This window comes from Somniosus microcephalus, chromosome 17, assembly GCF_052327205.1.
Source record: "Somniosus microcephalus isolate GS21.2 chromosome 17, FLI_Smic_1.0, whole genome shotgun sequence".
Classification (NCBI taxonomy): domain Eukaryota; kingdom Metazoa; phylum Chordata; class Chondrichthyes; order Squaliformes; family Somniosidae; genus Somniosus; species Somniosus microcephalus.
In genome coordinates, this window is record NC_141003.1 from 74,828,686 (window position 1) to 75,089,547 (window position 260,862).

At 48.0% G+C, this 260,862-nt stretch overlaps 1 protein-coding gene across 1 annotated transcript; it reads left to right on the forward strand.

The window, feature by feature from the left end:
- Nucleotides 1-36,176: 36,176 nt before the first annotated feature.
- podxl (podocalyxin-like) lies at nt 36,177-230,007 on the forward strand. The gene is made up of 8 exons (XM_086010682.1): nt 36,177-36,484; nt 172,217-172,630; nt 181,768-182,168; nt 184,222-184,287; nt 216,496-216,652; nt 218,225-218,280; nt 219,328-219,498; nt 226,072-230,007. The coding sequence occupies exons 1-8, from the start codon at nt 36,454-36,456 to the stop codon at nt 226,267-226,269; spliced, it is 1,494 nt and encodes a 497-aa protein (XP_085866808.1). The 5' UTR covers nt 36,177-36,453; the 3' UTR covers nt 226,270-230,007.
- Nucleotides 230,008-260,862: the final 30,855 nt, after the last annotated feature.

Consider the following 260,862-nt stretch of genomic DNA (forward strand, 5'->3'; position numbering starts at 1 on the left):
TGAGGGATCCGGCCCTTCTCGCCTTCCTTCAGCTGCCGGGTTTCCCGAGGCCTGGGAAACCCGGCCTGCAGGAGTTAAAAATTAAACTTTACACACAGCCGCCTTAAAATATTTTAGCGACCAACCCGCCTCCTGAGAGTAGGTTGGTCACTCGCCCCAACATCACGCCTCCGTTAAAACTGGAAGTGGGTGGGTTGGAGGCGGGTTGCCCAGTTTTTTTATTTTTTACCCCCCACCCTGGGGGATTCCTGCCAGAGAAAATCAGAGAACTATTCAACAACAACAAAGTGCCTTTATACAGAACCTTTGACATAGTAAAACATCCCAAGGTGCTTCACAGGAACGTAATCAGACAATATTTGACATTAAGTCACATAAGGAGATATTAGGACAGGCTTGGTCAAAGAGGTAGGTTTTAAAGGAGTAGAGAGAGGGAGGAAGGCGGAGAGGTTAGAAAGGGAATTCCAGAACTTAAGGCCTAGGCAGCTGAAGGCACGGCCGCCAATGGCGGAGCGAAGGAAATCGGGGATGCGCAAGAGGCCAGAATTGGAGGAGCGTAGAGATCTCAGGAGGGTTGTAGGGCTGGAGGAGGTTGCAGAGATAGGGAGCTGCAAGGCTATGGAGGGATTTGAACACTAGGGTGAGAATTTGAGGCATTGCTGGATTGGGAAAGCTGGCATCGGACTTGCCTACCCCCCCTACAGCTGGTTACAGTCACGGGCAGTAGGCCAGGTAAGAGGCCACCTTTGGCATCACCACCTCAGCCATCCAATGGCACCAGTGGCAGGGAATAAAAAGCTACGTCATGAAACAGTAGGAAAAACAAGAGAAGCTGCAAATTCCAGACATCTTACCGATTAGCCCTTGTAGCACATAGCTTGCATCATCAACGTGATGTGATTTTGTCTTTAAATCAATGGAAAGTGCATTGTAATCAATGGACCAAGTCATCTAATGGAGCAGTGTGAAGCCACCTCCATCCCTATGGATTGATCTGGGTAATGGTTCTTGTTCAATTTTTTTTTTATTTGATCTTTGGATTGACTAAAGCTCAGTATCATTAACTCGTCTTGTTCTTTTAATAACGACACTTAAATTTATATAGCGGTGTATCATGTCTTAAAGAGCTTCAAAAATCAATTGCTTTTTGGAGTGTCGTGTCATGAAGGCAAGTGTCATTCTGTTCAAGCAATGCCCCACAAAGAACAATGAGATGAATGATCAGTTAGTTTGGTGGTGTTGGTTCAAGGATGAATATTGGGCAGAAAATTGGTTGAACACCTTGTCCATGTTTGAATAGAGCCATGAGACCTTTAATAGTCACCTGAACCATAAGAACAATTGGACATGACCTTGGTTCAATCCCAACAGTGGCACCTCTGATAGCACAGCACTCCCCCAATACCTCATGGGAATGAACATCTAGATCTTGTGTTCAAGGACTGATGTTGGATTTGAACTCTCACCACCTGGTCCAGAAGCAAGAGCCACCTTTTCATCCCAATTGCAAGACATATGCAATACAGTCTTACACTATGACGTAATACTTTCAGGAACGATATCAATAGAGGGCAGACTGTCAGAGAATGCACTCTCCACTGGTTAGAGTCATGCCTGGCACAAAGGAAGATGGTTGTGGTGGTTGGAGGTCAATCATCACAGCCCCAGGACATCACTGCAGGAGTTCCTCAGGGCAGTGTCCTCAGCCCAACCATCTTCAGCTGCTTCATCAATGACCTTCCCTCCATCATAAGGTCAGAAATGGGGATGTTCGCTGATGATTGCACAGTGTTCAGTGCCATTCGCAACTCCTCAGATAATGAAGAAGTCCATGCCCGCATGCAGCAAGACCTGGACGATTTTCAGTTGCAGGTAACATTCGCGCCACACAAATGCCAGGCAATGACTATCTCCAACAAGTGAGCATCTAACCACTGCCCCTTGACAGTCAACAGCATTACCATCACCCAAACCCCCACCATCAATATCCTAAGGATCACCATTGACCAGGAACTTAACTGGACCAGCCACATTAATACTGTGGCAACAAGAACAGGTCAGAGGCTGGGTATTCTGCGGCGAGTGTCTCACCTCCTGTCTCCCCAAAGCTTTTCCACCATCTTCAAGGCACAAGTAAGGAGCGTGCCTTGTACTCTCCACTTGCCTGGATGAGTGCAGCTCCAACAACACTCAAGAAGCTTGACACCATCCAGGACAAAGCAGCCCGCTTGATTGGCACCCCATCCACCACCTTAAACATTCAATCCCTCCACCACCGGCGTACTGTGGCTGCAGTGTGTACCATCTACAAGATGCACTGCAGCAACTTGCCAAGGCTTCTTCAGCAGCACCTCCCAAACCCATGACCTCCACCACCTAGAAGGACCAGGGCAGCAGGCACGTGGGAACACCACCACCTCCAAGTTTCCCTCCAAGTCACACACCATCCTGACTTGGAAGTATATCGCCGGTCCTTCATCGTCGCTGGGTCAAAATCCTGGAACTCCCTCCCTAACAGCACTGTGGGAGTACCTTCACCACACGGACTGCAGCGGTTCAAGGCGGTGGCTCACCATCTCAAGGGCAATTAGGGATGGGCAATAAATGCTGGCCTTGCCAGCGACGGCCACATCCCATGAACGAATTTTTTAAAAATGAGGTCGAACTTTAATGCCATATAACAGATCAACTCCTCACCCTCCCCTTCCCCAATAATGTCTTTGCTCATTGGTTATGAGGTCAAGGTCCGATCCTCACTAAGGTGCAGCACCCTTTATGTGTGATGACTACTTTAACACTGTGCCAAACCCGGGTAGGTTCAGTCCTGGGCATTAATCCAGTAATCCCATTATAGTTACAGACCCTGCTCATTCTGACTGGACCAGAAAGATATTCTTCTTTAACTAGCAGCAAATCTTCACTTTCTTTTTTAAAGATACAGGTGAACTTTATTCAGATAAACCTGGACTTGTGAAACAGAAGAGAAGAATCTTTTCAAAAGATACACGTTAATATTCTTTCAGACCTGATGATGAATCAAATCAGTCTCAACCCTGAATCAGTCATGAGGTTTGACATCTGGTGTGATTAAAAGCTCATGAAACATACAGAGATTCCATGTGGGATCAAAGGGCTCATCACTTAGATTTCTAGTCAGGAGCTAATGAGCCGCATTATGCTAACATAACGCATGAAAGCAGAATTCTGGACAGAGTCTTCTCTCCTTGCTCTGATAAGAATTTCATAGCGTTTCCTAAAGCAAAGCTGCCGTGTAGCACACAGAGACACTGTTCGATTGCTGAACAAATGTAGCCAGCACTGTCGTGACTTGGCAGAAGCTGCATCTGTGCTGTGCGAGGAGTCTCACTGTAACTCAAGTGGATGCTATGGATTAGGGCAATGTGTGCAGGAAAGCCTCGTCCGTGCAGGCACCTAGGAAAGGGGAACAGTTTCAAATGTCTGGTTTGTTTAAACACTGGCATTGCATCTATGCATTCCTGAGATGTGTACACAAGCTGGTGAAGGGGCAATTTAGGAAGAATATCAGAAGGGACGCTGACCATGGAATGGTATTTGGGTAGGTTAGCAGGATGAGAACATTCTGATTTATTCAAGATATAATTAGATGATTTACTGGTGGAGGGGGTGAATATTTTTATCCTGGATGGATAACCTAAGATGGGCCGAATAGCCTCCCGCATCTCTATTTATCTTGTGATGAAACATTCTGGGTCTAATGAACTAGGATAAGGTATCAGATCCATTTGCACAACATTTACCGTAATCAAGCCATCAGCCGTGGCTCAGTGGGCAGCACCCTCGCCTCTGCGTCAGAAGGTTGTGGGTTCAAGTCCCACCCCAGAGACTTTGAGCATAAAATCTAGGCTGACACTCCAGTGCAGTACTGAGGGAGTGCTGCACTGTCAGCAGTGCTGTCTGTCGGTATGAGATGTTAAATGGCTGTCCTCTCAGGTGGATGTAAAAGATCTCATGGTATGATTTTGAGGAAGAGCAGGGGAGTATCTCCCCTGTGCCTGGCTAAAAATTTATCACTCAACTAACATGACGAAAACAGATGATCTGGTTGTTATCACTTTGCTGTTTGGAGGACCTTGTTTGCCGTATGCAAATTGGCTCCTATGTTTCTCACATTACAACAAGGAATCTCTCGTACACTTCGGTGAAGGTGTTGACGATGGTTTGGCGTTCGACCTTCAACTGTGTGCAAGCGCAAGCATCGTCTGCATACTGTAATTCGACGACAGAGGATGGGACGACCTTGGATCTGGACTAGAGGCGACGGAGGTTGAACAGTTTCCCAGTTGTTCTGCAAAAATGAGCTCCACTCCAGATGGACGGGTCACATCGTCCGCATGCCTGATTCGAGAATCCCAAAATCGGAGCTCCGACACGGCAAGAGAGCCCCAGGTGGGCAGAGGAAACGCTTCAAGGACACCCTCAAAGCCTCCTTGAAAAAGTGCAACATCCCCACCGACACCTGGGAATCCCTGGCCCAAGACCGCACAAAGTGGAGGAGAAGCATCCGGGAAGGCGCTGAACATCTCGAGTCTCTTCGCCGGGAGTAAGCGGAAGCCAAGCACAAGGAGCAGAAGGAGCACACTTCAACCCAAGCACCCCACCCATCCGCCCCTTCAACCACCGTCTGCCCCGCCTGTGACAGAGACTGTAGGTCCCGCACTGGACTCATCAGTCACCTGAGAACTCATTTTTAATGTGGAAGCGAGTCATCCTCGGTTCCGAGGGACTGCCTAAGAAAAAGAAGAAGAGAGGGAGAACAACAAGGAATCCGCTTCATTGGTTGTAAAGCATTTTGGGGTCCCTTGGGTTGTGAAATGCACTCTATAAAGGTCAAGTCATTGTGCTTTCTGTTGCTGGACCGAAGCTAAGCATTGCAGAGAGGCCTTTTCCTGCCAGCTAACACCACTCAGGGAAAATACAGCATGTCAAGTGAAGCCGCTCCTGCATGACTAAATTATTTTCCACAGCATGTACATAAGCTGTACTTGGCTGTTAGCAATAATTTAACCCATGAACTGACAAGGGTAGATAGCGTATGTGACCCTTGTTAATGTCAATCCGGGGGTGGAAGCCTGACGCAATGAAAACCTGAGGCGGATAAAGCACAATATTACATTCCAGAAATGCCAGCACACTCATTCTAGTGTGAGGAGGTAACTGTGGACAACACTGAGTTCAACAACATTAGATCATAACCATCGTTCTCGTTTTCTCAGACAGCAGGTGCTGGTAATGGTTCTGCTGTAACCTACTTCTTTGACCAAGCTTTTGGTCATTCATCCTAATATCTCCTTATGTGGCTCGGAGGCAAATTTTGTTGATAACACTCCTGTGAAGTGACTTGGGACGCTTTATTATGTTAAAGGAGCCGTATAAATGTAAGTTGTGGTTAGTGCGTCAAGACTGAACCGATAAAATGCGAGCCAGTTTAGGGCGGGGGGCAAGTTGTTGTTGTTGTTGTTGTTGTTAACATTTACAACTCCTCTAGACTCATCTTTTGTTTCTTTAGTTGTCCCATTACCACCCCTCCCCCCCTTTTGCCTTGCACCATCATCCCTTTTGTCATTTAATCACTCCTGCCTTCCGCCCCATCACAGATCTCTCCCCTTGGTTCTTTCCTCCCCTCCCCTCCAACCCCCCACCGCCCCCACCTCCTTTTCCCTGGCTCTGTCCTTGCTTATAAACTGTTAACTCTCGAGTTTCAGCCAATCTGCCGTGGCTCAGTGGGTAGCACTCTCGGCTCTAAGTCAGAAGGCCATGGGACCCACTCAAGAGACTTGAACCCAAAATCTAGGCTGACACTTCAGTGCAGTACTGAGGGCGTGCTGCAATGTAGGAGGATAAACCGAGGCCCCATCTACCCTCTCGGGGATTTAAAAGATCGCATGGCACGATTTCGAAGAAGAGCAGGAGTGTTATCCCTGGTGGGCTGGGTGATAGGCTGGATATCAGCTGTGGCTCGGTGGGTAGTACTCTCTCGCCTCTGAGTCAGAAGGTTGTGGGTTCATAGTCCCACTCCAAAGACGCTGAACACATAATCTAGGCCGATGCTCCAGTGCAGTACTGAGGGAGTGCTGCACTGTCGGAGGTACCGTCTTTCGGATGAGTCATTAAACCGAGGCCCCGTCTGCCCTCTCAGGTGGACCTGGAAGATCCCACAGCACTATTTTGAAGAAGAGCAGGGGAGTTCTCCCCGGTGTCCTGGGGCCAATATTTATCCCTCAAACCAACATCACTAAAACAGATGATCTGGTCATTATCCCATTGCTGTTTGTGGGAGCTTGCTGTGCGCAAATTGGCTGCCGCGTTTCCGACATTACAACAGTGACCACACTTCAAAAGTACTTCATTGGCTGTAAAGCGCTTTGGGACGTCCGGTGGTCGTGAAAGGCGCTATATAAATGCAAGTCTTTCTTTTTTTTCAGTTTCCAGTTCTGACGAAAGGTCATCGACCTGAAACGTTAACTCTGTTTCTCTCACCACAGATGCTGCCTGACCTGCTGCGTGTCTTCCAACATTTTCTGCTTTTATTTCTTCATTCTCATTGCTGTCTGCACCTATAGCTGAACAGAGGAAAATAGGTCCCTTCAAAAGAATGTGGACCTTAGTTACCCAGCGATCTAAGGCCTTTAAATAACACTCTGCCAATATTAACGCACCTCCATCTGCTATTTAAATGAACTATTTAGGCTGCCCAATAGAAATCTCCACTGAAACATTCGACAAAGGAACTGTATACGACTGTGACAAGCATTTGTACACTAATATTTACACTGCATAATTTCATGGTCTAAAAGTCGGTCTGTCGCCACTTCACTGGTATGAGCCAAACCCTGAAGCTAAACTGTTCCTTTTAAAAGCATTGAAATTAATGTTGTGATCTGGAATGCGCTGCCTGAAAGGTGATGGAAACAGATTCAGCAGTAACATTCAAAAGAGAATGGATAAATACTTGAAGGGAAAAAATTTACAGGGCTCTGGGTAAAGAGCAGGAGGAGTGGGATTAATTGGATAGCTCTACCAAAGAGCCGGCACAGGCACAATGGGCCGAATGGCCTCCTTCTGTGCTGTATGATTCTATGGGCTAGAAATTCAGTAGGCTTTGCGCCCAGTTTTCGCCCAAAGAGGGCTTTTGCGCCACTTGCTGAGCTTTCGCCGATATTCAGCGCTGCGGTAATGGCGGCGTTAGCCAGTAGCGCTGTGCCGCCACCGATGACGTCATCGGTGTGCGCAGTGCCCCGCTACTGCCCCGCTACCGGCCCGACCGCCATATTTAGTTGCGGCCGCCTCTTCCGCAGCGGCCGCAAACAGCGATCAGAAAACGGGGCCGTACTGTAGCCTTAGTGGGGCGCTTTAAGGTGGAGGTGCGGCCGGCCGCTTTTTCGGCGGCCGCCTGCCCGCACCTCCTTCCCCGGCCTCCTCCACCGCCCCCCCCCCGTGGCATTGCCGGCTGCTTTCCGCGAATCCGGCACTTCTCCGTGGTGCCGGGCTCATTTGCCGGCACTATCCAGCGGCGATCTCCCCGTTGCAGGCACCTCCCCCTTAAGAGAAGGAGGAGGCCTGCAGTACCGCAGCCTGCCGCTCCGCAGCGGGTGGCGCAGCGGCGCCTAGAGCGCTGAAATTCAGTTTCAGCGCCCCAAGCGGGGGCGGGCACACCCTGGAATAGCGCCCGGTTCCGACTTGGGGCGCAAAAACTGAATATCTGACGGGCGCAACTGGCTCCGCGCTCAGCGCTAACTTTTGGGCGCAAGCAAGCTGGCCGCCCCAAAGTGAATTTCTAGGCCTATGATTCTAATAAAGTTTTCACGTTGATTGGGGGGCATTTTGCCAGTACACCTGGCGGCCAGGAACCTCACTCGCCAGCAGCACACGCTTGCACCATTTACCAAGGCTTTAAATGTTGACTACACGTTACCAGCTAACTTCAGGTGCACATGTTGAGGATCTAATACAGCTCCGTACATTGTCTGGCCAACCATTCATCAGCCCCTGTGTTTCCAGGCAACACTAACAACTTGCATTTATATTGCGGCTTTAACGCAGTAAAAACATCTCAAGGCGCTTCACAGAAGCGTCATCGGACAAAATCTGACACCACAGAAGGAGAAGTTGGGACAGGTGACCAAAAGCTTGGTCAAAGAGGAAGGTTTTAAGGAGCATCTTAAAGGAGGAGGGAGCGATGGAGAGGCGGAGAGGTTTGGGGAGGGAATTCCAGAGCTTAGAGCCCAGGCACCTGAAGGCACGGCTGCCAACGGTGGAGCGATGAAAATTGGGGATGCGCAAGAGGCCAGAATCGGAAGAGTGCAGAGATCTCGGAGGGTTGCAGGGTTGGAGGAGATTACAGAGATAGGGAGGGGAGAGGCCATGGAGGAATTTGAAAACAAGGATGAAAATTTTAAAATTGAGATGAACATTGACACCGAGCTACATAAGGAGACATTAGGACAGATAACCAAAAGCTTGGTCAAAGTGGTAGGTTTTCAGGAGCATCTTAAAGGAGGAGAGAGGTGGTGAGGTGGAGAGGTTTAGGGAGAGAATTCCAGAGCTGAGGGCTAAGAGCAGGACAGCTGAAGCCATGGCTGCCAATGGTATGCTCTTTACCTCTACCAAAGGATGGAAATAAGCCAGAAAACACAACCGTACAGTTTTATTGTTACAGAGGACGATAAATGGCTGGAATAATCGGCCAGGCATCTAAGACGCAGGCTTTAGAATTATTTAAAATGCGTTGGCTGCTGAGCTGGGATAGTTAGGGATGAGCTTTGATGGGCCAAATGGGTGTCCCATCTTTGACGTTTCGTAGGTTCTATTATATTGAGGGTTGGTCAAAGCAGCAAAGGGGAAGCTCTCGGGCTGAAAAATAAGGAGGAAAATTAGGCCTCAACATGACCCTGCTGATAGGAATAACTCCGGAGAGCAGCTGGAAGCAATTCAGTTTTACCGAACACAAGCCAAAGAAGGCTGTGGAGGCCAAGTCACTGAATATATTTAAGAAGGAGATAAGATAGATTTCTAGACACAAAAGGCATCAAGGGGTCTGGGGGGAGAGCGGGAATATGGTATTGAGATAGAGGATCAGCCATGATCATATTGAATGGCGGAGCAGACTCGAAGGGCCGAATGGCCTACTCCTGCTCCTACTTTTCTATGTTTCTATGAATGGAGCCAATAATAGCAATAAAGTATGAGGTTTTAACGCAGGTGCAGACAGGACCAAACACTCAACGAAACTAACAAGCCCTGGCATAACCAACCCTCCCAATTGTCCTGGAATCTCCAGGAATTAAAGATTAACTTCCTGCATACCGATGGGAGCAAACCCAAGAGAAAAATAATGGGGTTAAATAATGGGGTAAAAAGCTGTTTGACTGACAGTCAAGAGTCATCCAGCCAGGTAACAAAGAGTCTGCTCGCTCTCCAATTGGCCGTGACAAGATGGTGCACCATGAGGATGGGTTTGGGCCACAGACAGCGGAAGAGTAAGGCCATCACGGTTGTAGACGGGAGGTCATGTGGTGAAGCCTCCTGGAATACGTCCAATCAGAGTCAAGCATGGTTATATTGGGCCAGACAGGGTTTGAGTTTGCTTTACTTCCCTGGGTGGGTGGAGGGACCTTGGTGTTGGTGAGTGGATTGGAATAAAGATACAGAAAAGATGATCAGGTTGCCTGTCAGTGTGAGGGGATGGGCTATAAAGAGAAGAGGAATCAATCTCTACAGCCAGACATAGACGGAGAGGCAAAATGAGCAGCCATATAGTAAAGGAGGCAGAGACTGAAAGCAGATAATGTAAAGCAAGTCCTTCCGCATCAATAAAGACAAAAGCTGCGTCAAGATTTTGGGTGCAGCCCCTTCCTCAGAACAGTTTGAAGAAGGTTGTACACTTGCAACATTAACCCTCCTGTCCTCTTTCAAACACCAAAAGGCCTGCCGTGTATTCCAGACTTCTCAGTTCACTTTCCACCATTTGCAGTTATTTTTTATCTGTACTGAACCTAAGCTACTTGGTGAAGAGGTCAGCAAGGTTATCTTGTGCTGCCTGTTGTTTTTAAACTATCAGTAAAAAGATTGCAGAGTTATAAAGGATTGCGATCAACCCAGATAGCTTCTTTTCCTTCTACTTTTGTCAATTTCTTCATTTTCTTCTCTAATTTTTGTTCACTCTGGGTTGAGGGAGCTATAAAGGAGCTCTACATTACAACAGTGACTGCACTTCAAGAGTACTTCATTGGCTAGCAAGTGCTTTGGAATGTTCTGAGGTCAGGAAAGGCGCCATATAAATGCAAGTCTTTCTTTTATATTTGCCACTTGTTTAATTTGGACTAATGTGTCTATGCAGTGACTCCTGGGAATACTCTTCTAAAACGGACTCCTCATACCCTTACAGGACAACTTTTCGCGGGCTTACGACTCTGGGGTAAGGGGGCTGGATTTGGCCGTGTAATCCCTGGAGAACCGGGGGATTGATGCTCAATCAGAAACTCGACACCATCCCGGACAAAGCAGCCCGCTTGATTGGCACCCCATCCACCACCATAAACATTCACTCCCTCCACCACCGGCGTACCGTGGCTACAGTGTGTACCATCTACAAGATGCACTGCAGCAACTCGCCGAGGCCCGAGGCGATCCAATAGCCCTGGGCACAGAAATCTGCTCCTAGATTTAGCTTTGATTTGCCGCCAATAGTTTGGGAGCCAGTCTGTGTTAATAATACAACAACAACAGCAACGTCTATTTATACAGCGCCTTTAATGTAGTGAAACGTCCCAAGGTGCTTCACGGGGCCGTTATCAAACAAAATTTGACACCGAACCAAACAGGGCAGGTGACCAAAAGCTTAGTCAAAGAGGTAGGTTTTAAGGAGCGTCTTAAAGGAGAAAAGAGAGGTAGCGAGGCGGAGAGGTTTTAGGGAGGGACTTTGGGAGCTTAGGGCCTTGGCAATGCCAGCATTAATAAGATGCTGGCGGAAAACGCGTTCTTTCCAGGTGCTGTTGCTGCATGCGATGTGAAAACAGGGAGAGCCAGCACCCTAAACTGAACCTGACGGCACATTCCCCAGTTGCACTGTGGCCCACAACCAACGTCTGAGTCCCGCGGACCTCTTGTCAGATCCCAGCGCTGTGATGTGAAAGGCAATCTCTGGTGGGTTTCAACGCCAGAATCTCAGCGCGGCTCATAAAGGCTTTCTGCCTCCACCGTGTTTCTTTCTAGTCGTTGGCGAGCCCCTGGGCTCCAGGCAACGTCGCAGCAAGTGGTGCTTTTTGTCCAGCACCAGCTTGGGCCAGGGCTGCTAGCTGAAGAATGTGAAAAAGCAAACAGCTCGGGCTATCACCACGTCCAGTGACGGGCGGCACCAGGGCCCGAGTCAGGAGCTATTCTCAGAGTATTAGCAGGTCATATAGCACAGATAACACTGAGCTGTAGTTAGGCAGATAGGGTGCTAATTGCCTCACAGCATTAAAGCTCCAATGTGAGAACATTACCAGATCTGGTGAGTGGGGGGATCACGTGGTTTTTTTTGGATTTTATTTCAAGTTGTCTGCCATCGCCTCCTCCCCTCAAGATTCTGGCTCCTTTCCAGGTTTCATGGACACCAGCTCCTCTCAAGAACTCCACTTCAATCGAAAGCAAGAACTTGCATTTAAGCAGGGCCTCTCACAACCTCAGGATGTCCCAAAGCACTTCACAGACAATGAAGTACTTTTGAAGTGTAGTCACTGTTGTAATGTAAGGAACGCGGCAACCAATCTACGCACAGCAAGCTCCCACAAACAGCAATGTGATAATGACCGGTTAATCTGCTTTAGTGATGTTGGTTGAGGGATAAATATCAGCCAGGACACCAGGGGAGAATTCCCCTGCTCTTCTTCAAAATAGTGGCCGTGGGATCTTTTAGATCCACCTGAGAGGGCAGACGGGGCCTCGGTTTAATGTCTCACCCGAAAGACGGCACCGCCGACAGTGCAGCACTCCCTCGGTACTGCACTGGAGCGTCAGCCTGGATTTTGTGCTCATGTCTCTGGAGTGGGATTTGAACCCACGACCTTCTGACTCAAAGGCAAGTGTGCTACCCACTGAGCCACGGCTGTTATCCAGCCTATCACCCAGCCCAAGACTAAATATTCATTTCACCTGGTGTTTGATACTCCACCTACTTCCTGCCAACTCAGCTGTGCTGAAACTTCGGAACATTGATATTAAAATGGATCATTGTTTTAGATCTGGGGAATAATACCACCATGGTGTATAATACCAGAACATACAACAGGGCATAAATGAAGTGGGTCTACCTAACTCGTTCATCCTCGTGATTCCTGAATTTTGGAGGGAAGATTAGAATCTACGATCTGGGCCCAGCTTTTGTGAAGAGGTCACAACATACAGGCGTCAACAGAGGAGCCCGAGTATGAGAGCAGGTTCAATGTTTGGGGCCTGTTAGGGTGTTTAATTTAAACACAAGGGAGAGGACTCAGTCCCGTATCAATCATTATTAATCATCTGCACGGAAAATTCTCAATTGTTTGATATCTCTTTTCTGTTTTTAGCTGAGGGTGGGGGCTGTATGTTAACATAAAGACAGGAGAAGATCAACTGGTCCATCCAGCCTGTATCAACAACAGCTTGCATTTATATAAAGCCTTTAATGGGCCAGGAATTAGGATCGGGAGCTTCCCGCGCGTGCAAGCCCCCGATGTGCACTTACCCGACGCGCTGACATTTCAATCCTGGCCCGCATTGCATTTCCTGTCACTGGCCCGCTTCAGGTCCTGCCGCGCTGTGCGTGCGAGACCCAGCGGCGTACTTAGTGCGATGAGCCGGCTGGGATCACGTGAGCACTGGGCAACCAATGGGAGGTTGCAAAAGTTCATTCATGAGTTTGATAGTAAGAACTGTCAAACTCATGAAAACTCCTGGCCCCAAAACACTACTTAAACTTGAAAGAAAATTTAAAAAAACATCGCACTACTTAAATAAACTATAAATAACTGTAAAAAAACTATTTTAAACAATAATTTTAAATTTTGAAAAAAATTATTATATAAAAAATCGGGGCTAAAAATACACTTACCTTACTGTAAAGTCTTCAAAAAAAAAGAACCTGTGGAAAAATTTTCTAATTTAACTTAATAGACCACTTACCTGTTAAAAGTAAGTACTTACAGCTGCTTTTTCCACGCGTAAAAACCGGAGTCTTTTCCCCACGGGCAACTCTAATAAAAAAAGGGAAGTTCAGCGCGCACACGCTACCTGATACGTCGTACGTGTTCCGCCTCTTAACCCCTTGGATCAGAGGAGAGGAAATGCCGGTTTTCCCCGCATGTGCTGTGAATGCTGAAAACCGGCAATTCCTCCGGGCCCACGCTTGAGTACCCCGTCCATACTCACGCGTTAGGACAGGAATTACTGGCCCAATGTAGTAAAACGCCCCCAAGATACTTCACAAGAGCGTAATCAAACAAAACTTGACCCCGAGCCACATACAGAGATATTAGGGCAGGTGACCATAAGCTTGGTCAAAGAGGTAGGTTTTAAGGAGCGTCTTCAAGGAGGAGAGAGAGTTAGAGAGGCAGAGAGGTTTAGGGAGGGAATTCCGGAGCCAACACGCGCCCTCCTCCCAGTCACAGTCTACGGGGAGAGGAGTCCAATTTAGGAAAAAAAAATCTGGCCAATTCCCTTTAGGCAACCGTGCAAGTTCCATGGGACTGCAGCAACTGATATCGCCAGTCACAGCTAGCCCACCGACCTTGAGGCTAGGGCTGCCAACCCTCCAGGACTGGCCTGGAGTCTCCAGGAATTGAAGACTGATCTCCTGGACACTGCTGCAAACAACCCAGGAAGAAAAATCATAAAAATATTGGGGGGAAATTGGATCGCGCCCCAGTTGGGGCACTAACTTCACCGGGGCGCTACTTTTAGCACTCTGAAAACGTTAGTGCCCCCGCACCGGTAATTGAATGGTAGCGCCCCAAACAGGAGGCGGGGCTACTGGAAGCGCTCCCCCTCCCTCTTGGGGCGCTCAATATCGCGGCGCTACATGCAGCAGCGCCACGCGCGCCTGCACATAGCGCCGGGGTACTGCAGGCTTCCCTCCCCTGATTAAAGGGGAGGGGCCTAGCGCAGCACACACCAGGATCCTGCTGGACCATTGGGGAGCGGGGGGTCTGCAAAAGAGCCCGGCACTCAAGAGGAGCTCCGGGCTGACCGATCGCAGCTGACACCCCGCAGGAGGAGGAGAGAGGGAGCAGGTGCTGGCAGGGGGCCTAAAAAAAATGGCCACCCGGCACCTGCCCTTTAATTTGCGCCATCGCGGCCGCAAACACGGCACCCTGACCCTGTCGGACATAGCATCCAGCGGTAGGTCAGGGGGCGCAAGCCAAGTTTGCGGCCGGAGCATGAGCGGGGCACTGCGCACGGCGATGACATCATCGTCGGAGGTGCAAGGTCGCGGGGCACTACCAGCTACTGCCGCCGCTAACCTCCCACTGAATTTCGTGGGAGGCGTTAGTGGCACCGCACCCGGGCGCTAATGGGAGGCACAACGCAACCCAGACTTTTCCCCCATTGTGTTTTTTTCATTTTCTTTGAACACTTCTGATTATTAGTTATAAAATTATTGGAGATGGGAGAAAAGGCAGTTGGACTGAAAGTCAAGCACCATCCAATTGGGTAATGAGGAGGCTGCTTCCTTTTCAATTGGCCTTGGGAAGAAGGTACACGCGAGGCTGGACGTGTCGGGTGGCCAATGGCAGGAACATGGGGCTGGGTCATGTGATGAAGCCTCCAGGAATACATTCAACCAGAGTTGGCGACCCTACTTGAGATGTCTGCCACTTCCAGGATGTGTGTGTGTGTTTGTGTGTTTGTGTGTGTGTGTGTGTGTGTGTTTGTGTGTGTTTGTGTGTGTGTGTGTTTGTGTGTGTGTGTGTTTGTGTGTGTGTGTGGTATAACTCTGGGGCTATTAGTGTGGGCCTGCAGAACAGCTGATTTTGGAGCTGGCTGAATTAGCTCATTGTCCTCATCAGTTTGTGCCGGGCGGGAGAGAAGCTCCAAAGTGGTGTGGGGAGCATGAACATTCAGAGTATCGGGCGAGCAGTGTGAAGGAGGGGCCCAAACACTGACGACTCCCTCGGGAAAGCACGCGGTTGACAATTATTCAGTAATAACATCAGCACACACCGTGCTAACTGAGGATTAGTGTATTACCCGAGTCGATGCTCTCTGGGCCTCGACATGCGAGTGTGTCACTCGCCCAGGACCGCCCCTCCCTCCTCCCCCGACCTCTGCCTCCACCATTCACCGATCACGCCCCGACTTAAAATTGGTGGCCTGTTCCTGATCCAATGTAGGAGCAGGTTACCTGTCCTCTCACTCTGGAAGTTTGGGTGAGAATAGGGCCCAAATATCAAATGAAAAAACAAAAAAGATGTTTACTTTAAAAATAAAACCTGAGGATTTCAGCAGAATGACATCACTATTCCACTCGAAACCAAACTGATTATCACCTCGGCCAGAGTATCCAGTCGAAACAATGCTGGGAACCTTCTCTGGGAATCTGCCCACCAGAAAGCCAGTGGTCTGAACACTGCCGTCTTACACTGATAACAAGACAAGAATCCAGGTCAGAGGTTGGGGAAAAGTCAGCCCTGCGTGCGATCGATGGCGGAGTTCACCCTTTTTAGTGATGGCGGGGCCTCTCTCTCTCAATCATTTACTTTAGAAAATTGCCATCCTTTGTTGTCAGCTACTTGAAGTAAAGTCCATTTCATTGGCGGAGGGGGAAATGGAGTCGACAGGAAATTGAGCCCCGTGTTGGCATTGAAATAAACTTCAAAGCTAGAGTTTTATTTTCCTTTTGTATTTTGACTCCTGCATTGAACCACAAGCTGAATGAAATGGCAACGTGCGTGTACAAGGCAGGTTGGGGGCGCGTTCCCTGTTTTTTAGGGTTTAACCCCCACCCTCGCCCCTGACCTTCTCCCACACATCGTTGGTGGGTGGGGTTAATATGGAGGCCATAGAGTGATACAGCACAGAAGACGACCTTTCGGCCCATCGTGCCTGTACCGGCTCTTTGAAAGAGCTAACCAATTAGCCCCACTCCCCCGCTCTTTCCTCATAGTGGTGAAGGAAAGGGGGATAAAGGGGGATAAAGGGATATGGGAACAACGCAGGCACATGGGGTTAGGACTACTGTCTGTGTGGAGGATAATCACCAAAAGGCCTGTTTTTGCATTGTAAGTGCTACGTACTTCTATGTAGTCCTGGGAGTAAAAGAGTGTCAGGCACAATATCGCATAGACCCAGCAGTAATGCGCTTTACCCTCTTTAGTTGCCTATTAAGTACCAAATAAAGGGAAACATGAGCAATCCCAACAGACATACTGGGGGAGGAATTTGTCCTGGGCGATAGCGAATCGGCGGACTGCCTCACTTACTGACCTTAATGGAAGAGGAAATCGGGCGGAGTGTAAAACGGGCTCCTGATGCGCTATTGCCGGTGTTGCCCGAGAGATGAATTTCAACGCCACCGCAAAAACTAAAACATACCAATCGAGATTGAACTTGCTCGAACGGGATTGTGGTGAGCACATTTAGAAATGAATTTGCTGGCGTCTAAAGTCAATTGCAATGGTCACTAAAATGCTCACACACTTACAAAATTGGAAAAATCAGCCACTGGCCGATGGTTGAACATCCTTATCATTTCCATGGAGGTTCGTGCGCTGGGGAGTGTTCGTGTCAGGGATAGTTGCGGGAAAAAAATTAAATGGAAGCATATTTCTCATTTATAGTTTACATTACTGAAACAGTTATTTATATATCAGTGGCTTAAGTGTCAGGAAGGGAATGGGGAGGGTCGTGTGTGAAGTATGCTGTGGAAAGTGCCAGAACCTTTGATAAGTAAGTTGCAGATGTGCCTGTACTCTCTCACTGTGGAATGTTAGGTAAAGATATAAAGGCCAGAATCGTGATGACTCCTTCCCTGTCCTTCACATTCCACAGACATTCCTACAAAGAGACCAGGTCACGAGAGACTGGAGTCTCAGAACTAAACTCAGAATCTCCCTTGCTCTCTGGGCGGGTAAATCCCTTAACTGAAGGTGTGACGTGCGGGCAGGATTTTCATTGGGCCATGGAGGCGGGATTGGAGGCGTGTGGGGGGTTAAAATCTCAAAATCGGGGGGCACGAACCCATCCCGCCTCCATGCCAGTTTCAAAGGAGGCGGTTACCCGACCTGTGCTGGGACCCGCCTCCCCGAGGCGGGAAGGGGATTAGTGCCAATTAACTGCTTGTTAACAGGTAGTTAACAGGCAGTTTTTAGCCTAATCCCTATTTTTATTGCTGAAGTGTGGGATTCCCGACGGCTCCAAACCACGCCAAGTTAGCGAGGCGGGCCGTCGGGCTGAAGGGCTTGGAGGGTTCGAGATGTCCGGTGTTCAGGTGAGTGATGGGTGCATGAGTGCAGTGGTAAGTGTGTTTGGTGTGTGTAAAGTGTTTAAAGAAGTTTAATTACCTTTACTTACCTTTACAGCCTTCCTTCCTTCAGGTCTCGGGAGTCCCTCATCTCACCGGCACAGAAAGCAGAATGGCCGCGAGCTGTCAAAAGCTGCAGCATTCAGCTTTCTGTTCCGGAGAGATCTCTGAATCAGCCTGAGAGGAAGGAATTAACTTGGAGTGTAGATTGTCAGTGTTTGACAGCTTCAGAGAGCTGTCAAACGCTGATATTTCATCTGTCAAAACCTCTTGACAGATGAAATGTCAATCTGTGATGTCACCTGTTGCTGGGTGGCCCTTAATTGGCCTGCTGAGCCCACTGGGCGGGCTCAACAAGGTCAATCAAGTGAAAATCGCGTGGGTTGGCCACAACTCGATGGAGGCGGGACTACAACCCCGGAAGATGTAGTCCCGCCTCCTACATGCCTCCAGTATCAAAATCCAGCCCGAGAGGTCCAAATCTTCCCACCTGTCTGCCTAAGAGGAGTTATTTGTTTTAACGGTGAGTTTAGCTAAGAGCTTTGGACAAGTCCACTTCAGTAGGGAAACACGGTAACCAATGGGTGCTCAGCAAGCTCCCCCAAACAGCAATGTGATAATGACCAGATTGTCTGCTTTAGTGATGATTTTCTTAAGGTGGCCTGTAGTGTTTGAAGAATAACAACCTCCGTTTTAACTGGGCCCAAGCAGGATCAAATGGCTTAATGTGAAAGTTAACTGGACTCCACCTTCGAATGAAGCGGGGAGGAAGAAAAGAAATCCAAAGGATATTAACGCCTAAAATAATAAGAGGGACCCCAGTCACTAATAGGTTTATAATGTCAGCTGCTCACTCAGCAGGAACTGAAGGAAAAAGGCGGCTACATTCTTGGAATGTTGTCTGTTTTGTTGTTGGGTAATGAGGCAAATGGGCAGAGTTGCTTCAAGCTTAGAGCGGGAATCAAACCATCAGCCACCCTATTTAGAATGTAAACAGTTTGGAAGAATTATCATTAATGTCCTTCCAGGAATTTCCCACCCACCCCAGTCATTTCTCTTCATCTTGCAAAATAATTTGTTTAAATAAGCTTTGCTGATGGCATCATTGAGAGAGTTTCTTCCGGACTGAAGGAGCTGATTGGGTCTCGCTAGGGGACAATGGGGTCGCTGAAAACCACACCCTGGCATAAGTGGTGGGATGGGCCTGCCGGGAACCTTCGCTGCTGACCCTAGTGAACCTTCTGATATCAAGAGGCGGCTTCCTTCTCTCCATTCCATTCCAGATGCTTTCCTGGTGCTGACAGAGGCCGCAAAGTGCTTAATGAGTGAGTCAAGGCAGGGGCTGTTGGAGCCCCCCTCCACTCTCTTCCCTGAAAGTAACTGGCAGTGCCCACACCCCTCCCCTTTGTAAGGGGCTTGATAACAAAAAGATTTCAGCATCCGTCTTCGTGAAGACCATGCCATGGACCAAGACTTCTAGACCCTAAGCTCTGGACTTCCCTCCCTAAACCTCACCGCCTCTCTCCTCCTTTAAGGCGCTCCTTAAAACTCTTTGACCAAGCTTTTGGTCACCTGTCCTAATGCCTCATTCTTTGGCTCAGTGTCAAATTTTATATGATAACACTCCTGTGAAACATCTTGGGACGTTTTACTATGTTAAAGGCACTATATAACAACAGCTACAACAACTTGTATTTATATAGCACCTTTAAATTAGTAAAACATCCCAAGGCGCTTCACAGGAGTGTTATAAGACAAAAATTTGACACTGAGCCACATAAGAAGAAATTAGGGCAAATGACCAAAAGCTTGGTCAAAGAGGTAGGTTTTAAAGAGCGTCTTAAAGAAGGAAAGAGAGGTAGAGAGGCGGAGAGGTTTAGGGAGGGAATTCCAGAGCCTAGGGCCTAGGCAGCTGAAGGCACGGCCACCAATGGTTGAGCGATTATAATCAGGGATGCTCAAGAGGGCAGAATTTGAGGAGCGCAGATATCTTGGGGGGGTTGTGGGGCTGGAGGAGATTACAGAGATAGGGAGGGACAAGGCCATGGAAGGATTTGTAAACAAGGATGAAAATTTTGAAATCGAGGCATTGCTTAACCGGGAGCCAATGTAGGTCAGTGAGCACAGGGGTGCTAGGTGAATGAGACTTGGTGCGAGTTAGGACATGGGCAGCCGAGTTTTGGATGACCTCACGTTTATGTAGGGTGGAATGTGGGAGGCCAGCCAGGAGCGCATTGGAATAGTCAAGTCTAGAGGTAACAAAGGCCTGGATGAGGGTTTCAGCAGCGGACGAGCTGAGGCGGGGGGGGGAGACAGGCGATGTTACGGAGGTGGAAATAGGCGGTCTTAGTTATGCCGCGGATATGTGGTCGGAAGCTCATTTCAGGGTCAAATATGACACCAAGGTCGCGAACAGTTTAGTTCAGCCTCAGACAGATGCTCGGGAGAGGGATGGAGTCGGTGGCTAGAGAACGGAGTTTGTGGCGGGGACCGAAGACAATGACTTCGGTCTTCCAAATATTTAACTGGAGAAAATTTCTTTTTGAACATGAAGGAAAGAGAGGAAATGGTAGATGGACCATGAGAGTGCAAGAGGGACAGAGGTCTTGAGCGGGAGGGAGAGAGAGATATAGGGAGGGAGAGAGAGAGAATGAAGGAGTGCAATACTGATTTCAAGTAAACATATGTCGGCAAACAATATAAAAAGTCACATTGATGGGTTTAGGTTTACACTTTCGTACATACTCTACTTGAATTTACAGTGAGAATATCGGAGTGTACTGGTGTATATTTCAAACGTGCTGCTCTTTTTATTAGCATATTGGCATATGGTGTCAGCGGCAGCTCAGTGGGTAGCACCCTTGCCTCTGAGTTAGAAGGTCATGGGTTCAAGTCCCACTCCATGAGACTCAAGCACAAAAATCCAGTGCAGTACTGAGGGAGTGCAGCACTGTCGGATGAGTTGTTAAACCAAGGTCCTGTCTGATCTAAAAGATCTCTGGGAACTCTTTCGAAGAAGAGCAGGGGAGTTATCCCCGGCATCCTGGCCAATATTTATCCCTCAATCAACATCACTAAAATATAGATTATCTGACCATTATCACATTGCTGTTTGTGTGAGCTTGCTGTGCACAAATTGGCTGCCGCGTTTCCTACATTACAACAGTGACTACACTTCAAAAAGTACTTCATTGGCTGTAAAGCGCTTTGGGACGTCCGGTGGTCGTGAAAGGCGCTATAGAAAATGCAAGTCTTTTCTTTTTATATAATTTGTTTGAATACCCCTCATAAAAAGGCCACTTATAAGAGTTGAAGTGCTGCCTGTGCCCACAGAACTGGAACTGTATCCCTGCACAAGTCACCACTTCAAGAGAGGAGGGCAGAGCATTTGGAAAGGGGAGTTTTTTTCTCATTTTATTCAGTACCTTTCAGAATTTCTAACTTCTGGAAGATACCAAAAAGTTTAGCGCACAGAAAGAGATTATTCAGCCATTGAGTCTGTATATTCCCTGATTACATATAAGAAAAGTCAAACGAAAAATACATTATGTATAGTGTCACTTGGAAATAGTTTAATTCTACAGTCAACTTGCACAGATAAAATACATCATTTTGTGTTCAACCTTTGTATCTATCTACCTCGCTATCTATTTATATATCTCTAGCTCTCACTTTATAATTCTGTTTTTACTTGTTTCTGTGTACCTATCTGTACTTAGTTATCTATTCATTACTACCCAGTTATCCACCTATCACTCTATAGAGCTCTATTTAGCTAAGTATCTTTCTATCTGTATTGATATGTTCATCTATCGAGTGCTGCCTCTACCTGGCATTTTGCAGCCATCTTATCTATGTGTCTCTAGCAACTTCTCTTGTCTAAGTCGGCCTTTCTTTCGCCATTTGTCTCCTGTCTCTTTTTCTATCTTGAACTGTTGATCACTCTGTCTATAGCACAAGCTATGTTTCACTATCTATATCTTTCTTTCCACAGAAGCAACATTTTTTTTTATTCATTCATGGGATGTGTATGTCGCTGGCAAGGCCAGCATTTATTGCCCATCCCTAATTGCCCTTGAGAGGGTGGTGGCAAGCTGCCATTCCAAGGGCAGTTAAGAGTCAACCACATTGCTGTGGGTCTGGAGTCACATATAGGCCAGACCGCGTAAGGGCGGCAGATTTCTTTCCCTAAAGGGCATTAGTGAACCAGATGGGTTTTTATGACAATCCAGTAGTTTCATTACTGATACTGGCTTTTTTATTCCAGATTTATTTAATTAACTGAATTTAAATTCCCCCGCTGCCGTGGTGGGATTTGAACTCATGTCTCTGGATCATTAGTCCAGGCCTCGGGATTACTAGCCCAGTAACCACTATGCTACCCTACCCCAATAAATATCTCTATGACTTTACTCTGTTTTGGAAAGTTTCCCTTTTGTAATATGAAGAACTGTGCACAGTTCTCTAAGTGTGGTCTAACCAAGGTTCCATACAAGGTTAACATAACATCTTTGCTTTTCAATTCTATTCCTCTAGAAATGGAACCCCGAGCTTTGTTTGCATTTTTATGGCCTGTTTTTGAACAAAGTACTGTATTAATAAAAAAATATATAGATTTAAAACAAATTATGAGAAAATTGGACCCTGTGATATGGAGCAAACATTTTCATAGTTGCCAACCATCCACCCTTGGCGCGGACAATCAGCATTGTGTGCCGTCTGCAGGCAGTGTTTGTGGATGAAAGCCCCGACTATTTGTTACCTCCAGCTTCCCAAATGACGACTTGTCACAGGATGAAGGTTGTTTGTGGGGACATACGGAGTTTCAACCTGTTACCTGCAAAGTTATTCAGATTTTGAAGATTTTCCATACCCTTCCTCCGCACGATGCCTGAGACGAATGACGGTCCACTCGTCCTTTGAACTAAAGGCACCCAAATGTTTCCCATTAAATCATTTCACTGCGAAGGTGACTAGATGAACAGAGGTTCAAGCCGCACTTTTAAACTGTATCCACTCATCCCTGGTAACATCCTATTGATTCTATGCTGGATCTTTTCCATTGGGTTTGTGTCTTTCCCTTATCGGTCCCGGATTTTTTGGGTTTTTTATTGTGCCTGTCCCAGAAGATTACATGGCTGCAGAGGGGGGGCGGGGGGGGGGGGGTAGAAAGTGTCTAGTCATAATACTCCATGAGTGTGGGGCAGGCTTGGCTCAGTGAGTCGCACTCTCGCCTCGAAGCCAGAAGGTCATGGGTCCCATTCAAGAGACTTGAGCACAAGATCTAGGCTGACACTTCAGTGCACTTCTGAGGAAGTGTTGCAATGTAGGAGGTCTGCCCTCTCAGGTGGATTTAAAAGATCCCATGGCACTATTTCGAAGAAGAGCAGGGACGTTCTCCCCAGTGTCCTGCCCAATATGTATCCCCCAAGCAACATCATTAAAAACAGATTATCTGATCATTATCCCATTGCTGTTTGTGGGAGCATGTTTCCTACATTACACCAGTGACTACACTTCTAAATGTACTTCGTTGGCTGTAAAGCGCTTTGGGACATCCTGAGGTCGTGAAAGGCACTATATAAATGAAAGTGCTTTCTTTCTTCAGGCAACTGGCCTTTTCCTGCCAGTCATTTTCATATGTTCGGTATGTATGTAAGACCGAAGGTGCCAGTGCTTCTGTGGGGAGAGGAGCAATATTGCAACAGCCTGACTGCACAGGCCTGCATGTGTTTTGACGCTTTCATATTTGCAGAAGCCTAGCAGAAGTAATGGCGAATCGACTTTAATATTCTTTCAAAGGTTTTGGCTACCTTGGGGTCTGTTTGTTTGAAGAGTATTCCAGGTGATACAGGCAATACAAGAGAAAGGAGTGCGGGCCCAGATGTAAAGAATGGCATGTGGTACAAGGCCATAAGACTGAGCGAAAAAACCTAACCACAGTGGAATATAAAATAAACCATCAATACTATAAAATTCCATTAAAGTCCAAACAGGAATGCAATAAAACTACTATTAAAACCCAACTGCAATGCCGTAAGAATACTGTACAAAACACATCAATGCCATAAATGTTGACCATGAAACCCAATATCAATGCTATAAAACTACTATAAGATCCAACAGCTGTGCCTCAAACTGTACTGTAAAACCCAGCAACAGTGCTATAAGAACAGGCTGTCAGGAATAAAAGATCATAACACAATTCGAAGAAGAGCAGCCAGTGTTATTTTTATTTTTTTTATTCGTTTATGGGATGTGGGCGACGCTGGCAAGGCCAGCATTTATTGCCCAGCTTGAGAAGGTGGTGGTGAGCCACCTTCTTGAACCGCTGCAGTCCGTGTGGTGAAGGTGCTCCCACAGCACTGTTAGGGAGGGAGTTCCAGGATTTTGACCCAGCGACGATGATGGATCGACTGATATACTTCTAAGTCAGGATGGTGTGTGACTTGGAGGGGAACTTGGAGGTGCTGGTGTTCTCATGCGCCTGCTGCCCTTGTCCTTCTAGGTGGAAGAGGTCACGAATAAAAAAAACCAACCAACTGAATATATGCCACCGTGAGCATTTCACCTCGACGGTCAAGAGTTTCTGCACATCAACGTTTGTTGATGAAAACCCTCGGTTTTGCTGCCTCGAGCACTTTGAGCCGAGTCACCCCAGAACGCCATCAAAGTGTTTCTGTGCATGAGCGTGGAGTTTGATGGGTTCCAATCACTTGTGAGCGAAGATTGCAGTGGAGCCGCTCAAGGACACCCAAAAGTGTTTAGTGTGTGTGTGTGCGGAGTGCCAGGCGCTTGTGCACGAAGCTTGTGGGCTCCACCCAGGCTCGGCCATGCTTTAGGCGATAGGTAGGTTTTCTTAATAACAACAGAAAATGCTGCAAAAACTCAGCAGGCCAGGCAACATCCTTAGAGAGAGAAATAGAGTCAACGTTTCAGGTCGAAACCCTTTGTCAAGACTGAAAAAGGACAGGAAATGAAACAGATTAAAAGGCCAGTTTGGGGGCTGGGAAATGGGGATGAAAGAACAAAAGAGAAGTGAAGAGACATTAAGAGGTATTCAAAACCAGACGAGATGGTGATAGGACTAGTGGAGACAAAAGACGGCTCTAGATTAGGTGTGAAATGCGCTGGCAGAATGAGAGACAGCTGCCATGTGGGAGAGAAAAAAAGGAAAGGTGGGGGGGAGGGAAAAACCAAAACAAAGGTGTGGATAAAACATATATATAAAAATGTAATGGGGGCCGAGGTTATGATCTGAAATTGTTGAACTCGATGTTGAGTCCGGAAGACTGTAAAGTGCCTAATCGAAAGATGAGGTGCTGTTCCTCGAGCTTACGCTGAGCTTCCGTGGAACAATGCAATAGCCCGAGTACGGTGAGGTCTGAGTGGGAATGGAGCGGTGAATTAAAATAACAGGTGACTGGAAGCTCAGGGTCATCCTTACGGACTGAGCGGAGGTGTTCCGCAAAGCGTTTGGTCTCCCCAATGTAGAGGAGACCACTATGTAGAGGTAGGTTTTCTTTGCTGATTTGCCCGTGTGTGGAAATTTTGAGGTACCAAGCGAAATGGAGCATTCGGAGAAGCCAGCAGTTGTCCAAACTAAACAAACCAGGCCCCCCCCCCCCTCAAGTCTCTGCATTTTATTTGTTACTTTTTTTTGAAGGAGTCAGCCACACTCTTGTGCAGACAATGTAACTTGTATCGTGTCCATTTATCTCTCCTACACTTCTACAGTCAGCATAGGCGTCACAAGCTGCACTCTCAGTTCGGATCAGAGAGCTTTGTCCTTAGGAACATAGGAACAGGAGTAGGCCATTCAGCCCCTCGAGCCTGTTCTGGCATTCAATTAGATCATGGCTGATCTGTATCTCAACTCCATCTACCCGGTTTGGTTCCGTAACCCTTAATACCCTTGCCTAACAAAAATTGGTTTGGACGCTGCATTCGAGAAAGGACTTGCTTTACTGGGAACTTCTTTCACGCTGAAGCTGGTTCTTCCTAAGCTCACAGTAACAGTCTTCAGTATAATTCAGAAATCTGTCTTAATTCTGCTTTTCTATTCTATGGTTCAGCTGTGGATCAGTGGGTAGCACTCCGGCCTCTGAGTCAGAAGGTTGTGGATTCCACGCTATGAGACTTGAGCACATAATCCAGGCTGACACTCCAGTGTAATGCTGAGGGAGTGCTGCACTGTCAGAGGTGTCAACTTTTGGATGTGACCTTAAACCGAGGCGCCGTCTGCCCTCTCAGGTGGACGTAAAAGATTCCATGGCGCTAATTTGGAGAAGAGGAGGGGCGTTCTCCCCAGTGTCCTGGCCAACATTTATGCGTCAACCTTCATTGGATGTAAAGCGCAAAGTGGCTGCTGCGTTTCCCACATTACAATAGTGACTACACTTCAAAAAGTACTTCATTAGCTGTAAAGCACTTTGGGACATCCTAAAGTTGTGATAGGTGCTATATAAATACAAGCCAGACGTGCCGAGTGGATGATCCATATCGGCCTACTCCTGAGGTCCCCACCATCACAGAAGCCAGTCTTCAGTCAATTCGATTCACTCCACGTGATATCAAGAAACGGCTGAGCGCACTGGATACAGCAAAGACAGTGGGCCCCGACAACATCCCGGCTGTCGTGCTGAAGACTTGTGCTCCAGAACTAGCCGCGCATCTAGCCAAGCTGTTCCAGTACAGCTACAACACTGACATCTATCCAACAATGTGGAAAACTGCACGGATATGTCCTGTCCACAAAAAGCAGGACAAATCCAACCCGACCAATTACCACCCCATCAGTCTACTCTCAATCATCAGCAAAGTGATGGAAGGTGTCATCGACAGTGCTATCAAGTGGCACTTACTCACCAATAACCTGCTCACTGATGCCCAGTTTGGGTTCCGCCAAGACCACTCAGCTCCTGACCTCATTACAGCCTTGGTCCAAACATGGACAAAGTAGCTGAATTCCACAGGTGAGGTGCGAGTGACTGCCCTTGACATCAAGGCAGCATTTGAACGACTGTGGCATCAAGGAGCCCCAGTAAAACTGAAATCAATGGGAATCGGGGGGGGGGGGGGGGGGGAGGTGGGGAAATGCTCCACTGGCTGGAGTCATGCCTAGCACAAAGGAAGATGGTTGTGGTGGTTGAAGGTCAATCATCACAGCCCCAGGACATCGCTGCAGGAGTTCCTCAGGGCAGTGTCCTAGGCCCAACCATCTTCAGCTGCTTCATCAATGACTTTCCCTCCATCATAAGGTCAGAAGTGGGGATGTTTGCTGATGACTGCAGTGTTCAGCACCATTCACAACTCCTCAGATAATGAAGCAGTCCATGCCCGCATACAACAAGACCTGGATGATGTCCAGGCTTGGGCTGATAAGTGGCAGGTAACATTCGCGCAACAGAAGTGCCAGGCAATGACTATCTCCAACAAGCGAGAGTCTAAATACCTCCCCTTGACTTTCAACGGCATTACCATCGCCGAATCCCCCACCATCAACATCCTGGGGGTCACCATTGACCAGAAACTTAACTGGACCAGCCACATAAATACTGTGGCAACAAGAGCAGGTCAGAGGCTAGGTATTCTGCGGCGAGTGTCTCACCTCCTGACTCCCCAAAGCCTTTCCACTATCTACAAGGCACAAGTAAGGAGTGTGATGGAATACTCTCCATTTGCCTGGATGAGTGCAGCTCCAACAACACTCAAGAAGCTCGACACCATCCAGGACAAAGCAGCCCGCTTGATTGGCACCCCATCCACCAGCTTAAACATTCACTCCCTCCACCACCGGTGTACCGTGGCTGCAGTATTTACCATCTACAAGATGCACTGCAGCAAATCGTAGAGTTTTCTTTGGCAGCACCTCCCAAACCCGCGACCTCTTCCACCTAGAAGGACAAGGGCAGCAGGTGCATGGGAACACCACCACCTCCAAGTTTCCCTCCAAGTCACACACCACCCTAACTTAGAAGTATATCGCTGTTCCTTCATCGTCGCTGGGTCAAAATCCTGGAACTCCCTCCCTAACAGCACTGTGGGAGCACCTTCACCACACGGACTGCAATGGTTCAAGAAGGCGGCTCACCACCACCTTCTTAAGGGCAATTAGGGATGGGCAAAAATGCTGGCCTTGCCAGCGATGCCCACATCCCATAAACACATTTTTAAAAAGTTCTTTCTTTTATTCTATGATGAAAATCCATCAGATTTCCCCCTTGTGTCTAACCTCCTACCACCCTTGTTAGTTTGAATCAGACAATAGCATTTTTTTTTGCTTGCCAATTTTCTCCCATTCCTGATAATGCTAACTGCTTGCATGATTCCACAGGCTGTGGTCATTCTCTACGACCTCAATCAATATTATTCATATTTTCCAAAATGTGGTGTTTAACACTGATATTCAGTGATGTCTGATATCCTGAGTCCTGTCCACATGGTCAGGTTACCAATGGAGATTGTACTTCCTCTCATTTTTGCTCATAATCTCTTGTCCGGAACCTTATTAAATGCCTTCTGGAAGTCCATACAGACAACATCCATTGACAGCCTCCTATCCATTGTGTTAGTGACCTCCTCAAAAAATTCAACTAGATTGGCCAGAAATGACCTACTGTTTACAAATCCATGCTGACTCTCTTTGATCAGATCATACTTGTCCAAATGCTCAGTCACTCTGTCCCTGATGATAGATTCCAGTAACTTCCCCACAATTGATGTTAAACTGACAGGTCTGTAGTTACCTGGTTTCTCTTCCCTCCCTCACTTCTTAAATAATGGAGTGACATTTGCAATTTTCCAATCCAAAGGCACAATTCCTGAATCTAGAGGGCTTTGGAATGTTATGACTAATATACCTGCAATTTCTTCATCTATTTCTTTTAACACCCTGGGGTGAAAACCATCAGGTCCTGGGGATTTGTCTATCTTAAGTCTCATTATTTTCTCCATTATCATTTTTTTACTTATATTATATCCAATAAGTTCCTCCCTTTGACTTATTTTTAGGTTCCCTTGCACCTCTGGTATTTTGCCCTCTTCCTCTGAAAAAAAAGCTGTCAGCGCTCACTGTTATTAAACAGTAAATCGGACAGCAGCTTCCAGCATCCGCACAAGTGCAGTTAAACATAGAAATCTGGACGTTACTGTCTGAGGTGCCCTTCTCCTCCAGATGCTTTGATACACTGGTGCCCCGCCGAAAGACTCGGCATTCAAACACATGGAAGGGCATGAATTTGCGATACTTACCCACTAGATACGCACTAAATACACCCAAAAAAGTTAGGGCTTGTCCATGCAAGTGTAAGTGAAATTTTAACTCTGTGTTAAGTCTTAATTACTGCCAAACAACCTCTCTGGTCCTGAAAATTAACTTTTACAAGTGTGGAGTCTCATTCCTTCAGATTTTAATTATTGTTGGCGATTTAAAAAAATTAAAAAATGACGGGGGAGAAATTCAGTATCACCCCGTTTGTGGCGCAATTATTGGCCGTGCGCAAAGTTTAGCGCCTGGTGCTAATTATGACCTCTGACTGCAAACTTGGCTTCTATCGCCCCTGGAGGTGATTGGAGCGCTAAATCAGGCACCACACACCTCTCTTACGGTGCTAACGCCGAGGAGCGAGGCGCTACCTCAGAGCACTGGCAAAGCTCATGTGATGTCAGTCAGCAATGGAACACAGACACAATGGCGCCGGCCAGTTCTTAAAGGGGAGGGTCGATCTTGCTCTCCATCCACACCCTGCTCATTGCAGCCTTGAATCTCAGCCTGGAGAGACCTGTACATCAAATCTGCTGGAAAGAACAATGGAGAGGCCCAGGGAAAGATCTCAGAGTGCAGCCCCCATAGTCTCTTCTAAATCGATGCAAGGAATTTCAAATCAAAAATGAACCTGCAAATTGCTGCTCCTTCACACAGCATTGAATCTCTCCAGAAGTCTCTCTCCCTCTCTCGGAATGCGTGGTGCAAAAATGTCGCCGACAAAAAAAGGCAGGAAGCGGCCGCCTTTAAATAGTGCTCCCCAGTCCTTTCCCGACTGCAAAACGCTCCCCTCAACCTGTCATTGCTAGCGGCAGGGGGCGCCACTCAATATCCGGTCCGGGGCTCTACCGGGGTGTTTCACGCTCGACTGACGTCACGATCTGTGGGCGCAGGAGATCGTGGTGGTAGTGTTTAGCACCGCCGCAAAATGTCTGGTCAATTTTGCGAGCGGTGCAAACATCGCCGTGCCTGGGCGCTAGTTGCTTTGCGCCCCATTAGCGCCCTCTTAGGGCGCAAACGGGAGGCGCAAAGCAACCAAATTTTCCCCCCTACTTATTTTACTTTTTCTTTCTGACTCTTTTCTCTCTCTCTCTCTTATTACCATCTTTCTTTCCCTCTCTCTTTATTTCACTTTCTGTACATGATTTGACATTGAATTAAATAGTCTAACTGACTCTTCCTGCTTTCGACTCTGCCTTTCTCAGCAAGGATTCTTCACACTGATTGGATAAGGATTGGTTAGTTGCTTGCCCTGTTCACACAGGTCCCAGATCCCCTGTAGAGGGCGTCGTGCCGTTTTGGCTTTCTCATAACCGCAAGTTCCAGTGCAAAAGCCCATAGAAAGTCTGTGGACAAGTGTAGGTGTAATGAATGGCCAGCGACATTTGATTGTCACTGACCACAAAATCCAAGCCTTTATTGCTGATCCACACTCCCCCGTGTACTACACAATTTAAATCTCTTAGTCGCGTAAAATTCATCCGTTCAAAATCCATGTCATAAAAGCTATATAATTTCTTGTCTGTAAAAAGACAAAAATATTTATTGTTATTTAGAAAATGGCAAATCCCCATATTTCTATCAGATGTCTAGTGATCCTCACTTTCTCAATCTAAGTTAAGCAGTTAATACACAGAGGTGGCAAAGAATATTTGCATAAAATTAAACTGGAAAAAAGACTTGCACTTATTTTCACCCCCTCAGGACATCCCAACGCGCTTTACAGCCAGTGAAGTACTTTTGAAGTGTAGTCGCTGTTGTAATGTAGGAAATGTGGCAGCAAGCTCCCGCAAACGTAATGACCAGATAATCTGTTTTAGTGATGTTGATTGAGGGATAAATATTGGCCAGGACACCGGGGATAACTCCCCTGCTCTTCTTCAAAATAGGGCCATGGAATTTTTTACAGCCACCTGAGAGAGCAGACAGGGCCTCAATTTAATGTTTCATCCAAAAGGCAGCACCTCCAACAGTGCAGCACTCCCTCAATACCGGCCTAGAGTGTCAATTTTGTTTTTTTTCAGGAGTGGGCCTTGAACCCACAACCTTCTGACTCAGAGGCAAAAGTGCTACCTATTGAGCCGCGGCTGACACCACGGGGAGATACAAACTCTGGACTGTAGCTTGAACCGAAAAGAACAAAAAATGGATCCTGTGGACTGACCGAGTGAGGACAGGTGTTTGATGCCAGATGTGTTGGCTGAGAGTTTGGCACTCCAGCCACTAGCTGTCAGACAGTACCACCCACTGGCAAAAATACTACCAGCTGATTAGCAGAGTGTTTTAAAACGTGTGAGGTTATTGCAACGGTGACAGGTTAACACGGTGTAAGAACATAAGAACATAAGAAATAGGAGCAGGAGTAGGCCAATCGGCCCCTCGAGCCTGCTCCGCCATTCAATAAGATCATGGCTGATCTGATCCTAACCGCCAATCTACGATCACAGAACCATCTCCTGAATCTAACAGAATTAGACACACGAAATAGGAGCAGGATCAGGCTACACGGCCCCTGGGCCCGCTCCGCTACCCACAGGGCCATGACCGATCCGAACCTAGACTCATGTCCACATTCCTGCCCGCTCCCCGAAACCCTCAATTCCCTTTACTTCTAGGAAACTGTCTATTTCTGTTTTAAATTTATGTAATGATGTAGCTTCTACAGCTTTTTGGGGCAGCATATTCCATGGACCTACCACCCTCTGAGTGAAGTAGTTCCTCCTCATCTCAGTTTTGAAAGAGCAGCCCCTTATTCTAAGACTATGCCCCCTAGTTCTAGTTTCACCCATCATCGGGAACATCCTCACCGCATCCACCCGATCCAACCCCTTCACAATCTTATATGTTTCAATAAGATCGCCTCTCATTCTTCTGAACTCCAATGAGTAGAGTCCCAATCTACTCAACCTCTCCTCATATGTCCATCCCCTCATCCCCGGGATTAACCGAGTGAACCTTCTTTGTACTGACTCGAGAGCAAGTATGTCCTTTCTTAAGTATGGACACCAAAACTGTACGCAGTATTCTAGGTGCGGTCTCACCAATACCTTGTACAACTGAAGCAATACCTCCCTTATTTTTATATTCTATCCCCCTAGCAATGAAAGCCAACATTCCATTGGCCTTCTTAATCACTTGCTGCACCTGCATACTAACCTTTTGAGTTTCGTGCACCAGGACCCCCAGATCCCTTTGTACTTCAGTACTTTCCAGTTTCTTGCCATTAAGATAATAACTTGCTCTACGATTTGTGTCCGTGCCGAGTAACATTAAACACTCACCAGAGCCACGCAAGTATCCTCACCTATCGTGCGACTGAATGTAAAGAGTATCAGGATTGATGTAAAGCTGTTACCTAAATTAAACTATCACCTCCCTGAACATAGAAGACAGAAAAAGGGCAATTTCACTTTGAGCTCCCACTTATTAATAATTAACTTATATATTGATGCGCCATCAATTACTCAAAAGACTGAAGTTGAGCGAGTAACAATCAGGCTTTTATTAACTAAAGAATGAAGGTCTTGTCTCGAGTGGTCGACCCGTCCAGAATACTAAGGGACTGGGAGGTAGTCACTTATATACCTGGAATAGTGGGAGGAGTCAGCCGAGGCATGTCCAGACCTGTACCTAGTGGAATACACATACAGACACAGACAGGTATGACAGTGGTTTACCACATATATGTATTATCATCATCAGCATTCCAGCCTCGAACAATCCCTGTCCCGAGTCCCAACGGGCAACAAGCTGATCCTCGTTGGCGACTTCAACGCCAGAGTTGGAAAGGACACAGACCTCTGGGGTGGTGTGATCGGCAGAGAGGGGGTAGGGAAAGCCAACTCCAACGGTACCCTCCTCCTGACGAAATGCTTAGAACATAGAAACATAGAAGATAGGAGCAGGAGTAGGCCATTCGGCCCCTCGAGCCTGTTCCGCCATTTAATGAGATCATGGCTGATCATCCAAATTCAGTACCCTGTCCCTGCTTCTCCCCATATCCCTTGATCCCTTTAGCCTTAAAAAATATATCTAACTCCTTCTTGAATATATTTAATGAATTGGCCTCAACTGCCCTGTGTGGTAGAGAATTCCACAGCTTCATCACTCTCTGGGTGAAGAAATTCCTCCTCATCTCAGTCCTAAATGGCTTACCCCTTATCTTTAGACTGTGACCCCTGGTTCTGGACTCCCTTGCCATCGGGAACATCCTTCCTGTCATATGGCCTTGTCATAACCAACACCTTGTTCTGTCAGAGAGACAAGTACAAGGCTTCATGGCAACACCCTCGCTCCAAGCACTGGCATCTGCTGGACTATGTCATCGTCCAAGCGAGGGACCACAAGGACGTCTGCATCAGCTGCGCCATGACAGGAGCTGACAACTGCTGGACAGACCACCGCCTAATCCGCTCTGTCATCTCCATCAACGTAGCCCCAAAACAGCAGCGGCAACAGAAGCAATGCCACAGGAAAATCAACGCTGGAGCACCCAAAGACCCCGCTAAGAAAGCCCTATTCAGCCTGCACCTCACAACCAACCTGACGACTTCCAGTGATTCAAAGATACAGGGTGTCCACAGCGCCTGGTCTGCACTCAAGGCCTCCATAATCAGCACCTGTGAAGAGATGCTCGGTCACTCGACCAGGAAATACCAAGACTGGTTCAATGAGAACAACCAGGAGATCCAGGAGCTAATAAGCCGCAAGCGCAAGGCATTCCTGATCTGGAAACAGCAATAGAACTCAAGAGCAAGAAAGCAGCTCTACAGATGCCTGAAGGCCGAGGTCCAACAAAAAACTCGTGACCTAAAGAACAGATGGTGGGTGGAGAAAGCGCAGGAGATTCAGCAGCTAGCCAACAACCACGACGTGCGTGGATTCTTTAGCGCAGTCAAAACCATCTATGGCCCAAGCACCCAAGGTCCTACCCCACTGCGGGCCAAGAATGGAGAGGTACTCATCAAGGACAGAGAGGCAGTCAGTGCCCGCTGGAAGGAGCACTTCGAAGATCTCCTTAACCAAGACTCTGTCTTCGACACAAGTGTCCTCAACTCCATCCCGCAGCATGCTACCCGCCACCATCTCAGCACAACCACAGCCCGGCATGAGGTTGAAAAGGCCATCTGACAACTGAAGAAGAACAAGGCCTTAGGAGCAGATGGAATTCCCGCTGAGGCGCGAAAAGATGGCGGGGAAATACTATTGGCGCGAATACATGAACTCATTTCTCTTATCTGGAAGGAGGAGAGATGCCAGGGGATCTCAGAGATGCCATAATCATGACTATCTTCAAGAAAGGTGACAAGTCCGATTGCAGTAATTACAGAGGAGTCTCCCTGCTGTCTGCCACAGGGAAAGTCATTGCAAGAATCCTCCTCAATCGCCTTCTCCCAGTGGCTGAAGAGCTCCTCCCAGAGTCACAATGCGGATTCCACCCACTAAGGGGCACAATGGACATGATCTTCACCACACGCCAACTACAAGAGAAATGCAGGGAACAGCACCAACCGCTGTACATGGCCTTCTTTGACCTCAAAAAGGCCTTCGACACCATCAACCATGAGGGATTATGGAGTGTCCTCCTCAAATTCGGCTGCCCTCAAAAGTTTGTCACCATCCTCCATCTGCTTCATGACGACATGCAAGCCGTGATCCTGACCAACGGATCCACCACAGACCCAATTCACATACGGACCGGGGTCAAGCAAGGCTGTGTCATCGCACCAACGCTCTTCTCCATCTTCCTTGCTGCAATGCTCCATCTCACCCTCAGTAAGCTCCCCACTGGAGTGGAGCTAATCTATAGAACAAAAGGGAAACTGTTCAACCTCCGTCACCTCCAGTCCAGTTCCAAGGTCGTCCCATCCTCTGTCATTGAATTACAGTATGCAGACAACGCTTGCTTCTGCGCATACTCGGAGGTCGAACTCCAAACCATCGTCAACACCTTCACTGAAGCGTACGAGAGCATGGGCCTTACACGAAACACCCGTAAGACAAAGGTCCTCTACCAACCTGCCCCTGCCACACAGTACTGCTCCCCAATTATCAAAATCCATGACAAGGCCTTGGACAATGTGGACTACTTTCCATACCTTGGGAGCCTTCTGTCAACAAGGGCAGACGTCGATGACGAAGTCCAACACCGCCTTCAGTGTGCCAGTGCAGCCTTCGGTCGCCTGAGGAAGAGAGTGTTTGAAGGCCAGGACCTCAAACCTAGCACCAAGCTCATGGTCTACAGGGCAGCAGTGATACCTGCCCTGCTGTATGCTTCAGAGACATGGACCATGTACAGCAGGCACCTCAAAGCACTGGAGAGGTACCATCAACGCTGCCTCCGCAAGATCCTGCAAATCCATTGGAAGGATAGGCGCACCAATGTCAGTGTTCTCGCTCAGGCCAACATCCCCAGCATCGAAGCTTTGACCACGCTCGATCAGCTCCACTGGACGGGCCACATCGTCCGCATGCCCGATACGAGACTCCCAAAACAAGCGCTGTACGCAGAGCTCTGACACGGCAAGAGAGCCCTAGGTGGGCAGAGGAAATGCTTCAAGGACACCCTCAAAGCCTCCTTGAAAAAGTGCAACATCCCCACCGACACCTGGGAATCCCTGGCCCAAGACCGCACAAAGCGGGGACGAAGCATCCGGGAAGGTGCCGAACACTCTTCCCGGGAGCAAGCGGAAGCCAAGCGCAAACAGCAGAAGGAGCGCACGTCAACCCAAGTGCCCTACCCACCGCCCATTCAACCACCATCTGCCCCACCTGTGACAGAGACTGTAGGCCCCACATTGGACTCATCAGTCACCTGAGAACTCATTTTTAGTGTGGAAGCAAGTCATCCTCGGTTCTGAGGGAGTGCTTAAGAAGAAGACTGCAGCAACTTACCAAGGCTTCTTCAGCAGCACCTCCCAAACCCACGACCTCTTCCACCTAGAAGGACAAGGGCAGCAGGCGCATGGGAACACCACCACCTCCAAGTTCCCCTCCAAGTCACAAACCATCCTGACTTAGAAGTATATTGCCGATCCTTCATCGTCGCCGGGTCAAAATCCAGGGACTCCCTCCCTAACGGCACTGTGGGAGCACCTTCACCACACGGACTGCAGCGGTTCAAGGAGGCGGCTCACCACCACCTTCTTAAGGGCAATTCGGGATGGGCAATAAATCCTGGCCTTGCCAGCGACGCCTGCATCCCATAAACAAATGAAACAAATACAATCACTGAATAATAAAGAGAATAACATATTTGATAATGACGTAATTATTTCAAAATATCTAGGCAGAAATGTGACTGGCAGTGACTGGTGGTGCCTGTCCCTTTAAGGGCATATGACGCCTGGGATTTCCTTTGGTTGGTTTGCTGGTCTGTTTCAGCGGGACCGACGCTTTTGTCATTTCAGTTGCTGGGGGCTTGTGAGCATCAGCAGAGCAGACATTAAACGGTGGGACTTTTACACACACAACCCGCAGGGAGGAGAGGGAGAGACAGAAAACAAAAAGCCGGATTAGTTAGAAGACAAACCTGTAAACTATCAAAAAGATAACCCCAAGTGAAGATTTAACTTGAATGGACAGTTCCCAGATTATATAGATTTCAATTTGAGAGACACACAAAAAAAAATCAAACCAACTCCCATCAGTGAGGTCTGAGAAGAGGAAGATGAGGCTGTTGCTTTTTGTGTGTTTCCTTGGTAAGTCTGTCACTTTATTTCATTTAAATATATATATATATGTTGGGGCCAGGAAGGGAGTATTTAGCAATGTTTTTTTTTCAGGTTTGAGAGATGAAACGTGCAAACGGTGCTCTCTGTGTTTGCCCGGACTCTGCACTCTGGCGAGGTTACCAAGTTGCTCACTTGTCTTGCGAAGTGTTGGGGAATTGTAAACGTGCAATTGAACGTCCTTTCGATTTCGCCTAAAATTTAAAAAAAAAAATCCTGGTCCGAGTTTCTTCAGAGCATTTGCGATGCTACATAGAGCGAGCAGAGGGAATTCTTAGCGCCGAGAGGCAAAAAAGGTGTTAAAAGTGGTGTGCCGGATACTGCTGTTGTACATAATTTTCATATATTAATATTCATGAGGAGTTCAAGCCACCGCAAGTGGCTCCTTGTAAAATAGTAGTTTGCTTCTTCTGACTATGATGCTTGAGTTTTGCAGGGTGTGACTGTGAATATTTTACTTGCTGTGACCATATGAATTTCTGTTTTTTAAATTGTTGAGTTCTCTCTGCACTGGGCTCCCACTGCCCACTCTTACGCCAACCCCTCACCATGATCAGAGAAATTTACAGCACAGAAGGAGGCCGTTCAGCCCATCGTGTCCGTGCTGGCCGACAAAGAGCTATCCACCCCAATCCCCCCTTCCAGCACTTGGTCCGTGGCCCTGTAGGTTACGGCACTTCCAAGTGCATATCCAAGTACTTTTTAAATGTGATGAAGGTTTCTGCCTCTACCACCCTTTCAGGCAGTGAGTTCCAGACCCTCACCACCCTCTGGGTGAAGAAATTTCTCCTCAAATCCCCTCTAAAACTCCGACCAATTACTTTAAATCTATGCCCCCTGGTTATTGACCCTTCTGCTAAAAACATAGAAACATAGGAGCCAGAGTAGGCCATTCGGCCCCTCGAGCCTGCTCCGCCATTCAATATGATCATGGCTGATCCTCTATCTCAATACCATATTCTCGCTCTCTCCCCATACCACTTGATGCCTTTTGTGTCTAGAAATCTATCTATCTCCTTCTTAAATATATTCAGTGACTTGGCCTCCGCAGCCTCCTGTGGTAGAGAATTCCACAGGTTCATGATGCAGCGGTCCCAGCTCACCAGGGTGGGCTGATGCTCTGTGGACCATTTGCCAGGAGCCGTGCCCACTGCCCAGGCAGCCGAGGTGCCCGGGGGAGGTGTTCAACATCCAGTCAATACCAGCCAACGCCGCCCGCACACAATCAATCCCTCCCCTTGCTGACACACTGCTTCGGAGGGCGGGTGCCTGTTCACAGTGCTTCTCGTGCGCTGTCTCTAGCGCGTTTGGTTGCACTCTTCGCTTGTGTGAAGATGCAGCTTCCACACTGACCATCGGGGTCGCCACCGCTGGTTTGGGCGTATTCCCGGAGGTTTCATCAGACGACCTCCCACCTCCAACCGCCCCACCAAACAACCCTATTTTCCTCCCATCTCCAATATTTTTTTGTAACTAATAAACCGAACAGGTAGGGACTCTTTTCTCTAGAAAAGAGAAGGCTGAGGGATGACCTAATAGAGGTTTTTAAAATTCTGAAAGGGTTTGACGGGTAGACGTAGAGCAGTTGTTTCCACTTGTTGGGGGGAGACCAAAATTAGGGGCCATAAATATAAGATAGTCACTAATAAATCCAGTAAGGAATTCAGGAGAAACTTCTTTACCCAGAAAGTGGAACTCGCTACCACATGGAAGGTTGAGGTGAATAGCATGGGTGCCTTTAAGGGGAAGCTAGATAAGCATATGAGGGAGAAAGGAAGAGAAGATTGTGCTGATGGGTGAGATGAAGTAGGGTGGGAAGGGGCTTGTGTGGAGCATAAACACCGGCACAGACCAGTTGGATCGAATGGTGTGTTTCTGTGCTGTACATTCTATGTAATAAATTAAAATGTTCAAAGACAATGAAAGAAAAAAATACACTTTTTTTAAATACCCCTATGATTTTTCACCTGGGTTTCTCACAGATTACTCGTTTAATCCCTGGGGACTCCAGAGCATTAATGTAACAAGTAGGTGAGACATCAATTTAAACTATAGTTGACCATGGAAATAACACAATCAAATAAGGAAGGCTGCTCTGTAAATAGAAGCTTCTACTTCGATATGTGATACCAAATGCCAACTTTCGCGGCAGAAAACTCAAATATCAGGAGGTCGCGGTTTGTTCCCTCACATCACCGTGTCCCGCTCTCCGCTCCAACAACAACAACAACTTTCATTTATATAGCACCTTTAATGTAGTAAACCATTCCAAGACGCTTCACAGGAGCGTTATCGAACAGAATTTGACACCGAGCTACATAAGGAGACACTAGGACAGATCACAAAAAGCTTGGTCAAAGAGGCAGGTTTTAAGGAGCATCTTAAAGAAGGAGAGAGAGATAGAGAGGTGGCGAGATTTAGGGAGGGAATTCCAGAGTTTAGGGCCTTGGCAGCTGAACGCATGACCACCAATGGTGGGGCGATTAAAATCGGGGATGCGCAAGAGGCCAGAATTGGAGGAGCGCAGATATCTCGGGGGTTTGTGGGGCTAGAGGAGATTACAGAGATAAGGAGGGGCGAGGCCATGGAGGGATTTGAAAACAAGGATGATGATTTTAAAATCGAGTATATGGCCATCTCGGAGCCAGACGCCAAGAGGGAGCAAAGAACGGAGGTAGGCGATGGCAGAGCACACGTCATGCACATTACTCAAAATGCTAAAACCTGGAATAACTTCCCAACAGACCCCTTTGGAAGAATTCCTTCCAACAGCTGGGATCCTTTAGATATGAGAAAAACAGTTTCACAGCGAACTGGGGCTTTCATTCTCGTTCAGATTATTGCATTGCGATGGTTACCATTATAATTTGGAGGAGTTTGTATCCCTTTGAAAAAGTGTCTTACAAAGCAAAAAATGTCATTTTTTAAATAAATAAAACACCTGCTAGCAAATAGGGGATTTAAGCCCTGTCTTATTGATTGTGGGATCACTCTAGTCATGGCTAGAGCCAGCAAACTTAGAACGGTGCCCACTCCTTCCAAATAGATTCCCTTTCCCCACCCCATCCTCCTCGGGTGTGTGCCAAATTGTGATGCCTTTTAGCGGTGGGGCTGGTGTTGCCCCTCCCAGAAAAGTATATATTTTTTAAATTAAAAGTGGTTCCTTCAGGATTATTTTAAACACGTTTATTCTCGACCAACATAACAAAATCAGATTATCTGGTCATTTTCACATTGCTGTTTGTGGGAGCTTGCTGTGCGCAAATTGTCTGCCGCGTTTCCCACATTACAACAGTGACTACACTTCAAAAAGCATTTCATTGGCTATAAAGCGCTTTCAGATGTCTGGTGGTCATGAAAGGCGCTATATAAATGCAAGTCTATCTTTCTATTTCTAATTATAGAATCATAGAGCACAGAAGGAGACCATTTGGCCCATCGTGCCTGTGCCAGCTCTTTAAAGAGCTCTCCAATTAGTCCCACTGCTCTGCTCTTGCCCCATAGCCCTGCCAATATTTCCTCTTCATATATATATATATATATATATATATATATATATATATATATAATGATTTCCTTTTGAAAGTTACTACTGAATCTGCTTCCACCACCGTTTCAGACAGTGCATTCCATGTCATAACAACTCGATAGGCTTTTAATCAATTAAAAAAATCTGACATTTGGATTTTAAAACAGAGCAACTAGATCATTACTTCCCCAAAACAGTTACGTCAAAAGTCACTCTCCCATGTTCAAACAGCCTCCCTGTTCACGGTGGCACTGTGCCCGCCCACCTACAATTCCCCAGCCTGTTCACCCCTCGCCCAACCCTCCCCCAGTTCATGCTTTCACCCTTCGCTCCCTTTCAAGTCAGGCTAACACTTTCCTCCCACTCTAACCCATTAGAAACTGGTACTCTGCCACCTTCCATTCAGGACAGCACTCTTTCCACCCTCTAACCCCTCTCAGTTTAAATGGGCACTCTTCCTCCCTCTTCCCTCTGAGTTACTATTAGCAATTTTCTTTTTCCCCATTGCCGAAGCACAAAGCCCAGCTTTTCTCCTCCCAAAACGCTGTCCCACTTCATCCCCTCCCAAACTACCACACCTACCCTCCTCCCAAAATACCACTCCCACCTATCCCCCTCCCAAACTACCTCTTCCCACCTATCCCCCTCCCAAAATACCACTCCCACCTATCCCCCTCCCAAACTACCTCCCACCTACCCCCCTCCCAAAATACCTCTCCCACCTACCTCCCTCTCAAAATACCTCTCCCACCTACCCCCCTCCCAAAATACCTCTCCCACCTATCCCCCTCCCAAACTACCTCCCACCTATCCCCCTCCCAAAATACCTCTCCCACCTACCCCTTCCCAAACTACCACTCCCACCTACCCTCTTCCCAAAATACTACTCCCAGCCTATCCTCACCAAAGACCCACACTTGCCTCCTCTCCATTTTGTCCAAAATGCCACTCCCAGAATCTTCCTTTTCCCTGTCTCCCTTCCCCCTCTACTTCACGTACCCATTCCCTTCACTTGCCCCTTCCATTTCCCTTTACTCATTTCCCTCCCCTTTTTGTCTCCTTTTCACTTTCTTGCTTCACTCTCCCATTCAATTTCCACTTTCCCCCTCCTTTATTTTCCCTCTTCTCTCCCTCCTTCCACTTCTCATTCTGTTTCCCCTTCACTTTCCTCTTCTCTCTTCACTTCACCTTTCCTTCCTCTATACCTCTTCCCTTCACTTTTCCACCTTTCTCTCCCTCTTTCCCATTTGCCTCCCCTTCAATTTTGACCTTCTATCTCCCTTTCCCATTCCCCTCACTCCTCTTTCCTCATTCCCCCTTTCCCTCTCCCCTTCAACCTCTTCCCCTATCTCCCCTTCACTTTCCCACTTCTCTCGTTCCTTAATTTTCTCCTTCCATGTTGGATAATCTTGGTCTGACCCTATGAAGGGATGTCCGTCAAAATCACACAGCCCCTTTTAGCCAACACCACATTTCCAATGCTAGGTAACAACAGCAACAACTTGCATTTATATAGCGCCTTTAATGTAGTAAAAACATCCCAAGGCGCTTCACAGGAGCGTCATCAAACAAATTTTGATACCAAACAACATAAGGAGCTACTAGGGCAGATGACCAAAAGCTTGGTCGAAGAGGTAGGGTTTAAGGAGCATCTTAAAGGAGGAAAGAGAAGTAGCGAGGTGGAGAGGTTTAGGCAGGGAATTCCAGAGCTCAGGGCCTAGGCAACAGAAGGCACAGCCACCAGTGGTGGAGCGATTTAAAATCGGGGATGCGCAAGAGGCCAGAATTGGAGGAGGGCAGAGATCTTGGAGAGATGTAGGTCTGGGGGAGGTTACAGAGATAGAGAGGGGCAAGGTCAAGGAGGGATTTGAAAACCAGGATGAGAATTTTAAAATTGAGGCTTTGCTTAACTGGGAGCCAATGTAGGTCAGCGGTGGTGATGGGTGAACTGGCAGTAGAGTTTTGGATGATATATTTGCAGTGTGGCAGTGAAGCCTACATTTTATCAACTAAACGTAGAAATATACGGCATTCCTTTTGCATGCCTTTGAGTAAATTAAGTTCAAATGGAAAAAAAACAAGTCCTCGGCCCTCTTCACTACACAATGTAAATCGTTAGACCGGTCCATTAGTTATGCAGCAGCATGTTATGCATTAGGCTTGTTTTTAGGGATTCCCTTGAATAACTAATGCACTCTCTCATTTCTCATCTTTTTAAAAAAAAAAAAGAAAAACATAGTCTGCGGTCAAAGTAACTACTTTCATTTCAGGTGCTTAGAATTTCACAGGTGGAAGGTATCCAGGAAATACCAGCGCATTGCTCAGGGGCTGGGGTTTCCAACTCCACAGTAAATTCTAAACTCTGCTGCCTTGCATCGCTTGAGCTGTTTGAAACAAAGTTAAGCATATGAGGGCGGGGGTGGAAGAGAGGATTCTTAGTATTTGCAATATTTGTAACAAATGCGTTCCTTTTTGAAACCTCTTTCCCGGATACTTTAATGAAGGCTTTAAACAATTTAAATTAACAGGGCGACACCTTCCATCAAAAACATTTTTTAATTTGTTTTTATGGGATGTGGACGTCGCTGGCAAGGCCAGCATTTATTGTCCATCCCTAGTTGCTCTTGAGAAGGTGGTGGTGAGCTGCCTTCTTGAACCGCTAGTCTGTGTGATGAAGGTACACCCACAGTGCTGTTAGGGAGGGAGTTCCAGGATTTTGACCCAGCGACGATGAAGGAACGGTGATATACTTCCAAGTCAGGATGGTGTGTGACTTGGAGGGGAACTTGGAGGTGGCGGTGTTCCCATGCGCCTGCTGCCCTTGTCCTTCTAGGTGGAAGAGGTTGCGGGTTTGGGAGGTGCTGCCGAAGAAGCCTTGGCGAGTTGCTGCAGTGCATCTTGTAGATGCTACACACTGCAGCCACGGTGCGCTGGTGGTGGAGGGAGTGAATGTTTAAGGTGGTGGATGGGGTGCCAATCAAGCGGGCTGCTTTGTTCCTGGATGGTGCCGAGCTTCTTGAGTGTTGTTGGAGCTGCACTCACCCAGGCAAGTGGAGAATATTCCATCACACTCCTTACTTGTGCCTTGTAGATGGTGGAAATGCTTTGGGGAGTCAGGAGGTGAGACACTGCAGAATACCTAGCTTTTGACCTGTTCTTGTTGCCACAGTATTTATGTGGCTGGTGCAGTTAAGTTTCTGGTCAATGGTGACTCCCAGAGTGTTGAAAAATAGTGGAAAATGTTTGATATGAATGTGTAAACGGGGTTTTTACTAACATCACAAGCCCCTGTAGTGTTATTAATGCACTGGTAACAATATCAAACTACTACCTGCTGACTGAAGTTGGGCAGCCAGAACCAAGTTATACCAATGGGTCTAGATCCCATCGGCTGTCCCCTAATAATAAGATTTTAATGTTTAAGATTGGGTATAGCTGTCCTTCTCCACAATCTTGCACCACTTCCCTAATTCAGGCAAATTTTGCACTCATATGTGTGTACATCTAGTGAGAAGCTGAAACTGCTTCACCTCATCACAAACGGGCCCAGCAGTCTTTTCCAGATGCTGAATTTATTTCACTCTCAACAGTTGCAGCATGGGGGTGAATAGGGGATGAATAGCCATTCCGCCACGCTGGATTTTTGGGGCTCTGCCGGCTTTTAAATGGTTGTAAACACCTCCTTGAGAATTTACTGCCTGTGGTTGGGAGTGTCTTCAGTGATCTATAGCTGGAATGTGTCAAAAAGATACCGCACTCGGGTCTGCCTACTATCAGCTCTGCCACAGCCTTTGAACTAAACTTAGGTCATCCCAAAGCATGATGAATAATGTTGAATGAGCAAGCAGCTCCAATTCGACTCAAGGTCTTAAGGGAAAGCACCTCTTGTGGGGTTTTTTCCTCCTCCAATTTTTATATTTTGTGAAATGAATGCTGCATTCTGTTCAAAATTAGATTGAAACTGTAACAATGAGAGGCCATTTAAAAGGACCGGCCCATCACCTATAAGTCCGATCGGAAGTAACCCACAATAGTTTAACTCTTTCATTGCCACAGGCTATGATTTTGGATCTCATCAAACTTTCAATGATTTTGCAGTCAAGTGGAATCAGCGTATTACGATAGGCAAATCCTCTACAATCACACACATTCCTAGTCGGTGAGTGGAGAATCTAGCCCACAGTCTGCAGTATTTTATGGAGAGTGTAGTACCACATCAAGTAATTGAGATTCTTTTGGCCAGCTACACACACACACAAACCCATCCCCGTGTTTAAGAGTCTGTGAACCAAACCACTGAGATGCCCATATAAGTAAAGAAAGAACTTGTATTTATATAGACCCTCTCACAACCTCCGGACAACCCAAGATGCTTTACAGCCAATTAATTACATTTTTAAAAACATATAGGCATATTTGTAACGTAGCTGCCAATTTGAGCACAGCAAGGTCCCACAAACAGCAATGAGGTGAATGACCAGATCATCTCTTTTTGGTGTTGATTGAGGGTGAAATGTTGGCTGGGACAACTACCCCGCTTTCCTTCGAATAGTGTTGCGGGATCTTTCACATTCACCAGAGAGGGCAGACGGGGCTTTGGTTTAACGCCTTATCCAAAGGACACTCCCTCAGTACTGCACTGGGAGTGTCGCCTAAATGATATGCTCAATTCTCTGGAGTGGTGCTTGAACCTACAACCTTCTGGCTCAGAATCCAGAGTGCTACCTCTGAGCCAAGTAGAGTTTGTTTGCTTGATTTGGAGTACATACGGATGGGATGAGGTCAATTTAAAATATAAAAAATAAGTTAAATTAGCAACAGGATTAACTGAAATAAGCATAAGAAAAAAAAACATAAGAACATAAGAAATAGGAGCAGGAGTAGGCCAATCGGCCCCTCGAGCCTGCTCCGCCATTCAATTAGATCATGGCTGATTTGATCCTAACCTCAAATCTGCTTCCACTCTCCATCCCACCCGAACCCATGTGATCTCCCAGGAGAGGCGAAAAACCAGATAAAAAACCCAATGGCCAATTTGGGAGAAAAAATCTGGGAAATTCCTCTCCGACCCATCTAGGCGATCGAAACTCGTCCAGGAGATCACTCTGTCCCTATATTTCCTGCAGTACTTACCTTCTGTAAAAGGTGATCTCCACCCCAGCCAGGAACAGGCCCAATTTACCTTGCATTTAATAGCCAAGATAAAGATTATTAAGCTACTGGGACCATGAAAAACGTCAAGGAACTCGAGCAGTCAGGGATGTATTATGTAGCTGAGGTTAGATAGGGGATTGAGACATGATAACTGGGTCGAGTCTAGAATAAAGCAGATTGCACCTGTGTAATGATAGCCCAGCGTGAGTCAGCGCCTTCAGGAGATAAGGGAAGGAAACTGGGACAAAAGCCTTGGCATCAAAATCTTGTATTGAAGAAGCATCAATAGTTCGACACATCCTATCCCAGGACATCCAGTAGTTGACACATCTTATCTGGGACTTCCAGTAGTCAGACGCATTCTATCCCAGGACATCCAGCAGGAAACACTTTGACCTTCGATATCCTCTCTTCAGAATTTGTAGCAAGGCCATAAGACATGTTTATAATTTTGCTACAAATAGCAAGCCGAGGAAATCTTCTTTCCCCCAAGTCCCTTCCCCTCCCCCCACACCACACCCCCACCCATCAAAGATGCACAGTGATCATAGGTGGTAGCTGCTCATCACACTCCGTTTTACCATGTACAGGTATCACCAGCTAGCATCCTCTGAAGATGGACATGGACTAGGGTTTCACCAGCTGCCAAGTCTTCATCGGTGAAGAGTTTGCTTCAGCTACAGAGACTGGTTCAGCCTTCTCCATGGTAGTCGTGCTTGCTTTTCAGTGTTTTTGTTTAATATGATGAAGGAAGGACATACTTGCTTTGGAGGCAGTTCAGCGAAGGTTCACTAGGTTGAAGGGGTTGTCTTTTGAGGAAAGGTTAAGCAGGTTGGGCCGATACTCATTGGAGTTTAGAAGAATGAGAGGTGATCTTATGAAACATATAAGATTCTGAGGGGGCTTGACAGGGTAGATGCAGAGAGAATGTTTCCCCTCGTGGGGGAATCTAGAACTAGAGGGCATAGTTTCAGAATAAAGGGTCGCCCATTGAAAAAGGAGATGAGGAGGAATTTCTTCTCTGAGGGTCATGACTCTTTGGAATTCTCTTCCCCAGAGAACTGTAGAGGCTGGGTCATTGAAGGTGGAGATAGACAGATTTTTGAAAAACAGTGGAGTCAAGGGTTATGGGGAGCGGGCAGGAAAGTGGAGTTGAGGCCAAGATCAGATCAGCCAAGATCTCATTAAACAGCGGAGCAGGCTCAAGGGGCCGAATGGCCTACTCCTGCTCCTGTTTCTTATGTTCTTATATTCATGTTCGACATGTCCCTGAAATCACAGTTACAATGTCACCTTGGTGCTTTGTATAAAGCAGTTAAGTGCATCACAGAATTTCACCAATGCAGCTAAGGTCTTACTATTATGGCCTTGACTTTGGCTTGGCTTGGCTTGAACCTTGGCTCAGTGGCAGCAGTCTTGCCTCTAAACCAGTAGTCTGCGGATTCGAGCCCCACTCCAAAGTCTTGGAGCACGTAATCTAGCCTGATTCTTCAGTGCAGTACTGAGGGAGTGTTCGAGTCAACCCAGGACACCGGGGATAACTCCCCCGCTATTCTTCAAAATAGCGCCATGGGATCTTTTACATCCACCTCCGAGAGCAGACGGGGCCTCAGCTTAACATCTCCTCCAAAAGACGGCACCTCTGACAGTGCAGCACTCCCTCAATATTGCACTGAGATGTCAACCTAGATTTTGTGCTCAAGTCTCTGGGGTGGAACTTGAACCTACAAACTTCTGACTCAGAGTTGGTACACGTTGGGTAATTGATCGAACATTTTTGGTGGTTCAGCTTTCCCTACCACATGTCCTGCTTTCTTTATCCACTCACATTTTCTTAATTAAATGCCACACTCATAGTTAATAGAGGACACACAAGAGGACTCAGTCATTTATAGAAAAATAAACCACCGACCCACAACGGGGACAGAACCCGTGAGCCTGAAGTGCGCGTTAGTTCTTACAGAATTGAATAATCCTCCTGCAACTTAAAAGCTTTCAAAACCCAAACTTGGCAACCCCCTAGTCCTACACTTAGCTCATCTTCTCTCCCATCTTTTTCAGCCTTGGTGAGGTCTTGCGTCTTGGCCATTCGCCAAGTTTTCTCAATTTAAAAATAAGGTAGCTGGAACGGTACAGAGTACTCAAGGTGGGGGGTCTGGCAACACCTCTTGATGCTTGGGCCTCTTTAGCCAATGGCTGAAGCTGCATCTATTTTTCTGGGCTGTTTGATGTGGTCTGACCTTGTAACAGATGCCAACTGTGTTAGTACATCCCAGCTCTGGGCTATATTTCCCCGCAAAAGTTGGTAGGTTTAAGACTTTATTTTTTGTAGATTTTAATGACCCCGTTGTGGTAAACCACTGTTATAGTTATCACTGTATATTGTTCTCACTGTTCTCGCTGTCACATCACTACACGAGGTCGCCTCTTGTCGCACTGTTATACCTGGGCTGACCACCTCCGACTCCGCCCATTACCTGCCCAGGTATAAAGGTAGCTGACTGGCTAGTATTCCTCCCTGTTGGATCGGATCACCCACGAGGGTGGGCTCTGTTATTTAGCCAATAAAAACCTTCAGTTACGTTCTTAACTCGTCGCCTTTTATTGGACTAATTGATAGGCATATCAATTTTATTGGCTAAATTTTAAAGATGTCTGATAATGAACAGCAACAGCAAGGAGCTCACCCAGCAGCACAGCAACAGCAGCCTCCAGACAACGGGCCACACCAGCCGGCTTGGCTGCAAGCCTTGAAACCACCATACCTGGATCTAAACCCACAGGCACCAAACGCAGCCCTCAACTTCAAACACTGGCTGGACTGCTTCGAATCCTACCTGGAAGAATCCGGCGCCCCGCAGAGATCCAAACTAAGACTTCTGAACGCCCAAGCGAGCCCGAGAGTATACGCACTCATACAGGACACGACTACGTACGAGGCCGCTATCAACCTACTGAAACAGCAGTACCGCAGCCCGGTAAATTACATGTACACCAGGCACCTCCTAAGATCCCGCCCGCAACAGCCAGGAGAGTCTGTAGCTGAATTTTTACGGGCGCTAAGAGCACTCGGCAGGAACTGTGACTTTAAAGCGGTGACGGCTGTTGAAAATACGGAAGATAATATCCGCGATGCCTTTGTGAAAGGCCTACGGTCCGACTACTCACGGCAAAGACTGCTTGAAGCTAAAGACCTCGACCTGGACAAAGCTGAAGCCCTCGCTCTCTCCCTGGAGGTGGCCCATCAGGACCAGGAGGCGTTTTCCAGGTACTGCTCGCGACCCTGGGACTCGGGCCCGACCCCTACCGCAATACCCTTCGCAGCGCCGCCCCCGGGACCTACCTCAGCGTCGGCGTCCCGGACCCGACCGGGCCCGCCACCCCCGGTACCGGCTCCGACATCGGGCACCCGCGATCGGGCCGCCGGCTGCTTCTTTTGCGGCCAGGAGAAGCACCCGAGGTCGCGCTGCCCAGCCAGGAACTCTACCTGCACAACCTGCAGGAAGAAAGGCCATTTCTCTAAGGCCTGCAGGAGCGGATCTTCAGAGGCCAGCAGTGCCTCATGCGAACTGTGGGGGCGGCCATCTTCTTTCACGGCAACTGAGGCCAGTATCCCCACACGTGAGTCATGGGGGTGGCCATCTTTGATCAAGGCAACCGACCCCAATAGTGCCTCATGTGAGTTATGGGGGCAGCCATCTTCTCCGCCATTTTGTCCTACCTCGTGGGAGACGCCATTTTACACACCACGCCCGACTGCCACCGGGCCCCCGGACCCGACGACCGCCTCGCCCGCAGACGACAACGACTCGCTTACCTACACGCTAGCCTCCGTCACTCTGGATCAAGCCCGCCCACACCACCTGTCCAAGTCGATGATGGACATCAAAGTAAACGGCCACGCCACGACCTGCCTGTTCGACAGCGGAAGCACGGAGAGCTTCATCCACCCAGACACGGTGAGCCACTACTCCCTCCCTGTCCTGCCAACGCGCAACCGAATCTCGATGGCATCGAGGTCCCACGCCACGGACATTAGCGGCTACTGTGCTGTGACCTTGTCGGTTAAGGGTACAGAGTATAAAAACTTTAAACTCCTCGTCCTCCCCCAGCTCTGCGCTGCCGTCCTACTAGGGCTGGACTTCCAATCCCACCTCCAAAGTGTAACCCTAGCATACGGTGGACCCCTCCCCCCACTCACAGTCGACAACCAGCGAAGGTTAAACCGCCCACCGCGTAACACCTGCAGCCTATCCACCCTCAAGGTGCCGCCACCTTCCCTGTTCGCTAACCTCACCCCCGACTGCAAACCCGTCGCTACCAAGAGCAGGCGGTACAGCGCTGGGGACAGAGCTTTCATTAGCTCTGAGGTGCAGCGTCTCCTGAAGGAGGGCATCATCGAGGGGAGCAACAGCCCCTGGCGTGCCCAGGTCGTGGTCGTTAAGACCGGCGATAAAAATCGCCTGGTCATCGACTACAGCCAGACCATAAACAGATACACCCAGCTGGACGCATACCCCCTTCCCCGCATATCTGACATGGTCAATCAGATTGCACAATACCGCGTATTCTCGACCATCGACCTTAAGTCGGCCTACCACCAACTCCCTATCCACCCCGAGGACCGCCAGTACACCGCCTTCGAGGCGAATGGGCGCCTATACCACTTCCTTAGGGTCCCCTTCGGTGTCACCAACGGGGTCTCGGTCTTCCAAAGGGAGATGGACCGGATGGTTGACCAGAACGGACTGCAGGCCACATTCCCCTACCTAGATAACGTCACCATCTGCGGCCGCGACCGGCAGGACCACGACGTGAATCTGGAGAAATTCCTCCGTACGGCCCAACGGCTGAACCTCACCTACAATAAGGAGAAATGCGTGTTTAACACAGCGCGCCTTGCCATCCTTGGCTGTGTAGTAGAGAACGGAGTCATCGGCCCCGACCCCGAAAGAATGCGCCCCCTCATGGAGCTACCCCTCCCCCACTGTCCAAAAGCACTTAGGAGAACCCTGGGGCTTTTCGCCTACTATGCCCAATGGGTACCCAATTATGCGGACAAAGCCAGACCCCTCCTGAAAACCACATCCTTCCCCCTCACGGAAGAGGCGTGCGCGGCCTTCTCCCTCATTAAGGGAGACATAGCCAAGGCCACAATGCACGCAGTGGATGAGTCAATCCCCTTCCAAGTGGAGAGCGATGCATCCGACTTCGCCCTAGCCGCTACCCTTAACCAGGAGGGTAGGCCGGTAGCCTTCTTCTCAAGGACCCTACAGGGCCCCGAGACCCGACACTCGTCGGTCGAGAAGGAAGCCCAGGCAATTGTGGAGGCAGTACGGCGCTGGAGGCACTACTTGGCAGGCAAACGATTTACCCTCCTCACCGACCAACGCTCGGTTGCCTTCATGTTTAATAACAAGCTGAGGGGCAAGATCAAGAACGACAAAATCTTGAGGTGGAGAATCGAGCTTTCCACCTATGATTATGAGATCTTGTACCGGCCCGGTAAACTGAACGACCCCCCTGATGCTCTTTCACGCATTACATGCGCCAGCGCGCAAAGTGATAGACTTCAGACCCTCCACAATGACCTCTGCCACCCCGGAGTCACCAGACTCTACCATTTCATTAAGGCCCGCAACCTGCCATACTCCATCGAGGAGGTCAGGACCATGACCAGGAACTGCCAGATCTGTGCTGAGTGCAAACCGCACTTCTATAAGCCGGACAGAGCAAGCCTGATCAAGGCCACCCGCCCCTTCGAGCGTCTGAGCATCGACTTCAAGGGGCCCCTACCGTCATCCGACCGTAATGTGTACTTCCTCAACATCGTTGATGAGTACTCCCGTTTCCCCTTTGCCTTCCCCTGCCCAGACATGACCAGTAACACGGTCATTAAATGCCTGAACAAACTCTTCGCCTTGTTCGGGTTCCCGAACTATATACATAGTGACCGGGGCGCCTCCTTCATGAGCGAGGAACTCCGTCAGTTCCTATTGGAGAGGGGTATTGCAGCAAGCAGGACCACCAGCTACAACCCCCGAGGGAACGGCCAGGTGGAAAGAGAGAACGCGACGGTATGGAAGGCCACCCTCTTAGCCTTAAAGTCTAAGGGCCTCCCAACCTCCCGCTGGCAAGAGGTCCTCCCGATTGCGCTGCACTCCATCCGGTCACTACTTTGCACTGCCATTAACACCACCCCCCATGCCCGAATGTTTGTCTTCCCCAGGAAGTCGACTACGGGAACCACCCTACCAACCTGGCTGACCTCTCCGGGACCCGTCTTGCTGCGAAAGCACGTGAGGGCCCATAAAACGGACCCCCTGGTCGAGAAGGTGAACCTCCTGCACGCCAACCCCCAGTACGCCTATGTGGCTTACCCAGACGGACGGGAGGACACTGTCTCCTTACGAGACCTCGCACCCTCACCCCCCCCTCCCAACCCCCCGAGTCCAGCCGAGGTAGACGGCATGCCGGAACCCCACGAGCCTTTGCCGACTACGCAGACACCAGCTTTAACACCGGATAATGTAACACCGCCGCTGCGACGATCGGAGAGGCTAACGAAGCCTCCGGACAGACTGACATACCAGAGCTGGTAATACACTTCACCCCGCCGGACTCTAATCTAAACAAGGGGTGAATGTGGTAAACCACTGTTATAGTTATCACTGTATATTGTTCTCACTGTTCTCACTGTCACATCACTACACGAGGTCGCCTCTTGTCGCACTGTTATACCTGGGCTGACCACCTCCGACTCCGCCCATTACCTGCCCAGGTATAAAGGTAGCTGACTGGCTAGTATTCCTCCCTGTTGGATCGGATCACCCACGAGGGTGGGCTCTGTTATTTAGCCAATAAAAACCTTCAGTTACGTTCTTAACTCGTCGCCTTTTATTGGACTAATTGATAGGCATATCACCCGTCTTCACATAAAAATGGTGGATGAGTACGGTCCTGCTGAAAATTTCATTGGCTGAACCAACCTAAGGTTATCCAATCATGACTCCGGTTAAAAAAAAAAAGGGACAAAAAGATCAGCAGTGTAACTGTGGCATGTGCAAAACATGTCTGTGTGGCCAAAGATGGAGAAAATCCCGATTTACCCCCACAAGGCAAGTAGTACGAATTCCTGTGGGAACACGGAAGCGATTAAGGCTGCCAACCCTCCAGGATTGCCCTGGAGTCTCCAGGAATGAAGCATTAATCTCCAGGACACTACCGTGAGCAAACCCGGGAGAAAATACATGGGGAATTCTTTTTATAAAAAAAAAAAAAAATTGGGAGGTTCTTTTTTTCACTTTCTTTGAACGCTTTCATTTGTTAGTTCGAAACATATTGGAGGTGGTAAAATTACGCTGTTTGACTGACAAACCTTCCAATTAGGTAATGGAGGGCCTGTTCGCTTTCTAGTTGCCGTGGGACGGTGGGGCACCGTGAGGTTGGGCGTGTCAGGTGACCAATGGCGGGAGTGTGGGGGCAGGGTGGGTAGGAGGCAGGCGGTCATGTGATGAAGCCTCCAGGAACATGCCCAAGCAGAGTTGGCAACCCTAGAAGCGATTATTGTGCGGATCGTAATGGGTGAATAGCAAAGGGGATCCACTGGCAGAAACCACATTCAGAATTTCAACAGTGACACTTCGAATCTGGTGTCCGAAACGCATGAAAGTAACAAAAAGTGGGTTCGACAGCACTTTGTATTTATCTGCTTTCTTAATGTATGGTAATGTCATGCTTTATGACTGAACAAGTGTAAATACTTCTGTGAAAATAATGGACACAAATAATGCCAAAAACATATCAAGAACTTACTCAAATTTCTCTCTAAGTACATTTAAGGCTCTGTAGGCTGTCAGTTTTACAACAATAACTTGTATTTATATAGTGCCTTTAACATATTAAAACGTACCAAGGTGCTCCACAGGAGCGTTCTCAAACAAAATTTGACACCGAGCCACAAAACGGGACCAAAAGTTTGGTCAAAGAGGCAGGCTTCAAGGAGTGACTTAAAGGAGGAGAGAGAGTTAGAGAGGGATTTCCAGAGCTTGGGGCCCAGGCAGCTGAAGGCACGGCCGCCAATGGTGGAGCGATGAAAATCGGGGATGCGCAAGAGGCCAGAATTGGAGGGAGCGCAGAGATCTCGGCGGGTTGTAGGGCTGGAGGAGGTCGCAGAGGTGGGGAGGGGGGCGAGGCCGTGGAAGGGTTTGATCACTAGTCTGAGTTCATTGCTGTAACACGCACACGCAGCGGATCGCTGCACAGCTGCAGGAGACGTGAAGCTCGGGTGGCTTCTGTCTGTGGAACAAGGAGCACCCAGGTATTACCGGAGTGCCAGGGCTGGGCAGCACATCGCATTTCAAATTAAAGCAAGCGGTAACAGTCAACATTGGCTGTCAGCCCTTGAATAATTGCTTCTAATCCAATTAAGTCTCCTTAAATAGTTTTGGTATTGTCAGTTGGCGTGTTATTATTTTAATAATTCCAGTAATTTGGTTTTTTTTTTGCTCTCACACTGAAAAGTAAACATGGATCTGACAGCTTGCAAAACAGGATGACAGCAATCTAATTAAAAAGCGAGCCAGAATAGAAGGTTCCAGAATTTATATTTTAATTTTTTTCAGGGAGGTGGCTGGAACTAGGCTGTCACAAGTGGAAACAATAGATTTCCGCTTCAAGGAAACAAACAGGTTTCCTTTCTTGGTTTATCTGGGCGATAATTCAAATGTATTCCAAATTTAACACACATTTTAAAAGCGCATCTTAAAATTATTCAATGTGGTTGTTGGAAACCTTTTATTTTTGGTCTAAGTGAACTTCCAGCCTGGTGATTAATGAGACAGAGCTTCTTCTGAAACAATATAATTCCACGTTCAAAATTTCCGCTCCCTTCTCTCCCCCTTTCTCCGATGCAAGGTCCCTACTATCATTGCTCAATATGTGTGTGAAATTCCTTTCTTTGTTAGATTTGTTTTCACGATGTGGGTGAGGCTGGTATTGCCCGCGTTTATCACCCATCCCTAGTCGCCCTTGAGGGCGCTATTAAGTGTCAACTGCGTTGGTGTGGGCCTGGAGTCACACGTAGACCAGACCGGGGAGAGGTGGCCAGTTCCACTCCCTGAAGGACATTGGCGAACCAGTTGGGTTTTTACGACAATAGCAAAATACTGCGGATGCTTTGGGTTTTTACGACAATGGTCACTTCGAATCGAGCACCGTAAATAACGCAGCAAAAAGTAGGATTAAAAAAAAACCAGGAAATGCTGGAAATACTCAGCAGGTCAGGCAAGCATCAGAGAAGTTCTCCCAGTTCTGACGAGGGGTCACGACCTGAAACATGTGTTCTCTCTCTCTACAAATGCTGCCTGACCTACTGAGTGTTTCCAGCATTTTCTTTTTTTTTATCCTACTTTGTTGCTTAATTCAAATTATTGGATGATCCAAATTTGATTCAGTGACTTTTAATTGTCAGTTTTTGCAAATGTTAGTTTTGAGTTTGTGGCCTGGCTGTAAAGGAGAGGAGAAAGTTTGTTACAATGCGACTGGGTTTTGCTCCAATTTAAGTGTTGCAGAACCGAGGGAGAGTTTGGTGCAATGTAGCAAGAGCTGGGTGTTTGTTACAATGCACGGGATTCAGTGTTTCCTCTCCTTTCTTTCAGGTCCAGCTTCTCCTGGATGGGAAACTGGGCGAGATCGAGGGGAATATGTGCCCCAGCTTCAGGAGCTGGTCAATTCTCGTACTTTGTGTATATTAAAGTGCGTGTTTAGAAGGGGAGAGCCCTTCCATCCATGTTTTTCTAGGGTGTGCGTATATTGGCCCAGAAATTCGGGTCCCCACCCGCTGGGTACGCGCCCGTAGGCCCAACGAAAGTGCTGGTTTCGTGCATGCGCTGCACATTTGCGGGAAACCGGAACTTCCGTTCCCTTTAAAGGGAGGGGTTCACAGGTCGAACGCGTGCGCCGGAGAGACAGCGCGTACGCCTGGAACTTACGCTTTTTTTGCAGGTTTCTCCGGGAGGGTAAGTCTCCAGGAGTTACACTTTTTAAAAAGCAGGCGCAATGCCTGCTTTTAACAAGGTAAGTGGTGAATTAAGTAAAATTAAAACATTTTTTCCACAGGTTTATTATTTTTAAATACTTTAAAGAAAGGTAAGTTTATTTTTAGCCCTGTCAGAAACGAATTCATTTTTTCAAAAATTTAAATTATTGTTTAAAAGTTATTTTATGTAATTTATAGTTATTTTAAAAATGTGATTTAAAAGAAATATATATATATTTGAAGTTTTAGTTATGTTTCGGGGCTGATTTATATTTATAGGTTTGACAGTTCTTCCTGTCAAATTTATGAATGGGCATTCCCTGCTACCATTGGCTCTCCATGGCCCACGTGATCCCAGGGGATGCTTCGAACTAACTGTGCCCCTGGGATACGCAAGCACTGCGCGCCAGCAGTTGGGAGGAGGCCCAGGATCGGAATACCACGCGGGCCCACAGCACAACAGCCGGCGCGCTAGGTAAGTGCAGGTCGGGGGCTTGCACCCGTGGGAAGCCTCCGACCTGAATTTCTGGACCCATATTTCAGACTTCATAGTTCAAAGAGTCAAAAGTATATATAAAAAAGAGAGAAAGCCAGTCATTCCTTCCTGGTTTTTCTGATCTTGGTAACGCTGGCTTCTTCCCCAAGGGTAGGAGCCAGGGATTTACAAGCAGCTGCCAATCCATACAAACGCCCCTCAGCAATTCACCTCTAACTGACCTGAGGATGTGCCCATTTAAATCAGTTCCTCTCCTTTCTTCCAGGTCCAGCTTCTCCTGGATGGGAAACATGCCGTGTTGAGTCATAGAGTCAATAGGCACAGACGGAGGCCATTCGGCCCATCGAGTCCGTGCAGTTGAACACTACTCCATTTAATCTAAACAGGCTGCAGACACCTGTGATTACCTGTGAGCCGTTCAGTGGAAGATTAGCTAATGTGTGTGTGTGTGTGTGTGTGTGTGTGTGTGTACATATACACATACGCTCCTTCAGGATATGTGCTCCGAAAGCTCCGCCTGCCAAGTGAGAGGTGTCTGGCGGGGGCTGGTACACCAGTGGGCACAGCTGACGGTGGGTCTGCGGCAGCTGGTCCAGGGGTTATCAGCACACCAAGTTGTATTTTGTCGGCGATTGTGCCAATGCCCAGCCCATCACCTGCCAAGTGCCTCAATCGGGCAGCTGATGAGAGCAGCAAGCAGCCACTTAATGGCGTAGGGTATGACCTGCCCATGCTTGCCAGGCTTGCTCCACCAACGTTGCACCCAATGTTGAGACCAAGTGATTTGACGCAAGGAAATTACTTCTTGCAGTACATGCCTTCTCCCGTTGTGGCATGTATAATTGCACTTGCTTAACCCTACTACGGTCACATCTAATACCTTGCATTCCACATTCTTGCTGACATTTCTCTGTGGGTTTTTTTTTTTTGCATGTACTGTCCAAATATGTCCTGCAGAGACGGGAAGAGCTTGTATTTATATAGTGACTTTCATATCCTCAGGATGTCCCAAAGTGGCTCATGGCCAGTGATTTACTGTTGAAGTGTAGTCACTGTTGTTTGGTAGGCAGCCAATTTGGGCACAGCAAGCTCCCACAAACAACAATGAAATAGCCGACCCTTTTGGTTGAGGGATAAATGTTAGCCAGGACCTTGGGAGAACTTCCCTGCTCTTCGAATAATGCCATGGGTTCTTTTACGTCCACCTGAACAGGCAGACGGTCCTCGGTTAAATGTCTCATCTGTAATAAACCACCGAAACAAGAACACAAGCATGGTTGAGAAAAGGCTAATGGGTGCCCTTCCTTTCCAAACTGTGTCTAACCTGTTGTGGAATCACCCGGATTCATTTAATTGCTCGAGGGAGGTGGAGCGACAGCAATAGCCTCCCAAAACGCTGTAAAATGCCTCACTTTTCACAAGGAATATCAAGGGAAAGCTCCAGGATATCAATCCAGGATTGAGCAATGTCAAGGATACTTGTGTGTGCTCGAGCCAAAAAAAATCCCTTAACAGGAACCTACATTTAAAAAAAAAAAACAATGGGGTAGATTTACGCCTCGACCACCTTGGCACTAATATGGTAGGGTGGGTCATCCGCCCTTTATAGAACCCATCTGTTTATCACTCCATTCATTTCAATGGAATGAAAATCAGGCAGGTTCGATAAAGAACAGGCGATTCGCCCTGGCAGATCACTGCCCAGATGATGAACACAAACATCTACCCCAATTAGTTTACAGGTCTTACACTGTTACTCAAGATTTCTTGCATTAAAAAAACCCCAAAAAGATTCACCTCAGGACGTCCCAAAGCCAATGAAGTACTTTTGAAGTGTAATCACTGTTGTACTGTAGTGCATTTTCAGTAGATGAATATCATCACGAGATTATAGGATAGGTACAGACGAAGATCATTCAACCCTCCCAGAATATCTCTCTGGGAAGAACCTATAGCATCACATCACAGCATCCAATTATTTCTTGAATGACCTCAGGGGTTATCAGGTAAGGTCATTGAAAAGTGACTGGTGTAAAAAGAGTTCGAGACAATTTGATGTGGGCCTGGAGAGAGAGAGAGAGAGAGGGAATTGAAGAAGATGCTGAAAAGGTGGATTGATGAAGCTGAGATTAAACAAACAGGAATTGTCCCTTGTTGGACCTAATGGACTAAATACCAGCTCTAATTACTCTAATAATGTAAAATCTAGTAAGAAAGTTTGCTTAGCTGCATAACCACTGGAGTGACTAATACCCTTTTTCAGATAATCTCCAGATTTCCTATCCTAAGCTCTATCATCCTTAGAAGTGACTTTATTGGAAATTCCTAACGCTGGAATTGGAGAACCATGGATCATTTCAAAATCACTGAATTCTGTGAACATCTGAACAAATTAGTTATTTTATTCTTGCTAACCTCCAAATGCACTGTTGACATAAGAGGCACAGCAATCATACGTCACTGCATTTGTTCCGAGTATCACACGGGGGGATTCCGACCCATATAATACCTGACTGCGGAGAGGTGGTCATTCAAATCCATGAGGGCTGGGTGAAGACGTGTGACATCTCTGTCCCAGACGACAGTGGTGGTGGAAGTGGACGCGGTGGGGGGTGGGGGGAGACAAAACAGGCGGTGTCGGATTGGCCACCTGTTCGACGCCCCAGCTGATACTCAGTTCTACCAAAGTCAAAGGAACTAAATATCGGGCACGTCGTATAACGGGCAGCAAATGCGATTCCACCTGAGTTGCTTCCCCGCCATGTCACCCCCAGTGCCTTTATTTTGTATGTTGCTGGCCAAGCAGTTGGGCTTTTCGTTGTGTTTTTTTAAAAATTGCCCTCAAGTCTGCCCTCCACCCTCCGCAGTTACATTTTTCTACCCATGTGGGTGGTAAGCCCATTACCACTACGCGGGACCCTCTAACGGACGGTAGCTTTACCTCAGTGAAAGTGGGGTGGCAGCAACAGCCACTGGCAAATGCCAGGTGTGGTGTGTTCGCTAAATTGTCGATTGAGAATCCCAAACACTCTATCCTTTTAAGTTGTGTTTACGCAGTTTGAAGGGAGTTTAAGTACTGCAATTACCAGCAGCAAGCAGTACAGTGCACTGAAGCCCTGACGTTTCTGCAGCACTTCATTCTGAGGGGGAAGAATGGCGCCCATGATACTCTGAATGGTGACTGACTCCCCGATCTCCGAAATGCTGAGAAGGCGGGGGGGTGGAAATCCAAGTGGCTCTCACTACAAGTTACTTTTCTGTTTCAGAGTGGCACTGCCAGCAAACTGCCAAGTGTCATCAAAATCCACCGCTAGAGTAGGTGCGAGAAGATCTGAGGAAAGGGATGGGGGAGAAAATCCCTTTAAGTCAGGAGAACCCCTCCTTCCCCAGAAAGTGCGAGTATGTGGATGTTTGATGAGGGCAGTGCTTGACTGTGGTGGCCCCCCCTACCCACTCAGCTGAGTAGCCCAGTGACACTCACTTTCTGGACCCACGGGTGAAGATTGGTCACTTGGGCAAAATACTGGAGGGCCAGACCCAACTGGAAAATTCTCATCCTCATGTTCAAATCCCTCCATGGCCTCACCCATTCCCTATCTCTCTAACCTCCTGCAGCTCTACAACCTTCCGAGATCTCTGCGCTCCTCCAATTCTGGCTTCTTGCGCATCCCTGATTTTCATCGCTCCACCATCGGCAGCCGTGCCTTCAGCTGCCTAGGGCCCAAGCTCTGGAATTCCCTCCCTAAACCTCTCCGCCCCTCCCCTCCCCTCCGTTAAGTCACTCGTTAAAACCTACCTCTTTGACCAAGCTTTTGGCCGCCCGTCCTAAGGAAACTCTCTTTTAACTGGCACCTAAATATCCGGAAATCTCTCTTAACTGGCAAAATTCAGGAGTAGGTTCAGGTAAGTTTTACTATATATTAGTGGCCGTGTAACCGGGGTTCCTGGATCTGTGGCCGTGTAACCGGGGTTCCTGCACCTGTGGCCATGCAACAGGGATTCCTGGATCTGTGGCCGTGTAACCGGGGCTCCTGCACCTGTGGCCGTGTACGGGGCTCTCGTACCTTGCTAAATATACCTCTCTGTAATCCGGACTTTTTGATCAACCGGCACCACGCCGGTCCCGTCGGTGCCGGATAAAAGAGAGTTTCCTGTATCTCTTTATGTGGCTCAGTGTCAAATTCTTGTCTGATAACGCTCCTGTGAAGCACCTTGTGACATTTTTACTACGTTAAAGGCGCTAGATAAATGCAAGTTGTTGTTGTTGTTGAAAGGGCATTTGGCACATTGATAACAGCCTTACATTGAGTGGAAATGGGCAGTCCAGCAAAGCCCTTTCTTTACTATTAATGGCACTATAGCTCAAAGCAGGGAAACAAAAAGACAATCACTATACATATTGGGCTGTACAAAGAGGTCACCATAAATTACATAAAAGGAAGAGTTTCTTTTGGCTGGTCTGAAGAATGTTTGAGAACCTTTTGCGTTCGCGATGCAGTGTTCCTGCCGCCCATGTCGAGAGGTTATTTTTACTGCATATGCAGGAAATTAATTCCTTCAATTCACTCCCTTTGGTGTAGTGGGGTTTAATTGTAAACGGACCCAGCCACGCAACAAAAATAGGATCTAGTTAACGCCTGCTGAGAGTAAACACAGCTTTACTGCCGGAGCACTGGCTAGCCTAACCGTGTGTGAACCACAGTATCAAAGATGCAGACACAAAAGAAAGACCTTTTAACTGGCGATGATATCTGGCTTGCACCAGTTGCTTTTTTTTATGTTAACTTTAACAACAGTGATCGTTTTCACACGAGCCAGAGCAAGTTTCCTTGGTTCAATCGGTAATAAGTTTTCCTCAGCAAAAAAAAAAGAAAGTCTTGCATTTCTATAGCGCCTTTCACAACCACCGGACTTTTGAAAGTGGAGTCACTGTTGTAATGTGGGAAACACGGCAGCCAATTTGCGCACAGCAAGCTCCAACATACAGCAATGTGATAATGACCAGATCATCTGTTTTAGTGATGTTGGTTGAGAAAGAATCACAGAAACCCCACAGTGCAGATAGAGGCCATTTCGGCCCATCGAGCCTGCACCGACACATATCCCACCCGATCCCCGTAACCCCTACACCAACACATATCCCACCCTATCCCTGTAACCCCACGTATTTAATCCCCCTAACACTAAGGGTTAATTTATCATAGCCAATCAACCTAACCCGCACATCTTTGGACTGTGGGAGGAAACCGGAGCACCCGGAGGAAACCCACGCAAACACGGGGAGAATGTGCAAACTCCACACAGACAGTCACCCGAGGCCGGATTCGAACCCGGGTCCCTAGCGCTGTGAGGCAACAGTGCTAACCACTATGCCACCGTGCTGGGAGTATTGGGAGTATTGGGAGAACTCCCCTGTTCTTCGAAATAGTGCCATGGGATCTTTCACATCAACCTGAGGGCAGACAGGGCCTCGGTTTAATGATTCATCCGAAAGGTGGCACCTCCGACAGTGCAGCTCTCCCTCAGCATTGCACTGGAGTGTCAGCCTAGATTTATGTGTTCAAGTCCCTGGAGTGGGAGTGGAACCCACAACCTTCTGACTCGGAGGCAAGTGTGCTACCCACTGAGCCACAGCTGACACACAAATTGACTCTAAAGTGGGAAAAGTCCTTGGCTGCACCTCATGCCCCCATCTGCAGTTCATCGTTTCTCTGATCATCAAAGTTGAGCTATATGTGTATCAGCCATGATCTAATTGAATGGCGGAACTGGCTCGAGGGGCTGAATGGCCCAAGGTGCAGTCAGAGGCAGCTGTGCGGTACAATTGATCCCGCGGCCAGTACTGTCGGAGGCGCTGAGCCCCAGTGCAGGACAAGCGCAGTCGGGCTGCGTTGCTGTCCATAACGACAGTGTTAATCGAGCGCGTAAAGGGACCAAGGGAATTTCTAATGTGGCGGCGTAATATAAAAGGAGGAGACAGCGTGTTTCAAAACATGATTGTTCAGCTTAAAGGGGACTTTTTGATTAACCATCGCTTTTGCACTCTTTCCCTAGCAGACTAAGTCAGAGCGTTGCGCAAGGAAGTTGCTACTGAATAGGAGGTGGGGAGAAATTAAGGGAGGGGATAATGAAGGGAAGGAAAGACAATAATATTTACAGCAACAACTTGCATTTATATAGTGCCTTTAATGCAATAAAATGTCCCAAAGCGCTTCACAGGAACATAATCAGATAAAAATTGACACCGAGCCACATATTAGAACAGAAGACCAAATCCTTGGTCAAAGTGGTAGGTTTTAGGGAGCGTCTTAAAGGAGGAGAGAATTGTAGAGGCAGGAAGGTTTAGGAAGGGAATTCCAGAGCTTAGGGCCGTGACAGCTGAAGGCACGGCCGCCAATGGTGGAGCGATGAAAATCGGGGGTGCGCAAAAGGCCAGAATTGGAGGAGTGCAGAGATCTCGGAGGGTTGTAGGGTTGGAGGAGGTTACAAAGAGAGGGAAGGGGAGAGGCCATGGAGGAATTTGAACACGAGGGTGAGAATTTGAAAATTGAGGCGTTGCCGGACAAGGAGCCAATGTACGTCAGCGAGCACGGGTAATGGGTGAACAGGTCTTGGTGCCAGTTAAGATACGGGCAGCAGAGATTTGGTTAACCAAAATAGTAGAATGTAAGTCCGAGGAGACGAAGATCAAACTTTATCTTGCTCTAGTCAAGATCGCATCTTGATAACTGCATCAGGTTTTGGGCTCCAAGAAACAGGAGAGACATACAACTGATGAAGACAGTGCAGGGAAGAATCATAGAATGATGCAGCACAGAAGGAGGCCGTTCAGCCCATCGTGCCTGTGCCGCCTCTTTGGTAGAGCTATCCAATTATTCCCACTCCCCTGCTCTTTCCCCAGAGCCCTGTAAATAGGATTACATGGGATATGCAGCACAGAAACAGGCCTTTCAGCCCAACCAGTCCAAGCCGGCGTTTATGCTCCACTCGAGCCTCCTCCCGTCTTTCCTCATCTAACTCTATCAGCATAACCCTCTATTCCCTTCTCCCTTATATGTTTGTCTAGCCTCCCCTTAAATGTATCTATACTATTCGCTTCAACCACTCCCTGTGGTAGCGAGTTCCACATTCTCACCACTCTCTGGGTAAAGAAGTTTCTTCTGAATTCCCTATTGGATTTCTTGGTGATGATCTTATATTGATGGCCTCTAGTTTTGCTCTTCCCCACAAGTGGAAACATTCTCTCTGTATCTACTCTTATCAAAACCTTTCATAATTTTAAAGACCTCTATTAGGTCACCCTTTTCAAGAGAAAAGAGACCCAGCCTGTTCATCCTTTCCTGATATGTATACCCTCGCATTTCTAGTATCATCCTTGTAAATCTTCTCTGCACCCTCTCCAGTGCCTCTTTATCCTTTTTATAATATGGCGACCACAATTGTACGCAGTACTCCAAGTGTGGGCTAACCAAGGTTCAATACAAGTTTAGCATAACTTCATTACTTTTGAATTCTATACCTCTAGAAATAAACCCTAGTGCCTGGTTTGATTTTTTTATGGCCTTGCTAACTTGTGTCGCTACTTTTAGTGATTTGTGTATTTGCATCCAGAGATCCCTTTGCTCCTCTACCCCACCCAGACTCGCCCCCTGCAAGTAATAATCTTTTCCCTTCAAGTATTTAACCAATTCTCTTTGGAGCCTAAACACTGGCATGGACCAGCTGGGTTGAATGGCCTGTTTCCGTGCTGTAAATTCTGTGTAATATCTGTCAGCAGGATGGTGGTAGGCCTGTGATGATATCGGCAAGAGGCGTTCCAAAAGCATGCTGCCACGGTGGGTCAAGTTAGATCAGCGGCAGATGCTAGGACCCAGTGGAAAAACAGGTTGTGGGTTACCAGGGCTGCGGGACCCTATGGCAAAAGATCTATCTTAAAAACGGCGGAACACATCTTGGCCAGGGTTACACAGACAAGGGGGGGGGGGGGGGGGTTTGAGGGGTGCAGTGGTGTGGCTTAATCTACACAGATTGCACCAAATGCCTTTGAGCCACCCAGGATGCTGTGGGCTACACTTTAAGGAAGAAGGGGTGGGGGGGTTGGTGTTCGATGCAGTCGAACCATGCCGGGAGGGAAGGCTTAGGCTGGGAGGTGGAGGCCTGGCCTGAAATTGGGCCACCATAAATAACAGTTGGAGTGACCTGCCTGAGTAGAATTAACTGAAGGATTAAAAGCTGAATGTTTTTTTGAGGCATTTTATACGGCGGGGAAAAAATATATATATTCGTAAGAGCAAAAATATCGCCTCTGAGCTCGACGGTGAAATGTATTGAGAGATTACACAAATAACATAGAAACATAGAAGATAGCAGCAGGAGTAGGCCATTCGGCCCCTCAAGCCTGTTCCACCATTCAATGAGATCATGGCTGATCATCCAAATTCAGTACCCTGTCCCTGCTTTCTCCCCATATCCCTTGATCCCTTTAGCCTTAAGAAATATATCTAACTCCTTCTTGAATATATTTAATAAGTTGGCCTCAACTGCCTTCTGTGGTAGAGAATTCCACAGGTTCACCACTCTCTGGGTGAAGAAATTCCTCTTCATCTCAGTCCTAAATGGCTTACCCCTTATCCTTAGACTGTGACCCCTGGTTCTGGACTCCCCCCGCCATCGGGAACACCCTTCCTGCATCTAGTTTGTCTAGTCCTGTTAGAATTTTATAAGTTTCAATGAAATCCCCTCTCATTCTTCTAAACTCTAGCGAATAACATCGTCTTTTATCTTCTATTTGAGGAGGGAAGCTGCAAGACCTTTGGGTGATCTTTACTCTGCGGTGTCTTGCTGGCAGTAATCCCGCTTGACACATCCTTTCAAATGCACCAGAAAATCAACTGAAAAGGAACCTCATTGTCTTCAGCGGAATGCTTGCCTCTGTTGGCCTGAGCAGTCTGTTCTGGGATTGTGTGTGGGCGGGGTTCCCCCTCTCTCTAACAGATTGTTTTAAATATTCTTTGAACCTATTCTCGGACAAAAGGCACAGTTTCCTTCATCGTCGCTGGGTCAAAATCCTGGAACTCCCTCCCTAACAGCACTGTGGGAGTAGCTTCAGGATCTTAAGATCGCCCCCCAAGGAAGATAGATTAGATTATTTTCTAAATGACGAGGCTAGGAACTGTGAAGGAGCAGGGAGATTTAGGGGGGGCGGGGGGGTCCATGTACAGAAATCACTAAAAGCTAGTGGACAGGTACAACAAATAATTTAAAAGGTTAATGGAATGTTGGCTTTTATCTGAAGGGGGCTGGAACACAATTATATAAAGCTCTAATAACAACAGAAAATGCTGGAAAAACTCCAGGTCAGGCAACATCCGTGGACAGAAATTTGAGTTGACGTTTCGGGTCGAACCCTTCTAGTTAGCTCTAGTTAAACCCCATTTAGAGTATTCTGTTCAGTTCTGGCCATCGCACCTTAGGAAGGATTTATTGGCCTTGGAGGGGGTGCAGCGCAGATTCAACAGAATGATACCGGGGCTAAAAGAGTTAAAATACGAGAATAGGTTGCATAAACTAGGCTTGTGTTCTCTTGAGTATAGAAGATTGAGGGGCGATCTAATTGAGGTGTTTAAAAGATTTGATAGGGTATAAAATGTCTCAAAAAAACATTTGGCTTTTAATCCTTCAGTTAATTCTACTCAGGCAGGTCACTCCGGCCGTTATTTACGGTGGCCCAATTTCAGGCCAGGCCTCCACCTCCAAGTTCCCCTCCAAGTCACACACCAGCCTGACTTAGAAATATATCGTCCGATCCTTCATCGTCGCTGGGTCAAAATCCTGGAACTCCCTCCCTAACAGCACTGTGGGAGTAGCTTCACCACACAGACTGCAGCAGTTCAAGAAGGCAGCTCACCACCACCTTCTCAAGGGCAATTAGGGACGGGCAATAAATGCTGACCTTGCCCGCGACGCCTACATCCCAAGAACGAATAAAAGATGGAGAGAAGCTATTTCCTCTGGTGGAGGAGTCCAGAATAAGGGGGCATAACCTTAAAATTAGAGCCAGGCTGTTCAGGGGTGATGTCAGGAAGCACTTCTTCACACGAAGGATAGTGGAAATCTGGAACTCTCTCCCCCAAAAAGCTGTTGAGGCTGGGGGGGCAATTGAAAATGTCAAAACTGAGATTGATTGATTTTTGTTGGGTAAGGTTATTAAGGGTCACGGAACCAAGGTGGGTAGATGGATTTAAGATACAGATCTGCTGTGATCTAATTGAATGGCGGAACAGGTTCGAGTGGTTGAATGGCCTACTCCGGTACCTATGATGAGTCTTGTTTTCTATAAAGAAGTCAACTGGAATTAATTGAAAACTTTAGAAAATGAATTATTAACACTTATTCTACCCCTGACTATTGATTATGAGACTCCCTGTAGTGTTACATCCAAGGAGGTCCCAGGTTTATTGATGCTGGGGAGCCAGTTGGGGCCTCATAAAAGAATTTATATAGCGCCTTTCATGACCTCAGGACTTCCCAAAGCGCTTTACAGCCAATGAAGTGTAGTCACTGCTGTAATGTAGGGAAACGCGGCCACGGGTGTCAATGGACAACCTTGCCTCACGCCTCTTTTGAAAGAAGTAGATTGAGTCTCCCTTCTACCCTTCCATTTATCTCGGAGCAGGAGGACGCATGAGACAGATAAGGCAAACCCAGGATATTACTTCAAATTAAGCCAGGAAAATACGAACCAGAGGTCGCCAATCTTTAAGTGGATGGAAAGTCAATTTAAAACCCCATATTGGAAGGAAGTTCTATTGCTCAAAAATCTAGAAATTACTGATGGCAATATTAGCAGAGAAATGCTTCATGTGTCTTTGATTCAAATCAAAATCTAATCAAATCAAATCAACTTTTATTGTCATTGTTTGTGCACAAGTGCAGTACAACGAAATGTAGGCTTGCGGCTCCCGAGAGTGTACATTTAGATTAAGACATTTAAACATTCAACATACATTTGGCTTGTAATACATTAACATAAACATAACCATAATAAAGTGCATTGGCAGATGTGCAGGCTTTAGAGTTTATTTGTGGAGTTCAGTAGGATGACAGCCCTGGGAAAGAAGCTGTTCCTAAATCTGGTCGTTCGGGTGCGAATGCATCTGTAGCGTCTCCCAGATGGCAGGAGGGCGAACAGACTGTGGCTGGGGTGGGTAGGGTCTTTGATGATGGACCGTGACCTCCGTAAACAGCGTTTCTGGTATATGTGCTCTATGGTCGGTAGCCGGGTGCCGGTAATGCGTTGGGCAGTTTTGACTACCCGCTGCAGGGCTTTCCGGTCATTGTAGCTACAGCTGCCATACCATACTGTGATACAGTTCGTCAGGATGCTCTCTATTGTGCAGCGGTAAAAGTTAGAGAGGATCAGGGGTGACAGGTTACATCCCTTCAGCCTCCTTAGGAAATATAGGCGCTGCTGGGCCAAGATATCAATTCACTTAAAACAAACGGGACGCCTATCACCTGTATCATCACTGGTGCAATGTAAAATTGACAAAGGAGCAAATTATTTTTAATTTGTAAATTATTTTAATGTCTTTGTAACTCCGTTCTCTGATCGATATGCCAAAAGAAGGGAAAGGCGAGGGAGCAATGGCCATCGGGCACTGCCCTACCAATACTGACCTCCTGGGCACTACATTACTGCAGCTGCCGCCTGCTTGAAGGAATCTTGTTTCAAATCGCAAATAAATCAAACAGAAAGGGCCAATGGCTCCTTGGTGAACATGATTGCGCACAAGCTTTTGCAGCATTGCCTCAGTTGCGTTGGAAGAGATTCAAAGCATTGCCTGCTTGGCGATGTTTTGTCTGGCGAAAGGGAGGAGGAGGAAGGAAGGAAGGAAAGAAAGACTTGCATTTCTATAGCGCCTTCCACGACGTCCCAATGCGCTTTACAGCCAATTAAGTATTTTTGAAGTGCAGTCACTGTTGTAATGTAGGAAATACAGCTGCCAATTTGTGCACAGCAAGATCCTACAATCAGCAATGTGATAATGACCAGATCATCTGTTTTTAATGATGTTGATTGAGGGATAAATATTGGCCAGGACACCGGGTAGAACTCCCCTGCACTCCTTCGAAATGGTGCCGCAGGATCTTTCACGTCCACCTGAGAGCGCCAAGGGGGCCTCGGTTTAACGCCTCATCCCTCTGAGCTGCATAACCCTGCTGCAGAGCCGATTGGTTGAATGAATTTCGTTGAAAACAGCACTTGCAATAAATAATTAAAAGAAGGACGGTTTGCTCCTAGGAGATGTGCAAACACATAAAACTAGAGTCATGAACCCACAGGCATCCATATCTTAAGGGCGGTTTTGTTTTTGACCAAAAGGCCGAGGGAATCTCTGGTTGTGCCGGACAACTGTTCTATCTCACAGATGTGCCAGTGTTGTTTTTAATGGGGAGGTTTGAGAAGTCTGACTGTATGGGAGTCTTGAGTGTAGGAGGACAGGATTCTCACAAGTAGTCAGTGAGCAGATGGAATCCGACAAAGGATCCTGCCGGAGTCAAAAACTGCTGACATTTCCCTGCATCGAGTGACTCAGGCTCCCCGCTAACAATGAATGACAATGCCTCGCCGTTAGTGCAAACACCAACAGGCGAGCTGAGATGGAGGAATTTCATGACGTTGGTGTCTGAGTGCTGGACTCAGCAGGGGAGTAGAGGCATGAGGGCACTCGTTTTAGACTGCCCTTGATTGGGGAGGGGGTTGAGAGGAGAGAAACTGCACCATTGCACTCCATGAGAGAGAGACTTAGAAACATAGAAACATAGAAGATAGCAGCAGGAGTAGGCCATTCGGCCCCTTGAGCCTGCTCCGCCATTCAATGCGATCATGGCTGATCATCAAAATTCAGTACCCTGTCCCTGCTTTCTCCCCATACCCCTTGATCACTTTAGCCTTAAGAAATATATCCAACTCCTTCTTGAATATATTTAATGAATTGGCCTCTACTGCCTTCTGTGGTAGAGAATTCCACAGGTTCACCACTCTCTGGGTGAAGAAATTCCTCCTCATTTCTGTCCTAAATGGCTTACCCCTTATCCTTAGACTGTGACCCCTGGCTCTGGACTCCCCGACCATCGGGAACATCCTTCCTGCATCTAGTCTGTCCAGTCCTGTCAGAATTTTATAAGTTTCAATGAGATCCCCTTTCATTCTTCTAAACTCCAGCGAGTACAAGCCCAATCGACCCAATCTCTCCTCGTACGTCATTCCTGCCATCCCAGGTATCAGCCTGGTGAATCTTCGCTGAACTCCTTCCATGGCAAGAACATCCTTCCTCAGATAAGGCGACTTGCATTTATATAGCGTCTTTCACAACCTCAGGACGTCCAAAAAGCGCTTTACAACCAATGAAGTACTTTTGAAGTGTAGTCACTGTTGTAATGTAGGAAACGCGGCAGCCAGTTTGCGCACAGCAAGGTCCCACTGACCGCGATAAGATAATGACCAGATCATCTGTTTTTAGTGATGTTGGTTGAGGGATTAATATTGGCCAGGACACCAGGGAGAACTCCCTGCTCCTTTTTGAAATTGTGCCATGGGATCTTTTACTAAAAGACTTTTACTGCGTACCGCACACATTCCGCCCCGTACCAGCTCGCGGTCCAGCCGAAGAGGCCATCGGTAAGTCTGTCTTTATTTATGTAGAGCCGGTAGGAGCAGGAGTGTACTGCTCTGTCCCCAATCCCCCGCTCCATCCCTGTGTCCACCTCCATCCCTTGTTCTATCTTCGTCCCCATCTCCTGCTGTGAACTCATCTCCCACTCTATTCCTGTGCCTATCCCCACCGGCTGCTCCATCTCTGTCCCCAATCCCCTGCTCCATCCCTGCTCCGTTCCCATCCCTTTCAGTTCAGACTAATATCCAAGCTCTGTTTATTTAAGTTCCCAGTTCAAGTATCCAGTTGCTAAGTACCCTCTCAAGAATTCCCGGTAGACCTTATTTATTAAGAGTGCAGTTGACCACAGAGGAAATTCATTAGTGTGGGCTAAAGGCTGCCCACATCCCCTGTTGAGAACTCTTAATTCACTGCACAATTGTCTCAATTGCAGCCAGGCAACTTTATTGACAAAGCTCAGCTGGACAAACAGGGAGGCTGACCTGAACTAAAATAAGTCTAAAGTCAAAGATGATCGCATTTTTGGAGTCACAATAAGTCAAGAACTAGCCATCAAAGTAATCTAATATTGGGCTTAAGCTGAGATGCCGTTGCATAATCTGGAGTTCCGAGACTTTCCAAGTGTTTAGAGTTGGTTTTAGTAGAGCTGCTTCATTTATTGGGCTGGTTAGACTGCACATTCCACAAACGGTGTGTACTTGACAAATATTTACATCTGGGGAGAACGGCAGCACAGTGAGGGGTGGGGGCGCGCCAGACAGAAGGGCAGCCAACCTTGAGATGCCCAAATGGCCGCAGGGAGTGACATGTACTGCTGAGGTGGGCCTCAGTTTGCACCTCCCCCAGCCCCCACCCACCCCATACTGATTCAGTGCCCAGCAGTTCAGTCTGTTTATCGTAGAGATTGACAGCAAGATTACAGGATGAATCCAACCACCTTTTGCCAGTGTGAGTATGGCGTACGTTTCAAATGGGGAGGAAAATGTAGATGGTGGGTCCACGAGCCAAGTACAACCACCATTTTACAGAACTCTCAGGAAAGAACGGCTCAAAGTGAAATTCATGTAGAGTGGCGGAACAGGGGAGGGAGGAGTGTACATTACACTTTTCGCTATTAAAATATGTTTCTCACTCCTCCAGTGGTCCAATTGGCCCAGTGTGGAACTGCGCTATACACCTCAGGGAGGACTCGTGTTCAATCCTCAGTCAGTGCTGATTCAGCTGACCCTAGCTGGTGCAGTGGTAAGCACACGGCAATTGGCTTCAGTGCTCCCAGGCTGTGGAGGGGGAGGAATCGTTCAGGGTCCCCACTCATGAACGTCATCTTGGGAAGCCCACCTGTGTGAACATTGGGTGGGGCCAGCATTGGGCTCAGCTGTGATGCCTATATTCATCTGGCACTCACTGTCTGGGCTCACATGAAGGATCACTACTTGGGCACAGTACTTTGGAGGGGTACCTCTGTGGATGAGGTACTGGAGGGGAGCCAGCTGTACCACAACACATAGGAACAGGAGTAGGCCATTCAGCCCCTTGGCCATGTTCCCCATTTAATTAGATCATGGCTGATCAGTACCCCAACGCCATTTATCCCCATCTCTCTTGATCCCATTACCCAACAAAAAATCTATCGATCTCAGTCTTGAAAGTTTCAATTGCCCCCCAGCATTTTGACGGAGCGAGTTCGGGATTCGACTCCCCTTTGTGTCGGGTGTTGGAATCTGGAACTCACTGCCTGAAAGGGTGGTAGAGGCAGGAACCCTCACAACATTCAAGAAGCATTTAGATGAGCACTTGAAATGCCATAGCATACAAGGCTATGGACCAAGTGCTGGAAAATGGGAATTAGAATAGACAGAGCTTGATGGCCGGTGCGGACACGATGGCCCGAAGGGTCTCTTTCTGTGCTGTATAAATCTATGTGTGAAAAAGAGCTTCCTGACTTCGCTCCGGAACGACCTAGCTCCAATTTTAGGATCATTCCCTCTTGTTCTGGATTCCCCCACCAGAGGAACGAGTTTCACTTTTTGTACCTTATCAAATCGTTTTGTTGTTTTAAACACCTCGATTTAGATCAGCCCTCAATCTTCCAAACTCAAGGCAATACAAGCCATGCGACCTGTCCTCGTAACTTTACATGTCAGCACTTTCGGGAGTGCAGGAAATCATAGGTTTTTAAAAAAAATTATATCCCTCCATAACCTACTTTCAGAGTCACTTTCCATCCAGTACAGGTTCCACTGGATGGTGCTTGTCTAACAGAGGGTCAAGGGTCATGCCATTTCTCCCCGTCAGCGAGAAGAACCTCACGACAGTTTGAGAGCTAGGTAACCAAAAATCCTCGCAAAGTAAAATAAATAAAGCATTCTAATTCGTGGCTCTCAGTTTTCATGGCATGGAGCTCTCCCAGCTTTTCCCCTTGGATGATCCCAAGCAGGTTTTATTTTTATTTGTTAAAAAGCGGAGCTGACATGAAACAAGGGCCTTATCCTTGACCCGAGGGTTCAGTTGTCAACTTAGGCCCTTGGGAAAAAATCACACCCATTTTCACTCAGGATTTAATGGAGTGGGCCTATCAGGATGGTGAGCGATATTTTAAAAAAATTATTCATTCGCGGGATGTGGGCTTTGCTGGCAAGGCCAGCATTTATTGCCCATCCCTAGTTGCCCTTAGGCAGGTGGTGGTGAGCCGCCTTCTTGAACTGCTGCAGTCCGTGTGGTGAAGGTACTCCCACAGTGCTGTTAGGGACCGAGTTCCAGGATTTTGACCCAGCGATGATGAAGGAGTGGTGATATATTTCCAAGTCAGGATGGCGTGTGACTTAGAGGGAAACTTGGAGGTGGTGGTGTTCCCATGCGCCTGCTGCCCTTGTCCTTCTAGGTGGTGGAGGTCGCGGGTTTGGGAGGTGCTGCCGAAGAAGCCTTGGTGAGTTGCTGCCATGTGAGGTGGTGACAGCTACGTGTAAGGTAGCAGCACTAGGAAACCTGACACTCAAATACTGGTATTTTTTAAACATGTTTCTTATCTCCGCTAGTGAGGCCCCACTTTGAGAGCTCAGTCTCCCTGAACTTACCCTTTTGGCAAAGGAAGGTTATAGGCTAGCTTAAGCGCATCTGAGTCAGCCTTGGCTCAGTGGGTAGCATCTCTTGCCTTTGAGTCATGGGTTCAATTCCCACTCCAGTGACTTGAGCACAAAGTCTAGGCTGATATTTCAGTGCAGTACTGAGGGAGGTGCCATCTTTTGACTGAGACGTTAAACCAAGGCCCAAGAGCAGAGGAGGTCTCCTGGTGTCCTGACCAATATTTATCCCTCAGCCTACAACTAACACAGATGATATGATCATTTATTTCATTGCTGTTTGTGGGAGCTTGCTGTGCACAAATTGATGGCTGCGTTTTCTACATTACAATAGCGACTACAATTGGGGAAAAAAAAATTCAATGGCCGTAAAGTGCTTTATGATGTCGTGAGGTTGTGAAAGGCGCTATATCAATGCAAGTCTTTCTTTAATATTTGTCAGTTAGATTCTGCAATACTGTACATCAAACAGAGAATACCAAGCCACATGCCGGGGCACCGCTTCACAAGCATCCTCCCGCACCTTGCCCACGTGGCTATTTTTCATGAGCATGCCTCAACACTGAGGGCAGGATTTTCATTGGGCCGTGGAGTCAGGATTGGAGGCGGGTGGGGGGGCAGTGGGGGTTAAAATCCCGAAATCAGGGGTTCCGACCCCATCCCGCACCCAAACCCGACTCCATGCCAGTTTCAAAGGAGGCGGGTACCCGCCCTGCACTGGGACCCGCCTACCCGAGGCAGGAAGGGATTAGTGCCAATTAACTGCCTGTTAACAGGTAGTTAACAGGCAGTTTTAGCCTAATCCCTATTTTTAAGGTTGAAGTGTGGGATTCCCGACGGCTCCAAACCACGCCAGGTTAGAGGAGGCGGGCCGTCGGGTTGAAGGACTTGGAGGGGTCGAGATGTCAGTGCTCAGGTGAGTGATGTATGCATGAGTGCAAAGGTATAAGTGTGTTTGGTGTGTCTAAAGTGATTAAATAAGTTTTACATACCTTTTCAGCCTTCCTTCCTTTAGGTCTCGGGAGTCCCTCATCTCACCGGCACAGAAAGCAGAATGGCTGCGAACTGTCAAAAGTGACAGTCTGCAGCTTTCTGTGCAGGAGAGATTTCTAACTGAGTCTGTGGAGAAGAACTCAGGTTAGAAGTAAGACTGTCAGTGTTTGACAGCTTCAAACAGCTGTGAAACGCTGATATTTCATCTGTCAGAACCTCTTGACAGATGAAATTTCAGTCTTTGACGTCGCCTGTTGCCGGGTGGCCCTTAATTGGCCTGCTGAGCCCACTGGGCGGGCTCAACAAGGTCAATCAAGTTAAAATCGCATGGATTGGCCGCATCTCGATGGAGGCGGGACTACAACCCCGAAAGTTGTAGTCCCGCCTCCCACCCAACTCCTGAATGAAAATCCTGCCCTGAGTGTCAATGGGCTATTCAAGCACTGGGAAAGCATAAATAACACCCAGTCCTGTCTTCAACCCAGAACTACACAAAATTACCTTCCACAAGAGCCACTCAATATTATTGATCAGGAGAGCAAAACCCTGTCTGTCTGTGCGCCTCACTGGGACAGGGGTGCTGAGGCCAATTGTAGTTCTGCCCACTGTTCCTGACTGCAATCAGCTAACTAGCGTCAGTGGGTAGCACCCTCGCCTCTGAGTCGGAAGGTTGTGGGTTCAAATCCCCACTCCAGAGATTTGAGTGCAAAAATTTAGGCTGGCACTCCAGTGCAGTACCGAGGGAGCGCTGCACTGTCAGAGGTGCTGTCTTTCGGATGAGACATTTAAACCGAAGCCCTGTCTGCTCTCTAAGGTGCACTATTTCAAAGAAGAGCAGGGGAGTTATCCCCAGTGCCCTGGTCAATATTTATCCCTCAATCAGTATCGCAAAAAATCCCCAAATTATCTGGTCATTACCACATTGCTGTTTGTGGGAGCTTGCTGTGACTACACTTCAACCACTAGGAAAGCATAAATAACACCCAGTCCTGTCTTCAACCGAGAATTACACATAAGTACCTTCTGCCTAGAGCCACTCTATTATTGATCAGGAGCGAGAAACCCTGTCTCAAAATACTTCATTGGCTGTAAAGCGCCTTGGGACGTCCGGTGGTCGTGAAAGGTGCTATATAAATGCAGGTATTCTTTATAACTGAGCACAGACCAGGGATTGTATCTGGCACCTTCCTGGTCTGTGTGGCTCCGTGCCATGCCAAACAGTGAGCTGGCCCACACCAAACTTATCAGGGCAACTTAAAACACTGCTTTTGGACAAACACGTCAACATGCAAACAGGAGGAGGCCATTCAGCCCCTCAAGCCTGTTCCGCCATTCAATTGGATCAGGGCTGTTCTGTATCTTTACTCCATCTACCCACCTTGGTTCTGTAACCCTTAATACCTTTTGCCTAACAAAAATCGATCAATCTCCTCTTGAAATTTTCAATTGGCCCCCCAGCCTCGATAGCATTTTGGGGGAGAGAGTTCCCGATTTCCACCACCCTTTGTGTGAAGAAGTGCTTCCTGACATCACCCCTGAATGGCCTGGCTCTAATTTTAAAGGTGACGCCCCCCTTGTTCTCAACTCTTTTTCCCCCCCCCCCCAACCAGAGGAAATAGTTTGTCTCGCTCTACCCCATCAACTCCTTTGATCATCTTAAACCCCTCAATTAGGTCACCCCTTAATCTTCTATATTCAGGAGAATACAAGCCTAGTCAAGAGAGTGATTCGACATTCCCGCCTGTTCTGCTGAATAAGGTAAATAGAGGAGATCGGCCTTAACACAGGGATTTGCATCTGAAAAGTTAAACGCGAATCCATCTGGAGGGTAGGCAAGAGGCCTGTCTGGCAGCCCTGTGTGTGTGAAAGCAGTCTCAGAATCCCGTGTGTGAGGCTGGTAGGGGTCGAAGGGCCAGCCTGACCTTTCATGGGGGGTTGGGGGCATTTGTTTTTTTTTGTCTCTGGGGGAGGGGGGGGGGGAAAGGCAGGCAGGGTTTTCAGGCAGAGACTGACTTAATAAAAAAGGAGTTTAGAAAGGCGATGACAGACCTTCACACAGTTGGCTGTCAGAGAAAGGATGGCATTTCCGGGGAACCGCTCGCTGGAACAGTTCTACGAGAAAGTAATTGCGTGGAGACAGTCTTTGTTTCAAGCACTTTCTGTGACTGTCTTCCAGCAGTAAACAGCAGCAGCATATTGTATCTGCGGCTCTGTGCCTCACTAATTGGAAGCTAAAGGCTTTCCTGGGTGGGCATCTCTTTGCTGAATGTATCAAGCAAGCTTGTTCCGTTCTGATAACAGAGCGTGATCACATCTCCTGCTCCACACAGCTCTTCAGACTAATCTTCTTCTTAGGCAGTCCCTCGGAACCGAGGATGACTTGCTTCCACACTAAAAATAAGTTCTCGGTGACTGATGAGTCCAATGCGGGACCTACAGTCTCTGTCACAGGTGGGGTTGTCCATGAGGGTCCTGACATTCCAGGTTCCGAACTTCATTTTAAAGGGTGGAAGATGCCTGTGCGTGAATTCTTTTAACGTGGGGTGGCCGTTGCACACCAGCTACCACACGGGCTTGACGGAGCAAGGTCCTAATACGCCGCAGTGATGCCCAACGCCTTTATGTGGGTACAGTAGCACAGTGGTTATGTCACTGGACTAGTAATCTAGAGGCCTGCGGACTAATAATCCAGACAGATCGCAAGTTCAAATCCCGCCATGGCAGATTGGAAATTTGAATTCAGTTTAATAATTCTAGAAAAACCTGGTATCAGTAAAAAGTGAAGCTGTTGGATTGCCGTATTTAAAAACTGGTTCGCTCATGCCCTTTAGGGAAGGAAACCTGCCATCCTTACCCAGTCTGGCCTGTATGTGACTCCAGACCCACACCAAAAGCGGTTGGCGCTCAGCTGCCCTCTGAAGAGGCCGAGCAAGTCACTGGGCTTGTATCAAATGGTTCAGGAAGACGGGCAATAAATGCTGGCCTTGCCGGTGATGCCCGCATCCCAAGAATGAATTAAGAAATACTGAGAGGCTGTCACTGCAGCCAAGTGACTGAAAGGCCACAGCCTGGCAATTACTGCAGTGCTATTGTGTGGACACTCAATCTATCTTTTTTGGTGGCAGTCGCTGCTGCTGCCGCAGAGAATCCCGAGTGGAGCAGCTCTGCTCAATCCAAATCAGTTTCTGTATTAGACGCTTCTTTCACATATGTAAGGGGGCTAACGCTTGTCTTAGCTGGCCACCCACGATGCCTGTAAAGCTGCATTTACCAATATGGTGGTACCCGTTACGTAGGCAATGATCAGACGCGAGTCACTAGCGAATGGGTGCAACAAGGACCAATTTCTACCCCTCTCTGCTCCTTTGCGCGCTCTCGGCGCTCCTTTGCGCTCTCTCTGTTACTTTACTCTCGATTTGTTGTTTTGATGGTCCTCGATTCTTCTGTTTTTTTCCTTTGTCTTTCTCTCAATTCATCGTAGAAAGCATGGGTTGATCCTTTGCGAATGATCTAAAGTCACAAAGTGCATTGGAACAAATAGGGGTTGAGCTGAGCGGTGTGGTTCCCCTTGGCTTCTATAAAACGGATAATTGTACTACAGAATAAGCAAGTGACTCCCCCATCACCAGCAGTGCATTACAGCTACTGAGTCTGTGCTGAGATTGCTTATTCAGCAAGGGTGCTAGAAGTAGTCTTGGCCCGTGAGAAACGTGGGGCGGGGGGAAATCAGCCAGGGTTCCTGCTCTTGACCACTGTTCAGTCACACCTGTTAGAAATTGCGCACATAGATGTCATGTGAGGACCAGACTGGCATTAGCTGTGATGCCCCCATGGTCAAATAGCCTGCGAACACTCGCTGTCTCAGCTTACACATGAAAAATGGCTACAAAGGTGAGATATCGGTGTCCACACCCATCACTAGTAATCGCTTTTAGGGGAGACGGAGTAAATTGGAATGTAAGGGATTTCTTGCTCATTATTAGGGCAAATAATTGGTTGCGTCACGACATCCCACAACCAGTCCCATGAAGGTCTACACTTATCACAATTTGCTTATTGCGATATCACGTAAAGCACCCCAGAGGCAGTGAGAATGCTGGCTTCAGAACTGCCCCAAACGGGAACACATTATCTGCCTTACATCTTGAGCAATAAAAGAAGTCTTCGGTTCCAGTTTTGCGGTCCAGTTATAAAGGCTGGGTTTGCCTCTTCCTAAGCCTCTCGCAGTACGAATGCTCCATTAAACCCTGCTGGGAGAGAATGGCTTTTAGGGACACAGTATTGAAGACCCAGCCGCTGATTGCCGGCTGTCAAAGGTCAGTTACTATTTTAACGCTTAAAGGGCTGTCAGCTCTTGGGGAGTATTTGCTAGTGCTCTGGGGGAGGGTTTAAACTAAAATGGCAGGGGGTTGGGAACCTGAGCAAGGAGACGGAGGAAAGGGAAACAAGGATAAAAGCAAAAGATAGGAAGGAGAAAAACAGAAGTGGCAGTCAGAGAAATCAACGGTTTAAATCAAACGTGGCCACAGTAAATAATAATTCTAATAGGTCTAAGAGCGTTAAAAAAAACAAGCCTGAAGGCTTTGTGTCTTAATGCGAGGAGCATTCGTAATAAGGTGGATGAATTGGCTGCGCAAATAGAGGTAAACTAATATGATTTGGTTGGGATTACGGAAACGTTGCTCAAGGATGGCCAAGGCTGGGAACTCAACATCCAGGGGTATTCGATATTCAGGAAAGATAGGCAAAAAGGAAAGGGAGGTGGGGTAGCATTACTGGTTAAAGAAGGGATTAACACAATTGTAAGGAAGGATATTAGCTCTGATGATGTGGAATCTGTATGGGTAGAATTGAGAAATACTAAGGGGCAGAAAATGTTAGTGGGAGTGGTTTATAGACCTCCAAACAGTAAGGCGGAGGTTGGGGATGGCATTAAAAGGGAAATTAAAGAAGCGTGCAATAAGGGCACAGCAGTCATCATGGCTGACTTTAATCTACATATAGATTGGGCTAACCAAATTAGTAACAATACTGTGGTGTGGAGATGCCGGAGTTGGACTGGGGTGGACAAATGTAAGAAGTCACACAACACCAGGTTGTGCACAAGTTCGAGCAAGACTTCTTCGCTGCACAGGATCTCCAACCAACGCTATACACCAGATACATCGACGGCATTTTCTTCCTATGGACCCACGGCGAAGAATCACTGAAAAGACTACACGATAACATCAACAAGTTCCATCCCACCATCAAACTCACCATGGACTACTCCTCAATCAGTCTCATTCCTGGACACACGAATCTCCATCAAAGACGGACACCTCAGCACTTCACTCTACCGCAAGCCCACGGACAACCTCACGATGCTTCACTTCTCCAGCTTCCACCCTAACCACGTTAAAGAAGCCATCCCCTATGGACAAGCCCTGCGAATACACAGGATCTGCTCAGATGAGGAGGAACGCGATGGACACCTACAGACACTGAAAGACGCCCTTGTAAGAACGGGATATGACGCTCGACTCGTCGATCGACAGTTCCGACGGGCCACAGCGAAAAATCGCATAGACCTCCTCAGAAGACAAACACGGGACACAACCAACAGAGTACCCTTCGTCGTCCAGTACTTCCCCGGAGCGGAGAAACTACGCCATGTTCTTCGCAGCCTTCAACAGGTCATCGATGACGACGAACACCTCGCTAAGGCCATCCCCACGCCTCCACTACTCGCTTTCAAACAGCCGCCTAACCTCAAACAGACCATCGTTCGCAGCAAATTACCCAGCTTTCAGGAGAACAGCGACCACGACACCACACAACCCTGCCACAGCAACCTCTGCAAGACATGCCAGATCATCAACACAGATACCATCATCACACATGAGGACACCACCCACCAGGTACATGGTACATACTCATGTGACTCGGCCAACGTTGTCTACCTCATACGTTGCAGGAAAGGATGCCCCGGAGCATGGTACATCGGCGAGACCATGCAGACACTGCGACAACGGATGAACGGACACCGCACAACAATCACCAGGCAGGAGTGTTCCCTCCCAGTCAGGGAACACTTCAGCAGTCAAGGACATTCAGCCTCCGATCTTCGGGTAAGCATTCTCCAAGGCGGCCTTCGAGACACACGACAACGCAAAATCGTCGAGCAGAAACTGATAGCCAAGTTCCGCACCCATGAGGACGGCCTCAACCGAGATCTTGGGTTCATGTCACGCTACATGTAACCCCACCTGACACAGGGTCATCCAGACTCGAGTCGACATTGGCTTGTTCTCTCTACACAGATGCGGCTGGACCTGCTGTGATTTCCAGCCAAAAAAAATGTTTTTTGTCTTTTTTTGTTTTTCATACAGACCCCAGCATCTGCAATATTTGACCCCTTGTGACCCCACCTCATTGTTCTTTGATGTAATGTTTCCCTGACTGACCTGTTTGGTCACCATTCACACCGTTGACGGCTGTGATTATCTCTCTGCCGAGGTGTGATAAATGGCAGTTGGAAAGGTTACCTGTAAACATCTGACATGATTCTCTGACTATATAAGCTGTGTCTTTATGCATTTCTCCACTTCACCTGAAGAAGGAGCAGCGCTCCGAAAGCTTGTGATTTCAAATAAAGCCGTTGGACTATAACCTGGTGTTGTGTGACTTCTTACATTTAACAATACTGTGGAGGAGGAATTCCTGGAGTGTTTACAGGATGGTTTCCTGGACCAATATGTCGAGGAACCAACTGGGGATCAGGCCATCTTAGACTGGGTATTATGCAATGAGAAAGGATTAATTAGCAATCTTGTTGTACGAGGCCCCTTGGGTCGGAGCGATCACAATATGATCGAATTCTTCATTAAGATGGAGAATGAAGTAGTTGACTCAGAGACTAGGGTCCTAAATTTAAATAAAGGAAACTACGATGGTCTGAGGCGCGAGTTGGGTAGAATTGATTGGGGAATGTCACTCAAAGGATTGATGGTGGATAGGCAATGGCAAACATTCAAAGACCGCATGGATGAACTACAGAATTTGTTCATCCCAGTTTGGCATAAAAATAAAACAAAAAAGGTGACTCAACCGTGGCTAACATGGGAAATTAGGGATAGCATAAAATCCAAGGAGAGGACATATAAATTGGCCAAAAAAAGCAATAATCCTGAGGATTGGGAGCAGTTTAGGATTCAACAAAAGAGGACAAAGGGATTAATTAAAAAGGGGAAAATAGAATATAAGAGTAAGCTTGCAGGGAACATAAAAACTGACTAAAAGCTTTTATAGATATGTGAAGAGAAAAAGATTGGTGAAGTCAAGCGTAGGTCCCTTGCAGTCAGAATCAGGGGAATTTATAATGGGGAACAAAGAAATGGCAGACCAACTAAATACATATTTTGGTTCTGTCTTCACAAAAGAGGGCACAAATAACCTCCCAGAGATGCTGGGGAACATAGGGTCTGATGAAAGGGTGGAACTGAAAGAAATCAGTATTTGTAGGGAAATGGTGTTAGGAGAATTGATGGGACTGAAGGCCGATAAATCCCCAGGGCCTGATAATCTACATCCTAGGGCACTTAAGGAAGTCGCCCTAGAAATCGTAGATGCATTGCTGGTCATCTTCCAGAACTCGATAGACTCTGGAACAGTACCCATGGATTGGAGGGTAGCTAATGTTACCCCACTATTCAAAAAAGGTGGTAGAGAAAAAGCAGGGAATTATAGACTGGTAAGCCTGACATCGGTAGTGGGGAAAATGCTAGAGTCCATTATAAAAGATGTAATAGCAGAGCACTTGGAAAGCAGTGACGGGATCGGACAAAGTCTACATGGATTTACAAAAGGTAAATCGTGCTTGACTAATCTACTGGAATTTTTTGAGGATGTAACTGGTAAAATAGATAAGGGAGAACCAGTGGATGTGGTGTATTTGGACTTTCAGAAGGCTTTCGCTAAGGTCCCGCATAAGAGATTAGCGTGCAAAATTAAGGCACATGGGATTGGGGGCAAGGTATTGACTTGGATAGAGAACTGGTTGGCGGATAGAAAGCAATGAGTTGGAATAAACAGGTCGTTTTCCGAGTGGCAGGCAGTGACTAGTGGGGTACCGCAAGCATCGGTCCTAGGACCCCAGCTGTTCACAATATATATTAATGATCTGGACGAGGGAATTGGATGTAATATCTCCAAATTTGCAGACGACACAAAGCTGGGTGGGAGGGTATGCTGTGAGGAGGATGTCGTGAAACTCCAGTATGATTTGGACAGGTTGGGTGATTGGGCAGAAACATGGCAAATGCACTATAATGTGGATAGATGTGAGGTTATACACTTTAGTGGCAAAAACAGGAAGGCAGATTATTATTTGGCAATAGATTGGGAGAAGGGGAAGTGCAAAGAGACCTGGGTGTTCTTGTACACCAATCGCTGAAGGTAAGCATGCAGGTGCAGCAGGCGGTTAAGAAGGCAAATGGTATGTTGGCCTTCGTAGCAAGAGGGTTCGAGTACAGGAACAAGGATGTCTTACTACAGTTGTACACGGCCTTGGTGAGACCGCACCTTGAGTATTGTGTGCAGTTTTGGTCGCCTTATCTGAGGGAGGACGTTCTTGCCATGGAAGGAGTGCAGCGAAGATTCACCAGGCTGATACCTGGGATGGCAGGAATGACGTATGAGGAGAGATTGTGTTGATTGGGCTTATACTCACTGGAGTTTAGAAGATTGAGAGGGGATCTCATCGAAACCTATAAAATTCTGTCAGGCCTGGACAGACTAGATGCAGGAAGGATGTTTCCGATGGCCGGGGAGTCCAGAACCAGGGGTCATAGTCTAAGGATAAGGGGTAAGCCATTTAGGACTGAAATGAGGAGGAATTTCTTCACCCAGAGAGTGGTGAACCTGTGGAATTCTCTGCCACAGAGGGTGGTGGAGGCCAGTTCGTTAAATATATTCAAGAAGGAGTTGGATATATTTCTTAAGGCTAAAGGGATCAAGGGATATGGGGAGAAGGCAGGGACAGGGTACTGAATTTGGATGATCAGCCATGATCTCATTGAATGGCGGAGCAGGCTTGAGGGGCCGAATGGCCTTCTCCTGCTCCTATCTTCTATGTTTCTATGAAACTCCAGCCTCCCTAGACCAGCCCATTTTTTTTAAAGATTTAATATGACACTGAGATAAACACCAATATTATTGCAATAAAACATTCCAGCCTTGTTAAATGTAATATTAACCCTACACAACTAAAACAAGCACTAAAAATATTTATATAAAAATGAACAATTTACATCTGCTTTCTCTCTGTTCTATTTTGATGTTACCTTTTTCTATTCTATTCTAATCCAGACTATAGATTCCGTGGTCTATGAACTTTTTTCAGCCCTTGTTTTACAGTTCACACTGTGCCGAATCACAACAGAGAGGGCACAGGGTGGAAATTCCAGTTGTGCTGAATACATCCTTGGCAGGGATGAGTTCTGGCAGGAGAGCGCAGATTTTTCCAGATGTTGTTGGCTTTTCATCTCTGTTTCCACTCTGCAATCAACCCTCCAAAGCAGCAGAGTCCTGCCGCACGCGGCAAGTCAGGGCATAGCCACAATTGTTCGAAGACTCGAGTTCCATATAACAAGCACAGCAAGACTCACCGGGCCCCTATTCACAGTGACTCGGTGCAACATTAAAAACAATTAACATCCAATTTTTATGCTTTTTTTTAAACCAGCAAAAATATTTCGAAGGGCAGGGAGGCGTGCTCCCCGGTGTTCTGGCCGATATTTATCCCTCAACCAACATCACTAGAACAGATGATCTGGCCATTTATCTCATTGCTGTTTGTGGGAGCTTGCTGTGTGCAAATTGGCTGCAGTACTCACGGTGGGTGACGATACCCAAATTGCTATGGTGTCGCTGTGGTGCGAGCTTTTATATTGGCGGCACATGTGCCCTACTGGCTGGCAATAGTCGTGGAGGCTGGGTCATTAAATACATTTAAGGTGGAGATAGACAGATAAGGGGGTGAAGGGTTACGGGGAGCGGGCAGGGAAGTGGCTTTGAGCCCGAGATCAGCCATGATCTTATTGAATGGTGGAGCAGGCTCGAGGGGCCAAGTGTGGCCTATTCCTGCTCCTATTTCTTATGTAATGTGGTGATTGCGTGTTATTCCTGCCCGGTTTCCACCCATCCCAAGGGAGTTGTGCACTGCAAAGCTAAAGCTGTGCACTAGCGCTCCTGAGTAATTACTGATGAAGGAAGACCGTACCAGGTTCCAATGGTTACCACATCACACATGCGATGGGCTTTCAACTACCTGTATAAAACGAGCATTGCAGTTTATTTGGATCCTCCTTTTCTTTACGAAGGTGCGATCTTCCTTGCTCGTCTTTTCATTGCGCACTGCCGCCTCACTGCCTGACCTTGTTTTCCCTCACCCGCCCCCACCTCCCCCGGCCAGGACCACCGCTACCCACTCCTTCAACCTGCAAATGGGGGGAGGGGGAGGAGGGGGGGTGGGGGCGGTCTATTTTCCTGGTAGATTTTCCTGCATGAGCCACACTTACAGCCACTTCCTGGGATCACCATGAGGAAGGTGGCAATAGACCCCAGGAAGTGATGGCAAATACACAATTGGAGAGTGGGGGGCCTTGGAACAGCCTCCTTTGCCTCCAGCTGGTCCCAGGGACTTATCCGCTGAAGGCCGCAGTCTCGGCCAAGGCCACGTGGAGTCTTCCTTCCAATCTTTGGGGCGCTTCTGCCCCTTTAAGGTCCCTCGTCGGATCTTCTGGTGCCTCTCCCTGGTCATTGCCTGAGGCTGAACCAGACCATTGGCAACCTTGGCGTCTGTTGTGGCTTTGAGCTGAGCTGCTGACACCATATCATCTGCATCTCCAAGACCGCCTACTTCCAGCTCCATAACATCGCCCTCTCTGCCCCTGCCTCAGCTCATCTGCTGCTGAAACCCTCATCCACGCCTTTGTTAACTCTATTCCAACACTCTTCAGGCTGGCCTCCCACCTTGAACCCTCCGTAAACTTGAGCTCATCCAAAACTCTACAGCCCGCACCCTAACCTGCACCAAGTCCCGTTCACCCATCACCACTGTGCTCGCTGACCTACACTGACTCCCACTTGACAGTAGGAATCCTGACGGGAGCCCCTTGTACATCTCTAATGATCCTTGAGCCAGGAAGGTGGGTCAGAGTGTGGGGCGGACATAGAGGGGCAAGTGGAAGAGGAAAATCTAGGCTTTGAAACACACTTTCCAACCGAAATCACTGGAGCTCGTACAAAAATGACAGCTGGGGTCTTACCCCACAGGACTTGGGCGGAGGTCACAGGGGTGGGACATGATTTAACATTATTTATACACAGGAAACCGCACAGAGTTGAGTGGACAAGACAGCACTTCCTGTTATAGTCACACAATATCAATCTTTCTCATACAAAAATAAAAGTGGAAACATTTAAGTGCCACAGTAGGTGGCCCTATGACCGTTTTGAGCACATCTGTCACTAATGCAAAGGGAACTCAGTGGATTAAGACAATACTTCTGTAAGCAACTATCACCTGCAGTGTGTTGAGAGGGTGGTAGTATTTGGGTCTGTGTTTGGGTGGGTGTGTGGCTTTCTGTAGAAGCAGAAAATCAGCTAATTTTGGGGAGTCTCACAGCCTTCCTTTCTCACAGGATTCCTCCCCAGCACTGTTTTATGTTGGGATTAGAATAAAACACCGCAGAAGGCTCAGCTGGTTAACAGATGTAGCCCAGGAAGGCCCCAGGTTGAGTTTGCTGATCGCACCCAGGACAGCTCTGGAGGTGCTGAGAGTTGGCTTTAGTGAGAAGGGAAAATCAACCCGGGTTCCCGCTCCTGACCATTTACCAACTGACTGCTGCTGAAAGTGTCTGTGAGGGTGTTGGGTGAGGACAGTGTCAGGCCCTTGTGGCCCAATGATCTATCAGTGTTCACTGTCACGTGTGAATAATGGTCGCTTGTGTAAGCTACAGGATGAAGAACAAAAACTTATGAAATACCAGAGGAGGAATGGATGGGCGGTGAGGTTCTAGAGGAGGAATGATCGGGCGGTGAGGTGCTAGAGGAGGAGCGGATGGGCGGTGAGGTTCTAGAGGAGGAATGGATGGGTGGTGAGGTTCTAGAGGAGGAGCGGATGGGCGGTGAGGTTCTAGAGGAGGAATGGATGGGTGGTGAGGTTCTGGAGGAGGGGCAGATGCGCGGTGAGGTTCTAGAGGAGGAACCGACGGGTGGTGAGGTTCTAGAGGAGGAATGGATGGGTGGTGAGGTTCTAGAGGAGGAATGGATGGGCAGTGAGGTTCTAGAGGAGGAACCGACGGGTGGTGAGGTTCTAGAGGAGGAATGGATGGGTGGTGAGGTTCTAGAGGAGGAATGGATGGGCAGTGAGGTTCTAGAGGAGGAATGGACGGGTGGTGAGGTTCTAGAGGAGGAATGGATGGGTGGTGAGGTTCTAGAGGAGGAATGGACGGGTGGTGAGGTTCTAGAGGAATGGACGGGCGGTGAGGTTCTAGAGGAGGAATGGACGGGCGGTGAGGTTCTAGAGGAGGAATGGATGGGTGGTGAGATATGCAAGTGGATCGGATGCCTGTGAGTTGCTGGAGGGGGGATCAGATGCCTGAGAGTTACTAGAGGGGGGATCGGATGCCTGTGAATTACTGGAGGGGGGGATCAGATGCCTGTGAGTTACTGGAGGGGGGGGGGTCAGATGCCTGTGCGTTACTAGAGGGGGGATCGGATGCCCGAGTTACTGGAGGGGGGATCAGATGCCTGTGAGTTACTAGAGGGGGGATCAGATGCCTGTGGAAGCTTATCGTAGTGAGGAATTTGTTTTGGGAGAAGAAAATGAAGATGCAGATCGTCAGGAAAAGAAGGATGAACTGGGGTCCATTTTAATCTCCTCACAGCCACTGATACAATAAACAAAGAAGTTTATCTCTAGCTTTGTTGCTATTGCTTTCACCTCCTGACCAGGGTCTGTGGAAATTAAAAGCGATCTGTGTTGTAAAGGAAAGAGAAAGTGGTAGTGGAGATAAGGTTTGGGGATTTAAAGACAGTCTTCTCTTTAGTGAGGCTTTCCGATCAGCGCTGGTCTGGCATCTGTTAACCATCACTCCCACCTGTCTGTTTCAGAGCTGATACAGGATCAAGATCCCTCCTGGCATTGTTTTATTTCCTAGCTAACATTTTCCCTCCACTCCCCTTCTCCTTCTGAAGGTGTTGACTCTCTCTTGTGGCACCCAATACCTCCATCACGTGACTATTCTTCAGATGTAAGTCCAGATGGCGAGTGTTGCAAGCTATTTGACAGCGTGGGGCATCCTATGCTCACTTCCAGTAGCTGGTGCTGGAATAGCTTTGCGGAGTGGGAAGCCTGGCCGATTTCCTCCTCCTCCCTATCAATGGGTGCTGAGGCTAATTCTAACACTTCGACCACCAACCCGCCTGAGAACAGCCAACTCAGCACCGACTGGGAATCCAACCTCGGAGCTCCCTAGGCTTTAGGGCTCAACTACTCACTGGATTCATCCACTGTGCCAAAAGCAGAGTGTCCTGATCTTATTTTTAAGAATTAGAGTCCGTGCTCACAGGAGGCAGACAACTATGGCACAGTGCTCCCAAACATTTCGGAAACCCTTGCTTTGAATACGCCGCTAAATATCTTTTGGTTTCCCTCCCATGTATGAATCGAGGCAGCATGTGTCAGCAAGCATGGCCTGAAACTATCCTCACCCAAATCTCCAGCAGGGCTGATTGAACAGCAATCAGCTCAAGAGAGCTGAAGTCCACTTCCAGTTACCCCTGGCAGAAACCCCCAGCTGAGACCAGCGTTCTCAACAGAGACCAGAAAAGAAAGACTTGCATTTGTATAGAGCCTTTCACAACCACCGGACATCCCAGAGTGCTCTCCAGCCAAGAACATAAGAAATAGGAGCAGGAGTAGGTCATTCGGCCCCTCGAGCCTGCTCCGCCATTCAATGAGATCATGGCTGCTCTTCCATCTCAACTCCACCTTCCTGCACTATCCCCATATCCCTTGATTCCCTTAATATCCAAAAATCTATCGATCTCTGTCTTGAATATGGCACCTTATCAAATGCCTTCTGAAAATCCAAATACACCACATCCACTGGTTCCGCCTTATCTATTCTGCTAGTTACAACCTCAAAAAACCTCTAACAGATTTGTCAAACATGATTTTCCTTTCATAAATCCTATTATTATTTTCTAAGTGCCCTGTTACCACATCCTTAATAATAGATTCTAGCATTTTCCCTACTACCGGTGTCAAGCTAACTGGTTTGTAGTTCCCTGTTTTTTCTCTCTCCCTCCTTTCTTAAATAGTTGGGTTATATTTGCTACCTCCCATGTCTGCAGGAACCATTCTAGAATCTATGGAATTTTGGAAGATGACAACCAATGCATCCACTATCTCTATAGTCACCTCTTTCAAACCCCTAGGATGTAGGCCATCAGGTCCAGGGAAGTTATCGGTTTTCAGTATCATTAATTTCTCCAGTACTTTTTTTTTACAAATACTAATTTCTTTCAGTTCCTCATTCTCGCTAGACCCTTGGTTCTCCACTATTTCCGGGAAGATTTTTGTGTCTTCCATAAAGGCAGGCACAAAGTATTTGTTTAATTTCTCTGCCATTTCCTTATTCCCCATTATAATTTCTCCTGTCTCAGCCTGTAAGGGACCCACATTTACTTTTACTAATCTTTTCCTTTTTACATACCTATAGAAGCTTTTACAGTCTGTTTTTATGTCTCTCGCTAGTTTACTCTCATTCTCTTTTCCCTTTCTTTATCAATTTCTTGGTCCTCCTTTGCTGAATTCTAAAATCCTCCCAATCCCCAGGTTTACTGCTCTTTTTGGCAACATTATAAGCCTCTTCCTTTGATCTAATACTATCTTTAACTTCTCTTGTTAGCCATGGTTGGACCACATTTCCTGTGGGGTTTTTGTACCTTTAAAGGAATGAATATTTGTTGTAAATTATGCATTAATTCTTTAAATGCTAGCCATTGCTTGTCTACCATCATACCTTTTACTGTAGTTTCCCAATCTACCTATGTAATTTGCTTTGTTTAGATTTAAGACCCTCGTTTCGGATTTAACTAAATCACTTTCAAACTCAATATAAAATTCTATCATATTATGGTCACTCTTCCCTAAAGGCCCCTTTACTACAAGATTATTAATTAACCCTTTCTCATTGCACAATACTAGATCTAAAATAGCCTGTTCCCTAGTTGGTTCCTCAACATACTGATCTAGAAAACTATCTTGCATACATTCCATGAATTTGTCCTCCACACTATTACTGCAAATTTGGTTTGCCCGGTCTATATGTAGATTAAAGTCCCCCATGATCACTATTAACCTTGTTACATGCGCCTCTGATTTCCTGATTTACACTCTGCCCTATAATACAACTACTGTTTGGGGGGGGCCTGTAAACAACTCCCACCAATGTTTCCTGCCTCTTGCTGTTTTTTTAGCTCCACCCAAATTGATTCTAGTTCTTGATTTTCGGAGCTAAGATCCTTTCTCTCTCTACTGTCTTTATCCCATCCTCTATTATTAGGGCTACACCTCCTCCTTTTCCATTTTGCCTCTCTCTTCTAAAAGTTAAGTATCGGGAATATTTAATTCCCAACCTTGGCCACTTTGCAACCACATCTCCGAAATGGCTTTTAGATCAAACCTATTGATTTCTATCTGCGCTATTAATTCATCTATTTTGTTGCGAATGCTTGCGCATTCAGATATAATGCCTTTAGCTTTGACTTATTTCTATTTTTCCCTGATGTCACCATGGTCACTGATGCCCTTATTACCTTTGTTACTCTCTCTGTCCCTACCTGACCCACTCTGCTTATTTTTACCCAAAGCTCTACTCTGCTCTAGAGCCTTGACATTTCTCACTGCTTTTAAATTTACTCTTTCCTGAATCCTCCCACCACCCCTGTCATTAGTTTAAAGCCCTGTCTACTGCCCGATTCACCAGGACACTGGTCCCAATGGAACAGCTCCCTCTTTCCCCAGAACTGGTGCCAGTGCCCCATGAACTGAAACCCCTTCTTCCCACACCACTCTTTGAGCCATGCATTTATACCTCTAATCTGTTTGTTCCTATACCAATTTGCACGTGGCTCAGGTAACAATCCAGAGATTATTACCTTTTGAGGTTCTACTTTTTAATTTGTGTTAGATCCATGGTTCAGTGGATAAATAATTACACGGATGCTGTACATAAACAAATAACAGGTCTTTACTGGAGGAGGGTGATCTCTAGACTGGGGTACAGAGGCATGCGCACAGCTTATATACCGGTGTGGTTACTGCCGGTACTACAGTATACAGGAGCTGTAAAAAGTAGTTCTGACTTAAAGCACATACACTACAATTTGGATCCTAGCTCCTCAAACTCCCTCAGCAGAACCTCCTTCCTAGTTCTGCCTATGTCATTAGTTCCTACATGGAACACGACAACTGGAGCCTCCCCCTCCCACTCCAAGTTCTTCTCCAGCCGCGAGGAGATATCCTTAACCTTTGCACCGGGCAGGCAACACAACCTTCGGAACTCCTCATAGGACAATCCCCCCATCCCAGGAATCAGGCTGGTGAACCTTCGTTGCACTCTCTCCTGGGTCCCCATACCTTCCTGACTCGCAGTCACACCCTCCTGTCCCTGACCATTGACTAACTCTAAAGTACTGCTTAACCTAAGGGGTGCGACTGCCTCCTGGAACAAAGTGTCCAGGTAGCTCTCTCCTTCCCTGATGCAATGCAATATCTGCAGCTCGGACTCCAGCTCAACACCTCTGAGCCGAAGTTCCTCGAGCTGCAGACACTTGCCGCAGATGTGGTTGCTCGGGATCTCATTGGTCTCCACCAACTCCCACATTTTGCAGTTATGACACACCACCTGCCCTGTCATGTCTATCTAAACTTATTTTATTTATATAATTAGTTACAGTATTTATTCAAACGATTATTTTTACTTTTAATTTTTAGTTTTAATTAGCTAATTTAGTTTTAAGTTATAATTCAATAAAGTTATCGTAGTTAATGCTCTCCCAGTTCTGAATTTATTCCACTTGCCTAACCCAGCGAGCAAAAGAGCTGTAATACTCACCAACCAATCAGCTACCTGTTGTCCTGTGATATCACTCCTTGTTTTTTGTTTTTTTTAAATCGCCGCTCAGCTCCCTTTATGCCATCGCTGCCTCTGCTCCCGCTCAGGTCCGCGCTGTGTTGAAGTACTTTTTGAAGTGTAGTCACTGTTGTAATGTAGGAAATGCGGCAGCCAATTTGCACACAGCAAGCTCCCACACACAGCAATGTGATACTGACCAGATCATCTGTTTTTAGATGTCGATTAAGGGATAAATATTGGCCAGGACACTGGGGAGAACTCCCCTGCTCTGCTTCGAAATAGTGCATCCACCGGAGAGAGCAGACGGGGCCTCGGTTTAACATCTGATCAAAAAGTCAGCACCTCCAACAGTGCCGCACTCCCTCAGTACTGCAGTGGAGTGTCAGCCTGGATTTTTGTGGTCAAGTCTCTGGAGCAGGACTTGCACCACACAACCTTCTGACTCAGAAGGCACGAGTGCTACCAACTGAGCCACGCTGACACCAGGGATCAAAGCTGGTACCTTCCTGGTCTCCAGTCTACACCGCCAGTACATTTCCCCAAGGGAACCCTTTAGCACACACATGCTCATTAAAAGGTTACGATTAGTTCAAGAGCAAGAGATAATTTTAGTTTAATCTCAAAGAAAGAATGTGGTGTGTAATCCTTTTTTTTGTTAAAGAACCTCGGAGGAGCTTCAGATAACTTTCAAGAACGCAAATTCAAAACCTCAGGGATATATGGTCTTAATGTTTTAAGACAACATCTTGCATTTATGTAGCGCCTCTAACGTAGTACAACATCCCAAGGCGCATCGCAGGAATGTTATCAGACAGCACGCCACAGAAGGGGATAATAGGACAGGTGACCAAGAGCTTGGTCAAAGGCGTAAGTTTTAAAGACCGTCTTAAAGGAGGAGAGAGAGAGCCGGAGAGGTTCAGGGAGAGAATTCCAGTGACGGCCACTATCTGACAAATAACGTTGTTTTAAAAAAAAAAAAAAAAATTGTCACCATAAATAACTACCTGAATTGCAAGGAAACGTTTTACTTCAACACAAGAGTCCACAAATATCGTCATCAGTGCATTTGTACAAAGGTCAGTGCATCTTTCGGATGAGACGTTAAACCGAGACCCCGTCTACTCTCTCAGGTGGATGTAAAAGATCCCACGGCACTATTTCGAAGCAGAGCAGGGGAGCTTTCCCCCGGTGTCCTGGCCAATATTTATCCCTCAATCAACATCACCAAGATAGATGATCTGGTCATTATCACATTGCTGTTTGTGGGAGCTTGCTGTGCGCAAATTGGCTGCTGCGCTTCCTATATTACAACAGTGACTACACTTCCAAAAGCACTTTATTGGCTGCAAAGCGCTTTGGGATGTCCGGTGGTCGTGAAAGGCACTATATAAATGCAAGTCTTTCTTTGCATGCACAGTGTTGTTGCAACACCTGAACAGGCCTGTTTGAACAAGGCTTGATGAATGCTGAGACCTTCAGCAGTCATTGCCAGTCAATGAGGAAATTGACCCCAGTCTTTACAGAGTATGACTCACAGTAGTTTACTCACAAACAGGATCCTCTGGCCAACACTGCACATGGGTGGGAGCATTCTGCCTGCTTCCTCCCCGCCTGAAGACTTTGCTGGGCAGATTTCCCAGTAAAGATTGTCCCGGCTGGGATACATTTTCCACAGAGCTGGGTTACATAATACGGCTTTTTGATAACACGGGCGCAGGAATCCTTCCAGCAAACGGAGCCTTGCCTTTACGGCTCAGCTTGGACTTGTGTCACTGGGAACAAAGCCCACAGGTGCTCAGGAGGAAAGAGGAATGGTCGCCTCAGTAATGGGTGGTTTGTAAATCCATATACGCTGTAAAGAACCTGCCAATGAGAGACAGTTACCACAGGGGAGGACAGAGGCTCCTTTACACCCAATTTTTCTGCCCCTTTGTAAAAGCAAAGTGGGGACCCTCCTTCGAACCTGCCTCTTTGACCAAGCTTTTGGTCACACCTCCAAATAGCTCCTTCTTCGGCTCAGTGTCGAATATAAAATTGTCATCCTAGTTTTTAAATCCCTCCATGGCCTCGCCCCCTCACTATCTCTGTAACCTCCTCCAGCCCTACAACCCTCCGAGATCTCTGCGCTCCTCCAATTCTGGCCTCTTGCGCATCCCTGCTTTTAATCGCCCCACCATTGTTGTCTACATGGATTTTTAGAAGGCGTTTGACAAAGTACCACATAGAAGGCTGGTTAACAAAATTGAAGCTCATGGAATAGGTGGGTCAGTGGCAGCTTGGATAAGGAATTGGCTTAAGGACAGAAAACAGCGAGTTGTGGTAAATGGCTGTTTTTCAGACTGGAGGAGGGTAGACAGTGGTGTTCCCCAAGGGTCAGTTCTGGGGCCACTGCTTTTTTAAAAAAATATGTAAATGACCTGGATGTTGGAATACAGAGTAGAATTTCAAAATTTGCTGATGACACCAAACTTGGGGGTGTGGCAAACAGTGAGGATGATACCAATCGACCGCAACAGGACATAGAAAGGCTAGCAGAATGGGCAGACAAGTGGCAGATGGAATTTAATACAGAGAAGTGTGAGGTGATGCATTTTGGCAGAAGGAACAGGGAGAGGCAATATACACTTAATGGCACAGTTTTAAAGAGTGTGCAGGAACAGAGGGACCTGGGAGTTAATATGCATAGGTTCCTGAAGGTGGCAGGACATATTGAGAGAGTGGTTAACAAAGCATATGGGATCTTGGGCTTCATAAATAGAGGTATTGAGTACGAAAGTAGAGCTGTTATGCTGAACCTTTATAAAGCGCTGGTTAGGCCACAACTGGAGTATTGCGTCCAGTTCTGGTCACCACACTTTAGGAAGGATGTGAAGGCCCTTGAAAGGGTGCAGAGGAGATTTACCAGAATGGTTCTGGGGATGGGGGATCTTAGCTACAAGGACAGGTTGGAGAAGCTGGATTTGTTTTCATTAGAGCAAAGGAGGTTGAGGGGTGATTTGATAGAGGTGTACAAGATTATGACGGGTTTGGATAGGCTAGACGGGGAAAAGCTGTTCTCACTAGTTGATGGTACAAGGACTAGGAGACACAGATTTAAGGTTTTGGGCAAAAGATACAGGGAGCATGTGAGGGAAAACTTTTTTACGCAGCGAGTGGTGATGACCTTCAATTCGCTGCCGACGGAAGTGGTGGAAGCGGAGGCACTCAATGTTTTCAAGGGGAGACTTGGTAGGCACTTGAGGGAAATAAACTTTCAGGGCTACGGGGATAGAGCGGGGGAATGGGACTGACTGGATTGCTCTACAGAGAGCTGGCATGGACTTGATAGGCAGAATGGCCTCCTTCTGTGCCGTTATGACTGTGACTCGATGACTATTTGCGGTCGTGTCTTCAGCTGCCTAGCCTCTATGCTCTGGAATTCCGTCCCTAAACCTCTCCGCCACTCTACCTCTTCCTCCTTCAAGACACTCCTTAAAACCTACCTGTGAGCTGTGGCTCAGTTGGTAGCACCCTCGCCTCTGAGTCAGAAGGTTGTGTGCGCTCAAGTCCCACTCCAGGTGCTTGAGCACAAAAAGCTAGGCTGACACTCCAATGCAGTGCTGAGGGAGTGCTGCACTGTCAGAGGTGCCGTCTTTCAAATGGGTCGTTAAAGTGAGGCCCGTCTGCCTTCTCAGGTGGACGTAAAAGGTCCCATGGCACTATTTCGAAGAAGAGCAGGGGAGTTATCCCTGGCGTCCTGGCCAATATTTATCCCTCAACCAACATCACTAAAAAAAAGAAAAAAAAGAAGATTATTTGGTCATTATCACATTGCTGTTTGTGGGAGCTTGCTGTGTGCAAATTGGCTGCCGCGTTTCCTACATTGCAACAGTGACTACACTTCAAAAAGGAACTCTGTAAAGCGCTTTGGGATGTCCTGAGGTCGTGAAAGGTGCTATATAAATGCAAGTCTTTCTTTTTACCTCGTTGATCAAGCTTTTGGTCACCTGTCTTAATATCCCCTTATGTGGCTCGGTGTCAAATTTTGTTTGATAATCACTCCTGTGAAGACCCTCGGGACGTTTGTCTACATTAAAGGCGCTACATAAATGCAAGTTGTTGTTGAAAAGGATCTGGAAGTAAAAGCAGATTTAATATGAATTGTCAAATAACTGCGGGGGGGGGCAATTATATCAGTAGGTCAGTCGAGTATGTCAGTAGCAGTTATGCTTCAACTGCACAATGTCCCAGGCAGAGTACAACTTGAGCACTGTGCCCAGTTTAGTCCCCTGGATACTAGGGGAACATTCAAGCCATTCAGTACAGAGATGAGCCACGAGGCAGATCCCTAGTTTCAGTGGATTTAGTTATGAGGGAACGCTGGGGCTCTTTAACCTGGAAAGGAGGAGGCCTCCGAGAAGTTTACAAGATATTACACAGCATAAATAAGATAAAATCGGAGCACTACTTCAAGGGTATGGCTGGATACCAGATCAAGGGGCGTTGGCTTTAACTGGTGAAATGAAATTTTTGAAAATTTAAGTGTCAGCCGTGGCTCAGTGGGTGGCACCCTCGTCTGAGTCAGAAGGTTGCGGGTTCAGAGTCCCACTTCAGCACATAAAGCTAGGCTGACACTCCAGGGCAGTGCTGAGGGAGTGCTGCACTGTCAAAGGTGCCGTCTTTCAGATGAGACATTAAACCGAGGCCCCGTACACCCTCTCAGGTGGACGTAAAAGATCCCATGGCACTATTTCGAAGAAGAGCAGGGGAGTTCTCCCTGGTGTCCTGGCCAATATTTATCCCTCAATCAACATCACTAAAACAGATTAGCTGGTCATTACCACATTGCTGTTTGTGGGAGCTTGCTGTGCACAAATTGGCTGCTGCGTTTCCCACATTACAACAGTGACTGCACTTCAAAAAAGTACCTCATTGGCTGTAAAACGCTTTGGGACATCTGGTGGTCGTGAAAGGTGCTATAGAAATGCAAGTCTTTCTTTTGATGTCAGGAAGAATGTCTTAATGCAAACGCTTGATGGCAGGTGAATCTTTACCTGATGCATTCTTTTTTATGACTAAGGCTTGTGAGGGCATGTGGTGATTATTCCTTGATTAGTAAAAGTATTGTGATTTGTTTGTTAACTGCCTTGGGATATGTGTTGTAATCTCATTGATAGTTGATGATCACATGATGTGTTGTGGCTACTTTAAATTCAGTCCTTTTCTAGCTTTAGTTGGGACTGGATGTGGAAAGAGATGCTGCTGATTTTAAAGTTAATAAAGCCTAGCTTTGGAAGGCCAACCTATTCTTTATTTCAATTTATTAACTTTATGTTAGAATGGAGCGATATCTTCAACCAGAACGATTCAAGGCTGACCCCAATTCTGCTGGAGTGGATGATAAATGGAAACATTGGTATTGTACATTTAAAAACTTTTTGGGCGTGTTGGATCAAGAGGCTCTAAATAAGCTGAATATGCTGATCAACTACATTGACCCGGATGTATATAAATATATTTTGCACTGTAAAACTTATGAAGAGGCTATTTCTACATTGGAAAAGATTTTTGTTAAACCAAAGAATGAGGTATTTGCACGTCATCTTCTATCTGCTCGTAGGCAGCAGGTGGGAGAATCTTTGGATACTTATTTACAAGCACTTCGGTGCCTTAGTGTTGACTGTAATTATAAGGCTGTGACGGCTGAAGAATATAAGGACGAATCGGTACGGGATGCTTTTATTAATGGATTACTGTCTAGATCAATTCGTCAGCGGTTGTTAGAAAATAAGACTCTGGATCTTAAAAGTGCTTTTGAGCAAGCTTCTACATTGGATGTAGCTCAGAGAAGTTCGGATTCTTATGCTCTTTTTAATCGGCCTGCGACTATGGTTTCGGCAGTTTCGGATGAAAAGGGATTATGTGGACTTAATGGGAGTGGTTTACTAGATTTTGAAACAGTTTCTACTTTGGCGGCCGTTGCCTCTAGGATTCAGAAGTGTTATTTTTGTGGGAATATCCGGCACCCTCGTCTGAAGTGTCCTGCTCGGGAGGCTGTGTGTAGTAAATGCGGCAAGAGAGGTCATTATGCACGTGTGTGCAAATAATCAGGTTCAATTACCTTCCCTTCTCCTGGTGTGGGAGGGTCTTCCTCCACTACCTCTTCTGTGACTATTCAGCCTTTAGATAGGGCGTTTATTGCATCAATTTCTGCTGCATTTGCTCATGGCCTAAACAAAGCTATAGTTACGGCTCAAGTTAATGGGTTGGAAGTGAAGGCCCTTATAGATACGGGCAGTACTGAGAGTTTTATAAGTCTTCAGTTTGCGAAGGAGAAGCATTTGAAAATTTCGCCTGTTACGTATCAGGTGTGTATGGCTCAGACGACCCTTACTTCACAAATAGCTGGTTGTTGCTTTGTGAAAATGGTTCTTCTAGGTAATACGTATACTGATATACGCCTATCTGTTTTGCCTAATCTCTGTGCGGATATTTTGATTGGACATGATGTGCTTCAGTTACACGAGTCTCTTTGTCTTTCATTAGGAGGGACTAAGCCACCTTTATCTATTTGTGGATTAACCTCTTTATCTATTCCTCCATTATCACTTTTTTCCAATTTGATGTCGGATTGTAAGCCAATTGCTACCAAGTCAAGAAGATATAGTAGTCAGGATAGAAAATTTATTAATTCTGAAGTTCAACGTCTCTTATTGGAAGGAACCATTGAACCTAGTTGTTCGCCTTGGCGAGCACAGGTAGTTGTCACGACTAACGAGAGACACAAGAAACGAATGGTGATAGACTATTCCCAAACTATTAATAGGTATACTCAATTAGATGCGTACCCTTTGCCTAAGATTGATGAGCTTATCAATAAAGTATCTCAGTATAAAGTTTTTAGCACTATTGATTTAAAGAGTGCTTATCATCAGATTCCTATTGTTAAGAAGGATCAACCATATACGGCCTTTGAGGCTGGTGGAAAGCTGTATCAGTTTTGCCGAATACCATTTGGTGTTACTAATGGTGTTGCTTGTTTTCAACGGGCAATGGATGCTTTTATAAGTGATAACTCCCTCTCTGACACCTTTTCATACTTAGATGACATCACAGTGTGTGGCAAATCAAGGGTGGAGCATGATTCTAATTTAAAAAGATTCCTTCAAGCTGCGGAAAAAGTTGGTTTAACTTTTAACAAAGAGAAATGTATCTTTTCGACTACTGAGGTAAATCTATTGGGGTATATTATTTCGGGAAATAAGATTAAACCAGATCCAGAACGTCTGCGACCATTGATCGATTTACCTTGTCCTACTAATTCTAAGGCTTTGCAACGAGTTGTTGGACTGTTTTCTTATTATTCTAATTGGATTGCAAATTTTTCACGGAAGATCCAGCCTCTTATTCGGGTTACAACATATCCTCTATCATGGGAGGCCAGGACATGTTTTGAGAATTTTAAAAAGGATATTTTAGGAGCAGTTGTGCATTCCATTGATGAGCAGGTTCCCTTTGTGATTGAGACGGATGCTTCGGATTTTGCAATTGGGGCTACTTTGAACCAAAATGGAAGACCTGTGGCCTTTTTCTCACGTACTTTGAATAATAGTGAAAAAAGACATTCCTCAATAGAAAAAGAGGCATACGCAATAGTAGAAGCATTGCGTAAATGGAGACATTATTTATCGGGGCGACATTTCACATTGGTAACTGATCAAAAATCTGTGTCCTTTATGTTTGATGTTAAACATTTTGGAAAGATTAAAAATGATAAAATAATGAGATGGAGGATTGAGTTGGCATGTTACCATTTTGACATAGTTTATCGTCCGGGGAAGGATAATGTTGCTGCTGATGCACTGTCGAGGGCTTATTGTTCTGTGATTCACGGAGATACGCTTATTAATCTTCACAATGCCTTATGTCATCCTGGGGTTACGAGGATGATACACTTTGTACGCAGTAAGAACTTGCCTTTTTCAGTTGAAGACGTCAAGCGGATGACTTCATCATGTTCTATCTGTGCTCGGTGTAAACTGAATTTCTTTAAGCCTCAACGAGCTCATCTTATAAAGGCTACTTCTCCTTTTGAACGTTTGAGTGTCGATTTTAAGGGACCTCTTCCTTCAACTACTCAAAACCGATATATATTTACTGTTGTGGACGAGTTTTCAAGGTTCCCTTTTGCTTTTCCTTGTGCAGATGTATCAGCTGCTACAGTTATTAAATGTTTGACTCAACTTTTTGTCATCTTTGGGATGCCTGCGTATATCCATTCGGATCAGGGAAGTTCTTTTATGTCTTCCCAGTTGAAGGAATACCTTCAGAGTCGGGGAATTTCTACTAGTAGAACTACCCCGTATAATCCCCAGGGTAATGGACAGTGTGAACGATACAATGGGGTGATCTGGAAGGCAGTTATGTTGGCGTTGACATCCCGGAACCTTAAGAATACACAGTGGGAAATGGTGCTGCCTGATGCCCTGCATTCCATTAGATCATTGCTTTCAACGGCTACTAATGTGACCCCCCATGAAAGGCTCTTTAACTATCCGCGGAGATCTACTACGGGATATTCGGTACCTTCATGACTTACTATGCAGGGACCTGTGTTGCTTCGACGCCATGTTAGATTGTCAAAATATGACCCCTTGGTGGAGGAGGTGGAGCTGTTGGAGGCAAATTCCCAATATGCTCATATTCGATTCCAAGATGGGAAAGAAAGTACTGTTTCAATTAAAGACTTGGCTCCTTGTGGGGGCCAGCCCTCTTCTGAGGATATTAATAATGGTCATGATTCGGATAATGTGGATGCTGTTACAGACACTACGAATATTTCCAATCCGATTGCAGATAATCATACTTCTATTAGTCAGCCTTTGATAGATGTTTATGACCGTCCCAGTTCATCTTCTGATGGGATTTCTAATCCGGAAACCGTTGAGAATCGGGATATGGATAGCCTTCCTGTTGAAGATACTTCTGTGCCTTCTGGCGTGGGAGGGCAAGGAATTTCACCAAGGTTAAGAAGGTCGACACGAACAAGATATCCTGTCGACTGATTGAAAATGGACTTTTAAATTGATAGTAATGTTTTAAAAATTGTTGAAATATTATAGTATATTGTTTTAGTTGAGAGATACTTAATACTTATGCGTAATGTTATTATTTGTTGTTCATTTAGTATTGTGTTATGTAAATAGTTTTATTCTCGTGCATAGTTTAGTTGTAAATAATTAATTGTAAATTGTAGAAGTTATTAGGTTGGAGTATATTTTAAAAGGAGGGGTGAATGTGGTGATTATTCCTTGATTAGTAAAAGTATTGTGATTTGTTGTTTGTTAACTGCCTTGGGATATGTGTTATAATCTCATTGATAGTTGATGATCACATGATGTGTTGTGGCTACCTTAAATTCAGTCCTTTTCTAGCTTTAGTTGGGACTGGATGTGGAAAGATATGCTGCTGATTTTAAAGTTAATAAAGCCTAGCTTTGGAAGGCCAACCTATTCTTTATTTCAGGGCACCACTTTGAACTGACTACTGAAGAATTGGGGGTAATTAACCTTACCTGCCCAGCAGTAAACTGACGGGACCACATCGACTGCTAGTGTTACGCCCTTGCCCGACTCCATTGCCAGGCGGGTGAGGTTATAATCCCTCTTTGGTTTCCCTGTGTTAGAAGTGAATCTACATTCCTGCGGTGGCTGAAAGATCAATAGTGGTGGTGGGGTGGGGGGACAGCTTCGTCTGCCCGTCATTAGGGTTTATGGGGGTCATTTTGACTTTGGGAATAGTGGGAGATGAAGCCAGAAAGGAGGGGAGGAGTTTGCTGAGCTTTGAGGCTCTGGGTAAGACTGAGTGGGTGGTTAGCACGTTGAAAATGAAGAGGAAGAGGAGAGTGTGAACATGTAGTGACAGCTGTTTGTGTGTGTGTGTGTGTGAGGACAAGGAAGTTCCGATGGTGGATGCTGATATACGGAGTGTTTTGCCGTCTAGCAACTGCATGAAGCAATTGGTGATTAGACCTTGGCGGTTGTGTTTTCGTTCTGGTCGCTGCTTTGTGCCGGCACTGTTAATAAAAACAATTCAACCGCTAACCAGGACAGAGCAATGACTCCTTCGCAGTGTGCCAGCAACGTCTTGCATAGTGGGCGGGGGTTGGGCGCGGTGCAGGCAGTCGAAAACGGGGGTGGGGGGGCACCTTAGATGTCCAGGGCCTGCCCGATGCAATTTTCAGGCAGGCATGTAAATGGGCTTATCTGTATCGAGCAGGAGGCAGTATAATTATGCAAATCGGAGTCCTATGCTGATTGCAATTTTGAAGTACAAATGGGTGTCACACGCCCTCCGCCCATCTCTACCAGGCGCTGAGCAGCCTAACCAGGGGTCCTTAAGAGACTGCAGGTGGCCGCTCCACAGAAGCACCCCAAAACTTTTTTTTTTTAACATTTTTAGTAGGGCCAGGAGCTGCGGGAATGTGTTCCCCATCTGGCACCGCAGTCCGCCGCCAACCCATGCTCGCCCCTTCTAGGATCGGCTCCCCTCCCCCCCCCCCCCCCCCCGCCCCCAATCCCAGGTACGGCTGCCAAACCTCCAGGATTGCCCTGGAGTTTCCATGAATCGAAGATTAACTTCCCGGACACAGCCCGAGAGAAAAATGATCAGGGCATTTAAAAAAAAAAAAAAAAAAATTTGTCTTTTTATTTTCATTTTCTTTGAGCACTTTCATTTATTAGTTACAGAAATTTTGGAGGTGGGGTGGGGGTGGAAAAGCTTTTTGATTACGCAGGGCCGTTGGAGGTCATGTGATGAAGCCTCCAGGAATACGTCCAGCCAGAGTTGGCGACCCAAGCCCAAAGTCTGACCGGCCGGCCGGGTCAGTGCAGCGACCGGCTGATTTCCTGCCCATTCCACAACAGGCGGGCTACAGCGGCGTGCCCGCGGCTACATTCAAACGAGGCCTGATCCCGTTAAAATGGTTCGGGCCTCCTGACGCTGTCCTCGGGCAAGTAGTTCGGCCAATTCCCCAACATCATGCCTGTTTTGCACGGAGGTCAAGCCCCACACCCCCCGCCATAGTGTCCTTAACGTAATTAAGGATACAAGATCACAAGGCTGATACTGTTGAAGAAAATCCGTCTGCCTAACTTAGCTCATCCGTCCAGATAGACCCTGCAGTCCCGTCCCATTGACCCTGCATAAACAAAATAACTTTAATAACAGCAACAACTTGCATTTATATAGTGCCTTTAATGTAGTAAAACGTCCCAAGGCGCTTTATCAAGCAAAATTTGACACCGAGCCACATAAGGAGATATTAGGACAGGTGACAAAAAGTTACAAAGGATTACATCGGATATACGGCACAGAAACAGGCCATTTGACCCAACCAGTCCATGCTGGCGTTTATGCTCCACTCGAGCCTCCTCCCGTCTTTCCTCATCTAACTCTATCAGTGTAACCCTCAATTCCCTTCTCCCTCAAATGCTTATCTAGCCTCCTCTTAAATGCATCTAAACTATTTGCTTCAACCACTCCCTCCCTGTGGTAGCGAGTTCCACATTCTCACCACTCTCTGGGTAAAGAAGTTTCTTCTGAATTCCCTATTTCATTTCTCGATGACTATCTTGTATTGATGGCCTCTAGTTTTGCTCTTCCCCACAAGTGGAAACATTCTCTCTGTGTCCACTCTATCAAAACATTTCATATATTTAAAAGTCCTCTATTAGGTCACCCCTCAACCTTCTCTTTTCAAGAGAAAAGAGACCCAGCCTGTTCATCTTTTCCTGATATGTATACCCTCGCATTTCTGGTATCATCCTTGTAAAAGAGGTAGGTTTTAAGGAGCGTCTTAAAGGAGGAGAGAGAGGTAGCGAGGTGGTGAGGTTGAGGAGGGAATCATAGAGCATGGGGCTTAGGCAGCTCAAGGCACGGCCGCCAATTATGGAGTGATGAAAATTGGGATTGCACAAGAGGCCAGAATTGGGGGAGAGAGATCTCGGAGGGTTGTAGGGCTGGAGGAGGTTACAGAGATAGAGAGGGGGGCGAGGCAATGGAGGGATTTGAACATGAGGATGAGAATTTTAAAATCGAGGCTGGACATTTGGGTGTCCTTGTGCAAGAAACACAGAAAGCTAGCATGCAGGTACAGCAAGCAATAGGAAGGCAAATGGCATGTTGGCCTTTATTGCAAGGGGGTTGGAGCATAAGAGTAAGGAAGTCTTGCTACAATTGTACAGGGCCTTGGTGAGACCACACACACACACAGAAGGCTGAGGGGTGACCTAATAGAGGACTTTAAAATATATGAAAGGTTTTGATAGACACACTGTGGGAAAGAGCAAAACTAGAGGCCATCAATATAAGTACTGTGCACAGTTTTGGTCTCCTTATCTAAGGAAGGATATACTTGCCTTGGAGGCGGTGCAATGAAGGTTCACTAGATTGATTCCTGGGATGAGAGGGCTGTCCTATGAGGAGAGATTGTGTAGAATGGGCCAATACTCTCTGCAGTTTAGAAGAATGAGAGGTGATCTCATTGAAACATACAAGATTCTGAGGGGATTGACAGGGTAGATGCTGAGAGGTTGTTTCCCCTGGCTGGAGTGTCTAGAACTAGGGGGCATAGTCTCAGGATAAGGGGTAGGCCATTTAAGACTGTGATGAGGAGGAATTTCTTGACTCAGAGGGTTGTGAATCTTTGGAATTCTCTGCCCGCGAGGGCTGTGAATGCTGAGTCTTTGAGTATATTCAAGGCTGAGAGATTTTTGGACTCTAGGGGAATCAAGGGATATGGAGATCGGACGGGAAAATGGAGTTGAGGTCGATGATCAGCCATGATCTTATTGAATGGTGGAGCGGGCTCGCGGGGCCGTGTGGCCGACTCCTGCTCTTATTTCTTATGTTCTTATGGACCAGGAGCCAATGTAGATCAGCGAGCACAGGAGTGATGGGTGAACGGGACTTGGTGCGAGTTAGAATGCGTGCAGCGGCGTTTTGGATGAGCTCGGGTTTACGGAGTGAGCAAGCGCCAAGACTAATAGAAGGGAACATTTATGTTGGAAAGTGTCAGTTTCCTACATTCTCCTTCCTCTTTCAAGAGCAAAAGTTATTGCAGGTTGGATCTGTTGCAGTTATCTGGCATCCTGAGCGCTCTGCCGGGCTGGGCCACATGAAGGAAAGTCTACGTTTTATGTGAGTAAAAAAGCTGATGGAGGAGCTTTAAATTCCACACCACTGGTCACCATGACACCCTACGTGTAAACTTGGCAGGCGAGGGTATTGGGGGGGGTGCAGGAAAATATGAAGTAAATGTTGTATTAAAAGGTGCCAGAAATTCAGGGAATCACTGTCTCCATGTGAGCAGCCGAGATAAGAGTTGGCTGAGGGACACGAAGGATTATCTCGCGTTCCACACAAAGAGCTGGGGCTTATCTCTCTTGAACTCTCCTTTGGAAACATTCCGTTCCCTGGCATAGCCTGTGCTTTAATGCTGAGCAGAGTGTTTTCTTTATCCCGAGCCCGCGTACACACATTGCCTGTAGCTCTGTAACAAAGCCAGGCCTCTACTTAAAACCTTTTGTTGATGAGCAGCGTTAACATGGAGTGCATTGTATTTACTGTTACAGGTCAGACTGCTTGCTGGCAGTGGTAAATACTGACTGTTCATCACCAACCCGCCCCCGCCTCCCCGACCTCTCCAGTTTTCTTTTCTCCCCTGAAGATTCTGAGGCAGATTTTCAATTTTTCGCCCCAGCGTAAAAGAACTTGCATTTATATAGCCGCCTTTCACAACCACCGGATGTCCCAAAGTGTTTTACAGCCAATGAAGTACTATTTGAAGTGTAGTCACTGTTGGAATGTAGGAAACGTGGCAGCCAATTTGCGCACAGCAAGCTCCCACAAACAGCAATGTGATAATGACCAGATCATCTGTTTTTGTGATGTTGATTGAGGGATAAATATTGGCCCAGGACCCTGGGGATAACTCCCCTGCTCTTCTTCAATATAGTGCCACAGGGTCTTTTACGTCCACCTGAGAGAGCAGACGGGGTCTTGGTTTAACGACTCATCCGAAAGTTGGCACCTCCGACAGTGCAGCACTCCCTCAGTGTCGGCCTAGATATTTTGTGCTCAAGTTTCAGGAGTGGGACTTGAACCCACAACCTTCTGACTCAGAGATGAGAGTGCTATCTACTGAGCCATGGCTGAACACTGGGTGATTTTTGTTTTTTCTCCCTAGCCCAAGGATTCGAAGGTTCATTGCAGACCTTTAGGGGGCGATTTTTTTCCAGCCCTGGGGAGGCGGGACTGCTGGGAAAATGGCAGAATCTGGGGGCGGGTACCCATCCTGCCCCCAACCCACCTCCGTGCCATTTTCCAGGAGGCGGGTAACCAACTCGCGCCGGGTCCTGTCTCCTGGAGGCGGGAAGGGGATTACAGCCACTTAACTGCCTGTTAACAAGTAGTTAACAGGCAGTTAAGAGGATTTTCCCCACTTTTTCAGCAGAGGCGCGAGCTTCCCGACGTCCGGAAACACTGCCAGGGTCAGTGAGATGAGCAGTGGGTCTGCGGGGGTCAGAGGGGTCCAAAAGTGTGCTGTGAAGGTGAGTGATGGGTGCAAGTGTAGAGAGGTAAGTGTGTGAGGTGAGTGAAGCGATAGAAAATGTTTACTTACCTTTGTTTCTTCCTGCAGGCTTCAACAGTTGGGGATGCGGAGAGTCTCGCATCTCACTGGCAGAGATGACAGATGGCTGCTGTATTCTCCGATGCAACAGCCACCTGATTTCTGCTCAGCAGATAGGTTTGATGATGTGGTGTATGTGCCTTTAAGAGCCCCCTGTGTACTGTAATGCCGGTAATGGCCACTCGGGCTATATAAGCCTGTATGTCTTGTATCTGTTAGTTCACCTCCAGACTTTGTTCAGTAAACACCTGTGAAACCAACTCCTGCATTCCGTGTCTCCATTAACACATGGATAGAACAGTGGTGACGAATTGGAAACGGACTTACCTGCAATTCGGCAGCACCTCAAGGAGATCGATTCCTCAGACGAAAGTCGAAGAAAAACAAGAAAGAAAAAAAAACTGTGGTTTCACCAGCTAGCCGAGCTGGTGGCAGCTACTGCAATAATCCTTCCAGGGCGGCGGGCTGGGGCTCCATCGGCTGGCTCTGCAGAGGCAGAGGCAAACAGAGACAGAGGGTGGAGCACTCGGGAGACGGCCGGCGCTGCAAAGCAGGTCGGCGTTCGGACCAAGAAGAGGGAGGGAAAAGTCCCAGAGAGTCCGGCGGGAACGAGTCTCCACCTATTAAAAATACCTATGTAAATAAAAACCGCGGAGAACAGCATTGTCGGCAGCGGCGGGAAAGCGCGGGAGGCGCCATTTTTTTTCTGCGGAGTAGAAAGGAAAGCGCGGGAGGCGCCATTTTTTTTTCAGGATGCCTAAGACTGGCAATATTACTACTTTCGATAGCGATATAGAGGATTGGACCACATATGTGGAAAGAGTGGAGGTATATTGCACAGCAAATGAAATAGAGGATGATAAAAAGGCATCAGTACTTCTAAATCTAATGGGCGCAAGGACATACGGGCTGTTACGAAACTTAATCACTCCAGCCAAACCGAGGGACAAGAATTTTAAGGAGATTGTTGATACCCTACAGGAGCACTTAAACCCAACACCGCTGCTGATAGCGGAACGATTCAAATTCTTCAAGAGGAATCAGCACAAGAATGAAAGTAACGCCGATTACCTCACCGAATTAAGGAAGCTGTCAAAGCACTGCCAATTCGGGGCAGGACTGGCAGATTCTCTTCGAGACAAATTCGTCTGCGGTCTCCTAAGTGAAGGAACACAGAAAAGGCTACTTTCTGAGAAAGATTTGACACTGGACAAGGCTTTCAGTGTGGCTGTATCATACGAAGCAGCCGCAAGAGGAGCTGCAGAGATACAGCAAAAGACACAGGACTTCGGCACCCATGAAATGACACAGGGTTTCGAGAGATGTTATCGCTGCGGCAGATCCACCCATGACCAGAGGGACTGCTGGTTCAAGGACAAAGCATGCAGGCAATGCGGAAAGATTGGACACATTGCACGTGTATGCCGATCTGGAAACAAAAAATCCACGGACAGGAAAAAAATCAATAAGGAAAAGTACAGAAAGGTACAAATGATGACGGACAGTAGCTCCGAAGACCAGAAAAGCGATAGCGACTCCGGAAACAAGAGACTAAGCTGTCTCAAATTACATAATGTAATTGCCAAAGAAGATTACCAGACCATTTGGGTTACCCTCATGATAGCGGGGTCCCCAGTTAAAATGGAGCTAGATACAGGATCAGCTCTGACCGTCATAAGTTGACGGGATTACGAGCGGCTATTTCCGCATATACCTTTGAAAGACACATCCATTATCTTGAAAACATATACGGGGCAGAAAGTATACCCCAAAGGGAAAATAAAGGTGCCTGTTGTATACAACGGCAAGGAAATACAGAAGTTGTATTTATACGTTCTGCAAGATGGTGGTCCACCGCTGTTGGGACGTGAATGGATCAGGAAGATACGTTTAGACTGGCACTCCATTCAGGCACTGACGGTGACCAGTAAGAAAAAAAATGATGATGACGTCATACCTGAACAATTAAAAGACATCTTGGCCAACGCCAAGGAAGTGTTTCAACAGGAACTAGGAACCTTGAAAGGCGTCACCGCCTCAATAAAAGTGGAAGATGTGGCAATTCCCAAGTTTTTTAAGGCAAGGCCGGTGCCATACGCAATTCGTCCAGCAGTCGAGGCAGAGCTGGAGAATTTGGAAAAGGCAGGCGTATTATCCAAGATAGATTGGAGCGAGTGGGCAACACCCATCGTCCCGGTCATGAAGAAAACGTTGAATAATGATAAATCTGAAGAACAGAGAAAAATTCGCTTCTGTGGGGACTTCAAGGTGACTGTAAACCCGGTCCTTCACACGGTACAGTATCCTCTTCCGAGGATAGAAGATATTTTCGCCTCACTATCCGGAGGGAAACGTTTCACCAAAATTGACTTGGCACAAGCATATCTACAGATGGAGGTTGAAGAGGCCTCTAAAAAGTATCTCACGATAAATACACACAAAGGCCTGTACCAGTACAATCGACTGGTTTTCGGAGTAGCATCAGCTCCAGCTATCTGGCAAAGAGCTATGGAGCAAGTCCTCCAAGGGATTCCGGGGACTCAATGCTACCTAGACGACATCCTTATAACAGGAGAAAACGACAACGAGCACCTTGCCAATTTGGAGCAGGTGCTCACTAGGCTGAGAGAACGGGGCCTACGAGCAAATCGCCCCAAGTGCGAATTTTTCCAGAAACAAATATCATATTGTGGCCACATAATTAACGAGGAAGGGTTGCATAAGTCACCTGAAAAAATTGAAGCGGTCATAAAAGCCCCAGCACCTGAAAATGTCTCACAATTAAGGTCGTTCCTGGGATTGATAAATTACTATCATAAATTTTTACCGAACTTGTCAACTGTTCTGCACCCTCTTAACGAACTGCTACAAATGGGAGTAATTTGGAAATGGAGCTGATGCGCTATCAATTACTCAAAAGACTGAGGTTAAGCGAGTAACAACCAGGCTTTTATTAACTAAAGAATGAAGGTCTTGTCTCGAGTGGTCGACCCGTCCAGAATACTAAGGGACTGGGAGGTAGTCACTTATATACCTGGAATAGTGGGAGGAGTCAGCCGAGGCATGTCCAGACCTGTACCTGGTGGAATACACATTACACATACAGACAGGTATACAGTGATTTACCACATTCACCCCTTGTTTAAAAATGAGTCCGGCGGGGTGAAGTGTATTTAAAAGTTCGTGTATTGGAGTCTCTCCGGAGGTCTTGTCTGCCGCTGTGATCGACGTGGCGACGGCAGGGGTGGTGGAGTTTCCGGCGTCGCGTCCCGTGTAGGCTGGGGCCCTGGAGTGTAGTCCTTGTGGGTGACGGTCCAAGGCGAGCCGGCTGCTGGGGTTGGATATCGGGTCGTGGGGGGGGGTGGTAATGGGTAGTGGGTTACAGCGGTCCCCGAGGGTGCGAGGTCTCGTATGGAGACTGTGTCCTCCCGCCCGTCCGGGTACGCAATGTAAGCGTACTGGGGGTTGGCGTGGAGGAGGTCGACCCTCTCGACCAGGGGGTCCATTTTATTGGCCCTCACGTGTCTTCTCAGTAGTACCGGCCCTGGGGACGTCAGCCATGGCGGTAACGATGTCCCTGATGTGGACTTCCTTGGGAAGACAAACATTTTCTCGTGAGGGGTGGCATTGGTGGCAGTGCAGAGCAGTGACCGAATCGAGTGGAGTGCATCGGGGAGCACCTCCTGCCAGCGGGAGGTCGGAAGGCCCCTAGACTTTAAGGCTAGTAGGGCGGCCTTCCAAACTGTTGCATTCTCTCTTTCCACCTGTCCGTTCCCCCGGGGGTTGTAACTGGTGGTCCTGCTTGTGGCTATACCCCTAGCGAGCAGGTACTGGCGGAGTTCGTCGCTCATAAACGATGAGCCCCGGTCGCTATGGATATAGCTGGGGAAACCGAACAGGGTGAAGAGGCTGTTCAGAGATTTAATGACCGTGGCACTGGTCATGTCCGAGCAGGGGATAGCGAACGGGAAATGGGAGTACTCGTCAATGATGTTGAGGAAGTACACATTGCGGTCGGAGGAGGGGAGAGGCCCTTTAAAATCGACGCTCAGGCGTTCGAAAGGGCGGGTGGCTTTTATCAGGTGGGCTCTGTCTGGTCTATAAAAGTGCGGTTTGCACTCAGCGCAGACTTGGCAGTTCTTGGTCATGGTCCTGACCTCCTCGATGGAGTAAGGCAGGTTGCGGGCCTTGATGAAGTGGAAGAACCTGGTGACCCCCGGGTGGCAGAGGTCATTGTGGAGGGCCCTCAGCCTATCGATCTGCACGCTGGCGCAGGTGCCACGCGATAGGGCATCTGGGGGTTCATTGAGCTTCCCAGGCCGGTACAAGATCTCGTAGTTGTAGGTGGAAAGTTCGATTCTCCACCTCAAGATCTTGTCATTTTTGATTTTGCCCCTCTGCTTGTTGTTAAACATAAAAGCAACTGAACGCTGGTCAGTGAGCAGGGTAAATCGTTTTCCGGCCAGGTAGTGCCTCCAATGACGCACAGCCTCCACAATAGCCTGGGCCTCCTTCTCGACCGCGGAGTGTCTGGTCTCCGGGCCCTGGAGGGTTCGTGAGAAGAATGCCACAGGTCTCCCCGCCTGATTAAGGGTGGCGGCCAGGGCGAAGTCGGACGCATCGCTTTCCACCTGGAAGGGGATGGATTCGTCCACTGCGTGCATGGTGGCTTTGGCAATGTCCTCCTTGATACGGTGGAAGGCCAAGCGGGCCTCTGCCGTCAGGGGAAAAGAGGTGGATTTGGTCAGCGGACGGGCTTTGTCTGCATAGTAGGGGACCCACTGGGCGTAGTAGGAAAAAAACCCTAGGCACCTCTTCAGGGCTTTTAGGCAGTGGGAGTTCCATAAGGGGACGCATCCGGTCCGGGTCGGGACCGATGACCCCGTGTTCCACAACACAGCCAAGGATGGCGAGGCGGTCTGTGCGGAATATGCACTTCTCCGTGTTATAGGTCAGGTTCAGGAGTTGGGCGGTGCGGAGGAATTTCTCGAGGTTTGCGTCATGGTCCTGCAAGTCATGGCCGCAGATGGTCACATTGTCTAGGTAAGGGAAAGTGGCCTGCAGCGCGTTTTGATCGACCATCCGGTTCATCTCCCTTTGGAAGACGGAGACCCCGTTGGTAACGCCAAAGGGAACCCTAAGGAAGTGATAGAGGCGGCCGTTTGCCTCAAAAGCAGTATACTGGCGGTCTTCAGGGCGGATGGGGAGCTGGTGGTACGCTGATTTCAGGTCAGTGGTCGAAAAGACGTGGTACTGCGCGATCTGGTTGACCATGTCAGCTATGCGGGGGAGTGGGTAGGCGTCCAGCAGGGTGTAGCGGTTTATTGTTTGGCTGTAGTCGATGACCAGGCGTTGTTTCTCGCCAGTCTTAACGACCACAACCTGGGCTCGCCAGGGGCTGGAGCTGCCCTCAATAATCCCCTCCTTCAGGAGCCGCTCCACTTCGGTTTTGATGAAAACCCTGTCCCCGGCACTGTATCGCCTGCTCTTTGTGGCGATGGGCTTACAGTCGGGGGTGAGGTTAGCAAACAGTGGGGGGGGGTGGGACTCTGAGTGTGGAGAGGTTGCATCTGGTGCGCGGCGGGCAATTTGGAGGCTGCTGGCTGCGGACTGTGAGTGGGGGGAGGGGGCCACCGTACGCCATCGTAACGCTTTTGAGGTGGCACTGGAAATCCAACCCCAGTAGGACGGCAGCGCAGAGGTCGGGCAGGACCAGGAGTTTAAAATTATTGAACACAGTCCCGTCTACTACTAGTGTCACCACGCAGTAGCCGCCAATGTCCGCTGACTGGGACTCGGAGGACATAGAAATCCGCTGGTGCGCAGGCAGGACTGGGAGAGAGCAACGCCGCACCGTGTCGGGGTGGATGAAGCTCTCTGTGCTCCCGGAGTCAAAAAGGCAGTTTATTGCATGGCCGTTTACCTTAACGTCCATTTTGGACCGAGCTAGTTGGTGCGGTCTCATTTGGTCCAGCGTAACAGAGGCCAGCGTAGGGGTCGGTGTGTCGCTGCGGGTATCAGATGGGGGGGGGTTGGCGGTCTGCTGCGTCCCGGCTGGTGTCCAAGATGGCGGCGTCCATGTGGCTGGAGTCGTCCAAGATGGCTGCTGCTGCGGTTGGTTCGCACATGGCTGGGGAGGCCCAAGATGGCGGCCCGCATGGCCCACACGCGGCGCTGTTGGGGGCCCAAGATGGCGGCTCGCCCGGCCCACACGCGGCGCTGCTGGCGTTCGGGGTGGCTTTGGCCTTGCAGATGCTGGCGTAGTGTCCCTTTTTCCCGCAGCCCGAGCAGGTCGCATTCTTCGCCGGGCAGTGCGCTCTGGGGTGTTTGGCCTGGCCACAGAAGTAGCATTTCTGGCCTTGGGGTACTGCTGTCTGGCTTTGGGACACTGCTGCGGTAGTTGGGCCGTTGTTGGGCTGTGGCTGGGGTGGCACGGTGCTATGGGGCTGTCCTACCATGTCCCAGGTTGTCGTTCCCCGCGGCGTCCACGGTGTAGAGGAGTAGGCATCCATGCCCCGGTAGGCTGCGTCCAGCGTTAGAGCGATTTCGGAGGCTTTGTCGAGGGTGAGGTCACTCTGCTCCAGCAGTCGCTGTCGGGTGTAGTTGGACCTGTGGCCCGCTACGAAGGCATCCCGGATCAGTTCCTCCGTGTACTTAGCAGGCGTTACCGCCTTACACCCACAGGCCCGGCCAAGCACGGACAGTGCTTGGAGGTATTCCTCAGTCGATTCCCCAGGTTGTTGCTTGCGACTCCCCAGAAGGCGCCTGGCGTATACTTCGTTCACAGGGCGCGTGTACTGGGTCTTGAGGAGCTGGAGGGCGGCTGTGTACGAAGTCGCGTCCCGGATGACTGAGTACACTCGGTGGTTCACCTTGGAGATCAGGACAGACAGTTTGTCCGCATCCGTTTCGACCACAGTGGAGGCAGTCAGGAATGTCTCGAAGCACGTGAGCCAGTGAGCAAACTTGTTGGAAGCGTCCGCTTCCCGACTGTCCAGGTCCAGGCATGCTGGTGTGAGGATCTTCTCCATTATAAAAAATTTAGTTAATAAAATTGATGCGCCATCAATTACTCAAAAGACTGAGGTTAAGCGAGTAACAACCAGGCTTTTATTAACTAAAGAATGAAGGTCTTGTCTCGAGTGGTCGACCCGTCCAGAATACTAAGGGACTGGGAGGTAGTCACTTATATACCTGGAATAGTGGGAGGAGTCAGCCGAGGCATGTCCAGACCTGTACCTAGTGGAATACACATTACACATACAGACAGGTATGCAGTGATTTACCACAGGAGCGAAGACTGTAAACGTGCCTTCCATAAATGCAAAGGCTTGATCACGTCCAAGGAAGTTTTGGCTCATTACAACCCATCACTGCCAATCAGACTGGCGTGCGATGCATCCCCTTATGGCGTATGAGCGGTATTATCGCATAGATTCCCTGATGGCTCGGAGCGGCCGATAGCTTTTGCGTCACGCTCATTGAACTCAGCTGAGCGTAACTATGCCCAGATCGACAGGGAAGCACTCAGCCTGGTATGGGGAGTGAAGAAATTCAACCATTACCTACACGGACAAAAATTTACCTTGTTGACTGACCATCAACCCCTCGTCTCCATATTCAACCCTAAAAAGGGTGTTCCCATTATGACAGCGCAAAGGCTACAGAGGTGGTCCCTTTTCCTAGGGGCACACCAATATGACATAGAATACAAAGGATCAAAACAGCATGGGAATGCTGACGGTTTATCGCGCCTACCGTTGCCAACTGTAGAAGAGGCACCCACAGTGGACCCAGTTGAGATGTTCCACTCAACCATAGTGGAATGTCTACCAGTAACAAATTCTGCCATTGAAAAGGAAACGAGAAATGACCCGACTCTCTCACGAGTCTACGATTTAACGGTGAAGGGATGGCCAGCACATGGCGAACCACTGTTGCCAGCATTCTCGCAAAGAAGAGAACAGCTGTCAGTGTGCCGAGGAACCTTGATGTGTGGATCCAGAGTGGTGATTCCACCCAAACTCCAGGATAAAGTGCTAAAAGAGCTTCACGAGGGGCATCTGGGTGGAGTGAAAATGAAGAACCTAGCCAGAGCGTTTGTGTGGTGGCCAGGTATCAATGGAGACATCGAAGAAATGACCAAGAGCTGCCTAGGATGCCAGAAGGTCCAAAACGCCCCACCACAAGCCCCTCTACATCCATGGGAGTGGCCCTCATCTCCATGGCAAAGGGTGCACATCGACTTTGCTGGTCCATTTATGGACTCAATGTTCTTAATCGCGGTTGATGCACACTCCAAGTGGCCGGAGGTAATAAAGATGTCCTCCACCACCACGGAAAAACCCATCACAGTATTAAGGACCATATTTGCCAGGAATGGGCTGCCTGAACAGATCTGTTCTGATAATGGACCGCAATTTATGTCTGAAGAATTCAGGAAGTTCTTAAAAAAACAATGGGGTTAAGCACTACACGTCCACCCCATACCATCCCGCCACCAATGGATTGGCTGAAAGATTTGTCCAGACCTTCAAGAAGGCCATAAAGGCCATGGGTAATGAAGACATAAATCTACAGCATAAGGTAGATAACTTCTTGTTTGCATACAGGAATGCAACACATGTGGTTACAAACCAAACTCCCGCCATGATGTTCTTCAATAGAAGCCTAAGATGCCGGCTGGATTTGATCAAGCCAAACATCAGAAGGGACGTGGAGAACCGGCAATTTCAAGGCATGAATGAAAGGCCAACTAAAACCTTCCAGATAGGTCAACAAGTTTTGGCCCGGGGCTACCGTACCGAGAAATTGCAGCCTGGAACTATTTGCACACGACTAGGACCGCTGATGTATACCGTGGACATTGGAGAAAGCATAATAAGGCGCCATGCTGACCAGATCATAGAGTCATCCAAAAAGGGACAACCTACACCACAACTCTATGCGCCTAATGATGAAGCAGAGATACCCATAGTATCTACCTCCGATCCGGTGATACTGGAACCAGATGAACCCGACACTGGCATTCAAGCCGAATCGACCTTGCCAAAAGAACCTACTACACCACCAGAAACTACTACACCACCGAGGCGTTATCCGGACCGAGTCAGGAAGCCTCCAGAGAGACTGACTTATAATTGATTAACTGCAGCAAATGTGTAGATTATTGTTCTTGTAACATGTTAATTAATGATTAATTAAAATGTTATGTACTGGTTGTCTAAAAGGGGAGGAATTGTGGTGTATGTGCCTTTAAGAGCCCCCTGTGTACTGTAATGCCGGTAATGGCCACTCGGGCTATATAAGCCTGTATATTGTCTTGTATCTGTTAGTTCACCTCCAGACTTTGTTCAGTAAACACCTGTGAAACCAACTCCTGCATTCCGTGTCTCCATTAACACACGGATACAACAGATGAGTCTTGAGTACAAGAACTCATCAAACAACAGAGAATGTCAGTGTTTGACAGCTTCACAGAGCTGTCAAACGATGACAATTCATCTGTCGAAAATTTTTGACAGATGAAACGTCATACGCTGACGTTCTCTGTAACCAGCTTTCCCTTAATTGGCCTGCTAAGCCTGCTGGGCGGGGTTAACAACGTCAATCAAGGAAAAATAGCGTGGGTTGGCCAGAAGGCGATGGAGGCGGGACTAAAACCCGACAAGCCGCAGTCCCGCCTCCAACGCGCCCCCATTGTCAAAATCACCCCCTACTGTCAGCCAGCCCAAGATCAGTTAACTCAGCAGAGATTGCCATTTGAACCTTGCACACTCATGGTCTGTATGGTCCAGTTTCACACTAGACAGTGTCTTACCTTCTGAGCCATGGGAGAAACCAGTGCAAACGCAGACCCCTTCTGAGGTCCAAAGGGCTTCCTCCTCATCCTTCCAAAAAATCGCCTCTTACTTTGCTACAAGAATGAATAGTGTTTGCTACAAGAATGAACAGTGTTCACAATAATTCAATAACAGTGTAACCTGGCAGCCAGCATCTGAAAATCTGATAAATTAATTGGACATGCTGATTTAAATCATCCAATCAAATAGAACGAAGAAGCCAATATTTTGATTGGATCGTTCAGATCTGGAAGGGCGGCTCCCGATTGCCAGGGTATAATCAGAACGTACTGGGAGTTAACCCGAAACAATTGTGATCTTTTAGTGTTGATATTTAACTACAGTCCTTCTGGGGGCCCTGTCTTGCTGTTATCATGCCCTTCAAAAAGTTAAATGTTTACTAAGAATTTTTAATACTTTTTAGATTTGCTTTGATTTCATCCATTTCCATTGCGGGATGGGGGATACTTTTCCTTTAAACAGACTAGGAGGTAGGGTTGCTACCTGTCCTATTGTGCTCAGGACTGTTTGGGAAGAGGTACTGGACTCCTTTTAAGAATTACAGAAGGCGAAATACTGCAGATGCGGGTAATCTTCCGGTCGTTTGCCATTTTAATTCTCCACCCCACTCCCACTCTGACCTCTGTCCTCAGCCTCCTACACTGTTCCAATGAAGCTCAACGGACGCTCAAGGAACAGTCCCTCATCTTTCAATGATGTAGTCTCACCAAGGCCCTGCATAATTACAGTAAGATGTCTTTACACTTATACTCCAATCCTTTTTGTAATAAATGCCAACATACCATTTGCTTGCTGTACCTGCATGTTAACTTTCAGTGATTCATGTGCAAGGACACCCAGGTCCCTCTGACTACCAACATTTCCCAATCTCTCACCATTTAAAAAATACTCTGCTTTTCTATTTTTCTTACCAAAGTGGATAACTTCACATTTCTCCACATTATATTCCATCTGCTATGTTCTTGCCCACTCACTTAACCTGTCTATATCTCTTTGCAGCCTCTTTGCATCCTCCTCACAACTTACTTTCCCACCTAGCTTTGTATCGTCAGCAAACTTGGATAAATTACACTCGGTCCCCTCATCCAAGTCATTGAGAAAGATTGTGAATAGCTGAGGCCCCAGCACTGATCCTTGCGATACACCACTAGTTACAGCCTGCCAACCCGAAAATGATCCTTTCATTCCTACTCTCTGTTTTCTATCCATTAGCCAATCCTCAATCCATGCTAGTACATGATCCCTAATCCCATGAGCCCTAATCGTGTGTAACAACCTGTGTGGCACCTTAGCTGCTCCAATGCCCCTTCTCCATTGTCTAGTTCAGTAGGACTACCCTCACTTGGTTCCACTGTTACCTATCAGTTCGTAGCCAGAGCATCTCCAGCAATGGCTTCTATTCTCAAAGTGTTACCTCTGGAGTCCTCCAATGCTCCCCTCCTCTTCCTCACCTACATTCTGCCCCTTGCTGATGTCATCTACAAACACGTAGTCAGCTGCCATACATTCTTGACGGTATGGGGAATTGGGAATCGCCTGTGAGAGTGATCGAAGATTCAACAGCCAAAATAATCTATGGTAAGAAGGTTGGAAAAACCTAACGATGTAACAGAGTCTTTCCCCATTTCCTGTGGAGATATATCTTATCTCCACTTGGCCCCTCTGCACAGCAACATGGTTGAGATAGTGAACTCATCGAAGTAAAGCATGTTAGTCCTCTGAAAGTTAGAGATGCCCTACCACCATATCAATCTCAGAAATTGTTTCATGATCTAGATTCAAGATCAATAGGCCCCAGCATGGAGAGAGAAATCAGTTCAGGTGAAACCAAAGTGGCAGAGCGAAGCCAAAGTGACCGCAATCATTGTTTATTGTAGCCAGCATCGTGCTTCCAGAACACGAGCTATTATATTCCACAGGGCCTCTCCCGATCATCTGGTTGTAACTTCAGCAGATGATAAAGAATGAAAAGAAGGAATTGCATTTATACAGCGCCTCTCACAACCTCAGGATATTCCAAAGCGCTTCACAGCCAATACTGATCAATACAAAACTACTGTTGTAGTGTGATCCGCTGAAAGGCCAGAGAAAGGGCATGAAGACCGTTCACACTGTTACACCAGGGTTTCCACTGAAGTTACAGGAGGCAAGTTGGAAGATCCCCCACCCCTGGTGGAAATGCTACCCATCATGTTCACAGACGCGACTGAAAAGTTGAAAAAGCGCTTCTGGAATCCAGTGGGTTAAATAGCATAATTTAAAGAGCATTGTAGCGCTCATGTCTGTCGGGATGGGTGTGTTGTACACTGTTTCCTAAGTTATTATTCTAAGTTTCCTTTGCACTAAAAATAGCTGGAGCAAATTCAATTTATTTCGATATTTTTTAGCGAGGAGTTGTGCGAAGTACAATACCAACTATCCAGATGTCAAGTATGTCAATTCTCACTAAGCATCCAACCTGTTTTCTTTGACAGTTTCATACAATGGTTGGGGGTGGTGGTGTGGGCCAAGCTCATCCCCAGAGAATTGGCTGAGAATTATGCTTTGTAAAGAAATATTTTCAATTGTAAAGATGAAAGCAATGAAAATGCTGCTTATTTTTAACTTCTAGAATGATAGAAAATTACAGCACAGAAGGAGGCCATTCGGCCCGTCGTGCCTGTGCCGGCTCTTTGAAAGAGCAGTCGTGCTTCGTCCCCCCCCCCCCCCTGTTATTTGTCTGTAACCCTGTAAGTTGCTCATCCTCCAGTATCTGTCCAACACCCTTTTAAAATTAATTATGGAATCAACTTCCAGGTCGAGCATTCCAGATCCCCACAACTCTGAGTGGAAAGAATTCTCCTCATCTCCTTTCTAGATCTTTAGCCAATGTTTTAAACCTATGACCTCTGGTTATTGATCCACTCGCCAGAGGGAAGTGTTTTTCTCTATCTACTCTATCAAAACCTCACATAACTTGAAAACCTCGATTAGGTCAACTCTTAGCCTACTCTGTTCCAAGGGGAACAGTCCTAACTTTTCCAACCTCTCCTCATAACTGAAGTCCCTCGTCCCTGGTAACCTTGTGGTAAGCCTTCTCTGTACTGTTTCTAAGGCCTTTACATCTTTCCTGAAGTGTGGTGCCCAGAATTGTCCACAATACTCCCATGGTGCCTCAATGTGTGTTGGAAGTTTACAAATCGAAGTTTTCAAGATTATGAAGAGAATTGACGACATTAATCCGGAATCATGATGGGTTCAAATGCCAAGCAACATAAGTGAGAAAGGAAGTCAGGCAAAATCTTTACACTCGGAGGGTAATAGCCGTGTTGACTAAGTTACCAAGACTGCCAAAGCTGGCAGTGTAAATTGGTTTAAAAGGCAGTGAGTTGCATTTACAATCTACATTAATGACTTGGATAAAGGGACTGAGTGTAATGTAGTCAAGTTTGCGGATGATACAAAGATGGGTGGGAAAGCAAGTTGTGCAGAGGACTCAAAGAATCTCCAAAGGGATATAGATAGGCTAAGTGAGTGGGCAAACATTTGGCAGATGGAGTATAATGTGGGAAAGTGCGAGGTTATCCACTTTGGCAGGAAAAATAAAAAAGCAAATTATTATTTAAATGGAGATTATAAAATGCTACAGTTCAGAGGGACTTGGGGGGTCCTTGTGCATGAAACACAAAAACTTAGCATGCAGGTACAGCAAGTAATCAAAAAGGCAAATGTAATGTTGGCCTTTATTTCAAGGGGGTTGGAGTATAAAAGCAGGGAAGTCCTGCTACAACTGTACAGGGTATTGGTGAGACCACACCTGGAGTACTGCGTACAGTTTTGGTCTCCTTATTTAAGGAAGGATATACTTGCATTGGAGGCAGTTCAGAGATGATTTGCTCAGTTGATTCCTGAGATGAGGGGGTTGACTTATGAGGAAAGGTTGAGCAGGTTGGGCCTATACTCATTGGAATTTAGAAGAATGAGGTGTGATCTTATTGAAACATATAAGATACTGAGGGGGCTCGACAAGGTAAATGCAGAGAGGATGTTTCCCCTCGTGGGGGAATCTAGAACTCGGGGGCATAGTTTCAGAATAAAGGGTCACCCTTTTAGAACTGAGATGAGGAGGAATTTCTTCTCTGAGGGTCATAAATCTGTGGAATTCTCTGCCCCAGAGAGCCGTGGAGGCTGGGTCATTAAATACATTAAAGGTGGAGATAGACAGATTTTTGCAAGATAAGGAAGTGAAGGGTTATGGGGAGCGGGCAGGGAAGTGGCTTTGAGCCCAAGATCAGCCATGATCTTATTGAATGGCGGAGCAGGCTCGAGGGGCCAAGTGGCCTATTCCTGCTCCTATTTCTTATGTTCCTATGAAGAGACCAAAGGGACTGAGCAATATACTGAAAAAGTGGGCAGATGGGTTTCTTCTATATATAAAAAAAAAGGATGGGCTTGTTGGTTCCAATGGCTCGGCCCCCTGTTTGTAGACATGTTTATGTTGCTATGCCATCAGTGGGGTAAATGTGGGGGTCTTTTTTGTGCTACATAAGAAAAGAACCGTGACTCATGATTGGGTTAAAGAAACCATGGGCGACACATAACCTAAGGGCAAACACGGCAAATTATTAGTTGTTAATTTGTCGAACAAGCTGCTTAGTTAAACCAATTTAAAAAGAAATTCAACAGGGTATAGTAGAAAAACGCACATGGAGTGTTACAAATAGAATGCAGGGATATTAAACCAGAACTATAGAGTACAGGTCGCCGCTGGTTATGCTGCGGGTTTATAAGACTGTAATCAGGCTGCATTTAGTGTTCAGTCATGGTCATCACACCACAAAACTGTGTACATGCATTGCATAGCGTGCAAAGAGGTGTTAGGGTGCTCACAAGCTATAAGGAAAGATTAGGGAACCTTAAGGTCTATAATCTAGAAAGAAAGAGATGAAGGGCGACTTTACCGAGGTAGACAAAATATTAGATGGTCAGAAAAAGTAAACCTAAAATATTACATTGGCCCAGAACTTGGGAAGTAAGACTAGATTTAAATTAGTGAGAAATTGTTTTAAAACACGGAGAATTTATTTGCTGAAATGTTTCAAATAATCTGCCACGGTGACATTAGAGACTAAAACTATGTGGATATTCAAAATGACGCTGGATGCTATTATGGGATAGTTAAGGTACTGGAGAGATGGACTTTGAAGGGCGGAATGGTATTTTCTCCTTGATTTTTGTTATCTTTTAAGTTGTGTCAGGTGATGCCTGACTGCCACTGGCATTTTGTAATTGTAAAATTTGATCTGAATTGTATTTTTGTACAACACAGATGCTATGAATGAAGTTGCTAATTTGAGACCAATGGGATACAGGAAAATAAGCTCACCTCATGACTTGAGGAAGCCCATTGCCTACATCGTCCTGCCATCACTCTGTAGATTATTTCCTGTATCACACTAATCTCCGTCAGCAACTTTACATGCAAGCCATTTGGGCTTTGTCAACTAAACCCCTTGATATTTCACACTGTGTCATAGTCAAGACTTGTTGCATTGTCTCTTACTCCAACTCATTCTTTTCCAGGAGTGCAGACTGCAGCACTCCTTACCTCCCTCTGTCTTTCCCCATCCAACCGCAACCTACAGGCTTTTAAAACCCAAGTTTGATGTCGCTGAATCAGTAGTCCTTGACTTAGCTCATCTCCTTTGCTCTTTGCAGACTTGGTGCTGTCCTGCAATATGGGCCTTGGAAAAAGTATATATCTCCGACCCTACTGATCACAGTGTTATTTAGTTACATTGTTTTAATTAGCAAGTCATGGGGGATTTTCCATTTCTATTTGCAGCACGCAGTAACCTGGCTGAGGAAATAGGTTTGGTTTAACCCTTTCTGTGTTGTCAGTTCAAGGTTTGGCAAAGTTGTAATCGTATTGCACCTGGGCAACGCATTCCTTAATAAAAACAACATAAAGGGGCTAATTCGATAATGCACCAATTGGATGCTGGAAGTGTTGAACGACATCGAAATATCATCTCAGTCACGGCATCTTGCTCGATGGGATAGATAGATTTTTGGACTCTAGGGGAATCAAGGGATATGGAGATCGGGCGGGAAAGTGGTAGTTTAGGTCAAAGATTAGCCATGATCTTCTTGAATGGCGGAGCAGGCTCGAGGGGCCGTATAGCCTACTCTTGCTCCTCATTCTTATGTCCTTATGAGAAGGGAGATTAAGGATAATTTTCAAGGGTAGGTAGGGGAAGGAACTTTGTAATGCTTAAAATAGGGATCTGGACATTCACATATTCTTGGCACCACACCTCAGGAAGGATACTTTTTTTTTCACGGGATGTGGGCGTCGCTGGCAAGGCCAGCATTAATTGCCCTTGAGAAGGTGGTGGTGGGTTGCCTTTTTGAACCGCTGCAGGTTGTGGTGAAGGTACTCCCACTTTGTTGTAGCAGTGAGGGACATTTCAGAGTCAACCACATTGTTGTGGGGTCTGGAGTCACACATAGCCAGACCGGCAGATTTCCTTCCCTAAAGGACATTAGTGAACCAGTTGGGTATTTACAACGATCCAGTAGTTTCATGGTCACTGTTACTGATACTAGCTTTTTAATTCCAAATTTATTTAATCAGCTGAATTTAAATTCCCCAGCTGTTATGATGGGATTTGAACTGACTTATTAGTCCAGGTCTCTGGATTACTAGTCCAGCAGCATAACCACTGTGCTATCGCACCCAGTAGAGGGAGTGCAGCGCAGATTCCAGAATGATACCGGGGCTAAAAGGGTTAAATTATGACAACAGGTTGCATAGACTAGACTTTTATCCCCTTGAGTATAGAAGATTAAGGGGTGATATCATTAAGGTGCTTAAGACGATTAAAGGAGTTGATCTGGCACCTGTAGCCATCCGCAAGCGCTGTGAAGAAGAAGAAGGCTTGGGTGGAGATCGCAAGGTAGCCAAACAGTATCTCTGTAGTTGAGAAGTCGCGGAAGGAATGTCGGAAGCATTTTAACTGCAGTTCCAAAATAGCTAAGACCGTGCCTGAATGAAAGGTCCTATCCCAGAGCCAGGAATGATTCACCTTGAAAGCGATAGTAGGGAGCTGTTTACTCAAGGGGTGATGTCCAGGACACCTACTTCAGAGCTGGGAGTTGCTGACCTTGATTCTGAGGACCAAAACTTCGGAGGGGAATTTTAACTCTGAGCGGGTTTCCGGTGGGAAACAAAACTCCGGCAAATGATCAGGTACTCCCACGGTGCTGTTAGGGAGGGAGTTCCTGGATTTTGACCCTGTGACGATGAAGGAACAGCGATATATTTCCAAGTCAGGATGGTGTGTGACTGGGAGGGGAACTTGGAGGTAGTGGTGTTCCCATGCAGACAACACAAAGCTGGGTGGGCGTGTGTGCTGTGAGGAGGATGTCGAGAAACTCCAGGATGATTTGGACATGTTGGGTGATTGGGCAGAAACATGGCAGGAGCAATATAATGTGGATAAATGTGAGGTTGTCCACTTTGGTGGCAAAAACAGGAAGGCAGATTATTATCTAAATGGCAATAGATTATTATCACAGATGCATCCTGATGGGATGATTTTTTTTTGCTCTCACTAAAGAAAATGCATTGTATGAAATGAAGTGTCTCAAGCTAGGCATTCCCATGATGTCATTAACGGGAAGAAAGTAACAAAGACCACGTTCTTTTTTCCTGAATTTTTTTTATTCTTCCAAACAACTTGCAATTATATATGAAAGAGAAGGACTTGTATTTATATAGCGCCTTTCATGACCTCAGGATGTCCCTTTACACCCAATGAAGTATTTTTGAAGTGTAGTCTCTTGTGTTTGTACCAATATACACAACTACATAAAATAATAAAGCAGCAGAGACTGAGAGTAACTTCAAGTGATCTTTACTGGGTAACTGGAACTTCGGCACTGACTATACAAATCAATACGCGTCTGTTATATACGCTCGCAATTAAGGATGTACATCTGCAAAACAAGTAGTCCCTTCAATGTTGTATACATTACACTTCCTCCCCCTTTAGTTTAATAGTATATTAACGCAAAATTTCTATAATTAACATACAGAGCCTGTCTTTACAGTAACCTTTTTGTTTTCTTAAAAGTAACAAAATTCAAATTCCAACATAACATTTTATTTTGTCAACAGCCCTTTTACAAGTCAAGTCTCTGAGGAGGCCTCCTCTGCCTCTCTGGGTAACGTCTCTCCAGACTCTCTTGCTTTGGGGAATGAGACTGTGCAGGTACAGGTGCATCAGATGAGCTACCAGCGCAGGTAGAGCTCTCGGCTGTGGATGAGGCTGGTGCTGATGCTGATGAATCAGGAATGTCTGTTTCCATGTCAGGTGAGTCTGGGCGAGGGTGTTTTCCACCTGAACATCCAGAATTTGGTCCACATGACGTCTCAAAACGTTCTCTCCCACATCCACAGTATACATCAGTGGTCCCTCTCTTGTGGATATTGTACCTGGTTGCCACTTTTCCGTCTGGAAATCACGAGCAAGAACTGACTGTCCCACACTGAAGCTTCTTGTTGGCTTAGCATTCAAATGTTTGAACTGTTTGTTCTCTACATCACGACGTACATTCGGTTTAAGAAGGTCCATGCGAGATCTTAGGTTCCTGATCAGAAACATCATTGCTGGAGTCTGATTAGTGGCTGCGTGTACTGCGTTCCGATAAGCAAAGAGGAAATTGTCTATCTTGTGTTGCAGTGGTAGATTCTCGCTGTACATTGCTTTGATGGCCTTCTTGAAAGTCTCTACGAATCTTTCTGCCAAGCCATTTGTAGTTGGATGGTACGGGGCAGATGTGTAGTGTTTGATTCCATTTTTCCTCATGAAACCTTGGAATTCGTCAGAGACAAATTGTCGTCCATTGTCTGTGCAGATTTGTTCTGGTAGGCCATTTCTAGCAAACATGGTCCTCAGAACTGAAATGGTCTTTTCAGATGTGGTTAATTTTATTTTAATCACCTCGGGCCATTTGGAATGTGCATCGACTGCAATCAAGAACATGGAGTCCATGAGCGGTCCAGCAAAGTCGATGTGCACACGTTGCCATGGTGATGAGGGCCATTCCCATGGATGGAGAGGGGCTTGTGGTGGTGCGTTCTGGACCTTTTGACATCCTGAGCAGCTCTTTGTCAGGTCCTCGATCTGTTTGTCAATTCCCAGCCACCACACGTAACCACGGGCAAGGCTTTTCATCTTTACTGTACCTAAGTGGCCTTCATGCAGTTCATCTAGCACTCAGTTACAAAGCTTGGGAGGAATCACAACTCGTGAGCCGCACATCAGTGTTCCCCGACACACTGATAACTGCTCCCTCCTAGCTGAGAATGCTGGAAACAATGAGTCACCATGCGCTGGCCATCCCTTCACAGTGATGTCATAAACTTTTGACAATGTAGGTGTGGTAAACCACTGTTATACCTGTCTGTATGTGTATGTGTATTCCACTAGGTACAGGTCTGGACATGCCTCGGCTGACTCCTCCCACTATTCCAGGTATATAAGTGACTACCTCCCAGTCCCTTAGTATTCTGGACGGGTCGACCACTCGAGACAAGACCTTCATTCTGTAGTTAATAAAAGCCTGGTTGTTACTCGCTTAACCTCAGTCTTTTGAGTAATTGATGGCGCATCAGTGTGGTCATTGCATGTTTCTCTTTCAATGAGGGAGTTTGTCACTGGTAGCTGCTCAACTATTGTGTGAAATACCTCTGCTGAGTCAACTGTTGTAGTTCTCTCTGAGGTCGGCAGTGGTAAACATGACAAACCATCGGCGTTGCCATGTTGCTTGGTCCCCTTGTATTCAATGTCATACAGGTGAGCCCCGAGGAAGAGTGACCATCGCTGTAGCTGTTGTGCCGTCATCACTGGAACGCCCTTCCTTGGGTTGAAGATTGAAACGAGAGGCTGGTGATCAGTTAACAGTGTAAACTGTTGACCATACAAGTAGTGGTTGAATTTCTTGACTCCCCACACAAGGCTGAGGGCCTCTCGGTCAATCTGTGCATAATTGCGTTCAGCTGTAGTCAAAGATCTTGAGGCAAAGGCTATTGGTCTTTCTGAACCATCTGGGAACTTATGTGACAACACGGCACCAATGCCATGGGGTGAAGCATCACATGCCAGTCGAATAGGTAAGGATGGGTCAAAGTGAGCTAGCACCTCTGCTGAAGTAAGGAGTCTTTTACTCTCTTGAAAAGCTTGTTCACAGCTGTCACTCCACTTCCATTGTGACCCTGTCTGTAGCAGTGCATTTAGTGGATGTAACACTGTGGATAGGTTGGGCAAGAACTTGTGATAGTAGTTCACCAGTCCAAGATATGATCTCAACTGAGACACATTTTCAGGTGTTGGTGCATTAATCACAGCTTCAATCTTGTCTGGAGACTTGTGTAAACCGTCCTTGTCAATCACATGTCCACAGTATGAGATTTCCTTTTTGAAAAACTCACCCTTGTCTCGGTTCGCTCGGAGCCCATACTCCCGTAACCTGATGAGCACCTGTTCGAGGTTGGAAAGGTGGTCGTTGTCATTCTTGCCAGTAATGATGATGTCATCAAGATAACACTGAGTACCTGGGATCCCCTGCAGGACTTGGTCCATTGCCCTTTGCCAGATTGCAGGAGCTGATGCTATTCCGAATACCAGCCGATTGTACTGGTAAAGGCCTTTGTGCGTATTTATTGTCAGGTACTTCTTTGATGCATCATCAATTTCCATTTGGAGATAGGCCTGGGCCAAGTCAATCTTTGTGAAGCGTTCCCCTCTTGACAGGGAAGCAAAGATGTCCTCAATGCGAGGCAATGGGTACTGTACTGTGTGGAGGACTGGGTTAACAGTCACTTTAAAGTCTCCGCAGATGCGCACTTTTCTTGGCTTTCCTGGTTTTGTGCTGTAGGTTTTCTTCATCACTGGAACTATAGGTATGGCCCATTCACTCCAATCCACCTTGGACAGGACCCCTAACTGCTCCAAGTTCTCCAGCTCTGCTTCTACTGAAGGGCGAATTGCATAAGGCACTGGTCTGGCCTTATGGAACTTTGGATTTGCGTTCTCCTCAATCTTAATTTTTGCTTTCATGCCCTTAAGTGTTCCTATGCCCTTCTTGAACACTTCCTGAGAGTCAGAGTATTTGTGACAGTCTCTCAGGAGTGGCGTTGCTGTCCTCCTTTGCTGACACAAACAGTGCTTGGATGGTGTGCCAATCCATAAGAACATAAGAAATAGGAGCAGGAGTAGGCCAATTGGCCCCTCGAGCCTGCTCCGCCATTCAATAAGATCATGGCTGATCTGATCCTAACCGCCAATCCACTATCACAGAACCATCTCCTGAATCTAACAGAATTAGACACACGAAATAGGAGCAGGATCAGGCTACACGGCCCCTGGGCCCACTCCGCTACCCACAGGGCCATGACCGATCCGAACCTAGACTCATGTCCAAATTCCTGCCCGCTCCCCATAACCCTTAATTCCCTTTACTTCTAGGAAACTGTCTATTTCTGTTTTAAATTTATGTAATGATGTAGCTTCTACAGCTTTTTGGGGCAGCATATTCCATGGACCTACCACCCTCTGAGTGAAGTAGTTCCTCCTCATCTCAGTTTTGAAAGAGCAGCCCCTTATTCTAAGACTATGCCCCCTAGTTCTAGTTTCACCCATCATCGGGAACATCCTCCCCGCATCCACCCGATCCAACCCCTTCACAATCTTATATGTTTCAATAAGATCGCCTCTCATTCTTCTGAACTCCAATGAGTAGAGTCCCAATCTACTCAACCTCTCCTCGTATGTCCATCCCCTCATCCCCGGGATTAACCGAGTGAACCTTCTTTGTACTGACTCGAGAGCAAGTATGTCCTTTCTTAAGTATGGACACCAAAACTGTACGCAGTATTCCAGGTGCGGTCTCACCAATACCTTGTACAACTGAAGCAATACCTCCCTGTTTTTATATTCTATCCCCCTAGCAATGAAAGCCAACATTCCATTGGCCTTCTTAATCACTTGCTGCACCTGCATACTAACCTTTTGAGTTTCGTGCACCAGGACCCCCAGATCCCTTTGTACTTCAGTACTTTCCAGCTTCTTGCCATTAAGATAATAACTTGCTCTATGATTTTTCCTGCCAAAGTGCATAACCTCACACTTTCCAGTATTGTATACCATCTGCCAAATCTCTGCCCACTTACTTAGCCTGTCTATGTCCCCTTGCAGGTTTTTTATGTCCTCCTCACTCACTACTTTCCCTCCCATCTTAGTATCATCTGCAAACTTTGATATGTTACACTCGGTCCCCTCCTCCAAATCGTTAATATAGATTGTAAAGAGTTGGGGACCCAGCACTGACCCCTGCGGAACACCACTAGTTACTGATTGCCAGCCTGAGAATGAACCATTTATCCCAACTCTCTGTCTTCTGTTAGATAGCCAATCCTCTATCCATGCCAGAATATTACCCCCAATCCTGTGATTTTTTATCTTAAGCAATAATCTTCTGTGTGGCACCTTGTCAAATGCCTTTTGGAAGTCTAAATACACTACGTCCACTGGTTCCCCTTTATCCACCCTATATGTTACTTCCTCAAAGAACTCCAGCAAATTTGTCAAACATGACTTCCCCTTCATAAAATCCAACTATATTTTCCTGAGCCATTCGCATCCCAGTAATGGTGGTCCTCCATTTTCCACTACATAGAGGTTCAATTGCGGTATTTTTTTTTCTTTGTATGTCACTGTCACTTTTATTTCACCTTTGGGGCACACTCTTTATCCTGTGTATGTCTTTAACAGTACTTTAGTTGGCCTTAGCGGTATGTGTGAAAACAGTCGTTTGTAGTCATGTACTGAGATCACTGTTAAAGCTGAGCCTGTGTCCAACTCCATTTTCAGCCTAACTCCTGCCACTTCTGGAGTAACCCATATTATTCTGTGATCCCTTGTCTCTTTTACACTGTGTAGTTTTAGACAAGCCAGATCCTCTTCCTCTGAGTCTGTGTCACTTTTTTCTTTATCTGAACTGTCTCTAGTCACGTAGTGTACCACCTTGTATCTATCTTTGAAAGGTTTCTTGTTTTCAGTCACTTGATGTACCTTTTTGTTACTCCTGTATTGTATCAGTTTTCGGCTTCTTATTTGCTTTGCAGACTCTTTCAATGTGCCCTCGTCTGCCACATTGTCTGCAGTCTTTGTCTTTAAACCAACAGTCATTGTGGTCATGTGACATTTTGCCACAGCGATAGCACTTCTTTTCTTGTTTCAGTGACATTTTATTAGTTGAATATTCCAGGGATTTTTGTTGAATTTCTAAAACGCCACGTGCTGCTGCTTCCATTGATATTGCGATACTCAGAGCCTTCTCCAATGTGAGGTCTTTTTCAGACAGGAGCTTCTTTTGTGTGCTTTCGCTTTGCATGCCACACACAAATCTGTCCCTCAATGCGTCTGATAAGCCCACTCCAAATTGGCAATGTTCTGATAATTTGCGCAACTTTGCCAAATATTCAGAAATGCTTTCATTTTTGCTCTGGTTCCGTTTATGGAATTTAAATCTTTCAGCTATGAGCAGTGGTTTGGGGCTTAAATGGTCTTGGAGTGTGTCCACTATTTGTTTGAATGTTTTGTTTGCTGGCTTTTCAGGGGTTAATAAACTACGTAGCAGCCCGTATGTCTGCGCCCAAAGCACTCAGCAAAACAGTGGCTTTCTTTTCTCCCTCCACTCCGTTAGCCTCACAGTACAACTCCACTCTTTCAATGTAAGTTGCCCAGTCTTCAATGCTGCTATCAAATGCTGCAATCGTGCCAATCATCGCCATTTTTTTTTTCCAAACCCGTTTTTCTTTCTTTACTAGTTAGCTAGCGTCATGCAAGTCCTGTGCACTTTTCACTTGACTTACGTATCCCCTGCCTAGCTTAGCAAGCGTGCTCCGTTTTCTCTACCTTCTCGCTCCTTTCTTCCAAATTTCGGTGTCCTCTGGATGCGATGCCAGAATAGGAAGACGTAGGTTCATAATTCTCATTGCCAATTTGTTGTGTTTGTACCGCTATACACAACTACATAAAATAATAAAGCAGCAGAGACTGAGACTAACTTCAAGTGATCTTTACTGGTTAACTGGAACTTCGGCACTGACTATACAAATCGATACGCATCTGTTATATACGCTCGCAACTAAGGATGTACATCCGCAAAACAAAGTAGTCCCTTCAATGTTGTATACATTACATCTCTGTTGTAATGCGGCAGCCAATTTGTTCATAGCAACCTCCACCTGGGAGAGCAGACGGGGACCTCGGTTTAACGTCACATCTGAAAGACGGCGCCTCCGACAGTGCAGCACTCCCCCCAGCACTGCACTGGAGTGTCAGCCTACATTTTTGTGCTCAAGTCCCTGGAGTGGGGCTTGAACCAATAACTTTCTGACTCAAAGGCAAGAGTGCTACCAACTGAGCCACGGTTGGCGCTATATGTGTATATATATATATATACTAGCTGGGGGGAGCCCGGCTTTGCCAGGGCTGTTTTGGGCCGGGCGGTTTAAATCGAGTGCGAGGCTTTGGCGCCTCTCTGTGTCCCTCTGTGAATCTGCTGCCGGGCAACATTTTAAATCGAGTCCCAGGCTTTTGGGCCCTGTCTGTGTCCCTCTCTCAATGTGCTGCCGGGCAACATTTCTACCTTTTAATACCTTGAAAGATGAAAGTGAAAGTACTTATAAAATGTTTTTGGTAAATCTTATGTTATTTTTAAAAGAGATACTAACTTTTTCAAAGCTGGATAGAGTAGTTTGAGCTGGAAGCTGAAGTAATGGCAGTGAAACAATGGCTGCCACATCCCTGAGGTGAAAATGATTAGTCCCGCCCCCACACACACACCCCGATTGGCCAACCATCACGGGACTGTACTGTAGGATTGGTCAATCGTGATGGCACAGGATTGGTCGAACCTTGACGTCAGTCAATCAATGCTAAGTAGCAGATAATGAGTTTAATTCTAAAGGTTTTTTGCATAAGGCGCGAACAATTTTCGTCTGACCGAAAAGTAAATACGCTTACGACCGTCCTGGAACCGTAAGCTTTCTTCGGAGGTAACGTGCGCGTAGGTAGGCTCTATAACTTTCGAGCGCATAGCCAGACAGATGCACACGTGAGGACAGACAGACAGAAGGACAGACAGACAGACAGATCGATTCCTTTATATATATATAGCTATGGCGCCTTTAACGCATCACTTCATCGCTTGGGGTCATATCCGTGCAGGAGCAGGAGGAGGACTTAACTAATCTGCTACATCCTCGTAAGAAGAGTTGCCGCAAGCTGTAAAGCAGCCAGGGTCACATGTCCAAGGGAGAGAGGAATGAGGCTGAGGCTGGAGGACCAACACAGGCTGAATTAAATTCAAATCAAATGGAAGTTCAACGGGTCACATGGCACGATAAATTTTACGCAATAGGAATGTCTTTCCTTTTTTATAAAAATGGATCAGACAAAAAAAACAATGAGCCACAAATGCTCCCTTGAACAAACAAAAGGGCCTAGCTTTCTCACTGTAATTTATGACCTCTAGGCAAAATTGTGGGAACGCATTGTTCTGACATAGGCGATTAATGAAATTGCCATTTTGTTAGTGTTAACAAAAGAAAAAGAGCAATCATGACACACCTGCAACATTCCTCAAGCACCTAACGAGCCACATAAAAGTCGCAAGGTTTATTAATCCAGCTGCAGTGTGTGCTGCCCTCAATTTACTCACAGGGTCCTACATTTGCTAGTAACCTCAGTTATCGAAAAATATGAGCAGATTTTTGGTGGTGGAAGATATGTCTCTCATATAGGGACCTTAAGAACATAAGAAATAGGAGCAGGAGTAGGCCATTTGGCCCCTCGAGCCTGCTCCGCCATTCAATAAGATCATGGCTGATCTTCTACCTCATCTCCACTTTCCTGCACTATCCCCATATCCCTTGATAACCTTTAATATTCAAAAATCGATCGATCTCTGTCTTGAATATACTCGACGACTGAGTCTCCACAGCCCTCTGGGGTAGAGAATTCCAAAGATTCACCACCCTCTGAGTGAAGAAATTTCTCCTCATCTCAGTCCTAAATGGCCGACCCCTTAATCTGAGACTGTGACCCCTGGTTCTAGACTCGCCAGCCAGGGGAAACATCCTTCCTGCATCTACCCTGTCAAGTCATAGAGTCATAGGCCTAGAAATTCAGTGCCCTTAGCACCGATTTTGCAGCGCTAGAGGGCCTAGCGCTGCAATTGGCGCCGGTTCCTAAATTGCCTGGCGCCCTTCCGCGGCGGTAGACCGGTAGCGCTGCGCCGGCACCGATGACGTCATCGGTGTGCGCAGCGTCCTGGTTGCCGTGGTAACCCGGCCCCAAGCCGAAATTCAGTTGCGGCCGCCTCGCCAGTGGAGTCTGCGCCGGCACTTTAAGGAGGCGCGGCGGCCGACCGCTTTCCCGCCGGCCGCCTGGCCGCAGCTCCCTCCCCGGACTTCTCCCCCACCCCCCCCCGGAACAGATGCAAGCCCGGCACTTGTCCGAGGTGCCGGGCTCATTTTTGATGAGATTTACGCGGGCCGCGGCCGGGTGCAGGCAGCTCCTCCTTAACGGAAGGAGGAGGCCTGCACTTCCCGAGCCTGCCGCACCGCAGCGGGCGCCGCAGCGCCGGAATAGCGCCGCAATGCGGCGCGTTGTGCCAGTTTTCAGGCGCTAAAACCCTTCAGTAGCGCCGGCAGCCGTTTGGGCGCGGCGCTACTGAATTTTTGGCGCGTGCAAAGGGCTTTAGCGCCGGCGCTAACTTCCGGCGCTAAAGCCCTGGCGCAGCGCGAACTCAATTTCTAGGCCATAGAGTCATAGAGTTTTACAGCACAGAAAGAGGCCCTTCGGCCCATCGTGTCTGCGCCGCCCATCCATCCCTGTCCAGTCTAATCCCATTTTCCAGCATTTGGTCCATAGCCTTGTATGCAATGGCATTTCAAGTGCTCATCCAAATGCTTCTTGAATGCTGTGAGGGTTCCTGCCTCTACCACCCTTTTAGGCATTGAGTTCCACATTCCAACCACCCTCTGGGTGAAAAAGTTCCTCCTCAAATCCCCTCTAAATCTCCTGCCCCTTACCCTGAATCTATGCCCCCTTGTTATTGACCCCCCTACTAAGGGGAAAAGTTCCTCTTTGTCTACCCTATCTATGCCCCTCATCATTTTGTACACCTCAATCAGGTCCCCCCTCAGCCTTCTTTGCTCCAAGGAAAACAACCCCAGCCTGTTTAGTCTTTCTTCATAGCTGAGGCGCTCCATCCCAGGTAACATCCTGGTGAATCTTCTCTGCACCCTCTCCAAAGCAATCACATCCTTCCTATAGTGAGGCGACCAGAACTGCACACAGTACTCCAGCTGTGGCCTCACCAGCGTTTTGTACAGCTCCATCATAACCTCCCTGCTCTTATATTCTATGCCTCGGCTAATGAAGGCAAGTATCCCATATGCCTTTTTAACCACCTTATCTACCTGTTCCGCTGCCTTCAGGGATCTATGTACATGTACACCAAGGTCCCTCTGACCCTCTGTACTTCCTAGGGTCCTACCACTCATTGTGTATTCCCTTGCCTTATTTGTCCGTCCAAAATGCATCACCTCGCACTTTTCAGGGTTAAATTCCATTTGCCACTTTTCCGCCCATCTGACCAACCCGTTTATATCGTCCTGTAGCCTGAGGCTTTCCTCCTCGCAATTTACCACCCCACCAATTTTCGTGTCATCTGCGAACTTACTGATCATACCTTTTACATTCTCATCCAAATCATTTATGTAGATCACAAACAACAAGGGACCCAGCACCGATTCCTGAGGTACCCCACTGGACACAGGCTTCCAGTCACAAAAGCAACCTTCGACCATCACCCTCTGCCTCCTGCCCCTCAGCCAGTTTAGGATCCAACGCGCCAAGGCACCCTGGATCCCATGGGCTCTTACCTTCTTGACCAGTCTCCTATGCGGGACTTTGTCAAAAGCTTTACTGAAGTCCATGTAAACCACATCCACAGCATTTCCCTCATCCACCCCCCTAGTCACCCCTCTCAAAATTCAATCAGATTTGTCAGACATGATTTACCCTTGACAAAGCCATGCTGACTATCCCCGATTAATCCTTGCCTCTCCAAGTGGAGACTAATTTTGTCCCTCAGAATTTTTTCCAATAATTTCCCTACCACAGATGTTAGGCTCACTGGCCTGTAATTCCCTGGTTTATCCCTGCTACCCTTCTTGTATAATGGTACTACATTAGCTGTTCTCCAGTCCTCTGGTACATCCCCTGTGGCCAGAGAGGTTCTGAAAATTTGTGTCAGAGCCCCTGCAATCTCCTCCTTTGCCTCCCACAGCAGCCTGGGATACATCTCGTCCGGGCCTGGGGATTTATCCACTTTTTGGCCTGCTAAAACCGCTAGCACCTCCTCCCTCTCGATGCTAATATGTTCAAGTATGTCACAGTCCCCTTGCCCGATTTCTATGTCTGCATCGTCTTTCTCCATAGTGAACACAGATGCAAAAAATTCATTTAAAACCCCGCCTACATCATCTGGCTCTACACACAGATTGCCACTTTGGTCCCTAATGGGCCCTACCCTTTCCCTGGTTATCCTCTTGCCCTTAATATACTTATAAATCATCTTAGGATTTTCCTTTATTTTGCTCGCCAGTGTTATTTCATGGCCCCTCCTCGCCCTCCTAATTTCTTTTTTAAGTATGCCCCTGCACTTTTTATACTCCTCTAGGGCTTCTTCCGTCTTTAGTCTTTTGTAACTGCCAAAAGCCCCCCTTTTACTTCTAATGCATTTTTGTATATCCCTTGTCATCCAAGGTTCCCTTTGCTTGTTGGTCCCACCCTTGACCTTTACAGGAACATGTTGGCGTTGTACTCTCTCTCTCTATTTCCCTTCAGAAAGTCTCCCACTGTTTTGATGTGGATTTTCCTATAAGTAGCTGCTCCCAGTCCACTTTGGCCAGATCCTGCCTTATCATATTAAAATCGGCCTTCCCCCAATTTAGAACCCTTATTTCCAGGCCGTCTTTGTCTTTTTCCATGACCACCTTAAATCTCACCGAATTATGGTCACTGTCGCCAAAATGCTCTCCTACTGATACTTCCACCACTTGCCCGGCTACATTCCCCAGAATTAGGTCCAGTACCGCCCCCTCTCTTGTAGGACTTTCTACATGTTGGCTCAAAAAGCTCTCCTGGATGCACTTTAAGAATTCTGCACCCTCTAAGCCTTTCACACTCTGACTGTCCCAATTTATATTGGGGAAGTTGAAATCCCCCACTATTATTACCCTATTATTTTCGCACTTCTCTGAGATTTGCCTACATCTGTTCCTCTATCTCCCCCTGACTGTTTGGGGGCCTATAGTACACTCCCAGCAAAGTGCTTGCCCCCTTTTTGTTTTTAAGTTCTACCCATATGGCCTCATTAGAGGAACCCGTTAATATATCATCCCTCCTTACAGCAGTAATTGACTCCTTAATTAATATTGCAACACCCCCTCCCCTTTTACACCCCCCTCTGTCTCGCCTGAAGATTCTATACCCCGGAATATTGAGCTGCCAGTCCTGACCCTCCCTCAACCATGTCTCCGTGATAGCAACAATATCGTACTCCCATGTGTTCAACAACAACTTCAGTTCATCCACCTTATTTGCAAGACTCCTTGCATTAAAATAAATGCCTTCCAGCCCTGCCATATTCCCTTTTGCCTTCACATATTTGCTCTGCCTTCCCAGCTGACTTGTTTTTTCCTCTGTATTTGGCTGTAAATCACCCCCTACTATAACTCCACTCTGTACCCCATCCCCCTGCCAAGTTAGTTTAAACCCCCCCCAGCAGTGCTAGCAAACCTCCCCGCAAGGATATTGGTTCCCCTCTGGTTCAGGTGTAAACCGTCCGACTTGTACAAGTCCCACCTTTCCCAGAAGCAGACCCAGTGATCCAGGAAACTAAAGCCCTCCCCCCTGCACCATCCCTTTAGCCACGCATTCATCTGTTCTATCTTCCTATTCCTATACCCACTAGCACGTGGCACCGGGAGTAATCCAGAGATTACAACCTTTGAGGTCCTGCTCTTTAATCCTTCACCTAGCTCCCTAAATTCTTGCTGCAGGACCTCATCCCTCTTTTTACCTATGTCGTTGGTACCAATGTGGACCACGACCTCTGGCTGTTCACCCTCCCCCTCCAGAATGCCCTGCAGCCGCTCAGTGATATCCTTGACCCTGGCACCAGGGAGGCAACAAACCATCCTGGATTCACGTCTACGGCCACAGAAACACCTATCTGTTCCCCTTACTGTAGAATCCCCTACCACTATTGCTCTCCCACTCTTTTCCCCCCCTTCCTGGGCAGCAGGAGCACCCCCAGTGCCAGGAAGTTGGCTGCTGCTGCCTTCCCCTGGTGAGTCATCCCCCTCAACAGTATCCAAAGCGGTATACTTGTTTGAGAGGGGAATGGTCACATGGGTCTCCTGCACTACCTGCCTGCTTCTATTGCTCCACCTGGTGGTCACCCATTTCCTGTCTTCCTGTGCAGCCCTTCCCTGCGGTGTGACCAACTCACTAAACGTGCTATCCACGACCCTCTCAGCATCGTGAATGCTCAACAACCCATCCACCCGCAGCTCCAGCGCCTCAATGCGTTCTGCTAGTAGCTGCAGATGGATGCATCTCTGGCACACGTGGTCATCAGGGGCACCGGGGTCCCTGAATTCCCACATAGAGCAAGAGGAGCATATCACGGGGCTGGGCTCACCTGGCATGACCTTCCCTTTACTTAATTTAAATTAATTTACTATCACCAATTAAAAATATTTCTAAGGCGCTTGTATAGTCTACCAACAGTCCCTGCTACACCAGAAAAGACCCTAGTAACTATAAACTACAGAGTTAAAGTTTAAAAAAGAGAAATACTCACCAACCAATCACTTACCTGCTCCCTGGTGACGTCACACTCTGATTACTTTTTACCTCTCTCCTCTGCTGTTGATTTGGTATGCCTCGCTGCTCCCTGTGGTCGGGCCTCGTTGGTGGAGCCGGTTTTTAAGCCCTGTAAAAATTTTGTATGTTTCAATGAGATCACCTCTCATTCTTCTCAACTCTAGAGAATATGGGCCTAGTCTACTCAATCTGTCCTCATAGGACAATCCCCCCATCCCAGGAACCAGTCTGGTGAACCTTCGTTGCACTCCCTTAATACACATACACTCCAATGTATTAACCTAGAGTTGCCAATTCATTCATTCATTTATTTTGTTCATAGGACAATTGGAGCTCTCAAGACTGAGATGGATTTTTGCTAGGTAAGGGCATCAAGGGATAAGGCGGGTAAATGGAGTTGAGGTACAGCTCAGCCATGATCTAATTGAATGGCGGAGCAGGCTCAAGGGGCAGAATGGCCTCCTCCTGCTCCTAGATTTTTTATTATATTCTGAATACTCCGGCCGACGTTAAAATAATAACACAATTTGCTTCTTTTTGCAGCGATCACTTTGCTTAACCTTGTGGAAAATCCCAGCCACGCTGAGGATTTTTTGTCACAAAATAAAAATTTGAATTGAATGGCAGAGCAGGCTCAAGGGGCTGAATGACCTACGCCTGTTCCTGAAGTTTCCATGTTGTTAGATCTAAAACCACTGATACTTATAATTTCACGCCCCCATATATGTCCCTATTAAGACTGGTCCAGTTTGCAACAAGTTCATGTAATTAAGTGTGTGAGCTATCACCAGGAGCTGGGTTGGGTAACGAGGCTTGACATCAAGAGTGATGTTGCGATGTGGATTCATAGGGCTGAATTTTGACAATGGGGAGCTGTTGGAGGCGGGACTCCCACTTCTCGGGTTTCAGTCCCACCTCCATCAACTACTGGCCAACCCACGCTATTTTCCCCTGATTGACCTTGTTAAGCCCACCCAGCGGGCTCAGCAGGCCAATTAAGGGAAAGCCGGTTATAGAGAACGTCAACGTATGACGTTTCATCTGTCAAAAATTTTTGACAGATGAATTGTCATCGTTTGACAGCTCTGTGAAGCTGTCAAATACTGACATTCTCTGTAGTTTGGTGAGTTCTTGAATTCAAGACCTCATCAAACCTCTTTATTTAGCAGAAATGAGATGGTCGTTGCATTGGAGAATGTAGCGGCCATCTGTCATCTCTGCCGCGGAGGTGCGAGACTCTCCGCATCCCCACCGACTGAAGCCTGCAGGAAGAGACAAAGGTAAGTAAACTTTTACTAACACTTTCCACTTACCTCACATACTCACCTCTCCACACTTGCACCCATCACTTATCTTCACAGCGCACTTTTGGACCCCGCAGACCCCCACAGACCCACTACTCACCTCGGTGACCCTGGCGGGGTTCGCAGCCTTTGGGAAGCCCACACTTGTGTGGGTAAATGGGGATAATCCTCTTATCTGCCTGTTAACTACCTGTTAACAGGCAGTTAAGTGGCACTAATCCTCTTCCCGCCTCCAAGGAGACGGGACCCGGCGCGGGTCAGCTACCTGCCTCCTGGCAAGATGGCACAGAGGTGGGTTGAGCACCCACTCCCAGATTCTGCCATTTTCCCGGCAGTCCCGCCTCCATATCAGTCTTCCCAGGGCTGGCAGGATCGCGCCCAATAAGTCTATATTGGATCATTTCCACCCCGCTTTGCTCGCACCAATTTAAAAATGTTGAGAATTATGATACCAGCTGAGTTGTGATTGTCCAGTTTTCTGCCGTTACCATGATGGAGTTCAGCACTAACAAATTTGAGTGGACAAAAATGCCCAACATGATGCTAAAAGATCAAAATAATTACATAAGGAAGCTCTCTAAAAGAAAGACAATGTCCCTTAATGTTGACATGGCACCAGGATCAGATCAGGTACACGGTAGAATCCCAAAGGAAATGTGTAATGAAGTAACCAAGGCAATGTTTTTTTTAGGAATTTCAGAAATATGGGAGCTTCACTTTGGTTATTCAGTAAAGAAGGTGGATGTAAATTGGGGAATTATGCATCACTTAGTCTAACACCTGTAGTGGACAAAATGCTAATGAGGCATAGCCATCACAATGTGTACTTTTCCATGTTATCTCCGTTTTGAGACGATGGGAAGGCATTGGATACGTTCCATATACCCTGACAGTAGAATGGTTTTCATTCATTATGCCCTGGCAGGGGGCTTAGCTGAAAAGATAATGTGAGCTTTGCAGCAAGGAAAGGTGGGGAGTGGCATTTCATTCGAGGTAATGGCTTTGATTGGCAGCTTGGCGAGCCAATCCTTGACATACAAAGCTGAGTGAGGGTTCAGAGGATTGTCTTTGCTTTTTATCCCCTTTGCCTCCAAACTGGAACTGGGGCAGATAGAGCGAGGGATCCCTACTCAGTGAGTGCGGGTTAGTCAGACACAGGCTCGAGTATGGTAGAATGAACCCACACTGCTTGGAACCAATTAGTTCAGCTGCAAGTATCTTGTCAGTGCATGAGTTTAGCCTACAATAGAAGCAGAGTTTTGTGGCTTCTGTAGTGATACAAAGAGCAGAAGGATTCAACTGATTCTCTTGGCCACTTTTCCTGTGATTGTGGAATCGGCCTTATAATTTATCTGGATTTTCAGAAGACATTTAATAAAACTCCATGCCTTTAAAGAAGATTACGGCTCCTGGAGCAGATGGGAGGTTAGCTGAACATTGACTGGACCATAGAGACAAAGTAATTCATGGGTAAGACTCTGCCTTGGGAAGTGACTAGTGGAGATCACCGGGTGCAATTTGGGAGCCCTTTGTGTTTACCCTATTCATCAATAATATGGAGGAGAGTAGCACTATCTGAATATAAAATTTGCAGATGACATCAGCTATAAGGATAGGTGACCAGTATAAAGGGAGATTAATAACATGCAAATTCAGTGGATTGTCTAAGGAATGACCAACAGATTGGAATGTGAATGAACGTAAGCTAATATACAATGGAACAGGAAACAGGAACCTTGTATACATATTAACTGTCCATAGGCAAAGATGGAAAAGGAAAAGGATTTGGGTGTGATTACCAAGCTTTCATTGTATTCAACGATGTGAGGCTGTTCTTATTCCAAGGGGAGGTTTACCAGATTGGTACCAGGGATGAGGGGCTTGAGTTATTTGGAGAAGCTCGGATTGTTCTCCTGAGAGCAGAGAAGGCTGAGGGGAGTTTTGATAAAGGTGTTCAAAATCATGAAGGGTTTTGATAGAGTAAATAAGGAGAAACTGTTTCGAGTGGCAGGAGGGTCGGTAACCAAATGACACAGATTTAAGGTAATTGGCAAAGGAACCACAAGGGGAGATGAGGAGAACAGTTTTTACTCCGAGTTGTTATGGTCTGGAATGCGCTGCCTGAAAGGGCGGTGGAAGCAGATTCAATAGTAACTTTTAAAAGGGAATCAGATATATACTTGAAGAGGAGAAAATTTGCAAGGCTATGGGGAAAGAGCGGGAGGGAGTGGGACAAATTGGATTGCTCTTTCCAAGAGCCGGCACAGGCATGATGGGTCAAATAGCCTCCTGTGCTGTGTCATTCTATGATTCTATAAGTTGAAGCAACTTATTTTACATATTATATAGAATGTACAGCACAGAAACAGGCCATTCGACCCAAATGTTCCATGCCAGTATCTATGCTCCACACGAGCCTCCTCCCACCCTACTTCATCTCACCCTATCCGCGTATCCTTCTATTCCTTTCTCCCTTATGTTCTTATCCAGCTTCCCCTTAAATCCATCGATGCTATCCACCTCAACTACTCCCATGTGGTAGCGAGTTCCACGTTCTCACCACTCTCTGGGTAAAAGAAATTCTCCTGAATTCTGTATTGGATTTATTCATGACTATCTTATATTTATGGCCCCTAGTTTTTGATCCTCTATAGCTCATTTGTAAGGTCACCCCCGGAATATTTGCTGCAGTTTTAGATTACTTGTCTTCTAAAGGATTTTACTGAGTCAGGAAGAATTCAGAGAAGAGCAACAAGAGTGGCTAATACATCCCCATGAATGTCTATCGGATTTTATTTTGCCGTACTTTCAGTATTGCATCAGGTATCACACTCCAAAGTATGAAGAAACGGGAAAAAAAGGCTGTGATTTCATGCTGGTTTATTCTGACCTGCAGCCAGAAATTTTCAAGCACCTGCCAATCGGCAAAACTTCCCTGACCAAAGGCAATTGATCTCTGCTTGGCCTCTGGATGTCCCTATTTACAATAATTAGACTTTGTGGCTTTAAAGCAACAGGGCAGTTTAAACACAGACGAGCCTTAGCAGCAGAATAATACACCAGGCGTTACACTTCCCCCTCATCATTAAAACAGTAGGGAGGGATTTTTTAACTCTTCCCCGAATGGCTGGAACGGAGTGGGGGCAGGGGAGCATTAAAATGGAGCGGCTCCATTTCCCGCTCCGCTCCTGTCATTTTTACACCGCTGGTTATAGTGGTGGACAAGGCTCCAATTGGACTCTGGCAGGGCCCTCATTAATAAATGCAAATTGGGGTCCAATGACATACATTAAAATCCCTCCCTATTGTTTTAATGATGAGGGAAGTGTAACGCCCAGTGTATTATTCTGCTGCTAATGCTCATCTGTGTTTAAACTGCCCTGTTCCTTTAAAGCCACAAATACCCCAATTGCATTTTAACACGCTCCAGAGGCGGGATGCCCAGTACAGCCAGCCCACCAGGGAAGCCAGCGGGAACCTCTAAGGAGTGCTCCACAAGGAATGTCCAGGCTGTTGTGTCTGTACCTTTCTACCGAGACACAATAAGAACTCGGAACTCAGAGATTCAAACATGAAGTGCTTTATTCAAAAAGAAAGTTCTGGAGAGTACCGAACAAAGAGAACTAAAACTTAACCAAGAGAACAACCCCAACCATTTATCTGCTGTGACAGCGCCACCGTAGGTGGGAGGAGAACACACAATACATAACATAGGCCGCTGCTGCCCCCGCCCTCCACCCCCCCCCTCGCCACACCACCCACGGAAAATTCGCAACACCCCCCTTTCCCGGACCTACCTTGCTGCCGGCAGCCTCCTCCTCTCGGTGCTGCCATCCAGTTGCTGCTTTCCGCCCAAAAACGACTGGAGTTAACATCGACCCCAGTGTCTCTCAACTATTCTGTAGCTCATGGATTCGCCTCTTGATGCAACCCCGAGATTAATGGGTGATGCGTGCATTGACAGTTAAGCAGAGCCCTTAAAACCACCATTTATTTTAGCATTTATGAATCATTTTATTAACATTAACTAATGACCGCAATCCTTCCCATTAATACAGCTGTGCCTGTTTAGCAACTTTACCGTGTAAAAATGTTGTGACTACAAACAAACCTTTTTGTCCCACTCCAGAGAATATAATCTAGGCTGACACTCCAGTTGGGTACTGAGGCAGTGCCTCACTGTCAGAGGCGCCGTCTTGCGGATGAGACGCTAAACCGAGGCACCATCTCCCTCTCGGGTGGATGTGAAAGGTCCCATGGCCCTATTCGAAGACAGCGTGGTTGCTAGGGGAACGTATCAAATATGGGACACATTTTTCAGTAGGGCGTGGTTGAACTGAAGAGCTGGCTGCTGCTACCTTATTACCTACATATATAAATACATTTTTGCAAAGCTTGTATAAAGACATGTGAGATTATGCTTTATACTCCATGAGTGGAGAAGACTCTCTCAATAAGATGTCTGATATAAAATAATTTAAAAAAAAGATGTCTGCTCATTACCACAAGCAGGTTACAAATCATATCTTGTGGCAGAACCACTGAGTGACTCTGGCTAACTGTATATAATTCTCTTTAACGATGTTCTAACACCAGCCTAAACCTGTACCATTGTGTTAGGCATTACTGTGTTTTGTATATAGAGTTTGCATGTACGGGGCGTGGCCCCTTTAAGAGCGCGGGAAAACGCGGGCAAATGCGATGACATCACGTCGCAAACCACGGGACTGCCCAGTCAGTCCTCATGGCATCTCCTTTGAGTAAAGACCTGTTTGATTGTTCTCTTGTGTCGATCTCCGTTATTCGTAGGAATTCGTTAATTCCTACAATCTCATGTTTATTCTGATTATATCGGACATTAAACTTTTAATTAGGAGCTCCCCTAACTAATTATTTAGTTAATTTTAATTAACTAAATAAATAAAACAAGTTTATAAAAGGATGGCAGTAGAGGTGTTGTGCCATAACTGCAGCATGTGGGAGTTTGTGGAGAGCATCGTGCACCCAGACGACTGCAGTAAGTGTCTGTATCTTGAGGGACTTGTAAGGGGTCGTTTTAACGAGGTTGTGGTGTGCAAGATCGGTTTTTGATTTCACACTGCTCGTGAGCGGTTCCGAAGCGCTCCCCCCTCACCGGTTCTAGACACTGGGCTTCTTGCCAGACCACCTTGATGTGTTGGCCCAACTTGTGACTCGGAAGACAAATGGATCAGGTGAGACAAGGTAAGTTTTAAATCAAAGGTATCTTTATTTTTAAGGAGAATAAAACAGAGAATGAAGAAACAATGCAGACAAAAATCATGAACACACCTCTCAATGGGAACTAAAATTTAACACCCAAGAGTTACTTTGACTATCATAATACATCAATTCTAGATCAGCGATATACTAAAACGGGGGTGGAGGAAGCGCACGGCACAACGAAGGATGAATAACACTCCCGAATTACAAAGCCCTTAATATTAAAAACCCTCCCGTCTAAAGTATGCCTCAACTAGATCAGCTAGGTGGAGGTTGGGCCTTTATGCTCACCAGGGTTTAAAAAAACTGTCCTTGACCTTGGTGCTCCTGTATCGTCCGGGATCTCCAATCTTCCTTATGGGACCGGCTCCTGAACCTGCTCTCCTGCTCGAACTTGTAGGCCCTCCGTGCTCCTCGAACCGTAATCGAACCTCTCCACTCGCTCTGCCTTTTGACCTCGTGTCTGTGTGAAACTGTGTTTTTTTTTAATGTCTCTTTTCCCCCAACAGTTATACTGTTTTCTTGCCCTTATCTTGGCGCCAAATCAGGGGTTTTCTTTTGTTAAAGTAATGGGCAGGCTGTTTTGACAAAAGCGGGTACTTTATTTTAATGTCTTGTAAATGAAACTAATGGGATCTGTCCTGTGTCCCTCTGAGTTTGGTACAGATAATAGATTTTGTCTGTGCTCTGCGATTTCAGAGATGGGTTTGCGTTTTGCTAGCAATTAACACACCTTGAGGTGTAAATACTTTTGTTTTGACTTCGTTACTACTGTAACCATTTTACCATATCAATTGCAGTCAGTTCTGGAATCTTCTAATCGGTGGTGACTCAGGTTTCTTTAAGATACTGCAGTGGTATGTCCTTCTGAAATGAGTCATGTGATCTGCCAACTCCATCTTGTGTTCATAAAATGTGGCCATTTCAGGGGTTTTACAATGTAGACTGTATTTTCCTGGATTTTTGCGAATCCTACAGACTTCAGCTCAGAATTGTTGAGCTGGAGTCCAAGGTGCAGACGGGGTGGGGGGGCAGATGTTTTATCTGGGCACTTTGATCCAGGAAGCAGTCACACCCCTTAGGTTAGGTAGTGGTACAGGTCCGGTTAGTGGTCAGGGACAGGAGGGTGTGACTGCAACTCAGGCAGGTAAGGGGAATCCCAGGAGCAGTGATGGAAGAGTTTCACCCTTTGCCCTTATCAAGCAGGTATGAGATTCTTGCTGCCTGTGTGGATGAGAGCAAAGTCTGCAGGGTGGATGAGCAAACTGACCATGGCACTGTGGTACAGGAAGCCATTCAAGTGGGGAGAGTGAAAAGGATAGGGGACAGTATAGTCAGGGGGATAGATACTGTTCTCTGCAGCCGCGACCAGGAGTTCCGAAGGCTGTGTTGCCTGCCCGGTGCCAGAGTTAAGGATATCTCCTCACGCTGGAGAAGAACTTGGCGAGGGAGGGGGAGATTCCAATTGCCGTGGTCCACGTAGGAACCAACGACATAGGTAGAACTAGGAATGAGGTTCTGCTGAGAGAGTTTGAGGAGCTAGGGTCGAAATTAAAACACAGAATCTCACCGGTAATAATCTCTGGATTGTTACCTGAGCCACGTGCAAATTGGCATAGGGACAGGCAGATCAGAGAGCTAAATGCGCAGCTCAAAGAGTGGTGTGGGAGGAAGGGGTTTCAATTCATGGGGCACTGGCACCAGTACTGGGGAAAGAGGGAGCTGTTCCCTTGGGACATTCTTCACTTAAACCGGGCTGGGACCAGTGTCCTGGCAAATCGGATAACTAGGGCTGTAGATAGGGCTTTAAACTAAAAAGGTGGTGGGAGGGGTCAGGTGAGGGGAAATTTAGAAATCTAAAGAGAAATGTCAAGGCAATAGAGCAGTGTAGTGATTTGGATAAAGATAAGCAGAGTGTGACAGGAAGGAACAGAGGCCTAGAAATTCAGTATAGCCACGTTTGGGGCGCTACAGGCGGGCGGTCGCTAAATTTTGTGCCCGGCGCAACTTAACGCCACCTTCGCCGATATTCAGTTGCATCACCCCAAGAGGTTGCTGCTGCGCTAAAGCAGGCGATGCACGACTATCATTAGGCGCTAAGCCGGCGATCCGGGGCGCTAACACCGAGGACGGGCGCAGCGCAGGTGTGGCGAGTTGCTCAATGAAGGCAGACACACTGGCGCCGGTCAGCTCTTAAAGGGGAAGGGTCGACTTGTTTGGCTGCCATGCCCTGCACACTGCAGCCCTGAAGCAAGGCCTGACCATTGCTGGTTCATCAGTTCTACGCCCTCAACCATGGGGAAGCCCGCTATTCTTCCAAATCCCATTGCACGCTCTTGCTGCTTGTCCAGGGTCATGGGGAAGGAGATGTACTGACGTCTCCTTCTGAAAAGGGCATTGGTCACCTGGCGGATGCAGCAATGTACCGCGAACTGGGAGATGTTGGCAATGTCCCCAGTAGCGGATTGGAAGGAGCCAGTGGCATCAAAGTTGAGAGCCACCATCACCTTCACTGCCGCTGACAGAGACGTCCTGCTCCTCAGCTGTGGCTGCAGATCTCTGCGAAGCAGGTGGCAGATCTCAGTGACCACCTCCCTTCTGAATCGCAGCCTCTGAACACACTGCTCCTCAGACATGTTCAGATATGAGAACTGCTGGCGGTATACCCTGGGTGGGTAAGGGCTCCTGTGCCGACGCCTGTTGGCCCTTCTCCGTCTGGCCATAACTGGCACTCGCTCATGGCATCTCTGATCCCTTTGAATGCAATGCAGAAAGCCAACGTTTCCACCCATTGCAGCCCCCATTATAAGTGGCGACTCAAGGCTATGGCACTGAAAGTGAAGTCCAAGTGCAAAGTTCTGGCCTGAAGCCACAAGTACCGGTGCAAGCGCTGAGTCAAAGCACAAAGGTCTCTGCCTTTGTCTCTCTCCAAATATCCGTCTCTCACACAGAAGGATTGGCACAAAATGGCTGCCACTTATACTGCAGGAGGAGTCCCCTTTAAATAGCGCCCCCCGCACCCCGCAGCGACTGGGAACCGTTCCCCTCTACCAGTCGCTGGGGGCGCCAAAGAAGGGCGGTGCCACTGAATTTCCGGTTTGGGGCGCACAAAGGGCGTTGCACGATGAAATAACGTCAGGATCTGCGCGCGCAGCTGAGCGCGCGCAAAGGCTTTGCGCCGCCGCTAAATCGTTAGTGAAGTTGGGGAGAGGCGCAGATCGCGCTGCGCCCGGCCGCTAGCCGCCTAGCGCCCAACATCTAAGGCGCTACCGGCTGGCGCAAGCAACTGAATTTCTAGGCCAGAAAGTTTAATGGTAGAAGTACATCAGTGAACAAGGTGAAAGCAGGGAATAATGGTAAAAAGTTAAAATTAAAGGCTCTTTATCTGAATGCATGAAGCATTCATAACAAGCTACAGGAAACTTTGGTTTATCCGGAGGTTAACAGTCCGGAATGCTCGATCCACCGGCAAAAATCAGGAGCCGTTTCATTAGGTTTTCTTTCTTTTCGTTGCTTTTTTTTCACCAGTCAGGCTCTGCAAGGTCTCGCTGAAGCTGTTGCTAAGCTACAGAGATGCTTGCAAGGTACAGCCGACTGTTTAGAAGCTGTTGGGGTTCTTTGCCAGATACGGAAGCTCCGTATGTTTCAACATTAGTGCTGGTTTGTCCGGCAGTTTTGATGGGACGGCAACAGCTCGGTCCCGTTGGTGCCGGATATCACAAAGTTTCCTGTAGATGAATTAATGGCACAAATAGAGATGAATGGTTTTGATCTAATAGCCATTACAGAGACGTGGTTGCAAGGTGACCAAGGTTGGCAACTAAATATTCCAGGGTATTGACATTTAGAAAAGACAGGCAGAATGGAAAAGGAGGGGAGGCAGCCCTTGGAAAATCATAGAAGTCACACAACACAAGGTTATAGTCCAACAGCTTTATTTGAAATCACAAGCTTTCGGAGCGCTGCTCCTTCGTCAGGTGAAGTGAAGAGAGGCATATACGCACAGCATATATAGTCAGAGACTACTGCCAGATGATTACAGGTAATCTTTCTAACTGCCCATAATCACAGCAATCAAAGGTGTGAATGGTGTCCAAACAGGTCAGTCAGGAAATCATTACATCAAAGAACAATGAGGTGGGGTCACAAGGGGTCAAATGTTGCAGATGCTGGGGTCTGTATGAAAAACAAAAAACTATTTTTTGCTGGAAATCACAGCAGGTCCGGCCGCATCTGTGTAGAGAGAACAAGCCAACGACGACTCGAGTCTGGATGACTCTACATCAGGTGGGGTTACATGTAGCGTGACATGAACCCAAGATCCCGGTTGAGGCCGTCCTCATGAGTGCGGAACTTGGCTATCAGTTTCTGCTCGACGATTTTGCGTTGTCATGTGTCTCGAAGGCCGCCTTGGAGAATGCTTACCCGAAGATCGGAGGCTGAATGTCCTTGACTGCTGAAGTGTTCCCTGACTGGAAGGGAACACTCCTGCCTGGCGATTGTTGTGCGGTGTCCGTTTGTGGTAAACCACTTTTATCGTTACACTATAGTTATCACTGTTGTATTGTTATCACTGTTGTATCACGATACGAGGTCGCCTCTTGTCGCGCTGTTATACCTGGGCTGACCACCTCCGACTCCGCCCATGGCTCCACCTACCTGCCCAGGTATAAAGGTAGTCGACTGGCTGGTATTCCTCCTTGTTGGACCCGATCACCCACGAGGGTGGGCTCTGTTATTTAGTCAATAAAAACCTTTAGTTACGTTCCTAACTCGTCGCTTTTTATTGGACGAATTGATAGGTATATCAATTTTATTGACTAAATTTTAAAGATGTCTACTACTGGCCAGCCAGAAGCCCTCCCAGAAGCACAGCCACAGCAGTTTTCAGACACCGGGCTACACCAGCCACACCAGCCGGCTTGGCTGCAAGCCCTCAAACCACCGTACCTGGATCTAAACCCACAGGCAGCAAACTCAGCCCTCAACTTCAAACACTGGCTGGACTGCTTCGAATCCTACCTGGAAGAATCCGGCGCCCCGCAGAGATCCAAACTAAGACTTCTGAACGCCCAAGCGAGCCCGAGAGTATATGCACTCATCCAGGATACGACTACATACGAGGCCGCTATCAACCTACTGAAACAGCAGTACCGCAGCCCGGTAAATTACATGTACACCAGGCACCTCCTAAGATCCCGCCCGCAACAGCCAGGAGAGTCTGTAGCTGAATTTTTACGGGCGCTAAGAGCACTCGGCAGGAACTGTGACTTTAAAGCGGTGACGGCTGTTGAAAATACGGAAGATAATATCCGCGATGCCTTTGTGAAAGGCCTACGGTCCGACTACTCACGGCAAAGACTGCTTGAAGCTAAAGACCTCGACCTGGACAAAGCTGAAGCCCTCGCTCTCTCCCTGGAGGTGGCCCATCAGGACCAGGAGGCGTTTTCCAGGTACTGCTCGCGACCCTGGGACTCGGGCCCGACCTCTACCGCAATACCCTTCGCAGCGCCGCCCCCGGGACCTACCTCAGCGTCGGCGTCCCGGACCCGACCGGGCCCGCCACCCCCGGTACCGGCTCCGACATCGGGCATCCGCGATCGGGCCGCCGGCTGCTTCTTTTGCGGCCAGGAGAAGCACCCGAGGTCGCGCTGCCCAGCCAGGAACTCTACCTGCGCAACCTGCAGGAAGAAAGGCCACTTCTCTAAGGCCTGCAGGAGCGGATCTTCAGAGGCCAGCAGTGCCTCATGCGAACTGTGGGGGCGGCCATCTTCTTTCACAGCAACTGAGGCCAGTATCCCCACACGTGAGTCATGGGGCGGCCATCTTTGATCAAGGCAACCGACCCCAATAGTGCCTCATGTGAGTTATGGGGGCAGCCATCTTCTCCGCCATTTTGTCCTACCTCGTGGGAGACGCCATTTTACCCACCACGCCCGACTGCCACCGGGCCCCCGGACCCGACGACCGCCTCGCCCGCAGACGACAACGACTCGCTTACCTACACACTAGCCTCCGTCACTCTGGATCAAGCCCGCCCACAACCTGTCCAAGTCGATGATGGACATCAAAGTAAACGGCCACGCCACGACCTGCCTGTTCGACAGCGGAAGCACGGAGAGCTTCATCCACCCAGACACGGTGAGCCACTACTCCCTCCCTGTCCTGCCAACGCGCAACCGAATCTCGATGGCATCGAGGTCCCACGCCACGGACATTAGCGGCTACTGTGCTGTGACCTTGTCGGTTAAGGGTACAGAGTATAAAAACTTTAAACTCCTCGTCCTCCCCCAGCTCTGCGCTGCCGTCCTACTAGGGCTGGACTTCCAATCCCACCTCCAAAGTGTAACCCTAGCATACGGTGGACCCCTCCCCCCACTCACAGTCGACAACCAGCGAAGGTTAAACCGCCCACCGCGTAACACCTGCAGCCTATCCACCCTCAAGGTGCCGCCACCTTCCCTGTTCGCTAACCTCACCCCCGACTGCAAACCCGTCGCTACCAAGAGCAGGCGGTACAGCGCTGGGGACAGAGCTTTCATTAGCTCTGAGGTGCAGCGTCTCCTGAAGGAGGGCATCATCGAGGGGAGCAACAGCCCCTGGCGTGCCCAGGTCGTGGTCGTTAAGACCGGCGATAAAAATCGCCTGGTCATCGACTACAGCCAGACCATAAACAGATACACCCAGCTGGACGCATACCCCCTTCCCCGCATATCTGACATGGTCAATCAGATTGCACAATACCGCGTATTCTCGACCATCGACCTTAAGTCGGCCTACCACCAACTCCCTATCCACCCCGAGGACCGCCAGTACACCGCCTTCGAGGCGAATGGGCGCCTATACCACTTCCTTAGGGTCCCCTTCGGTGTCACCAACGGGGTCTCGGTCTTCCAAAGGGAGATGGACCGGATGGTTGACCAGAACGGACTGCAGGCCACATTCCCCTACCTAGATAACGTCACCATCTGCGGCCGCGACCGGCAGGACCACGACGTGAATCTGGAGAAATTCCTCCGTACAGCCCAACGGCTGAACCTCACCTACAATAAGGAGAAATGTGTGTTTAACACCTCACGCCTTGCCATCCTTGGCTGTGTAGTAGAGAACGGACTCATCGGCCCCGACCCCGAAAGAATGCGCCCCCTCATGGAGCTACCCCTCCCCCACTGCCCTAAGGCACTGAAGAGAACCCTGGGGCTCTTCGCCTACTATGCCCAATGGGTGCCCAATTATGCGGACAAAGCCAGACCCCTCATGAAGTCCACATCCTTCCCCCTTACGGAGGAAGCGTGCGCAGCCTTCTCCCTCATTAAGGGAGACATTGCCAAGGCCACTATGCACGCAGTGGATGAGTCCATCCCCTTCCAAGTCGAGAGCGATGCATCCGACTTCGCCCTAGCCGCCACCCTTAACCAGGAGGGGAGACCGGTGGCCTTCTTCTCAAGGACCCTACAGGGCCCTGAGATCCGACACTCGTCGGTCGAGAAGGAGGCCCAGGCGATTGTGGAGGCGGTACGACGCTGGAGGCACTACCTGGCAGGCAAACGATTTACCCTCCTTACCGACCAACGTTCGGTCGCTTTTATGTTTAATAACAAGCTGAGGGGCAAAATCAAGAATGACAAGATCTTGAGCTGGAGAATCGAGCTCTCCACCTACGATTATGATATCTTGTACCGGCCAGGTAAGCTGAACGAACCCCCCGATGCTCTGTCACGAATTACATGCGCCAGCGCGCAAAGTGATAGACTTCAGACCCTCCACAACGACCTCTGCCACCCCGGGGTCACCAGACTTTACCACTTCATTAAGGCCCGCAACCTGCCCTACTCCATCGAGGAGGTCAGGACCATAACCAGGAACTGCCAGACCTGTGCCGAGTGCAAACCGCACTTCTTTAGGCCGGACAGAGCAAGCCTGATCAAGGCCACCCGCCCCTTCGAGCGCCTGAGCATCGACTTTAAGGGGCCCCTCCCGTCCTCTGACCGTAATGTGTACTTCCTCAACATTGTTGATGAGTACTCCCGTTTCCCCTTTGCCTTCCCCTGCCCAGACATGACCAGTACCACGGTCATTAAATGCCTGAACGACCTCTTCGCCTTGTTCGGGTTCCCAAACTATATACATAGTGACCGGGGCTCCTCTTTCATGAGCGAGGAACTCCGTCAGTTCCTACTAGCGAGAGGTATTGCAGCAAGTAGGACCACCAGCTACAACCCCCGAGGGAACGGCCAGGTGGAAAGAGAGAACGCGACGGTATGGAAGGCCGTCCTCTTAGCCTTAAAGTCTAAGGGCCTCCCAACCTCCCGCTGGCAGGAAGTCCTCCCGACAGCGCTGCACTCCATCCGGTCACTACTTTGCACTGCCGTTAACGCCACCCCCCATGAACGAATGTTTGTTTTCCCCAGGAAGTCGACTACGGGAACCACTCTACCAACCTGGCTGACCTCTCCGGGGCCCGTCTTGCTGCGAAAGCACGTGAGGGCCCATAAAACAGACCCCCTGGTCGAGAGGGTGAACCTCCTGCACGCCAACCCCCAGTACGCCTACGTGGCTTACCCAGACGGGCGGGAGGACACTGTCTCCTTACGAGACCTCGCACCCTCGGGCACTCCGGAGACACCACCTTTACCCCCCCCCACCACCCCCCCAATTCCAGCCCAGGTAGACGGCATGCCGGAACCCCACGAGCCTTCGCCGACCACGCAGACACCAGCACTAACACCGGATAATGCAGCACCGCCGCTGCGACGATCGGAGAGGCTTACGAGGCCTCCGGACAGACTGACACACCAGAACTGGTAGTACACTTCACCCCGCCGGACTCAAATCTAAACAAGGGGTGAATGTGGTAAACCACTTTTATCGTTACACTATAGTTATCACTGTTGTATTGTTATCACCGTTATCACTGTTGTATCACGATACGAGGTCGCCTCTTGTCGCGCTGTTATACCTGGGCTGACCACCTCCGACTCCGCCCATGGCTCCACCTACCTGCCCAGGTATAAAGGTAGTCGACTGGCTGGTATTCCTCCTTGTTGGACCCGATCACCCACGAGGGTGGGCTCTGTTATTTAGTCAATAAAAACCTTTAGTTACGTTCCTAACTCGTCGCTTTTTATTGGACGAATTGATAGGTATATCACCGTTCATCTGTTGTCGCAGTGTCTGCATGGTTTCGCCGATGTACCATGCCCCGGGGCATCCTTTCCTGCAACGTATGAGGTAGACAACGTTGGCCGAGTCACATGAGTATGTACCATGTGGGTGGTGTCCTCACGTGTGATGATGGTATCCGTGTTGATGATCTGGCATGTCTTGCAGAGGTTGCCGTGGCAGGGTTGTGTGGTGTCGTGGTCGCTGTTCTCCTGAAAGCTGGGTAATTTGCTGCGAACGATGGTCTGTTTGAGGTTAGGCGGCTGTTTGAAGGCGAGGCGTGGGGATGGCCTTAGCGAGGTGTTCGTCGTCATCGATGACATGTTGAAGGCTGCGAAGAACGTGGCGTAGTTTCTCCGCTCCGGGGAAGTACTGGACGACGAAGGGTACTCTGTTGGTTGTGTCCCGTGTTTGTCTTCTGAGGAGGTCTGTGCGATTTTTCGCTGTGGCCCGTCTGAACTGTCGATCGATGAGTCAAGCGTCATATCCCGTTCTTACGAGGGCGTCTTTCAGTGTCTGTAGGTGTCCATTGCGTTCCTCCTCGTCTGAGCAGATCCGGTTTATTCGCAGGGCTTGTCCATAGGGGATGGCTTCTTTAACGTGGTTAGGGTGGAAGCTGGAGAAGTGGAGCATCGTGAGGTTGTCCGTGGGCTTGCAGTAGAGTGAAGTGCTGAGGTGTCCGTCTTTGATGGAGATTCGTGTGTCCAAGAATGAAACCGATTCTGAGGAGTAGTCCATGGTGAGTTTGAAGGTGGGATGGAACTTGTTGATGTTATCGTGTAGTCTTTTCAATGATTCTTCGCCGTGGGTCCATAGGAAGAAAATGTCGTCGATGTATCTGGTGTATAGTGTTGGTTGGAGGTCCTGTGCAGCGAAGAAGTCTTGCTCGAACTTGTGCATGAAGATGTTGGCGTATTGGGGTGCGAATTTGGTCCCCATGGCTCTTCCGTGTGTTTGGGTAAAGAATACCAGATACATCGACGATATTTTCTTCCTATGAACCCACGGCGAAGAATCACTGAAAAGACTACACGATAACATCAACAAGTTCCATCCCACCTTCAAACTCACCATGGACTACTCCTCAGAATCGGTTTCATTCTTGGACACACGAATCTCCATCAAAGACGGACACCTCAGCACTTCACTCTACTGCAAGCCCACGGACAACCTCACGATGCTCCACTTCTCCAGCTTCCACCCTAACCACGTTAAAGAAGCCATCCCCTATGGACAAGCCCTGCGAATAAACCGGATCTGCTCAGACGAGGAGGAACGCAATGGACACCTACAGACACTGAAAGACGCCCTCGTAAGAACGGGATATGACGCTTGACTCATCGATCGACAGTTCAGACGGGCCACAGCGAAAAATCGCACAGACCTCCTCAGAAGACAAACACGGGACACAACCAACAGAGTACCCTTCGTCGTCCAGTACTTCCCCGGAGCGGAGAAACTACGCCACGTTCTTCGCAGCCTTCAACATGTCATCGATGACGACGAACACCTCGCTAAGGCCATCCCCACGCCTCGCCTTCAAACAGCCGCCTAACCTCAAACAGACCATCGTTCGCAGCAAATTACCCAGCTTTCAGGAGAACAGCGACCACGACACCACACAACCCTGCCACGGCAACCTCTGCAAGACATGCCAGATCATCAACACGGATACCATCATCACACGTGAGGACACCACCCACATGGTACATACTCATGTGACTCGGCCAACGTTGTCTACCTCATACGTTGCAGGAAAGGATGCCCCGGAGCATGGTACATCGGCGAAACCATGCAGACACTGCGACAATGGATGAACGGACACCACACAACAATCGCCAGGCAGGAGTGTTCCCTCCCAGTCGGGGAACACTTCAGTAGTCAAGGACATTCAGCCTCCGATCTTTGGGTAAGCATTCTCCAAGGCGGCCTTCGAGACACACGACAACGCAAAATCGTCAAGCAGAAACTGATAGCCAAGTTCTGCACTCATGAGGACGGCCTCAACCGGGATCTTGTGTTCATGTCATGCTACATGTAACCCCACCTGACGTAGAGTCATCCAGACTCGAGTCGTCATTGGCTTGTTCTCTCTACACAGATGCGGCTGGACCTGCTGTGATTTCCAGCAAAAAAATAGCGCTTTGTTTGTTTTTTGTTTTTCATACAGGCCGCAGCATCTGCAACATAACATAAGAACATCAGAAATAGGAGCAGGAGTAGGCCAATCGGCCCCTCGAGCCTGCTCCACCATTCAATAAGATCATGACTGATCTGATCCTAACCTCAAATCTACTATCACTCTACATCCCTCCTGAACCCATGTGATCTCCTGGGAGAGGCAAAAAACCAGAAAAAAACCCAATGGCCAATTTGGGAGAAAAAAAATCTGGGAAATTCCTCTCCGACCCATCTAGGCAATCGAAACTCGTCCAGGAGATCACTGTCCCTATATTTTCTACAGTACTTGCCTTCTGTAAAAGGTGATCTCCACCCCAGCCAGAAACAGGAATAGAACCATCTCCTGAAATCTAACACATAATTAGAACACCAGAAGTAGGAGCAGAACCAGGCTACACGGCCCCTGGGCCCGCTCCGTTACCCACAGGGCCATGACCGTTCTGAACATAGACTCATGTCCAATTTCCTGCCCGCTTCCCGTAACCCCTAATTCCCTTTACTTCTAAGAAACTGTCTATTTCTGTTTTAAATTTATTTAATGATGTCGTTTCCACAGCTTTCTGGGGCAGCAAATTCCACAGACCTACTACCCTGAGTGAAGAAGTTTCTCCTCATCTCAGTTTTGAAAGAGCAGCCCCTTATTCTAAGATTATGCCCCCTAGTTCTAGTTTCACCCATCATCGGGAACATCCTCACCACATCCACCCAATCAAGCCCCTTCACAATCTTATATGTTTCAATAAGATCGCCTCTCATTCTTCTGAACTCCAATGAGTAGAGTCCCAATCTACTCAACCTCTCCTCGTATGTCCACCCCCTCATCCCCGGGATTAACCGAGTGAACCTTCTTTGTACTGACTCGAGAGCAAATATGTCTTCTTAAGTATGGATACCAAAACTGTATGCAGTATTCCAGGTGTGGTCTCACCAATACCTTGTACAACTGCAACAATACCTCCCTGTTTTTATATTCTATCCCCCTAGCAATAAAAGCCAACATTCCATTGGCCTTCTTAATCACTTGCTGCACCTGCATACTAACTTTGAGTTTCGTGCACCAGGACCCCCAGATCCCTTTGTACTACAGTACTTTCCAGTTTCTTGCCATTAAGATAATAACTTGCTCTATGATTTTTCCTGCCAAAGTGCATAACCTCACACTTTCCAGTATTGTATTCCATCTGCCAAATCTCTGCCCACTTACTTGGCCTGTCTATCTCCCTTTGCAGGTTTTTTATGTCCTCCTCACTCACTACTTTTCCCCCCCATCTTTGTATCATCTGCAAACTTTGATATGTTACACTCGGTCCCCTCCTCCAAATCGTTAATATAGATTGTAAAGAGTTGGGGACCCAGCACTGACCCCTGCGGAACACCACTAGTTACTGATTGCCAGTCTGAGAACGAACCATTTATCCCAACTCTCTGCTTTCTGTTAGATAGCCAATCCTCCACCCATGCCGGAATATTACCCCCAATCCCATGATTTTTTATCTTGAGCAATAATCTTTTGTGTGGCACCTTGTCAAATGCCTTTTGGAAGTCTAAATACACTACGTCCACTGGTTCCCCTTTATCCATCCTATATGTTACTTCCTCAAAGAACTCCAGCAAATTTGTCAAACATGACTTCCCCTTCATAAAACCATGCTGACTTTGTCCTATTAAATTATGATTATCCAAATGTCCTGTTACTGTCTCCTTAATAATGGACTCCAAAATTTTACCAACCACAGATGTTAGGCTAACAGGTCTATAGGTTCCAGCCTTCTGCCTACTACCCTTTTTAAATAAGGGTGTTACATTAGCAGTTTTCCAATCGGCCGGGACCTTTGCTGAGTCCAGTGAGTTTTGGAAAATTATTACCAATGCATCCACAATCCCTACCGCCACTTCCCTCAAGACCCTAGGATGTAAGCCATCAGGTCCGGGGGATTTATCCGCCTTGAGTCCCATTATTTTACTAAGTACCACTTCCTTAGTGATTTTAATCGTATTTAGCTCCTCCTCCCCCCCCCCCCCCCCCCAGCGCCCCCTGTTTGTCCAGTGTTGGGATATTCTTAGTGTCCTCTGATATGCCATCAATGACAAGGATTCAACTGAAGGCTTTTAATCACTAAGAACATAGCAGTATAGCAGGTCTTCCCACATCGGGTTCGTCTGGTAGTAAATGACTCATGCAGCTCCTGAGACCTTTATATGGCAAAAGACAGGGGCGTAGCCAATACACACAATAGGAACAAAAGGGGGCGGTTCACAATACAAGCAGGTAAAATACAAGCAGGTAAAATACATGGGTTGATGAAGGCATATTTCATCACATTCACCCCTTCTACAGATTTAGTCTGTCCGGGGGTGTGATAGTCCTTCCTGAACGTCGCAACAGTACCTCGGGTTCCGACCGGGAGTCCGTGGTGCCCTTCTGGGCATACCCATGTGCTGGGGGTGTTGCAGGTACTTCTGGGGGTGGTGAGGATACCTCTGGGGGTGGTGAAGGTTCTTCTGGGGGTGGTGGTGATGGGTCGTCGCCGTCGCTTCCTGCCGAGGCGAGGTCCTTTATGGACACGGTGTCTTCACGCCCGTCGGCGTGCTTGACGTACGCGTACTGTGGGTTTGCGTGGAGTAGGTGTACTGCCTCCACGAGGGGATCCGTTTTGTGGCCCCTCACATGCTTCCGTAACAGGACTGTCCCTGGGGTGGAGAGCCACGAGGGTAGGGATACTCCTGAGGTTGATTTGCGGGGAAAAACAAACATCTTCTCGTGAGGAGTGGCGTTAGTAGCAGTACACAGTAGCGACCTTATCGAGTGGAGTACATCTGGGAGGACCTCCTGCCAGCGGGAGGTGGGGAGGCCTTTAGACCTTAGTGCTAAGGTGACCGCCTTCCACACTGTCGCGTTTTCCCTCTCCACTTGCCCATTACCCCGGGGGTTATAACTAGTGGTCCGACTCGTGGCTATCCCCTTCGACAGCAGGTATTGGCGCAGTTCATCGCTCATGAATGACGCCCCCCGTCAGTGTGGATGTAGTTAGGCATGCCGAACGTGCAAAACAGGTTGCCAAGGCACTTGATGACCGTGGCACTGGTCATATCTGGGCAGGGGTAGGCGAATGGGAAGCGGGAGTACTCGTCCACAATGTTGAGAAAGTACACATTGCGGTCGGTGGAGGGGAGTGGTCCCTTGAAATCTAAGCTCAGGCGCTCGAATGGCCGTGTAGCTTTGATCAGGTGGGCTCGGTCGGGTCTGAAAAAACGGGGCTTGCATTCCGCACAGGTGCGGCAGTCCCTGGTCATAGACCGGACCTCCTCGATGGAATAGGGCAGGTTACGGGATTTTATAAAGTGGAATAGCTGGGTGACCCCCGAGTGGCAGAGGCTATTATGGAGGCCCTGAAGCCTGTCCCCCTGGATGCTGGCACACATCCCTCGTGATAGGGCGTCGGGGGATTCGTTGAGGGCCCCCGGCCTATATATTATGTCGTACTCAAACGTGGAGAGTTCGATCCGCCACCTGAGAATTTTGTCGTTCTTGATCTTCCCCCCTCTGTTTGTTGTTAAACATGAAGGCTACCGACCGCTGGTCGGTAAGCAGGGTGAAGCATTTGCCGGCTAGGTAGTGTCTCCAGTGCCGCACTGCCTCCACTATGGCCTGGGCCTCCTTCTCTACCGAGGAGTGCCTGATCGCGGGCCCTTGGAGGGTTCTTGAGAAAAAGGCTACGGGCCGCCCATCCTGGTTGAGGGTGGCTGCTAAAGCGAAGTCGGACGCATCGCTTTCGACCTGGAAAGGGATGTTTTCGTCCACTGCCCGCAGCGCGGCCTTCTCAATGTCGTGTTTAATGCTGTTGAAGGCGGCGTGGGCCTTGGCCGTGAGCGGGAAGGACATTAATTTCAGGAGGGGACGGGCCTTGTCGGAATAATTGGGGACCCATTGGGCGTAATAGGAGAAGAACCCCAGGCACCTTTTCAGGGCCTTGGGAGTGTTTGGTAGGGGTAGCTCCCATAGGGGGCGCAATCGGTTGGGGTCCGGACCGATTTCCCCGTTTTCCACCACGTAGCCCAGGATACAGAGGCGCGTGGTGCTAAAGACACACTTATCCTCGTTGTAGGTGAGATTGAGTCTGAGGGCGGTTTTCAGAAATCTCGCGAGGTTCGAGTCGTGGTCTTGCTGGTCGTGGCCGCAGATGGTGACGTTGTCTAGGTATGGGTAGGTGGCTGTTAACTGGTTCTCATCGACCATGCGGTCCATCTCCCGCTGGAAGACCGAGACCCCGTTCGTTACCCCAAAGGGGACTCTGAGGAAGTGGTAGAGACGTCCGTTCGCCTCGAAGGCGGTGTATGGACGGTCCTCCGGCCTAATGGAGAGCTGGTGGTATGCCGATTTTAGGTCGATGGTGGAAAACACCCGGTATTGTGCGATTTGGCTAACCATATCCGCTATGCGGGGCAGAGGGTAGGCGTCTAGCTGGGTGTATAGATTAACCGTCTGGCTATAATCTATCACCATCCGCTTCTTTTCGCTACCCTTAACTACTACTACCTGGGCGCGCCATGGGCTGGTACTGCATTCGATGATACCCTCCCGCTTGAGTCTTTCTACTTCCGGCGCAATGAACCGTCTATCCTCCCAGCTGTACCGCCTACTCTTGGTCGCTATGGGTCGACAGTTGGGTGCGAGGTTGGCGAACAGAGAGGGCGGTTTGACCTTCAGGGTAGCCAGACCGCACACTGTGAGGGGTGGCTGGGACCCACCGTAGGTAAGCGTGATACTTTGGTGGTGGCACTGGAAGTCCAGACCCAAGATCATGCTCACAGAGAGATCTGGCATTATCAATAGTTTAAAATCTCTGTAATCGTTGCCTTTTACCGACAACATAACCGCGCAGAAACCTGTAATTTTTGAGGTATGAGTCTTATCGGCCATGGCGATTTTGTCCTGTGTGGGGACTATCGTTAGAGAAAGTCGTTTTACCAGGCTAGGATGAATAAAGCTTTCGGTGCTCCTGCAGTCAATCAAGCATTTAACCTTGTTCCCGTTTACCTCTATGTCCATCATCGATTTAGACAACGGATGTGGCCTGGATTGATCCACTGATCGAGGCCACCAGTGGGTCCTGGAGGTCTGTGTCGTCGGGGCAAGATGGTGGACTCCATGAGGGTGGACAAGATGGCTTCCAAGATGGCCGCTCCCACGGCGCGCACGCGGCGGTGGTGGAGTTGGAGGCGGGGTTCCCTCTGCAGACTTTGCTGAAATGTCCTTTCTTCCCACATTTAAAACAGGTGGTGCCCTTCGCTGGGCACAGATGCCTGGAGTGTTTGTCCTGGCCGCAGAAGTAGCATTTCGGGCCCCGATGCATCGCAGCAGTAGTGGGGCTCCTGGGTGGGGGCTGGGGCTCCGATGGTGCCGGGCTGGCCTGAGACCTGGGAGGTGAAGATGGCTTCCAAGATGGCGGCCCCCACGGCACGCACGAGGCGGAGTGGGCCGCGTGGCCTGAGGAACAGGATTCAGAGTTCCTCTGGGCCATATCCAGCGATCGCGCTATATCTATAGCCTGTTTTAAGTCCAGTCCCTCCTTTTCAAACAGTTTCTGCCGAATATAATTTGAACTGAGGCCCGCAATAAGGGAGTCTCAAATCAGCTCCTCCGTGTACACGATGGCAGACACGGCCTTACAGTTACAGTCTCGGCCCAGTACTTTTAGGTTTAGTATAAAGTCCTCTAGTGACTCACCATGCCGCTGCGTGCGAGTAGTCAGAAGATGCCTGGCGTACACCACGTTTATTGGCCGCGTGTAGTGGGCCTTCAGGATGGTGCAGGCATCCTCGTAGCTGGTGGCATCTTGGATGAGAGGGGAGACCCGATGGCTCACCCAGTTTCATGTCTCCGGTAGCGGTTTCGGCTGCGGCTATGGCAGTGGATGAGTTTGCAATGAAAAATTCGAAGCATTGGAACCAGTGTCCGAACTCTGTGGCTGCGTCTGAGGCATAGGGGTCCAGATCCAAGCGCTCTGGTTTCAGGAGTCGATCCATCTTGGTGTTTTAGCGATTAAAATTGATATGCCATCAATGACTCAAAGACAAGGATTCAACTGAAGGCTTTTAATCACTAAGAACATAGCAGTATAGCAGGTCTTCCCACATCGGGTTCGTCTGGTAGTAAATGACTCATGCAGCTCCTGAGACCTTTATATGGCAAAAGACAGGGGCGTAGCCAATACACACAATAGGAACAAAAGGGGGCGGTTCACAATACAAGCAGGTAAAATACATGGGTTGATGAAGGCATATTTTATCACATCCTCTACCGTAAAGACTGATACAAAATAATTGTTCAGCGTTTTTGCCATCTCCATGTTTCCCACCATTAATTTCCCGGTCTCATCCTGTAAGGGACCAACATTTACTTTAGCCACCCTTTTTCTTTTTATATAACTATAGAAACTTTTGCTATCTGTTTTTATATTTTTTGCTAATTTACTTTCATAATCTATCTGCCCTTTCTTAATCAATCTTTTAGTTATTTTTTGCTGTCTTTTAAAGACTTCCCAATCTTCTATCCTCCCACTAGATTTGGCTACCTTATATGCCCTTGTTTTTAGTCAGATACTATCCTTAATTACTTTACTTAGCCACGGATGGCTATCTTTTCTTTTACACCCTTTTTTCCTCAGTGGAATATATTTTTTTTGGAAGTTTAAAATAACTCCTTAAATGTACACCACTGATCCTGTACCGTCTTACCCTTTAATCTATTTTCCCAGTCCACTCTACTCAATTCCGCTCTCATACCTTCATAGTCTCCTTTATTCAAGCTCAGCATGCTTGTTTGAGATCCAACCTTCTCACCCTCTAATTGAATATGGAATTCAACCATGTTATGGTCACTCATTCCAAGGAGATCCTTTACTAGGACATTTTTAATTAATCCTGTCTCATTACACAGGACCAAATCTAAGGTTGCTTGCCCCCTGGTTGGTTCAGTTACATACTGCTCAAGAAACCCATCCCTAATACACTCAATGAACTCATCCTCAAGGCTGCCCTGCCCAATTTGATTTGTCCAGTTAATATGATAGTTAAAATCCCCCATAATTATAGCTGTTCCCTTATTACAAGCCTCAACTATTTCCTGATTAATACTCCGTCCAACAGAGTTGCAACTGTTCGGAGGCCTATAGACTACGCCCACTAGTGTTTTTTCCCCTTATTATTCTGTATCTCCACCCAAACTGTTTCACTATCCTGATCCTTTGACCCAATATCATTTCTCTGTATTACAGTGATTCCTTCCTTTATTAACATAGCCACCCCACCTCCCCTTCCTTCCTGCCTGTCCTTCCTGATTGTTAAATAACCTGGTATATTTAATTCCCAGTCATGGTCACCCTGCAGCCATGTTTCTGTAATGGCCACAAGATCATACCCATATGTAGTTATTTGTGCCGTTAACTCGTCCGTTTTGTTACGAATGCTACGTGCATTCAGATAAAGAACTTTCAAATATGTTTTGTGACACTTAGTTCCTGCTTTTTCCCCTTTTACTACTTTACCTTTTACTCCATACCTTCTGTCCCTTCCTGACACGCCCTTTTTTAATTCCCCCACTGCTACCTAAGTCTATAACCTTCTCTGTAGTCATTTTTATTATTTGCTCTCTAAAAACCTCCCCCCACTAATTAGTTTAAAGCCCTCTCTACAGCCCTAGTTATATGATTCGCCAGGATTCTAGTCCCAGCACTGGCCAAGTGAAGTCCGTCCCAACGGAACAGCTCCCTCTTGTCCCAGTACTGGTGCCAGTGTCCCAAGAAGCAAAACCCATTTTTCCCACACCAGTCTTGGAGCCACGCATTTAACTCTCTAATTTTATTTATCCTAGCCAAATTCGCTCGTGGCTCAGGTAATAATCCAGAGATTATTACCCTTGAGGTTCTGTTTTTTAATTTGAGCCCTAGCTGTTCATACTCCTTTAACAGAACCTTCTTCCTTGTCCTATCTACGTCGTTTGTACCAACATGGACCACGACAACTGGATCCTCCCCCTCCCACTCCAAGTTTCTTTCCAGCCCAGAAGAGATGTCCTTAACCCTGGCACTGGGCAAACAACACAGCCTTCGGGACTCCCGCTCTCGACTGCAGAGAACCCTATCTATCCCCCTAATGATACTATCCCCTACCACTACAACATTTCTTTTTACTCCCCCCACTTGAATGGCCCCCTGTTCCACTGTGCTGTGGCCAGGTTGCTCATCCTCCCTGCAGTCCCCGCTCCCGCCCTCACAGAAAGAATCTCAAAACTGTTTGACAAGAGCAAGGGCTGCGGCTCCTTCAACACTACCTCCTGGATCCCTGTACCTGCCTCACTCATAGTCACACCGTCCTGTCCCTGACCACGGACTACATCTGAATTAATTGACCCCTTGTGACCCCACCTCATTGTTCTTTGATGTAATATTTTCCTGACTGACCTGTTTGGACACCATTCACACCTTTGATTGCTGTGATTATCTCTCTGCCGAGGTGTGATAAAGGGCAGTTAGAAAGATTACCTGTAATCATCTGGCAGTATCCTCTGACTATATATGCTGTGCCTATATGTCTCTCTTCACTTCACCTGACGAAAGAGCAGCGCTCCGAAAGCTTGTGATTTCAAAAAGCTGTTGGACTATAACCTGGTGTTGTGTGACTTCTGACATTTGTCCACCCCAGTCCAACACCGGCATCTCTACATCTTGGAAAATCATGAAGTTGAATCAGTATGGGTGGAGGTAAGAAATAACACTGGTGGGAGTAGTTTATAGGCCCCCAAAACAGTAGCTATACCATTGGACAGAGTATTAATCAACAAATAACAGGAGCTTGTAATCAAGGTAATACAATAATCATGGGGGACTTTAATCTTCATATAGACTGGGCAAATTAAATTGGCAAAGGTAGTCTGGAGGACGAGTTCATGGAATGCATTTGAGACAGTTTCCTAGAACAATACATCATGGAACCAACCAGGGAACAAGCTATTTTAGATCTTGTATTGTGTAATGAGATAGGGTTAATTAGTAATCCTATAGTAAAGGATCCTCTGGGGAAGAGTGATCATAATATGCTAGAATTTCATACTGAGTTTGAGAGTGAAATACTTCAGTAAGAAACGAGAGTCTTAATCTTAAATGAAGCCAATTACATAGGTATGATGAGGGGCAAGTTAGCTAAGGTAGATTTGGGAATCAGATTAAAAGGTATGATGGTAGATAAGCAGTGGCAAACATTTAAGAAAAATTCCAAAATTCTCAACGAATATACGTTCCTTCATGAAATAAAACTCCATGGGGAAAGTGATCCCTCCATGACTAACAAAGGATTAAAATTAGATTAAAAGAAGAAGCTTATAATGTTGCGAAGAATAGTAGTAAGCCTAAGAATTGGGAGAGCTTTAGAAACCAGCAAAGGATGACCAAAGATTTGGTAAAAAGGGAGAAAATAGAATGAGAGTAAACTTGCAAGAAATATAAAAACAGATTGTAAGATCTTCTACCAGTATGTAAGAAGGTAGAGAACAGCAACAGTAAGCATTGGTCCCTTGGAGGCTGAGACAGGTGAAATTATAATGGGGAATAAGAAAATGGCAGAGACTTTAAACAAATATTTTGTATCTATCTTCACAATAGAAGACACAAAAAGCACACCAAAAATAGTGGGGAACCAAGTAGCGAATGAGAGTGAGGAACTTAAAGTAATTAATATCAGTAGAGAAAAAGTACTTGAGAAACTAATGGGACTGATGTAAAAAGTCTACTGAGCACTTGGTTTGAGTATAAAACAAGGCTTTAATCAACTGTTTCACAACCATGAGATTCTAGTTACATCACTATTTCCTAGTTAGAAAAACGTCCTGAACAAGCTGGGCCCACGTCCGAGTATTTATACTCCTTGGACGGTGCCACCAGCTGGCCACCCAGTGTTATTTCATGAGTCATTTCTTCATGAATGATAAGATTCATGACGGGGACTAAAAGCCAAAAAAATCCCCTGGACCTGATGGCCTACATCCTAGGGTTCTAAAGGAGATGGCTACAAAGATAGTGGATGCATTGGTTGTCATCTTCCAAAATTCACTAGATTCTAGAACGATCCCAGCAGATTGGAAGGTAGCAAATGTAACCCCACTATTCAAGAAAGGAGAGAGAGAGAGAAAACGGGGAACTACAGGGCTCATGGGGTTGGGGGTAATATTTTAGCATGGATCGAGAATTGGTTGACAGACAGAAAACAGAGAGTAGGGATAAACAGGTCATTTTCAGGTTGGCAGGCTGTAACATAGAAACATAGAAGATAGGAGCAGGAGTAGGCCATTCGGCCCTTCGAGCCTGCTCCGCCATTCAATGAGATCATGGCTGATCATCCAAATTCAGTACCCTGTCCCTGCCTTCTCCCCATATCCCTTGATCCCTTTAGCCTTAAGAAATATATCCAACTCTTTTTTGAATATATTTAATGAACTGGCCTCCACCGCCCTCTGTGGTAGAGAATTCCACAGGTTCACCACTCTCTGGGTGAAGAAATTCCTCCTCATTTCAGTCCTAAATGGATTACCCCTTATCCTTAGACTATGACCCCTGGTTCTGGACTCCCCGGCCATCATAAACATCCTTCCTGCATCTAGTCTGTCCAGGCCTGACAGAATTTTATAAGTTTTGATGAGATCCCCTCTCAATCTTCTAAACTCCAGTGAGTATAAGCCCAATCGACACAATCTCTCCTGATACGTCATTCCTGCCATCCCAGGTATCAGCCTGGTGAATCTTCGCTGCACTCCTTCCATGGCAAGAACGTCCTTCCTCAGGTAAGGCGACCAAAACTGCACACAGTACTCAAGGTGCGGTCTCACCAAGGCCCTGCACAACTGTAGCAAGACATCCTTGTTCCTGTACTCGAACCCTCTTGCTACGAAGGCCAACATACCATTTGCCTTCTTAACCGCCTGCTGCACCTGCATGCTTACCTTCAGCGACTGGTGCACAAGAACACCCAGGTCTCTCTGCACTTCCCCTTCTCCCAATCTATTGCCATTCAAATAATAATCTGCCTTCCTGTTTTTGCCACCAAAGTGGATAACCTCACATTTATCCACATTATAGTGCATTTGCCATGTTTCTGCCCAATCACCCAATCTGTCCAGATCGTACTGGAGTTTCACGACATCCTCCTCACAGCTTACCCTCCCACCCAGCTTTGTGTCGTCTGCAAATTTGGAGATATTACATCCAATTCCCTCGTCCAGATCATTAATATATATTGTGAACAGCTGGGGTCCTAGGACCGATCCTTGTGGTACCCCACTAGTCACTGCCTGCCACTCGGAAAATGACCCCTAACTAGTGGGTGCCACAAGGGTCAGTGCTTGGGTCTCAGCTATTTACAATCTATATTAACTTAGATGAAGGAACCGAGTGCAATGTATCCAAGTTTTCTGATGATACAAAGCTAGGTGGGAAAGTAAGCTATGAGGAGGACACAAAGAGCCTGCAAAGGGATATAAACAGGTTAAGTGAGTGGGCAATAAGGTGGCAGATGGAGTATAATGTGGGGAAATGTGAGGTTATTTACTTTGATAGGAAGAACAGAAAAACAGTGTTTTTTAAATGGTGAGAAACTATTAAATGTTGGTGTTCAGAGAGATTTAGGTGTCGTCGTACAGGAAACACAAAAAGTTAGCATGCAGGTACAGCAAGCAATAAGGAAGGCAAATGGCGTGTTGGCCTTTATTGCAAGGGGGTTGGAGTACAAGAGAGTAAGGAAGTCTTGCTACAATTGTACAGGGCCTTGGTGAGACCACACCTGGAGTACTGTGCACTGCTTTGGTCTCCTTATCTGAGGAAGGACATACATGCCTTAGAGGCGGTGCAACAAAGGTTCACTAGATTGATCCCTGGGATGAGGAGGTTGTCCTATGAGGAGAGATTGAGTAGATTGGGCCTGTACTCTCTGGAGTTTAGAAGAATGAGAGGTGATCTCATTGAAACATATAAGATTCTGAGGGGGATTGACAGGGTAGATGCTGAGAGGTTGTTTCCCCTGGCTGGAGAGTCTAGAACTGGGGGGCACAGTCTCAGGATAAGGGGTCGGCCATTTGAGACTGAGATGAGGAGGAATTTTTTCACTGAGGGTTGTGAATCTTTGGAATCTTCTACCCCAAACGGCTGTGGAAGCTGAGTCATTGAGTATATTCAAGGCTGAGATAGATAGATTTTTGAACTCTAGAGGAATCGAGGGATGTGGAGATCAGGCGGGAAAGTGGAGTTGAGGTCGAAGATCAGCCATGATCTTATTGAATGGCGGAGCAGACTTGAAGGGCCGTATGGCCTACTCCTGCTCCTAATACTTATGTTCTTATGTTGTTAAGGCTCACGGGGTAAATGCACTGACAATTACAGAACTGAGTCATAGGCACCAGGACAGTACCAATCCATCCCTGTCTGTGGTTGGTGAGTTGATTGAGTTCAGGCACAGCAGCAGTGGAGATGCTATAATTGGTCTCAATGTCCCTAGGCTATAGAATGAATGTGGGGAAAATATCAAGCAGGGTTCCTACTGCTGATCACTAACCAGCGACCCATGGACAGTAAGTGAGAGCAACATCAGACTGGGCTATAGGGCTCTCCACGAATGAAAAGCCCGCGGCCACTCACTGTCAGCACCTAGAGGTGAAGATTCGGCAATTCAGAAAATCATTCCCTAACTCACGTGAACAAAAAAAACCAAGCTGTTATCTGTATATCCCACAATCCTCCTCCTCAACAGATATGGGTCCAGCTCCAAATGAACTATCAATATGGAGGGTGGGGAGTACATCATGGAATAATCATGCATGAAAACAGGAGGCTTGATGGGCCAAATGACCTTCTCTTGTCCTGGACTTTTATGTTCTTATGAGTTTTTCTCATCTCCCATAACGGAGATGAGACCTCCATCTTGGACTGGATTTGAACGGTCTCTTAAAAATAATCTACAAATGTCTGTAATTAATCACCAAAATGATACTGGGACTTAGAGGGTTAAATGGTAAGGACAAGTTACATAAACTATCTGGTATTCCCTCGAGGATCAAAGACTAAGGCTGATGTAATTGAAGTGTTTAAGATGACTAAAGGATTTGATAGGGCAGATAGAGCGAAACTATTTCCTCTGGTGGGGTGAGTCCAGAACAAGGGGGCATAACCTTAAAATTAGAACTAGGCTGTTCAGGGGTGATGTCAGGAAGCACTTCTTTACACAAAGGGTAGTGGAAATCTGGAACTCTCTCCCCCCAAAAAAGAAAAAAAAGACATTTCTATAGCGCCTTTCACGATCTCAGGACGTCCCAAAGCACTTTACAACCAATTAAGTACTGATGTAAGAAAAAGGAGACTTACCATCAAGTAACTTTAAAGTAAGCTTTAAGTAACTTATAAACACACTATATACAAGAGAGGTCTTTACCATGCCTCTGGTAGAAGCCTCTTACAATACTGAACAGACCAGTATTTATACCAGTCCAACAGGAAGTGACATATGACAGGAAGTGAGGTATGTACGCAGTTCATAGTTCATAGTTCACAGTTCACAGGAAGTGATGACATAACTTCCCGGAAGTTATTATTTTGATCACATTCTTCCCTCCTGCAGGATTAGGAGGCTGTGGTCTACCTTTTGGTCCGCAGCCGCCGAACAAGGAAGAGTCGCACCCGTTTGGATTCCCGTCGTAGAGGGTCGCTGGTCCGCTTACATGCGGTTGGCCATTGGTCAGAGTCTGTGTGGCTTGGATTGCCCTGTGAAGGGTCAGGGAGATCATGGCTTCGAGTATGAGCCCCAATAGGTTCAAAGTCGGACTGCCTCTGTTCAGAGGGAGGTGCAGAGCTGGTCTGTGGCGGATCAGTACTTTCATGCGCGGTACCGGGAGGGTCGCAACCTTGAGCACGGGATTCTACCGGCACCAAGCTAGTTGGTGTCCGATCAGGATCCTGGAGAGGGGTACCCGATAGGTCCCAAGAGTTTCCTGGTGAAATGCCATCACCCGATGTCCCACTAGGTCCTGGTGGGCAGGGAGCCAGATCCCGTAATGATACAGTAGATTCTCGGCCGTCGGAATATCGTATGTTTGCATAGGTGGGGTTGGCATCGGTTAGTTCGACCTCATCTACGAGAGGGTCATTTTTAGACGTCTGAACGTATCTTCGGAGTAATACAGGTCCAGGAGTAGTTAGCCATGACGGGAGTGATGTCCCATGAGATGAGCGACGCTGGAATCCAAAGAACCGCTCATGAGGTGTAGTATTTGTGGCTGTAGAAAGCAGGGACCGTATAGAGTGCAATGCATCCGGAAGCACTGTTTCCCATTGCTGGTCTGGTAGGCCCCGAGATCTTAAAGCGAGACGTACGGAATTCCAGATGATACCGTTATACCTCTCTACCTGCCCATTTCCGATGGGATGGTATGGTGTTGTTTTGCTTGTAGCAATTCCCCGTTCTGAGAGGTAGTCCTTGAGTTCCCTTGACATAAAGGATGGACCCCGATCTGAGTGAATATAAGCCGGCATGCCACAGAGAGAAAATACCTGCTCAAGGCAGCAGATTACTGTGGACGCCAGCATATTGGAGCAGGGGAAGGCAAACGGAAAACGTGAATATTCGTCGATCATGGTGAGCAAATATGTGTTCCGAGTTGAAGAGGGCACTGGGCCCTTAAAATCGATGCTAAGTCGTTGCATCGGTTGGGTTGCATGTATAAGTATACCATCTGAGGGGCGGAAGAACTGAGGTTTTAATTCCGCACAAAGCCGGCATTCTGAGCATATTTTCTTTACATCTCCAGTGGAAAAAGGGAGATTCCGTGATCGTACGAAATGTAGCATGCGCGTAACGCCAGGATGACACAATCCATTGTGGACATCCATGAGAGTAGAGGATGACATAGTGGAGCAGAATGCCCGTGTGAGGGTGTCTGGGGCCACATTCTCCTTGCCAGGCCGATAGAGAATGGTATAACCAAAAGAGGCCAGTTCCATCCTCCAAAGTTGTATTTTATTATTCTTAATTTTGGTTCGTTTTCGATTATCGAGCATGAAGGCGACTGATCGTTGGTCCGTGATCAATGTAAAGTGCTGGCGAGCTAGAAAATTGTTCCACTTCCGTACTGCCTCTATGATGGCTGTGGCTTCTTTCTCAACCGGAGGATAATGTAGCTCGGCACCTTGTAAGGTCCTGGACATAAATGCTACAGGACGACCTTCCTGATTCAGAGTAGCCGAGATCGCCACCTCCAAGGCATCACATTCAACCACGAAAGGGAGATTCTCATCGATGGAGTGAAGAGCCGCTTTCTCCAACTGTTTTTTGAGAAGGTTAAAGGCTGCAACAGCCGCTGTTCCCAGTGGAAATGATCTAGCATGCAGCAAGGGTTGGATTTTGTCCGAAAAATGAGGAATCCATTTAGCGTAGTATGCAAACAGACCGAGAGCCCGACGTAAAGAAGCCGGATTCTTAGGTGACGGGAGCTCTTGGAGCGGGCGAAGTCTTTCTGGGTCTGGCTTAATGATACCATTGCCTACGCAGTAGCCAAGGATGTTGATGGTCGGTTGCGACTCAACAGATTTGGATTCATTCAGGGTCAAATTACGGCGATGGAGGGCATCCCGAAATTTTTGGAGGTTGACGTCGTGTTCCTGTTGATCGTGACCTGCAATGGTAATGTTATCAAGATAGGGAAAAGTGTCCCTTAGGTTTTCCTGCTTAACCAGGCCATCCATTGCCCGTTGGAAGACAGCCACTCCATTAGTAACCCCGAATGGGAGGCGACGAAATTGGTACAGCCGTCCATTAGCCTCAAAGGCCATGTACTGCTTATCTGAGACCTTCAAGGGTACCTGATGATAGGCACTTTTTAAATCGTAAGTTGAGAACACTTTGTATTCGGCCAGTTTATTAACCATATCATCAATGCGTGGCAATGGGTAGGCGTCCAAGTCGGTATATTGATTGATGGTTTGCGAATAATCGATGCATAGTCGCTGTTTGTGAGGTTTTAGAGGGTTCTTGACAATGACGACTTGAGCCCGCCAGGGCGACGAACATGGTTCGATGATATCCTCTGCTAGAAGTCGAGAGATTTCAGCCGCAATAAAAGATTGGTCTTCCTGATTAAAGCGCCGCGATTTCGTTATTATTGGTTTGCATTGAGGCGGAATACTGGCAAATAATGAGGGTTCATCAAGTGAAGCTGCTGATAATGCACAAAACGGTAATTTAGACGGTATATTAGAAATAGTAAGTCCGGGTTTGGATCCACCAAACTCAATGGTGAGTTTCTTATGCTGTTTTTGGAAGTCCAGCCCTAAGAGGAGATCACTACATAAGTCCTTGAGCACCGAAAGTCGGGTGGAGGGATACATACGACCATGAAGTGTAATATCAACAACACAAAAGCCGGAGATTCTGGTATTAAGTGATGACTGAGCCATCGCAATTGCCTGGTCCGATGGGAAGACATGTAGTTTCAATTTCGCAACAATCTGTTCCTTAATGAAACTATCAGTACTTCCTGAGTCAATTAAGGCATCTAAGGTATGCCCTTTAATTGAAATTTTTGTGGCTGCATGAGACAGGTTCTGTGGGCAAGCAGCTGTAATTGGTGTCATTGCACAGAGAGTGGCTAAAACTCTCGGTGTGCTTCTTCGGGAGAGAGCTCGAGAGGAAGCTTGATAGGTCCTAGCTGGAGCATCTTGATAGGCCCTAATTGGGGCAGTTCAGTAGGCCTTAGCTGGATTGGCCCTCGTAGAGGCCCTTGATAGGCAAACTTTAGCAAAGTGTCCTTTTTTTCTGCAATAACTGCAGATTGCATTGCGAGCAGGGCAGGTTTTCCTAGGGTGAAAAGCATCTCCACAAAAGAAGCATTCCTTCCTAGATTGCCAAGAGGCTGCTAAAGTGGGGTCATCCTCCTCTTCTTCATCAGAATTATCAGAATTAGATTCCCCCATGATAGGGTTCAGCTGAGACCACTTGAATTGTCTGGTTGCAGCTACAGCGGCAGATCGAGATCTGGGCAGCTGATAGAGGTCTGCATTTCTCTTTGCCAAATCCAGAGAACAAGCTAGGTCAAAAGCTTTTTGTAGCTCAAGTGTTTTACTTTCTAGTAGACGCTGGTGTATAAATGGAGAGGCAATCCCGCAGATGAAAGCATCACGAATCATTTCTTGGCGGTACAGCTCAGCTGAGGCTGCCTGAAAGTTACAATCTATGCTGAGCCTGCGAAGTTCTTGCAGGAATTCGTCAATTGATTCCCCTGGCCCTTGTTGGGCTGTGGCCAGTAGATGTCTAGCATAGACCTCATTTGGGGTCTTGGCATACAGTTTCTTAAGTGCCCGAATCACCTCATCATAATTATCCCATTCATCAACATATTCGAACACTTTTGGGGTCACATAATTGATAAGTATCCTCAATCTAGCAGGAGCATCCGCTTCACATTCATCCAGAAAATTCTCAAAAGTACGGTACCAATGCTTCCATACCCTGCCAGCTGCTGGTGTATTCGGGTCCAAGTCCAGACGAATAGGTCTAAGGATTTTCTCCATGATGGGTGGTTCCCTGGATCCTTAACTCCGAGTTTGTCCGAAGGTCTAGTATTTGTGAGTGTAAATATTAAGTTACTTAAATTGATGTAAGAAAAAGGAGACTTACCATCAAGTAACTTTAAAGTAAGCTTTAAGTAACTTATAAACACACTATATACAAGAGAGGTCTTTACCATGCCTCTGGTAGAAGCCTCTTACAATACTGAACAGACCAGTATTTATACCAGTCCAACAGGAAGTGACATATGACAGGAAGTGAGGTATGTACACAGTTCATAGTTCATAGTTCACAGTTCACAGTTCACAGGAAGTGATGACATAACTTCCCGGAAGTTATTATTTTTATCACAAGTACTTTTTGAAGTGTAGTCACTGTTGTAATGGAACCAAGGCGAGTTAAAATACAGCTCAGCCATGATATAATTTAAGGGCAGAGCAGGCTCGAGGGGCTGAGTGGCCTCCTGTTCCTATAATAACCTCAGACTCTCATTACTTTGGCAGGTTACTGGTTAATTAGCATTCCAACCAGCGGCTCCTCAACACTAGGAACGGACACCAACACGTCTGTAACGCCACAGAACAACAGCGTATCCACTGAGCATAACACAACGACTGTTGCCATGCCTTCCAACACTGCAACACAAGAAAAAGGAAAAACGGTATCAACCTCTGGAGCTGACAACTCTACTGTTACGATCAAGGCACCCACAGTGACCACACTCTCTCCCAGTACAACTCCTGGAGTGGTGGCCAGTCCAGCAACAACGGATCTGACCAACACCATGTCAACGACATCTCTGGGTCAGAGTAGCAACCCATCTGTTCAACCTGAAAGGTCCACAGCACCAGCTCCTTCTGGTCAGAATGAAAGCAGTGCCTCTACAACACAGGACTCTACAAGTAGTACAACATCTGGTAAGGAGAATGTACCACTGAAATCATAGAAAATCATAGCACAGAAGGAGGCCATCCGGCCCATCTTGCTCTATGAAAGAGCTATCCAATTAGTCCCACTCCCCTGCTCTTTCCCCATAGCTCTGCAAATTTTTCCCCTCAAGTATATATCTGATTCCCTCTTGAAAGTTGCTAGTGAATCTGCTTCCACCACCCTTTCAGGCAGCGCATTCCAGATCATCATAACTCGCTGCAATAAACAAACAAATTCTCCCCATCGCCCCTCTGGTTCTTTTGCCAATTACCTTAATTCTGTCTCCTCTGGTCATCGACCCTCCTGCCAGTGGAAACAGTTTTGCCCCATCGATTCTATCAGAAACCCCTCATAATGTTGAACACCTCGTATTGATCATTGTAACATAATGTACAGAAAAGGCAGCAGACCGGCGCAATGCACTCTCTCTGCATTACTCCCATTTGCAGAGTCACAAAACACGTACTGTAGCCTTGTTAAATTGATCTACAGCATATGCAAAGTGACCTTGAGTTGAGCACAAAAGAAAATAAAATCGCAAGCCGAAAATAAATAAGAATGCCTGGCAAAATATTGTCAGCTGTTGACAATTGGTTACTCATTTGAAAAATATATTTTCCTGTTCAGCATTTAAAGACAGGAAAATCATTGCCATGGTACTTGCTTTGATGATATATTTCGGGACATGTGTTTTTCAACGTTAATTGATGTAAGGGGTGTCACTGTTGGGGAATGGAACTTCCTTTGGCTCCTGGTGTTACCATCATGCCCCCCTATTCAGGTATGACGAGGACCAGGTGCAAAGTGAGGTTCACTCTCTGAAGAACCTTTCACCAGTGTGATTTTGTTTCCATTTGGCACACTAGCTCTCTATGTCCAAGGCCTCCAGTGCATGGCTTTCGTTGAAAAACAAACAGAATTTGGGAATGCGATATGCTTCTGGAATTGATGTATTAGAAGTGTTTTAGTGGGTAGGACTCTCGCCTCTAAGTCAGAAGGCTGTGGGTTCAAGTCCCACTCCAGAGACTTGAGCACAGACATCTAGGCTGACACTCCCAGTGTAGTACTGAGGCAGTGTTGCACTGTCAGAGGTGCTGTCTATCAGATGAGGTGTTAAACCGAGGTCTCATCCGCCCTCTCAGGTGGACGTAAAAGATCCCATGCTACTATTTTAAAGAAGAGCAGGGGAGTTCTCCCCGGTGTCCTGGCCAATATTTATCCCTCAACCAGCATTATTAAAACAGATTATCTGGTCATTATCATATTGCTGTTTGTGGGACCTTGCACACAGTTTCCTACATTGCAACAGTGACTACTCTGTAAAACGCTTTGGGATGTCCTGAGGTATATAAATGCAAATCTTTCTTTTTTCTTTTTACTTGAAACACATTCCATATATCAATACTTCTCCTTGGCTCTGGAAAATGATGAGAACAGAACTACTGAGGTCAAATGTATTGAACAGCAATGTGCTTACGAGATGACTATACTCAGAGTGCTGCTATCTCTACATTGAACTGTACTTTACACAATTCCCTATTAGAATATTAACGTGCGGAAGGAATTCCTGAGATCATTGTATTCATGGGATTTCCTGTGGCCAATGAAAATTTGAACCTAGGTTGCATCACGGACATGCATTATTCATCACTTGCTTCTGGATAGTGAGGACCTTCCTCAACATGTCCTAAGAGGCACTCCTGAGGTTGGGGCTGGATTGAGGGAGTTTCATTGCATATCTAACTGTCTCTAGGAGTGCTTTATGCTGACACCGGGTGCCTGGAGAGTGAACTGTTTCATTCCCCTCATTCCGAGGAGCACAAAAATTCAACCAAGAGAAATTTTTGGCCTCCTCATGTGGGACATGGCTGGGATTGAGAACTCAAAGTGTAGGGGATGGCAGGGAAGTGGCCACCTCCTACCATTGAGTGACACAACAGGTTGGAGCCCCAATACATTACGCCCCACCGGATCGACACAAATTCTCAGCTTCCCTGCCTTGCAGCACCAATCTAAATGGCCCAGTAATTTCTGTCACAACACGTGAGTACGGACGGGGTAATCACACGTGTGGCCTGAGGAATTGCCGGTTTTCAGCATGCACAGCACATGCGCTGAAAACCGGCATTTCCTGTCCTCTGACCCAAGGGGTTAAGAGGCAGTATGCGTGCGACTGCACAGGCAGCGCGTGCGCAGTGACATTCCTTTTTTTTTTCCAGAGTTGCCCGAGCGTATAGGCCTCTGGCCTTTACGCGTGGAAAAACCAGACGTAAGTACTTAGTTTTTCAGGTAAGTGGGCTTTTAGTACAATGTAGAAATTTTTTTTCCACAGGTTTGTTATTTTTAAAGAATTTACAGGATAGTAAGTTTAGTTTTAGACCCTATCTTATAAAAATTTATTTTTTTCAAAAAATTGATTAATTGTTTAAAACATTTTTAAAAACTTATTTATAGTTAATATAATCAGTGGGATGTTTTTTAAAATTTTATTTAAAGTTAAAGTAGTGTTTTGGCAGCCCATACTTTTCATGAGTTTGACAGCTCTTACTGTCAAACTCATGAGTGAGTTTCCCCTCCCCTGATTGGCTGCACAGTGCTCACCTGATCCCAGCCGGCACATCGCACTAACTACGCCGCTGGATCAGGTAAGCACAGCGCGCCGACATCGGGACCGGGCCAGTGACAGGAAATGCGAGCAGGCTCAGGCTTCAGATGTCGGCGCGCAGGGTGAGCGCACATCGGAGGCTTGCACGCGCGGCAAGCCTCCGATCCTAATTTCAGGGCCAATGTGTGAAGGTAGTAGCTCTGGGGACTGACGAGGCCTCTTTCTGGGTACTTGCTGATGGTGTGTGTGCATCACCACAACTTCAGATTGACGTTTACCATAACACTGTGCCTAAATCCAAACTGACTGATCAAATTAGCCCAGCTTCATACACCCTATCTGCCTAATTAACATATTTCTAGAAAGAAAGAACTTGCATTTATAAGAACATAAGAACATAAGAAGTAGGAGCAGGAGTAGGCCATACAGCCCCTCGGGCCTGCTCCGCCATTCAATAGGATCATGGCTGATCTGAATCTAGACTCACGTCCACTTCCCTGCCCTCTCCCCATAACCCCTAATTCCCTTATCTGCTAGGAAAATGTCTATCTCCATTTTAAATTTATTTAATGTTGCAGCTTCCGCAGCTCTCTGGGGTAGCAAATTCCATAGATTTACTACCCTCTGAGTGAAGAAGTTTCTCCTCATCTCAGTTTTGAAACGGCAGCCCCTTATTCTAAGATTATGCCCCCTAGTTCCAGTCTCACCCATCAGTGGAAACATCCTCACCGCATCCACCCGATCAAGCCCCCTCACAATCTTATATGTTTCGATAAGATCGCCTCTCATTCTTCTGAACTCCAATGAGTAGAGTCCCAACCTACTCAACCTTTCCTCATACGTCAAGCCCCTCATCTCTGGAATCAACTGAGTGAACCTTCTCTGAACCGCCTCGAGAGCAAGTATCTTTTCTTAAATATGGAAACCAAAACTGCACGCAGTATTCCAGGTGTGGCCTCACCATTACCCTGTATAACTGCAGCAAGACTTCCCTGTTTTTATACTCCATCCCCCTTGCAATAAAAGCCAAGATTCCATTGGCCTTCCTGATCACCTGCTGCACCTGCATACTAACTTTTTGTGTTTCATGCACCAGGACCCCCAGATCTCTTTGTACTGTAGCACTTTGCAGTTTCTCTCCATTTAGATAATAACTTGCTCTTTGATTTTTTCTGCCAAAGTGCATAACCTCACACTTTCCAACATTATATTGCATCTGCCAAATCTCTGCCCACTCACTTAGCCTGTCTATGTCCTTTTGCAGGTTTTTTATGTCCTCCTCACTAACTGCTTTCCCTCCCATCTTTGTATCATCGGCAAACTTGGATATGTTGCACTCGGCCCCTTCCTCCAAATCGTTAATATAGATTGTAAAGAGTTGGGGTCCCAGCACTGACCCCTGCGGAACACCACTAGTTACTGATTGCCAGCCCAAGAACGAACCATTTATCCCAACTCTTTGTTTTCTGTTAGATAGCCAATCTTCCACCCATGCCAGTATATTACCCCCAATCCCGTGATTTTTTATCTTGATCAGTAATCTTTTGTGTGGAACCATGTCAAATGCCTTTTGGAAGTCCAAATACACTACATCCACTGGTTCCCCTTTATCCACCCTGTATGTTACATCCTCAAAGAATTCGAGCAAATTTGTCAAACATGACTTCCCCTTCGTAAAACCATGCTGACTCTGTCCTATTAAATTATGTTTATCCAAATGCTCTGTTACTGTTTCCTTAATAATGGACTCCAACATTTTGCCAACCACAGATGTTAGGCTAACTGGTCTATAGTTTCCAGCTTTTTGTCTACTTCCCTTCTTAAATAAGGGTGTTACATTAGCAGTTTTCCAATCGGCTGGGACCTTTCCTGAGTCCAGGGAGTTCTGGAAAATGATCACCAATGCACCCACAATCCCTACCGCCACTTCTCTCAAGACCCTAGGATGTAGGCCATCAGGTCCGGGGGATTTATCTGCCTTAAGTCCCATTATTTTACTGAGTACCATCTCCTTAGTGATTTTAATCGTGTTTAGCTCCTCCCCCCCCCCCCCCAATTGCCCAGTGTTGGGATATTTTTAGTGTCCTCTACTGTAAAGACTGATACAAAATATTTGTTCAACGTCTTTGCCATCTCCATGTTCCCCACCACTAGTTTCCCAGTCCCATCCTCTAAGGGACCATCGTTCACTTTAGCCACCCTTTTTCTTTTTATATAGCTGTAGAAACTCTTGCTATCTGTTTTTATATTTTTTGCTAGTTTACTTTCATAATCTATCTTCCCTTTCTTAATTAATCTTTTAGTTATTGTTTGCTGGCTTTTAAATGCTTCCCAATCTTCTATCCTCACACTAGATTTGGCTACTTTATATGCCCTTGTTTTCAGTTGAATCCTTTATTACTTTACTAAGCCATGGATGGCTGTCTTTTCTTTTACTCCCCTTTTTCCTCAGTGGAATATATTTATCTTGAAAGATGTGAAATATCTCCTTGAATGTACACCACTGCTCATGTACCGTCTTACACTTTAATCTGTTTTCCCAGTCCACTTTAGTCAATTCTACTCTCATACCTTCATAGTCTCCTTTATTTAAGCTTAGTACGCTGGTTTGAGATCCAACTCTCTCACCCTCAAACTGAATTTGGAATTCAACCATATTATGGTCACTCATTCCAAGGGGATCCTTTACTGGGACATTTTTTATTAATCCTGTCTCATTACACAGGACCAGATCTAAGATTGCCTGCCCCCTGGTTGGTTCAGTTACATACTGCTCAAGGAACCCATCCCTAATGCACTCTATGAACTCTTCCTCAATGCTGCCATGCCCAATTTGATTAGTCCAGTCAATATGAAAGTTAAAATCCCCCATGATTATAGCTGTTCCCTTATTACAAGCCCCAACTATTTCCTGATTTATACTCTGACCAACAGAGTTGCAACTGTTAGGAGGCCTATAGACTACGCCCACTAGTGACTTTTTCCCCTTATTATTCCTTATCTCCACCCAAACTGTTTCACTATCCTGATCCTTTGACACAATATCATTTCTGACTATTGCAGTGATTCCATCCTTGATTAACATAGCAACCCCACCTCCCTTTCCTTCCTGTCTGTCCTTCCTAATTGTCAAATACCCTTGTATGTTTAGTTCCCAGTCATGATTATCTTGCAGCCATGTTTCCGTAATGGCCACCAGATCATACCCATGTGTAGTTATTTGCACCGTCAACTCGTCAATGTTGTTACGAATGCTGCGTGCATTCAGATAAAGAACTTTCAAATATGTTTTCTGACAATTTATTCCTGCTTTTACCCCTTTTACTACTTACCTTTATCATTATACATTCTGTCCCTTCCTGACATGCTCTGGTTTTTAATTCCCCCACTGCTACCTTGCTCTATTGCCTTCTCCGCTGTCATTTTTATTTTTCGCTCTCTTAAAACCTCCCCCCCCACTAATTAGTTTGAAGCCCTCTCTACAGCCCTAGTTATTCGATTCGCCAGGATTCTAGTCCCAGCACTGGCCAAGTGAAGTCCGTCCCAACGGAACAGCTCTCTCCTGTCCCAGTACTGGTGCCAGTGTCCCAGGAAGCAAAACCCATTTCTCCCACACCAGTCTTTGAGCCACGCATTTAACTCTCTCATTTTATTTACCCTAGCCAAATTTGCACGTGGCTCAGGTAGTAATCCAGAGATTATTACCCTTGTGGTTCTGCTTTTTAATTTGGCCCCTAGCTGCTCAAACTCCCTCAGCAGAACCTCCTTCCTTGTCCTATCTATGTCGTTGGTACCAACATGGACCATGACAACTGGATCCTCCCCCTCCCACTCCAAGTTTCTCTCCAGCCCAGAGGAGATGTCCTTAACCCTGGCACCGGGCAGGCAACACAGCCTTTGGGACTCTCGCTCTCGGCTGCAAAGAACTCTATCTATCCCCCTAATGATACTATCCCCTACCACTACAACATTTCTTTTAACTCCCCCCACTTGAATGGCCCCCCGCTCCACGGTGCTGTGGCCAGGTTGCTCATCCTCCCCGCAGTTCCTGTTCCCATCCTCACGGAGTAAGAGCCTTAAACCTGCTGGACAAGAGCAAGGGCTGCGGCTCCTCCAACACTACCTCCTGGATCCCCGTACCTGCCTCACTTCTAGTCACACCATCCTGACCCTGGCCACGGACTACATCTGAATTAATTAATCTAATTGGTGTGACTACCTCCTGATACAGAGTCCAGGTAACTCTCCCCCTCCCTGATGTGTCTCAGTGTTTGAAGCTCGGACTCCAGCTCTTCAACACGAAGCCGGAATTCCTCGAGCAGCCAACACTTACTGCAAATGTGATCACCGTGAGCATCAATGGTGTCCACCAGCTCCCACATATTGCAGCAGCAACACATCACCTGATCTCCCATTCTATGTAATTAATTAAATTTATTATTATTTTTAAATACCCTCTGCCCCGATTCTAGATGATGAATATCACACCTTAGAAACTATAAACCACAGAGTTTAAGCTTAAAAAAGAGAGAAATACTTACCAACCAATCACTTACCCGCTTTCTGGTGACGTCACACTTGGATTACTTTTTACCTCTCTCCTTCCCTCCGAATTCCGAGTTCGGAGACTGGTAAACCTACCTGGTCTCTGGGGCCTTTTATAGCCCCGCTCTGCCGCTCGAGATTCCCGCCGACGCTGTGAGGCCTTACCTGGTCTCTGGGGCCTTTTATAGCCCCGCTCTGCCGCTCGAGTTTCCCGCTGACGCAGTGACTTTCACAACCTCAGGACAGCCCAAAGTGCTTAACAACCAATGAAGTACTTTTTTGAAGTGTAGTCGCTGTTGTAATCTAGGAAACATGGCAGCCAATTTGCACACAGCAAGCTCCCACAGCAATGTGATAATGGTGCATGAAACTCAAAAAGTTAGTATGCAGGTGCAGCAAGTGATCAAGAAGGCCAATGGAATGTTGGCTTTTATTGCTAGGGGGATAGAATATAAAAACAGGGAGGTATTGCTGCAGTTATACAAGGTATTGGTGAGACCGCACCTGGAATACTGCATACAGTTTTGGTGTCCATACTTAAGAAAAGACATACTTGCTCTCGAGTCAGTACAAAGAAGGTTCACTCGGTTAATCCCAGGGATGAGGGGGTGGTCATATGAGGAGAGGTTGAGTAGATTGGGACTCTACTCATTGGAGTTCAGAAGAATGAGAGGCGATCTTATTGAAACATATAAGATTGTGAAGGGGCTTGATTGGGTGGATGCGGTGAGGATGTTCCCAATGATGGGTGAAACTAGAACTAGGGGGCATAATCTTAGAATAAGGGGCTGCTCCTTCAGAACTGAGATGAGGAGAAACTTCTTCACTCAGAGGGTGGTAGGTTTGTGGAATTTGCTGCCCCAGAAAGCTGTGGAAGCTACATCATTAAATAAATTTAAAACAGAAATAGATAGTTTCCTAGAAGTAAAGGGAATTAAGGATTACGGGGAGCGGGCAGGAAATTGGACATGAGTCTAGGTTCGGAATGGTCATGGCCCTGTGGCTAGTGGAGCGGGCCCAGGGGCCAGGTAGCCTGGTTCTTCTCCTACTTCTTGTGTTCTAATTCTGTGTTAGATTTCAGGAGATGGTTTTATTCCTGCTCCTGGCTGGGGTGGAGATCGCCTTTACAGAAGGTAAGTAGTGTAGAAAATATAGGGACAGAGTGATCTCCTGGACGAGTTTCGATCGCCTAGATGGGTCGGAGAGGAATTTCCCAGATTTTTTCTCCCAAATTGGCCATTGGGTTTTTTATCTGGTTTTTCGCCTCTCCCGGGAGATCACATGGGTTCGGGTGGGATGGAGAGTGATAGAAGATTTGAGGTTAGGATCAGATCAGCCATGATCTTATTGAATGGTGGAGCAGGCTCGAGGGGCCGATTGGCCTACTCCTGCTCCTATTTCTTATATTCTTATGACCAGATAATCTGTTTCTTGGTGATGTTGGTTGAGGGATAAAAATTGGCCAGGACACCAGGGAGAACACCCCTGTTCTTCTTAGAAATAGTGCCATGGGGATCTTTTACGCCCTCCTGAGGGGGCAGACGGGCCCTCGGTTTAACGTCACATCCAAAAGACAGCACCTCTGACAGTTCAGTGCTCCCTCAGCACGGCACTGGAGTATCAGCTTAGATTTTGTGCTCAAGTCTCTGGAGTGGGGCTTGAACCCATGACCTTCTGACTCAGAGGCAAGAGTGCTAACCACTGAACCGCAGCTCTAAGAAACTATCCAAGGGCAGTTACAATGCAGTGTGGAACAAACAATGACAACTGCGAGATTTGCCATTGTGCAGGATCCACACACCCTTGATAGGTGCTCTCAACAGGCAAAGCTTCATGCCAGGTGTGCCAATGTGTAAATTTTCCTTAATATTTAATCATTTATACAGCGCTAGTTAAAATCAGAGGCACAGGACACAATATAGTCATGAGAATTGGGATTTTTAAAAAATGTATTCTAAACCTATGTTATTACAGAAAATAAAAATTCCACAGCTGTAAACAACCATGAACCTACCACCAGTACGATCAATACAACATCAGTAAATCCTGACACCACTACACCAGGATCAACACAACATGCAAAAACATCCGTTTCAACATTGTTCAACAGCACAACTGCAAATGTCACGGTCACACGAGCGACAAATGACAGCCTTCAGACTAATGAAACAACATTGCAAAATGCAACAGATGAAAGGTGTTCCCAAAATGCAACAGATGAAAGGTGTTCCCAAAATGCAACAGCTGAAGCGTGTTCCCAAAATGCAACAACTAAAGGAACACAGGAAAATCCACCAACAGGAACGCCGAAAACTGCAATTGAAGGGACACAGAAAAATGCATCAGCTAACTCGGAGACAAATATTCAATCACAGGTAAAACAAAACACTGCAAGAGTGAGCACTCCGCACTGCCAATCATTCCCCTCCCTTTCCTCAATGTTTTTCTTCATTCTTGATGTCATATGTTCTAGTTTATGCAGGACTGTCAGAACCACTGAGATATGTTCATGCTCTAGTCATGCCACCTTTTGCAAGAATGATATTTTGGGTGGTTCGAACAAAAATTGTGACTGATTGCTGGAAGTTTCAATCCATCTCCTCCGTGAACCCGTAGTGTAAAACGGTCCCTGATTTGGCACTGATTAATGACCTCACTCAGAGAGGGCACAACCCATCTGGTGTGGGAAATAGAACAATGCCGCACTAACGCAGTACAAATGTTCTTCTGAGCTTGGGCTTAAAGCATATTGACGAGGCAGAGCAGATAGATCTTACACTAACTATACTATACCTGATCTGGAATTAGCAGGTAACGAAGGTCGGTTTCTGTAGTGGAAAGTGTTCCATTCCTTCACACTAGAAATCCTCAACTTGACGAGCACACAATTCACAAAAGAAAGTATTTATTTACTTTTTTTAAATCGTTGCCATTCTTGAAATCAAGTTACATGAGCGAAACCCAAAACTTTGAACCCAGGTTTTCTCGCAAATCTTTCCTGGATCCAAATGAAAATGAGGCGAAGCTTTGGTTATACTGTCTCATGAACCCTGACATTAATTTGTTTAATTGCTGCACATGGATACAAATTCATTCTTCAGTTAATATTTTAACCATCTCCCCACACCTTCTATCAGTGATTCTTTTCTAATTACTTTTGACTCTTTCCAATCTTGATAAAATAGCTTATTTGTTACTGTCACAAGGGTGTCCCCTTCCTGTTGGCCGTATTCGATATACACCTGCATCAGTGGAATCCTGCTCCATACCAGCCCGCTTTATGCATTCAGCCGTGGTCCCTCTGTTTTCCTAAAATTGTAAAATCATAGAATAATGTAGCACAGAAAGAGGCCAATTGGCTCTCTGAAAGAGCTATCCATTTAGTCCTAATCCCCTGCCTTTCCTCAAACTCTTTAAAAATGTTAATTTGTTCCCTTTTGCTTGTTACCCGTCTGGCCTGACATCTTGCACCCGGGCTGGTCGGCACGCGGCCTGCTCCCAGGATACCGTTAATGCTTCCTGTCACTGGCCTCTAATAGACACCAGTGACTGCTCCAGGTAGAGACCTGTCCCACCAAGAATAATATCTTGGGGGGTGGGGGGGTAATAATAATGGAAACTATGAGCAATTTGTGTGTGAGCCTCGACAGTGATGTGTCGGCAGGCTCCTGGGATCAGTTGGGCCTGATGCTGCCCTCACCCAAAGTCCATACACGAACACTCCCAGCAAAGGAGTCAGAACCCTGAATTGTTTTTTTTCCCCCCTCTTCCTAAGAGTTGCAGCATCCCCTACTGCTGCTCCAACTCAAACTAAGGATCAACCCCTGTATGGCTCACTACCACCCAAGAACGTGCATTTATCCACTTAGGCGTTTTGGGCTAGCTTTATTCTGTAATCTATAATATAACAACAATAGTATATCTGTGTACACTTCCTGTTTTCAAAAACTTTACTTCCTATTGTCATGATTTTGTCACACTTTTATGTGCTTTTTATATCCTATGTTCACATTTGTAATGGAAGCTACCTATGTAAGCTTGTCACGTTGTAGTTACTCCCTCCCACCAGTGGTGGCAATGCAGTGTCTCAGCTTCACATCTCCTGAATCCTCAGCCTATACTGCCCCAACTCCTCTGCTCCAACCAACTCCAGTTCTCTGCATCCCAAATTGCTATAAGTTATGTTATTTAACTATAAATAAAAATACAAAAGTAAAGTATTATAAAAATAATAGAATGTATGACTTTGAAATGGGGACTGAATTATATCTGCCTGCCCTGTTCCAATTATTCCATGCCCTCTAACCTTGCTTCACCTGTAGTCTTGACTCCCAATGTGCTATGCCTTGGAGATTGACTCTTTTTTAAAAATAATATTGCTTTGAACAAAATCTGATCTGACCGTTTTGTGTTTATCTGTTTTCCCAGGTTTATTGTGTGGCTGAATCCAGTGGCCAAAAAAATATCTTGACACTGATGGAAAAAATGGACTGTGTAAGTAACTGTGTGCGGCTCAGATTGGAACTTAGGAATTACTGGACGAAATAAGACCAAAGTCCATCTAGCACGCCTTCTACCATCCGCTTGGTACGACGATGATTGTGTTGTTGACTAATTGTAGCAATCAATCTCTATCAATTAGTCTACAACAGACCCAGACAATGTGCGAGGAAAACCCCCCGGTGGTGGAGAACTTTGGGAACCATAGGTCCAAAGTCATAGAAACATAGAAGATAGGAGCAGGAGTAGGCCATTCGGCCCCTCGAGCCTGCTCCGCCATTCAATGAGATCATGGCTGATCATCCAAATTCAGTACCCTGTCCCTGCCTTCTCCCCATATCCCTTGATCCCTTTAGCCTTAAGAAATATATCTAACTCCTTCTTGAATATATTTAATGAATTGGCCTCAACTGCCTTCTGTGGCAGAGAATTCCACAGGTTCACCACTCTCTGGGTGAAGAAATTCCTCCTCATCTCTGTCCTAAATGGCTTACCCCTTAACTTTAGACTGTGACCCCTGGTTCTGGACTCCCCCGCCATCGGGAACATCCTTCCTGCATCTAATCTGTCTAGTCCTGTTAAAATTTTATAAGTTTCAATGAGATCCCCTCTCATTCTTCTAAACTCCAGTGATTATAAGCCCAATCGACCCAATCTCTCCTCATACGTCATTCCTGCCATCCCAGGTATTAGTCTGGTGAATCTTCGCTGCACTCTCTCCATGGCAAGAACATCCTTCCTCAGATAAGGCGACCAAAACTGCACACAATACTCAAGGTATGGTCTCACCAAGGCCCTGTACAACTGCAGCAAGACGTCCTTGTTCCTGTACTCGAATCCTCTCGCTACGAAGGCCAACATACCATTTGCCGCCTTAAGCGCCTGCTGCACCTGCATGCTTACCTTCAGCGACTGGTGCACAAGGACACCCAGGTCTCGTTGCACTTCCCCTTCTCCCAATCTATTGCCGTTCAGATAATAATCTGCCTTCCTGTTTTTGCCACCAAAGTGGATAACCTTGCATTTATCCACATTATACTGCATCTGCCCAATCACCCAACCTGTCCAAATCATACTGGATCCAAGATACCGGTTATAAGGGATTATCTCCAGACCTGTTGGTTATAGTAATTGTTAAGATCGATGGGATGAAAACGGAGCACCTTCTACAACAGTCTCATGTGGTGAAGGTAAAAATTAGCCCCGTTGTGGATAAATACTTGAAGGGTAAAAAATTTGCAGGACTATGGGGAAAGAGCGGGGGGGGGGGGCGGTGTGGGACAAATTAGACTGCTCTTTCAAAGAGCCAGCACAGGCACGATGGGCCGAATGGCCTCCTATACTGTATCATTCTATGATTCTCTGAACTTTCCTTCTAAACTTGCCTAGATTCACTTAGTGCTCAGCAACAATGGTTATTTTAACTAGAGGATATGAATCTTGAACTGCCAGTTCTTCAAAAAAAAAAGAATGACAGTGGTGCACATGAAAAGTTAGTGGAGCAGGGAGGACCTACTAAAGGCCACAAAGGTTCAGATGCAGCAGAAAAGCTCAGTAATGAATGACTTGAAATAAAGGCAAACAAATACAGATGTTCCTGGTAAGCTATTGATTTTCTTTGGACAACGCTGAGTGTATCTGAACCTTAAGTTGTTGAGGTGCATATTTTTCCAGACCTGCACTGGTTGCATTGTGCGGTGTGAAAGGGAGCATTTAGGTTCCAAGTAGAGGATCCCGGGTTCATATCCACGGACTGGCTCTCTCTTTAATCGGCCGATCCAAGTTCTCAGCCAGGCCACTAGATGGAGTGAACCACTTTGGCGAGGGGAAAAAAAAGTAACTTTGCCTGTCTATGATTCTATGATCTTATTCTGCCTGAATCCTGCCTGATTCTGATTGATTATGGGTGGGTGGGGGGGGGGTGGCGGTGGAGGTGGAGGATTAATGTTAATCAGGGAAACTTTACATTGTAGATCTGTCCTCACTCCTGGTTGAAGGAGGACATGTGATGACATTTGACCTGTGGGTTAGAGAACGTGGGAGAGAAAACCAGCTTTCTATATTGTGGATGAATGGATTCTGCCAAATTCTAACTGCAAAGTCTGACTCCAAGGCAGCAGACCACTTTGCGATAAATTGAGACTTGACAGCTCTAATCTCAAAGTGAAAGGTGAAGGGTCACACTGGGGCCAAAGATTACCAGAAGTGGAATTTTGAGCACCCTTGTAGCCTCGGTGAAAGCCAACAGCGTGGTACAGGTTGTACCAGATGTGATCTATCAGAGCTTGCAGGACTCTCCACTGTGATATCTGTGGTTCCTGTAACTTCCATAGGTGACCTTTCGGATGAAGGGTCACTTAGATGCCAATTAAGAGAACAGAGTGATGTGATTCAAGTGAATGAGAACCTGATAAATGAACCTGATGCAGTGCCCATTAGCATCTAAAGTGCCTCTGGTTTGTGTCCAGCAACAAAGGGTAAACTTTAAATAGTACATTAAAAAAATGTCGGTCTCCGAATTGAATTACTTACCTGCAGTACTGGGAATTTTTGCTGTGTGTTTGCATTTAATCAGAAAACTTAAGGCTTGCACTGAACAGCTGTACTTTTTAATTGCCAGGAGCTTTTCTCCTTGAAAAAAACATGTTAAGTCAAAAGTATTTATAATTCATTAGCTTTTCAGTGCCTCAGAAGTACCGGACTCCTTGCCTCAGTCGTCCCTTTCCTCCTACAATCTACAGGCTTTTAAAACCAAAGAGAAAGAAAGAACCTGCATTTGTATAGCGCCTTTCATGACCTCGGGAGGTTCCAAAGCGCATTACAGCCAATAAAGTACTTTTTTGAAGTGTAGTCACTGTTGTAAAGTAGGAAACGAGGCAGCCAATTTTGCACACTCCCACAAACAGCAATGCGATAATGACCAGATAATCTGTTTTCGTGATGTTGGTTGAGGGATAAATATTGACCCAGGATACGCCTGGTGTCACTTAGCCACTACTTCCTTGATTTACCTCGTATCTCCCTACTTTTTTTCACCCAGGTGGTACCATGCGGCACTGTCGCCTCGGCTTCTGAACAATTCTCAATCCATTAGGGACAGGAATTCATTTCCGGATTAGGAGCTGCCCACTCGTAAGGAGCCTGAATCTCCAGTACATTTAAAAGTTAGCAACGTGCCAGTAAGGAAAGCCTTCCTATGACGTCTTTTGTCGTGTAATTGGGGAGGCCTAAATGAAGGGCCGAGGCCTTGGTGCAGGGCATAGGCGTGCCCACATTGATTGGACATATTCCTGGAAGCTCCATCAAATGACCTCCAACCGCCCTCACCCAGTCAAACAGCCTTATTTCCCATCTTCAATATTTTTATTAATGCATAAACAAAAGTGTTCCAAGATTTAAAAAAAAAAAAAATTAAAACACTTTTTTTTAATGCCGCCATGATTTTTTTCCCCGAGTTGCTTCCAACCATATCCTGGAGATTAATATTTAATTCCTGGAGACGCCAAGACAATCCTGGAGGGTTCGCAACCCTAGCAGGGCAGCGCCACAGATGAAACGAGCTAGAAGATGAGGTCAATCCATTCGTGCTCGCTGACGTAAGCGTTTACTGAGTTGCGTCCGCGCATCACGCGCGGGCGCACGGGTCCCACGCTTAGCGAAAATGGAAAACAATTCTCTTGTTATTGTGCAGGGTTAATCTAAAAATTTGTTCTTTTGTCTTTGAAACAATCCACAAGAAGGAAGTGGGTGACCACGGCCTCTGGGGGAACCTGAATTTTTGTTGCAATCTAAAGTTACTAGAAAAATAAGTACTTGCCAAAGAGTATGACAAGAATAGGCTTTATTCTGAATCCCATTCTTTAACTTTCTGATCCCGATACAGCTATTTTCTCCTTGTATTTAGATGATTTATTTAACGTTACTAAATAGCAGTGAATCTATTGAAGTGTCTTTAAGAAAAGTTGGGGTTTCAATGGATAGAAACATAGAAGATAGGAGTAGGCCACTCGGCCCCTCGAGCCTGCTCCGCCATTCAATGAGATCATGGCTGATCATCCAAATTCAGTACCCTGTCCCCGCTTTCTCCCCCTATCCCTTGATCCCTTTAGCCTTAAGAAATATATTTAACCCCTTCTTGAATATATTTAATGAATTGGCCTCAACTGCCTTGTGTGGTAGAGAATTCCACAGATTCACCACTTTCTGGGTGAAGAAATTCCTCCTCATCTCAGTCATAAATGGCTTACCCCTTATACTTAGACTGTGACCCCTGGTTCTGGACTCCCCCGCCATCAGGAACATCCTTCCTGCATCTAGTCCTGTTAGAATTTTCTAAGTTTCAATGAGATCCCCTCTCATTCTTCTAAACTCTAGCGAATATAAGCCTAATCGACCCAATCTCTCCTCATATATGTCATTCCTGCCATCCCAGGTATCAGTCTGGTGAATCTTCGCTGCACTCTCTCCACGGCAAGAACATCCTTCCTCAGATAAGGCGACCAAAACTGCACATAATACTCAAGGTGTGGTCTCACCAAGGCCCTGTACAACTGCAGCAAGTCATCCTTGCTCCTGTACTCGAATCCTCTCGCTACGAAGGCCAACACTTGCCTTCTTAACCGCCTGCTGCACCTGCATGCTTACCTTCAGCGACTGGTGCATAAGGACACTCAGGCCTCATTGCACTTCCCCTTTTCCCAATCTATTGCCGTTCAGATAATCTGTCTTCCTGTTTTTGCCACCGAAATGGATAACCTGGCATTTATCCACATTGGGCAGATGCATGGCAAATGCAGTATAATCACCCAACCTGTCCAAATCATACTGGAGTTTCTCTGCATCCTCCTCACAGTACACACGCCCACCCAACTTTGTGTCGTCTGCAAACCTGGAGATATTACATCTAGTTCCCTCATCTAGATCATTTATATATATATATATATATATTGTGAATAGCTGGGGTCCTAGCACTGATCCCTGCGGTACCCCACTAGTCACTGCCTGCCACTTGGAAAAAGGCCCGTTTATTCCAACTCTTTGCTTCTTGTCTGCCAACCAGTTCTCTATCCAAGACAGTACCTTACCCCCAATCCCATGTGCTTTAACTTTGCATGCTAATCTCTTATGCAGGACCTTATCGAAAGCCTTCTGAAAGTCCAAATACACCACATCCACTGGTTCTCCCTTTTCTATCCTACCAGTTACATCCTCAAATTCCAGTAGATTAGTCAAGCATGATTTACCTTTTGTAAATCCATGTTGACTTTGTCCGATCCTGTCACTGTTTTCCAAGTGCTCTGCTATTACATCTTTTATAATGGACTCTTGCATTTTCCCCACTACCGATGTCAGGCTTACCGGTCTGTAATTCCCCGTTTTCTCTCTACCACCTTTTTTAAATAGTGGGGTTACATTAGCTATCCTCCAATCCATGGGAACTGTTCCAGTGTCTATAGAATTTTGGAAGATGACCAGCAATGCATCTACTATTTCTAGGGCCACTTCCTTAAGTACCCTAGGATGTAGATTATCAGGCCCTGGGGATTTATCGGCCTTCAATCTCATCAATTTCCCTAACACCATTTCCCTACAAATACGGATTTCATTCAATTACTCCTTCTCATTAGACCCTATGTTCCCCGACATCTCTGGGAGGTTATTTGTGTCCTCCTTTGTGAAGACAGAACCAAAGTATGTATTTAATTGGTCTGCCATTTCTTTGTTCCCCATTATAAATTCCCCTGATTCTGACTGCAAGGGACCTACGCTTGACTTCACCAATCTTTTTCTCTTCACATATCTATAGAAGCTTTTACAGTCAGTGTTTATGTCCCCTGCAAGCTTACTCTCATAATCTATTTTCCCCCTCTTAATTAATCCCTTTGTCCTCCTTTGCTGAATCCTAAACTACTCCCAATCCTCAGGTTTGCTGCTTTTTCTGGCCAAATTATATGTCCTCTCCTTGGATCTTATGCTATCCCTAATTTCCCTTGTTAGCCATGGTTGAGTCACCTTTTTGTTTTATTTTTATGCCAAACAAGGATGAAACAATTCTGTAGTTCATCCATGCGATCTTTAAATGTTTGCCATTGCCTATCCACTGTCAACCCTTTAGGTAACGTTCCCCAATCCATCCTAGCCAACTCGTGCCTCATACCATCGTAGTTTCCTTTAAATTCAGGACCCTAGTCTCTGAGTCAACTACTTCACTCTCCATCTTAATGAAGAATTCGATCATATTATGATCGCTCTGACCCAAGGGGCCTCGCACAACAAGATTGCTAATTAATCCTTTCTCATTACATAATACCCAGTCTAAGATGGCCTGATCTCTAGTTGGTTCCTCGACATATTGGTCCAGGAAACCATCCTGTATACACTCTAGGAATTCCTCCTCCACAGTATTGTTACTAATTTGGTTAGCCCAATCTATATGTAGATTAAAGTCACCCATGATAACTGCTGTGCCCTTATTGCACGCATCTCTAATTTCCTGTTTAATGCCATCCCCAACCTCAGCATTACTGTTTGGGGGTCTGTATACAACTCCCACTAACGTTTTCTGCCCCTTGGTATTTCTCAGCTCTGCCCATACAGATTCTACATCATCAGAGCTAATATCCTTCCTTACTAATGTGTTAATCTCTTCTTTAACCAGCAATGCTACTCCACCTCCTTTTCATTTTTTCCTGTCCTTCCTGAATATTGAATAGCCCTGGATGTTGAATTCCCAGTCTTGGTCACCCTGGAGCCATGTCTCTGTAATCCCAATTATATCATATCCATTTACATCTATTTGCGCAGCTAATTCATCCACCTTATTATGAATGCTCCTCGCATTAAGACACAAAGCCTTCAGGCTTGATTTTTTAACACTTAGTCCTTTTAGAATTATTATTTACTGTGGCCCTGTTTGATTTACATCCTTGATTTCTCTGTCTTCCACTTTTGCTTTTCTCCTTCTTGTCTTTTGTTTCTATCCTTGCTTCCCCTTCCTGTCTCCCTACACAGGTTCCCAACCCCCTGCCATTTTAGTTTAAACCCTCCCCAACAGCACTAGCAAACACACCCCCTAGGACATCGGTTCCGGTCCCACCCAGGTGCAAACCGTCCAGTTTGTACTGGTCCCACCTCCCCCAGAACCGTTTCCAATGTCTCAGGAATTTGAATCCCTCCCCCTTGCACCATTCCTCTAGCCACGTATTCATCTGAAATATCCTTCTATTTCTACTCTGACTAGCACGTGGCACTGGTAGCAATCCTGAGATTACTACCTTTTGAGGTCCTATTTTTTAATTTAACTCCTAACTCCCTATATTCAGCTTTTAGGACCTCATCCCGTTTTTTGCCTATATCGTTGGTACCTATATGCACCACGACAACTGGCTGTTCACCCTCCCCCTCCAGAATGCCCTGCAGCCGCCCCAAGACATCCTTGACCCTTGCACCAGGGAGCCAACATACCATCCTGGAGTCTCGTTTGCGGCCGCAGAAACGCCTATCTATTCCCCTTACAGTAGAATCCCCTATCACTATAACTCTCCTGCTCTTTTTCCTCCCGTACTGTGCAGCAGGACCACCCGTGGTGCCAGGAAGTTAGCTGCTGCTGCCTTCCCCCAATAAGCCATCTCCCTCAACAATATCCAAAGTGGTATATCTGTTTGAAAGGGCGTTGGCCACAGGGGACCCCTGCACTCCCTGCCTGCACCTACTACTCTGCCTGGTGGTCACCCATTCCCTTCCTGCCTGTGCAGCCTTTACCTGCGGTGTGACCAACTCCATAAACGTGCTATCCACGATGTCCTCAGCATCGCGAATGCTCCAGTATGTATCCATTCGCAGCTCCAGCGCCGCAATGCGGTCTGTCAGCTGCAGCTGGATACACTTCCCGCACACATGGTCGTCAGGGACACAGGAAGTGTCCCTGATTTCCCACATAGTGCAGGAGGAGCATGCCACGGGGCCGAGCTGTGCTGCCATGACTTAACCTTGAATTAATTCAAATTAAATTAAATCAAATCAATACCACTAATTATACTACAATTAAATGATATACTCAAGGGCCCTTGTTTACTAGCACTCCCCGCTACACAACAGAGACCCTAGAAACTATAAACCACAAAAATTAAGTTTGGAAAAAAGCGAGAAAGAGAGAAATACTCACCAACCAATCACTTACCTGCTTTCTGGTAACGTCACACTTCGATTGCTTTTTACTTCTCTCTGCTGCTGCCGGTGAGTCTGGGTCACTCTCGCTCCCCACTCTTTAACTCCTCGGTCTCCGTGCTCAGTCTCCACCCAGGGCCGCTCTCGCTTCTGCCGCCGGTGAATGCGCTGCTTAATGTGGCAGTGATCTGCTATGTAATCCTCCTATGTATTGCCATTAATGGTACCAAAATCAAGAGTGAGTTCAATTTGTAACAACTATTTTAATATTTAAAATATCTGTAATCTTCCCATAAATAAATTACATTTGGTTTCAAAGGTGGAATTAGAGTGCACTCCAAAAATGCTGGAAAATGTGCCAAAAAAGTGTCAAGAAATATATGTCCTGGGAGGCAGGCCCCCCTTTCCGTGCCCTGTTTCTCCCGGGAAATAAACCCTGCATGTTCAATGCACACATTACCCATCAGAAATTTCTAGATTCACCAATGCAACAAATTTTTTTGTCTAGTTCCCTGCAACACAGGTGGTGGAGTATAGGTACACCTGCTACTTGGATTACGACCAAATCATGCCCCACTGCACTCTCAGTGTAGCTACTTGCTTGCACATGTCATCGGCAAGGTTTTAAGGTTTCAGTTTTCACAGAAAAACAGAACGGGGGTGATTTTCATTCAGAAGTCGGGAAGGAGGCGGGACTACAACTTTCGGGGTTGTAGTCCCGCCTTCATCGAGATGCGGCCAATCCACACGATTTTAACTTGATTGACCTTGTTGAGCCCGCTGGGCGGGCTCAGCAGGCCAATTAAGTGCCACCCAGCAATAGGTGACGTCACAAACTGAAATTTCATCTGTCGAGACGTTTTGACAGATGAAATATCAGCGTTTCACAGCTGTTTGAAGCTGTCAAACACTGACCGTCTTACTTCTAACATGAGTCCTTCTCCACAGACTCAGTTAGAAATCTCTCCTGCACAGAAAGCTGCAGGCTGTCACTTTTGACAGATCGCAGCCATTCTGCTTTCTGTGCCAGTGAGATAAGGGACTCCCCGAACCTAAAGGAAGGAAGGCTGAAAAGGTAAGAAAGTGTGTGTAAAACTTATTTAATCACTTTAGACACACCAAACATACTTACCTTTGCACTCATGCACACATCACTCACCTGAACACCGACCCCTCCAAGCCCTTCATCCCGACGGTCCGCCTCCTCTAACTTGGCGTGGCTTGGAGCCGTCGGAATTCCCACAGTTCAAGCTTAAAAATAGGGATTAGGCTAAAAACTGCCTGTTAACAGGCAGTTAATTGGTACTAATCCCTTCCCGCCTCGGGGAGGCGGGTCCCAGTGCGGAGCGGGTACCCGCCTCCTTTGAAATTGGCATGGAGGCAGGTTGGGGTCGAGATGGGGTCGGGACCCCCGATTTCAGGAATTTAACCCCCCGCATGCCTCCATTCCCGACTCCATGGCTGAATGAAAATCGAGGCCAACGAATTGCTAAATGTTAGCCACGAAACACTGGTTACAAAACCTGGAATAGTAAGTAGTGAAAACAGAATGTAACTTATTCAGTCATCCGCTGTGCTTATTTTCAGGTTGTTTTTAAGTTGTTGGCTCTTGTGAGATGGCGCCAACTTTTTTTTGAAGCTGCTTTGTGAGCTGCCAAGTATGTAATTCAGAAGTAGTGATTATGGGAGGCCAAGCTTTGCTTTTCAAAGCCTGTAGTTTGTAGGAGGAAGGAGTCCACAGTTTCGAGATGGTAAGAATGAATGAGGTAGAGTAGGAGACGGTGCAATGAGTCTTGATGTCAATACAGCTCGATTGCAGACAGGACGATGTGTGTTACATTGTTATAGTATCACATCATTAAATGGAACTACTTTGGTATGGAACTATTTTGGTATGGTGTAGTTATATTGCTATGTGGCATACTGTGCACGGGCAGTGCACAGTGCAGCGTCGGACATCTTGTATCACTCCGCACCATGCGGCAGCACAGAAACAAGGCAAGAATACAGCTAGTAAAAGCAGTAACTAAAATGAGCTAAAAGTGTCTGTATTGCTTATAGTATAAGAACACAAGGAGACACAACATGGTGGCAGTGGTATAAGTGAGTAATTTGCGGTGATTTGAGAGTGAATCGTACGGGAAACTAAAATGACGACTGTGCAAATGCAACCCCTCATGAACTGGGAAGCCGACGATATAGTGGAAGCATTCCGCAAGTTCAAACAGAAATGTGAGCTTACATTCAAAAGCTTCCTGAAGGGCGCTACCAATGAGGAAAAGGTTAGTTACATTCTGTTGTGGACAGGAGAAAAAGGTCTAGATTTGTATAGTGGCTGGAGTTTGACTGAAGAGGAAAAGGAAAACCCTGCGACAATTTTTGATAAATTCAGCAACCATCTAGAGCCTAAATCCAATCATTGTATACACAGATACAAATTCCAGAGTCTAAGACAGGAACCCGGTGAAACAGCTGACAATTTCCTGACAAGGCTGAGAAATGAAGCCAGCAAGTGTAAATTTAAGGAAATGGAAGAAAGGCTTGTGGACCAGCTAATATGGGGGTCAGCGCATGTAGAGGTACAAAAAGCCCTGATAGGAAAAGAAAAGCTCGAAATAACAGAGGCTGTAGATACTGCGAGAGCTCATGAAGCCATGAAGCAGCAAATAAAAACGCTGATTTCTCAAACGGCTGACATGCGGATGGCTTCTGAGACGGACAACAGAGTGGATGCAGTGAGAGAAAAGTACAACACACAAAGACATGCACATGACAACAGGGGAAACGTGCAGAAATTGTAGAAGACCGCACGATCACACAGACAAGAGGAAATGTCCAGCATATGGAACAAGCTGCAATGCATGTGGCAAACTAAACCACTGGGAAAAGAGGTGTAGAACGAAGAAAGAAGGAACATACATCAAAAACAAAGGCGGACAGCAGAACCAGAGAAAGAAACACAATATCCATGCCATGGATGAGCAGGATGATGATGATGATTACGACAATGCACTAAACATCGAAACCATAAAGATACAACTTCACAAGATGTCCAGAGCGGAAAATACTCCGAGGAGAGAATTGCACACCATCATCCAAATCAAAAAAAAGGTCAACGGTCGGCCCAAAACCATTAACTTAAAGTTGAAGCTGGACACAGGGGCTCAGAGCAACAGTCTCCCATTGAGACTGTACCAGCAGATCTTTCCCGAAAACCTGAGAGAAGATGGCTACCCGAAAAATGGTTGTTTAAAGGCAAGTAATGTCACGCTGACAGCATACGGGGGGAATAACTCGGAATAACCTTTATCAAAGGGGCACATAAAAGAAAGAACATCAACTGCATGTTCTATGTCACCGACACTGAGGGGCCAGCGATCCTGGGATTAAACAGCTGCGAGAAGTTGAGATTGATCTCAGTGCATCACGAGCTGACGGAAACGCCACTGAAGATAGACAGCAACACCCCACTGGAGAACCGCCCACAAATCAAGAGTAAAAAAGACTTGATAGACATGTATCTGGAATGTTTCGATGATACAGTGGGATGTTTCGGAGATTTCCAATACCACATCACCATCAATCCAGAGGTAAAGCCCGTTATCCATGCTCCACGAAAAGTACTCATCGAGCTGAAGACAAAGCTTGAAAGAGAGCTAAAGGAGATGGAAGAAAAGGAAGTGATCGTAAAGGTCACTGAACCCACAGATTGGGTAAACTCAATTGTGGTACGAGAAAAGCCAAACGGGCGTCTCAGAATATGTTTGGACCCCAAAGATCTAAACCAGGCGATAAAGAGGGACCACTATCCCACCCCAACGCTAGAGGAGATTACGCCATCACTGGCAGGAACCAAGGTTTTCTCAAAACTGGATGCCAGAAATGGATATTGGAACGTGAAGTTGGATGAGGAATCAACAACACTGACAACATTCAACACACCATTTGGGCGTTACAAATTCCTGCGGCTACCATTCAGGCTAAAGGTCAGTCAAGATATCTTTCAACAGAAAATAGACGAGACATACAGAGGCTGTGAAGGAGCTATAGGAATAGCTGCTGATATTCAGATCTATGGAGCAGATGAAAGAGACCATGACATGCACCTACATGAGGCCATGGAGAGTACCAGGAAGGCTGGCATCAAGTTAAATGCAGATAAGTGCATAGTTAAAGTCAAGGAATGCCAATTCTTCAGTATGATTTATACACCAGAGGGTGTCAAGCCAAATCCAGAGAAGATTACGGCGATTGCTGAAATGAAACCACCCAAAGACAAGAAAGAGCTGAGGAGTTACATTGGCTTGGTCCAATACATGAGTTCTTTCATCCCACACATGTCGGAACATACAACAAATCTCAGAGAGCTATTGAAAGAAGACGCCGAATACCAGTGGTCTGAATCACACGAAAGGAATTTCAAACAACTTAAAGAACTGTTGTGCAAAGAAACAAGTCTGTCATATTATGACAGAAGAAAACCAGTCACTCTGCAAGTAGATGCTTCTACCAGAGGATTAGGGGCAGCTCTGGTGCAGGAAGGAAAGCCGATGGCTGACGTCAAGGCCTTTGATGCGAAAGCTGAGACGAGATACGCCAACATAGAAAGAGAACTATTAACAGTAGTGTACGGATGCGAGAAATTCCATACATACCTATATGGCAGGCGATTTACAATAGAGAGTGACCATCGTCCACTAGAACAGATCTATAAGAAGAATCTCTGCAAAGCGCCTGCAAGACTGCAAAGACTACTTCTAAGGATCCAAAGCTATGACTTCACGCTTAAATATAAGCCAGGAAAGGAAATGGTGCTAGCAGATGCGTTGTCTCGATTGTCACCATATGAGAAACACTAGGTGGAGGGCCTAACAGTAAAAATCCACCACCTAGTGAGTGTTACCCCTACAAAGCTCAGCCAAATCAGAGATGAGACTAGCAAAGATGAGGAGTTGCAACTACTCACACAACAAGTAATACAGGGGTGGCCGGAGAGAATCCAGCAGGTACAGGCGACAATTCGTCAATACTGGACGATTAAAGACGATATTGCAGTAGAAGACGGTATTCTCCTTGCTGGATCGAGGATCATCGTGCCAAAGACGATGCAGACACAACTTCTCCATCTCATACATGAAGGCCACATGGGAATGGAGAAATGCAAGCTGAGAGCCAGATCAGCTGTATACTGGATAGGCATGTACAAAAATATCGAACAGATGGTCTTTGCATGTGGTATATGCCAGAAATACAGAAATGCACAACAGAAAGAGGAAATGTTACCTAGTGAAATACCGTCAAGACCATGGCACACTGTTGGGGCAGATCTCTTCATGTGCAATCAAGAATGGTATCTCACAGTGGCAGATTACTATTCTAAGTTTCCTTTTGTGAGAAGGATGAAAGACTTGAGAGCCACAACTACCACCAGGATTGCAAAGAGCTTGTTTGCTGAACAAGGAATCCCGGAAAAGGTAATCTGGGACAATGGAACCCAGTTCACATCGAGTGAATTCAGAGCTCTGGCAGAAAAGTATGGGTTCAAAATAGTAACCTCATCCCCACATTTCCCAAGGGGACACGGGTTCATCGAAAGACAGATCCAGACTGTCAAGAGAACTCTCATCAAAAGTAGTGAGATGGGGGAAGACCAAGACCTTGCCCTCCTATCACTCAGATCAACACCACTGAAAGCAAACATGAAATCACCTGTGGAATTGCTGAATGGGAGGAAGTTTAAGACTACACTACCAGAAAAAATACATCCTCCCCAGGACCAGGAGGACTTCAGACAAAAGCTGGCAGAAGCACAAATCGTAGGAAGCAAACATTACGATAAACATGCAAAGACGCTACCAGAATTGCTGAATGGACAATCAGTGCATGTGCAAGACCCGGTGTTGAAAACCTGGAATCCAGCCAAGGTCATTGGAAAAGCTGATACTCCAAGATCCTACTTCGTAGAGACTGAACCTGGTAACCAATACAGACGGAACAGACTCCACATCAGGCCTTCACCTGAACTGGATAAGCAGCAGACAACATCAGCAACATTGACAACACCAGCTACCACAAGCAGCACAACACCAGAAACAAGCGCTACAAATCAAACAACCACGAGCATGCACACTCCAACTCCAAAGGCGACAGCAACAACAACAACGAGAGCAGAACACACCAAAACACCGCAGAGAGGAATGGTCACCACCAAATCCATAAGATGGAGGGACAACATCCAACCACCTGAGCGATATCGCGAATAAAAAAAAACCTCACGATTCTTAGTTGATAATAGTTTAGATATAATATTTGTTAATTTAAATTGTTAAATTTCATGTTTTAGTTTTTTGAGAAAGAGGGATGTTACATTGTTATAGTACCACATCGTTAAATGGAACTACTTTGGTATGGAACTATTTTGGTATGGTGTAGTTATATTGCTATGTGGCACACTGCACGGGCAGTGCACAGTGCAGCGTCGGACATCTTGTATCACTCCGCACCATGCGGCAGCACAGAAACAAGGCAAGAATACAGCTAATAAAAGCAGTAACTAAAATGAGCTAAAAGTGTCTGTATTACTTATAGTATAAGAACACAAGGAGACACAACAATGTGTATATACAGTTTAGTGGAACAGCGCAAAAAGATTTGGAAAAAGTATGTATCCAGCCTCGCCCATTAAGGTGCTGGAGGATATCTTGTGAAGGAAACATAGAGCGACATGATAGTTCCTGAGACCACCATGAATCTGGATATGGGGTTCGGTACCTCCTTAGACAGCCATGAATAACTTTATGAATAGTCATAATTGAGAAAGAAAATCATAATCTGTCACATCTTCTCTGCCAAATCCCATGAAATAAACAGAGCTACAAAGCACCATCACTTTAGAGAGCTCATGCTAAAAGAGAAAGTACACATTAGCTGCCAAAAAGCCCCCACTGAATTTGCATGCTCTTAAAGATACAAGCACATCTTAAAGGGTCTGATTGGGAAATATTTCAGCAAATTAACATGAATTGACCCAATTTGTATTGCCCCAGCTTGGTTTGGTTCACATTCTGATCATCTTGGGCTAACATTGGCAGAATTGTCTCAATTTTTAAAGCGACCAGGCCAAAAAGGCACGTGGGTCCAGCTGCTAACTCTATCCCCTTGCATTCGTGCACCTTCCTGCAACCCCCACCTCCCCATTATAAACTAGCCACTGCTTTAAGTGTGCACCAGCAAGCAGGGTATGGTTGTGTAGTGGTTAGGTTACTGGACTAATAATCCAAACACCTGGACTGATAATTGATCTAGAATGTGAATTCAAAACCCAACCATGAGGTTTGAGAATTTGCAATCAGTTTAAAATAAGAACAGGAGTAGGCCAATTCAGCTCCTGGAGCCTATTCCAATAAAATTGCTTTTCCAGCTCCATCACATTTTTAGACTCCCTTGACGTCTTTGCTACAGTTGTCGTCATTCCAGGAGGCGCGAATCCCAGGCTGCGTTGTCCAGCTGAAGATGTTGGGTAGCAACAGCTTTTTCTCTGCCTGCCTTTGACATTTACACCAAGGCTTCTGGTTTAATGAGACATAAAGATCTCGCATACGGCGGCGGGGTGGGGGGGAGGCGCAGACACTGAAACTGTGCCATGGCAACGAGCAAAAGGCTTTTCAATAAGAATCTCAAACACACCATCTGATGTAAGCCAATGAATCATAGAGATTCCAGTGCAGAGGGAAGCCATTGGGCCCATTGTATCTGAGTCAGTGCTAGCTCCACATGAGCGCCATTTGCTCTAATCCCACTTCTCTGCTCTTTCCCCAAACTCTTTAATATTTTTCAAATTTTGTCTGATAATGCTCCTGTGAAGCACCTTGAGACATTTTACTACATTATAGGCACTATATAAATGAAAGTTGTCATTGTTGTTTATCTCAATCATCAACCATGCCCAAGAGCATGGCAGACCCGCCCGGCTCAGATACCAATTAGCAAATCTACCACAGAGGATCAGTTCAGTTCCCTGTTGGCGTTGTATCTGGTGGAGCCAACTCAATCCATAGAGAACCAGCTTACCTCCCCCACCAGCACCGCCCCCCCCCCCCCCAAAAGAAGAATAGCCACAGCGGACTATAACACAGAGATGACCTGAATTTAGCATCTCGTTTACCCAGTATTAGATAAGAGCGTGTCAGTCTCGGAGTTTGTGGTAGATAGAAATCCTGTGGGAGGCTGGCTCTTGCATAGTTGGTTGAGTTGCCAACCTTCCAGAATTGCCCTGGACTCTCCAGGAATTAAAGACTAACCTCCTGGACACTGCTTCCAGCCACACCCAGGAGTAAAATCATAGGGGTGTTTAAAAAAAAAAGTGTTTTTGCCATTTTCTGCGAACACTTTTGTTTTAGTTATAAAAATATTGGTGATTTTTTTTTTTAAGAAGCTCTTTAACCGGGCGGGGCGATGGAGGCAGGAGGTCATGTGATGAAACCTCCTAACCAGAGTTGGCAACCCGAATAGCATTGTGGGTGTGAAGCCCCTCCTGCCCCCTCACTGCTGTGTGCCCGACCAACAATTATTTAACAGACTTGCCAATTCCACCGGCTCCAGCAGGACCACAGAGGGTAACGAAGAGCATGAAGAATGGGTGTGGCCCGGACACTGGACTCCAGCTAGATGCTGCGATGGGAAGATGGCAGGCTGGCATTCTGGAAAGAACATAAGACGTAGGAGCAGGAGTCGGCCATTTGGCCCCTCGAGCCTGCCCCACCATTCAATAAGATTGACGTAAGAAAACTACTAGGCACTTGGTCTAAGCGTTAAACAAAGCTTTAATCAACTGTTTTTCAACATGGAGATCTAGTTGTGTCCTTCATTAGTTCCTGTTAAAGAATGTCCTGAGCAAGCAGGGCCCATGCCCGAGTATTTATACTCTCCCTGGACAGCGCCAACAGCAGGCCGCCCAGTATTATTTCATAAGTCATTTTCACATGAATGACAAGATTCATGTCATTGATCATGGCTGATCTAATATTGGCCTCAACACCACTTTCCCGCCCGCTCCCCATAACCCTTGACTCCCCTGTAGTGCAAATATCTGTCTATCTCCGCCTTAAATATATTCACTGACTCCGCCTCCACAGCTCTCTGGGGTAGAGAATTCCAAAGATTCACAACCCTCTGAATGAAGAAATTTCTCCTCATTGCCATTTTAAATGGGCGACCCCTTATCCTGAAACTGTGCCCCCTCGTTCTAGATTCCCCCACGAGGGGAAACATCCTCCCCGCATCTATCCTGTCAAGCCCCCTCAGAAGAGATCAAGTGGGATGAAAGACCTTTCTCGCCTGAACCAATCTTGGGAAATAAAATGGGCAGCCTTCACATCACCGCCAGTCATATCCCACCAGCGCCAAGCAAACAAATGAACACTAAAAGAAAGACTTGCATTTCTATAGCGCCTTTCCTGACCTCAGGACATCCCAAAGCTCTTTACAACACTTCAAAAGTACTTCATTGGCTGTAATGTAGGAAACGTGGCAGCCAATTTGTGCACAGCAAGGTCCCACAAACAGCAATGTGATAATGACCAGATCATCTGTTTTTAGGTGTTGGCTGAGAGATAAATATTGGCCAGGACACCGGGGAGAACTCCTCTGGTCTTCTTCAAAAGAGTGCCATGGGATCTTTTACATCCAGCTGAAAGGGCAGACGGGGCCTCGGTTTAACGTCTCATCCGAAAGACAGTGCAGCACACTCCCCGTACTGCACTGGAGTGTTAGCTTAGATTTTTGTGCTCAAGTCTCCGGAGTAGGACGTGAACCTTCTGAATTAGAGGCGAGGGTTCTTCTACTGAGCCATGGCTGACAGACTATTACGTACATTTTAAGTCTTGGCATGCGTGCTTCAAGCCACAGAACACAGTCAAGATGAGATGTGCGCACACTTAAGCAGATATGGCTGCGTTAGAATCCACGTTCCCTCTAAGCTCCGAGGCCACGCGCCACTGTCTGCCGGTCCCGCACAGCTTTTCCAATGTGAAATTTCACGCATGCGCGAAACTTTGAACGGGCCACGCAGCCCGTTAAAGGGACCGCACACCCAAAAAAAATTAGGGGGAACATTGCTTAGAATAGTTCCTTTTAAAGGTTTAGTTCCGAACGACCGTGCCTTGTTTTGACAGGTTACAGGCCTTGCTTTGTGCGTCACTGTGACAGGCCTCTCACTTTTACTGCCTTGTGCAGCCTGTCACCGGGGCACTTTTACACTTTTACCTCGCTCTTGCCAGCCTCCCTCTGCAACTTCAACCTCAGCCAGAGGTAAACCCCACTATAAATCAGAACTGCTGAATTAAAGCCACAGGTCACCGAAAGTTAAGATGTGTTTTCCCAGGCTGTCCATTTTTTTTTGACAAAAGATAAGCAGCTAGAGGATTTTCTTTGAAGAAGCTTTGTTCCGTTGGTTTTAACTCGATGCTTTTGATGTACTTTTTAAATCTCTCCACCCCTGCCCCAGTCATTCTTTTTTAGGCTGTGGGGCTCATCCCACAAGGCAACTCAAGTTCTCAACAGTTTTCACAGATCTCATAGAATCGTAGGGTGACTAATTTGGTTGATTTGCACCTCCCGTTAGCGCCCGAAGACTGCATCGCGTGCATAGCACCCCGGCCGCAATCTTCGGTAGCTCCCCCTGACTTACCGCCGGACGCTATGTGCGACAGGGTCGGGGAGGGGGGTGTAGGCCTACCTGCGGCTGGGGCGGCACAAATTAAAGGGGAGGTGCCGGGCGGCCATTTTTGTTGCTGGCCGCCTGCAAGCACCTGCCCCCGCTGCTGTCCCCGGACTCCTGTGCAGCACTCCGATCCCTGGTGGCCCAGATGGGCCCCGGATCGTGCTGCGCTAGGCCCCTCCCCTTTAATAAGGGGCGGGAAGCCAGCAGTACCGCGGCGCAATGTGCCACAGTGCATGGTCCCGCGGTATTCACTCGCAGCACCCCAAGAGGGAGGCGGGGTGCTTCCAGTAGCGCCCCGCCTCCCTCTTGGGCCGCTACCAGTGAATATCGGGTGCGGGGGCACGACCCAATTTTGCCCCCATAGAACCTTACAGCACAGAAGGAGACCATAGGAACAGAAGTAGGCCACTCAGCCCCTCGAACCTGTTCCACCATTCAATTAGATCATGGCTGATCTGTATCTCAATTCCATCTACCCGCCTTGGTTCCATATCCCTTAATACCCTTGCCTAACAAAACTCTATCAATCTCAGTTTTGAAATTTTCAATTGACCTCCCCCCACCCGCCCCCCCCCAGCCTCAACAGCTTTTTGGGGGAAGAGAGTTCCACATTCCCACTACCCTTTGTGTGATGAAGTGCTTCTTGACATCATCCCTGAATGGCCTAAATCTATTTTTTTTTTTTTTTTTTACAATTTCTGACAGTGCTCAAAAATATTACCAGAGTTAGCCAATCAGATAACAGACAGAGTTCACTTGATGTCCACCCATGATATAAATGTCTGCTGTATTTATGGCTGGAGGCAATTGCACAATGTTTCCCTGTAGTCATGACAACCTCTGATGCTTTTACCATCTTGAGCTTCAAGGCAACAATAACAGGGGGAAGGAATGGAAAAACAGAGGCCGAGGTCAATACCAGGCTGCTTTTAACCAATTCCTTGCACCCAGCTCCAGAGCATCCACTAACAATAAGTGGGGCACCCCCTCAACTTCTTAACCAGGGAAGGGTGTGAGGTCGGAGGGCGGATTGGCAATTAATACTGATGGGTGGAGGGATTCCAGTTCCCGTTCCCGTTCAACTGCTGTCACATGCCTTCAGTTGGGTGGCGATGGTAGTGAATTGGAAGTTGGCCAGTTTAATCTACCTTCCATGCCACAGGCGCATGTGACTCAGAGGGAGGGGAAAAAAGTACAAAAACATTACCCCGAAAAAAAATGTTTGAACGTCAGGTTTAAATTTATTAATCCACCATTAGTATCTTTTATAAAATGACATAGGGTTTCCCAATTTGGACCTTGGCTTCAAGGTCTTTGAAAAGATTGGAATTTTCACCAGAGAAATGTCTCCCACGACTGTGAAGCGTGGCTGACATGTGAGAATTGGGCTCCCCCCCTCAGTCCCTGTGTGGCTTTAATTGGACCCTAGCCTGTGTGGCTGAAGTGGCCTCATGCTTGCATTCTCTATCAGGCAGCGTCTGATTAAAGTAAGCTGCTTGTTCCAGTCTCGGTTCTTGTTTTGTGGCAGGATGTTTACTTTAGATTTTTGTCACTGTGGGAAAGAGGCTCTATCAACTTCTGAGTGTGTAATTTAAATCTTGTTGAGTTTATTTTTCCATATTAAATTACCAGCACGCTCGCCCCCCAGCCCACGTCTTCAGGAGCGCCAGGCATGAACTTTAGGTCAATGTTGGAACCAAGATCATTTGAAAGCCGTCACTGCACTTGTTGTACTAGGTCTGTAGAGCTTGTGCTTATTTGACAGGGTAAGGGTTAATTGCATTTGTACAGAGATGTGGGAGTTTGGGCTGTTATATTAATCTAGTGTTTGCTTAAGATTGAAAGGAATGCTTCAAAGAAACCTTTGCAAAGCCCATCTAGAGTGCTGTTACACGGCACTATCCCATCAACGTAAGGTGCATTGACACAAAAAGATCCCGATCGGATGCCAATGTCTTCTAAAGCTAAAATAAAAAACAGAAAATGTTGGAAATACTCAGCAGGTCAGGCAGCATCTGTGGAGAGAGAAACAGAGTTAACGTTTCAGGTCGATGACCCTTCGTCAGAAGTGGAAAAAGCTGGATATCGAACAAGTTTTTAAGCAAGTGCAGGGAAAGGGGGGAGGAGAGGAAAGAACAAAAGGGAGTTCTGTGATAGGATGGAAGGCGAGAGAGATTAAGAGACATTAAGAGATGGTGCAAGGCAAAAGGAGATGGTAATGGGACAAGTTAAGAAACAAAAGATGGCTCTAGATGAAGTGTAAATGGCACTGACAGAATGAAAGACAACTGCCATGTGGGAGAGAGAACAAAATATATAATAAATAAAATAAATGGGAAAAAAAAGGATAGGGGCCGAGGTTATGGTCTGAAATTGTTGAACTCTGTGTTGAGTCCAGAAGGCTGTAAAGTGCCTAATCGAAAGATGAGGTGCTGTTCCTCGAGCTTATGTTGAGCTTCATTGGAACAGTGTAAGAGGCCGAGGATGGTGAGGTCTGAGTGGGAGTGGAGTGGAGAATTAAAGTGACAGGCAACCGGAAGCTCGGGGTCCCCCTTACGGACTGAACGGCCACCCAATCTGCGTTTGGTCTCCCCGATGTAGAGGAGACCACATCGTGACCAGCGAATACAGTATACTAAATTGCAAGAAGTACAAGTAAATCGCTGTTTCACCTGGAAGGAGTGTTTGGGGCCCTGGACAGTGGGAAGGGTGGAGGTGAAAGGGCATGTGTTGCATCTCCTGCGCTTGCATGGGAAGGTGAAGGGGAAGGGGTGTTGGGGGTGATAGAGGAGTGGACCAGGGTGTCGCGGAGGGAGCGGTACCTTCAGAATGCTGAAAGGGGAGGTGAGGGGACGATGTGTTTGGTGGTGGGATCACGCTGGGGGTGGCGGAAATGGCGGAGGATGATTCGTTGAATGTGGAGGCTGGTGGGGTGAAAGGTGAGGACAAGGGGAACCCTATCATGGTTCCGGGAGGGCGGGGAAGGGATGAGAGCAGAATTGCAGGAAATAGAACGGACACGGTCAAAGGCCGTGTCAACCACAGTAGTGGGGAATCCTTGGTTGAGGAAAAAGGAAGACAAGTTGGAAGCACTGGTATGGAAGGTGGCATCGTCAGAGTAGATGCGGCAGAGACGGAGAAACTGGGAGAATGGAAGAGAGTCCTTACAGGAAGCAGGGTGGGAGGAAGTGTAGTCCAGGTAGCTGTGGGAGCCAGTGGGCTTGTAGTGAATGTTTGTCAATAGCCTATCCCAGAGATGGAGACAGAGAAGTCGAGGAAGGGAAGGGAAAGGAAGAGTCGGAGATGGACCATGTGAAGGTGAGGGAAGGGTGGAAATTTGAAGCAAAGTGAATGAAATTTTCTAGTTCAGGGCGAGAGCAGGAAACAACACTGATATAGTCATCAATGTACTGGAAAAAGAGGTGAGGGAGGGGACCTCATTAGGACTGGAACAAAGAATGTTCCACATATCCTACGAAAAGGCAGGCATAGCTAGGGCCCATGCGGGTTCCCATAGCAACACCTTTAATTTGGAGGAAATGAGTGGAGTCAAAGGAGAAGTTGTTCAATGTGAGAACAAGTTCAGCCAGGCGGAGGAGGGTGGTGGTGGATGGGGACTGGTTGGGCCTCTGTTCAAGGAAGAAGCGGAACGCCCTCAGGCCATCCTGGTGGGGGATGGAGGTGTAGAGGGATTGGATGTCCAGAATGAAAGGGAGACGGTTGGGACCAGGAAACTGTTAAAGTGACGGAGGGCGTCGGAAGAGTCGCGGATGTAGGTGGGAAGAGACTGGACAAGGGGAGGAAAAAATAGAGTCGAGATAGGAAGAGTTAAGTTCTGTGGGGCAAGAACAGGCTGAAACGATGGGTCTACCGGAGCAGTCCTGTTTGTGGATCTAAAGCTAAGATGCCCGGAAGCCACCTCAAACTGTTTCAAGTTTCCATCAGCTGCAGTATAACTCCAGTCCGGTGCAAAGCCGCACTTAATGTGAGCTTTGCTTCAGAACTTTTCTAACTTTGCAGCCCAACTTTTTAACATTAGCCAGAAGTGTTTGCTTCCTTTCCCGCCACCCCCCCCAGTAGTGTCCTAACTGAAGGTGTGCAGCCAAAGGAAATGTGACACGTGTGCAGAATTCGGTTGTTACTGTACTGCGGTCAGTCTGCAGTTCAATAAGAGGCTGTACATTGCAGCGGGCAGATGCTGCTCTTTGATCAGTCGCTGCAGCATAACTGCAGTCTTAGATTAAACCTGAAATTTAAACCTGTGATACTGAATAGGTGACCCAATGGCCATTGTCCATTTCTGAATGGTCCCACTGACTGCTTCACATTGAAGCACTCACAATGGCACGGAATGACATGAAAGCACGGGACTTCAGCGTAAATGGAGCATCTATGATGATAAGGTAGCCGGGGTTCTTAGAAAGAAATAACTTTGCATAGAATTACATAGAATATACAGCGCAGAAACAGGCCATTCGGCCCAACTGGTTGACATCGGTCTCAGCCATGGCTCAGTGGGCAGCACTCTCGCCTCTGAGTCAGAGGTTGTGGGTTCAAGTCCCGCTCCACAGACTCGAGCACCAGAAAAATCTAGGCTGACACTCCAGTGCAGTGCTGAGGGAGTGCTGCATTGTCGGAGTTTCCGTCTTTCGGATGAGACGTTAAATCAAGTCCCCGTCTGCTCCCTCAGGTGGACATAAAAGATCCCATGGCACTATTTCAAAGTAGAGCAGGGGAGTTGTCCCCGGTGTCCTGGACAATATTTATCCCTCAACCAACATTACTAAAACAGATTATCTGGTCATTATCACAATGCTGTTTGTGGGAGCTTGCTATGCGCAAATCCTACTTCATCTAACCCCGTCAACATATCTTTCTATTCCTTTCTAGCTCCTGTGTTTATCTAGCTTCCCCTTAAATGCATCTGTGCTATTCGCCTCAACCACTCCTTGTGGTAGCGAGTTCCACACTCTCACCGCTCTCTGGGTAAAGAAGTCTCTCCTGAATTCCCTATTGGATTTATTAGATAAATAAATTTGCATTTACATAGCGTCTTTCACAGGGCAACGCGGTGGTGCAACACATTAAGGCCCCCCCTAATGTGGAAACACAGGGTCTCACCTGCAGTTCCACACATGCCAAGTTCCCAATTTCAGTCGTGCTGTTGGAAGGAGCCACTGAGTGGAGGCCAGGAACTCGTCCAAAGGGAAGAAGGGAGCGTCACACCAAAGTTCATTCTTGCGTTGCTCCTTAGCCACCAGGACCAAGACCAAGGCCCCTGCCCATTAATCTCGGGGATTGTTTAGGACGAGGGGAGATCGAGGAGAAAAAAGTAAAGCTTTGAAAACGGTGGGTCTGGCTGCTCCAAAGGACCTGTTGATATCTACACATCCCAGAGTGTAACAGGCCCTATGGACCCACCTGTCCTTTTGTGTTGTAAGTTCATACGAGCCATTCTGACGTGGAAAACTCCGGCCCGTCCTCATTCAGCTGATCTTAGCCAGGGCGGTGGTAGGAGTACCACCATTGACCAGAGGGTCCCAACTTCAGAAGGGAGAAGATGACGAGGGGGTGGATACCACTGCCAATTAGCCAGTGTCCCTTTGCTGGAAAGTGTTGATGCCAAGTGGGGGCAGGGCTGGCTGGCGTGCAGTGTTCAGGCTCATACATGAAGAACATGAAGTTCAACATGCCGGAGGACATCGGGCAGCTGACGCCACTGGGATGGTACCCCAGCGTGAGTCTGCGCCTTTAACGAAGTTCAGGGAGTGGGGTGCAGTGCTAGGACGAAACAGTAAGGCGAAGAAAAAGTAATCCATTATTGCTGAACCTTTCCAATCAAAACACTGAGTTTCCGGGTGGGCCTTTATTCCAAGGATTTTGATCAGCACTTTCCCACAGACTTTAAAGCAAGCTTGCATTCATCAACCTACCAAAAATTTTTAACTCACTTTACTCTCTCACATCCCAAATGCCCCATTAACCTGAACATCTCTCATCTATTGAGGTGAAGTTTTGATTTGATGGCGAGAGCTTAGAGCTGCCATTGCTTGTAGCTAAGGGAGTTCACCATTAGAGCTCTATTGAGAGTGTGAGGCCCATTTTAGAATAGTACAGCACAAAAGGAGACCATTCAGCCCATCGAGTCTGCGCTGGCTCTCTCTCGAAGAGCAATCCAGTTAGTCCCACTCTCCCGCTCTTTCTCCATATCCCTGCAATATTTTCCCCTTCACGTATTTATCCAATTCCCTTTTGAAGGCTACTATTGAATCTGTGTCCACCACCCTATCAGGCAGTGCATTCCAAATTCTAACCACTCGTTGCGTAAAGAGCTTTTCCTCATGTCGCCTCTGGTTCTTTTGCCAATCACCTTAAATCTGTGCCCTCTGGTTATCGACCCTTCAGCCATTGGAAACAGTTTCTCTTTATTTACTCTATCTAAATCCTTCATGATTTTAAACACCTCGATCAAATCTCCTCTTAGCCTTCTCTGCTCTAAGGAGAACAGCCCCCAGCTTCTCCAGTGTAACTGTAATCCCTCATCCCTGGAACCATTCTAGTAAATCTCTCCTGTACCCTCTCCAAAGCCTTCAGAGAGATCTCTTCCGTTCCAAACTCTTGATTCCCACAGACGGGGACTCATTGAACGGCAAAGGGAATAATCAGCTGCCAAGCGAGTGGTACTGAGTAAAATAGAAACCTTGGAATGACACAAGTAATATTAGCATAGGAAGGCTTGACATGTTTGTATGGAATTCTTTTGTCCTCTAATTGGATTAATGTCTCTATTAAAATAACCAACAAAAGAATTACACATGAATGCATTAAGCATTTCTGTGTTACCATTTGCACAGCAGCATGTTAAGCCCTAAGATTTAAATCTTTCAAAGAGCTTTCATTCTTGCCTGTTTAAAAAAAATTATAAATATCAGGAGGATCAATGCTTAATTCCCCCCATCCCCTATCCTGCCAGGACCTGCAGGAGAATCTTGAATGGGAATCTTTATTTTGATAATTGTTTCATTTTAATTCTTTAAAAAAAATTAACGATTGTAGACCCTTCAACCATCTTGGCATTTGCAAAGTCTTCTTGAACCCATGATGCAAGTGCCCCAGTGAGACACTACACTGGGAAAGCAGGTCTTGGCAACCCTGGGCTATGGGATGTCTATCCGCTGATCTCCTGTGATGGGGACATCAGGTGAGGGCAAGATCAGGCTCGGCTGGGGTGCTGCTCGGGGTCGCATGGCCAAGTGACGCTCACCGGTCTCCTACACAAGGAATGGCCTGTGCCAGTGGAACCGTATCCCAGCCTGAGTCAGTGCCGTCTTTTGGATGAGACATTAAACCGAGGGCCCCATCTACCCTCTCAGGTGGACATAAATGATCCCACGGCACTCTTTCAAAGAAAAGCGGGGGAGTTCTCCCTGGTATCCTGGCCAGTATTTATCCTTCAAACAACATCACTGAAAAATAGATATTCTGGTAATTTATCACACTGCTGTTTGTGGGAGCTTGTTGTGCACAAATTGGCTGCCACATTTCCTACATTACAGCAGTGACTCCACTTCAAAAAAAAAAGTACTCCATTGGCTGTAAAGCGCTTTGGGGCATCCTGAGGTCGTGAAAGGCAGCCATAGAAATGCTAAATCTTTCTTTCAGGAGAGCTGCGAAGACACGTAATGAAAATTTCTGGGGCGCCAGCACCGTGGGGGTTAAATCAGCGCCAGCTCATTCTCCGGTATAAGCGGTGTGATTCTAGCGTGGGCCTTGGCATGGTGCTGCTGGACATTCCTGCTGCAGGGATCTGGCTTGGTTAGATAGCATTCTCCATTTTATCAGAGGAACTGGCTACTCCCTCACAATAGACTCACAGCCTGTGTCTGCGAGGGTTTCACCCACAGCACAGTGCATTCCAAAGTGAGCTGCTCTACCTCACACATATTGACATGGGAAGATACCTCGGAAACCAGCGAGCTGGCAGCTTGAGATTAAATCATTCAAAGTTCTTGCAAAAACACTCTCCCTGACTTTTAAAAAAAAAATTTGACAACAACTTGCTTTTATCTAGCGCCTTTTGCGTAGTAAAAAATGCCCAGAGAGCTTCACCGGAGCGATCATCAGACAAAGCGAGCCGCACAAGGTGATATTAGGACAGGTGACCAAAAGGTTGGTCAAAGATGTAGGTTTTAAGGAGCGTCTTAAAGGAGCAGAGTGAGGTGGAGAGGTTTATCCAACTATGTTGGAGTGTGGAGCGGGATGTTTGTGAACACACAGGCTCGGGGAGCTTGCTTGTAATTTAATATGGAAAGATAAACTCAGCAAGTTATATTTTCCATTCTAGCATGAAGGATTAGAGGTGAATTATCATTCCCAGTGTGAGCGCCGGGTTACTTGTCTCTTTGTTTCGGGGGCCGGGGTTGGTGCCGGGGAAAGGGATGTTCTTCCTCTTCAGTACCCCCACCCCCTCACCCTACCCCCAGTGTCAGCTTCAGGCATTCCCAGGTCAGGATAAAGGGCGGTTAGACTTAAAGTGAAGCTTCTTCTGCTGTTCCGCAACAGTGTGCCGTAATCTCTGCTCCCCCCCCCCGCCGAACCAACGTGGCATCTTCCAGTTCCCACATCAGCCATCCCGTGACCTCTCTGAATGTGACCGGCAGTTTTTAGAGCCAAGCCTTTGGGCTTTTTTCTCTGGAGTGAACCCACAGTATTCTCTGAATTTGGTTTTATTTATCACTTAAACAGCCAATGATAAATTAGCAGGCTACGCAAATATTTGATCCGATCTGCTGTGCACGGTGACAGTGTGCCAGTGTCAATGTGAGGGAGAAGGTCAGGGTTTAAGGGTTTATGAGGATGCCTGGTAAAGTTTGATCATGTGACTCCTAGTGGCTATACTATATGCCAACTGGCAGGCAAGCAGTGCAACTTGGATTGACAGCTCGCTGGGCACCTTTCCAAGTGTGACAAGTGAACCTTCATATTTGAAATTCTGCACTGCCTGTTTATTTTTGCGCTGTGCTCTGGGAATCTGGGGTGATTGACTGTCTGTCACTCACGTGTATCTGAGCGAGAAATAGAAAAATGAGAACAGCAACATAAAGGTTAACTTCGCAGAGGGAAATCCTGGCAAGACCATTCAAGTAAAAAGACTTGCATTTATATAGCGCCTTTCACGCCCTCAAGACGTCCCAAAACACTTTACAGCCAATGAAGTACTTTTTTTTTAAGGTAGTCACTGTTGTAATGTAGGAAACGCGGCAGCCAATTTGCGCACAGCAAGCTCCCACAAACAGCAATGTGATAATGACCAGAGAATCTGTTTTAGTGATGCTGATTGAGGGATAAATATTGGCCGGGACACCGGGGAGAACTCCCCTGCTCATCTTCAAAATAGTGCCATGGGATCTTTTACATCCACCTGAGAGGGCAGACGGGGCCTCGGTTTAACATCTCACCCGAATGACGGCACCTCTGACAGTGCAGCACTCAATCGGTACTGCACCCGAGTGTCAGTAAAGAGGGGGCAGTAAAGGTCCTCAATGTAGATACGGTATGTAAGCAGAAACACTTTGGTAGCCACAAGTAGCATTAGAGAAATGTTCAGTGAAGAAGGAAGAATGCATGTTAATACTTCCTTTAGGTTTTGGGGTGTTTAATTCTCATAATAAAAACCCACCCAGTAGTCTGATGGACTAGTCTCTTCATTCAGTGATTGTAGGTAAGAGCGGGATCCATTTTGCTCTCTGAAGGGGTATTGTAATTGGATTCATTTAGTTCAAAACATGGTATTTTTAACAGGCAGGAGATGTGGAAGGAATAGTAAGGCAGATTATTTAGTGTATGGTTTTTGGTTTACTGATAAAATACCTATTTTCTAATAGTCTGTTTTTATGATTTATTGTGGCTGACTCGATGAAATCACTTCACGGGTGACTAAAAGTTATTTTTCACCACACTTGATTAACTCTCGTGCCTAACTGAGGTAGAGAGAGAGAGAGAGAGAGAGAGAAATGCCCGATTCTAACCTGGAGCAGGAATCAGGCAGGCAGGGGGCCAAGGTGAGAAACAGGTGTAGGTGTTTGAGGGAGGGGAGGGGGAAGATTGTGGGAGAGGGGAGGGGGGAGATTGTGGGAGGGGAGTGGAGGGAGATTGTGGGAGGGGAGTGGGGTGTTTGAGGGAGGGGAGTGGGGTGTTTGAGGGAGGGGAGTGGGGTGTTTGAGGGAGGGGAGTGGAGTGTTTGAGGGAGGGGAGTGGGGTGTTTGAGGGAGGGGAGTGGGGTGTTTGAGGGAGGGGAGTGGGGTGTTTGAGGGAGGGGAGTGGGGTGTTTGAGGGAGGGGAGTGGGGTGTTTGAGGGAGGGGATTGTGGGAGGGGAGGGAGGGGATTGTGGGAGGGGAGGGGGGAGATTGTGGGAGGGGAGGGATTGTGGGAGGGGAGGGGAGGGATTGTGGGAGGGGAGGGGGGAGATTGTGGGAGGGGAGGGATTGTGGGAGGGGAGGGGGGAGATTGAGGGCGGGGGGAGTGGGGTGTTTGAGGGGGGGGAGTGTTTGAGGGAGGGGAGTGGGGTGTTTGAGGGAGTGGGGTTCTTGAGGGGGTATTTGAGTTGCGGGGAGGTGGAGCAGCCAGGAGCAGAGAGAATCACGACAGCACCACCTACAGTAACTGCAGAGTAACGTGGGAATTAAGGAAATAATCCCAAAGCCTCAGCCTTGCGACTCTGCGAGAGGAGTACTCCCAACTGAGCTAAGATACAGGCGCCTCTTACAAAATCTCACACAGACTACCAAAGGTTAAGGTCAGCTGCAGCGATGATTGAATATTAGTAAAACTGTTCACATTATTCCCTCCTTTAACACTTTTACAGTCCCAGTGGCCACTTTATGGTAATATCATGTGCAGCTGCCAGAAAGAGATAAGATGTCAAGTGTTTACTGATAAACCTGTCACAAGCCAGCTTGCTGGTGATAAGTAGTAACTATTCAGGCCTCTTAGCCCTCCTAACAGAGAGGTCTCCATCTGCTCTTTCTTTCCCAGAATAGGGGTAAACAGGCACACGTTTTGTTTGAGAGTTCAGCATGTGTGATAAGGGCCACATCGCTGAAATACCCTTCATTTCCACAGCAGTTGTTACAAACCCATTTAGCATCTGAAAAGTTATTCCTGATGTCAACAGTGGCAGAACTTAATAGACGGTTCTTTGCAAAAGGCTCAGCCAGTGACAAATCGTTGTCTGGCATGGTCTTATTTTAAAACCGCAGCCTTCCACAGTGCTTCGACTGGCCGGTGTGGAACTGAGCCAGAGAGAGCGGGCAGGTGCCAGCTTCCAGGGCTCCCAGGTCAGCCATGGCTCAGTGGGCAGCACTCTCGCCTCTGAGTCAGAAGGTTGTGGGTTCAAGTCCCACTCCAGAGACTTGAGCACAAAAATCTAGGCTGACACTCCAGTGCAGTGCTGAGGGGGTGCTGCACTGTCGGAGGTGCCGTCTTTCGGATGAGACGTTAAACCGAGGCCCCGTCTGCTCTCTCAGACGGATGAAAAAGATCCTATTTCGAAGAAGAGCAGGGGAGTTCTCACCAGTGTCCTGCCCAATATTTATCCTTCAACCAACATCACTAAAGAAAAAAACCTGATTATCTGGTCATTATCACATTGCTGATTGTGGGAGCTTGCTGTGTGCAAATTGGCAACTTATGAAGGATTCAAAATTCAAGTTTAAAAAATGGGACATTAGGAATAAGAAAAGTTGTTATGATCTGGAATGTATTAGCTGAAAATTATGCACTTAAGGGGAAGCTAGATAAACACGTGAGGGAGGAAGGAATAGACGGGATATGCTGATAGGGTGAGATGAAGTAGGGTGGCAGGAGCCTCATGTGGAGCATAAACACTGGCACAGGCCAGTTGGGCCGAATGGCCTGTTTCTGTGCTGTACATTCGATGTAATTCTATGAAAGGGCGGTGGAAGCAGATTCAATAGTAACTTTCAAAGAGAATTGGATATGTATTTGAAAAGGAAATTTTTGCACAGCTATGGGGCAAGAGCTGGGGTGGGGGGGAAGAGAGACTATTTGGATAGCTCTTTCAGCGAGCCGGCACGGACCAGTTGGGCCAAATGGCCTCCTTCTGTGATACAAGATTCTATGAAGTCGGCTGGAGCGTTTTCATCCCGAGGAGAACGGGCTTTTTGTGAAAACGGGGAGCTTCTTTGTCAACAGGCAAAGACATTGAAGCGCACAGTGTAAATGAGTTCACGATCAGAAGAAAGAACTTGCATTGATATAGCGCCTTTCATGGCCTCGGGATGTCCCAAAGCACTTTATAACCTGTTAGGTACTTTTTGGAAGTGTAGGAAAACACGGCAGCCAATTTGTTGTTGTTGTTTTGCGCTAACGCCCCAGATCAATTTCTTCCCTCCCCCCCTCCCCCCCACCACCACAATCTCTACCCAGCTAGTTGTCATTGGACCAGCAGTTGGGGATGCAACAATTGGCCTCAGTGCCTTCTGGCCTAGGAAGGAGAAAAATCACCCCAAGGTTGCCACTGTCTGGGAATCCATCCTGGAAAGTGGTGTGTGTGTGTGTGTGTGTCCGCCATGTCCACTGCGGTAGAATGTGTTATAACCATCAGGAAAGACTGAACAGGCTGGGGCTCTTTGCTCTAGAAAAGAGAAGACTGATGGGGTGACCTAATAGAGGTCTTTAAATTATGAAGGGGTTTGATAGGGTAGGCTTAGAGAAGATGTTTCCGCTTGCGGGAGAATCCAAAACTAGGGGCCATAAATATAAGATAGTCACTAATAAATCCAATAAGGAATTCAGGAGAAAGCTCTTTAGCCAGAGAGTGGTTAGAGTGTGGAACTCACTACCAGAAGGAGTAGTCAAGGTGAATAGTCTAGATGCCTTCAAGGGGAAGCTAGGTAAGTAAATGAGGGAGAAAGGAATCGAAGGATATGGTGGTGGTGGTATATGAAGTAGGGTGGGGAGCATAAACACTGGCACGGATCAGTTGGGCCAAGTGGCCTGTTTCTATGTAAGAATATTCCACTTGATGTTCAGCGTCTCATCATACACTCAGGGAATGAGTATTTAGGCAAGGTTGCAAAGGATGGCCAGCAGGTGTGAGACGACACCCCAGCAGGAACCAGGGCCTCCAGGAGAGGATGGGGAGACAATAACTTGAAAGAAACCTTTACAACATAGCTATCTAACCGTAGGAGCTGCTGACAGTGAGCTGCGGTGAGAATATTTCCATTTATTTTTTACATGCAACTTGAAAATATTCTAATGGCCTGCCCTGATGTGGTTTAATTAATTCTAGAAAACGTTTGAGGAGAAGAACGGAGAGTTGCTGGGCAAACTGCTGTGCCCTGCACTTGCCAAGCAAGAAAACCTCTCCGGGTTTACTCACTGCGAGATCAGACTCAGCCCTGTGAAAGAATCCCAGGACAAGCTGAACATCGACATCTCTTTTAAAGGTTAGATCCATCAGTTTGTTAACACTTTGCGTCCACAATGGCTCGTCCACCCTTCGCTCCAGACTCCGTGTGAACTGGTGACTGAGAATGAGCTCCCCTTGGCGGCTCAATGGGTAAATGCACTGCCCCCGCCCCCTCAGATGGTGTTGATCCACAGAGACCAGATTCTATCCCTGGTTTGTGCGGATAGTAGGGGAACCGCTGTTTGCCTCAGCACACTGCGTGCATGCATGAGAACAATGGTGCAAAGTTCAGAGGAGCCATGAGCAAAGAGCCACCTCTTTGACCAAGCTTTAGGTCACCTGTCCTAATATCTCCTTTTGTGGCTCTGTGTTAAATTTTGTCTCTCAATGCTCCTGTAAAGTGTAGGGTTGGCAACCCGCCAGGATTATCCTGGAGTCTCCAGGAATTGAAGATTCTTGCCATAGAGGGAGTGCAACGAAGGTTCACCAGACTGGTTCCTGGGAAGGGGGGGATTGTCCTATGAGGAGAGATTGAGTAGACTAGGCCTATATTCTCTAGAGTTGAGAAGAATGAAAGGTGATCTCATGGAAACATACAAAATTCTTACAGGGCTTGACAGGGTAGATGCAGGGAGGATGTTTCCCCAAGATGTGGAGTCTAGAACCAGGGGTCATAGTCTCAGAATAAGAGGTTGGCCATTTAGGACTGAGATGAGGAGAAATCTCTTCACTCAGAGAATGGTGAATCTTTGGGATTCTCTACCCCAGAGGGTTGTCGAGGCTCAGTCGTTGAGTATATTCAAGACCGAGATCGATAGATTTTTGAATATTAAGGGAATCAAGGGATATGGGGATAGTGCAGGAAAGTGGAGATGAGGTAGAAGATCAGCCATGATCTTAGTGAATGGCGCGGAGCAGGCTCGAAGGGCCAAATGGCCGACTCCTGCTCCTATTTCTTAAGCTCTTATTAATCTCCGAGACACTGGTGTGAACAACCTGGGAGAAAATTCAGAGGGACATTAAAAAATTGTGTTTTTTTTTAATTCTTTGAGCACTTTTGTTTATTATTGATAAAAATATTGGACATGGGGGGGAAAAAAGGCTGTTTGACTGACAGTTAAAAATCATCCAATCGGGTGATGAGGCGTCTATTCACGTTCTGATTGGTCATGGGAAGGTGGTGCACCAAGAGGATGGACATGTCGGGCGACCAATGGCAGGCGTGTGGGGGCGGGGCAGTTGCAGGTAGCAGGTCATGTGATGAAACCTCCAGGAACATGTCCAATCAGAGTTGGCATCCTGAGTGAAGCCCCTTGGCACGTTTTACTATGTCAAAGGCAGGCTGTTGTTGCTGTAGTAGAATGGCTCGGAACAGATGGATGTAGACATCTCTTCTGCCCGCCCAACAGTGCCCAAGCATGCCCTCAACACGCCGTGCCAACCACCAATGGAGGGGGGCGGGGGGATCAGCGGAGGACTCCTCGCATCAGCATAACCCAGGAATTCTGCAGTGTGTCAACTCCTGACCAGATTGGATACATAACCTCAACACAAACACAGAGAGCAGGTCAAACGTTTGTCATTCCAAAATGTTACTTTTCTTTCACAGTTGACGAAAACAAAATCGGCCAGGTTCTGGAGGGCACGAAGAAAAATCTCTCGGAGGTAATATTCAACATTACTACATTCTGTTTGTACAATTACAATATACAATGTTCGGACTGATTCAGTTGCATGCCCAGGAAGAGTCAGATATAAGTACATAAGGTGGCCATTTATCCCACTCCATCCAGGAATGCTCATTCAATCATGGATTCCCCCTCCCAGGTCCCAGCACCACCAGTACTTGACCGCCTCCACCCTACTTTAAGGAACACCAAAGGGGTGAATTGTTTTAAATGTTGCACTCCTGACAGGAAGCCTTGCCTGTGGTGAGTGCACACTGGAACCTCGGGCAAGCACACTGGAACCGCGGGCAAGCACACTGGAACCTCGGGCAAGCACACTGGAACCTCGGGCAAGCACACTGGAACCTCGGGCAAGCACACTGGAACCTCGGGCAAGCACACTGGAACCTCGGGCAAGCACACTGGAACCGCGGGCAAGCACACTGCGCCTGATTTTCCCAACCGTTCATCAACAAAAGGAAAACAAAGAGCTTGCATTTATACAAGTGGGTATTTTAACCCCAGCCCCGCCAGCGGGAATGGTGTGGGCGGGTGGCTAAGATGACGGGGTTGCTTCGCACCATGTCTCCCCTCCTCCTCCCAACACTATCTTAACTTAACCTGAAATCGTGAACGGGAAGGCCCCTCGCCTGTCCCAGAGGAGCGCAGGCCTAATTTTAAATGGCAGAGTCGCGTCCTGATGACATCATGATCAAGACCCACACGCCATTTTAACTGCCTTGTTGTCTCGTACCAGCCAGCAAAAGCCGGCAGCATCCTGACCACAAGAGGCCCATGTGCGTTTTTTTTAGTTTTTTTTAACAGCTTCCTTGTGGGCCGGGAGGAGCGGGATTGCTTCATCTGACCCCACAAGGAAACATCTACTTGTCCCATTACCATCCCTTATTGCCTCGCACCATCATCCCTTTTGTCATCTCTCCTGCCCTCCACAATGTCACAGACCTTCCCCTTTGTTCTTTCCCGGCTTTTTATTCTGTCAGACTAAAATGTCGTTCCAACTTATGGTTTGTCCCTGCTGTTTTAGATGAATATTCAGTCCTTCGCTTACGAAGCTCCCACCGACGAACGGCAAAATGCAACGGAGCTCAAGAAACTCATCGCCATGGTGGTGACTGGCTCATTGCTGCTGCTCGTGTTCCTGTCCGCCATTATCTACAGGTGCACGCAACGCAAATCACAGTGCAAGAAGGACCCAGTGAGTACCAGCGGGGCTGCTTTTAGTGGACAACACCTGCCCGAGTGCCAGTAATGGCCTGCGTAGAATTGTACTTAAAAATGGAATGTTAATTAAATACCCACTATTGCCCCAGGCAAGGCAGCGGAAAGGTTGCCAACCACTCGGCTCAGCTCCTCTGGGCTACAGTGGAGAAGGAATCAGGCCAGGGTTCCGGTTGCTGATCACAATCTGTCGATCTTCGCTGCGCCAGAATAACTGGGCAAAAAAACAGGATTGGGATCCACTGCGATGCCCCCCATAGTCGAATAGTCTGCTGATGCTTCTGTGACTGTACCCCGCCAAGGATTAAAAGCCTTCCATAGAAACATAGAAGATAGGAGCAGGAGTAGGCTATTCGGCCCCTCGAGCCTGCTCCGCCATTTAATGAGATCATGGCTGATCATCCAAATTCAGTACCCTGTCCCTGCCTTCTCCCCCTATCCCTTGATCCCTTTAGCCTTAAGAAATATATCTAACTCCTTGGCCTCAACTGGTCTCGTTGCACTTCCCCTTTTCCCAATCTATTGCCATTCAGATAATAATCTGCCTTCCTGTTTTTGCCACCAAAGTGGATAACCTCACATTTATCCACATTATACTGCATCTGCCATGCATCTGCCCAATCGCCCAACCTGTCCAAATCATACTGGAGTTTCTCTGCATCCTCCTCACAGCACACACGCCCACCCAGCTTTGTGTCGTCTGCAAACTTGGAGATATTACATCTAGTTCCCTCGTCTAGATCATTCTGGAAAGGAGTGGAAGAAAAACTGAATAGCGAAGGAGGGATCTCATAGAATCATAGGCCACCATTCGGCCCATCGTGCCATGCTCTTTGGTAGAGCTACTAGTCCCACTTCCCTGCTCTTTCCCCATAGCCCTGGAAATGTTTTCCCCTGTATCAAATCGACACTTTACCTCCTACTTTTTTTCCTCAAAAAAAAGCCCTGTATATATCTGGAGTACTAGTTGATTTCTCGTGGCTTTGCACAGAGTGAGTCAGGTCCAAGTGTAGTTTTCAGCTGATGTGGGGTCAGAGGGCAGTGGATAGTTGGACTAGGGTGCGCAGATGTAATTCAGTCCCCATTGTAAAGACAGACAGCCTGCTCTTATTTTTATGCAATACTTTGAGTTTGCATTATTATTTATAGTTAAATAGCAAAGTCTATGGCAAATTGGAAAGCAGAGAAGTGGCATTGGTACACGTTTCTTTGCAGTGCAGGCTGTCGAGCTGGGAGTTACCAAACTGAAGCGTTACGGTGCCACCACTGGTGGGAGGGTGAACTACAGCATGAGAAGTTCACCGAGGTGGGCATCGGAATTTATAATGGGGGGAAAAAATTCACACAAAAAAAGCGATAAAGACATGGAAACAGGAAGCAAGGTTGTGTAGACAGGAAGTGAGCACAGACATAAGCTTTTAATATATTATAGATATGCTGCATAAATAGGTTTGTGAGCTATGAATCTGGGTGAAAATCATACACTGGAACATAAACTTCAACAACAACAAATTTCCCAGAACGTTTCACGGAGGCATAATCAGACCAAAAGTGGACGCTGAGACAAAGAAGGTTAGGAAGGGTGACCAAATACTTGGTCAAAGAGGTGGGCTTTAAGGAGGGACTTCAAAGAGAGGGAGGTGGAGAGGCAGAGGGATTTAGGGAGGGAATTCCAGAGCACTGGGCCCAGACGACAGAAGGCACCGGGGGGGGGGGGGGGGGTGGGGGGTGCTGTTGGGAAGGGGGATGCACAAGAGGTCAGAGTTGGGGGGGGTTGTAGGGCTGGAGGAGGTTACAGAGATAGGGAGCGGAAAGTGCCACGAAGGGATTCAAAGACGAGGATGAGAGTTTGGAGTGAGAGAGCTAATGTAGGTCAGCAAGGACCGGGGTGATGGGTGCGCACGACTTGGTGCAGGATAGGATAGCAGCAGCAGAGTTTTGGATAAGCTGAGGATTACAGAACATGGAGGCCAGCCAGTAAAGCAATGGAATAGTCGAGTTTGGAGGTGACAAAGGCATGGATGAGGCAGGCGATGTGATGGAGGTGGAAGTAGGCAGTATTTAGGATGGAGATCATATGAGCTTGAAAGCTCAGCTAGGACGGCAAGGTCGCGAACAGTCTGGAGCAATGGCTGGAGATAACGATGGAGATAGTGGGGCAGATACAACGCTTGTGGCAGGAGCTAAATATTTAGATAATGGCTTCAGTCTTCTCAATGTTTAACTGGAGGAATTACAGCTCGCCCAAGACTGGATATCAGACAAGCAGTCTGACAACACGGAGGCAGTTAACAGGGTGAAAGAGGTGGTGGAGAGGTAGAGTCGAGTGTCACCAGTGCACGTGTGGAAGCTGACCCCATACGAGGATGGTGGGCAAGGGTGGGGCAAATAAGCAGAAGTAACTGAATGGATGATAAAGAAGTCCATGAGCGCCTCATACCTTTTGTTGGAAGTGAGGGTTGAGAGGGGTTTAAGGACCCAGCTGGTAGTGGTGATAAGAAGCCAGCGGTCATATTCGCTTCCCAGGGTGATCCTGGTGTAGTGGGTGGTTTTGTTAGAGGAGATTGAGGCCTGATAGCACTTGATAAGAAAGAAAGACTTGCATTTCTACAGCACCTTTCATGACCACCGGATGTCCCAAAGTGCTTTACAGCCAATGAAGTACTTTATGAAATGTAGTCACTGTTGTAATGTAGGAAATGCAGCAGATAATTTGCGCACAGCAAGCTCCCACAAACAGCAATGTAATATTGACCAGATAATCTGTTTTAGTGATGTTGGTTGAGGGATAAATATTGGCCCAGGACACCGGGGATAACTCCCCTGCTCCTCTTAGAAATAGTGCCATGGGGTCTTTTACGTCCACCTGAGAGAGCAGACGGGGACCTCGGTTTAACGTCTCATCTGAGAGACGGCACCTCTGACAGTGCAGCACTCCCTCAGCACTGCACTGGAGCGGCAGCCTAGAGTTTTGTGCACAAGTGGGACTTGAACCCACAACCTTCTGACTCAGAGGCGAGTGTGCTACCCACTGAGCCACAGCTGACACTTGATACGGTCCAGCAAGATCACTAAACCAGTTGTGCAGACACCACATGGGGGCAATACCAGGGAAAAGGACCAGGGTGGGAGAGAGTAAGGTTTTTACTGGTGACAAAAGTATCTAAAGTGTACACGAGGAAGTGGTTAAGTGGCTGCAGATGTATCGTGTTGAGTGTAAAGCTAAAGGAAGTGGTCAGAGATGGCTTTGTCTGTGATACAGACCATGGGAAGAAAGAGGCCACTGGAGATGGTAACGCCGAGGGGATGGCCGTGAGTAGGGGCAGGAGAATTTATATGGAAGGAGAGGTTTAGGGAGACGATGAGGTCAATGTAGTAGTGGTGAGAAGGCAAGGGGAGCTGAGATGAAGATTGAAATCACTGAGGATGAGCAGTCACTCCGTGCAGAGGCTGAGGGAGGAAAGGAGGTAGGATATCCCAGGAGGAAACTGGAGGTGAGGTGAGAGGGTGGGAACAGGTAAGGTGCTCGAAGGAGGAGAAAATACCAGACGAGTAGGGGGAAGAGACCAAGATGTGAGCTGGCGATAAGGGCCACGCCGTCACTGCAACAGTTTGGGTGGGGCAGGAAGGTGGAAGGTATAGACAGGTGGCGAGGTCTCAGTAAGGGGCAAAGTGTCGTCAATCATGAGCAAAAGTTCCAGTCAAAGCCATGGGTCAACGCAATCATCCACAATAAGATTGTGGATAGCAAGGGCCTTGATCACGACATCCTGGAGGGAAATGTGTAGAGGGGCGATGAATGTTGGTCTGCTGGCAGAGTCCAAGGGGGCAATGGTGGGTGGTGGGGTGAGCGAGATGAGGAGGTGGTTGGCAAGATTAGCCCCCAGCAGGCACACTGGGCGGGAAGGTCGGCAAGAAAGGAGGATGGGGCATTTTGGGTTGCTGCATATACTGAGGCAGCACTGGGTGCCCTAGTGGGGCCCTTTGTAAAATGCCAAGTGAGGCACAGAGGATAACTGTGGGCCATCCAAGGGGGATTCAAGCCTACGATGGTTGCAGGAGAGTAGGAAGACAGAGGAGTGGCGATGGGTTGAAAGTCGCATTCACAGTCTTCATTCTTGGCCAAAGGGCTATTCTCCAATGGGAGGAGCAGAATTCACCCCCTCCCGTAGCCGGGAAGGAAATGGCAGCCACACCTCCAGATATCTTTTTTTAAATTCGTTTATGGGATGTGGGCATCACTGGCAAGGCCAGCATTTATTGCCCATCCCTAGTTGCCCTTGAGAAGGTGGTGGTGAGCCGCCGCCTTGAACCGCTGCAGTCTGTGTGGTGAAGGTACTCCCACAGTGCTGTTAGGGAGGGAGTTCCAGGATTTTGACCCAGCGTCGATGAAGGATCGACGATATACTTCTAAATCAGGATGGTGGGGAACTTGGAGGTGGTGGTGTTCCCATGCGCCTGCTGCCCTTATCCTTCTAGGTGGACGAGGTTGTGGGTTTGGGAGGTGCTGCCGAAGAAGCCTTGGCGAGTTGCTGCAGTGCATCTTGTAGATGGTACACACTGCAGCCACGGTGCGCCGGTGGTGGAGGGAGTGAATGTTTAAAGCGGTGGATGGGGTGCCGATCAAGCGGGCTGCTTTGTCCTGGATGGTGTTGAGCTTCTTAAGTGTTGTTGGAGCTGCACTCATCCAGGCAAGTGGAGAGTATTCCATCACACTCCTTACTTGTGCCTTGTAGATGGTGGAAAGGCTTTGGGGAGTCAATGGTGAGACACTCGCCGCAGAATACCTAGCCTCGGACCTGCTCTTGTTGCCACAGTATTTATGTGGCTGGTCCAGTTAAGTTTCTGGTTAATGGTGACCCCAAGGATATTGTTAATGGAGGGATTGGGCGATGGTAATGCCATTGAATGTCAAGGGGAGGTGGTTAGACTCTCGCTTGTTGGAGATAGTCATTGTCTGGCACTTCTGTGGCGCGAATGTTACCTGCCACTTATCAGCCCAAGCCTGAACGTCGTCCAGGTCTTGTTGCATGCGGGCATGGACCGCTTCATTATCTGAGGAGTTGGAAATGGCACTGAACACTGTGCAGTCATCAGCAAACAACCCTATTTCTGACCTTATGTTGGAGGGAAGGTCATTGATGAAGCAGCTGAGGATGGTTGGGCCTAGGACACTGCCCTGAGGAACTCCTGCAAAGGATGTCCTGGGGCTGTGATGATTGATCTTCAACCACCACAACCATCTTCCTTTGTGCTAGGTATGACTCCAGCCAGTGGAGCGTTTTCCCCCCCGATTCCCATTGACTTCAGTTTTACTAGGGCTCCTTGATGCCAGACTCGGTCAAATGCTGCCTTGATGTCAAAGGCAGTCACTCTCGCCTCACCTCTGGAATTCAGCTCCTTTGTCCATGTTTGGACCAAAACTGTAATGAGGTCGGGAGCCGAGTGGTCTTGGCGGAACCCAAACTGGGCACCTCCACAGAAGAGAGCAGAACTCTGTCTTCCCAAAGGTGCCAATGTCGGCTAGTTTGCTCTGTGGCCAAGCTTCTGTCAGCATCAACACTACAATGTAAATGGGCCTCAGTCTCTCTCCCCACAGCATTGCCAGTTTAAAAAAACAACTTGTATTTATATATCGCCTCAGGATGCCCCAAGGCAGTTTACAGCCAATGAAGTACTGTTGAAGAGTGGTCACTGTTGTAATGTAGGAAACGTGGCAGTCAATTTGCGCACAGCAAGATCCCACAAACACCAATGTGATAATGACCCAGATCATCTGTTTGTAGGTTTATTAGTCGCACAGACTGCCAGAGTTTTTTGAGGCTCCCAAACAGAGGCATTTAAGAGAAATTAATTCAATCAAATCCTCGGGTGTAGCCCTCACTGCACAACCCATATCAAAACTGGCTTGTAACACTAAATGTCAGCCCACTGTAAAACAGCACGGTGTGAGCTGCAACTCTTTCCGAGCCTCTTGCAGCCGTTCAGAAACAGGTCCCCTCTGCTGCTGATGCCTTTTATCTGCAGCTGGTCTCCAGATGCAGCGGGAAGCTGTTGCAGGGTATGATCACCAGGTGGGGATCTTGCATTTCACACAAGTCCTGGACAGCTTTCCTGTGCTCATTACCAAAGAAATGAAGAAAAAGAAAGAACTTTCTCGACCTCAGGGCATCCCAAAGCGCTTTACAGCCAATGAAGTACTTATGAAGTGTAGTCACTGTTGCAATGTAGGAAACGCGGCAGCCAATTTGCGCACAGCAAGCTCCCACAAACAGCAATGAGATAAATGACCCAGATGACCTGTTTCTAAAAAAGTCTAAGAAACAGATATTCCAGCAGGCAACACTGGATAGTAATCAGGAGCAGGAACCTCAGGTGATCTCTCCGCCCAACTCCGCACCCCCCCCCCCCCGCCCCCCTCCAGCCTGGATGCACCGAAGGCAATAAAACCACCCCGGGCCAAGATCAATTCACAGCACAGACCGAAGGGTCGAACCCGGGTCAGGAAATTCTTTTGTCACCAGTTCCTTTTTTTTTGTCTCCTTTGCAGTACCTGACTGAAGAGATGCGCGGGGTGGACAATGGTTGCCACGACAACCCGGCCATGGACTTCAGCGAGAGGGAGTCAGAGATGCAGGAGAAGCAGCCCAACTCGAAGGCAAACTTCTTCGAAAATACGGACAGTTACATTGTGCCCATGGACAACCTCACCAAGGATGAGCTGGAGGAAGAAGACACACATTTATAAAGCGGCTGAAAACATAATCCCACTGCTATCTACAGCTCCACTGCACATCTGTATGATTGCTTCAATATATATATAGATATACTGCCAACAGGGACTAAACTCAAACTGTAACCCATTCAACCACCTCCTTAAAGCCATATTCTCTCTGGAGCATTATACGGTTGGTTTTATTTGGAAATGAGAAGTTTCAGGATTTATGGAAGGTTGTAGATGACACCCTTCTTTCATAAAAAAAGTTTTAAAAAATTATTCTTAGGGGGCAAATTTGCATGGGATTCTCCTCATCTCCCGCTGGACGTCTGGTGGACGATTAACAGAAACCCTGGAGAAACAGCCTAAAGGCCCGTTATTGGCCTTTATCACAGTTTCTTTTTGGGTGAGGTGGGGGGGGGGTTCTTCCACCAGAGGGACCCCCATGGAAATTCCAGACCAGACTCTAAGCTCGGCGCTTCTCCGAGGAAGAGTAGGGTTGCCAACCCCCCAGGATTGCCCTGGAGTCTTCAGGAATTGAAGACTAATCTCCAAGACACTGCTACGAGCAGCCCAGGAGAAAAATGACAGGGGGCTTTTGTTTATTAGTTACACAATCGTCGGTCGTGAGCTAAAAGGCTGGTTGGCTGACGGTCAAGAATCATCCAATCGGGCGATGATGAAGAGTCTGTTCTCCTTCCAATTGGCCAAGGGAAGGCAGTGCACCGTAAGGATGGACATGTCAAGCGACCAATAGTGAGAGTGTGGGGGGCGGGGCAGTTGCAGTCAGCAGGTCCCGTGATGAAATCTCCAGGAATATGTCCAGCCAGAGTTGGCAACCCTAAGGAAGAGGAGCGCCAAATCAAGGGGTATGGGGAGAGAGCGGGAATATGGTATTGAGATAGAGGATCAGCCATGACCGTGTTGAATGGCGGAGCAGGCCCGAATGGCCTACTCCTGCTCCTATTTTTCTATGTTTTCAAATCCTTGTCCTTCATCAGTGTAAATACCACTGATATGGGACTGATGAAGGCATCACTCTGAGGGCGTACAGTTCTGACTAATGATTTATTTGTATGCAAATAAAGAAATAGAATAAGGTTCTCAAGGTCACGAGATAGATTTGGATGAAGAAACCCCTGCAGCTTATTTGATCTTATGCTTCCAGAATACCAGGCCCACCATCTTCCCATTACATCTTTAACATCCACCTGAACAGATCTATTTTAAAGTACGAACGAAGGTGAGGGTGTAATTATATTACTAAAAGAGAGAATATGGCTTTAAATCTTTAATGCTGTACTTTTGGTCATATCTTTTACTGCAGGCAAAATACTTGAACACCAATGAGATGGGAAGGCATTGTGGCCATCTTTTAACACAATAAATAATGCCGATGAGACAAATCAGATTGTTAATATTAAGTATATACAACACTAGATGTCTTTTTAAACAGTGGGGCTTGAGAGATTGTTTTATTGTGAAGTTCTATGTTTAAACAAATAAATGCACATCTTCTTCCCAAGGCAACTCTTTAGACACCTCAGCAGCCATATTGGTTTGGGTTGCTTCATTCCAGTCACCACAGTGCAGGAGGTGTTACTATGAGTGAGTATAAGTTGGTAAGAACCATAATTTTCCCCAAATTTCCTCATGAGTGCGTGAATTTGAATGATTTTTATGGAAGTTTGACATTTAAGACTTAAATCCAGTGTAAAGCAATCAACAGATCACAATGAGCGGGACCACACCAGCCATCGGAGCGGTCTAAACACACTGGATTGATTCTAGAGGTGGTTCTGAATTTTACTTGCCCCCTTCAGGGTGCCTCCTTAGTGACCACTGCTGCTATGAGTTATATTACCAATCAAAGTCGGAACTCCTGTTTGGGAGCAATTTAGCTCCATAACGAGAATTCTAGCCTGGTTTTTATACATTTTGAAACGGTAACTTTTTTTCACTTACAGATTGGAGAGAGTGGTGCTGGGCCCTGTTTTTGGTCCGAGACCCCCCCCGTGTCTCTTCTCAGAGACTGAAAGTAGTGGGTTCAAGCCCCACTTTAGGCTGACCTTTCAGTGTAGTGCTGAGGGCCTACAGCATTGTCAGAGGGAAAACCAGGCTCTGCCTTCCTGTTAAAGATCCCACAGTGCTATCTGAAGAGAAGGAAATTGTCCTGTATTCTTCCCTCAATGCCATCATTCAGCTCATTGACTTTTGTGGGTCCTTGGCATATACAAAATGGCTGCCAGGTTTGCCTGTGCAACAACAGTAATTGGGGATAACAACAGAAAACGCTGGAAAAACTCAGCAGGCCAGGCAACATCCGTGGAGAGAGAAATAGAGTTAACGTTTCAGGTCGAAACCCTTCGTCAGAACTGAGGAAAAAAAAGGCAGGAAATGAAACAGATTAAAAGGCCAGTTTGGGGGCTGGGAAATGGGGGAGGGGATGAAAGAACAAAAGGGAAGTGAAGAGACATTAAGAGATATTCAGGGCGAGACGAGATGGTAATCGGACAGGTAAAGAGACAAAAGATGGCTCTAGATGAAGTGTGAAATGCGCTGGCGGAATGAAAGACCGCTGCCATGTGGGAGAGAGAAAAAAAGGAAAAGGCACAAACCAAAGGTGTGGATAAAAAATATATAAAAATATAATAGGGGCCGAGGTTATGATCTGAAATTGTTGAACTCGATATTGAGTGCGGAAGGCTGTAAAGTGCCTAATCAGAAGATGAGGTGCTGTTCCTCGAGCTGTAACTGGGCATTGTAATTCATTCATTCTGTCTGTAATGCTTGGGACGGTTTCTGAGACACAATAAGGTGCTAGTTCCTTCTTTGTGTTGAAAGTAATCACTGATGCAGTAAAATCTAGGCTGCATACTTGGCCATGCTCATCCATTATTGCCTAATTAAGTCTACCATACACCATGGAGGAGCAATGGAAGTGAAGCAGGAACTACTGTACACCAAGGGATGACGGCGAATGCACAAAGCTCTATATCTAGCAGCCGATTCATGGAGTAAAAGATATTCTTTTTATGAGTCATCAAATAAGCCAATCCCAAAATTCAATAACTATTGGGCAACTGACTGCAGTAGGCAAATTGACAAGTAGGCAGTTTCATTCCTGGCAAATGCAGACCCTATTGCTAGATTTTAATCAATAAATCACTGTTGCTATTCCACACGTGGTTGTTTGGTTTAATATGCACTCTCCCAATGGCTCAGTTGGTAGGTATACTGCCCGCTGTGCAACTGAGCCATACAGGCAGTGCGTGCTCCAGGGTCAATCCCTGCTCTGTGCTGATGTTAGCAAGGGTAGCAATTGGGGTAGAGAGGAGGCAAATCAGCCAGGGTTACCAATCTTAATTGTTATCCCAATACTCTCTTGTGTGTGCCTGTATGGATTTTGGATGAGGCTTGTCTGTGATGCCCCCTTAGTTGAGTAGTCTGCCAGCAATCATGAAGAATAGCCACCAGAGGGCAGCAAACACCCATGGAAGCCCAATCCCAGCAAGTGGCAGCACCTTCAGGAGAGGAGGAAAGGAAATTGGACAGTAGATGAAGAAAGTACAGGTGAGCTGTGAGAAATGCAACTGTACCTCAACACTAAACAACCAGCTTTTAAACTATAAAACATCATCAATGTAATAAGTCTGTTTTTAATGGAAGGATATAGTATGTTAAAAAGGGACTTCTGTATATGTTATTAGCAAACATTGTGTAAACATATAAATACAGCAGCTAATAAAACTCTTAAATTACTTTAAACTCATATCTCCATATTAAATTAAGTCTGTGTATCAGATAAGAACATAAGAAATAGGAGCAGGAGTCGGCCATTCGGCCTATCGAGCCTGCAATAAGATCATGGCTGATCTTCTACCTCAACTCCACTTTCCTGCACTATCCCCATAGCCCTTGATTCCCTTAATATCCAAAAATCTATCGATCTCTGTCTTAAAGATACTCAACGACTGAGCCTCCACAGCCCTCGGGTAGAGAATTCCAATGATTCCAAAGATGTGCGAGTTAGGTTGATTGACTATGATAAATTGACCCTTAGTGTTAGGGGGATTAAATACGTGGGGTTACGGGGATAGGGTGGGATATGTGTTGGTGTAGGGGTTACGGGGATCGGGTGGGATATGTGTCGGGGCAGGCTCGATGGGCCAAAATGGCCTCTATCTGCACTGTGGGGTTCCTGTGATTCTGTGATTCACCACCCTCAGAGTGAAGAAATTTCTCCTCATCAGTCCTAAATGGCCGACCCCTTATTTTGAGACTGTGACCACTGGTTCTAGGCTCCCAAGCCAGGGGAAACATCCTCCCTGCATCTACCCTGTCAAGCCCTGTAAGAATTTTATAGAGTCAGAGTTATACAGCACAGAAAGAGGCCCTTCGGCCCATCGTGTCTCCGCCGACCATCAAGCCCTGTCTGAAGGTGCTGCCACTTGCTGGGATTGGGCTTCCATGGGTGTTTGCTGCCCTCTGGTGGCTATTCTTCATGATTGCTGGCAGACTACTCAACTAAGGGGGCATCACAGACAAGCCTCATCCAAAATCCATACAGGCACACACAAGAGAGTATTGGGATAACAATTAAGATTGGTAACCCTGGCTGATTTGCCTCCTCTCTACCCCAATTGCTACCCTTGCTAACATCAGCACAGAGCAGGGATTGACCCTGGAGCACGCACTGCCTGTATGGCTCAGTTGCACAGCGGGCAGTATACCTACCAACTGAGCCATTGGGAGAGTGCATATTAAACCAAACATAGTGGTTAGCACTGTTGCCTCACAGCGCCAGGGACCCGGATTCGAATCTGGCCTCGGGCGACTGTCTGTGTGGAGTTTGCACATTCTCCCCGTGTTTGCGTGGGTTTTCTCCGGGTGCTCCGGTTTCCTCCCACAGTCCAAAGATGTGTGGGTTAGGTTGATTGGCTATGATAAATTGACCCTTAGTGTTAGGGGGATTAAATATGTGGGGTTACGGGGATAGGGTGGGATGTGTGTTGGTGTAGGGGTTACGGGGATCGGGTGGGATATGTGTCGGTGCAGGCGCGATGGGCTGAAATGGCCTCTATCTGCACTGTGGGGTTTCTGTGATTCTGTGATTTCTGTGATTCTAATCCCATTTTCCAGCACTTGGTCCGTAGCCTTGTATGCCATGGCGTTTCAAGTGCACATCTAAATGCTTCTTGAATGTTGTGAGGGTTCCTGCCTCTACCACCCTTTCAGGCAGTGAGTTCCAGATTCCAACCACCCACTGGGTGAAAAAGTTTTTCCTCAAATCCCCTCTAAACCTCCTGCCCCTTACCTTGAAACTATGCCTCCTGGTTATTGACCCCTCTACTAAGGGGAAAAGTTCCTTTCTATCTACCCTTTCTATGCCCCTCATAATTTTGTACACCTTAATCAGGTCCCCCCTCAGCCTTCTCTGCTCTAAGGAAAACAACCCCAGCCTGTCCAGTCTCTCTTCATAGCTGAAGTGCTCCAGCCCAGGTAACATCCTGGTGAATCTCCAATGCAATCACATCCTTCCTATAGTGTGGCAACCAGAACTGCACACAGTATTCCATCTGTGGTCTAACTAGCATTTTGTACAGTTCCATCATAACCTCCCTGCTCTTATATTCTATGCCTCGGCTAATGAAGGCAAGTATCCCATATGCCTTTTTAACCATCTTATCTACCTGTCCTGCTGCCTTCAGGGATCTATGTACATGCACACCAAGGTCCCTCTGATCCTCTGTCCTTCCTAGGATCCTACCATTCATTGTTTATTCCCTTGCCTTGTCAGTCCTCCCAAAATGCATCACCTCACACTTTTCAGGGTTAAATTTCATTTGCCACTGTTCTGCCCATCTAACCATCGCATCTATATCATCCTGTAGCCTGAGGCTTCCCTCCTCGCTATTTACCACTCCACCAATTTTCGTGTCATCTGTGAAGTTACTGATAATACCACCTACATTCATATCTAAATCATTAATGTACACTACAAACAACAAAGGACCCAGCACCGATCCCTGCAGTACACCACTGGACACAGGCTTCCAGTCACAAAAACAACCTTCGACCATCACCCTCTGCCTCCTGCCACTAAGCCAATTTTGGATCCAATGTGCCAAATTGCCCTGGAACCCATGGGCTCTTACCTTCTTGACCAGTCTCCCATGTGGGACTTTGTCAAAAGCCTTACTGAAGTCCATGTAGACTACATCGACTGCACTACCCTCATCCACACACCTAGTCACCCCCTCAAAAAATTCAATCAAATTGGTCAGACATGATCTCCCCCTGACAAAGCCATGCTGACTATCCCTGATTAATCCCTGCCTCTCCAAGTGGAGACTAATTCTGTCCCTCAGAATTTTTTCCAATAATTTCCCTACCACTGATGTTAGGCTCACTGGCCTGTAATTCCCTGGTTAATCCCTACTACCCTTCTTGAACAATGGTACTACGTTAGCTGTTCTCCAGTCCTCTGGCACCGCCCCCCCCCCCCCCGACCCCCCGCTGTGGCCAGAGAGGTTCTGAAAATTTGTGTCAGAGCCTCTGCAATCTCCTCCCTTGCCTCACACAGCGTCAGGGCCTGGGGATTTATCCACTTTTAAGCCCGCTAGTAGTGTGTTTCAATGGGATCACCTTTCATTCTTCTCAACTCCAGGGAATATAGGCCTAGTCTACTCAATCTCTCCTCATAGGACAATCCCCCTGATATACCTATCAATTCGTCCAATAAAAAGCGACGAGTTAGGAACGTAACTAAAGGTTTTTATTGACTAAATAACAGAGCCCACCCTCGTGGGTGATCGGGTCCAACAAGGAGGAATACCAGCCAGTCGACTACCTTTATACCTGGGCAGGTAGGTGGAGCCATGGGCGGAGTCGGAGGTGGTCAGCCCAGGTATAACAGCGCGACAAGAGGCGACCTCGTATCGTGATACAACAGTGATAACGGTGATAACGATACAACAGTGATAACTATAGTGTAACGATAAAAGTGGTTTACCACATTCACCCCTTGTTTAGATTTGAGTCCGGCGGGGTGAAGTGTACTACCAGTTCTGGTATGTCAGTCTGTCCGGAGGCCTCGTAAGCATCTCCGATCGTCGCAGCGGCGGTGCTGCATTATCCGGTGTTAGTGCTGGTGTCTGCGTGGTCGGCGAAGGCTCGTGGGGTTCCGGCATGCCGTCTACCTGGGCTGGAATTGGGGGGGTGGTGGGGGGGGGTAAAGGTGGTGTCTCCGGAGTGCCCGAGGGTGCGAGGTCTCGTAAGGAGACAGTGTCCTCCCGCCCGTCTGGGTAAGCCACGTAGGCGTACTGGGGGTTGGCGTGCAGGAGGTTCACCCTCTCGACCAGGGGGTCTGTTTTATGGGCCCTCACGTGCTTTCGCAGCAAGACGGGCCCCGGAGAGGTCAGCCAGGTTGGTAGAGTGGTTCCCGTAGTCGACTTCCTGGGGAAAACAAACATTCGTTCATGGGGGGTGGCGTTAACGGCAGTGCAAAGTAGTGACCGGATGGAGTGCAGCGCTGTCGGGAGGACTTCCTGCCAGCGGGAGGTTGGGAGGCCCTTAGACTTTAAGGCTAAGAGGACGGCCTTCCATACCGTCGCGTTCCCTCTTTCCACCTGGCCGTTCCCTCGGGGGTTGTAGCTGGTGGTCCTACTTGCTGCAATACCTCTCGCTAGTAGGAACTGACGGAGTTCCTCGCTCATGAAAGAGGAGCCCCGGTCACTATGTATATAGTTTGGGAACCCGAACAAGGCGAAGAGGTCGTTCAGGCATTTAATGACCGTGGTACTGGTCATGTCTGGGCAGGGGAAGGCAAAGGGGAAACGGGAGTACTCATCAACAATGTTGAGGAAGTACACATTACGGTCAGAGGACGGGAGGGGCCCCTTAAAGTCGATGCTCAGGCGCTCGAAGGGGCGGGTGGCCTTGATCAGGCTTGCTCTGTCCGGCCTAAAGAAGTGCGGTTTGCACTCGGCACAGGTCTGGCAGTTCCTGGTTATGGTCCTGACCTCCTCGATGGAGTAGGGCAGGTTGCGGGCCTTAATGAAGTGGTAAAGTCTGGTGACCCCGGGGTGGCAGAGGTCGTTGTGGAGGGTCTGAAGTCTATCACTTTGCGCGCTGGCGCATGTAATTCGTGACAGAGCATCGGGGGGTTCGTTCAGCTTACCTGGCCGGTACAAGATATCATAATCGTAGGTGGAGAGCTCGATTCTCCACCTCAAGATCTTGTCATTCTTGATTTTGCCCCTCAGCTTGTTATTAAACATAAAAGCGACCGAACGTTGGTCGGTAAGGAGGGTAAATCGTTTGCCTGCCAGGTAGTGCCTCCAGCGTCGTACCGCCTCCACAATCGCCTGGGCCTCCTTCTCGACCGACGAGTGTCGGATCTCAGGGCCCTGTAGGGTCCTTGAGAAGAAGGCCACCGGTCTCCCCTCCTGGTTAAGGGTGGCGGCTAGGGCGAAGTCGGATGCATCGCTCTCGACTTGGAAGGGGATGGACTCATCCACTGCGTGCATAGTGGCCTTGGCAATGTCTCCCTTAATGAGGGAGAAGGCTGCGCACGCTTCCTCCGTAAGGGGGAAGGATGTGGACTTCATGAGGGGTCTGGCTTTGTCCGCATAATTGGGCACCCATTGGGCATAGTAGGCGAAGAGCCCCAGGGTTCTCTTAAGTGCCTTAGGGCAGTGGGGGAGGGGTAGCTCCATGAGGGGGCGCATTCTTTCGGGGTCGGGGCCGATGAGTCCGTTCTCTACTACACAGCCAAGGATGGCAAGGCGCGAGGTGTTAAACACACATTTCTCCTTATTGTAGGTGAGGTTCAGCCGTTGGGCTGTACGGAGGAATTTCTCCAGATTCACGTCGTGGTCCTGCCGGTCGCGGCCGCAGATGGTGACGTTATCTAGGTAGGGGAATGTGGCCTGCAGTCCGTTCTGGTCAACCATCCGGTCCATCTCCCTTTGGAAGACCGAGACCCCGTTGGTGACACCGAAGGGGACCCTAAGGAAGTGGTATAGGCGCCCATTCGCCTCGAAGGCGGTGTACTGGCGGTCCTCGGGGTGGATAGGGAGTTGGTGGTAGGCCGACTTAAGGTCGATGGTCGAGAATACGCGGTATTGTGCAATCTGATTGACCATGTCAGATATGCGGGGAAGGGGGTATGCGTCCAGCTGGGTGTACCTGTTTATGGTCTGGCTGTAGTCGATGACCAGGCGATTTTTATCGCCGGTCTTAACGACCACGACCTGGGCACGCCAGGGGCTGTTGCTCCCCTCGATGATGCCCTCCTTCAGGAGACGCTGCACCTCAGAGCTAATGAAAGCTCTGTCCCCAGCGCTGTACCGCCTGCTCTTGGTAGCGACGGGTTTGCAGTCGGGGGTGAGGTTAGCGAACAGGGAAGGTGGCGGCACCTTGAGGGTGGATAGGCTGCAGGTGTTACGCGGTGGGCGGTTTAACCTTCGCTGGTTGTCGACTGTGAGTGGGGGGAGGGGTCCACCGTATGCTAGGGTTACACTTTGGAGGTGGGATTGGAAGTCCAGCCCTAGTAGGACGGCAGCGCAGAGCTGGGGGAGGACGAGGAGTTTAAAGTTTTTATACTCTGTACCCTTAACCGACAAGGTCACAGCACAGTAGCCGCTAATGTCCGTGGCGTGGGACCTCGATGCCATCGAGATTCGGTTGCGCGTTGGCAGGACAGGGAGGGAGTAGTGGCTCACCGTGTCTGGGTGGATGAAGCTCTCCGTGCTTCCGCTGTCGAACAGGCAGGTCGTGGCGTGGCCGTTTACTTTGATGTCCATCATCGACTTGGACAGGTGGTGTGGGCGGGCTTGATCCAGAGTGACGGAGGCTAGTGTGTAGGTAAGCGAGTCGTTGTCGTCTGCGGGCGAGGCGGTCGTCGGGTCCGGGGGCCCGGTGGCAGTCGGGCGTGGTGGGTAAAATGGCGTCTCCCACGAGGTAGGACAAAATGGCGGAGAAGATGGCTGCCCCCATAACTCACATGAGGCACTATTGGGGTCGGTTGCCTTGATCAAAGATGGCCGCCCCCATGACTCACGTGTGGGGATACTGGCCTCAGTTGCCGTGAAAGAAGATGGCCGCCCCCACAGTTCGCATGAGGCACTGCTGGCCTCTGAAGATCCGCTCCTGCAGGCCTTAGAGAAGTGGCCTTTCTTCCTGCAGGTTGCACAGGTAGAGTTCCTGGCTGGGCAGCGCGACCTCGGGTGCTTCTCCTGGCCGCAAAAGAAGCAGCCGGCGGCCCGATCGCGGGTGCCCGATGTCGGAGCCGGTACCGGGGGTGGCGGGCCCGGTCGGGTCCGGGACGCCGACGCTGAGGTAGGTCCCGGGGGCGGCGCTGCGAAGGGTATTGCGGTAGGGGTCGGGCCCGAGTCCCAGGGTCGCGAGCAGTACCTGGAAAACGCCTCCTGGTCCTGATGGGCCACCTCCAGGGAGAGAGCGAGGGCTTCAGCTTTGTCCAGGTCGAGGTCTTTAGCTTCAAGCAGTCTTTGCCGTGAGTAGTCGGACCGTAGGCCTTTCACAAAGGCATCGCGGATATTATCTTCCGTATTTTCAACAGCCGTCACCGCTTTAAAGTCACAGTTCCTGCCGAGTGCTCTTAGCGCCCGTAAAAATTCAGCTACAGACTCTCCTGGCTGTTGCGGGCGGGATCTTAGGAGGTGCCTGGTGTACATGTAATTTACCGGGCTGCGGTACTGCTGTTTCAGTAGGTTGATAGCGGCCTCGTATGTAGTCGTATCCTGGATGAGTGCGTATACTCTCGGGCTCGCTTGGGCGTTCAGAAGTCTTAGTTTGGATCTCTGCGGGGCGCCGGATTCTTCCAGGTAGGATTCGAAGCAGTCCAGCCAGTGTTTGAAGTTGAGGGCTGAGTTTGCTGCCTGTGGGTTTAGATCCAGGTACGGTGGTTTGAGGGCTTGCAGCCAAGCCGGCTGGTGTAGCCCGGTGTCTGAAAGCTGCTGTGGCTGTGCTTCTGGGAGGGCTTCTGGCTGGCCAGTAGTAGACATCTTTAAAATTTAGTCAATAAAATTGATATACCTATCAATTCGTCCAATAAAAAGCGACAAGTTAGGAACGTAACTAAAGGTTTTTATTGACTAAATAACAGAGCCCACCCTCGTGGGTGATCGGGTCCAACAAGGAGGAATACCAGCCAGTCGACTACCTTTATACCTGGGCAGGTAGGTGGAGCCATGGGCGGAGTCGGAGGTGGTCAGCCCAGGTATAACAGCGCGACAAGAGGCGACCTCGTATCGTGATACAACAGTGATAACGGTGATAACAATACAACAGTGATAACTATAGTGTAACGATAAAAGTGGTTTACCACATTCACCCCTTGTTTAGATTTGAGTCCGGCGGGGTGAAGTGTACTACCAGTTCTGGTATGTCAGTCTGTCCGGAGGCCTCGTAAGCCTCTCCGATCGTCGCAGCGGCGGTGCTGCATTATCCGGTGTTAGTGCTGGTGTCTGCGTGGTCGGCGAAGGCTCGTGGGGTTCCGGCATGCCGTCTACCTGGGCTGGAATTGGGGGGGTGGTGGGGGGGGGGTAAAGGTGGTGTCTCCGGAGTGCCCGAGGGTGCGAGGTCTCGTAAGGAGACAGTGTCCTCCCGCCCGTCTGGGTAAGCCACGTAGGCGTACTGGGGGTTGGCGTGCAGGAGGTTCACCCTCTCGACCAGGGGGTCTGTTTTATGGGCCCTCACGTGCTTTCGCAGCAAGACGGGCCCCGGAGAGGTCAGCCAGGTTGGTAGAGTGGTTCCCGTAGTCGACTTCCTGGGGAAAACAAACATTCGTTCATGGGGGGTGGCGTTAACGGCAGTGCAAAGTAGTGACCGGATGGAGTGCAGCGCTGTCGGGAGGACTTCCTGCCAGCGGGAGGTTGGGAGGCCCTTAGACTTTAAGGCTAAGAGGACGGCCTTCCATACCGTCGCGTTCCCTCTTTCCACCTGGCCGTTCCCTCGGGGGTTGTAGCTGGTGGTCCTACTTGCTGCAATACCTCTCGCTAGTAGGAACTGACGGAGTTCCTCGCTCATGAAAGAGGAGCCCCGGTCACTATGTATATAGTTTGGGAACCCGAACAAGGCGAAGAGGTCGTTCAGGCATTTAATGACCGTGGTACTGGTCATGTCTGGGCAGGGGAAGGCAAAGGGGAAACGGGAGTACTCATCAACAATGTTGAGGAAGTACACATTACGGTCAGAGGACGGGAGGGGCCCCTTAAAGTCGATGCTCAGGCGCTCGAAGGGGCGGGTGGCCTTGATCAGGCTTGCTCTGTCCGGCCTAAAGAAGTGCGGTTTGCACTCGGCACAGGTCTGGCAGTTCCTGGTTATGGTCCTGACCTCCTCGATGGAGTAGGGCAGGTTGCGGGCCTTAATGAAGTGGTAAAGTCTGGTGACCCCGGGGTGGCAGAGGTCGTTGTGGAGGGTCTGAAGTCTATCACTTTGCGCGCTGGCGCATGTAATTCGTGACAGAGCATCGGGGGGTTCGTTCAGCTTACCTGGCCGGTACAAGATATCATAATCGTAGGTGGAGAGCTCGATTCTCCACCTCAAGATCTTGTCATTCTTGATTTTGCCCCTCAGCTTGTTATTAAACATAAAAGCGACCGAACGTTGGTCGGTAAGGAGGGTAAATCGTTTGCCTGCCAGGTAGTGCCTCCAGCGTCGTACCGCCTCCACAATCGCCTGGGCCTCCTTCTCGACCGACGAGTGTCGGATCTCAGGGCCCTGTAGGGTCCTTGAGAAGAAGGCCACCGGTCTCCCCTCCTGGTTAAGGGTGGCGGCTAGGGCGAAGTCGGATGCATCGCTCTCGACTTGGAAGGGGATGGACTCATCCACTGCGTGCATAGTGGCCTTGGCAATGTCTCCCTTAATGAGGGAGAAGGCTGCGCACGCTTCCTCCGTAAGGGGGAAGGATGTGGACTTCATGAGGGGTCTGGCTTTGTCCGCATAATTGGGCACCCATTGGGCATAGTAGGCGAAGAGCCCCAGGGTTCTCTTCAGTGCCTTAGGGCAGTGGGGGAGGGGTAGCTCCATGAGGGGGCGCATTCTTTCGGGGTCGGGGCCGATGAGTCCGTTCTCTACTACACAGCCAAGGATGGCAAGGCGCGAGGTGTTAAACACACATTTCTCCTTATTGTAGGTGAGGTTCAGCCGTTGGGCTGTACGGAGGAATTTCTCCAGATTCACGTCGTGGTCCTGCCGGTCGCGGCCGCAGATGGTGACGTTATCTAGGTAGGGGAATGTGGCCTGCAGTCCGTTCTGGTCAACCATCCGGTCCATCTCCCTTTGGAAGACCGAGACCCCGTTGGTGACACCGAAGGGGACCCTAAGGAAGTGGTATAGGCGCCCATTCGCCTCGAAGGCGGTGTACTGGCGGTCCTCGGGGTGGATAGGGAGTTGGTGGTAGGCCGACTTAAGGTCGATGGTCGAGAATACGCGGTATTGTGCAATCTGATTGACCATGTCAGATATGCGGGGAAGGGGGTATGCGTCCAGCTGGGTGTACCTGTTTATGGTCTGGCTGTAGTCGATGACCAGGCGATTTTTATCGCCGGTCTTAACGACCACGACCTGGGCACGCCAGGGGCTGTTGCTCCCCTCGATGATGCCCTCCTTCAGGAGACGCTGCACCTCAGAGCTAATGAAAGCTCTGTCCCCAGCGCTGTACCGCCTGCTCTTGGTAGCGACGGGTTTGCAGTCGGGGGTGAGGTTAGCGAACAGGGAAGGTGGCGGCACCTTGAGGGTGGATAGGCTGCAGGTGTTACGCGGTGGGCGGTTTAACCTTCGCTGGTTGTCGACTGTGAGTGGGGGGAGGGGTCCACCGTATGCTAGGGTTACACTTTGGAGGTGGGATTGGAAGTCCAGCCCTAGTAGGACGGCAGCGCAGAGCTGGGGGAGGACGAGGAGTTTAAAGTTTTTATACTCTGTACCCTTAACCGACAAGGTCACAGCACAGTAGCCGCTAATGTCCGTGGCGTGGGACCTCGATGCCATCGAGATTCGGTTGCGCGTTGGCAGGACAGGGAGGGAGTAGTGGCTCACCGTGTCTGGGTGGATGAAGCTCTCCGTGCTTCCGCTGTCGAACAGGCAGGTCGTGGCGTGGCCGTTTACTTTGATGTCCATCATCGACTTGGACAGGTGGTGTGGGCGGGCTTGATCCAGAGTGACGGAGGCTAGTGTGTAGGTAAGCGAGTCGTTGTCGTCTGCGGGCGAGGCGGTCGTCGGGTCCGGGGGCCCGGTGGCAGTCGGGCGTGGTGGGTAAAATGGCGTCTCCCACGAGGTAGGACAAAATGGCGGAGAAGATGGCTGCCCCCATAACTCACATGAGGCACTATTGGGGTCGGTTGCCTTGATCAAAGATGGCCGCCCCCATGACTCACGTGTGGGGATACTGGCCTCAGTTGCCGTGAAAGAAGATGGCCGCCCCCACAGTTCGCATGAGGCACTGCTGGCCTCTGAAGATCCGCTCCTGCAGGCCTTAGAGAAGTGGCCTTTCTTCCTGCAGGTTGCACAGGTAGAGTTCCTGGCTGGGCAGCGCGACCTCGGGTGCTTCTCCTGGCCGCAAAAGAAGCAGCCGGCGGCCCGATCGCGGGTGCCCGATGTCGGAGCCGGTACCGGGGGTGGCGGGCCCGGTCGGGTCCGGGACGCCGACGCTGAGGTAGGTCCCGGGGGCGGCGCTGCGAAGGGTATTGCGGTAGGGGTCGGGCCCGAGTCCCAGGGTCGCGAGCAGTACCTGGAAAACGCCTCCTGGTCCTGATGGGCCACCTCCAGGGAGAGAGCGAGGGCTTCAGCTTTGTCCAGGTCGAGGTCTTTAGCTTCAAGCAGTCTTTGCCGTGAGTAGTCGGACCGTAGGCCTTTCACAAAGGCATCGCGGATATTATCTTCCGTATTTTCAACAGCCGTCACCGCTTTAAAGTCACAGTTCCTGCCGAGTGCTCTTAGCGCCCGTAAAAATTCAGCTACAGACTCTCCTGGCTGTTGCGGGCGGGATCTTAGGAGGTGCCTGGTGTACATGTAATTTACCGGGCTGCAGTACTGCTGTTTCAGTAGGTTGATAGCGGCCTCGTATGTAGTCGTATCCTGGATGAGTGCGTATACTCTCGGGCTCGCTTGGGCGTTCAGAAGTCTTAGTTTGGATCTCTGCGGGGCGCCGGATTCTTCCAGGTAGGATTCGAAGCAGTCCAGCCAGTGTTTGAAGTTGAGGGCTGAGTTTGCTGCCTGTGGGTTTAGATCCAGGTACGGTGGTTTGAGGGCTTGCAGCCAAGCCGGCTGGTGTAGCCCGGTGTCTGAAAGCTACTGTGGCTGTGCTTCTGGGAGGGCTTCTGGCTGGCCAGTAGTAGACATCTTTAAAATTTAGTCAATAAAATTGATATACCTATCAATTCGTCCAATAAAAAGCGACGAGTTAGGAACGTAACTAAAGGTTTTTATTGACTAAATAACAGAGCCCACCCTCGTGGGTGATCGGGTCCAACAAGGAGGAATACCAGCCAGTCGACTACCTTTATACCTGGGCAGGTAGGTGGAGCCATGGGCGGAGTCGGAGGTGGTCAGCCCAGGTATAACAGCGCGACAAGAGGCGACCTCGTATCGTGATACAACAGTGATAACGGTGATAACAATACAACAGTGATAACTATAGTGTAACGATAAAAGTGGTTTACCACATTCACCCCTTGTTTAGATTTGAGTCCGGCGGGGTGAAGTGTACTACCAGTTCTGGTATGTCAGTCTGTCCGGAGGCCTCGTAAGCCTCTCCGATCGTCGCAGCGGCGGTGCTGCATTATCCGGTGTTAGTGCTGGTGTCTGCGTGGTCGGCGAAGGCTCGTGGGGTTCCGGCATGCCGTCAACTGGGCTGGAATTGGGGGGGTGGTGGGGGGGGGTAAAGGTGGTGTCTCCGGAGTGCCCGAGGGTGCGAGGTCTCGTAAGGAGACAGTGTCCTCCCGCCCGTCTGGGTAAGCCACGTAGGCGTACTGGGGGTTGGCGTGCAGGAGGTTCACCCTCTCGACCAGGGGGTCTGTTTTATGGGCCCTCACGTGCTTTCGCAGCAAGACGGGCCCCGGAGAGGTCAGCCAGGTTGGTAGAGTGGTTCCCGTAGTCGACTTCCTGGGGAAAACAAACATTCGTTCATGGGGGGTGGCGTTAACGGCAGTGCAAAGTAGTGACCGGATGGAGTGCAGCGCTGTCGGGAGGACTTCCTGCCAGCGGGAGGTTGGGAGGCCCTTAGACTTTAAGGCTAAGAGGACGGCCTTCCATACCGTCGCGTTCCCTCTTTCCACCTGGCCGTTCCCTCGGGGGTTGTAGCTGGTGGTCCTACTTGCTGCAATACCTCTCGCTAGTAGGAACTGACGGAGTTCCTCGCTCATGAAAGAGGAGCCCCGGTCACTATGTATATAGTTTGGGAACCCGAACAAGGCGAAGAGGTCGTTCAGGCATTTAATGACCGTGGTACTGGTCATGTCTGGGCAGGGGAAGGCAAAGGGGAAACGGGAGTACTCATCAACAATGTTGAGGAAGTACACATTACGGTCAGAGGACGGGAGGGGCCCCTTAAAGTCGATGCTCAGGCGCTCGAAGGGGCGGGTGGCCTTGATCAGGCTTGCTCTGTCCGGCCTAAAGAAGTGCGGTTTGCACTCGGCACAGGTCTGGCAGTTCCTGGTTATGGTCCTGACCTCCTCGATGGAGTAGGGCAGGTTGCGGGCCTTAATGAAGTGGTAAAGTCTGGTGACCCCGGGGTGGCAGAGGTCGTTGTGGAGGGTCTGAAGTCTATCACTTTGCGCGCTGGCGCATGTAATTCGTGACAGAGCATCGGGGGGTTCGTTCAGCTTACCTGGCCGGTACAAGATATCATAATCGTAGGTGGAGAGCTCGATTCTCCACCTCAAGATCTTGTCATTCTTGATTTTGCCCCTCAGCTTGTTATTAAACATAAAAGCGACCGAACGTTGGTCGGTAAGGAGGGTAAATCGTTTGCCTGCCAGGTAGTGCCTCCAGCGTCGTACCGCCTCCACAATCGCCTGGGCCTCCTTCTCGACCGACGAGTGTCGGATCTCAGGGCCCTGTAGGGTCCTTGAGAAGAAGGCCACCGGTCTCCCCTCCTGGTTAAGGGTGGCGGCTAGGGCGAAGTCGGATGCATCGCTCTCGACTTGGAAGGGGATGGACTCATCCACTGCGTGCATAGTGGCCTTGGCAATGTCTCCCTTAATGAGGGAGAAGGCTGCGCACGCTTCCTCCGTAAGGGGGAAGGATGTGGACTTCATGAGGGGTCTGGCTTTGTCCGCATAATTGGGCACCCATTGGGCATAGTAGGCGAAGAGCCCCAGGGTTCTCTTAAGTGCCTTAGGGCAGTGGGGGAGGGGTAGCTCCATGAGGGGGCGCATTCTTTCGGGGTCGGGGCCGATGAGTCCGTTCTCTACTACACAGCCAAGGATGGCAAGGCGCGAGGTGTTAAACACACATTTCTCCTTATTGTAGGTGAGGTTCAGCCGTTGGGCTGTACGGAGGAATTTCTCCAGATTCACGTCGTGGTCCTGCCGGTCGCGGCCGCAGATGGTGACGTTATCTAGGTAGGGGAATGTGGCCTGCAGTCCGTTCTGGTCAACCATCCGGTCCATCTCCCTTTGGAAGACCGAGACCCCGTTGGTGACACCGAAGGGGACCCTAAGGAAGTGGTATAGGCGCCCATTCGCCTCGAAGGCGGTGTACTGGCGGTCCTCGGGGTGGATAGGGAGTTGGTGGTAGGCCGACTTAAGGTCGATGGTCGAGAATACGCGGTATTGTGCAATCTGATTGACCATGTCAGATATGCGGGGAAGGGGGTATGCGTCCAGCTGGGTGTACCTGTTTATGGTCTGGCTGTAGTCGATGACCAGGCGATTTTTATCGCCGGTCTTAACGACCACGACCTGGGCACGCCAGGGGCTGTTGCTCCCCTCGATGATGCCCTCCTTCAGGAGACGCTGCACCTCAGAGCTAATGAAAGCTCTGTCCCCAGCGCTGTACCGCCTGCTCTTGGTAGCGACGGGTTTGCAGTCGGGGGTGAGGTTAGCGAACAGGGAAGGTGGCGGCACCTTGAGGGTGGATAGGCTGCAGGTGTTACGCGGTGGGCGGTTTAACCTTCGCTGGTTGTCGACTGTGAGTGGGGGGAGGGGTCCACCGTATGCTAGGGTTACACTTTGGAGGTGGGATTGGAAGTCCAGCCCTAGTAGGACGGCAGCGCAGAGCTGGGGGAGGACGAGGAGTTTAAAGTTTTTATACTCTGTACCCTTAACCGACAAGGTCACAGCACAGTAGCCGCTAATGTCCGTGGCGTGGGACCTCGATGCCATCGAGATTCGGTTGCGCGTTGGCAGGACAGGGAGGGAGTAGTGGCTCACCGTGTCTGGGTGGATGAAGCTCTCCGTGCTTCCGCTGTCGAACAGGCAGGTCGTGGCGTGGCCGTTTACTTTGATGTCCATCATCGACTTGGACAGGTGGTGTGGGCGGGCTTGATCCAGAGTGACGGAGGCTAGTGTGTAGGTAAGCGAGTCGTTGTCGTCTGCGGGCGAGGCGGTCGTCGGGTCCGGGGGCCCGGTGGCAGTCGGGCGTGGTGGGTAAAATGGCGTCTCCCACGAGGTAGGACAAAATGGCGGAGAAGATGGCTGCCCCCATAACTCACATGAGGCACTATTGGGGTCGGTTGCCTTGATCAAAGATGGCCGCCCCCATGACTCACGTGTGGGGATACTGGCCTCAGTTGCCGTGAAAGAAGATGGCCGCCCCCACAGTTCGCATGAGGCACTGCTGGCCTCTGAAGATCCGCTCCTGCAGGCCTTAGAGAAGTGGCCTTTCTTCCTGCAGGTTGCACAGGTAGAGTTCCTGGCTGGGCAGCGCGACCTCGGGTGCTTCTCCTGGCCGCAAAAGAAGCAGCCGGCGGCCCGATCGCGGGTGCCCGATGTCGGAGCCGGTACCGGGGGTGGCGGGCCCGGTCGGGTCCGGGACGCCGACGCTGAGGTAGGTCCCGGGGGCGGCGCTGCGAAGGGTATTGCGGTAGGGGTCGGGCCCGAGTCCCAGGGTCGCGAGCAGTACCTGGAAAACGCCTCCTGGTCCTGATGGGCCACCTCCAGGGAGAGAGCGAGGGCTTCAGCTTTGTCCAGGTCGAGGTCTTTAGCTTCAAGCAGTCTTTGCCGTGAGTAGTCGGACCGTAGGCCTTTCACAAAGGCATCGCGGATATTATCTTCCGTATTTTCAACAGCCGTCACCGCTTTAAAGTCACAGTTCCTGCCGAGTGCTCTTAGCGCCCGTAAAAATTCAGCTACAGACTCTCCTGGCTGTTGCGGGCGGGATCTTAGGAGGTGCCTGGTGTACATGTAATTTACCGGGCTGCAGTACTGCTGTTTCAGTAGGTTGATAGCGGCCTCGTATGTAGTCGTATCCTGGATGAGTGCGTATACTCTCGGGCTCGCTTGGGCGTTCAGAAGTCTTAGTTTGGATCTCTGCGGGGCGCCGGATTCTTCCAGGTAGGATTCGAAGCAGTCCAGCCAGTGTTTGAAGTTGAGGGCTGAGTTTGCTGCCTGTGGGTTTAGATCCAGGTACGGTGGTTTGAGGGCTTGCAGCCAAGCCGGCTGGTGTAGCCCGGTGTCTGAAAGCTACTGTGGCTGTGCTTCTGGGAGGGCTTCTGGCTGGCCAGTAGTAGACATCTTTAAAATTTAGTCAATAAAATTGATATACCTATCAATTCGTCCAATAAAAAGCGACGAGTTAGGAACGTAACTAAAGGTTTTTATTGACTAAATAACAGAGCCCACCCTCGTGGGTGATCGGGTCCAACAAGGAGGAATACCAGCCAGTCGACTACCTTTATACCTGGGCAGGTAGGTGGAGCCATGGGCGGAGTCGGAGGTGGTCAGCCCAGGTATAACAGCGCGACAAGAGGCGACCTCGTATCGTGATACAACAGTGATAACGGTGATAACAATACAACAGTGATAACTATAGTGTAACGATAAAAGTGGTTTACCACATTCACCCCTTGTTTAGATTTGAGTCCGGCGGGGTGAAGTGTACTACCAGTTCTGGTATGTCAGTCTGTCCGGAGGCCTCGTAAGCCTCTCCGATCGTCGCAGCGGCGGTGCTGCATTATCCGGTGTTAGTGCTGGTGTCTGCGTGGTCGGCGAAGGCTCGTGGGGTTCCGGCATGCCGTCAACTGGGCTGGAATTGGGGGGGTGGTGGGGGGGGGTAAAGGTGGTGTCTCCGGAGTGCCCGAGGGTGCGAGGTCTCGTAAGGAGACAGTGTCCTCCCGCCCGTCTGGGTAAGCCACGTAGGCGTACTGGGGGTTGGCGTGCAGGAGGTTCACCCTCTCGACCAGGGGGTCTGTTTTATGGGCCCTCACGTGCTTTCGCAGCAAGACGGGCCCCGGAGAGGTCAGCCAGGTTGGTAGAGTGGTTCCCGTAGTCGACTTCCTGGGGAAAACAAACATTCGTTCATGGGGGGTGGCGTTAACGGCAGTGCAAAGTAGTGACCGGATGGAGTGCAGCGCTGTCGGGAGGACTTCCTGCCAGCGGGAGGTTGGGAGGCCCTTAGACTTTAAGGCTAAGAGGACGGCCTTCCATACCGTCGCGTTCCCTCTTTCCACCTGGCCGTTCCCTCGGGGGTTGTAGCTGGTGGTCCTACTTGCTGCAATACCTCTCGCTAGTAGGAACTGACGGAGTTCCTCGCTCATGAAAGAGGAGCCCCGGTCACTATGTATATAGTTTGGGAACCCGAACAAGGCGAAGAGGTCGTTCAGGCATTTAATGACCGTGGTACTGGTCATGTCTGGGCAGGGGAAGGCAAAGGGGAAACGGGAGTACTCATCAACAATGTTGAGGAAGTACACATTACGGTCAGAGGACGGGAGGGGCCCCTTAAAGTCGATGCTCAGGCGCTCGAAGGGGCGGGTGGCCTTGATCAGGCTTGCTCTGTCCGGCCTAAAGAAGTGCGGTTTGCACTCGGCACAGGTCTGGCAGTTCCTGGTTATGGTCCTGACCTCCTCGATGGAGTAGGGCAGGTTGCGGGCCTTAATGAAGTGGTAAAGTCTGGTGACCCCGGGGTGGCAGAGGTCGTTGTGGAGGGTCTGAAGTCTATCACTTTGCGCGCTGGCGCATGTAATTCGTGACAGAGCATCGGGGGGTTCGTTCAGCTTACCTGGCCGGTACAAGATATCATAATCGTAGGTGGAGAGCTCGATTCTCCACCTCAAGATCTTGTCATTCTTGATTTTGCCCCTCAGCTTGTTATTAAACATAAAAGCGACCGAACGTTGGTCGGTAAGGAGGGTAAATCGTTTGCCTGCCAGGTAGTGCCTCCAGCGTCGTACCGCCTCCACAATCGCCTGGGCCTCCTTCTCGACCGACGAGTGTCGGATCTCAGGGCCCTGTAGGGTCCTTGAGAAGAAGGCCACCGGTCTCCCCTCCTGGTTAAGGGTGGCGGCTAGGGCGAAGTCGGATGCATCGCTCTCGACTTGGAAGGGGATGGACTCATCCACTGCGTGCATAGTGGCCTTGGCAATGTCTCCCTTAATGAGGGAGAAGGCTGCGCACGCTTCCTCCGTAAGGGGGAAGGATGTGGACTTCATGAGGGGTCTGGCTTTGTCCGCATAATTGGGCACCCATTGGGCATAGTAGGCGAAGAGCCCCAGGGTTCTCTTAAGTGCCTTAGGGCAGTGGGGGAGGGGTAGCTCCATGAGGGGGCGCATTCTTTCGGGGTCGGGGCCGATGAGTCCGTTCTCTACTACACAGCCAAGGATGGCAAGGCGCGAGGTGTTAAACACACATTTCTCCTTATTGTAGGTGAGGTTCAGCCGTTGGGCTGTACGGAGGAATTTCTCCAGATTCACGTCGTGGTCCTGCCGGTCGCGGCCGCAGATGGTGACGTTATCTAGGTAGGGGAATGTGGCCTGCAGTCCGTTCTGGTCAACCATCCGGTCCATCTCCCTTTGGAAGACCGAGACCCCGTTGGTGACACCGAAGGGGACCCTAAGGAAGTGGTATAGGCGCCCATTCGCCTCGAAGGCGGTGTACTGGCGGTCCTCGGGGTGGATAGGGAGTTGGTGGTAGGCCGACTTAAGGTCGATGGTCGAGAATACGCGGTATTGTGCAATCTGATTGACCATGTCAGATATGCGGGGAAGGGGGTATGCGTCCAGCTGGGTGTACCTGTTTATGGTCTGGCTGTAGTCGATGACCAGGCGATTTTTATCGCCGGTCTTAACGACCACGACCTGGGCACGCCAGGGGCTGTTGCTCCCCTCGATGATGCCCTCCTTCAGGAGACGCTGCACCTCAGAGCTAATGAAAGCTCTGTCCCCAGCGCTGTACCGCCTGCTCTTGGTAGCGACGGGTTTGCAGTCGGGGGTGAGGTTAGCGAACAGGGAAGGTGGCGGCACCTTGAGGGTGGATAGGCTGCAGGTGTTACGCGGTGGGCGGTTTAACCTTCGCTGGTTGTCGACTGTGAGTGGGGGGAGGGGTCCACCGTATGCTAGGGTTACACTTTGGAGGTGGGATTGGAAGTCCAGCCCTAGTAGGACGGCAGCGCAGAGCTGGGGGAGGACGAGGAGTTTAAAGTTTTTATACTCTGTACCCTTAACCGACAAGGTCACAGCACAGTAGCCGCTAATGTCCGTGGCGTGGGACCTCGATGCCATCGAGATTCGGTTGCGCGTTGGCAGGACAGGGAGGGAGTAGTGGCTCACCGTGTCTGGGTGGATGAAGCTCTCCGTGCTTCCGCTGTCGAACAGGCAGGTCGTGGCGTGGCCGTTTACTTTGATGTCCATCATCGACTTGGACAGGTGGTGTGGGCGGGCTTGATCCAGAGTGACGGAGGCTAGTGTGTAGGTAAGCGAGTCGTTGTCGTCTGCGGGCGAGGCGGTCGTCGGGTCCGGGGGCCCGGTGGCAGTCGGGCGTGGTGGGTAAAATGGCGTCTCCCACGAGGTAGGACAAAATGGCGGAGAAGATGGCTGCCCCCATAACTCACATGAGGCACTATTGGGGTCGGTTGCCTTGATCAAAGATGGCCGCCCCCATGACTCACGTGTGGGGATACTGGCCTCAGTTGCCGTGAAAGAAGATGGCCGCCCCCACAGTTCGCATGAGGCACTGCTGGCCTCTGAAGATCCGCTCCTGCAGGCCTTAGAGAAGTGGCCTTTCTTCCTGCAGGTTGCACAGGTAGAGTTCCTGGCTGGGCAGCGCGACCTCGGGTGCTTCTCCTGGCCGCAAAAGAAGCAGCCGGCGGCCCGATCGCGGGTGCCCGATGTCGGAGCCGGTACCGGGGGTGGCGGGCCCGGTCGGGTCCGGGACGCCGACGCTGAGGTAGGTCCCGGGGGCGGCGCTGCGAAGGGTATTGCGGTAGGGGTCGGGCCCGAGTCCCAGGGTCGCGAGCAGTACCTGGAAAACGCCTCCTGGTCCTGATGGGCCACCTCCAGGGAGAGAGCGAGGGCTTCAGCTTTGTCCAGGTCGAGGTCTTTAGCTTCAAGCAGTCTTTGCCGTGAGTAGTCGGACCGTAGGCCTTTCACAAAGGCATCGCGGATATTATCTTCCGTATTTTCAACAGCCGTCACCGCTTTAAAGTCACAGTTCCTGCCGAGTGCTCTTAGCGCCCGTAAAAATTCAGCTACAGACTCTCCTGGCTGTTGCGGGCGGGATCTTAGGAGGTGCCTGGTGTACATGTAATTTACCGGGCTGCAGTACTGCTGTTTCAGTAGGTTGATAGCGGCCTCGTATGTAGTCGTATCCTGGATGAGTGCGTATACTCTCGGGCTCGCTTGGGCGTTCAGAAGTCTTAGTTTGGATCTCTGCGGGGCGCCGGATTCTTCCAGGTAGGATTCGAAGCAGTCCAGCCAGTGTTTGAAGTTGAGGGCTGAGTTTGCTGCCTGTGGGTTTAGATCCAGGTACGGTGGTTTGAGGGCTTGCAGCCAAGCCGGCTGGTGTAGCCCGGTGTCTGAAAGCTACTGTGGCTGTGCTTCTGGGAGGGCTTCTGGCTGGCCAGTAGTAGACATCTTTAAAATTTAGTCAATAAAATTGATATACCTATCAATTCGTCCAATAAAAAGCGACGAGTTAGGAACGTAACTAAAGGTTTTTATTGACTAAATAACAGAGCCCACCCTCGTGGGTGATCGGGTCCAACAAGGAGGAATACCAGCCAGTCGACTACCTTTATACCTGGGCAGGTAGGTGGAGCCATGGGCGGAGTCGGAGGTGGTCAGCCCAGGTATAACAGCGCGACAAGAGGCGACCTCGTATCGTGATACAACAGTGATAACGGTGATAACAATACAACAGTGATAACTATAGTGTAACGATAAAAGTGGTTTACCACATTCACCCCTTGTTTAGATTTGAGTCCGGCGGGGTGAAGTGTACTACCAGTTCTGGTATGTCAGTCTGTCCGGAGGCCTCGTAAGCCTCTCCGATCGTCGCAGCGGCGGTGCTGCATTATCCGGTGTTAGTGCTGGTGTCTGCGTGGTCGGCGAAGGCTCGTGGGGTTCCGGCATGCCGTCAACTGGGCTGGAATTGGGGGGGTGGTGGGGGGGGGTAAAGGTGGTGTCTCCGGAGTGCCCGAGGGTGCGAGGTCTCGTAAGGAGACAGTGTCCTCCCGCCCGTCTGGGTAAGCCACGTAGGCATACTGGGGGTTGGCGTGCAGGAGGTTCACCCTCTCGACCAGGGGGTCTGTTTTATGGGCCCTCACGTGCTTTCGCAGCAAGACGGGCCCCGGAGAGGTCAGCCAGGTTGGTAGAGTGGTTCCCGTAGTCGACTTCCTGGGGAAAACAAACATTCGTTCATGGGGGGTGGCGTTAACGGCAGTGCAAAGTAGTGACCGGATGGAGTGCAGCGCTGTCGGGAGGACTTCCTGCCAGCGGGAGGTTGGGAGGCCCTTAGACTTTAAGGCTAAGAGGACGGCCTTCCATACCGTCGCGTTCCCTCTTTCCACCTGGCCGTTCCCTCGGGGGTTGTAGCTGGTGGTCCTACTTGCTGCAATACCTCTCGCTAGTAGGAACTGACGGAGTTCCTCGCTCATGAAAGAGGAGCCCCGGTCACTATGTATATAGTTTGGGAACCCGAACAAGGCGAAGAGGTCGTTCAGGCATTTAATGACCGTGGTACTGGTCATGTCTGGGCAGGGGAAGGCAAAGGGGAAACGGGAGTACTCATCAACAATGTTGAGGAAGTACACATTACGGTCAGAGGACGGGAGGGGCCCCTTAAAGTCGATGCTCAGGCGCTCGAAGGGGCGGGTGGCCTTGATCAGGCTTGCTCTGTCCGGCCTAAAGAAGTGCGGTTTGCACTCGGCACAGGTCTGGCAGTTCCTGGTTATGGTCCTGACCTCCTCGATGGAGTAGGGCAGGTTGCGGGCCTTAATGAAGTGGTAAAGTCTGGTGACCCCGGGGTGGCAGAGGTCGTTGTGGAGGGTCTGAAGTCTATCACTTTGCGCGCTGGCGCATGTAATTCGTGACAGAGCATCGGGGGGTTCGTTCAGCTTACCTGGCCGGTACAAGATATCATAATCGTAGGTGGAGAGCTCGATTCTCCACCTCAAGATCTTGTCATTCTTGATTTTGCCCCTCAGCTTGTTATTAAACATAAAAGCGACCGAACGTTGGTCGGTAAGGAGGGTAAATCGTTTGCCTGCCAGGTAGTGCCTCCAGCGTCGTACCGCCTCCACAATCGCCTGGGCCTCCTTCTCGACCGACGAGTGTCGGATCTCAGGGCCCTGTAGGGTCCTTGAGAAGAAGGCCACCGGTCTCCCCTCCTGGTTAAGGGTGGCGGCTAGGGCGAAGTCGGATGCATCGCTCTCGACTTGGAAGGGGATGGACTCATCCACTGCGTGCATAGTGGCCTTGGCAATGTCTCCCTTAATGAGGGAGAAGGCTGCGCACGCTTCCTCCGTAAGGGGGAAGGATGTGGACTTCATGAGGGGTCTGGCTTTGTCCGCATAATTGGGCACCCATTGGGCATAGTAGGCGAAGAGCCCCAGGGTTCTCTTAAGTGCCTTAGGGCAGTGGGGGAGGGGTAGCTCCATGAGGGGGCGCATTCTTTCGGGGTCGGGGCCGATGAGTCCGTTCTCTACTACACAGCCAAGGATGGCAAGGCGCGAGGTGTTAAACACACATTTCTCCTTATTGTAGGTGAGGTTCAGCCGTTGGGCTGTACGGAGGAATTTCTCCAGATTCACGTCGTGGTCCTGCCGGTCGCGGCCGCAGATGGTGACGTTATCTAGGTAGGGGAATGTGGCCTGCAGTCCGTTCTGGTCAACCATCCGGTCCATCTCCCTTTGGAAGACCGAGACCCCGTTGGTGACACCGAAGGGGACCCTAAGGAAGTGGTATAGGCGCCCATTCGCCTCGAAGGCGGTGTACTGGCGGTCCTCGGGGTGGATAGGGAGTTGGTGGTAGGCCGACTTAAGGTCGATGGTCGAGAATACGCGGTATTGTGCAATCTGATTGACCATGTCAGATATGCGGGGAAGGGGGTATGCGTCCAGCTGGGTGTACCTGTTTATGGTCTGGCTGTAGTCGATGACCAGGCGATTTTTATCGCCGGTCTTAACGACCACGACCTGGGCACACCAGGGGCTGTTGCTCCCCTCGATGATGCCCTCCTTCAGGAGACGCTGCACCTCAGAGCTAATGAAAGCTCTGTCCCCAGCGCTGTACCGCCTGCTCTTGGTAGCGACGGGTTTGCAGTCGGGGGTGAGGTTAGCGAACAGGGAAGGTGGTGGCACCTTGAGGGTGGATAGGCTGCAGGTGTTACGCGGTGGGCGGTTTAACCTTCGCTGGTTGTCGACTGTGAGTGGGGGGAGGGGTCCACCGTATGCTAGGGTTACACTTTGGAGGTGGGATTGGAAGTCCAGCCCTAGTAGGACGGCAGCGCAGAGCTGGGGGAGGACGAGGAGTTTAAAGTTTTTATACTCTGTACCCTTAACCGACAAGGTCACAGCACAGTAGCCGCTAATGTCCGTGGCGTGGGACCTCGATGCCATCGAGATTCGGTTGCGCGTTGGCAGGACAGGGAGGGAGTAGTGGCTCACCGTGTCTGGGTGGATGAAGCTCTCCGTGCTTCCGCTGTCGAACAGGCAGGTCGTGGCGTGGCCGTTTACTTTGATGTCCATCATCGACTTGGACAGGTGGTGTGGGCGGGCTTGATCCAGAGTGACGGAGGCTAGTGTGTAGGTAAGCGAGTCGTTGTCGTCTGCGGGCGAGGCGGTCGTCGGGTCCGGGGGCCCGGTGGCAGTCGGGCGTGGTGGGTAAAATGGCGTCTCCCACGAGGTAGGACAAAATGGCGGAGAAGATGGCTGCCCCCATAACTCACATGAGGCACTATTGGGGTCGGTTGCCTTGATCAAAGATGGCCGCCCCCATGACTCACGTGTGGGGATACTGGCCTCAGTTGCCGTGAAAGAAGATGGCCGCCCCCACAGTTCGCATGAGGCACTGCTGGCCTCTGAAGATCCGCTCCTGCAGGCCTTAGAGAAGTGGCCTTTCTTCCTGCAGGTTGCACAGGTAGAGTTCCTGGCTGGGCAGCGCGACCTCGGGTGCTTCTCCTGGCCGCAAAAGAAGCAGCCGGCGGCCCGATCGCGGGTGCCCGATGTCGGAGCCGGTACCGGGGGTGGCGGGCCCGGTCGGGTCCGGGACGCCGACGCTGAGGTAGGTCCCGGGGGCGGCGCTGCGAAGGGTATTGCGGTAGGGGTCGGGCCCGAGTCCCAGGGTCGCGAGCAGTACCTGGAAAACGCCTCCTGGTCCTGATGGGCCACCTCCAGGGAGAGAGCGAGGGCTTCAGCTTTGTCCAGGTCGAGGTCTTTAGCTTCAAGCAGTCTTTGCCGTGAGTAGTCGGACCGTAGGCCTTTCACAAAGGCATCGCGGATATTATCTTCCGTATTTTCAACAGCCGTCACCGCTTTAAAGTCACAGTTCCTGCCGAGTGCTCTTAGCGCCCGTAAAAATTCAGCTACAGACTCTCCTGGCTGTTGCGGGCGGGATCTTAGGAGGTGCCTGGTGTACATGTAATTTACCGGGCTGCGGTACTGCTGTTTCAGTAGGTTGATAGCGGCCTCGTATGTAGTCGTATCCTGGATGAGTGCGTATACTCTCGGGCTCGCTTGGGCGTTCAGAAGTCTTAGTTTGGATCTCTGCGGGGCGCCGGATTCTTCCAGGTAGGATTCGAAGCAGTCCAGCCAGTGTTTGAAGTTGAGGGCTGAGTTTGCTGCCTGTGGGTTTAGATCCAGGTACGGTGGTTTGAGGGCTTGCAGCCAAGCCGGCTGGTGTAGCCCGGTGTCTGAAAGCTGCTGTGGCTGTGCTTCTGGGAGGGCTTCTGGCTGGCCAGTAGTAGACATCTTTAAAATTTAGTCAATAAAATTGATATACCTATCAATTCGTCCAATAAAAAGCGACAAGTTAGGAACGTAACTAAAGGTTTTTATTGACTAAATAACAGAGCCCACCCTCGTGGGTGATCGGGTCCAACAAGGAGGAATACCAGCCAGTCGACTACCTTTATACCTGGGCAGGTAGGTGGAGCCATGGGCGGAGTCGGAGGTGGTCAGCCCAGGTATAACAGCGCGACAAGAGGCGACCTCGTATCGTGATACAACAGTGATAACGGTGATAACAATACAACAGTGATAACTATAGTGTAACGATAAAAGTGGTTTACCACACCCCCCATCCCAGGAACCAGTCTGGTGAACCTTCGTTGCACTCCCTCTATGGTAAGTATATCCTTCCTTAGGTAAGGAGACCAAAACTGTACACAATACTCCAGGTGTGGTCTCACCAGGGCGCTATATAATTGAAGTAAGACATCTTTACTCTTATACTCCAATCCTTTTGTAATAAAGGCCAACATACCATTTGCTTTCCTAATTGCTTGCTGTACCTGCATGTTAACTTTCAGTGACTCGTGTACAAGGACACCCAGGTCCCTCTGAACACCAACATTTCCCAATCTCTCACCATTTAAAAAATACTCTGCTTTTCTATTTTTCCTTCCAAAGTGGATAACTTCACATTTCTCCACATTATATTCCATTTGCCATGTTCTTGCCCACTCACTTAGTCTGTCTATATCCCCCTTGAAGCCTCCTTGCAACCTCCTCACAACTTACATTCCCACCCAGCTTTGTATCATCAGCAAACTTGGATATATTACATTTGGTCCCCTCATCCAAATCATTGATGTAGATTGTGAATAGCCGAGGCCCAAGCACTGATCCTTGCGATACCTCGCTAGTTACAGTCTGACAACCTGAAAATGACCCGTTTATTCCTACTCCCTGTTTTCTATCTAACCAATCCTCAATCCATGCTAGTATATTACCCCCCAATCCCATGAGCCCTCATTTTGTTTAATAACCTCTTGTGTGGCACCATTTCGAATGTCTTCTGAAAATCCAAAAACTCCACATCCACTGGTTCCCCCTTATCTATTCTGCTAGTTACAACCTCAAAAAACTCTAACAGTTTCGTCAAACGTGATTTCCCTTTTATAAATCCATGTTGACTCGGCCCAATTCTATTATTATTTTCTAAGTGCCCTGTTACCACGTCCTTAATAATAGATTCTAGCATTTTCCCTACTACTGATGTCAGGCTAACTAGTCGGTAGTTCCCCGTTTTCTCTCTCCCTCCTTTCTTATATACAGCAGTGGGGTTACATTTGCTACCTTCCAATCCGCGGGTACCATTCTAGAATCTATGGAATTTTGCAAGATAACAACCAATACATCCACTATCTCTATAGCCATCTCTTTCAAAACCCTAGGATGTAGGCCATCAGGTCCAGTGGAGTTATCGGCTTTCAGTCCCATTAATTTCTCCAGTACTATTTTTTTTTACTAATACTAAATACTTTCAGTTCCTCATTCTCACTATTTCTGGGAGATTTTTTGCATCTTCTTCCGTGAAGACAGACACAAAGGGCTGGATTTTCTCAATGGAGAGGCAGGACTTCTGGTTTCTGGGTTTCAGTCCCGCTACCAGCGACATCTGACCAACCCACGCTATTTTCCCTTGATTGGCCTTGTTAAGCCTGCACTGTGGCCAATTAAGGGAAAGCTGGTGACAGATGACGTCAGCGTATGACGCTTCATCTGTCTCAAATGTTTTGACAGATGACGTCAGCGTTTGACTGCTTTGAGAAGCTGTCAAACACCGACAATCTCTGTTTTAAGGCGAGCCCTTTGCACACAGGCTCACCAAGACCTCTCTCCTCAGCAGAAAGCAGATGGCTGCTGCATCTGAGAATGCAGCAGCCATTGTCATCTCTGCCGTTGAGATGAGGCACCTCTGGATCCTCAACGGTTGAAGCCTGCAGGAAGAAGCAAAGGTAAGGAAACTTTTTCCAACAATTTACACTCACCTCTCATACTTACCTGTCCACACTTGCACCCATCACTCACCTCTACAGCTGACATTTCGACCCTTCTCATCCCCGCAGACCCACTGCTCTCCTCGCTGACCCTGGCGAGGTTCACAGCCGTTGGGAAGCCTGCAATTGCAGGCGTAAAATGGGGAAAAGCCTCAAAACTGCCTGTTAACAGGCAGTTAATTGGCTCTAATTCCCTTCCCGCCTCTCGGAGATGGGTCCCTGCGCGAATCGGGGACCCGCCACCGGGAAGATGGTATGGAGGCGGGTTGGGAGCGGGGTCGGTACCCGCTCCCAGTTTCTGCCATTTTCCTGCCAGTCCTACCTCCATATCCGCCTCCCTAGGGCTGGGAAAATTCCCCCAAAGTATTTGTTTAATTTCTCTGCCACTTCCTTATTCCCATTATAATTTTGGGAACGGTAGCATAGTGATTATGTTACTGGACCAGTAATCCAGAGGCCTGGACGAATGATCCAGAGACGTGAGTTCAAGTCCCACCACGGCAGCTGGGGAATTTAAATTCAGTTAATTAAATAAATCTGGAATAGGGCAGCACGGTGGCATAGTGGTCAGTACTGTTGCCTCACAGCGCCAGGGACCCGGGTTCGAATCCGGCCTCGGGTGACTGTCTGTGTGGAGTTTGCACATTCTCCCCGTGTTTGCGTGGGTTTTCTCCGGGTGCTCCGGTTTCCTCCCACAGTCCAAAGATGTGCGGGTTAGGTTGATTGGCTATGATAAATTGACCCTTAGTGTTAGGGGGATTAAATACGTGGGGTTACGGGGATAGGGTGGGATATGTGTTGGTGTAGGGGTTACGGGGATCGGGTGGGATATGTGTCGGTGCAGGCTCGATGGGCCGAAATGGCCTCTATCTGCACTGTGGGGTTTCTGTGATTCTGTGAAAAAGCTAGTATCAGTAATGGTGACCATGAAACTACCGGATTGTGGGGAAAAACCCAGCAGGTTCACTAATGTCCTTCAGGGAAGGAATCTTTCAGCTTATATGTGACTCCAGAGCTACAGCAATGACTCTTAACTGCCCTCTGAAATAGCCTAGCAAGCCACACAATTGTAAAAAACCGCTACGAAAAACAATAAGAATAAAACTGGACAGACCACCCGGCATCGACCTCGGCTACAGACACGACAGCGGCACACCCAGCCCATTCGACCCTGCACAGTCCTCCTCGCTAACATCCGGGGACTTGTGCCAAAATTGGGAGAGCTGTCCCACAGACTAGTCAAGCAACAGCCTGACAGTCATACTCACAGAATTATACCTTTCAGCCAATGTCCCAAACTCCTCCATCACCATCCCAGAGTATGTCCTGTCCCACGGGCAGGACAGGCCCACCAGGGGTGGCAGCACAGTGGTATACAGTCGGGAAGGAGTGGCCCTGGGCGTCCTCAACATTGACTCCGGACACCATGACGTCTCATGGCTTCAGGTCAAGCATAGACAAGGAAACCTCCTGCTGATTACCACCTACTGCCCTCCCTCAGCTGATGAATCTGTACTCCTACATGTTGAACACCACTTGGAAGAAGCACTGAGAGTAGCAAGGGCACAGAAGGTACTTTGGGTGGTGGACTTCAATGTCCATCACCAAGAGTGGCTCGGTAGCACTACTCCTGACCGAGTCCTGAAGGACATAACTACCAGTCTGGGCCTGCGACAGGTGGTGAGAGAACCAACACGAGGGACAAACCTACTTGACCTCGTCCTCACCAATCTACCTGTCGCAGATGCATCTGTCTATGACAGTATTGGTAACAGTGACCACCGCACAGTCATTGTGGAGACGAAGTCCCGTCTTCACACTGAGGACACCCTCCATCGTGTTGAGTGGCACTACCACTGTGCTAAATGGGATAGATTCAGAACAGATCTAGCAGCTCAAAACTGGGCATCCATGAGGCGCTGTGGGCCATCAGCAGCAGCAGAATTGTATTCCACCACAATCTGTAACCTCATGGCCCGGCATATCCCTCACTCTACCATTACCACCAAGCCAGGGGATGAACCCTGGTTCAAGGAGGAGTGTAGAAGAGCATGCCAGGAGCAGCACCAGGCGTACCTAAAAATGAGGTGCCAACCTGGGGAAGCTGCAACACTGGACTACATGCATGCTAAAAAGCGGAAGCAGCATGCTATAGACAGGGCTAAGCGATCCCACAATCAACGGATCAGAGCTCTGCAGTCCTGCCACATCCAGTCGTGGACCATTCAACAACTAATGGGAGGCAGAGGCTCCATGAATATCCCCATCCTCAATGATGGTGGAGCCCAGAACGTGAGTGCAAAAGAAAAAGCTGAAGCATTTGCAACCATCTTCAGCCAGAAGGGCCGAGGGATGATCCATATCGGCTTCTTCCCGAGAGCCCCACCATCACAGAAGCCAGTCTTCAGCCAAATCGATTCACTCCATGTGATATCAGGAAATGGCTGAGCACACTGGATACAGCAAAGGCTATGGGCCCCGACAACATCCCGGCTATCGTGCTGAAGACTTGTGCTCCAGAACTAGCCATGCCTCTAGCCAAGCTGTTGCGGGCATCTAGCTGACAAAGTGGAAAACTGCCCAGGTATGTCCTGTCCACAAAAAGCAGGACAAATCCAAATCTGACCAATTACCGCCCCATCAGTCTACTCTCAATCATCAGCAAAGTGATGGAAGGTGTCATCGACAGTGCTATCAAGCAGCAATTACTCACCAATAACCTGCTCACTGATGCCCAGTTTGCGATCCGCCAGGACCATTCGGCTCCAGACCTCATTACAGTCTTGGTCCAAACATGGACAAAAGATCTGAATTCCAGAGGCGAGGTGAGAGTGACTGCCCTTGACATCAAGGCAGCATTTGACCAAGTGTGGCATCAAGGAGCCCTAGTAAAACTGAAGTCAATGGGAATCTGGGGGGAAAATGCTCCACTGGCTGGAGTCATACCTAGCACAAAGGAAGATGGTTGTGGTGGTTGGAGGTCAATCATCAGAACCCCAGGACATCGCTGCAAGGAGTTCCTCGGGGCAGTGTCCTAGGCCCAACCATCTTCAGCTACTTCATCAATGACCTTCCCTCCATCATAATCAGAAGTGGGGTTGTTTGCTGATGACTGCACAGTGTTCAGCGCCATTTGCAGCTCCTCAGATAATGAAGCAGTCCATATCCGCATGCAACAAGACCTGGACGACTTTCAGGCTTGGGCTGATAAGTGGCAGGTAACATTCGCGCCACAGAAGTGCCAGGCAATGACTATCTCCAACAAGCGAGAGTCCAACCACCTCCCCTTGACATTCAATGGCATTACCATCATCGAATCCCCCACAATCAATATCCTGGGATGTCACCATTGACCGGAAACTTAACTGGACCAGCCACATAAATACTGTGGCAATAATAGCAGGTCAGAGGCTGGGTATTTTGCGGCGAGTGTCTCACCTCCTCACTCCCCAAAGCCTTTCCACCATCTACAAAGCACAAGTCAGGAGTGTGATGGAATACTCTCCACTTGCCTGGATGAGTGCAACACTCAAGAAGCTCAACACCATCCAAGACAAAGCACGATTGATTGGCACCCCATCCACCACCTTAAACATTCACTCCCTCCACCACCGGTGTACCATGGCTGCAGTGTGTACCATTTACAAGATGCACTGCAGCAACTCGCCAAGGCTTCTTCGGCAGCACCTTCCAATCCCGCGATCTCTACCACCTAGAAGGACAAGGGCAGCAGACACATGGGAACACCGCCACCTCCAAGTTCCCCTCCAAGTCACACACTATCCTGACTTGGAAGTAAATCGCCGTTCCTTCATCGTCGCTGGGTCAAAATCCTAGAACTCCCTCCTGAACAGCACTGTGGGAATACCTTCACCACACGGACTGCAGTGGTTCAAGAAGGTGACTCACCACCACCTTCTTGAGGACAATTAGGGATGGGCAATAAATGCTGGCCTTGCCAGCGCCGCCCACATCCCATGAACTAATTTTTTAATTTTTATTCTCCTGTCTCAGCCTATAAGGGACCCACATTTACTTTTGTTAATCTTTTCCTGTGGAAGCTTTTACAGTCTGTTTTATGTCTCTCGCTAGTTTACTCTCATATTCTATTTTCCCTTTCTTTATCAATTTCTTGGTTGTCCTTTGCTGAATTCTAAATCGTCCCAATCATCAAGCTTACTACTCTTTTTGGCAACATTATAAGCCTCTTCCTTTGATCTAA

Coding starts and splice junctions, on each gene's coding strand:
- podxl (XM_086010682.1), top strand. CDS start 36,454: ATGAGGCTGTTGCTTTTTGTGTGTTTCCTTG. Junction 182,169..184,221: donor AGACAAATATTCAATCACAG/GTAAAACAAAAC, acceptor CTGTTTTCCCAG/GTTTATTGTGTGGCTGAATC. Junction 184,288..216,495: donor TGATGGAAAAAATGGACTGT/GTAAGTAACTGT, acceptor AATTAATTCTAG/AAAACGTTTGAGGAGAAGAA.